The 288,358-nt window shown below is 41.5% G+C and overlaps 1 protein-coding gene across 3 annotated transcripts; it reads left to right on the top strand.

Annotated features, from left to right (window-relative positions):
* The first annotated feature begins 56,684 nt into the window (after window positions 1-56,684).
* SEMA6A (semaphorin 6A) lies at window positions 56,685-260,479 on the top strand. 3 transcript variants are annotated; one of them, XM_066603094.1, is made up of 20 exons: window positions 56,685-57,098; window positions 126,443-126,579; window positions 133,991-134,108; window positions 145,832-145,892; window positions 150,832-150,894; window positions 151,913-152,014; window positions 156,434-156,524; window positions 163,474-163,593; window positions 165,207-165,295; window positions 169,371-169,588; window positions 171,601-171,732; window positions 175,801-175,956; window positions 176,671-176,847; window positions 179,422-179,562; window positions 179,710-179,790; window positions 183,309-183,367; window positions 183,687-183,707; window positions 183,877-183,924; window positions 192,355-192,495; window positions 221,973-227,357. In XM_066603094.1, exons 2-20 carry the CDS (start codon window positions 126,480-126,482, stop codon window positions 223,151-223,153), a joined length of 3,099 nt encoding a protein of 1,032 aa, XP_066459191.1. In that variant the 5' UTR covers window positions 56,685-57,098; window positions 126,443-126,479; the 3' UTR covers window positions 223,154-227,357. The 3 variants fall into 3 exon arrangements, with proteins under 3 accessions (XP_066459191.1, XP_066459193.1, XP_066459192.1); XM_066603096.1 differs by lacking the exon at window positions 221,973-227,357 and adding an exon at window positions 257,416-260,479 and having other exon boundaries at window positions 56,687-57,098; XM_066603095.1 differs by lacking the exon at window positions 183,877-183,924 and having other exon boundaries at window positions 56,687-57,098.
* Window positions 260,480-288,358: the final 27,879 nt, after the last annotated feature.

The following is a 288,358-nucleotide window of genomic DNA, read 5'->3' as shown; positions in this document are numbered from 1 at the left end:
GGTACAGCAAGGTACTAGAGCCTCCATGTCCACCTATATCATATCTTGTATCCAAGCTAGAGGCAGTACAACAAGGTACTAGAGCCTCCATGTTCACTTGTATCACATCTTGTATCCAAGCTAGAGGCGGTACAACAGGGTACTAGAGCCTCCATGCTCACTTGTATCACATTTTGTATCCAAGGTAGAGGTAGTACAACAGGGTACTAGAGCCTCCATGCCCACCCGTATCACATCTTGTATACAATCTAGAGGTGGCCCAATGGGGTACTAGAGTCTCCCTAGCTGCCCGCATAACATCTTATATCCAAGCTAGAGGAAGTACAACAGGGTACTAGAGCCTCCATGCCCACCTGTATCACATCTTGTATCCAAGCTAGAGGCAGCACAACAGGGTACTAGAGCCTCATACCCCACACATCACATCTTACATCCTAGTTAGAGGTGGCACAACAAGGTACTAGAGCCTCCATGTCCACTGTATCATATCTTGTTGTACTCCTCTAGCTTGGATACAAGATATGATACAGTGGACATGGAGGCTCTAGTACCTTGTTGTGCCACCTCTAACTAGGATGTAAGATGTGATGTGTGGGGTATGAGGCTCTAGTACCCTGTTGTGCTGCCTCTAGCTTGGATACAAGATGTGATACAGGTGGGCATGGAGGCTTTAGTACCTTGTTGTACTCCTCTAGCTTGGATACAAGGTACTAAAGCCTCCATGCTCACTTGTATCACATCTTGTATCCAAGCTAGAGGCGGTACAACAGGGTACTAGAGCCTCCATACTCACTTGTATCACATCTTGTATCCAAGCTAGAGGCGGTACAACAGGGTACTAGAGCCTTCATGCCCACCCGTATTACATCTTGTATTCAAGCTAGAGGTGGTCCAACGGGGTACTAGAGCCTCCATGCCCGCCCGTATAACATCTTATATCCAAGCTAGAGGAAGTACAACAGGGTACTAGAGCCTACATGCCTAACTGTATCACATCTTGTATCCAAGCTAGAGGCGGTACAACAGGGTACTAAAGTCTCTGTTTAAGTGTTCAGGTTTCCACAATAAATCATCTTTTGCTCTGATATTGTAATCACTTACTTGTATTACTAGGTGCTTGATTTTTTGAAAATGAGTGTTCTTAGGCTTCAGGTATACTACAGGTTTGTATGGAACTGTAATATGACACCCATATAAATATTGAATTTGATATGCCCGAGACTGCAAAACACTGAACTAGTGCACAAGAACTGCGCGATTCCGACACGGCCTGTTTCGCGTCATTGATGCATTCCATATAGCAGCCGCGATGACGCGGAATAGGCCGAGCCGGAAGTGATGTCCAGATTCAGCAACATCAGCTACGGCGATGTGTGCCCCACAGAAACACAGCGGGGCAAGCACATGAGAAAGGTAAAGGGCATTTTAGAGTATATAAACAAGTGTTTTATGTGATCTAACTATGCTTGATAAGGGCACTTTAGGCGCAGAAACGCGTTACATGTTAGCTACAGATTATTGTCAGTCTGTCTGTTTTAATCCCCAAGTTTGGGGTTACTAAAATTAAGGATATCATTAACTTTCCTGGAGTGCAAGAGAGTTTTTTACCCAATCTTGGTTACTTCAATGTAACAACTGATGATCATTGTCGCCGACTAACAACAGACTATTTTGTCCACAAATGATCTTTTCTTTAAAGAATGTTCCCAGAAAAATTGTTTAACTTTACCCAATGCCACTGAAATTTATGGCCAGTTTAAAAGACTGTTATGGACTACTCTACTCACCTTTATTTATTTATTTAGCAAATACATATTATGCAACACTTTACATCACTTGATATTATGGGTTTTGTTCCCATTGGGGATCACAATTTTTAAATTCACCTATTAGCATGTTTTTCGAGTTTGAGTGCAAAGTGGAGTACGCAGAGGAAACTCTCGTAAACACAGGGAGAACACGCAAACTCCATGCAAATGTTGCCCATGGTTAGATTTGAACCTAGGATACACAGAGCTGCAAGGCAACAGTGTTAACCACTGTTTATGGCTACACAAGATAAACAATCGTTCACCAGATCATTGTTCATTTGATGGTTTGTTAAACCATCAATCTACTTCTATCTACTGTGTACGCTTATCTTAAAGGGGCTGTCCAGTTGCAAACTATTGATGGGCCAATCAAGAGTAGATTGGTGGGGCTCTGCCACTTAGGACCCCTGCAGATCAGCTGTCTGCCAGGCTGTTGTGGTCATACACTGAGCTTAATTCTGCAGGAAGCAGACAGCTCTCTTCTCACTGCAGTGGCCGGGCTTGCAATTGCAGACAAAGTTCTTAATCACTTCAATGGCAAATTGGTCTGCCATACCAAATCTGGCCACTGTAGTGGAAACAGAGTTGTCTGCTTGCTGCAAACATCAGTTCAATGCATCAGCTCACTGGCCAAGAAAACAGGTGTCCACTAGCGATTTCAGGTGGCGGAGCCCCTGCTAATCTACTACTGATGGCCTATCCTGCTGATAGGCCCATCAATAATTTACAACTGGCTAACTCCTTTAAAGGTGGATACATCTGTATATAGTACCTCAAGAATTATTATAGATATAGAAAATAGTAACTGCAATAAAGGGCAGCTATAACACAAAACTATCTAGTAATATTTCTAGCAGCTATGGCAGGTGTATAAACATTTCCATGAAACATCTGTATCACATAAAAATACACCTACTTTTTATTTAGTTTATAGCAGATAAAATATTGCAAAAAAAATCTTGTTTCCATAAAGTTCAAATAGATGTGACCTAGCATTAGTTGGCTCTCAAGAAGAATACTTTCACATAGTGGTGCTGATAGCTGCATCATTATTCCACAGTATGTACTCTATTATAAAAGTGTGAGCTCTATTGACATATAATAATAGTGGTGTGTCACAGAGTCATTTTACCAAGGTTTTACTATGATTATGGGTCTTGTTTTACAAGTAATTCTAAGAAATGCTCTTAAACTGCTTCTTTAGGAAACCATGTATAGGTAAAGTACCACATCAGGGGTCCTCTGTTACACCGCTTACATTCAGTTTTTCCTGCACTAGTTTTTACTCTATTTACATCGATGGAGAATCAGTGTTACCGGAGCGCCGGTGATCGTATGTAAAGTGCAGGTGGATAGGGAGAATTCATAGAATAAGGTGCAGAACATGGGTAAAATGTCTTATACCTTTTTTTCTGTTGACTTTCAACTTGAATTAAAAACAGCCATATGACTATGATTGACTATGATTGGACTGAGTGTATCAATAGGCACAATAGGCTTGTGCCTATAGACTGCTCTACGGAAAGAATCCCTGCCATGGGGAAAATATATATATGACTTCACTGAGCAAAGTCCAATGATTGACTATGATTGGACTGGGTGTATCAATAGACTTGTGCCTATAGACTGTTCTTTGGAAAGAATATCTGCCATAGGGGAAATACACATATGACTTCTCTGAGCAAATATAGATAATTCTAGAGAGATAAATGATCTAGGAAGCGGATCATCTATGCCAACAGGCTCCAGTTATGTTAATCCAATACTGACTACATTATAACTCCTTAAGGGTGGTTTCACACCTGCATTAGGGGTTCTGTTTTCCTGCTCCCCTTGGGAGCAGAAAAGGGGAAACTCTGTGGCTGACCAGCTCTATCTCTGGACGGAACCGAACAGTGCTGGATGGACTCCAATGACTATAATGGGATCCATCAGCTCTAGTTGCCCGGCTTTCAGATGGAGGAAAAAGCGCTTTTACTTCCAGTATTTTAAGCCAGATCTGTGATGGAACCTCCACCCGGAGGTTCCAACACAGATGTGAAACCGGCCTAATGGACTCAGCAACACTCGATAAATTAGAAAGCAGCCCTAAAGGTACAAAAGGTTGAGAACATCGGAACTGAATGCTTATGAATATGTGTCTCTTTTGTAATTTTTTTCATAAATCATACTATCACTGGATCAGTAATCCTTTAAACTGTGTTTGGGACCAACAGACGTTTTCTCTGCTACTGATGTTATTCCTGTTTTTGGACAATGTATATGAATGAGTTATATTAATTCCACTTTAAATCTTCACTTGGCATTGTTAGTCCTCTCCGAGAGTCTCTGAGCTCAACTGCATTTGGCTTTAAATCGCATTGGAAGGAGAACAGCTTTTTGTAGCAGCTTTGAATTGTAAGTATAGTTTATTGGAGTAAGGCCAGATCTGTCAAGTTTCTTACTAGTCGTCCACAGATAATTTCCATTCCTCCTCCTTTTCCTAACATTCATTTTCTGCAGATTACTGGCCAACCTGGAACAAATCTTTGGACATGAAACTAAGTTGTCAACTCCAGAGCTAAAACACTGAACAAATGCTTCAAAACTGTAATACTGTCATTAATAACATTTGTACTATGTTCTACAGTGCCTGCCACAGTTCAAAGTGATCATTTAGAAAGGAGCGGGGTTCAGTTAAGGAGATGAAAGGCAGCGGTCTTGTTAATAAATGAAGATTTTATCATGTTAAGCTTAAAATGAGTACTTTTAATATCTTTATCCACATACTTTGCATACAATGATTCACACTTATAACAGCCAAGACTCAGGATGAAAGAACAGTGGAGAATCAAGGCTATAAAGTTTATTCTTTTTTATGCCAAAGCAGACTAAATTGATTCAACTAATAATTTATGCTCTTAATTCTTATTCATTCTTATTCAAGCTAATGTAAAGTATTCTGCGCTTCATGTACTATTATCAGGTATGGGCAAAAGGTTGCAGGCTGGAAAAACAAACATGGCTCCAAGTCTCTCGCTGTTATTTATCCTCTGTAGATTTCTAATGCAAATGTATAGGAGAGGTTGGCGAAGGTTTTTATCAGTGCAGTATCATAAGGCATTATTTGGACTGTTGCGATGATACAGCAAAACAACCTGCTGGAAATCTTTAAAAAAGTATTTTTGAAAATTTTTAGTACATATATGCGAGGATCCAGGAGAAGATCAATGACAAGAACCCATCTTCAAAGAGTCCAGGTCTCAAAAAGGAAAAGAAAGAATAAACTTACACATGTGGTGCTCGCTGCGGATGCCATCCAAACTCCGGTATGTGCGTCCTCCCTTGGGAGGAGATTCCAATCATGTGACCTAGTCATGTGTCATGAATCATGCGACTACGGATCTCAGTGTGTGGAATGCATAATGCATAATGTGTTCCACTTTCATTTTCTACTTCTATACATCCATCGGATTGCAATTACGCTCCATTTAAAATCTAACGCTGTCATGCCGTCCGCGCGGCTCCAAAACATTAATATACATATTCTCTCATTAATAAAGACAATGAAAATCACGTACGAGAAGCTGGCGAGCCAGTGGCAAGTCTCTTTTTGAAACGCTCTGCATAAGCGCAGATGACCTTAGCGGTGCCATCAGCGCTCATGCATGCAATAGTTGCCCTGTGTACCAGCGGTTGCCAACAGAGTACTGAGCGAGAAAAACCTCATTTTTCAGAGTCGCTTGGCTTTTAGGTGAGCTAAAAACTAATCAAGTGTTGCCCATGTAAAGAGGAGTCACTCAATCTTTGAGCGACTGCCTATCTAAGGCACCCAGAAGAGATCTCTGGCTGCTCCACCTCCATTCACAGAATAACTGCCGCTCCTGTGTAAAAGCAGAGGAGCGATAGTTGCTGAGCTGGCTGTCGGGCACTTATGCATCCAACAGTCATCCTGTGTAAATAGACCTTTAGAGTTAGTATTTGATTGACAACACTATAGGCATTAGAGGGGTATTCCCCTCTCAGGTAATCATGACTAAGATGGAAATAGCAGCTCTAACACTGTGGCATATGGTCAATGGAAGTACACAAATAACTGAACTAGTTGTTCTACACTGTTTCCATAACTCCCATAGAAGTGAATTGGTATAACACAAACAGCAGTGTTTAGTGAGCTATGCTGTTTCTGAAACACCCATTCACTTCCATGGGAGTTATGGAAACAGCCTAGAACAGTAAATTTGGCTGTCTCCATAATCCTTGGCCCCAGTGGCTGGAAGGCCCCATTCTGGCAATAGAAGTGGATTTTACATCTAAAGGTTACTTTACATGGGATGGCTGTCGAGCACATGGGTGTCTCACAATAATCCTAATGGGTATCAATTCTGTGCTTTCAAACAGGAGCAATAGCCGTTCAGTAAATGGAGGTGGACCCTGCCGGAGATCCCTTCCAGCTACACAGCTCCATTTACTGTGACTGGGCAGTCATTCAAAGACGAACAGGCAGTCAATGAGCTGAAACAAAGCAACTCTTGCTCATTACTCTGTCAAATCCCACGTTTACATGGAACAACTATCCCCAGACTTCAGTCATAGTTGTCCCATGTAAAGCCACCATAACAGACATTTATGGCATATCCCGTAATGTCCAAGAGGAATACCCCTTTAAGTTTGGTAAAACGTCTTTAATACTGTGGGCACCTGATTCAATGCTGAAAATATCCTTCCCGATTTGCTATTTTGGAGAGCATTTACATGCCAAACAATGTTTATATTTCCAATTAACAAATTAACAGTATGCAGTTATGTTTGATATTGCTGACTCATTTCCTCTTCTGTAGGTGCAGCACAGTGGTTTTGCTGTGAAATGAAATTAGAATAATATATCTTGAACCATATATTGCATTGGAGTTGATGTAGAGAACAGTCAAAGTGAAAAATATAGAAACGTCTAAACAGACTTGCCAATACAAGCCTCTAATGAAGACTAACTGCTTTATATTTGAACTATGCAAGAAAAGAGAGCCCATAGGCAATTACCCACCGTTCAAGGGAAATCTTGTTATACAGACTGGGGAGAAAAAAGTGATCACTCCTTAATAAAGCTATTATTGTGTGCACATTCTAATTACTGGTCATGTGGCTCCATGAGCATCCTGGGAAACATGTAAAGCAAAATCACTGTCTTCCTAAACCCAACTGCCTACAAATGATTGTGCTCAAATTACATTTTATTAAGGTTAAATAATTATAATCACGTAATTAACCAATACTCTTGTTAACCCAATGATATAAACAGAACAGGAGGGCTTATAAGAAATATTACATTACTGACAATTACAATGCACCATATGTTACACTTGATAGAACTTGCCATATTAAAAAAGACACATTAAACTGATAAGGATGTCTGCATTTCAGTTACATTTTGCTGGTTTATTAGTGATGATAAAATGTTGGTCTTTCATCGTCTATATGGTGGATGACATGCGATCTATAGCCAACATTTCGATGCCAAGTACATCCAAAGCAATCCACTAATGGCATTAGAACTAATACTGCCCTGTATATGAGTGCAGTAAAGTCCTTCAATTAAATATTGATGCCTCTAACACTAATAGACATGACTATGATTGTGGACACACTCTATTGGATTATGGCTATAGACATCTTAGACCCTGTTCACCTTTATGATTCTGACAGTGTTTTTAGACAGCAGGAAAAGCATTGTTGGTAGAGCTATTATTTCTGTAAAAAAAAACACAAATAAAACCCTGATTTAGGCTGGATTCACACAAGCGTTTTATTGCAGCTATTTTGCTGCAATAAAACGCTGGCCGAAATGCGCGGCCATCTGATGCATTCAATTCCAATGCGTTTGTTCAGATAGGCGGTTTTCCAGTTCGTAAAACCGGCCGGCCGGAAGAGATAGCGCATTTGGTGCGCATTCTGGCCGGCCATTTTTACGCCCCGGGCAGAAAAGATAGGTCTTGACCTATGGAATATGCTGGCTGTTCCCATAGACTCCTATGGGAGCCTATGAGGACCATTAGAAAAGGGAAGGGTGAGGGATTTTAGTTCACAAGCTCTGCTAAGCTCCCAACCCCTTTGCCAGCAGCCAGCAAGGGAAAGAGAGGGGAAGGGAGGGGAAGGGAGTTTAGCAGAGCTGAACTCTCTACCCCCGATCAACGATATTTCAGGCTGCAGCGTATAGATGCGGCTGCCTCTCATTCAGGCCGCTGCGGGACCAACCCGAGCTCCTGCAGAGAGCAGCACGTATTCACCCGCGCCCTGGCTCTTTCATGTGCCGGCTGCCAGGCAGCCGGCGCATGTGCAGACCGGAGCCGGTGGCGGGTGAGTGACGTTTCTGTGCGGGGCTCTGCGAGCCCCACACAGAAATAGAGCATGCCGGGGTTTGTTTGCCACGCGAGATTTCGCACGTCCAAACCGCGGCCGTCTGCATAGGATTGCGTTTGTTAATGCAATCCTATGCAGGCTTCCAGCGGCGGAAATCCCGCCGCGGAATTTCCACCCCCGTCTGCAGGCGGCCTTAGGCGGCTAAAAATCGCAGCGCCCATGTGAAGGAGTCCTAAGACTAGGGCTACATGGCAACTTTAGCCTTAATACAGGCCATGCAGCCCAAGATTGTAGTGAAGCCCTGTGATATTGCAACATAATTGAAATTAACAAGATTGCATTGTGCTTTGCAAGTTGCTGTAATATCCAGATCACAAGAAATCCAGCATTCTATTTCGTGGCCAAAGTCACCACTTAGCCCTAGCTAAAAGTCAATGGAGGCCATCAATAGTTGCCAGTACCATTTGAAAACAGGCCTGATGTAGCTGTCATGGATTTATTATAAATAGAAGTCACAAGCCTAATGTGAACAAACCTTTATTGGCCAACTGATGGGAAAGAGCCATCGATGTTCAAATTATTCAACCCACTAGAAATATTTTACTTAGGAAATAGTAGTATACTATTAGAGATGAGCGAACGTACTCGTCCGAGCTTGATATTCGTGCGAATATTAGGGTGTTCGGGATGCTCGTTACTCGTAACGAGTACCACGCGGTGTTCTGGTTACTTTCAGTTTCCTCTCTGAGACGTTAGCGCGCTTTTCTGGCCAATTGAAAGACAGGGAAGGCATTACAACTTCCCCCTGTGACGTTCAAGCCCTATACCACCCCCCTGCTGTGAGTGGCTGGGGCGATCAGATGTCACCCGAGTATAAAAGTCGGCCCCTCCCGCGGCTCGGCTCAGATGCCCTGTGAGTTAGTGAGGGAAAGTGCTGGTCTATTGGAGTTGCTGTAGGGAGAGTGTTTGTAGTGAGTGTAGGCTTCAAGAACCCCAACGGTCCTTCTTAGGGCCACATCTACGTGTGTGCAGGCTGCTGTTAGCAGTGGAGAAATTTTTTATTTTTTTTCTCAAAATCGACAGTGCAGAGCATTGCACCCGGTATTAGGGACAGAAGTGGTGCTTAGGCAGGGAGAGTCTTAGGAGTGAGTGTAGCCTTCAAGAACCTCAACGGTCCTTTCTAGGGCCAAATTTAACCGTGTGCAGTACTGTGCAGGCTGCTGTTAGCAGTGTTGCATATTTTTTTTTTTTCAAAAAATCGTCTGTACAGAGCATTGCACCCTCCATTGATACTACAGGGACAGAATTGTGTAGGCAGGGCCACAACACAGTTATTGTTCATTGAATATCCGCAGTGGGGCCCTCCCTTTGCAAATTTGCGAAAAAATTATATTTGGCCTGCCTGTGTCAGTCCTAAGGTCTCCGTGTACGTGTGTGCTGCGTGGACAACGTACAAAAATCAAACGCAACCAGCTACGGTTTACTGCAGGCTTGCGCCATTGTCTTTCCTGACTGGCAAATACCTGCTCTGCCAGAGTTAATAACTCTGCTACACTAAAGTTGTGTGACACTTTTTCAGGGCCACACCACAGTTATTAAACGTATTGTTCATTGAATATCCGCAGTGGGGCCCTCCCTTTGCAAATTTGCGAAAAAATTATATTTGGCCTGCCTGTGTCAGTCCTAAGGTCTCCGTGTACGTGTGTGCTGCGTGGAGAACGTACAAAAATCAAACGCAACCAGCTACGGTTTACTGCAGGCTTGCGCCATTGTCTTTCCTGACTGGCAAATACCTGCTCTGCCAGAGTTAATAACTCTGCTACACTAAAGTTGTGTGACACTTTTTCAGGGCCACACCACAGTTATTAAACGTATTGTTCATTGAATATCCGCAGTGGGGCCCTCCCTTTGCAAATTTGCGAAAAAATTATATTTGGCCTGCAGGCTTGCGCCAATTTATTTCCTGCCTGGGAAATCAAATCACTGGTAATACAGCATGCTGAGGGGTAGGGGTAGGCCTAGAGGACGTGGACGCGGCCGAGGACGCGGAGGGCCAAGTGAGGGTGTGGGCACAGGCCGAGCTCCTGATCCAGGTGTGTCGCAACCGACTGCTGCGCGATTAGGAGAGAGGCACGTTTCTGGCGTCCCCACATTCATCGCCCAATTAATGGGTCCACGCGGGAGACCTTTATTAGAAAATGAGCAGTGTGAGCAGGTCCTGTCCTGGATGGCAGAAAGTGCTTCGAGCAAGCTATCATCCACCCAGAGTTCTGCGCCGTCCAGTGCTGCAAATCCGAACCCTCTGTCTGCTGCTCCTCCTTCCTCCCAGCCTCCTCACTCCACTACAATGACACATGCTCAGGAGCGGGAAGACTCCCAGGAACTTTTATCGGGCCCCTGCTCAGATTGGGCAGCAGTGGTTCCTCTACCACCAGAGGAGTTTATCGTCACTGATGCCCAACCATTGGAAAGTTCCCAGGGTCCGGGGGATGAGGCTGGGGACTTCCGGCAACTGTCTCAAGACCTTTCAGTGGGTGAGGAGGACGATGACGATGAGACACAGTTGTCTTGCAGTGAGGTAGTAGTAAGGGCAGTAAGTCCGAGGGAGCAGCGCACAGAGGATTCGGAGGAAGAGCAGCAGGACGATGAGGTGACTGACCCCACCTGGTGTGGAACGCCTACACAGGACAGGTCTTCAGAGGGGGAGGCACGGGCAGCAGCAGGGCAGGTTGCAAGAGGCAGTGCGGTGGCCAGGGGTAGAGGCAGGGCCAGACCGAATAATCCACCAACTGTTTCCCAAAGCGCCCCCTCGCGCCATGCCACCCTGCAGAGGCCGAGGTGCTCTAAGGTCTGGCAGTTTTTCACAGAGACGCCTGACGACCGACGAACAGTGGTGTGCCACCTTTGTCGCGCCAAGATCAGCCGGGGAGCCACCACCAACAGCCTCACCACCACCAGCATGCGCAGACATATGATGGCCAAGCACCCCACAAGGTGGGACGAAGGCCGTTCACCGCCTCCGGTTTGCACCGCTGCCTCTCCCCCTGTGCCCCAACCTGCCACTGAGATACAACCCCCCTCTCAGGACACAGGCACGACCGTCTCATGGCCTGCACCCACACCCTCACCTCCGCTGTCCTCGGCCCAATCCAGCAATGTCTCGCACCGCACCGTCCAGCCGTCGCTAGCGCAAGTCTTTGAGCGGAAGCGCAAGTACGCCGCCACGCACCCGCACGCTCAATCGTTAACCGTCCACATAGCCAAATTTATCAGCCTTGAGATGCTGCCGTATAGGGTTGTGGAAACGGAGTCCTTCAAAGCTATGATGGCGGCGGCGGCCCCGCGCTACTCAGTTCCCAGTCGCCACTACTTTTCCCGATGTGCCGTCCCAGCCCTGCACGACCACGTCTCCCGCAACATTGTACGCGCCCTCACCAATGCGGTTAGTGGCAAGGTCCACTTAACTACGGACACGTGGACAAGCACAGGCGGGCAGGGCCACTACATCTCCCTGACGGCACATTGGGTGAATTTACTGGAGGCTGGGACAGAGTCAGAGCCTGGGACCGCTCACGTCCTACCCACCCCCAGAATTGCGGGCCCCAGCTCGGTGGTGGTATGTTCGGCGGTGTATGCTTCTTCCACTAAAGCACCCTCCTCCTCCTCCTCCTCCTCAACCTCTGTCTCGCAATCTAGATGTGTCAGCAGCAGCAGGACATCGCCAGCAGTCGGTGTCGCGCGGCGTGGCAGCACAGCGGTGGGCAAGCGTCAGCAGGCCGTGCTGAAACTACTCAGCTTAGGAGATAGGAGGCACACGGCCCACGAACTGCTGCAGGGTCTGACAGAGCAGACCGACCGTTGGCTTGCGCCGCTGAGCCTCCAACCGGGCATGGTCGTGTGTGACAACGGCCGTAACCTGGTGGCGGCTCTGCAGCTCGGCAGCCTCACGCACGTGCCATGCCTGGCCCACGTCTTTAATTTGGTGGTTCAGCGCTTTCTGAAAAGCTACCCACGCTTGTCAGACCTGCTCGTAAAGGTGCGCCGGCTCTGCGCACATTTCCGCAAGTCCCACACGGACGCTGCCACCCTGCGCACCCTGCAACATCGGTTTAATCTGCCAGTGCACCGACTGCTGTGCGACGTGCCCACACGGTGGAACTCTACGCTCCACATGTTGGCTAGGCTCTATGAGCAGCGTAGAGCTATAGTGGAATACCAACTCCAACATGGGCGGCGCAGTGGGAGTCAGCCTCCTCAATTCTTTTCAGAAGAGTGGGCCTGGTTGGCAGACATCTGCCAGGTCCTTCGAAACTTTGAGCAGTCTACCCAGGTGGTGAGCGGCGATGCTGCAATCATTAGCGTCACCATTCCTCTGCTATGCATCTTGAGAACTTCCCTGCAAACCATAAAGGCAGCCGCTTTGCGCTCGGAAACCGAGCCGGGGGAAGACAGTATGTCGCTGGATAGTCAGAGCACCCTCCTGTCTATATCTCAGCGCGTTCAGGAGGAGGAGGAGGAGCATGAGGAGGATGAGGAGGAGGGGGAAGAGACAGCTTGGCCCACTGCTGACCGTACCCATGCTGCTTGCCTGTCATCATTTCAGCATGTATGGCCGGAGGAGGAGGAGGAGGAGGAGGAGGATCCTGAAAGTGATCTTCCTAGTGCGGACAGCCATGTGTTGCGTACAGGTACCCTAGCACACATGGCTGACTTCATGCTAGGATGCCTTTCTCGTGACCCTCGCATTCAACGCATTCTGGCCACTACGGATTACTGGGTGTACACACTGCTCGACCCACGCTATAAGGAGAACCTTCCCAGTCTCATTCCCGAAGAGGAAAGGGGTTCGAGAGTGTTGCTATACCACAGGACCCTGGCGGACAAGCTGATGGTAAAATTCCCATCCGACAGCGGTAGTGGCAGAAGGCGCAGTTCCGAGGGCCAGGTAGCAGGGGAGGTGCGTAGATCGAGCAGCATGTACAGCCCAGGCAGTGCAACAGTCTTTAAGGGCCTGGCCAGCTTTATGGCTCCCCAACAAGACTGTGTCACCGCTCCCCAGTCAAGGCTGAGTCGGCGGGAGCACTGTAAAAGGATGGTGAGGGAGTACGTAGCCGATCGCATGACCATCCTCGGTGACGCCTCTGCCCCCTACAACTACTGGGTGTCGAAGCTGGACACGTGGCCTGAACTAGCGCTGTATGCCCTGGAGGTGCTTGCTTGTCCTGCGGCTAGCGTCTTGTCGGAGAGGGTGTTTAGTGCGGCTGGGGGAATCATCACAGATAAGCGTACCCGCCTGTCAACCGACAGTGCCGACAGGCTAACACTCATCAAGATGAACAAAGCCTGGATTTCCCCAGACTTCTCTTCTCCACCAGCGGACAGCAGCGATACGTAAGCAATACGTAGGCTGCACCCGCGGATGGAAGCTACGTTCTCTCTCACCATCCAAAACGGGGACATTTCTGCTTCATCAATCTGTGTCTAATATTCCTCCTCCTCCTCCTGCTCCTCCTCCTGAAACCTCACGTAATCACGCTGAACGGGCAATTTTTCTTAGGGCCACAAGGCTCACTCATCTAATTTTTCTAAACAATTTTTATATGTTTCAATGCTCTTAAAAGCGTTGAAACTTTAACTTGAACCAATTTTTCGTTAAACTGGGCTGCCTCCAGGCCTAGTTACCACTTAAGCCACATTAACCAAAGCGATTAATGGGTTTCACCTGCCATCTTGGTTGGGCATGGCCAATTTTTACTGAGGTACATTAGTACTGTTGGTACACCAATTTTTTGGGGCCCTCACCTACAGTGTAATCATAGCAATTTGTATGTTCTTCGCCTGCACTCATGGTACAGAAGTGTGTGTGGGGTTGGCCTACACTTTAGCTACATAAATGTAACTTGGGCCTTGGCTATACTGCAGCTACTGAAATGGAACTAAGACTGCGCTCCCGCTATACTGCTGCTTCGGAATTGTTACTGGGGCCTGTCTTGAGTGCTACTATTGCTGACATGGAACGAAGACTGCGCTCCCGCTATACTGCTGCTTCGGAATTGTTACTGGGGCCTGTCTTGAGTGCTACTATTGCTGACATGGAACGAAGACTGCGCTCCCGCTATACTGCTGCTTCGGAATTGTTACTGGGGCTTGTCTTGAGTGCTACTATTGCTGACATGGAACGAAGACTGCGCTCCCGCTATACTGCTGCTTCGGAATTGTTACTGGGGCCTGTCTTGAGTGCTACTATTGCTGACATGGAACGAAGACTGCGCTCCCGCTATAATGCTGCTAGTGATATGTTAGTGGGGCCTGTCCTAATGCTACGGCTGAAATGTTACGAATTATGGGCTCTGCCTATACCGCTGCTAATGGTATGTCTCTGGGGTGTGGAAACAGAGGCTTCCCAAAGACATGATGGCGGCGAGGCCATTTCCCACCAACGCGGTTACTGTTAAGGTGCATATACCCACGGACACGTGGAGAGGACACGTAGTGCCTCAAAAACATCCCCCTCCTCCTCCAACAGGGAAAACATTCTTGGCAAATGCCTTTGCATTGGTTCGTCTGGTGGCAGTCCAAGAATTTCACCTTTACCGACACTACAAGAGAGCCCCCCCCACCATCCCCCCGCCACGGCCCACTTAATCCTGGCCACATTCCGAAAACCAACAAAATAAAACCGCGCTACTAGGTCCGCAGTCACCACCACATTACCACCAACGCGGTTACTGTTAAGGTGCATATAACCACGGACACGTGGAGAGGACACGTAGTGCCTCAAAAACATCCCCCTCCTCCTCCAACAGGGAAAACATTCTTGGCAAATGCCTTTGCATTGGTTCGTCTGGTGGCAGTCCAAGAATTTCACCTTTACTGACACTACAAGAGAGCCCCCCCACCATCCCCCCGCCACGGCCCACTTAATCCTGGCCACATTCCGAAAACCAACAAAATAAAACCGCGCTACTAGGTCCGCAGTCACCACCACATTACCACCAACGCGGTTACTGTAAAGGTGCATATAACCACGGACACGTGGAGAGGACACGTAGTGCCTCAAAAACATCCCCCTCCTCCTCCAACAGGGAAAACATTCTTGGCAAATGCCTTTGCATTGGTTCGTCTGCTGGCAGTCCAAGAATTTCACCTTTACCAACACTACAAGAGAGCCCCCCCACCATCCCCCCGCCACGGCCCACTTAATCCTGGCCACATTCCGAAAACCAACAAAATAAAACCGTGCTACTAGGTCCGCAGTCACCACCACATTACCACCAACGCGGTTACTGTTAAGGTACATATTACCAGTCTGACTGGGGCATGCAGACACCTTGACAGAATGAATAGTGTGTGGCACATAGGTTCCCCATTGCTATGCCCACGTGTGCAGCTCCTGATGGGGTGGCACAGGATTGGATTTCTCATTGCTTCTGTACAGCATTGTGGGCTATCGCCCCGCCCCTTTTAAAGAGGGTCGCTGCCTAGCCGTGCCAACCCCACTGCAGTCTGTGCCTGCGGTTCCTCCTCATGGCAGACGCACTTCCAAATAGACATGAGGGTGGTGTGGCATGAGGGCAGCTGAAGGCTGCGCAGGGACACTTTGGTGTGCGCTGTGGGGGGAGGGGGGGCGGTTGGTCAGCATGTAACCCAGGAGAAGTGGCAGTGGAGTGTCATGCAGGCAGTGATTGTGCTTTGTTGTAGCTAGTGTGGTGCTTAGCAAAGGTATGCCATGCTAATGAGGGCTTTTCAGAAGTAAAAGTTTTTGGGAGGGGGGGGCCCACTCTTGCCGCTATTGTGGCTTAATAGTGGGACCTGTGAACTTGAGATGCAGCCCAACACGTAGCCCCTCGCCTGCCCTATCCGTTGCTGTGTCGTTCCCATCACTTTCTTGAATTGCCCAGATTTTCACACATGAAAACCTTAGCGAGCATCGGCGAAATACAAAAATGCTCGGGTCGCCCATTGACTTCAATGGGGTTCGTTATTCGAAACGAACCCTCGAGCATCGCGAAAAGTTCGTTCCGAGTAACGAGCACCCGAGCATTTTGGTGCTCGCTCATCTCTATATACTATATATACTATACTGAAAATTTTACTCTCCATTGCTAGGTGCAATACTTCTATGTTTTCTATTCATACAATCCACAATGCTTTTTTGTACTGCTTTTACTACTAGAAATTGTGACATTGCTGTATTCACAATTTATGTATTGTTGAAAGGTGGGTCTGAAATGTCATGCATCGGGGATTGTCCGAATGCCTTGGGGTAGAGAGTACCAGAGGATCGGTGCTGCTCTGGTGAAGTCCTGGAGGTGAGAATGTGAGGTTCGTATTAGAGGGGTGTTTAGTATGAGTGTGTTAGCGGATAGGAGTGTGTGGGCTGGGTGGTGTATGGACAGGAGGGAAGCGATGTATGGTGGTCCAGTGCCATGGGGAGCTTTGTGGGTGAGGAGTTTAAATTTAATTCTGCAGTGGATGGATAGCCAATGCAATGACTGGCATAGTGCTGAGGTATCTGAGAAACGGCTGGATAGAAAAATGAGCCTAGCTTCCGCGTTTAATATGGATTGGAGAGGGAAGGGTCTGGTGCAGGGAAGGCCAATGAATAGCGAGCTGCAGTAGTTGAGTCGGGAGTGGATGAGGGCGGCATCGAGAGTCTTTAGCGTATCCATAGTGAGAAACAGAAAGATTTTAGCAATATTCCTGAGGTGCAGGTGGCATGTTTGGGCCAGAGATTGAATGTGGGAAAAGGAGAGGTCAGAGTCCAGTGTGACCCCCCCAAGGCAGCGGGAGTGCTATCTGGGGGTTGTGGTGGTGCCAGATACTGATATGGAGATGTTGGAGGAGGTCGGCTGGTTGAGGGCGGAAAGACGAGGAGGTCAGTTTTTGAGATGTTAAGTTTGATAAAGAGGGAGGACATAGTGTTTGAGACAGCAGACAGACAATCGTTGAGATTTTGAGGGAATTGTGCTGAAATGCCATGGGAAGAGGTGTATAGCTGGGTGTCGTCAGCGTAGAGATGGTATTGGAGACCGAATTTGCGGATGGTTTGTCCAATTGGTGCTGTGTAGATAGAGAACAGAAGGGGACCAAGGACCGAGCCCTGGGGGACCCAGAGAACTGTGTGTGGATTTCAGTCTCTGATTTTCAGCTGATAACTTGATGGTACATATGGTATGTCTGCCCTTGAGCATACTGAACTGAAACTAATTATGATGTCATAGTAGCTATCCTGACTTAAAGTAGTTCTTTAAAATCTGATCAATGGGGGTATGACATTTGAAAACCCTGCTAAGTAGGTATTTAAAAGGGCTGTGGTACTCCAGTGAGCACCATGTCCTCTTAATTGTTTTTCAGACACAACTCCATATTGGACAAAGCTGTAGTAAATGGTAATGTCAGATAAAGCTGCTACTAAAGGCTCTTTTACATGCTACGATTATCGCTTAAACAACCGCACAACTGAACTGCTGACATTTTTGAATAAAATTACAGGTACAGATAATTGCTTTTAATCATCTGCATTTCCTCCACTAGTTGTTTGCTCAGATGGGTGTGTGTTTATGGGATGGTTATCTGCCCTACCAAGAAAGAGCCTATTGTCTTCTCCTGGCAGAGTACATAATGAGTAAACAGTGTACTCATTATGCATGCAAGGCAAACAAAACACATTGTGCAGCCTCTCAAAAGACACTCAACATTCCATTTAAATGAAACGAATTTTGAGCGATCAAATTATGGTTTTTATGCCAGTTAAAAACCAGCACTAAACGACGGTTAAACGAATAGTGCATGGCTGCCCGCTTTTACATGTAATGATTATTGCTCACTTTTGCTCCTGTTTGAACCAATTTTGAGATATAATCGTTGTGTGTAAAAGGACCTTAAAAGTACATATGAACAATGAAAGGAATACAACAATCAAACAGCTGATCGGCAAATAACCCTTTCACATGTGACTTGTATGGAACAGAATCGGAAGCCAAGCCCGCTCCTTACAGGACTACTGTAAGCTGCCTTTGACAGCTGACACCCAGATGTGGCTGTTAGCCCTTTGAATTTAGCTGTCTATTTTGACAGCAGCATTTAAATCCCCCCCTGGCATTTGATGAGATTGTAAGGTGCCATTCGAATGTTATGGTAGGCGGGGGCCTTCAGAAAGCCCCCAGGGCTGCTATATACTTCTGCCTATAATGGTGGGCCTATGGCCTGTCTTAATGCAATAAGAGCAGAAATACCATGTACTCCAATACTGAAGTATTACAGCATATGGAATAAGGAAAAATATAACAAAAAGCACTCAAAAGTCCTATGCACCCCAAAAATGGTAGCAATAGAAACTACAAGGACGTCGCACAAAACACCTGAGTGCTCATATAGCTATACCAACGGAAAAATAAAAAAGATATTGTGGTCGAAAAATGGCGGCATATTATGTTTTTTTAGTAAGGCAATATAAAATTGGTACCATAATTAAAGTGACCTACAGAATAAAGTTATCATGTCATTTTTGCGTGCTGTGTATGCTGTTAAAATAAGACACACCACCCAAAAATGGCAGAATTTATTTTCCATTTCACAACACTTACAAATTTTTTAAAGTTTTTCAGTACATTAAGTAGCATCACTGAAAAATACAACTAATCCTGCAAAAAACAAGCACTGGATGGAAAGGGACTGGGACTTGTTATTTGTACAGTGTCAACTTATTCCACAGCACTTTCAGGTAATTTGTTTATTATCACCCAGCAAGCTGGGTACCCATTTGACTGACCTTGGAAGGATGGAAGGCTGAGTCAACCTTAAGCTGGCTACCTGAATCATGCATTTGTATACTGTCAGAATAGCTTGCCTGACTGTTACCTGTCTAAATCACGCTTGTCACTGTGGTTTACCTAAAGTAACAAAAACATAACAAAAAACGCTTGCGGCTGAGACTCTGCCCATCCGCAGCTGTGAATAGTTCCACAACGTTGCCAGCCTTATCGGCAAGATCACGCCTCCATTGGCAGCCGCGGTGGGCGTAGTCTCAGTTATGTACGAACGCACCCTAAGGCCGGTTTCACACGGACAACAAAATCCCACGATTTTCTCGCAATGCAACAGTGCTAAAAAATCGCATGTATGTGCAGCCATACTTTCCAACGGGTTATTTCACATTAGTGATGTTTTATAGTCTGCTACATTGTGAGAATACAATATCATGGCATACTCTATAGCTGCGCTATGCAGTGTTTTAAAACCCATGTTTCCCTATGGACACTTCCTTCGTGTTGCATCGCATTGCACGAAAACGCAGTTTTCATGTGATGCAATGCAACTTTTACAGTAGGAAGTCCTACTGTAAAAGTCCTAAAATAAACCCTAGCTACATAAAAAAACAACACAATATATCACCAGGTGCTGTCATAACAGCCACATGTCTCCTTTGCAGCTCCGGCAGACTTGCTTGTAGTTTTCAGCCGGCACTTCCTGGTTTGGAGGTTCAAAATTCCCAGCTTGAGGAAGCGCTGGCTGTGATTGGTTCATTGAGTGCTGCAGTGATTGGCTGAGCCACAGCGTTGGAGAACCAATCACAGCCAGCGCTTCCTGGAGGCTGGGATTTTGAACCTCTGACCAGGAAGCACTGTCTGAAAACTACAAGCAAGTCTGCCGGAGCTTATTTCAAGCTTATTTATTATATTTCAAGCCCCCCACAACCGCCGAAAATCCTGGCAAAAAGCGCTACAAAATCGTGCAACTTTGTAGCACCATGTGCGACTTTGTAGCAGCACAAAACTGCGCTATTGCTGAGAGAAAACATAGCAATACTTTCACCCATGTGAAAGAGGCCTAACTCACACTTGTCATGTCACAGAAGCTGATAGATATTTACCCAGCTGAAAACCAATTGGGACATCACAGCAGAGGTGGCCGCACCTCCTATGCACTAGTGAATTGCTTTCATGTACAGTAGGTGTTAAATTTCAACAGGCCGATAAAATACTATGCAACCCTAACTTTAACCATTCTTCAAAACTACATTTCCAAGTTGTACCACATTTTTGGATTAATGTACTGCTAAAGGATTAGCAATCAATTAAAAATGAACAATGATGAATAATTAATATCCAGCTAACACCAATAACTGGAACAGGCTTGTAAGCTCTACTTTCTTGAAAGTCGTCTTCTTTGCGGCTTTACTAGCCATGCTGCCTAACTATTTGCTTTAAATGTGATTTCATTTATATAGTTGCCACCTTTTTATCTGTAATCATCCAGTTATGTTCAAAATATTTCCAGATCAAACATGCCATGAATAATTGTGGTGACACAGTGGTGTTATTGTCTAGCTGTGGAGAACAGAGCCCAATGCAAGCATTCACGAGGAGGCCAAGTATCTGCTATGTACAGTCCTGCTATATTCACAATACTCTGGCCTCAATCTGTGGGATGTGTTTTTAAATTAAATTTAATGAATCGAGATCACATTCTTCAGACTGCCCTGAAAGACCTTACATTTTGGGAAAACAGACTCCTGGTTTGTGGGTAAAAGCCGCTGTAGGAAGGAGTGTAATACTTTTTTTGATGAGTCTGAACTTTCTTTGAGGAGAGATGCTTTGAAACTGTGTTTGAATCCTGACCCCCACTTGCCAGAAACTGCCAAGGTCCTAACATTCTGTACTGCCAGAAAAGGGCTGGTTTATCAGCTGCTGAGATATTGAAAATTTCCATGTATGCATTCCTGAGAAACATGGTCAAGTAAACATTTTACTGCATGTTAAACAGAACGAGATAGAATGACAACCAGATTTGAAGAAATTCAAGAAAGCACGAAGAAATACAGAACATATAAAAGTGTAATATCCAATTATAGCGGGTGTGTATATGTATATGCCGTCATCTGGGTGTGTACCGTGTTGTTGTGAGTTACATTTACATCCCATATTCTCCTTTCTGAACTTGTTGAAAATAGGTCAAATTAAAATGCATAATCTTGTTTCACATTAAACCATTTAAGTAAAAAAAAATGCTTTGAAAGGGGACATTCATCTTGACATCCGCCTATTCTTTGTTGCCTCGCTAACTACAAAGTTACAAACTGCCTCTGGAAGTAACACCAGCACTCTGCATCCGGAGCTTCATGAAATGGGTTTCCATGGACCAACCGCTGTACACAAGCCTAAGATCACCATGCACAATGCCAGTGTCAGCTGTGGTAGTGTAAAGCATGCCGCTATTGGACTATGGAAAAGTGGAAATACATTTTCCTCGAGTAATGAATCACTTTTCATTATTCGGCAGTCCGATGGAAGAATCTGGGCTTGAAGAAGTCCCTTTCCTTTTCCTGCATAAATGTCTCACTGTTTCTAAAGGGAGTTCCAAAAAGACATGATTTGACAAGTTTGGTTGGGAGGAACCTTTGAGATAAATTGGAAAGCTGATTGTTAGCCAGACCTTCTAATTCAATATCTGTATCGGATCCTACAAATGCTGTTTTGGATAAATGGGTAGAAATTCCTACATACACACTTCAAAATCTTGTGGAAAGCCTTCCCAGAGGAATAGAAGCTGTTTTACAACTTCCATATAATATATCAGGAGGTCCTATTAAAACACAACTTTTAATAATATAAGTAATAAAAACAAGGGCAGATATTAGATGGCCGAATGTCCTATAGATACACTGACAAGGTAATGCGCAAACAGCACTACTCCGTAGCACCAGTAAGGTGGGACCCAGCAGTAATATGCACGCCACAGGGAAAATCCGGATCATAGGACTCCAAACAGTAATTCAAGAAAATAAATCCGCGGCAGCACTTGAAGATGCAGATAAAACAAATGTGTTTATTCCTCCAGAACACCCATGCAACTTTTCGATCTCATCTTGATAAAGATCTCAATGAGATCGAAACGTTGCATGGGTGCTTTGGAGGAATAAACACATTTGTTTTATCTGCATCTTCATGTGCTGCCGCGGATTTATTTTCTTGAATTCCTATAGATACAGATATCAGATAATTAGGAAATAGAGTTGCCCCACCAAGGGGAATTGTTTTGTAATGGAATTTCCCTTGTGGAGTACTAATGCAGAGGGACAAACAGAGTTGGAAAGATTGATAACACCCCCAGTCCAACCCAAATAGAAGCAGATGGAAAACAACAAAGAACAAGCAACAGAACAAGATAATGTTTTGTTATCTTAATCTATAAAAATAGATTAATTTCTCTTATATATAATATGTGAAGAATCGAGTATTTACAAGGAATTCTGTGGAACATCAGGTGCTCACCAAGTTGAAAAAGCTCACATCCACCAAAATAGCAATCCCGAACATCTACAACATTGAAGATACCCAATACTGATCAATTGTCTATTACTGATATTCTATCAACTATCCATGCTAACTGATAATGCAGCAAATAGCTGTCAAAGCTATTTGATAGTAAATAGAGATGAGCGAGCACCAAAATGCTCAGGTGCTCGTTACTCGGGACGAAATTATCGCGATGCTCGAGGGTTCGTTTCGAGTAACGAACCCCATTGAAGTCAATGGGCGACCCGAGCATTTTTGTATATCGCCGATGCTTGCTAAGGTTTTCATTTGTGAAAATCTGGGCAATTCAAGAAAGTGATGGGAACGACACAGCAATGGATAGGGCAGGCGAGGGGCTACATGTTGGGCTGCATCTCAAGTTCCCAGGTCCCACTATTAAGCCACAATAGCGGCAAGAGTGGCCCCCCCTCCCAACAATTTTTACTTCTGAAAAGCCCTCATTAGCAATGCATACCTTAGCTAAGCACCACACTACCTCCAACAAAGCACAATCACTGCCTGCATGACACTCCACTGCCCCTTCTCCTGGGTTACATGCTGCCCAACCCCCCCGCATGACCCAGTGTCCACAGCGCACACCAAAGTGTCCCTGCCCAGCCTTCAGCTGCCCTCATGCCACGCCACCCTCATGTCTATTTATAAGTGCGTCTGCCATGAGGAACCGCAGGCACACATTGCAGAGGGTTGGCACGGCTAGGCAGCGACCCTCTTTAAAAGGGGCGGGGCGATAGTCCACAATGCTGTACAGAAGCAATGAGAAATCCAATCCTGTGCCACCTCCATCTGGAGCTGCACACGTGGGCATAGCAATGGGGAACCTATGTGCCACACACTATTCATTCTGTCAAGGTGTCTGCATGCCCCAGTCAGACCGCGTTTTTTTATAAATAGTCACAGGCAGGTACAACTCCGCAATGGGAATTCCGTGTGCACCCACAGCATGGGTGGCTCCCTGGAACCCACCGGCGGTACATAAATATATCCCATTGCAGTGCCCAACACAGCTGATGTAACGTCAGCTGTAAAGCAGGTGGGCTAAAAATTAATTTGATTACACTGTAGGCGAGGGCCCCCAAAAATTGGTGTACCAACAGTACTAATGTACCTGAGAAAAATTGCCCATGCCCAACCAAGAGGGCAGGTGAAATCCATTAATCGTTTTGGTTAATGTGGCTTAATTGGTAACTAGGCCTGGAGGCAGCCCAGTTAAAATAAAAATTGGTTGAGGTGAAAGTTTCAACGCTTTAATGAGCATTGAAACGTATAAAAATTGTTTACAAAAATTATATGACTGAGCCTTGTGGGCCTAAGAAAAATTGCCCGTTTGGCGTGATTACATCAGGTTTCAGGAGGAGGAGCAGGAGGAGGAGGATAAATATTATACACAGATTGATGAAGCTAAAAGGTCCACGTTTTTGATGGTGATAGAGAACAATGCTTCCATCCGCGGGTGCAGCGTACGTATTGTTTAGGTATCGCTGCTGTCCGCTGGTGGAGAAGAGAAGTCTGGGGAAATCCAGGCTTTGTTCATCTTGATGAGTGTAGGCCTGTCGGCACTGTCGGTTGACAGGCGGGTACGCTTATCTGTAATGATTCCCCCAGCCGCACTAAACACCCTCTCTGACAAGACGCTAGCCGCAGGACAAGCAAGCACCTCCAGGGCATACAGCGCGAGTTCAGGCTACGTGTCCAGCTTCGACACCCAGTAGTTGTAGGGGGCAGAGGCGTCACGGAGGACGGTCGTGCGATCGGCTACATACTCCCTCACCATCCTTTTACAGTGCTCCCGCCGACTCAGCCTTGACTGGGGAGCGGTGACACAGTCTTGCTGGCGAGCCATAAAGCTGTCAAGGGCCTTAGAGAGTGTTCCCCTGCCTGTGCTGTACATGCTGCCTGATCTCCGCGCCTCCCCTGCTACCTGGCCCTCGGAACTGCGCCTTCGGCCACTAGCGCTGTCGGATGGGAATTTTACCATCAGTTTGTCCGCCAGGGTCCTGTGGTATAGCATCACTCTCGAACCTTTTTCCTCTTCGGGTATGAGAGTGGAAAGGTTCTCCTCATACCGTGGGTCGAGCAGTGTGTACACCCAGTAATCCGTAGTGGCCAGAATGTGTGTAACGCGAGGGTCACGAGAAAGGCATCCTAACATGAAGTCAGCCATGTGTGCCAGGGTACCTGTACGCAACACATGGCTGTCCTCACTAGGAAGATCACTTTCAGGATCCTCCTCCTCCTCCTCAGGCCATACACGCTGAAAGGATGACAGGCAAGCAGCATGTGTACCCTCAGCAGTGGGCCAAGCTGTCTCTTCCCCCTCCTCCTCATCCTCCTCATGCTCCTCCTCCTCAACGCGCTGAGATATAGACAGGAGGGTGCTCTGACTATCCAGCGACATACTGTCTTCCCCCGGCTCTGTTTCCGAGCGCAAAGCGTCTGCCTTTATGCTTTGCAGGGAACTTCTCAAGAGGCATAGCAGAGGAATGGTGACGCTAATGATTGCAGCATCGCCGCTCACCATCTGGGTAGACTCCTCAAAGTTTCCAAGGACCTGGCAGATGTCTGCCAACCAGGCCCACTCTTCTGTAAAGAATTGAGAAGGCTGACTCCCACTGCGCCGCCCATGTTGGAGTTGGTATTCCACTATAGCTCTACGCTGCTCATAGAGCCTGGCCAACATGTGGAGCGTAGAGTTCCACCGTGTGGGCACGTCGCACAGCAGTCATTGCACTGGCAGATGAAACCGATGTTGCAGGGTGCGCAGGGTGGCAGCGCCCGTGTGGGACTTGCGGAAATGTGCGCAGAGCCGGCGCACCTTTACGAGCAGGTCTGATAAGCGTGGGTAGCTTTTCAGAAAACGCTGAACCACCAAATTAAAGACGTGGGCCAGGCATGGCACGTGCATGAGACTGCCGAGCTGCAGAGCCGCCACCAGGTTACGGCCGTTGTCACACACGACCATGCCCGGTTGGAGGCTCAGCGGCGCAAGCCAGCGGTCGTTCTGCTCTGTCAGACCCTGCAGCAGTTCGTGGGCCGTGTGCCTCTTCTCTCCTAAGCTGAGTAGTTTCAGCACGGCCTGCTGACGCTTGCCCACCGCTGTGCTGCCACGCCGCGCGACACCGACTGCTGGCGACGTGCTGCTGCTGCTGACACATCTTGATTGCGAGACAGAGGTTGCGGAGGAGGAGGAGGAGGAGGAGAAGAGTGCTTTAGTGGAGGAAGCATACACCGCCGCAGATACCACCACCGAGCTGGGGCCCGCAATTCTGGGGGTGGGTAGGACGTGAGCGGTCCCAGGCTCTGACTCTGTCCCAGCCTCCACTAAATTCACCCAATGTGCCGTCAGGGAGATATAGTGGCCCTGCCCGCCTGTGCTTGTCCACGTGTCCGTTGTTAAGTGGACCTTGGCAGTAACCGCGTTGGTGAGGGTGCGTACAATGTTGCGGGAGACGTGGTCGTGCAGGGCTGGGACAGCACATCGGGAAAAGTAGTGGCGACTGGGAACTGAGTAGTGCGGGGCCGCCGCCGCCATCATACTTTTGAAAGACTCCGTTTCCACAACCCTATACGGCAGCATCTCCAAGCTGATAAATTTGGCTATGTGCACGTTTAACGCTTGAGCGTGCGGGTGCGTGGCGGCGTACTTGCGCTTGCGCTCCAACACTTGCACTAGCGACGGCTGGACGGTGCGCTGACAGATATTGGTGGATGGGGCCGAGGACAGCGGAGGTGAGGGTGTGGGTGCAGGCCAGGAGACGGTAGTGCCTGTGCCCTGAGAGGGGGGTTGGATCTCAGTGGCAGGTTGGGGCACAGGGGGAGAGGCAGCGGTGCAAACTGGAGGCGGTGAACGGCCTTCGTCCCACCTTGTGGGGTGCTTGGCCATCATATGTCTGCGCATGCTGGTGGTGGTGAGGCTGGTGGTGGTGGCTCCCCGGCTGATCTTGGCGCGACAAAGGTTGCACACCACTGTTCGTCGGTCGTCTGCACTCTCAGTGAAAAACTGCCAGACCTTTGAGCACCTCGGCCTCTGCAGGGTGGCATGGCGCGAGGGGGCGCTTTGGGAAACAGTTGGTGGATTATTCGGTCTGGCCCTGCCTCTACCCCTGGCCACCGCACTGCCTCTTGCAACCTGCCCTGCTGCTGCCCTTGCCTCCCCCTCTGAAGACCTGTCCTCAGTAGGCGTAGCAAACCAGGTGGGGTCAGTCACCTCATTGTCCTGCTGCTCTTCCTCCGAAACCTCTGTGCGCTCCTCCCTCGGACTTACTGCCCTTACTACTACCTCACTGATAGACAACTGTGTCTCATCGTCATCGGCCTCCTCACCCACTGAAAGGTCTTGAGACAGTTGCCGGAAGTCCCCAGCCTCATCCTCCGGACCCCGGGAACTTTCCAAAGGTTGGGCATCAGTCACGATAAACTCCTCTGGTGGGAGAGGAACCACTGCTGCCCAATCTGAGCAGGGGCCCGAGAACAGTTCCTGGGAGTCTGCCCGCTCCTCAGAATGTCTCATTTTCATGGAGTGAGGAGGCTGGGAGGAAGGAGGAGCAGCAGCCAGAGGAGTTGCACCAGTGGACAGCGCAGAACTCTGGGTGGACGATAGATTGCTGGATGCACTTTCTGCTCCACGACAGGACCTGCTCACACTGCTCATTTTCTAATAAAGGTCTACTGCGTGGACCCATTAATTGTGCGATGAATGTGGGGACGCCAGAAACGTGCCTCTCTCCTAATCCCGCAGCAGTCGGCTGCGATATACCTGGATCAGGAGCTCGGCCTGTGCCCACACCCTGACTTGGGCCTCCGCGTCCTCGCCCGCGTCCACGTCCTCTAGGCCTACCCCTACCCCTCAGCATGCTGTATTACCAGTAATGCAGAAACAGAACGCTGTAATTAAATGTGCCGCTTATTGGCCTGTGGTTGGAGGCTGACTTCGCTTACGGAACGCCAGGAAATAATTTTGCGCAAGCCTGTTGTAACACTTAGCTGGCTGCGTATGAATTAGGAGGACTACTACACGCAGCAGAGACCCAGAACACTGAGGACAGTCACAGGCAGCTCAAATAGATTTTTTTCCCCAAATGTTTTTGCAAAGGCCCACTGCCTATATTTAATCAATATGTCTTCTGTCCCTGCCTAACCACCACTTCTGGCCCTGGAGTATGTCAAATAACTGCAGAGTGTTGCACTGTGAACTGCAATACAGCGGTGATTTAACAGCCCAGACAGAGCCAGGAAATAATTTTGCGCAAGCCTGCTGTAACACTTAGCTGGCTGCGTATGAATTAGGAGGACTACTACACGCAGCAGAGACCCAGAACACTGAGGACAGTCACAGGCAGCCCAAATAGATTTTTTTCCCCAAATGTTTTTGCAAAGGCCCACTGCCTATATTCAATCAATATGTCTTCTGTCCCTGCCTAACCACCACTTCTGGCCCTGGAGTATGTCAAATAACTGCAGAGTGTTGCACTGTGAACTGCAATACAGCGGTGATTTAACAGCCCAGACAGAGCCAGGAAATAATTTTGCGCAAGCCTGCTGTAACACTTAGCTGGCTGCGTATGAATTAGGAGGACTACTACACACAGCAGAGACCCAGAACACTGAGGACAGTCACAGGCAGCCCAAATAGATTTTTTTCCCCAAATGTTTTTGCAAAGGCCCACTGCCTATATTCAATCAATATGTCTTCTGTCCCTGCCTAACCACCACTTCTGGCTCTGGAGTATTACTGCAGGGCGCAATACTCTGCACGGCCGATATACCAAAAAAAAAAAAGTGCAACACTGCAAAAAGCAGCCTCCACAGTACTGCACACGGTTGGATGTGGCCCTAAGAAGGACCGTTGGGGTTCTTGAAGCCTAAAGTACTCCTAACGCTCTCCCTATAGCAGCTCCACCAAGACAGCACTTTCCCTCCTCTATGTCAGAATGCATCTGTGGCGAGCCGCGGGAGGGGCCGATTTTTATACTCGGGTGACACCTGATCTCGCCAGCCACTCACTGCAGGGGGATGGTATAGGGCTTGTACGTCGCAGGGGGAAGTTGTAATGCCTTCCCTGTCTTTCTATTGGCCAGAAAAGCGCGCTAACGTCTCAGAGATGAAAGTGAAAGTAACTCGAACATCGCGTGGTACTCGTCACGAGTAACGAGCATCTCGAACACGCTAATACTCAAACGAGTATCAAGCTCGGACGAGTACGTTCGCTCATCTCTAATAGTAAAGCTTTCTGAATAAAAAGACCTGCTCTCATTTACTGCTCAGCTCTGTAAGACAGAACTACTTCCTGTGCCTGGTTGTAGCAAAAGTAACAATGCTATCTAATGATGAAATTCGAAAAAAAACAAACTTTTATAGCACATATAGCAAAGCTAAGGGAGCTATCTGTTAGTAAGGTTTTGTTAGATGAAAAAAAAACTACTCAATGTGTTTCCCTCATTAGTGAGTTAATCAGGAGCCAAAACTAAATGCTAGCTACGATATCCAAGTACGCAGAGTAATATAACAGATTCTCAGTAAAAAAAAATCCTTAAAGCAGACCAGTATGTCTGTCAATATGCTAGAGAGAACTGGTGAAGTGATAAACACCATCAGCCCTGATGGTAGACTGATGGTGACTGAGGAGATCACAAACTTGGGCCTAACTGCATATCAACATCCATGTTTTTTTTGAACTTTTGTGATTATTCCTGCAACACACTCAGAATTTGCTATGGTGAAGGCTTGCTAAATAGGCCCTATCATTGTTAACTGGTTAGCAATTCACAATGTGTTTCATAAATAAGACCAGATCAGCAACAAGACTATCATTTTCATGAAAGCATTCAAAATGCATAAATATCACCCAATATAGCTGTTTTTCCAAAAAAGGGAACCTTTTCTTAACACGTACTTGTCTTACATGACAATTGCACATAGTTCAAAGTAAACAAACAGTTTCCTTATGACAGAGAACTGCAAGACAATAATTACAGTTACTTGCAAACAATCAGACCTTGCAAGCTAACCTGACCACCCAATTCTCATCAATGTCAAAGCAACCACCAGACCGCTGACAGGTCTCACTAGCCCAAAGAATCCATTAAAAATTATTTCTACTATTGGAAATCCTAGAAATATAATTTATTACCAGTTTGAAACCTTTGTGTATTTTGCACTTAGCTCCATAATAAAACCTTCTGTGGGTCTATAAAATAAACATTAATAGCAGAGATGATTTAATTAAACAGGGTAAAAATAGCGTCTGCATTCTTCTGAGCACATCCGTGATGCAAACAAGACAACTTAATTGTTTGTTTCTCTAAGGGAAGGAGCTAAACCAGGGAATTAATTTGGTTCAGTATGTGAAACAATTCGTTTGCTTGGCCTTACTCTGAGAATTAAAGAAGTTTTCTCATACACAATAAACATGTAAATCAGTCCAGGAGAGTGAAGATGATGTCGCCTGAGTCTTTTATACCAATAAATAAAGGGTAGGATATAAAAGAGCTTGTTGAATCCAAAGGGGCATTAAAAGATGTTTAAATGACGTCACCGGTAACTCTCACATTGCACGGGGAGGCCTGAAAGGGACTAGGGGGCCCACACATCAAAGGATTAGTCAAACTCAGAGCTTCAAGTTACGTAATTCTAACTAAATCAATATTTTCAGCAAAGTCTCCAATACTTTATAAATACCTGAGTATCAAAAAACAAGCAGGAATAAACTAATTCTAGGTCTTCTCTTTTATTCCTACAACATTATAAGATAAATAAAAAATAGTACTAAAGAACTTCTGCACATAGGACTCCATACAACAGCTAGTGGTGCAAGTGTCTGATGCATCAAATGCTCCTAGAAAGTAGCAGAAATTACAGGTGCAGATTTAGAATGCATCTATATTATAAATCTTATCATCCAGTCATTTTAACTAACCACAGCATTAATTAATGCACCGTGCGGCACATTATGACTGACTAATAATTAAACAATGCAAACTTAGACAAGACAGTTAAAATGCACCAGATTAATCACAGTGATTTTGCTGGAAGATAGTGCTGGCGCATTTTTAGACTGTCTGGTCTAACTTTATACCATGTATTAGTTGGCTTAGTGTACACCAGAAATTGTGCCAACAGTTTGGCGCAAATTTGGTGCAATTTCCAGCACAGTATTGTATTTGGCCATGCCACCTTTTACAAAACCATGCTCCTTTTGATGGACACAGCCACAAAAAATAAAAAAAATATATGAAAATCCGTGAGCAGCACCACTATAAGGACCTAATCATAGGTGGGCTATCCAATGCAACAGCTAAAGCAGGAGACCAGATCCAAGCTCCCAATATATCCAATAGTCAGAAGAAAAAGAGTTCCAGCAGCATCAGTGGTGCTAATCCAATATTGATTGTATTCTCCCATCACACAAGCAAGCAACGTTTCAGCATGTTAAGCTTGAGAAAGGCAGCATGCCGAAACGTCGCTTGCTTGTGTGATGGGAGAATAAAATCAATATTGGATTAGCACTACTGATGCTGCTGGAACTCTTTTTCTTCTGACAGCCACAGAAAGTGTCAGAAAGTGCCTAAAACACATAATGAGGCTTCATTCACATGAGCGTATATAGGTCCCCATTTTTACAGCTGGCCAATATACACTACCCATCGAGGCATTGGTTTCCAATGCCTCAGTTCAGATGGCTATTTTTGCGGTGCTTAAAAACAGACGGCCAGCAAAGATAGCGCATACAGTGCACTTTCCAGATGGTCATTTTTACACCGGTCAGAAAAGATAGTTCTGGAACTATCTTCCAGGCAGAATACGGCGGCCGTCCCACAGAATACTGTGGGAGCTGCCAAAAAACGGAGGTGGGAAGGAGTTTAGCAGTGGCTCTGCTAAACTCCCTCCCCCTCTCTGCCCCTTGCCGGCTGTTGGCAAAGGGTGGGGGCGGGCAGGGCGGGAGATTAGCACATTAGCTCCTGCCCTGTCCCACCCCCTCCCATTGCAGACAGCTGGCAAGGGGCAGAGAGGGGGAGAGAAAGGGGTGGGAGCTTAGAGCTAAGCTCTCTCCCCTTGCCCAATGGTGTTCTGGGCTCGGCGTATACTCGCTGGATCCAGGCCATCTAAACGGGCGCATTAATAGGAGATGACTTGGTTACGGCTGCCTCTCTTTCATGTGATTTTTACAGTCACTCTGTGGCCGTGACACGGCCGTACGAAAATCACAGTGCCCATGTGAAAGAGCCTTAAATGTGTAACACAGCATATGACTAGCAAATTTTCAATAGTAAATTTGCCCCTATGTATATAGGAGCCCATAATTTCCAGTAAAATATGGCAACATGAGTTGTAACTTGATTGTAATCATTTTCCTGTGTTGTGCCACATCTACTCCAAATGATGTCCTTCTTCTTGCATCTGTTAATCAGGTGACATCATTTCCTGTCTTCCTGACAATGGAGTCTAGTCTCCTAAAACTAATTTGAAGGACATCACCTGCAATGGAGTGCTGATCCTTTGGTGGCAATACACATTAGATAGCTGACAGCTAAGTGATCGTTTGGCCGACAGTTATCTTGTCCAACATCCCCATACACATGCACACACAGTAAATAGCTTTTGCATCAACTTATCCTCCCCAAAACAAAAAGATTGGGCAGTTGAAATCCAACTGCCCGATCCTTATTTCATTACTTAGCTCCCCAGTATCTGTTGTCAGAGTTGGAGGTGCCCATACATATTTGATGGTTGGACCTGCCACAATTGGTGGGTTCGGCTGACATATATCTAATGTGTATGACCAGCCTTACTTTGACTGTGCATATACTACTGGGGGCAAGGAAGTATATCCCATCAGCCACCCATATACATAGGAAGCATCCATTAAATATAGTGCTACCTAAACCCACTCTCTGAGGTTGCTTTATAACACAGCCTTGTCCTTCTGCCTTTATCTTGTTATCATGCATTAAACTTTCTACCAAAACAAGTTTGAGTCTCTACCTTCCATGATATATTTGTCAGACTGCTAAACCTGATGAGTTTCTAAATTGTGTTTTATTCAAGCTGCTCCTCTATTCATTATGTCTCACCTTGACAAGCTAATTATAATCAGCTCCCACTAACAAACACAATTCTGCACTAACGTATCTATGTACTTTATGACTTGCAGCCCGCAGATCGATGCTGTTCTGACCGTGGCACACTCATCTGGCAGCATATTAATACAAATGTTCTATTGTGTCTTTATACGTTTATGCGTAATATAGGAACCCACTGAGTACTTATTGCTTTCGGAGCATCAGTATATCATATGTTATGGTGACTACTATTTTCCTTCCTACAGAGAATATTTTGATGTATTTAAATGTATGTATTTAGATTTAAACATTTTGTTCAATTTTGTAACACTTCCAGCTTATGCACAAGACTGTATTATTTTGTACAGTTTCCTCATATGTCTTTCATAGAGCTAGATCGGGCCTCTGTTATACGCAGCAGACAGTGAGGCAGATTTACTAATACTGTCTAATAGTTCGTGCAACAGACAAGACAGTCTTTAAATGTGTCAGATTGTTTACAGTGAGTGATGGATGATAAATCTGATACATCTTTAGGCTGGATTCACACGAACGTATATCGGCTCGGTTTTCACGCAGAGCCGATATACGTCATCCTCATCTGCAGAAGGGGGAGGATGGAAGAGCCAGGAGCAGGAACTAAGCTCCCGCCCCCTCTCTGCCTCCTCTCCGCCCCTCTGCATTATTTGCAGCGAAAGGAGGCGTGACGGGGCGGGGCTAAGTTACGTGAATTAGCCCCGCCCCGCCCCACCTCTCCCCATTGCAAATAGTGCAGAGGGGTGGAGAGGAGGCAGAGAGGGGGCGGGAGCTCACAGCACTCTTCCTGGCTCTTCGAGCCTCGCCCCTGCAGATGAGGACGACGTATATTGGCTCTGCGTGAAAACCGAGCCGATATACGTTCGTGTGAATCCAGCCTTAGACTGCCCAGTCTAACCTTATATCACCTTTTACTAGGCCTAATTTTTTACCAATTTTTGCACAATGTTGCATTAAGACCATGCATCCTTTTGTGTCACCATGCAGCTTCCCAAAAAAAACACATCTTTTCCCATGAAACCATGCCCTCTTACTGCGCGCACTGAAAAAAAGTGTGTAAAGCACATTATAAATGTGATGCACAGTATATAAGGCAATTTAAACCAGAAAACTGACGTATTCCAATATTAGGGCTTCAATAGATGAGCGGATGTTGCAATACGCTCACTACTGTGCATTCTTTTTGCGCAGTGAATGAGTGTATTTGCGCAGGCATCGCTTATTGACAAGGGCGGGGGAAACACCCCACCCTGATTTAGATGGCTGATTAGCCTAACGTGGTGTCGGTGATCGTAGATATGCTCAGTGTTTAGCGCATACCTGGGCGTGCAGATGGAAGTGTTTGGGCACCTCCCATAGACTTCTATTGGGCTCTTTGCACAAATACGCACAAAATAGAGCAGGACTTATCTTTTTGCGCCAGTGAAAACAGCGAGTACAAAAAAAGAAGTGAGATTAAACCCATTGGAATCAAAAACGGCACAAAAAGAGCAAAATATATGCTGGTACGCACACAAAAAAGGCACAAATATATTACGCTTACACTGGTTTGAAGGAACCCTAAGGCGGATTTACGGGATGTGACAGTGCAGACTGTTAGGGACCTTTCACATGGGATGGGATATTCCCTAAATCTTGGGATTCTTTCCTGATGGAAAAAGAAAGGGTTGTACACTTTTCTACAGCTTAGAGCCAATTTAGACGTCTGTATTTACATGCATTTTTGCGCACATAAAATATATGCCAGCAATCCACAGAGAATAAAAACAATTACTGTTAATGGGTATGTTAACATATTTTGCGCACGCAAACAAATCGGACCTGCTCTATTTTCTTATTTATTTGCGCACCAAAAGCCCAATAGAAGGCTGCGAAATTATGTGAATAATAGAACGCATCTGAATTTCATTAGGCTAAATAGCTATTTAAGTCACGGTGGAGCTGAGGAGGGGAGGGGCATGTGTGAGCTGGCCCCGTGTGCAAAAAGTATAGCACAATGCGCTGATACACATACAAATCTGTCTCATCGAACCACATTCACTACGCTAAAGCATGAGCAATTGCACATATGGTGATTTGAAGCCGCCCTTAGGCCTCATGTCCACGGGCAAATTAACAATTTAAATTCGCAGCATTTTTCCTGCACGCGGATCCGCGCCCCATAGGGATGCATTAGACACCCGCAGGTAGTTAATTACCTGCGGATGTCATTTTTCCCTGCAGGCGCGGGTCCCGGGTGCAGGAAAAAATCCGGACATGCTCCATTTAGGTGCGGTCTCCCGCGGGGACGGTTCCCGCAGGCTTCTATTGAAGCCTATGGAAGCTGTCCGGATCCGCAAGAGACCCGCGCCTGAATTAAACTCACCTGCTCTGGGCGATGCAGGTTTTCCTTCCTTCGCGGCCGGAAACTTCTTTCTTCGGCCCGGCAGATGTGCATGGCGCATGCGCGCGGCACGTAGCCGATGTGCCGAGCACATCCGCCGGGCCGAAGAAAGAACATCCGGCCGCGACGGAGAGAAGATCAGGCCGCGAAGAAGGGAAGATCCGGAGCGTGCTGAGAGGTGAGTAATTCTTATTTTCAGCGCTCATGAGGGAGAATCCGTAGTGGGCCTTCTTTGCTGTGCATGTTACTTGCGTTTGTGATCCGCATCTATTTCAACCAATGCTTTTCAATGGCAGTGGTCACGTGCCCAATTTTTACCTGCGCACAAAAATGTACAGTGGTAAATATAGGGCAGTGAATTTGAAAACGCAAATAACTGCGGCATTCCGCATTTTTTGGATGTGCAACTCCTGGATGCTGTCACATCCAGAGGTTTCAGCTTGTGGTCAAGAGGGCCGGTGGCAGCAGTAGCGGCCCCATTGATATACAGAGAAGATTGCAATCCTCTGCCACAGCTGTGACAGCTGTGGCCGAGGATATCTTCATCCCCGCAGGGAGCCCCTTGTCACTGGACACTGTGACATCACAGTGTCCAGTGATGAGGGGACTCCCCGCAGGAATGACCACAAGCCCCATTGACCACAAGCTGAAACCCCTGAATGTGACAGCATCCCGGGGTTGCACATCCAAGGAATCCCCTGCTGCAGCTGTCACAGCTGCAGCAGGGGATAGTGGGCAGCACACTTTATGTGCTCATAAACGCAGCCAAGTGCGTTTTTTTCAGCCTGACGCCGGCTTTGGTCATGCGATCTTTTGTGCATTTGCGTTCTGAGCCCTTATAGCGCAAAACACTAATAACAGGCTGGTAGAGATGAAAATTAAGCACACAACACTCTCCTTTCCTTGTTGGCAGATATTTTGTCTCATATTTCCCTGGCGACGACTATGGCAGAATAAAACTTTTTGGGCCTAATTTAGCAAAACTGTCATTTTACCTCAGCAGCTTCGGAAATCTAAGCTTGGCAGTAAATAGTCGCTATGGACAACAGGATATCTTACTGCTAAAACTTTTGTGAGTATCTGTTTCCCTTAATATCAAAATGATGTATCTGAGTGTCATGAAGTGTGAGTTATGGGGGGGGTCACATCGGGAAGATCATCTGCAATAACCCTGCATATATATTTATACAGGGTTATTGCAGTTTGTGTATGTATGTGTATATATGGCTCTGGACGGAGCCAGTAATAATGGGGTAATCTATTCAGGAATGTTTCATGTAAACCTTTTGGCTTCTACATTTCTTAAAGAATGTTATGCTATAAAAATGTTCTTTAACCCCTTACTATGCCTTATTTTTCAAATCTGACATCTGTCATTTTATGTGTTGGTAACTTTTGAATGCTTTTACTTATCAATGCGACTCTGAGGGCTCAGTCACACGGGCGCATCGGCATCCGTACACCGGCGCCGATGCGCCTGTGTGACTAACAGTTAGAAGACGGCCGTACCTGAAGACGGCCATCTCTCTCCAGCGCTGATGAAAGAACACAATGAAGCCGGTCACATGTTCTTTCCTGTGGCGCTGCAGAGAGACGGCCGTCTTCAGGTACGTCCGTCTCCTTCCTGCAGTAATACGGGCGCCGATGCGCCTGTGTGACTGAGGCCTGAGATTGTTTTTCTGTGACATATTGTAGTTTTTGTTAGTGGTGATCTTTCATTAATAAATTTTGTCTTTACTAAGAAAAAAAATCTAAATTTACTGACAATTTGGAGAAATTCTCAATTTTCAAACTTTGATTTTCTCTCCTTGTGAGCCTAAATTCACACGAGTGAGCACAATATTGCTCCGAGAAACTATGCCCGATATCACGCTTGCCAATGTGTGTTTTTTTTAACAAATGCGAAGCAGAGACTTCCACTGCTTCTGCTTCGACCTCTAATTGTGGTGCTGTCAGCGGGCGCACACTCAGCTGATTGGTCAGGGTCTCAAACAATGGACCTCAGCCAATCAACTATTGATGACCTATCCTGAGGATAGGTCATCATTAGAGATGAGCGAGCACCAAAATGCTCGGGTGCTCGGGTGCTCGTTACTCGGGACGAAATTATCGCGATGCTCGAGGGTTCGTTTTCGAATAACGAACCCCATTGAAGTCAATGGGCGACCCGAGCATTTTTGTATTTCGCCGATGCTCGCTAAGGTTTTCATGTGTGAAAATCTGGGCAATTCAAGAAAGTGATGGGAACGACACAGCAACGGATAGGGCAGGCGAGGGGCTACATGTTGGGCTGCATCTCAAGTTCACAGGTCCCACTATTAAGTCACAATACCGGCAAGAGAGGGCCCCCCCCCCCCTCCCAACAACTTTTACTTCTGAAAAGCCCTAATTAGCAATGGATACCTTAGCTAAGCACCACACTACCTCCAACAAAGCACAATCACTGCCTGCATGACACTCCGCTGCCACTTCTCCTGGGTTACATGCTGCCCAACCCCCCCGCATGACCCAGTGTCCACAGCGCACACCAAACTGTCCCTGCCCAGCCTTCAGCTGCCCTCATGCCACGCCACCCTCATGTCTATTTATAAGTGCGTCTGCCATGACGAGGAACCGCAGGCACACACTGCAGAGGGTTGGCACGGCTAGGCAGCGACCCTCTTTAAAAGGGGCGGGGCGATAGCCCACAATGCTGTACAGAAGCAATGAGAAATATAATCCTGTGCCACCGCCATCAGGAGCTGCACACGTGGGCATAGCAATGGGGAACCTATGTGCCACACACTATTCATTCTGTCAAGGTGTCTGCATGCCCCAGTCAGACCGCGGTTTTTAATTCATAGACACAGGCAGGTACAACTCCCTATTGTGAAGTCCCTGTGGACCGACAGCATGGGTGGCTCCCTGGAACCCACCGGCGGTACATAAAAATATCCCATTGCATTGCCCAACACAGCTGAGGTAGTAATGTCGTGCTTAATGCAGGTGGGCTTCGGCCCACACTGCATGCCCCAGTCTGACTGGGGTTCTTTAGAAGTGGAAACAGATGCATTTATAATTCTCTGTGGACCCACAGCATGGGTGGGTGCCAGGAAGCCACCGGAGGTACATAAAAATATCCCATTGCATTGCCCAACACAGCTGAGGTAGTAATGTTGTGCTTAATGCAGGTGGGCTTCGGCCCACACTGCATGCCCCAGTCAGACTGGGGTTCTTTAGAAGTGGAAACAGATGCATTTATAATTCCCTGTGGACCCACAGCATGGGTGGCTCCCTGGAACCCACCGTCGGTACATAAAAATATCCCATTGCATTGCCCAACACAGCGGATGTAACGTCAGCTGTAATGCAGGTGGGCTAAAAATTAATTTGATTACACTGTAGGCGAGGGCCCACAAAAATTGCTGTATCAACAGTACTAATGTACATCAGAAAAATTGGCCCTGGCCAACCAAGAGGGCAGGTGAAACCCATTAATCGCTTTGGTTAATGTGGCTTAAGTGGTAACTAGGCCTGGAGGCAGCCCAGTTTAACGAAAAATTGGTTCAAGTTAAAGTTTCAACGCTTTTAAGAGCATTGAAACGTATAAAAAATTTTAAGAAAAATTATATGAGTGAGCCTTGTGGCCCTAAGAAAAATTGCCCGTTCGGCGTCATTACGTGAGGTTTCAGGAGGAGGAGCAGGAGGAGAAGGAGGAGGAATATTATACACAGATTGATGAAGCAGAAATGTCCCCGTTTTGGATGGTGAGAGAGAACGATGCTTCCATCCGCGGGTGCAGCCTACGTATTGCTTAGGTATCGCTGCTGTCCGCTGGTGGAGAAGAGAAGTCTGGGGAAATCCAGGCTTTGTTCATCTTGATGAGTGTAAGCCTGTCGGCACTGTCGGTTGACAGGCGGGTACGCTTATCTGTGATGATTCCCCCAGCCGCACTAAACACCCTCTCTGACAGGACGCTAACCGCAGGACAAGCAAGCACCTCCAGGGCATACAGCGCGAGTTCAGGCCACGTGTCCAGCTTCGACACCCAGTAGTTGTAGGTGGCAGAGGCATCAGGGAGGACGGTCGTGCGATCGGCTACGTACTCCCTCACCATCCTTTTACAGTGCTCCCGCCGACTCAGCCTTGACTGGGGAGCGGTGACACAGTCTTGCTGGGGAGCCAGAAAGCTGTCCAGGGCCTTAAAGACTGTTGTACTGCCTGTGCTGTACATGCTGCTCGATCTCCGCACCTCCCCTGCTACCTGGCCCTCGGAACTGCGCCTTCTGCCACTAGCGCTGTCCGATGGGAATTTTACCATCAGCTTGTCCGCCAGGGTCCTGTGGTATAGCAACACTCTCGAACCCCTTTCCTCTTCGGGAATGAGAGTGGAAAGGTTCTCCTTATACCGTGGGTCGAGCAGTGTGTACACCCAGTAATCCGTAGTGGCCAGAATGCGTGTAACGCGAGGGTCACGAGAAAGGCATCCTAACATGAAGTCAGCCATGTGTGCCAGGGTACCTGTACGCAACACATGGCTGTCTTCACTAGGAAGATCACTTTCAGGATCCTCCTCCTCCTCCTCCTCAGGCCATACATGCTGAAAGGATGACAGGCAAGCAGCATGGGTACCGTCAGCAGTGGGCCAAGCTGTCTCTTCCCCCTCCTCCTCATCCTCCTCATGCTCCTCCTCCTCCTCCTGAACGCGCTGAGATATAGACAGGAGGGTGCTCTGACTATCCAGCGACATACTGTCTTCCCCCGCCTCCGTTTCCGAGCGCAAAGCGTCTGCCTTTATGCTTTGCAGGGAACTTCTCAAGATGCATAGCAGAGGAATGGTGACGCTAATGATTGCAGCATCGCCGCTCACCACCTGGGTAGACTGCTCAAAGTTTCGAAGGACCTGGCAGATGTCTGCCAACCAGGCCCACTCTTCTGAAAATAATTGAGGAGGCTGACTCCCACTGCGCCGCCCATGTTGGAGTTGGTATTCCACTATAGCTCTACGCTGCTCATAGAGCCTGGCCAACATGTGGAGCGTAGAGTTCCACCGTGTGGGCACGTCGCACAGCAGTCGGTGCACTGGCAGAGTAAACCGATGTTGCAGGGTCCGTAGGGTGGCAGCGTCCGTGTGGGACTTGCGGAAATGTGCGCAGAGCCGGCGCACCTTTACGAGCAGGTCTGACAAGCGTGGGTAGCTTTTCAGAAAGCGCTGAACCACCAAATTAAAGACGTGGGCCAGGCATGGCACGTGCGTGAGGCTGCCGAGCTGCAGAGCTGCCACCAGGTTACGGCCGTTGTCACACACGACCATGCCCGGTTGGAGGCTCAGCGGCGCAAGCCAGCGGTCGGTCTGCTCTGTCAGACCCTGCAGCAGTTCGTGGGCCGTGTGCCTCTTATCTCCTAAGCTGAGTAGTTTCAGCACGGCCTGCTGACGCTTGCCCACCGCTGTGCTGCCACGACGCGTAACACCGACTGCTGGCGACGCGCTGCTGCTGCTGACACATCTTGATTGCGAGACAGAGGTTGCGTTGGAGGAGGAGGAGGGTGGTTTAGTGGAGGAAGCATACACCGCCGCAGATACCACCACCGAGCTGGGGCCCGCAATTCTGGGGGTGGGTAGGACGTGAGCGGTCCCAGGCTCTGACTCTGTCCCAGCCTCCACTAAATTCACCCAATGTGCCGTCAGGGAGATATAGTGGCCCTGCCCACCTGTGCTTGTCCACGTGTCCGTTGTTAAGTGGACCTTGGCAGTAACCGCGTTGGTGAGGGCGCGTACAATGTTGCGGGAGACGTGGTCGTGCAGGGCTGGGACGGCACATCGGGAAAAGTAGTGGCGACTCCGTTTCCACAACCCTATACGGCAGCATCTCAAGGCTGATAAATTTGGCTATGTGGACGGTTAACGCTTGAGCGTGCGGGTGCGTGGCGGCGTACTTGCGCTTGCGCTCAAACACTTGCGCTAGCGACGGCTGGACGGTGCGGTGCGAGACATTTCTGGCTTGGGCCGAGGACAGCGGAGGTGAGGGTGTGGGTGCAGGCCAGGAGAATATAGTGCCTGTGTCCTCAGAGCGGGGTTGGATCTCAGTGGCAGGTTGGGGCACAGGGGGAGAGGCAGCGGTGCAAACCGGAGGCGGTGAACGGCCTTCGTCCCACCTTGTGGGGTGCTTGGCCATCATATGTCTGCGCATGCTGGTGGTGGTGAGGCTGTTGGTGGTGGCTCCCCGGCTGATCTTGGCGCGACAAAGGTTGCACACCACTGTTCGTCGGTCGTCAGGCGTCTCTGTGAAAAACTGCCAGACCTTAGAGCACCTTGGCCTCTGCAGGGTGGCATGGCGCGAGAGTGCGCTTTGGGAAACAGTTGGTGGATTATTCGGTCTGGCCCTGCCTCTACCCCTGGCCACCACACTGCCTCTTGCAACCTGCCCTGCTGCTGCCCTTGCCTCCCCCTCTGAAGACCTGTCCTGAGTAGGCGTTGCAAACCAGGTGGGGTCAGTCACCTCATCGTCCTGCTGCTCTTCCTCCGAATCCTCTGTGTGCTCCTCCCTCGGACTTACTGCCCTTACTACTACCTCACCGATAGACAACTGTGTCTCATCGTCATCGTCCTCCTCACCCACTGAAAGGTCTTGAGACAGTTGCCGGAAGTCCCCAGCCTCATCCCCCGGACCCCGGGAACTTTCCAATGGTTGGGCATCAGTGACGATAAACTCCTCTGGTGGGAGAGGAACCACTGCTGCCCAATCTGAGCAGGGGCCCGAGAACAGTTCCTGGGAGTCTTCCCGCTCCTGAGCATGTGTCATTGTAGTGGAGTGAGGAGGCTGGGAGGAAGGAGGAGCAGCAGCCAGAGGATTCGGATTTGCAGCACTGGACGGCGCAGAACTGTGGGTGGATGATAGCTTGCTCGAAGCACTTTCTGCCATCCACAACAGGACCTGCTCACACTGCTCATTTTCTAATAAAGGTCTCCCGCGTGGACCCATTAATTGGGCGATGAATGTGGGGACGCCAGAAACGTGCCTCTCTCCTAATCACGCAGCAGTCGGCTGCGATACACCTGGATCAGGAGCTCGGCCTGTGCCCACACCCTCACTTGGGCCTATGCGTCCTCGGCCACGTCCACGTCCTCTAGGCCTACCCCTACCCCTCAGCATGCTGTATTACCAGTGATTTCCCAGGCAGGAAATAAATTGGCGCAAGCCTGCAGGACAAATAGAATTTTTCCCTTTTTTTTTAAAGGGAAGGCCGGCCCACTGACTATATTCAATCAGATAAGAAATCTGTTTCACAGAAATGCAGTTATATGAAGTGCAGCAGAGCGGTGATTTTTCCCAGGAAGGCAGGAAATAAATTGGCGCAAGACTGCTGTTAAACGTAGCTGGCTGCGTATGAATTTTTTACTATCTCCACCCACCACACACGTACACAGAACGCTGAGGACTGACAGAGGCAGGCCACATAGAATTTTTCCCTTTTTTTTAAAAGAAAAGGCCCACTGACTATATTCAATCAGATAAGAAATCTGTTCCACAGAAATGCAGTTATATGAAGTGCAGCAGAGCGGTGATTTTTCCCAGGAAGGCAGGAAATAAATTGGCGCAAGACTGCTGTTAAACGTAGCTGGCTGCGTATGATTTTTTTACTATCTCCACCCACCACACACGTACACAGAACGCTGAGGACTGACAGAGGCAGGCCACATAGAATTTTTCCCTTTTTTTTTAAAGAAAAGGCCCACTGACTATATTCAATCAGATAAGAAATCTGTTCCACAGAAATGCAGTTATATGAAGTGCAGCAGAGCGGTGATTTTTCCCAGGAAGGCAGGAAATAAATTGGCGCAAGACTGCTGTTAAACGTAGCTGGCTGCGTATGAATTTTTTACTATCTCCACCCACCACACACGTACACAGAACGCTGAGGACTGACAGAGGCAGGCCACATAGAATTTTTCCCTTTTTTTTAAAAGAAAAGGCCCACTGACTATATTCAATCAGATAAGAAATCTGTTCCACAGAAATGCAGTTATATGAAGTGCAGCAGAGCGGTGATTTTTCCCAGGAAGGCAGGAAATAAATTGGCGCAAGACTGCTGTTAAACGTAGCTGGCTGCGTATGATTTTTTTACTATCTCCACCCACCACACACGTACACAGAACGCTGAGGACTGACAGAGGCAGGCCACATAGAATTTTTCCCTTTTTTTTTAAAGAAAAGGCCCACTGACTATATTCAATCAGATAAGAAATCTGTTCCACAGAAATGCAGTTATATGAAGTGCAGCAGAGCGGTGATTTTTCCCAGGAAGGCAGGAAATAAATTGGCGCAAGACTGCTGTTAAACGTAGCTGGCTGCGTATGAATTTTTTACTATCTCCACCCACCACACACGTACATAGAACACTGAGGACTGACAGAGGCAGGCCACATAGAATTTTTCCCTTTTTTTAAAAAGAAAAGGCCCACTGCGTATATTCAATCAGATAAGAAATCTGTTCCACAGAAATGCAGTTATATGAAGTGCAGCAGAGCGGGGATTTTCCCCAGGCAGGCAGGAAATAAATTGGCGCAAGACTGCTGTTAAACGTAGCTGGCTGCGTATGATTTTTTTACTATCTCCACCCACCACACACGTACACAGAACGCTGAGGACTGACAGAGGCAGGCCACATAGAATTTTTCCCTTTTTTTTAAAGAAAAGGCCCACTGACTATATTCAATCAATAATATATGTCTTCTGGCCCTGCCTACACAATTCTCTCCCTGTAGTATTACTGCAGGGCGCAATGCTCTGCACAGCCGATTTTGAAAAAAAAAAAATATGCAACACTGCTAACAGCAGCCTGCACAGTACTGCACACGGTTAAATGTGGCCCTAAGAAGGACCGTTGGGGTTCTTGAAGCCTACACTCACTCCTAACACTCTCCCTGCCTAACCACCACTTCTGTCCCTGGACTATTACTGCAGGGCGCAATGCTCTGCAGACAGCCGATTTTGAAAAAAAAAAAAAATTGTGCAACACTGCTAACAGCACCCTCCACAGTACTGCACACAGATAGATGTGGCCCTGAGAAGGACCGTTGGGGTTCTTGAAGCCTACACTCACTCCTAACACTCTCCCTACAGCAGCACCAGCAGCAGCACTTTCCCTCAGCTAACTCACAAGGCATCTGAGGCGAGCCGCAGGAGGGGCCGACTTTTATACTCGGGTGACATCTGATCTCCCCAGCCACTCACAGCAGGGGGGTGGTATAGGGCTTGAACGTCACAGGGGGAAGTTGTAATGCCTTCCCTGTCTTTCAATTGGCCAGAAAAGCGCGCTAACGTCTCACAGAGGAAAGTGAAAGTAACCCAAACACCGCGTGGTGCTCGTTAAGAGTAACAAGCATCCCGAACACCCTAATATTCACCCGAGCATCAAGCTCGGACGAGTACGTTCGCTCATCACTAGTCATCATCAATAGCATTTTCCTATTTCCCCCGGAAAATCCCTTTGAAATTTCATCTCCCCTCACCAATATGATCAGTGAGGGGAGATGAAACTTCTTACCAGAGGCATCTGAATTTGTTCCCTGACGCGATCATCCTCCATGGACCTTCCCCAACTTCTGCACATGCGCCCACCAGCAAAATTGCGGATACATGAGCAGAAGCTGGAGAGGTCCTAGGCAGTTTAAAATCTCCTTGCTCCCAGCTGCCAAAGGTAGCCGAGAATCGAGAGCAGTGATCGAAGGCCCCGGTAAGCGGTCCTCGGTCACATGATTGCCGTTATCTCCTGGTATAAAAAGATAGCGACCTACCTTATTCAGATCGCTACCTATAATGCCTATGTACTCTACAAGACGTCCCCAGGAATGCTCACTTTCCTGCAGATTCAGGAGCAGCTAGTTGAGCGCCTTCTCATACAATCATGGAATGGTAGAGTTGGAAGCGACCTCCAGGGTCATCAGGTCCAACTCCCTGCTCAGTACAGGATTCACTAAATCATCCGAGACAGATATTTGTCCAGCCTTTGGTTGAACACTTGCATTGAAGAAGAACTCATCACCTCCCGTGGTAACCTGTTCCACTCATTGATCACCCTCACTGTCAGAAAGTTTTTTCTAATATCTAATTTGTGTCTCCTCTCTTTCAGTTTCTGCCATTGTTTCTAGTCTATCCTTGTACAAATGAGAATAGGGCTGATCCCTCTGCACTGTGACAGCCCTTCAGATATTTGTAGATAGCTATTAAGTCTCCTCTCAGCCTTCTTTTTTGCAAGCTAAACATTCCCAGATCCTCTAACCGTTCCTCATAGGACATAATTTGCAGACTGCTGACCATCTTGGTAACTCTTCTCTGAACTTGCTCCAGTTTGTCTATGTCTTTTTTAAAGTGGGGTGCTCAGAAGTGGACACAGTATTCCAGATGAGGTCTGACTAAGAAAGACTAGAGGGGATAATGACCTCACGTGATCTAGACTCTATGCTTCTCTTAATACATCTCAGAATTGTGTTTGCCTTTTTGGCTGCTCCATCACATTGTTGACTCATGTTCAGTCCATGATCTATTAGTATACCCAAGTCTTTTTCACATGTGCTGCTGCTTAGCTCAATTGCTCCCATTCTGTATGTGCTTTTTTCATTTTTCTTGCCCAGATGTAGGTCTCTGCATTTCTCTTTGTTAAATACCATTTTGTTAGTCGCCGCCCACTGTTCAAGCTTTTCTAGATCTTTTTGAATACTAGTTTGGAATAGTACATACAGCCATACTTTACATTAAAGGGGTTGTCTCATAAAGAAAGTCTTGTTGTAAAATGAAACCCACAATGAGATCAGCTGTTATGGACAGGGCAAGCCATATCTAGTAACCTCTGCAGAGGAAATGTAGCAGTAGATGCAATTCAAGGACGTGCTGTTTCTACCAGAGCAGAAAATGCTCTTACAGAGTGGGTAATAGGCATATGGACAGGGTTTGTCATCCTGACACAAAAGCAACCCCTATCCATAGGGGTTAGGGTATGTTAACATTGTAGAGGGGAGTCCCCCACTTGTGATCCCCTTCTATGATCCAGAGTAGAAAGTGACTAACAAGCAGATGATTTCATTCTGGAAGACTCAAGCCATCTATGTAATGCATCTGGTTGGTATATAATAATAAAATACCACTGTAGTGGCCACAAGATGACCTATTAACAGGAGTGTCAGAAGCGGGGGCTGGATCAGCTGATTGCCACAGCAATACCCACAGGAAAGGAGTTGTTTGTGGTGAGACATCCCCTTTCATGAATATTTGGGATTGATATAGTCTTTCAATTTTTTATAAGAAAACAGATCATCTGTGTGTAGTTCTTACGTCGGATGTTTGAGCCAAATGTAATTCAATCGATGTGTTGATTTGTTCTTTACTGAGCAGCAGCACTGAAAAGCAGAGACCAAGTATGAACTATATATTCTGCATGTCTAATGGAATTTTTATTGTGAACCACAGGGTCAGTTTAAGGCTTATTGGGCCCCAAATACAAAATTTGAAACAGGGTCCCACCTACAATGTTTCTTCTTCTATTTGTAGCGGAAACTGATACCTCTGCCAGAGGCGTAACTTGAAGCTTCTGGACCCCTATGCAAAATCTGTAACATGGCCTCCAACTAATGCTTTATGCATAGTACTAGGTTCCCTATATGGAGAAGAGAGATCTTATGGGCCCCCTAAGGCTCCTCGGCCCGAGTGCAACCGCATCCCCTGCATCTCCTATAGTTATGCCAGTGCTCTGTACACTGAATAGCTATGCCCTTGATCATAGTCAAGGCGCAGTCTCACTGCAACACACACTAATATCATGGCCAGGACAACCAAACCAAACAGGCAGATAGAGTTGAGCGAACTAAACCAGTAGAACTGTGTTTCAGATCGAACTCTGCTAAAATTTCGGTTTGACACGAAACCGAACCAAGCTTTTAGCAAAAGTTCTATCCAAAATAGAGCTTTACTGGTTCACTTCGCTTAATACTACTCCTAACCGCTGGTGTATAACACTGCCTAAGAGCCATAAAAGCCGTGTATAATGCTCTCATAGTGTTGTAAAGGACTTTTATGGCTTTTAGTGTTATGCACCATTTTTACGGGTTTTGGTGAACTTCCTGTCTAGTTTAAACTAATTCAGACCTAACTAAACCTTTTGCAAATGTTCAGCAAACTTGCAGAACCGAACTTTTCAAAAGTTTACTAATTACTACAGGCAGATTGCTCTGGCTGCATTACAACATTGTATGAGATAGCCATTTAGTCTGAATTCAAGTTACTGTAAATTGTGCACGGAAACAAAATTAGTTGGTCACCTAAGTTATCTGTATTAATTCTAGGTTCCCCGATATATGCAATCTTTTTAAATGAATCAGCTAGTTAAAAGTTTGCAACGAAGCAAAAATGGCCAACCTCTGCAACCTTATTTTACCTTGTTATATAAATTTTTGTAACGTTTATCAATAATTTATATCTATGTATGCAGTTGCTGCTTAAGACTCTGCCAGTCTCGATTTGGTGCCAACTCTGCAGAGCTGCGTGCATGTCTCTGACTCGTACAACTTTTCTCCACTGCTTTCCACTATCAGACACACCAAGAGATAATGCTAACAAATGGAATCTGTTCAGTTAAAGAAACAAATTCCAGAAATTTGCTATTATTTTCAGCAGTCCTATTTTTATTCACTTTCTATGTAAATAATAAATCATATTTATGCCGTATGGGGAGAACGTACACATATATAAATTATTACCATTGAATTAGTTTAGTTTGAACGGCACCTAAAAATAAAAGACAGCTTAATGTTCCACATTTTCATTTATAATTTCATTACAAATTATAGGACAAGAGTTCAGGAGACGACTGAAATGAAACATCATTAGTTGAAAGTAACTTAAAACCTCTCGTTATGTAAGCAGATATCATTAGTATACCATCCAGACATGACTCACCACAGACAGGAGTCAACGTTTTCTTTAGAATGACACCTGTTGAGTAACTGTACCTGAGGTTCAAATGTGCGTCTTCTATCAGCTATGTGTGAAACCACAAGTAAGACTTTCCATCCTTCTTTATCCTCTCTTTTAATAACTAAAAATTAACTGGAAAGTGTGAAAAGTGCTTGAAAGCACTTTCTATTACGTGACAATTTCACTCTCTTAATGGCTTCCTGTACTAAATTCTCATTTTTGTGAGTAATTCAAAATGCATTTGCATTATAAGGGCCATTTACTAGGGAGAAAGACTAATTTTTAGTGTGAAATCATCCATATTTCCATGACACATTCGTTCAAACCTGTTGGCAATACCAACTATCTTGCTTGCACAAGGACAGACAGAATAACGTGTAAGACTGAGGGGAATACAAAAATGTGAGGGGTGTAGAACAATAAATGACAGTGGAAATAAATGGGCACAAGACCACATTCTTCCCCTATATCTGCCCTAACTGAACCTGCCAGAAGAGTGGAGAATCTGCCCTGAAAAGGGCAACCCCACAGCTGGAACCTGGTTAAATTTCCTAACTAGCACTAGATATATTGAGGGAGGAAAAGGCAGATACAAGAAATGAGCAGAACAAACAGTACTAAAAGGAAACCAAGGACGGATTACCAAAAGTACAAAGAAGGTACAAGGCAGACCATCAGTAGGAAATACCAGAATTCACAATACACAGCGAAGGGTGCAAGGATGTACAACAGATCTCCACATTATATCACCCAGGACCTGTATACAAGAAAATACAACAGTATAACCAGCACCCTCTAATAAAAGGAGCCACTTTAAATACCAACAGGATTACACTAATAGGCTGACTGGGACAACTGACAACTCAGCCAGCCAATTAGCATCATGGCAGGGATAAGATGTTACACCCTGGACATCCAGAGCCAAATGGCACATCACATGAATACTGAAACCACATAGTTAGATGTGGTTATCGCTATTTATTACATAGGGGAGGCTTTGACTTCATGTTTTAAATAGCGATTAGTCTATTTATTTATGTGAATACACCATTGATGCAACCTGAAGGCACATCTAGTTATACACCATTTATAGTAGCAGTGCCATTCGCTTCATACCTATTTAGTACATGCACAGAACACTATTGTGCTTTTCATTCATAATTAGGCTTCTTAAAGGGGCACTAACTTTTCAGATAACTTATGCTCATCTAGGTAACTCATCCTTAGCAGCAGGGGTAGGAGCTGTCTTCACAGGCAGCTTCCCTGCACTCAGAGGCTGCATGCTGATAGATCTGCAGACACTGTGATAATGATCTCCACAATCTCTGTCTCTCCTTAGTGTGTGTGCACACATTATATTGGGTTTACTCATTATTTGGCCAGAATTTCTGAATCATCCTGGGAGACCATTCAGACTCTTCCCTGCTACAGATTGGACCACAGACTATGCAATGCAGCATGGGAAGTCAGAGCAAGGAAGAGCAGTATAGTGAACTGCTGGCAGAATTCTAGGCTTGCTACATGACCCCTGTATGAAAGTGGATTGCAAACAGCAGGACAGCAGAAGATGTGGAAAGCCACCTGAAAATTAGAACTTAGGGCCTCTTCACATGAATGCATGTATAAAACCTTTACAAAAGCATAGCATTTTTGTGTCCTGAACTATGCGCTTTTGCATGTGTTTTTGCGCATATTATTGTACTTTTTGCGCAAAGCAATCTGTACTTATATAATAGCCAGTGTGATAACTAGCAAAATTGTTTATGCTACCTAAGTGATGCTTTTGGGCTGAAAAATCACTCTAAAGTGCTGGTCTGATGTCTAATGATTGACAAGAGATGCTGGGACACTAGAAAAGAGGCAGAGGAAGATGAGTAATCACACTTATTGAATTGTATAGAGAGGAAAGGGGAAGGGAGAGACACTCACACAGACACTGCTTACAGCTAATGTAAGTGACTATTTACTATGCTTTAGATACAGAAATCACATCCTCACTGCTCGTTCTTGCTGTACACAGATGATATTATGTCTGTGTGTGTATGTTACATTTACAGAGCATAAAAACTGCTGTTTTCAGTGCAGTCGATATAGAACACAGCACAACAGCCAGACTCCGCCCACCAAACCAGAGAGGACTGTGAATCAGATAAACACCCTGCAGAGGGGAAAATGGGGAAAAATATTGGATACAAGTCATATAATGGCTAGACATAGGTTTATTCCTCATGTACGCACACCACAGCTTATTCTGAAAAGCCATCTTAAAATTAGGTACATTTTAAGGTAACCCTGAAGCCTGAGCACCAGATGGAGAAACCTTTCTGGTAGTTCTATGCTATAATTATGCTTGTATTGAGCAATGACAAGTACTATGATTATTCTATTATAACTAGAGGCACACATGAAATGTGTAGCATTATCCACACAGCTGTTTGGAGGCTGTACTTACCTTTCCAGCCTTTCATTACAATGGCCTGTGACTGATAAGTGCTTTTACAATCAGTACTTGAACAGTGACTGCCATGTATCAGCGCATGTCTCAACACTGCCTGCACTGCCTGTCGCTACAGTCTCTGAGAAGCTGATTAATACAGGTAACGTATATACAAAAATGTACCTTCTCCCTTGGGGAACTTCACAGCACTTGCCTGAATAAGGTCAGCTACAGCACAGGGTAGAAGGTGTAATTTTCCATCTGCATTGGACACTTAAAAATCTTGTAATGCCATGGTCAAGACAAGATGATACTAAAAGGTTCTTTCTGCCCTCTTTTTCACTGATGACCTGTTCTCTGGATAGGCCATCAGTAGTTGATGGAAAGGGGTCATTGCTCGGAAATTCCATCCACCAGCTGATTGTCCAGCCCACTGTCAATGCTGTGGGCCAGATGTTGCCATTAGGCATTAGAACAGGAAGTGTGTGCACTAGTTTCCATTTCATAATGGTTAAAGGGGTTTTCAAGGGAGAATACTACTGATGACCTATCCTCAGGATAGGACATCAGTAGTTGATTGGCTGGGGTCCGTTGTTCGGGACCCCGACTAATCAGCTGAGCTGATGCATGCTGAAAGGAATGAGAAGGGGAACAGCACTTCCAATAGATATCTTGTTGCACTTACAGGCTTGCAGGGTGCACGATCCATGAGCTGGTGCATGCTGTCAGCGCCGCAAATAAACAGAGGTCGGAGCTGAAGCAGCGGAAGTCTCCATGTCGACTTCTGTGCAGTGACTGGTACTTGTAACTGCAAGTACGGCTCCCATTGAAATTAACGCGATCTGTGCCTGCAGTTACAAGCGCCGGCCACTACACAGAGTTCGGCGCAGAGACTTCCACTGTTTCAGCTACAACCTCTGTGTACTTGCGGCACTAACAGCATGCATCCGCTCAGCTGATTGGTTGGGGACCCGAGCGATGGACCCCAACCGAACAACTATTGATGACCTATTGTTCGTCATTAAGTTTAGACAGGCATAAAAAATCAAATGGCAATCGGCCCATGTAAACAGGCAGTTGTTCATCTATGAACGACTGCCTGTTTACTTTGAATGGAGGTGGGTGGCCGGAAGAGATCTCGGATGCATTCTGCCTTGGTCCTGAGTGAAAGCCCAGAAGCGATAAGCATTAGGACAACAGTCGGCGACTCAAGCACCCAACAGTTGTCCTGTGTAAAAGGACCCTAAGCAATCCTCTGTGAGCTAAATAGAAGTGCAGCAGGTCTAACACCTCTCCTGAAAGGAGAATGATTTCTTAAAAATGATTTCTTAAAACGCATCAGTGTAAGGCCTCCTACACACGGGCGGAAATTCTGCAGCGGGCTTTCCACCCGTGCACGCTGCCATAGGATTGCATTAGATAATGCAATCCTATGCAGACAGCTGGGATTTGACCGCATGAAAACTCGCTTGATAAACAAATTGCGGCATGTCCTATTTCTGTGCGGGCCTTGCAGAGGCCACACAGAAACATCACTGGTGACGTGCCAGCTCCGCTCTGTGCATGTGGCCGGCACATAGCAGAGTGGGAAAATGCCAGGAGGAGGTGAGCCACAGTGGTCACTGCAGGTGAGCGGCTCGCATCGCAGCGGGAGCCGACCCGGCCATCAGCAGGGGGCCTTAAGACAACATAATACACATTGTTTAGCTCACAATCTGTCCTATATTCACTATAACTGCAACAGACTCTTCGACGTGAGACATATTTCTGTATATGCTTATGGTGTTTGAGCCTTTGGATGCAAAAAAAGAATATTTCCATTCATTCACAGCAAACAAAGATATTGAAAACTTTAAGAACTGAAACATAAAATGTATTAGAAAGTTGCACAACTATGCTTTATATGATGATTAAGCTTTGGATCCACGACGCCTTTAAGTTTTATAATGTGTGTGGTGGTTGCCCAGCACAGGAATCTAAAGAGCATTCAGCAGCAGGGGGTGAAGGGAGTATAAAGAAATCTACAACCAGTTCTCTCTCAGTCTAAAGACATCCCTGGATATTACCCCTAGATACCAGGCAATAACATGTCCCCCTGAAACAGCCCAGATTGAAGAAGCTGTGGATTTAGAACACACTGCATTAGTAAGTTTTTTCTTCAACTTTTGGCTAGTAATCTTAATTTACTAAAACCAAGGGAACACATTTAAAGAAGCTGGCATACTACAGTCCCTCATTAGTGCATGAAAATAGTTGTCAGATGTGAATAGTGGAATGAAGACCTGCTTGCCCCAAGGCAGACAAAAAAACTGAAATATTTCAACTGACATACAAGACACAGGTATAGAATAGAAGAACCCCTTTGTCACCTTATTCAGTGATGGTGAAAGAACAATAGGGTCTTTTATATCAGACAGTTATAAAACAATAGAGAATAACTTTGCTTGTCTTTATATTGTGCCTATTGTATATTCTGTAATAGTTAATCTTCTGTAACGTGATGGAGAAAAGAATAAAGTTTGGTTCTGTGAAAAAAGAATCAATATCCACCAGTACCTCCTTGGTAAATAGTTGGTCTTCATCATCTGGATGTTGAATCATAACACTTTTGCAACAAGTAAACATGAATTGTAACTTTGTTGCACTCCTGAATCTTTGAACTTTCTTTTATTGGTGATTGCACTGCCATAACATCACACCCAGGAGCAGAGACCAGCCCAGTGCACTTCACCATCACCCTATATTTCACTGTGTGAGCTGCCAGTTAGGAGTGGCATACACAGTATTGGCATCTGAGGCAGGGAACCAGCCACCCGCAACATTACCCCATTCCTGCTTACCACACAAGGAGCTTATATCAATATGTAGAGATATTTGCACATTTGTGTTACAAATACTTTAATTCTGTAAATGCCACCCAGTAACAAAACTCCCTTATAAAAGGCAATTCCTTACACAAAAGCTAGAAGTTAGAGACAACCTCCACTGACAGGTTAAACAAAATGACTATTTCATGCTGCCACAAATGAATCAGCGTTGTCTAAATACTAGCAATTAGATACATTCAAAGCCTGCTGACAGAATGAATTCCATGTAATACCTCCAGTATTTTCATAGGTACATAGTAATTCCTCTCTAAATCAATAACAACACTGTAACTTGTAGACTATTTGCTTATCTAAATATACTTCCCATTAGTTGACAAAGAGAACATTATGACCTAAGTACTCACACATACCTACTGTAAAGGAAACATAATGCTTACATCTGTCATCAGAAGATGACTATGAGCAGACAAACAATGGGAATACACTGCATTCAATGCTCCTGGGATTGCAGTTCTTCTGACCCTGCACTTTCCTGGTTTTTCTCTCTCCGTCTGCAGGGAATATGGATAATCTGATTGCAACTCTCTTTATAACTAATTACATTACAATAAGGGGTGGAGGAAACATGAAACATAAACCCCCCTGATCGAAATCCAAAATAGTACTGTATAATGTAGTTATTCTTATGCATGAAGAACAATATAGTGGTGTGGAAAGGTTTTAGGCAGATGTGGAAAAAGTGCTGCAAAGTAAGAATGCTTTCAAAAATAGAAGGCATCTGATTGGCTCCAAATTTATTTTGCAGCAGGGCAACAGCCCCAAACATACAGTCAGTGTTATTAAGAACTATCTTCAGCATACGAAAGGATTTGCATTGCAGAATCAAGAACGGGCATACACCTCCGGATTCCGCAGCAAATACTGCCCATAACACGAGCGGAAATCAATTGTGATTTTCCGCTCGCAGAGGAAAAATCGCAGCATGTTCTATTTTTGCACAGATTCCACGTAGATGGCTTCTATTTTTGGATCTGTCCGATCCGTGGCCCTTCCGCAATGACATTGGGGAAAGGTAGCGGATTCCGATTCCAATGACACGGGAAAATCAGAGGTTTAGAAAAAATAAATCTGTACTACGCATGTCTGTCGGCTCGCCATGCAGGCCATGCACAGTACAGAGAAGATTTCAAAAGGCAGGTATACGCGGATGCTGGCTGGGCACCGGGTCGGATTCCGCTGCAACCATGCAACCCTTAAGAAGACAAGGAGCCCTGGAAGTGATGATATGGCGAACACAAAGCCCTGATCTCAACATTACCGAGTCTATCTGGGATTACATGAAGAGACAGAAGGATTTGAGCAAGCCTACATCCACAGCAAATCTGTGGTTAGTTCTCCCTGCCAAGTTCCTTCAAAAACTGGATACAAGTGTACCTAGAAAAAGTTATGTAGTTTTATAGGCAAATATGGAGTTGGTTTACATTTCTCTTTTGCTCATTCACTTTGCATTTTGTTAATTAAACACTTTTATTCTTGAAAGCATTCTTACTTTGCAGCATTTTTTCCACACCGGCCTAAAACTTCTGCACAGTACTGTACATAGACATACATGCATAACTCACTAATAGTTAATCAGCCTCAGCTAAAGAGAAAGGAGTTTCAGACTTTCCTTTTAGCATTGGGATTTACATCTTCCCCTGTGCTTTTTTATTGTAGTACTATTCTGTACAGTAGGTTTTTTTAGAAACGAGGCTTGATCAACCAGTACACACAGTCAGCCCCAAAAGACTGTTGTATGCCAATGGGAGAAGAGCTGCTTTCATACAGCTGGTCTTGTCTGGCACCTGCTGCAGGCTGCACAGGGCTCTGTGTGCAATGAGCCATAAGTAGGAAAAGCCTAAGCAGATCTGTTCTGTTCAGCTAAACTGGTGACACCTTCAGGCCAACAATGGAAACTACAAGTACACAGACAAACAATACTTGTGCATGCCTACAAGCAAAAATAAATTCTGTATAGTGTAATCCTGCATGGTCTAACTGAAGCGCAAATATTTGTCACCATTAGTGTGGAAAAAATGAAGAGTCAATCAGCTAGTGGGTAAAACAAATCTCATGCACTGCATGTGTTTAGAGCAGATAAGGGCTAATGGAAAATATTAGCTTGACAACAGTAAATGCATGCTCAAATATAATAAATGTATTACTTACTGCTGTTGCCATTCTATATAAGAACTGGCTTATCTCTGGCAAATGGATAATAGGCACAATGCAGGGTACAGTCAAAAAGACTGATCCAGCGCTATATCTCAATACTGGTGTCCTATACTGAAATAAGAATAGTACACTTATATAGGAAGGCATGGATGCGCTACATGATGGTATGGTGAACGAACCCCCGGAGGCCCTATTACATGGATTTTAATTTTGTGTTGTGGCCCCTGTAAGAGATAAAGAGTAAAATCAAATTTCAAAGTTGAAGAGTAGGACGTGGGAAGCAGAAATAAGTTTTCCATGTCGCTCTTAGTCCCGTGGGACCGCTGTAATGACTGAAGTAGGAAAATTTTACTTTAAGTGGCCTCTTCTGCTACGATACATACATGGTGTCATTTGAACAGTGCAGCCTAACGCTATAATTGCGGGACCCTGTTAGTGAACAGTGAAGCGCCGATTTGGTATAGATGTAATGCAAATTACAAGGAAGAGCACAACTCAATCAGAAGACAATGCAAATTTAGTCGTGAACATGTGGGTTGGAACTTGACGCGATTGTCTTGTTGGACCTGTGTTCAATCCAGGGACTCGCAACGTGGATCGCTACCTGAATCTCCTGCAGACAATAGTGGATGACTTCCTGGATGATCTGCCCCTTTCATACAGAAGGACGCCACTTTCATAGTCATAGCAGTGGTCCCACAGGACTTCGAGTAACACAGAAAGCGTATTTCTGCTTTTCACATGTTACTCTTCAACTTTGCAATTGGGTTGTACTCTATAACTTACAGGGGCCACCACACAAAATTGAAATCCACGGGCCCCAGGGGCCCATGTGCCATACCATCGTGTAGCGCATCCATACCTTACTATTCAGGCACGCTATTGTTAGGACACCAGTATTGAGATATAGCACTAGATCAGGCTTCTTTACTACACCTTGTATTACTCAGTCATATCCATTTTTATTCTAGGAATCAGGCTGCAGAATAAATGTAACCTCTTGCTGGCACTTGCTGAATAAATTCATTTAATGCAACATTTGAGAGAGAAATCAAGTTACCAATTGAATAGTTAATGTGATCTGAGAAATGACCTATTGTTCTCAAGCAATAGCTGTGCATAATATGGAAATGTTTCCCTCTTCATATTGTGTTTGCAATGTGTTTTATCGTTAATGTGTTTAGCACTTTAACACATGGATATAATATGTCCTGAGTGATCCATTCCAGGTTTTGCCTGATGCACAAGATGCCAGTGCCAGTAGCAGAGGAGTTAGGAGACATCAGTAGGGAGTAGGCTGGGCTTCTGAGCAGAGAGGCTGAGCTCAACTCTTCTCCAAATCCAGTTCAATGAGCAGCAGCAGCAGCAGCAGCAGGCAGTGTGTGGAGAGCTGTGTGTTCCTGCTGGGAATAAGGAGACATTACTGGAGTTTGGCTGAACACTGTACCCCACTCATCACAGCCCTGATATGACTTTTCATCCTGCATGCCATTGAAGAAGATCTCACAGTGGAGTCATTGTGGAATTTGGATTGTACTAGAAGGAATAGCAGTTTCTGCATAAAGAAGAAAGTGCAGCATTTGCAGTAACGTTGTGTCACATGTGTAGTAATGACTAAGGATTGCACAGGAGAACACAGTGGATTGGAGAGATCCCTCTCAGTGGATTACTAATGGGACTCTACATGAGCTAGCCCTGATTCTGCACTGCTTCTGCATGTTCCCAAGGTACTGTCTCCTGCTGTTTCTCTATGGCTTATGTGTGCTTATTGCATGTAGCCTGTGTGCTTCTAGGAATGAATGAAGACAGTGGTCATGCCCATGATTTCACGTGTAGGGCACAGTGAGGCACAGGCAGCCCCCTCTGGTTGGCAGGAGCCTGGCCCCTCACAGATACAAAGACAGGGATGGTCTGGCTAGATCTTCTTCCTCTTCTATTGTGAGTGAATGGCTTGGAACCAAGCGTGGAAATGCGAGTGTTAAAGAAACTTGTGAGTGGCTCAGGGGTAGCTAATTGCTGCTGACTGTGCCCCTGTCTGAGGGTGAGGAGGTGGTGGGCTCTCTACAGCAGCGCAGACCCCTCCAGCACTTATAGGCTTAGTAGAAATGAAGGGGTCGCAATGGGGTCGGCTGTAACCAGCGTATCACACTGGCACATTTCCTCCCCCATTGCTGTGCCGGCCACTATGGACAGCATTGCTTTTAATGCCGGGCTTTATTCGAACCCTATAGATAATGATATTTTTTTCGGCAAATCTTTTTATTAACAGTTTTACTAAACATGACATTATAACGTACATCAGTATACTGGCAAGGATAAGGAGGTGGGTGCTGTGTGTGGCACAAAGGGCAAATGCTACAAAATAAAGAATCATACAACTGATACAATATGTAGTAAATTTAAAGGGAAGGAAATAGGAAACTGAATGGGTGTTTAGCCCTGGCACACCCACCTACAGTATGCATCTGTCTCATTCTAGTGCATTTCAGATTATGATACATCGCAATTAAAGAGCAACTCTCTGCCAAACTGAGATAATCCAGTCAGCTGGAAAATCAGATTATTACATAATATAATGCATATTGTGTACTTGTCACTGTAGTAAAATGAGGTCATCTGGCAAGTTTGTGCAGTGCACTTAGTACAAGTGATGACCAGAGCGATGTTGGTATGAAGTGTTCTCCTGGTGTTCTTGTGCATTTCTATGGGGGAACCTAGATCAATCTTCGTATGAAATTGTTCCTACAGTGTGTGTGTGAGTGCGTGAGATCTCCAGCTTAGACTATGAGGGCTGAGAGTGCTGGGAGTATGTTTCCTATTTACCACTACATAATATGTTGGTGCTTTATGAATTATAGTAGTAAGTAAATTGTCCACCATGATGCCATTCAGGGTAGGTGCGCTGTCAGATGCATCCAGCACCCAGATGCTTGGTGTGCATGTGCTCCATAGCTGATGCTCTGCTTTCCCAAGTGTATGAGAGGCAGTCAGCTGAGAGTAATGCTCTCTAAGTGCTCTGGCTGTGAATTTGAAGGCGAGATAGTGGGAGCTCTGGGAACCTGGCTTCTAATCCCCCCATGTGTTGTTTTTCCCGGCTGCCTTCTGGAGCATGGTTCTGCCTGGTACATTTGGGGAAATGGAGCAGAAAGTCAGGGAACTGGTGGCCTGCTTCCCTCCCATTGGGGCCCTAAAGCAAAATGAGATCATTACAATCAAATGACAAGGATGGCTATGAGGAAAGAATGGGTAGCTCTATGTCATAAATTGCTTCAAGCACTCAAATATCATGCCTTGGTGCTAAGCACCCAGTGTCAATGCCATGCAAAATCCAGAAAGCAGGATTCTATGTTGTGTCCTTCAGTTAATAGTGCATTTTCAATGTAACCCAGAAAAGCTACTATGCAATAATTCTGCTGGGCAGTGAAATGGTGACAAGCCCAATATTGATACTTAATGAAGAATTCTAGACAGTGCAAAACAAATGACTCTGCTCTAGTGCCTACAGAGGAATAGGGACATTTAAGTTTTATTGATTGTATTAACATGGATTTTTCTCTTAGTTGGTAAAGTAGAAAACACACGTGGTGCCTGGAAGATACAACAAAGGTTAATTGTGCAAAAACCTCTGTGTCTGCTCTGTGTCTGCAGTACCTTGTAATCTGGACACCCAGCGGTTTCACTGCTCCTAGGAAGTCAATTGTGCCCACAGCAGTGAATCTCTTAATGGCAATACAATATAAAAGTGCTTATTTCCCTTAAGTGTGCTTCTGTTTTTAACCGCTCTGTCAGGAGTCATTTCTTTATTGCTCTGGGAATGTTTGATTTGTCTTACCCATTTCCAAACTATCAAGCATGTAAAATAGAGAAGGCTCTGTTTAAATCTCATCTGGATCAATGCTCTGCACTTAATACCCATGTGGCCATTTCAGTCCTCTTTTTTATTGAACTTGGATTGAAAGCACATTTTGCTGCGTAGAGTTGTATAAGGGAACCAACAGGCACCAATACTAAAATATTGAGGACATGTATAGTTCAGGAAAAAGTGCTTACTGTATGTTTATTATAGGACAGTCAACTAAAATAGAAAGGGCATGCTATTATAACCACCTGGCTATCCCTTGCTGGTTGCCCTATGCTGGCTTCTGTTTTGTCCCAGCTCAAGTGCTGTAAAAGTTAATTATTAACTTTAACCAGACAGAACTGTGTCTCCAATCTTCAGAGGTAGATGCCATTGATTAACGTTTATCTGGAAGTTGTGGTCTTGTCAGGGTTCCAAGAAGTTTTCATGTTAATGTGAAGCATAGATTATGTTTATTTGATGTAGAGGGAAACCGTGTTGTGTAAATACTGAACTGTTACATTTAATTCTTCTTTTATATTGTGTATATTTTATTGCAACATTGTTTATTATGTCTCCAATGAAAACCATTGACACTTATCTTATAAGTGGTGCCAACAGAGCTTGACTCTAGCATTGATTAGCATCATTTTATGTCACCCTCAAACCTAGTGTTATCAAGTCAACATAGTAGAGACCCATAGATGTGATAAGAATAACTTTGTTTGACCTAATAGTTCACTAGTTTGTTTTGAAACCTTATATCACATTTAGTATTTCCTGTCTCCTAATCAGAACATTCAGTGTTTTCATTACTAAATCCTAGTGGATGTGTTAGTTATGCTGATAGAAATGTTTGGTGTCTGTAACAATGATCACACAGGAGTATAGAGTACTTTATAGGGAAGGGGTTAATATGCCGGAATAACCCTATATATTACAAGGTTTAAACATTACAGCCCCTAAGGAAGTCTTCCAGTTGTGACCACAAGTCTGCCAGTCACATGCCTCCTACTCTTCAGGTAGTTTAGCTTTGATGGGTTAAGTAATAAGCTTACAAAGACTCCAAATGGATGAGAGAGGGATGAAATGTATATCTGTGTACAGTATGTGCATTGTTTTAGGACACATGGATTTGTGATACCTTACTACTTAAAGATAAAAGCAGATTGTGGCTCTTTCCTGAGTTGGTAATTGATGCGTGGGAGACTTGTCTGCTAAATGCATCTAGTGGATGGGGGTCTTTTTAGATTTTTAGTAGGAGCTTTTATTACTAGAGCAGTCAGTCTGGATATCCTGTGATAAATCCAATGGTGCATTTGTATAAATGACAGCAGATTTGTTTGTTTGGTTGCTTTAAATTATAAAAGGAACTTCAATTTCAGTGCTGGCTCCTCCGAATGGCATTTAAATGGGGGGAGTGTAGACAGATACCGTGACTGCAGGCCTGTTTCCCTACCCTTTGTTTATCCGTCACTCATCATTATATCAAAGAGAGAATTAATTTATTTTGTGATAACACTTCACTGGAAAGAGGCCATGTTGGAAGTAGATGAGAAAATGCAACACCCAACCTTCTTTTATTGTGCCTGTCGTGGTTTTAATAAGACACAGCATGAGATTGTAGCCTCTATTATTTCATATCATTTCACGTTTATTGATAGATAATGGATACAATTTTAGCATTTTTTTAAAGAACAACAAAATGCTCAGATGATTTGACTTCTGTTTCAGCATTGTACACTGTCTAACAAAGCATATAGAATGAAATGTAGGTTATATTCACTGAGTTGTCTATGGCTCCCCTGGTGGCGACACAGCGATTTGCAATGATGGATTACTTTTCACTCCAATTCATCAAGCTACTACTCAACACTATTCCTTTTGTACAAAGTTTTTGCACCTTTAGTTAAACAATGGATGACAAGTTAAGTGTTAAATGTGAATCCCTTGTTCGGTCTAGTTAATGAATGATCAAGTGGCTGATAAGGTTTTCATCACTGGTGGATTCTACTGAATGGTTTGCTATATTGCTTGCTTTACTTCTTTTGGCAGCTAAGTGAGTTAGTTAATTGTTAAACCTGGTGGATCTTCATTTAGTACAGGACCGTATATATTCTTCATAAACTGCAAATATGCAATCATACCTTTGTTGGTTTCCTGACGTATTATTGGACATGGCATTATGACTCTATCCTGTGATCCAACTGCTCTCATGTATCACATCATTTGGAATGACTGTTGTACAAAGGAGCCAGATTAAAAGAAGTTTAATGACACCTCTGGAGTATTAAGTGTTTGCAGACGCATCTTGATGTAGACCTGTATAGTACATACCTATCTTTTTCTTTAGCTTTTTTTTGTCTTTTTCAGTTTCTAGTATATGAAAAAGAAAAACAAATAAATGTCATAAAATGAAACGTTTTAGCAGTCATTGTATTAGCTCAATACCAGTTCACTATCGTACCTCAGTGATGTCATCGGTTCCTCAAGATTGATAGGTTGCTTTCAGATAAATATAGTTTAGATTTCTGTGTTGCTGCTGTAATGAGATGTAACAGAACCTCTTGGAGACATTTTGGTATATTGTAGACTGGCTGTTCTAATTTGGACATCATTTTTCATGCTGGCTTAACCAAGATAAAGAAGAAAATGGGATTCTTGTCCTCTTTACTCAATGATGGTTCACATGATTATAAATCCATATTATAGGAAACTAGCCTTATGATCTACTTAGAGTAATATGGATAAATTGATTCTCTTTTAAGCTGGTCATACACAAAGGTCATGTGAGAGGATTAATTTAGAAAACATGTAAGACGCCAAGACGTATGAAACCAGATTGATGGTCTTGGCTCCACAAATCCATATGTAGTTGGACGTTTAGGTCATACATACTGCTGCTGTGGCATTTAGTAGGCTTTTTTTTCCAGCAGACTTGTGAAGGATCATAATTGACTATTTGAGTATTTTTGGTGCTATATACCCTTATACTAAGTAGCAAATATACAGATGCAGCAAAGTTTAACCTGATGGTGATAACTTAATGCAACAAGTTAACTTATCTAAACCCATTTAAAACCCATTATTCTTTTATCTTAATGCAGCAAAACTCCTTGCAAAGCAATTGAAAATGCAAATGGCACCGAAACTTATCAAAACGTGTTAAAAGTCACGTTAAACACCCATAGCCCCATCTTTTGTGTTTGTACAAGTTTGTATTCCATGTCTTCATGGACCAGTGCTGGCCACTAGAGGCACCCTGAAATTACACTACTGCTTTTATCTGCTACAAAAGCTTCTTCTATATATATATATATATATATATATATATATATATATATACATTCTAAATGTCATCCCTTCAAAAATTCCAACAAATTCATAATAATCCACAGCAAGCAACATCAGATTTAGCTTTAATCAGTCTAGAGCAATAGACAGTAAGGTCAAATATCATTTTTGTCAAATTGTTCCCACCAGATATAATTTTAATCTTTCTCAAATTTACATTTTATTATGTACTCTAAAATGTGTTCCAGTAGATTTGCATTGATGCATAAAAAGCTTCAATCTTCATTAATTTTAAATGAGACTGGAAAGCCCCTCCAGCGACGAAGCCCTGGCACGATGCACAGCTTGCCTTTCCTGTTTCTATAGCGTTCCATGGATTTGTATTGAGTGGCATTAGTGAGATCATGGGGCAGCAGGAGAACTCCATTCATAATGTCTCCTGGCTTCTCCTCATACCTGGGAAATTACCAGGCAGCTTTTAACAAGGACAAAGGGAGTTATTGACTTTGATGTTCCCGTTCTTAGGCAATAAACTTCTACGATTGTGTTATTTCTGATTTATCGATTCCCGAAATCCACATTGAGTGGCTGTGTTTCTGGTTGTAGCTGACATTGCTTTACACACCTCGCTCTTTTAGTTAATTCCTCTAGCATCTTCAAATGATGGCCTAGACCGTATGCCTGATCTTCATCTATTAATCATGGAAACTGCTTTCTTATGCGGTTGCCATAGCGGCGGTGCCTCAGATAGTGTTGGGGTGCCTTGGGGAAGGCTCTCTGTATAACAGGACTTGCAAGCCTTGCAGTTATTTTGGCAGTAGCAGAGCTTGAAAAGAACAGAGAGCAATATCTAACATTATTCAGTATTGGATTAAAAGAGGCAACTCCTAGATGTGTCTCTGTGGACCTTGTTATGTGAACATCCAGCTGATATGTATTTTTCTGGGATATTTTTTTTTCTTTGTTCTTGTGAAATGAAAAGGGAAACACAGTTCAGAGAGTAGAGGTGACTTTAATCTATCAGCAAGAACAGGGAGTACATTTTATCACTCCCAGTGATAAATGTCCGGGCTAATGACAGAATTTAGGCCCCGGCAAGGAAATTCAACCAGTTTTGTTGAGTAAACAAATCGCAGTCCAAGCTCCAACGTAAGCTCCGCTCTTTATCTCCTCTGTGTTTTACTTGGAGAATCCAAAAATGAGTCTCACGTAGTCCTTTCCACAGACAAACGGGATAGAAATAGTTAATTTGGCCTATTTCTGGTATTAACCATTATTTTATACGAATGACTCCCCTACAAGCTATTGTTATCGTCTTAACCAGGGAGGCACATTCTGTATTATTGGCCAAGAAATAAGTAATTTGTCTGTGCCTTTTTTATTGTGGTGTTGTATTGGGGACACATGGTTTACATGAATTTTGGTCTGTCTTGTTGCCTCATGTGTGTAGAGATATATATTAATGAATTCAACCCATGGTGCGTGCAGCTTGCCATCTGCTCCCATTTACAGAGACCTTTAAATGGGTAGTGTCAGTCACTCCAGGTGTAATTAGTATGGATCCCATTGTGCTTTTTCTTTAGGATGTTCCTTTAAGCAGTTGGCCTTATCTGCTAGAAGGATAAAATTACATAGGGTAAGAAGTCTATTGCTCATTCATTCAATAACTGCTTAGACAATCTCCATTACTGAAGAGATAGGGTTTAGTGCCATTATAGAAGTATAAAATGGGAGCTGTAATCTGACCTCTGCTGCAGAAAATGTCTGCGTCTGATCCATACCCATCGTTAAAAAATCCACAAACAACATGTAACTAGGCTATTATTTGAGTATGTTTTTGGAGTTATATATTTTCCTTTTACCTTGTCACTTTAAGTTGTTGTCAGCCCAATAAACCATATGTGACTGGTAACATGTATCTTCTGTTTCACTCTTATGGCATATGGAACACTTTGTATATAGACAGAATAGATGTTTATTGGTCCTTAGTGAAATGCTTCTTGAGACTAATGGAAGTCCCGGGCCAAGTGTTGGATCGCTCAAGTTCATAGTTGTCACAATGTTGTAAATGCCAAGAATCTGTGATTTTTCAAAGAAGGGGTCAGCTCCTTTCAAGCATTTCTTGAACAGTTTTTGCTATAACGGAATGCAACAGAATGCAATCTATTGTTAGCAAGAATATAAGACTAAGAAAAAATGTGAATATTCTTTATTGGGATCAACCGAATTAACAGGACTCAACTGATAGGAGGTTATTGGAAGGACATTAAAGGGGTTGTCCGAGTATAAAAATGTTTTTAAATGGACGGGCATACAAAAAAGTAACAAAAGAATCACTGCTTAAGTTTTTCTTCTTCCTCTGGGAAACGGTGAAGAACCCACTGTTAGTACAGGCCAGAAGTCAGGTGACCATTGCCACCAATCAAGGGCCACAGCATTCTGTTCTGAACTTTTGGCACAATGGTGTCCAAGATGTGAGCACTGATGCCAGGAGAATAGGAGGTGATGCTGTAGCCCCTGATTGACAGCAGTGATCACATAACTTACGGCCTGCGCTGACAGTGGGATCTTCACCGGAGCTGCTCCACTGTTTCCCAGAGGGAGAAGAGAGGTAAGTACTGATTCTTTTATTATTGTATCACATGCCCATCCATTTTTATACTCTGACAATCCCTTTAAGAGTACATACCACTTTTATAAGGATAGAGGCAATCCAAAAATGGCTTCCTCAGAGTCTTAATGTGAAGCTGTAGGGCCCCAGTTCAAAATCTATAACAGGGCTACGCACATAACAAGTGCCAGACTGGCATCTCATTTGTGGTAACTTTTATGTGACTGTGATCTTTACATCCCCTCTTGCCCTCGAGTTCCACCATGAAAATACATATAATGTAAAATTTGCTTTCATAATATAATTGACATAATATTTTTACATCAGGTTTTTTATTGGTTTTATATGTTCGCTCTTCTGATACCCCATATGGGATACAGATTATCAAGTAGTGTGGATTATCAACATTAACAAAACAATAGATTCAATGGATTTTTCTGTATGTGTAAAGGGGTTGTTCGGGTGTGAGCCAATTTTTTAAAATATTGCTGCAAATGTGCTAAAATACTAGAAGCAGTAGTACTCGCCCATTTATTCTCAGGCAGTCCAGCGTTGCAGCTTCCATGGCGATCCTCTTGGTCTTTGTTTATAAACGGCTACCACCTACCCTGACTAGTACAGCCAATCAGAGGCCACAGAGGTCATGTGCCATTCCCCATGGCTTGCAGCCTCTTAGTGGTGATGCCAAGAGGATAGTATGTGATTTCCGCGGCCTCTGATTGGCTAGGGCAGTAAGGTGATAGCCGTTAGTATACAAAGGAGGATTGCAAGAGCTGCAATGTTGGATTGCTATGAGAATGAAGGGTTGATTGAGTACAGTAGTTTTTTTTTTTGTTTTTTTTAACACATTTGCAGCAATATTTAAAAAATGACCCCCATCCAGACAACCCCTTTAATCTGCATGTGTATATGCACATAGTGCTTAGTTCTTGACAAAGCGTTCAGGGGTATTTTTTTACCATTTAATTAAGCAAAATGGTGATTGGAGTGATAGGTGGAGGTGAGTTGTTATGCAGTATACTGTTCTAAGAACAAAACAGGAAACATTATCCATACAGCATGCTGAATTACTTATGCTGTATTTTTTACCTAAGTGATCATTTACAAGTGGTTCAAATCGTATTTTACTTTGTAGATTGTCTCTTTAATTAAACTATACTCTATTTTACTTTTCCAGCGGCATTCAGGAAAATAGCGTGGCCTTTCAGTTGTAAAGGTGGATTTTAATTGCAATCTTTCCCTTGCAAAATCATATGCTTTTGTTTGTTGAGCCCGAATGTTATTACAGCACTCACCAGTAAGCTTGTCGATAAATATTGAATTAGCAGTTTGAACTCTATATGCAGAAAACAAGTGATTGACTGTGAAATGACATATTCTTGCTTCAGCAGCAGCATGCATGGGAGGAACTCGTTATTTTATGGTATTGTGCCTTCGTATTAAAGGACAGGCCAAATATGGAAATTCTTGGAAACATGAATGTAAAATAAACTATTCATTTTTTATCATTTTGTAAGTACACAGTTTAGAAAATGAGGTTGTGATGGATTCGCAAATCTGTAATGTATGTAAAATGTTTCTGGAGATGTGTCAAAGTGGAGAGCATGGAAGCACGGATTTTTCTGAGCTTCCTTCAGTAATCTCATCGAAGAATGCTACAGTCAGTCATGGCAGACTGAAATGGTTGCTTCAATGGAATAATAGATATATTAATATTAATATATTTTAGGCTTTCATAAAGTATAATGTATAATACTTTCCTAATCTTCGCCAAAAAAGCTGCTCTTGGAAATGAAAGGGTTCTATGAGATTAGAAAAGAGGGTGAATTGGCTGATTATAGTATGCACTTGTGGCGGAAGTAGTGCAAACTGTGTGTACAGCCTATATGATGATTATAGGCTACTCTACATACACAGATGCCATACACCCTAGATTAAAGGGGTTTTGCAAGATGTAGAATTACTGTATATCCAGCTCCCCCATATTTTAACATAATGAGCATATACTGACCTCTGCCCGCTTGCGCTGTGTTGCTGCACCGGTGTCCGGTCCTCTGGCCTTTGTTTGTTGACAGGCTGCAGTACCGCCCAGTTTACAGAACGTCACAGAGTTTACAGCCAATAACAGATCCCAGCGATCCTTCTCTGACGTCTGTTATTGGCTGCAGCACCTGTGACATCCCATAAATGGGCTGGGGCAGCCTGTAAACATGATGTCACAGGGAAGACCCAGGGAAGCCTTGTGGGACACAACGGGAGCGGGAAGAGATGAGTATATGCCTATTTGTTGTGTTAGCGCATGGGAAGCCGGATTTGCAGTAATTTGACAACTCAGACAGCCTCTTTAAAGTTGATGAAAATAGAGAATCTCAACCCAAACTGTCTTTCGTCTGGTGAAATTTAAGGCACATTGTCGTTTTTGCTAATCAATTACTCTCCAGCATTGTCTGAAAAAAAAGTCAGCCATGTTTTAGTTTTTGCCAGATAGATGAATGATCTGTCGTTTGTACGAAACATCTTCCTTCCATGAATGATCTTTGTTTGCTAGAAAGATTATTTATTCTTTGATTGAACATGTACGGCTAGCACGGAAGTATGTAGCTAGTACATGCATGAAGCTAGTATGGAAGGCAGCAGTCCTTCAACTCAATGTCAGACTTTTTGTAACGTATCTTACTCAATATGTGTGGTCGGCAGCATGGGAGCCTATGGCAGATTGGTACAGTGTAATCGCGTTCAAAAGCTGTAAATACACGGTCTCAGTTACTTCAATATAGCATGAACCCTCACGTGAGACCACCTCTCCATTTAATTAATGTGAACAGGACACTATCAATGTCTAGATCAGTGGATCAGTGTGGTTTTCCACTGCTAGATTCCCACAGGGTTGACTTGTATGATGTCAAAAAGCCATTTAGGCTCAACTAGCAGTTGGAGGTTATCTTATTGATTCCATATGTTTCTGTCATACGTCTTCTTCCTTAAAGTAGCTTGTAACCTTGAATTGTGTAATTTCAGAGTATTTATACTTGCATACATATAATATTAGACAATATGATAAAATAAGGTTTCTTTAAGGTGTGCAAAGATTGTGTTATGTTACAATGTATCAATGGACAATGTAAATACATATTTACTGTTCTTGACACACAGCTAGATAGATATAGGTGTATGTGTATATATATATATATATATATATATATATATATATATATATATATATCGCTCCCCCTTTCTGGAGGCTTCAAAAGAAAGTGCCACATTTTAAAGGCAATAAAACAGGATAATGTGGCTTTTATTGTGACTAGCTACTCTAGAATCCCAGACGCCAAAATTCTTTGGGGAGTAGTCTCACGCTTTTAAGCACCACAGCAGTGTTTGATCTCGCGTCTGACTTTACCATAGCCTGCAATTAGCACCCAAACCTCAGCTACTATGAAAGAAAAACATGTGCTGACTTATCCTGCTCACTGTGCGATGTATGAATGAACTACACTTGGAAAATGGATCTGTCTTGGTCATATTACAAGAATAGTAAAGCTGACCAAGACATAATCTTGGCAGCTCAGCTTCACATGTGACCCCTTTTCCCCAGTAGTCACCTTAACAGTAGAGGCATTAGAGGTAAATTTATTATTTGTGGGGTGCAATGCCGCCCTTTATTGTTCAGCCTTTAATCATTGGGTGGTCGAAGTATCATAGTACAAAGCTAACTATGCACATAAGATAACTGCAGTAGCCTGGCTGAATATAAACAATAATATGTTTTTTGGGGAAGAAAAACAAAAATAGTGGATCGAAAAATCCATCATTATCATGAGAGAAGCCCTAGGATATATGGCAAAGCCCATAATTATTAATTTGCAAGTGTATCTTCCCAAAATTATCAGAGTCTGCCAATAGCAAGCTAATTTGTATAGGGTTTTTTACTTCTATCGCCCTTGCCTGTGCCATCAAGGTAAATGCAGAGTGGATAGTGGGCAGAGTGCTTTGGGTTTGTGGGACTCAAAGCAGGGAGGCGGGCAAAGAAAGCTCACGCCTGAGAATAATCAGCAGACGATTAGGTGCTGATGTTCAATATTCTGTGATATTCAGCATTCTCTGATGTTCGTAACTATATGGGATGAAGAGGTGTGAGAAAGATCTAAAGTTCTGGCGAAACCTGTTGATAGATGTCAACTGTTAATGGAAGAAAGTCAATGAAATTGATATTTTAGAAGTACGTTTTATTCAGAACCGGCAGGTAACACATTTCAGGGTAAGCTGACTCAGACAGCTGGATAATTTATAATTGGGTAGACTATACAGACTCCTTAGGGTCTAGTTAGTGTGATGAAATGACTATTGGTTGGCAGCAGTTGTCCCAACCACTCTTATGTGGCCACCAATGATCATTTTATCACACTAATTCACAATTATAAATTATTCAGCTGTCTGATGGAGTGGTCAGCTTACCCCAAAATATGTTTCCTGCTGGTTCTAAATAGAGCTTACTTTGATCAACTTTATTCCATTAAGTGTTGATATCTACCAACAGGTTACGTCAGAACCTTAGATCTTTCTCATCCTTCTTCATTCCATCAAGGTAAATGGTCTAGTTTTCATCAATAGCTCCATAGTTAATAGAGAAGGGATGCAGAAGTATGCTTCGTTCTCTATACATGTATGATATACAGTGAAACTGAGTCAGCCATCCAAAATGTCATTAAAATGGTCTTTTAAAGGGATAAAAGAAGATAGTATTGATGCATACTATAAGATGGAACTTAAAGTCCATAACAGAAAATGTGGGCTGAGGTAGGTAAGTGGGTGGTCTTCTCAAGAAAGTGTTTTTTTAGAGAGAGTCACTGTATCAACAAAGAACACATCCTAGGAAGTTCCAATAATTGTTTTCAGCTGTGTTGTTGAAGAAACACCATTCATTCACTACTTCATCTGCATTTTTGATTGATACACTTCTGCCCAATAATATACATTTTATGGTCGGTTTGTTTAATAGGATGCCTCAGAAAATCAAATGCTAGTGTATTACACTACTAAATTAAGCAATATCTATAGAAAGGGGTAATAGATACATAATGAATGTACAATCCTTGTGGCAACCATTATCTAATGACATGTTCCTACTTTCAAATGAGCCTGACACTAACAGTTATTTAGTAAAAAATCTATATAATCTATACTGTCAGTCATCGAACATATGTCTTGAGCAGACAGACCAATGGACTTGATTGGTATTGGGCTTATTTGTGTCTTTCATTTGTCAAAGGCCACATACTTCGGTAAAGTTCCTCATGGTGATTACATGGCACTATCCACATGTATTGCATGTAGATTTTGTTACAGATAGTGCTGTCGTTCCATTATGGATTCCCCTCTGTACATTAAAAGGGTTGTACTAGAATTACAAGTTATCTCCTATCTGAAGGTCCCAGTTCCCCTGTCCTCCTCACTACCGGCTTACAGCCCCCTCTTCACCCCGCAGTGAGGAAGAGAATGAATGGAGCGGTGGTCATGCAAGCTCACTACCGCTCCATTCATTTTCAGCAGGACTGCGTCAAGTGCTTAGGCACTTCCATCAGCCCTATTGAAAGAAATGGAGCACCGACCATGCATGCTGAGCACCGACCGTGACATTGCGTCGAGAGAAGCATCCCCACAGTAACAAAAAGAGGGGGACACAGGACCCCAGTTCTCAGGATTAGTTATGTTACTATTGGTGAGACCTCCACTTTTCAACAAGTTATCCCCTATCCTTTGAATAGAGCATAACCTGTAATTCGGGTACAACCCCTTTAAATGGATGAAATCTGTGGTCTAAATCCACTGCACTTCGATGCTTAATGAACAAGCTGTAGACTTGAAAAGTCACAGCATGCTTATTTTTCTAAGCCTAATTTTCCTGCTACGTGTTGATAGGGTTTTCAGAACCCCATCCACATGCATTGTACTGTAAATTGCTGATGATTTTTCATGCGGAGTAAGCGTTGCAAGTGCACAGTATGTGATTTCACCCAAACAGTCCCTAATATGTTGGGTTACATGCATAGCTTATTTAGTCTAATAGAATTTGTTCGCTTAGTTCCATTGGAACAAAACTGTTTAATAATTTCTAATCTCCTTAGTCAGTGCGGTAATTATGCAATTGGCTTTCCTTTCTGGAATTGTATGGCGGCATCATCTTTTTCAGTGACACACAGACAGAATATGTTGCTCAGAGAAAGAAATACATTTTCAAATCTGCTGACAATGGTTACTGCGGCGCAGAAAGCTTACTGAACGTTAAGACAATAGAGCTGTGATGATCTGGTTGTTGCAGAGCAGGTCTAACAAAGCACTCCCTTGTTTTAAGGGAGTTGGAGTATGAAATTGTTGGCGCACTGTCTTAGCCACATCATATCTTGTGAGCAACACCTTACTCTGCATACTGTGTGCTCCACAACAGCTCCTGGCATGAAATTTGCAAGCAGAATTCAATACTAAGCTTCACAGATGCCTTTTCGAACAGCGAAAAAGCACATATCATGTGCTAGCATCTGACTTTAATTCCAATGTGTGAACAACACGCTTTAATGCTTACAAACGTTGTAGGATCCAACCACAAACTTGAGAATTATCTGTACTTTCTAATTAAACGATGCTGCAGTGACAGATGACTTTAGTCAGTTCTCTTGCATCACCATATTTCCGTTTTCAGAATAAGTCATGGCAGAGTATATTAAGAGCATGGCTTTGTAGGCTATACTTGCAGAACAAAATGCTCATTCGTAAAAGTCTATTTTTACAATGATCGTAAAGTTTGTGCCATGGTCAGTCTGTTATTAGTGAGGTTTTAAGGTGCCCATATACATTTAATGCCTGTTCGCTGAGTTATGCCCACTGCCCCAATACACATGAATGGTTGATTCAGGCAAGCATTCATGTATTTCCCAAGGGAAGAGGAAGTAAGGTGCTATCACACAGCTCTGGAAGGAGTTTATCTTCAGGGAGAATAATAAAGGATCGGATGTTGAAATTCAGCGTGCCTGATCCTTTTTGCCCCCAACATCATCTGTCAGGGGTGAGTTGGGAGGCGCCCATATGCATACAGTAGATGGTCCGTCCCATCGAAATCAGTGGGTTCAGATTACTTTTCCTTAAAGGGGTTGTCCCGAGGCAGCAAGTGGGTCTATACACTTCTGTATGGCCATAATAATGCACTTTGTAATGTACATTGTGCATTAATTATGAGCCATACAGAAGTTATAAAAAGTTTTATACTTACCTGCTCCGTTGCTGGCGTCCTCGTCTCCATGGTGCCGACTAATTTTCGCCCTCCGATGGCCAAATTAGCCGCGCTTGCGCAGTCCGGGTCTTCTCCTCTTCTCTATGGGGCTCCGTGTAGCTCCGTGTAGCTCCGCCCCGTCACGTGCCGATTCCAGCCAATCAGGAGGCTGGAATCGGCAATGGACCGCACAGAAGCCCTGCGGTCCATGAAGACAGAGGATCCCGGTGGCCATCTTCAGCAGGTGAGTATGAAGACGCCGGACCGCCGGGATTCAGGTAAGCGCTGTGCGGGTGGTTTTTTTTAACCCCTGCATCGGGGTTGTCTCGCGCCGAACGGGGGGGGGGGGGGGTTTAAAAAAAAAAAAACCCGTTTCGGCGCGGGACATCTCCTTTAATGATTTTCCTATTTTTCAGCTGCCTGGCTGTTTGCAATCCACTTATAGGTGGAGGATGTCCTAAGCCATTCTGTCAGTATTATGTTGGCCAGGACTTCCTTTCCCACCCTTCCAATGCTTCCTCGCATATCCCTGCTCCTTTTAGGAGCAAAGCAGCATCTGAATCCTCGCCCCTCTCTTGCATTTAGCAACTAGCAGTGTCTGCATGTCCCTGTTACTAGAGAAGTCACATGCCTAAAGACAGGCAGTGGATTGTAAAGGTGCAGGAAGGGAGACTCCTAGTGGCAGGCACTTGATTTTCAGTGGTAAAACAAAAAAAAAATCAATGCAAGTATATTACAGTGGTAGATTGGTGATACACACATAGGCTCGATGAGCTTAAGTTGCGTGGAAACGTAGTGTCCATTTAATTCATATGATTATTACCAAAGCATTGGGGTGTTTTTCTTTTATGCATATGAACTACTTAGACATATTTGGCGATATAGCAAGTATTAAATAATCTGTCATTGTAGAAAGAACTCTTACAGTATGATGGTCTGTCTGTTATGACCCAGAAAGCATAGACTTCGTGTAATGCTACCAATGCCAATCTAGAGATTCCACTGAATTTGTGAGATATCAACCTAGAACATGCATGACAGAGTTTAATGGGCAGTTGACTTTTAAACTGAGATATATTGACCTCTATGGATCCCAGTTTTATTAAATATGGTCACATGCATATGGTAACTGCTTAGTATGGATTAGTAGACACTCTTTGTGCAACTGTATGCCCCCTATGTGATACAGCAACATGATTGTTTTCTGTTGCTTTTATATCTGACATAAAAAATCTTTACATGGAATTAAGGTACATTATAGTCACCTGCAGGGGCGTAACTAAAGGCTCAGGGGCCCTGATGCAAAAGGTGAGCTGGGGCCCCCTTCTATCTGTATCTGTACCCGTTCCCATACCTAAACCATGCTGCACAGAGACATACCTTGAAGCTCTTGGGCCCCAATGCAAAACCTGTAACAGGGCCCCCAACTATAATGCTTTATTCATAGTACTGGGCTCCCTATATGGAGAAGAGAGGCCTTATGGGCCCCCTAAGGCTCCTGGGCCCGGGTGCAACCGCATCCCCTGCACCCTCTATAGTTACGCCCCTGGTCACCTGAACTTATATTGGTGCCACATTATGGCTTCATGTGATCCAAAAGTTGTGCGTAGCCTCCATATGCCCATGTACATGAGGTCTTAGGCTCATTTCACTTGATGTTATGTATATTTGCATTGGAAATTCAGCCCCTAAGTGGAAATCTCTGGGACCTTCACTGTATGGATTGTTATAATTGACTAAATATGCAGTGATTTTCCAAATCTCCACTCAGGTCTGAATATTAGATGACGGCACTGGGAGGACGCAGAACTCTAGTGCTACGTTAAATGTAGCTAACTTACTGAAACAAGATAACCACTTGAGGAGCAACAATTAGAACTACAGGACAAACAGATGTCTATGGTTAAAATTTGTTAATTCTCAAATGTACACATAACAAATTTTAGCAGCCGGTGTTTATGATGAAATGTTTGGAAATCCTGACTCCCATCACATTCGGAGCAGTAACGAGTCTGAGTTATGATTGCTGGAGATTTTAGCAAATTCTCAAACTTTGTGCTCATTGACCCTGCAAGAGGAGTTATTTCTGGTCAGTCCACATGTTCTCATGTAACAAATTATTGGCCGTAACCTATATTTTGCCTTTGCAGAGAATTACCAAGCATGTGATTAGTCAATTGTGAAATAGAGAGAACTGGAATGAGGATGTTGCCTGTAGAACAACATATATATGAAGGATACTTGTATTCATCGAGATTCTTTTCTGTAGCTAATAGCCATGACCTACATGTACAGTTAGCAGATGCATACAGATTCTCAAAGCTATTTCTTATTGTGCATTATGAAGCTATTGACACTGAATGGCTTCTCTGGGGTAAGGATCCTGCATGGAAAATGAGTTGACATAGTAATATAGTGGAATGAGATGTATTTACTCCAGCCTTGGGTGCTTTTTGTCTGGAACGGACTCAAGGATTGGCAAATGAATGATGCCTGTCCTCGTTTGTGCAGCAGATGGAAAGTAATATTGTTCAGTAAGAACGTTGATGACCTTTTCCCTTATGTTTCAGTGTATGTTCCTGTAATGGCTTAACTTGTTGCCTGATCGTAGAGGTTATTACGCTAAAGGGTAATGACAGAAAGTCAAAACCAGGTTGTCAGTGATATCCTTGACTGTTTTAATGAAGTTAAATGGATTATATGAGATTAGAAAAAGTGCCACTCTTGCCCATATGCTGTGTCTGGTATTGCACTTCGGCACTACCCACTTCAATTCGGCTGAGCTGCAATACTAGACACAGCATATGAGCAAGTTTGGCACGCTTTCTCAAAACAAGCAGATCTTTTTATACTCTTATGAAATCCCTTTAAATTAAATACAGCTTCAAAGTTTTTTCTAGTTCATATATCAGTCCATGAACAAGCAGTCAATTCTCCATGCAGATTATAGTCTGGTGGAAAGTTAACACAGATGACAACATTCATCTCCTGATATTCCAGAGCATGAATCAATGTTTTATTTAGTCCGGGATTTGTACTTTCGAGTTTTGCCTGAGGCCGTTCTTGCCTCTGTTGCCTACCTTGTAAGTCAACCCAAATAGTGTAATTGAAATATTTCCCGAATATCATTAAGGAGCCCCAAGTAGCTATCCTTCAGCAAAGTCTTGTTTCTTGTGTTGTATTTGTGTAGTCACTGCTTTTGCTGATGCGTGTTGCTTTTAATCAGTGATTTTACCTTTTGTAGATTTAGCTTAATCTAGGATGCTTAGGTATGCACATTAATTGTGTCAGCACAACTGTGTGTGATTTTTGCACCAGAATGCATTAGATCAGTGCTTAACTCATTTCATGGCATGCTGCTTTTGTAGATAATAAGAAGGAGATGTAATTATATTTTACTGTTTGGAGAATACATTAAAGAATTGTATATATGATTATTGGTGCAGCATTATATACAATTTTAATGTCAGCATTGATGACATTAAGATATTCATAGTATGTGCTATATATACATATATCTATTCTCAGTATTGTGTATGTGTCACAATCAGATGTCAAAAATGAAGATAGATTTCTTCTCATTAAAGGGCTCTCTGAGACTTTTACTGTTGATGACCCATCCTCAAGATGGGCCATTAATAGATGACAGCGGTCTACCACTTGGGATCCCCACTAATCAGGCCCGCTGTTAATTTAGACAACACTGGAAACAGATAGTGCTGTCCATAGTACAGTGGCTTTGTTTGGTACTACAGGCAAATTAATTCAATGGTACCAAACTTGGCAATGTTGACAGCACTATCTGCTTCTAGCACTGACAGCAACCCAGTGATCAGCTGATCGGTGAGGATCCCAAGCAGTAGACCCCTATGGATTATCTCTTGATGACCTATGCTAAGGGTAGGTCATCAAGAGTAAAAGTCTCAGACAAGTCCTTTAATTTTCTCTATAGTAAAGACATTTAAGGCTAAATTCATACTACATTTGGTTTTTATGCTTGACCTGCAGTATAACATGTCTGCCATTGACTGCCATACAAAAAAATATGCCATGTGGTATGTTTTTTTGTGTGTTAAAAAGAACATTCACCAGTATCTTTGCAATACAGTTTGGACCATGGGATTCTGATGGTTGCCAAGTAGACACCATTTTGGTTTTCAATAGGCCATCGCATGCCAGCGAGCCCTTCAGGAGATTTTCCCAGTGTATACGTCAACATTTAACTATAGATGTAACATGAATTGACCCTAAATTGTTAGACTTTTTGTTGTATTTCCCCCCATCTATTGGTCTGCACTACATTTTTCTTTGCAGAACATATAAATATTAATTTATGTAAAAATCTTGTCATGCCTTCCATTTTCACCAAGTTAGGGTCTATATGTCAGTTTTATAGAATACTCGAATTCAGACTTTGCTATGCAATTCAGTAATAATAACACTTTTTAGCAACACAATAAAACCTAAACAGAAGAATTTCAAAAATGTTCTCCATTGTAAACTTTATGGAAATATTAGAACTGCAGCCTTAGTATCATACAATCACATGCTGCAGATTCCAGCTCTGGGTGTAGCTTCTCGAGCAACCATTAAAATATGTATTCTTGTTTTGAATATGTAATTATTGCTTACCTGGGTGTTTTGGGTGGCGGGGTCAAGAGGTATTGTATTAGCACCATGATTACTTCTGAGAATTCACATGTCCATATTTTTTCTCATTTAACCAAAAACCATTATCATTGTCTGCAGTATACAATTTTCTGTAGCCCATTGTTAAAGCAAATTGTAGAAGATTGTTTTGTTTGGATGCCTTTGTGTTCCAGTTGTCGGGTTGGAAAAAATGATGTTTCGAAATGTAATAAGCAATTCCACATGTTTTTTTTTCTTTTTTTATTATTGTTTCTTTGATTTAGGAATAGATTTGAAAAATCTAGACTATTTCTTAAGCAGTCTTCATTCTCTTCCTGCCTATTTTTGTGCTAAATCCAAATACTAGCATATTTTGGGAAATCTTTTTAGAGCCTTGAGATGCACAGTTGAGGAACAGCAACCTTGCTCTTGTACTTAATACATACTGAAATAATATTGAATTGTTTCCAATATTTGCTTATGTCTATGAGCTCTATAGGGCATTAAAGAGTTTTTCCAGGCAATTTTGATTAATTTAGCTGGGGTCCGATGCTCAGGACCCTGACCAATCAGCTGTTTCCTATCACCTGCAAAACACACAGGATATGGAGCAGAAGCAGATCAATCTGATGCCGGTGTAGTGGATGGCACTGGTAATTGCAGGTACAGCTCTCATTGATCAATTTTACTGGGAGCTGCACCTGCAATTACCAGCATTGCCCACTGCACAGGGGTGGAGCAATCTGTTTCCACTCTGTACCCTTCGTGTTTGGCCAGTGACTGTGTGCACCAGAACAGCTGATCGGTCAGGGGTGGACCCTAGTTAATCAACTATTAATACCTATCCCGAGGATAGGTCATCAATAAAATTGCCTGGAAAACCCCCTTAACAAATAGTTAGACTGCTGCAGGAGTTAGGCCGCATGCACATGGCCAGGTCGGTTTCCGGATGCGGGATCCCGTTCCAGAATCCGACCCTGTGCCCCGGCGGCAACCCCTGCATGTCTGTCATTTACCTCTTCTTCTGTGCTGTGGATGTCCCGAACGCTCCGCCATTGCACATGCGCAGTACAGACTTACCTGCGCCATCACTGCCGCAATGATACGGGTCACATGACCCTTCTGCAGTGCTCACTGCGGAAAGGGCCGCAGGACAGATGGCTTCTATTGATTTCAATGGAAGCCATCCATGCAAGTCCCGCACTAGAATAGAGCATGCTGCGATTTTCCCCCAGGGAGCAGGAAAATCACAGTCCTTTTCCGCTCATGGGCAGGGAAAAGTGATCCTGCATAGCATGTTATGGCAGATATTTGCTGCGGAATCCGGGGGCAGACGCCAGCCCCGGATTCCACACTGCTAATACGGCCGTGTGCATTGGGCCTTAGTTAGTTTATTCTAGTAGTAGAGCATATACAATTCCAAAAAAGTTGAGACACTGTGTAAAATGTAAATTAAATGTAAAGTAAAAAAAAATGATGCAATGATTTTGAAATCTTCTCTAACCGTATTTTATTCCCAATAGGACATAAAACAGTTGTAAGTGAGACATGTTTCCATTTAATTTTTAAAAAAATTACCCATTTAGAAATGAATAGCAGCAACACCATCCCAAAAGTTTGGGACAGGGCCATGTCTACACCACTGCGAATCAATCCCTATTCTTTTTACAACAGTCTCTAAACCTCTGGAAAGTGAGATCAAATGCTGGAATTTTGGGAGAGAAATGTTGTCCAATTCTTGTCTGGTATAGAATTCTAGTTGCTCAACAGTCCTGGGTCATCTTTGTCAGATTTTTCATTTCATAATGCGTCAAATGTTTTCTTTTGGTGAAAGGTATGTACTGCATTTTGCCTCTGTCCATTTTAAATGAAGTTTGGCCCAGAGAAGATGCTAGCATTTTTGGATTGTGTTGATATATGTCTTCTTCTTCTTTGAAGGATGCAACTTTAATTTGCCTTTGTTAATTGCACTGTTTACAGACAGTGATTTCTGGAAGTATTCCTGAGCCCATACAGTGATTTGCAATACAGAATCATGCATGTTTTTAATGCAGTGATGCCTGAAGGCCCTTAGATCTTAAGCATCCAATATTGACAATCAGATTCTCTGAACCTTTTGATGACATAATGTACTTTATTTCATTATGGTCTGGTAATTCAAAGTCTTTGCAATTTTATGTTGAGGAATATTCTTCTAAAAATAGTTCCACAATTTGTAGACAGTTTTTCACAGATTGGTGAACCTCTGATCATTTCTGCTTCTGAAAGACTCTGCTTCTCTAACATGTTTTTTTATACACACATTCATGTGGCTTAGTAGAAAATTGACCCTTCAGCTGTTTCATTAGTACCACTTACTTTTCCAGCCTTTTTTTAAACCTTGTCCCAACTTTTTTAAGATGTGGTGTTACCAGCAATTTCTAAATTAGTTAATTTTTTTCCAATGAAATAGAAAAATGTCTTACTTTCAAATTGTGATGTGTTCTATTGAGAATAAAATATAGTTATATGAGATTTCCAAATCGTTTGCATTCTTTTTTTCTTAACATGTATTTACATTTTACGCAGCATCCCAACGTTTTGGGAATTGGGGTTCTAGAACTTCTGTTGACCCTTCTAGACACAAAGAGCAAATTTCTATGCATATTCTCCCTCTAGTTCCAAGCATTTAACCAACCCTGCTGTAAATAGTGACCATGCTGTACTTTTTAAACTTCTGGGTAATCCATAGATAATTGCTCCTACTGGATACGCTTATTCATTTTGTCTCTAATTGTTAAATTGTGCTAGTTTAAGGGACCTTAAAAAACCTTGAGTGTTACAAATGATTGAGAGGACATCTGTAAAATGCAACTTCTCTGTGTTGTAAGCCCGAAGCATCGGATTTTACAGTTAGTTGGATTTGGTTTATTATTTAAATTAATTGATAGAATCCATTTAACTGGCTTCCTAGTGCAGTGTATTTATGCTGATGTGCCCGGCAGCCTGCTATTAATGCGTAAGCATATTGCCAAATTGACTGAAAATGCATGTTCACCCAGGCACACATTACATATTTTAAGATATTGTGTTTAATTAAAGTCTTTGATTTCAATGTAAAGTAGAAATTGAAATAAATTGAAATTCAGACTTGTCAAGTAGTTGTCATTCAGTGGGAAATAATGGCTGTCATGCTGCTTGATGATTGACGGGGTGTAGTATTTGGGCATTTCTGGATGTCAAAAGTGCAAAGTTAAAATATTCAATGTCGGGGGATTATATTTTAGAAGAAAAAGTTAATGGTTGACCTGTATGCGTGGAAAGGCTTAGGGTATTTGTAAAATAGAGTGTATTGATTTGCATCTCGGCTTAACACCAGTGAAACTATATACTCTTTGCAAACAGCCCATAAGAACTGCCTAAGCCTTTGAATAGTGCTCAATGATCATAATGAAACTTTAGTCTAGGAACAAGCCTTGACTTGCAGCATTGTACAGGCTAATTACTTATTAAAATAATATCCTAATATTTCATAGATGTAACATTGAGTTTTAGAGCTCATACCATGGGTACATTTTTATGAATAAGTCATAAAAACATCTGCATACCATTTATAGAATTCTGCATTTCATGTAATTGATATTTTAAAATCTATTTTAGAACAAGTTTCAATTATTTATGTTCAAAATACTCCATACAAACCAAGGGTCTATGTAATGCATTCATCTCGTACTCTTTCCAGGGTAGGTAATAGATATTGATTGTTAAGTCAAAGTATGTGAATTACTACACTATTTAAATAAAGAAGCAAGCCAAATATATGATTTGTCTTATTCTTGTGATTCATCTCAAGAACAAAATGCTGTATGGTTTTGCAGAAGAAAAATTATCCATAGCAACACCTTCTTAATTAATATCTAAGACAGCGGGAAGCTGAACACAAGACAGATGACCTTTTTTGGGAAGGAGCTGTTTTTAATTAATCATCCATTTTTGTTGTTATCTTTGACTTCTTTTTAATGAAAAGTGTAAATCCTTGAATTCTTACAGATTACAATTGTTGTGCCAGACTTTCTTACCGTACAAGAGTGTGGAAGAAGTCCAAATGTATGGATACATTCATGTACAGTTTGAGACTTTTCCTGTTTATATCTAGTTCCAAGGTTTAATATGCATATGTAGTGATTTGAGATCCAAATGAGTCGCTTTCAGTAATGTTGGAGATCTCTTGCGCTGAAATAAATGTACATTGCACTGTACAATGGGGAGGATAAGAATAGGCACAACTTATTTCACTAACTTTTGGCTGACAGTTTTGGCAGTATTATGTCACCTGTTACCATTAAACTGTCTCGGCTGAAAGTAGACCAAAGCCAAATGCTGTTTTAATATCATAAAATGAAAATTTCTTACACGAAAGTATGAGAGCCAATTTGAAAATGAGTTAGACGGTTTGCGTATGAAACAGTAAAATCATGTCATACACACCTGGGAGCTTGCAGATCATTATGGTGTGTACTTGGCATGAATATAGCTGATCTCACGAGCCGATAACTGGTATGAACATACCGTGTTATGATTTTAGTAGTGTCGCTTTTGGGGGGAAAAAATCCAAGGAATACATTATAACCTTCTTGAAAGGTCAAGCAACTTTGCAAATGCATTGCCTTATTTATCTTGTACTGATGCTAATTTGCAGCCTGTGTCATAGTCCAGAACTGCATTCGCATTTCTGGAAAAAAATAGTTGTCCTTCAAAACAGTTGACAAGATTGTATGCAGCCCTGACTTTTACAACTTGGCTGAATTCAGTGGTACAGTTGGTTTCATTAATGTACATTGCCTGCTATAAAGGGTACTGTCACATCCACGGGGCGCACCATGCCTCAGCATCGACGCAAGAATGGTATCGCATACCATCGGGAAATGCTGAAGCAGGTTGGAGACTTAAGATACCAATGAACACCAAAGGAAAGAACTGCATACTGGACCCATGGGCAGACATAACATAAGGTCTGTACTAACAACCAAAACACCTATAAAGCAAACCTGCACACATAACCAGATGGAATAGCTATAAAAGTACGAGGCATTGGTTCATGAATTGGCCAAGACATTTAAGCCCACAAGCCTGCCGACAAGGATCCTCGTTGTCTTGTGGTTCCCTACTTTCACAAGACAACTACCATGTGAAACTTGCATGCATTCATAGCAATCATCCCAGGATGGCCCCATGATGGAACCTAGGGACCTACCTCACCCTAGATGACAAATGATCCACAGCAGGATAAGACACAGCTTACATCAACACGCCAGGAATTTGCATACAAGACAGAACAGGACTGTTCATACACCTTGTCTTGTCCACCTGTACAGACCCAATGAATACATCACTGTTCATACACAAAACAGAACAAACATGCAAGCAAGCAAAACCCTAAGGGGAAATCCAGCATCGTCCAGCAAAGGGGATGGTATATATAAGCAGCAGACCAGGGGGATTGGCTGGCTTGAGAAATCCACACCCAGCCAGCGCAATTAACCCCACCTGTGGAGCTGTGCTGCTGGAAATCCATATAGAACAGCAGATTCCAGCAGCACAACCTGAAAGGTAGACTTACTGAAGAGTGCTGTGCAAACATTGACCCAGTAAGGAATGCTGGGAAAGTTGTTAATGCAGCTCTAGACTACAATACAACCTGTAAATCATCATACAGGGTAAGTTTATTTTTACACAAAACGATTATTGTTCATCAAAATAGCTTGACCATTCAAATTTGAATGATAATCATTCAGTGTAAACACAGCCGACGATCGAACAATGAATGATAATTTGTTTGCTTACTGTTGTTCATCATTTATTTCATGCACACATAAAAATTATTGTTGGCTTGTTCACTAGTCATTCGGTTTAAATGCTAATCATTTACTCATTCTCATTAATTGGCAAAGTGAATGTGAACAACTGAACAATTTGGAAGTGAACGAGCCAACGATTAATCTGCCTGTATAAACAGCTTGTACAAGTGAACTTTGTCATCGTTGGCTTTTGCGAATAATAAATCATTCCGCGTGAAAGCATCCTAACCAATGTAATTATTTTTTTTAGCAAAGTTACTCAACTTTTTATATAGATTTAATCTATATCTATAACGTTGTCCAAAAGTGGACATATACAGTACTTTGAACGAGAATTCCAGTACCTGTTTAACAGTCCAAAAAACAGCAAAGCAAGGAGGACTAGAACTTTTTTCAGTATACTTCCTGTACCTGTTCTGTGCTGATCTGTTTACCTGACTGTCAGGTGACCCAACGATCATGGATTTTCCACACTTCCAATGACATCTTGTACATTGCAGAAATCTTCTAGTCCTGTCTGTGACTTCTCACTTCCTGCTGGAATTATCATTAGATAGGCTGGTGAACAGGACCGGAAACCGATGTCAGAACGGAGCATGTGCACTCCCACCATTAGAACTTACAACTGCACATGCTCCCTCTGGAAGTGTCAGATCAGGGATCAGGTTTATAAATATACTCCGCACACGACGGGACCAGCAGGAGATGCAGGAGCAATATTTTCACCAACAGGAGGTAACCAACACCTATCATAGAACATACAGAGCTGAACTGGTCTTTTTTAAATTGGTTGAAGCCTCAAAAAAAAACCTTTAAAGGGTTTTTTGTGAAGCATTGCTTTTTGGGAAGAATAGCCTTGTATATAGGGCATCTGAGGAAGCCTCTAGGGTTCTGTACTAAGGATCTATACAACTTTTGAGCAGTGGGACCTGAGCCCTTATACCGTCAGGGTGGTGCTTTATAATTTAAAGCTCCTTTCAGGCAAGCGTATATTAACTCTGTATTTGATATGTATTTTGTGGACCATAATACGGAGCTAATGTAAAATCTATGTATCTATTCACATGGCTGTATTTGTCACGTCTGTTTTAGATTTTTTTTTTTTTTCAATTTCTGCCTCTGTATTGGTATTATTTTCTAATGAGCAAATACAGATCAGTATTTGCAGTAGAAAATAAAACCAATATGCAGGCAATTGCTGGTCAAAAAATGTTGACCAATGGTTGTAATTAGAGATGAGCGAACGAACTCGGCTATGCCCCTTTTTGACTTGAGCACCACGATTTTCGAGTACTTCTCTACTCGGGTGAAAAGATTCGGGGGGCGCCGTGGGTGAGCGGGGGGTTGCAGAGGGGAGTGGGGGGGAGTGTTAGAGAGAGAGCCCCCCTGTTCCCCACTACTACCCCCAGCTCCACCACGCCATCCCCCAATCCCCGGCGCCCCCCGAATCTTTGCACCCGAGTAGCCAGGTACTCGAAAATAGCGATGCTCGATCGAGTAATTACTCGAAATAAGTACGTTCGCTCATCTCTAGTTGTAATGAAATCTATAACATGTCTGTGTTACGGATCTGTGTTCCAGATGTGATGCAATACTGACAGCAGCCTAGCTATAATGCCCTTTAGACTTGTCCCTTAAAATTCCATGAAGAAAATGCAGGATTGCATAGGCTGAATACAGGCTATTATATCCGGTAGGATGATGGCATGACAGATCAACAGTGCCACTACAGGAGATTTCCTCAAATTGTAAAAAAAAAACCCTCTTATTTTCTGTTGTCAGTAAACACAACGTTATTCACAATGATTATATTCAAAACATAAAAAGAACATTAATAAGGGCAAAAGCATGAACACATTATTTTATCATTGAATATATTTACTAAATCCCTTGTTAGTGTTTGTTTATGACCCATGCCTGAATTGGCTTATTCATGGTGCAGTGCTCCTTGGAACGTGATAGCATTCAGAATGTAAGAGCTTTGATTGTTTCCCTTCTACTACGACTTGCATGGAAAACAGTCCTGATTAAAAGAGCTGGGACAAGTTGAATTGGTGATGCTTGGTGCTATTGAATCCATTGTCTTCCCGATTCAATTGAGAACCCATATCTCATTTATAGCACAATATCTGGTAGAATTGTTTACTTCAATAAGACAACACGCTTTCTTGTCTCTTCTTTCTTGTCTTTTATCACTGTCGTTGCATGTACAATCATAACTCTCATCTCAGATATTCTGCTCTTTCATGAAATGGGACACAGAATTATGTATGACTGCCATACTAATGAGCTAAGCAGACAAAGCTCGCAATGTCTCCAATATCTTGTCCTCTGACTACACTTTGCTAATGGGTTGCAAGCTTTTGGGATTTGAAGCAAATGAGATGTTTCTGTTTCTTTTTGACTTAACTGTGAAAGATTTAAGAGATTAATGTCCGTCTCGTTCATTATTGATTCTCATAAATAGTATAATAATAGAAGATTATATGGTCATATTTAGGAATGATCACTGCATATTTATTTCAATGAGATCTATGCAACTTCCTGTAAGTCACAGATGCAATGCAAGGCAAGCAAGAATGTAAAAAATCTTATTAGGGGACTTGTTTGTTTAAGAAAGGATGTGTGTATTCAGGAGACAATCTCTTCCTCTGTGTACAAAAAATGTATTCACATCCTGTTGAAGTTTGTTCAGTTGAGGTTCCTATCAGACACTGAAAGTTAGTACTGTCATAATGATTATCTAGAATGAGAGGTAGTGCAGTGATTCTGCATCTAGAAGAATTAATGGCCCTTTTACATGAGACAACAGTCGGGTAACCGACTGCACGAGTGCTGACATCATCGCTGAGGTCATCAGCACTTGTGTAGAGTGTTTACATTGACAGACTTCACCGCTGGATCGCAAGCTTCTCGCTTAGTACTCCACCTTCTGCGTGAAGCACTGAGCAGGGAGTATTTACACTGAACGACAAGCGATGATATTTAAGCTGACTAAAAGCTATACAAACCTGTGAACGAATAGTAAGCGATTTTTGTGCATCTACATTGTACGATTATTGCTCAAATTCCTTAGTTTGGACAAATTTTGAGCGATAATAATTTCCATGTAAATGGCCCATAACTAAGGGCTTTTGTACACTGAATAATTATCTTGAGTTTATTGCAGGGTTGTGTGACACTAAATGGTAATTGTTCTTTGTAAACACTGCCAGCGACTCAACAATAAATGATAATTTGTTTTCTTCTTATTATTATATTATTATTGTTCATCAGTCAGTTAAGACATGCATAAAAATCAATTGATGATCGGCTTGTGTAAACAGGCAGTCGTTCAGTTATAAACAACATCCCATTTACTGTGAATGGAGGCCGGTGGCCGAAAGTGATCTCCAACGTGTTCCACCTCCATTCATTGAACGATTATCGCTCCTGTATGAAAGCATAGGATCCATAATCATTGGAACGACCGTTGGGCGCATAAACACCTGACAATCATCCTGTGACAATGGAACCTAAAGCACCATTATAGAATGTTTACGGCTGTAACATTTTCCACCAGGCTTGAAAAACCACAGGAGTCTAGTTTTGTAAGCCCCTAAACCACTTCTACTAGTGCCTAACTTTTTAGAATTTTTATTTCTGTTGATGTCTATGAAACTTCTGGGTCTCTAAAATTGGTACATTGGTACATGCATACATGAAAGGAAAAATCCACTTTGGCAGCAGCTTATCTCCCCAAAACAAAAGCATTAGAAAGTTTGAATACAACACTCCAATCCCTATGTCCCCAAAAACCTGCGATCGAAGGAGTGGCAGGAGGCCAGAATACACATTAGGTGATCAGCCGGGCAGTTCACTGAAATCAAGGTGTTCGACTGATCCAAGTGAACTCAATAATTCTTATTTAGTAATTGGTAAGCAACCCCACTACATATGGGATCTCATCACCATGTGAAGATGAAAATTCATTGGTACCATTGTTATCCATTCTGTAGATGTGTTGCATAAAACTATGAATTAAAATAGACATATCTACAAGAGAGGTTAGAGAATCATTGTGTTATTAAATACTTTTGCTTTCACACATGGTGGTTAGACTCCTTCTGGTGCATATAGTGTTCAAAGATGGGCAGATGCCTTTTCAACCATTGGTGTTCGCAATCTCCCTGTGGCCTCCATTTGTGTAATTGGAAATATAAAGCCATATGAAGTATACACCATTCCTGTGTAAACTAATTAAATAACATATTCTTTAGAAATTTGTACTGTAGCCATTATAAACCACAGCAGACACGCTATAATAAGGCCATTGTAGATAATATTTCTCTGTGTAACCTTTTACGGAGTCATGTAAACATTGCTGACATTGAGAAATATGTGATCAACCTGCATTGTTAAATCAGTTTCTTGAAAGCAAGCGCTTCTATGCACTTTGACAGATAACCTTTTACAATATCAAGACTTTTAGTTTGTGCAAATTGACCAATATTTCAAGCTTGTCTCCGAAAACTACAGAAGTGTTTAAGTGGTCAAAAACAATGATGCAGAATTGAGCAGGTTTAATATAATTACTCATCGGAATGTGACATTGAAATATTGTAAATGTATTATTATTAGTATATCTTTCATAAAATGGTAATGCATTTCCAGGAACATAATCTTTCTATTAGCCTTCTGACGTCAGTATACAAGAGGAAATTACCCTAAATCTGTCTTCATTTTTCCCTCACTTCACAAAAACCTTTTTTATTAAATATGGATTCTATACCAAGTCAATATTCAACCTTGAAAAAATTTTTTGTGTATAAACTATATATCCTCAGGCAATATCTGGAAGAGTAGCCTCATATTGTTTATGTATAGCATATTGCATTGAAGACAGGAATGGAGTATGTAATCCAGAATAAATAGCATAGGAACCATATATTAGTTTATAAAGATCTCTTGTGCCTTTTGTTTTCTGTTACCATTAACTTCATCTTGTGTAATACTTGGATCTTTCTGAATTTTAGAAAGTTAACAAACTTTAATTTACAATTAAAAGTGGCTTATGTCCAGCTAGCAATCCTTTTAATAAGTTCAGCATCTGATCATAATCATACATACTCTTTACCATCTCTGGCTTATATTATATTCTCTTAGCGTTAGTATTGTTAACCACCAAGTACTTTTTGTTTTGCCTGTTCACAGCATGTAGTAATCCAAATGACTAAAAGTTCTCACTGAAGAATACAATGATAATTTACTGTATCGTACGCCGTATCATATGCCTACCATCTGCTATCCATTGAAGAGCCTGCTTTGAACACTAAGAGGGTAGCATTAGTCACGGCGTAGTCTTTTGCCCACACGTTTTCGGAAGAGATAAAACTCTTCAGTGTATGTTTATCAATTGACTATAACATATCATGATTTCATGTTAATTCTCAAAAATAGTGGATCCCCCATTTGGCCATCTTTTAGTTTGGAAATTGACTTTACTGGAATATTTTTAGGAAAATGAAGCCTTCATAACCTCAAATGCTAAGTCACTTCTGAAGGCACAAAATAATTGAATCTGTTTTATTAGAATGATTGCCCAGTTGAAATGACAATATAATAGCAGAACTGTGTCTACGATACATCAAGCGGAATATCATGCTAATGACATTTCAAAAGCAATTGGAAAACAGACCTCTTTTGGAAAACTAATTGAGCCGTTTAGACATCTGTCTGATAAAACGACTATTAGTATTTTTGCTCTGCGCTTGATTCTTCATTTTCTTACGGGCTAATAGATTGTTGACTTTGTTGGCATCGAAATGTTCATAACTACTAAACAAATGTCGCAGTTCTGTGTGACAATGTAATCTACGTGGCATTGATGTCTGCCATACCTGACGTTTGAAGTAGAATAATAAGTGGCATGACTGGTGCCATATTCTATCCAGGCAAACAGAGACTGACTGAAGTGCTGAATAACTGTATCAAATAAGGAAATCCTATTACTGTGGACATAATTGCAATCTGTTTTCTGTTTGTTTTACAGAGTACAACATCAAATACATTTCCCTTGAAGTTCAAATGCTAAGAACTGTAGCTTCATGTGTTCCTTCAGTTAAGGTTATCGGAGGTAGCAGAGATATGGGTGACCGTAGAGTTGCCATTGTATAAATCACCACTGGCAGGTTCAAGGTGAGCGGTGCCAGGATGGGAGATGAGCGCTCTGTAACTTATTACCGGCTGCACCTGAACTTGGAAAATAGGGTTTTTTTTGGTTTTTTTATAAGATACATTATTCTATATGAACAGCTTTAGGACAAAGTGATCTCACCAGTGCAAACGGCACACTATAACCTAAATGTGTCCTGTATTGTGGCTGTGAAAGGATAGAAATGCAGTGCAAAAGTGTGTGAAGATTCTTATTTGACAATGTTGTTCTCTTTCAAGTGGACCGTAAATGGTGAAATAGATAAAAACAATCCAGTACAAATTGCACATCTTGTATGATCTACTATGGCAATAAAATAGACTAAATTACCACTTGCTTGAATGGACTAAGGCTACCCCCACATGGGCGTATCTGCGTATGCAATATGCAGAGAATAGAACATATAAAGTATGCTGGAGTGCATCAAATTCATAAAGAAGAGGACTTGACAGTCTGTGCACCTAAAAAGCAAGTCTACACCAGCTATAATCTGATGCCACATGAAAGGGGTTTTCCGTGGAAATACTATTGATGACCTATCTTCAAGATAGGTCATCAATAGTTGATCGGCGTAGGTCTGCAGCTCGGGACCCCGACCAAGCAGCTGTGTGGGCGCATGCTTTCAGCACCACGATAACAGAGGTCGGAGCGGAAGCCTCCACGCCGACCTCCCATGTAGTGGCCAGCGCTTGTAACCGCAGGCACGGCTCCCATTGATTTCAATTATTTCAACCCCTTTAAGAGCATAATTTATGCCACTTTCTGGTGTAAATGTATAGTAATTCTACCCCTTTGGCCAAGCTCTGCCCTTTTTTTTAAGTGGCAGCCTAATATAAAAAAAGGTTGCAGATTTTTGTGTAATAAAGGTATGCAGCAAAGTTTGCAATGTTTTATACCATAAAACTATCACAAATGCCTTGATAAATGTGTAAATTAATAAGCGAATCAACATGTAAAGGATTCAGAACAATAATTCTATAGTTACACAAGTCTTAGCATACAATTCATTTTTGTATGATATGAGAGGTTGATACCTCCAAAGGATTGTTCAAGTAATACATGGATGGTTTGAGGCTACAGACCAGTAAACACCATACTATGATTTCCATATGTTCTACTAAGGCCGCCTGCAGATGGGCGGGTCGGATCCGGCTACGAGAATTCTCGCCGCAGGACCTGACCCGAGCGCCTGCAGGGACTAGCGCGTACTCACCCGCGGCCCCGGCTGTTTGATGTGCCGGCTTGCCGGGCAGCCGGCGCATGCGCAGACCGGAGCCGGCGGCAGGTGAGTGACATTTCAAATAGAACATTCCGCGGTTTGTTTGCCGTGCGAGATTTCGCACGGCCAAACCGCGGCCGTCTGCATAGGATTGTGTTTGTTAACGCAATCCTATGCAGGCTTCCAGCAGGGAAATCCCGTGGGAAATTCCGCCGCGGAATTTCTGCTCGTGTGCAGGCGCCCCAAGGCATCTGGACATGGGTTATCTTCTTGAACCATATGATGAGACATATTGCTACCTACTGTACATACATTGTATAAAGGAAAAAGTTACTTGTTTAGCTTTACTTTCTTTTTATTGAATGTGACCCCTGACATTAGTGTAATGAAGATGTCTTTTCTTCATTTGTTAGAATTAGTGAATCTAAACCTCAACAGAGATGTAATAGATTGGTCTGTACCAATAATCTATATGTGTTTCAGAATTACTCTAGTGAAGAAAGGCCTCTTATTTTAATTAGCCTACATTAGTGAATAGGGAAAAACAATGGTATTAAAATGTTCAGGCTGCTGCGCTAATCAATTTTGTCATTGAGGTATTGATATTCAGACACTGCAATACCATTACATTGTTTCCGAGAAGATAAATAGCTTTTTCCTTGCAAAGAGTTGTTGTCTCTTTCCTTTTGAAAGTTTCTATTCACACTTAAATTCATGAACTTGTCTTTTTACTATTTGCTATTATGCAGTTTTCACTATTATATATCCCATTAAAAATTATATTTTCCAGATATAAAATGGTTAATAACGTAGCAGATATAAGCACAGGAATGATAAGTCAGTAGTGGTGCATCTTGTCTTCACCAGAACTATGGGTGGAGACCTGGGATTGTGGGGGTGGAGTTATAGTCAACGCACACAGCTACTGATTGGCTACCTGGACAGAGGGTGAAGAAAGCGGCTGACAGCCGCATGGGGAACTAGGAGATCTGACAGCTGGTGGGGGACGATGCCAAAGACAGCGCGGGGGGCAGCAAGGTAACAGTGAGACAGAGGGTGAAGAAAGCAGCTTATGGGGGCCGGGAAGATCTGACAGCCGGCAGGGGACAGAGACATCAGGGCCGGCAAGGTAGCAGCACAGCTGCCTTCAGTGATGGCAGCATGCATTACAGCTGACATGAGAGGCCGGGGAGGGTGACTGTCAGCGCACGAGTGCCGCGGGTTACGGTCAGTACAGTCCTGGTCCCAGGCACCAAGCACAGGGCAAAGCACAGTGCCTGAGAGGGTTACAAGTGTCTGGTCCTCGGCACACTAGCAGCTCCCATCTCTGCTGTCACAGTCCCCGGTGCCCTGGCATGTGTCCGGTCACAGCCCCACGGTCACTCTCCCTGCTGGCCTCCCCTCTGTGCTCCCAGCTCCTCCCAGCCTCTGAGCGATGGATGGCCGGCCGGCAAGTAACAGTGAGGATGGGACAGCAGAGACCAGGAGCCAATCAGCAGCTAGGGGCATGACCAGGGCGTTTCCACCAGCTAAGGCCGGTCTGCCCCTAGCTGCTGGTGGAGACAAGATAGACCAGTACCCGATAAGTCTTGGGATGACTGTCTGGCACATATGCACCACTCTAAAGACTCATTATGACATTAGATTATATAATAATACTGTATGCAATGAATCAGATCCAATGCAAGGACATTCTGAAATTCTAAAATGGCAAGTCATTAAGAGTATATGATTCATGTGCCATGTTACGGAACTTACTTTAGATATTGCACTAATTATTATACAATTATAATTAACTCACCATCAATGCAATTTTAAGAGACATATTTGACCAGTACTGGACACCCAAGAACTGAAATGTAAACCTCCAAACACTTGCCTTACTGAATCTGGGCAGCTGCCAGACCCAGTTAAAGAAATTTGATTGGCTATGATGAATTTTATTACCCCTTCCCCAATTATATGGACATTTATGACATAGAATAGGAATATTAAATGTGTTGCTGTGGGATAAATATTACCAGCTAATACATGTTTTTTTATGTCATGCATATGGCTTGCTTTACTCTTAATCACTCCATCCTGCTTCCCGTCCATTAAACATATGTGGTAATTTACAGTAAATCTCAGCCATTCTAAGATCACTGAGAACATATTTGTACTTGCCTGTACCAGCATCCCATCTCAATCCTCTAGACATGTAGCCGGAGCTGACTACTCATTACATCATCAACCTCAACCAAAAAAAGGGTTAAGGTTAAGCTTTGTAGCTTTAGCATCCAAATGCTTGACTATATAGTCTTCCGCTCTGTTTTATTTTCTTAGGATTATTATTTTACATTAATTTATTTATTATTATCATTATAAGCTATATACAGCAATAATCCCATAAATTCCCAGGAAAATTGTTCCCCATGTACCACCTGCTCCTCTGTTCTACTAAGCATTGATAGTAATATATGGAGAAAGGTCCAAGGCACCAGATGTATCCAAATGTAAAATACAGTCTTTATTGATCTTCTCCTTTAAAAATGGAAAGCAATGCATGTTTCGGCCACGTATGGCCTTTGTCAAGCAGGCATAAGGTAAATGCAAGCATAACAAACACATGCATTCAATGTTTCCTTTGTATGCCAGATGACCCTAATCAACCATATAAACAATCAGTGTTTTTAATGAGTTTTAACTTGTTTTTTTGATATGTTATTATTGATCGAAGGGTAGGGATTAGAGATAAGTGAACATGCTTGTCCGAGCTTGATGCTCCTTCAAGTATTAGCATACTCAATGGTGCTCGTTACTCTAGCAAGTACCACGCCGTGTTCGACCCCTCCCCGCATTACCACTTCCTGCGTGCGCATGTCCACAGCAGTATGTGGCTGGCTGGGGGTGAACAGAGAGAGAGAAAACATAAAAGGTCGGCACCTGGCGGGTCCATAGCAAAAATGCTCAGGTCTCCCATTGAAGTCAATGGGGTTCGTTACTCGAATAGAGCTCTCGAATATTACGAAAAGCTTAACTCGAATAACGAGCACCCGAGCATTTAGGTGCTCGCTCATCTCTAGTAGGGATGTGATAAAGGACAAGGAGCCCTCAAGATGGAATATAAGGGAAGCATTGGATACATGTGTTCGCTATGCTTGCATTTACATTATGCCTTCTTGACAAAACCCCTACATAACTGAAATGTGCATTGCTGTGCATTTTTAATGATGAGATAAATAAAGACTGCCTTTTATTTCTGGTGCCTGGCACTTTTCTGCATATATTCCCATAAATACCCTGCAGGCCTTCAGTAAATCACTGCTGGCAGTACAGACCTGCATTTATTGTGTGCACCGGGCGACACCTGCTATAGATATTAACTGGTTCTAATAATTATTATATTCAGATGTACAACACAAGTCCGGTAGATTCATCTCTTCACATTTAGACTCTAGGAAAAGCCATCAAGCAGTCATTGCATTCACCGTAATACATTATGATGTAGCTATAAAATGCATCTCGGCCATGTTGTTGAAGCAGCATTTATTGACCTTTCGGAGGCTGATGTCACAGCTGATGGCCATATTCACTTGAAAGCAATTAGCTGTTTATAAATAGCTTGTGATATTCTGCTTTGCACTGAACTCTGTCTTTGCTGAGTAATTACTTGACATAAAAATATTAGAATGAACCACGGAAAAGTACCCCGGCACCACATTCTTATGGAAGCTGTTCTTGTAGACAGTTTTCATAAGAGTGCGGTGCTGGGGTGACATTTCCGTCCCCATCCTGAGAATTCAGTTATATTAATATTCCAGTAGTTGTTGTAGTATTGGAAAAAGTTTTGCCACATTCCAGATATCCAAGACATATTTTGTAATATGGCCAAAATTTTCTGTGTTGTGCCATTTTGCTGCAAATTGGCAAGCTTTTCCAATTGATCGCTAATGGCTGCACGATTTTGCAGCTGAGCAGCAATTTTACCTGCCAAGCCGCATGCCCATTAGCAAACAAACTGCTGTTTAGTTGTTAGATCCTTTGGCCATCAATTTGAAAATTACATCGATTTACGCTAAAACCCGTTAGTAGTGCCATTTGGTCATGTGTTGGCTGCCGGATGGGCAATGCATATGACCTGTACCTAACAGTGTTGTTTCTACACTATAGTACTTACAATCTAAATTACCCAACATATAAGCACACTCAATTATTATAGGCTGCTTCAAGCATATCCTCATAATATGTTATTTATATGCCCTTCCCGTGTAAATTATAGACTCACTCCAATCTGCATCCACCATCATCAGGGCACATGGACAATACCAAATCTGGCTCTGTGCAACCTTGAAGTTAGGCAGAGACATATTTTAGCCCCCATCAGTTGAGCCCTTTTGAACTTCTGTATGCCTCCGATATCACATGGAGGTATTCTGATTTTTTTTCTCTATCAGATTTCTTATTAGTGCCACATTCAATTAGGCTTATTATTATAGATCTAATCTCCTTTAGGAACAATGTTTTGAGGCACCACACAGCAGAGGTTTCAGTTATTAAAGGGTTTATTTTAATCCACCGCCTTTAGACCACTTTCGCACGGCAGTATTTTGGTCAGTATCTTGCTTCCTTATTTGTGAGCCGAAACCAGAAATTGGATCAAAACGCAGGAGAGATGGAAATCCTTCCATTTTACGTTTTCTAAGGAGGTTCTATTCTTTTGGCTTGAAAATACTGATGCAAAACCTAAATACTGACATTTGAAAATGGCCTTAAAGAAAGTCAAAATTGAAGAACAAAGACCAGTTTGTTAATTACACAATTACCATTGCAGGTCGAGACCTTGAAGGAGTTCTTCTCCTAATTCTAGTTTTAAAAAAACTTGATTAATAATGGAGTCTGAGATGGGAACTAGTATGCCATGCTTACTGTTAGAGATGAGCGAGTATACTCGCTAAGGCACATTACTCGAGCGAGTAGTGCCTTAGCCGAGTATCTCCCCACTCGTCTCTAAAGATTCGGGGGCCGGCGGGGGGCAGGGAGAGCGGGGAGGAACGGAGGGAAGATCTCTCTCTCCCCCCTGCTGCCCCCCGCTCCCCGCCGCAACTCACCTGTCACCCGCGCCAGCCCCCGAATCTTTAGAGACGAGCGGGGAGATACTTGGCTAAGGTACTACTCGCTCGAGTAATGTGCCTTAGCGAATATACTCGCTCATCTCTACTTACTGCCAAACGTTTTTTTCCCCCTGTTTTACGCTATTATTGTGGTGCCAATCCAGCTTTGTCTGACATTCTGGTTTCTACGGACATATTCCTTAACAACCAGTTTTAAAGCTTAAGGAAGATTTGTCTTCACTTTGCAAGACTTAAATCATACTTTTAGATATAGGCGGAGGTTTATTCAGATAGAACGTCTAGTAGTGGGTTGGTCTATGACAATCTTACTTTATCACTTATGAAGAAGTTGGTACCCTGAGTAGATGAAGCAATATACTTTGATGAATGATTGTGAATGATGAATCTCATAATCTAAATATAAGACTACTGTACAGGTGAAGCAGGAAAAACTAACACAGTTTTATGTTAATTCTTAAGTCTTTTGGGTGGAGATACCTCTTCATCCGGAACATAATCGTTTGTTTTGCACTATATATGTCTCTCACCTGATTTATGAGCATGACCACTACCCGTTTTGTACATTTGCTTCAATGACATTACCTCTGCTGTAAATAATAGAAAACTCAAGCAGTTTTCAGAGGAAAGGAATTTTGTCTAACTCGAATGCCTTTTGGCACTTTTTCGCTGTGATGTCATGATGTGACATAATCTGAGGATGTGTTGTATGTTATATGAGGTGTCAGTAATAAACATTTGCATTTCTTAACTCCCACCTGTATTTTTAAGGGAAATACTATCACCCTCCTTCACCTAAGTGGTTCTGAGCTCTACTATGAAGTTCTCTAATGACTAAGAACAAGTGCAAATGTTTCTGCTTTGAACAAAAGAGCACCAGCTTACTCACACCATGTTGTATGAAAAAAAGCTGGTCAAGCATTCATTTGTTTCTTGTATTCGGCATCCAGCATTTTAGTGCTGACTAAGAACATCTTGTTGTTGACAGTATAGAACCCACAGGGAACACTAACAGTGTGAGCTTTACAGAGAAGTCGAAAACTGGGATTTTGCCAGGTTGCTCCATGGCGTGTTTGACCTTTTCCTAACAAATCCTTGTAATATTTAAAAGTTTTTCCATTGTCTGTTCTTACAGAAAGTGATGCATGTTGCACAAACTGTGGCTCTATGTGCTTAATTATTTTTAATTTTTATATGTGATGCATATGCGGTATGCGCCATTCATATTCAGTATAGTCTAGGTTCACCTTTAAATCCAAGTTTTAGGATGGGGTATATGTACCTACACCTTGTCCATGCATATGCAGAATGTAGACAGCCTCTGTTACCCCACTGGCACTAGCCTCAAGATTAGCAATCGTCAGACCATATAAATGCACTTACTGTATGACATTGTTGGAGCACACTCTGTTCATACTTAATAGATCTCGTTTACATACTGATGAAGAAGGTTAGAGTTGTATCAGTACAAGTCACATCTCCTTCTCAAGTCCAATCATTCAAAAATCACAATAAATTGCAAGATTAGCAGTCAAAATGACAGTTAATCTGGCTGTTCATCAGATGTGTTTGGCACAGTACCAATATTCGAAGCTCGTGTTTCATGAAGCTGGCAAAGTAGACTTCTTCCACCCACTAAGACGTTCACCAGCTGGCAGTGTACGGGATTTGAGAGACCCTGATGAGTGGTTTTCTTTCTTACAGGAAGGTAGTAACTGGTCTTTATATTGTGTTTTTATATCAATGATTCAATACCTTGTCCGGCCATGTCACTTCCAACGAGGTTCTGGTAATTATTCTGATGTTAATCTTAACTTCCCATCAGCCAGCATAAAAAATATATTGCCAACATTTCCTAATGAGAATTCCCACTTACTCTTATGGTGCTCATTGCATATATGTATATAACATATGTGGTGTGTTTTCAATCTGAATTATTTTTCTGGAATAAATTAACTATGTAACGCACTTACCCATAGAAACAAAATATATTATTGAGTAATTGTCAGTCTACAGAATGAACACCCCTCTTGATGTACTTTTATATGGGACGACTGTAGGGCGCATATGCCCCCCACAGCTGTCCCTGAGACTATCACTCCTGTGCTTTTGCTTTTACGCAAGAGCCATAGTCATTCTGTGAATGCAAGCAAAGTGAACGAGATCGCTTCTGGCCACCCACCTGTATTCACTGTAAGGTCTCGTTCAGATGAGCGTGGTTTATATGCTGCTGCAGCAGTTGTTCATCGATTGAGCAATTCCTGTGTACATGGGCTGGTAGTGACTTGTTTTTTAGTACTGCTAAAAACCAAGCGTCTCCGACAAGTGAGCGATTTCTCACATGTCCAAAGATTATTCCTATTCTTTGGTCTACATTTGAAGATCATATTTTTTATCAATTTCATTATATTGAGATTTTTTAGTTGACCTAAATTTTTTATCCTGAACAGGTCCAACCACAATACTAGACATACTGAATACCATTCCAAAAATATCATGTATCCATATTGTTGGTTTATACACTGTTCCTATAATTATTAAATGGTTGGTCTGTATCATTAGGAAATGCCACTAACTGCTGATATACACACCACTGTGATACTTTGCCACTTGTTGGTTGCATTCAGCTTTTTTGGGTGGCCACATGGTCTGCAATTAATTGACTTTCATGGGTTAGCCATGTGGTCTCTTGAGAAAACCAGAGCATGCCAACAGGAGATGAAGTGGCATGGCACTTTCTTAGCACAGCTGCCATTTTGTTCTAGCAATCAGCAGGGATTACAATGGTCGAAATCCCACTCAAAGGACACAAATGGCATATCTACTAATGTCTATACTTAAAGGGGTTTTGTCATTTAAAAAAAAAAAACAATACTTACCTATGCTTCCCCAGGCAGTCTTCTTACCGCATCTTCTCCTTGTTGATCCTCTCCAGTCCCCCGGGACACCTCAACGCAAGCCAGCTGGACCCTTTTCTTCGTGTTATGGAGTGTCAATTCTCGACATCCTTCTTCTGGCAGGTCAGTGTAGGTTATGTCACTAGTGATGTAGCATTCACTACCTGGCAAGAAATGCTCATCTACTGCCGAGACTGTGCATGCGTGCTGTCTCGCTGCAAAAGTCCATATACTATTGCAGAAACTGTACACATGCGCAGTCTTGGCAATAGCCTGACACTCCCTGCTATGCTATGAACGCTACATCACTAGTGACATAGCGTACATTGCTTTGCAGGAATGAGACTGCAGAGAATGGGAGCTTCGTCAATGGAAGAAGAAGAATCGGCCAGCTTGCGGTGAGGTGACCCGGGGGACTGCAGGAGACAGAAGAAGATCTGCGGGGAGAAGATGCGGTAAGAAGACTGACGGGGGAGGAATAGGTAAGTATAGAATTTTTCCTATTGAATGACAGATCCCCTCTAAAGAACATATGTTAAAAATGTATTTTTCATCTCTGTAGTTATGACCTGCGGCATGCTTCAGATTACCGGTTTTATTATTTTTTTAAGACTTTTATGTTGTTTTTGCTCGGCTGTGACCTATTTTGCAACCAATCACCAAGGAATTGGATGCAATTTTTATACTTCTATAAATGAGAACATATTTATGCCTAGACTGTCACACTAGTGGTTTGTTACAAAAATCCCTAGTTAATTGTACTCAAAGCCTCAGAGATTGACTCATTACTCTGCTTTCTAACCCTTCATATAAAGACTTGTTGCAATAAAAGTCCTCCATTCTTATCCAACTAGCGCTGAAGAAAAACCTGTCACAAAGAGTAAGGCCACATTTATTTCTATGACTTTGTCCAGATAGGAGATACGGTAACAGCCGCTATGCTCCCTGCGTTGACTTGTCTGTGTGAATAATTCAAGTTTTACTGAGGCTAGAGAAACCTGCAAAAACAGACGGCTACTGACACGGATGTATCTTTGGTTCTATATATAAATGCTATACGTTGCTGTCAAACACGCTTGAGTCAGTGAACCGGAGCGGTGATGCTCACATAAAAGCAGACAACCTGTTGATATACGCTTCGCTAAAGTAGGTTGTGCTAATAATAGTGATGCAGGGGTCCCTAAATTTGGATCCTATTACCTATGCACAGTGCTGCTATCATCTCTGGAGGACCACAGGGTGTCCATGATATACAATGGATGTATTGCTTCATTCTCCCTGCATGAAAATAGATAAAAGCTGGTCACATGGACTCAACAGTGAATAATGTGAAATAAGGGTTTCCGAATTGTAAAGTTTTTTTTCTGCTTGTACTCGGCCGGGTAAAAGTTGCATATGCATAACAATACTGTCTTTCTTATTAGGGTTTCATGTAATGTCATTATATATAGCTTAACACAAGATGACATGTTGATAGCAAGGAGAAGAGCATCTTCACTGGCACACCCACTCCCAAGTGACATCTAAAGTGGGTATTTGCCTTTACTAGGCCAATGTGTGATTAAGTCGTCTGAGAACTGGTGGCGTCGAGCCATACAGCTGATTTTAATGAGGGGAGCTGTACAGCTAAAGGAGTCTATTTAAAGGAGTATTGCCAGCTGGGACTTGAGTGAACCAATGTAGGTGCAACCTGCAATGGGTACATTAAAGTGATTAGCCTCTGTTTATTCTGTTTTGATCTCATGCTACCTACAAATTATGTTTTCTTCTGATGAAACTTGCTTTTAACTATATATTGTCTGAACGGTTCTTGTAAGACATCGAATAGCAGCTATGGAAATGACTGCAAAAAGTTTGCAAAGAGTAAGGACTCATGCACATGGCTGTAATTAGGATCTGTACTACGAGGACCCCGATTAGGATTATTTTCTTTTTCCGTACAGATTGTGTATGTCAGAATGGAGGCAAGCAGCGGTGCACTCTTTCCAGGAGAGAGTATGGAGGCACCATGCTGTCGACATGTCCGTTATATGGAACAGTAGTCACTCTGTCTAGCATTGTGCTGTGTTCATTCACGGGATATTGCCATAAGGCTGAGTTCCCACACAGTATTTTGATACATTTTTCGTAGTGTTCAGTATAATAGACGTCTCCATTTATATACTGTTGCAAAACTTTGCCACTTGCATAAAGCAGGCTGAAGTATCGAAAGCAGCGACAGTGCAAGAAGACAAGCGCTTTTATGTCACGGCCTGCTTTAATTAGCTGAGTGGATATTTGAAACTAACTGGTATGAAGCGAAAGGAAACCCGGTGTTCTCTTTCATTAAGCTAATTTTCAGGGCTTTACTTCTAAGGTCTAAGTGTCAATCCAGTTCTCCACATAGCACTGATGACCTTGAATGATGGGTGGTGAATTAAGGCCATACATATAAAGGAATGCAGACTATTCAGAGTGTTAATGAAGAAGCTGTTTCAATACATTTATCCAAGTCTGATTGTATCTCTTAGCTGAAGATATTTTTAATGTAATTCAAGAGGAATATACGGATTCGGCTGCGCGTGGAATCCCGCAGTGAAATCCAGCCCTGCCAGCAGCAGCGTTCGTACATACCTGCTGGCTTTCAGTTTCATTTGTACTGCAGATGGTCCGCACGGCTCGCCATGCGGGACATGTGCAATACAGATTTTTTCTTTTCTAAACTCCTGCTTTTCCCATGGAATCTGCAACCTTTCCACAATTACATTGCGAAAGGGCCGCGGTCCTATTGACTTCAATGACAACCGTTTGTGCTGAATCCACGAAACAATGGAGCATGCTGCGATTTTTCCTGCGCTTGTGGAAACCGCAATTGATTTCCGCAAGTGTGCAGGAGAAATAAATTTCCCATAGCATGCTATGGACAGTATGTGCTGCGGATCCACAGTGCAGACACCCGCCACGGATTTCGCAGCAAATATTTGTTCGTGGGCAGGAGCCCAAAGGCCCATTCACATTGATGCTAAAGATTTCTAATGACAGAACTGAACGGCACCGAATGCACCTGATGAACTATAATGAGGTCCATTTGGTTTTCATCCGTCTGTCTTGCATTTTACAGGAAGAAATAGCACGGCAAGCAGCACTATTTTATCCTGTATTTTACTGGATTTCAGCAACTGAGGTTTCAAATGGAACCTCTGATGCTGAAGTGAACAGGTAGTAACTTGTCCTTGGCTATTTCCTTTACCCAAAATGTAACTGATGTGTTGTGTCTGATCACTCCATAGCAGAAAAAAATGTTGTTAGGTCAAGATAAAGTACTATATATATATATATATATATATATATATATATATATATATATTCATTACTTAAAACTGAAGAAAGCTGTTATAGCAAATAAAGCATCTGCCTTGGTCCTTCAACACTTTCAAGAGCAGGGAGCACTAAAATTTAGGTTCTTCTGCTGGCCCATTCTCAAGCTATACAGAGGACTTATGCATATGATCCTTTATCCTCATTATATCATCTAATAGCGTAGGGGCATATCATGAATAAGGACAAATGGGAAAAGAGATAAACTCTAGTAGCAAATGACCCACTCAACAGCCGCAAAAGAGATTGTCCTCTGCTGGATCACATGAGCTTCAGACCCCCAGAGGATTTACTGATGGACCATTCCCATCCTGTAGAAACCATTTGAAATATGCTACAGATACACAGAGCTAAGACTGTGCTGGGATCATGGGACTCTTCTATTTTCAATACTTGTCAGCCCTCATCAAAAGCATGACAAACATCCGTCACTGTCCTGAATCTTAAGGGAACAACTCAAACTAGAGATGAGCGAGCATACTCGCTAAGGGCAATTGCTCGAGCGAGCATTGCCCTTAGCGAGTACCTGCCCGCTCGAGAGAAAAGGTTCGGCTGCTGGAGCGGTTGACAGGTGAGTTGCGGCAGTGAGGAGGGGGAGCGAAGGGGGAGATAGGGAGAGAGAGATCTCCCCTCCGTTCCTCCCCACTCTCCCCCCACTGCTCCCTGCCCAACGCCGGCAGCCGAACCTTTTCTCTCGAGCGGACAGGTACTCACTAAGGGCAATGGTCGCTCAATCAATTGCCCTTAGCGAGTATGGTCGCTCATCACTAACTCAAACCTTGTTTTCAAATTTTTGAAGATACTTTCACAAATAGACTTTGTGTTGGTCTCCAGTATTTAACTTTTTTTTTAAATTTTCTGCTATAAATTGCTAAATTGAAGTCTTCATAAAGTGATTTTAGTATATAATTACTTTCACTCCTGTCTTAGGGCTCAGTTCATGGTTTCTGCCTATCTGCTTTGTTTTTGAAGGAGAGAAACTGAAATAAAATGGGGGAAAATTATTTTTTCATTTTTTTCAACGGGGTTTAAAAAAAACAGAAAACAGATGGAAAGACTTCAGGCTTCTATTCCACCAGGTTTTCATTTTTTTGGGCAGAAAAATTCACCAGTCTCTGCATTATTTTTCTGCCATTAAAAAATGCAAACCTAACGGAATGGAAGTAAACGAAAGTCTTTCTGTTTGCTTTCGTTTTCTTTTAAACCCCATTGAAATCAATGGGGGGGAAAACATCATTTTTTTCCATTTTATATCAGTTTCTCACCTCCAAAAACAGAGAAAGATGGAAACCCTGAACTGAGCCCTAACACAAGTGTGAAAGTAGCCTTATTATAATTCAAGACTTTAATATTGCTGCTTCGGGGGTAACACTAAATTCAGGCCTTGTGAACATTTTGACACCTAAGCTACAGTAGGGCCCTCTGTAGTGTTTATCTTAAGCGTCTTGGGAATATTCTGAGTGATTTTCCAAATGGGATCTTTATAAACATTGTATATGGAAAACCTCTTCTTATATTATTTTACTAAAGCAGCAGAGCCATGTCTATAGAAAAACACAGCTGTAATTTGCTAGTCCCAGGGATCGGCGCCTTTACCCAGTGTACAACTATGTTCAAACAAAATCACTGTCTGCTATGTTTTCTGTTGCTTCAATTTTCTGGGAACAAAGGAGAAATGGTTTCTCTGAACTTGGCTGTATCCTGTTAAAACCGCGGCATATATATTTCCCGAGACGTCTGATAAGTTGTGAAGAATCTTCTTTTGGTTTACCAATTGCTTGCTGCTTACGAACTGATTTGAGAAAGCGCTGTATAGGCATGGCATCTGAGTCTCTGAAACTTCCATGCTTCAAGAATGACAACCACTAAAGAAAAACATTACAGTACCTATAGAGATTGTCCCATATGGCTGTACATTTATGCTGTTTTACAGAGTTACATTCCATAATAATACAGTTGTATATGCAATTAGGTACTTGCTGAATATGTGGGGAAGACTGGACCTATTGCCTCTCTTGGTACCATGGGTTCTACCAGCATCCCATAGGTTTAGAAAGTTGGAGGCATCTAAGATTGTTACATCAAATTACTCTATTACATCTATCAAAACACAGAAACCTACAGAATGATCATATTTCCATCCAACATGTGGTATTCAAATATTTGGATACAAAGGTGGTGGGGTGATAACAGAAGGTACAGGGGCAGGCGGTAGAGTAATTGGGTAATACAGGAGGTGTGGGGCAGAAAGTGTAAAAGATAGGAAAAAGTGGAAAGCCATAGGGAGGGGCAGGGGCATATTGTGGAGGGCTGGATCAGGAGGTTTGCCATGAAGAGGTGCGTCTTTAAGGTGTGTCTGAAGTTCAGTGCTTCGGGGATTGTACGGATATTTTTGTGTAGAGCGTTCCAGATGATCGGTGCTGCTCTGAGAAGTCCTGTAGGCGAGCATGTGAGGTTCGTATCAGAGGGGCGTTTAGTCTGAGTGTGTCAGCAAATGGAGCATGCAGGCTGGGTGATGTATGGACAGGAGGAAAGCGATATATGTTGGCACAGTGGAGAGTATTGTGGGTGAGGGCAAGGAGTTTGAATTGAGTTCTGTAGTGTATGGGCAGCCAATGCAGAGTAATTTAGATACAGCAAATCCCATGCCTTGGACATTTTGTAAAACATTATGATCACTATAACGGCTTCCATATTGGCTGTCACCTTTGGAAAATCGATATCCCTTTGACTAAGTCAGGTTTATGTTCTGTACATCCAGTAAAACCTCTCTTAAATATCACCTTTTTATAGACCCCACTCCTTTATCCAGACCAGATTTCCTGTGGCAGATTTTCAGTTTCATCTTATACTACGTATTATACTGTCCTTTTTTTTTTATAGAGGACTACTAGAAGACAATTTGTAATGCAATTTTGAGTAGTTATATCAATGCGGTTTTTACTGGACTTTGAATTATTAACTAGTCAACAGGTGTGATAAGTATTTTTGTAAGAATTTAAAGGGGTGTCCTGGGAGTAAACTGTTGGCTACTTATGCTCAATAGTTGATCGATAGGGCTGCATTGCTTGAGATCCCTGCTGATCAGCTGATTGAAGAAGCCCTGGCAGTTGGGTGACCAACGTGGCCTATTCTCAGGCCAGTGATGTCACTTTAATTCGTCACATGGCCAGAGAGCAGGTCAGTCCCATTCAAGTGGGACTGAGCTGCAATATCTGGCACAGTCGCTACACAGTGTACAGCATTGTATCTGCTATGGACTAAAGTGACAGCGGCACTCACCCAAAAGCTACCATCACTTCAATCAGCTGATCAGCAGGTATCCCAAGCGGCGGGTCACCCCTGATCAACTATTGATGATGTATCCTGAGGAAAGGTCATCAATAGTTTACTCCCGGAAATTCACTTTAATCTATTTTGTATCATTTTAAATGGCGATGATATTATGTTTAATGGGAGCGAGAATAACAGCTGCTAAATTTTGGATCACATGAGCCATGCAATTGTATTAATAGACAAAAACCCAAGTTCACAATAAATGCAATCATTCCCAAACGCAATTAAGTCTCATTTATTTTTAGCATGTGAATTTTCGCCTTAATCATCCACTTTGTTGTCTGTGGATTTGATTGTTATTGGCATGAGTCTGGAGCATGAAAGCACTTGTAGAGGATCGGTTTGCATATCCTGCTATAAGTTGTTAAATTGAAGTCTTTCATTTGAAGGGGAAAATGCAGATTGTGTTTTGTTAGCGTTTTATTTGCTTACATTACCATCTACAATGTATTTTACTGCATTAAACATACAGACACTCCTATTACTTAAAGCGTATTTCCATATGCAATTAAAACATCACTGGTAAATATGAGTGTTTGAGGTATCCACTTTTGTGAGTTTAGAAAAGGTCTTTAAGTTTCTTTCATTTTGAAATATGATAACTGGAAAATGGCTTCCATAACAAGCCGCCACACAGCTTAGAATGGCAAATTGACTAGTTATACAGTCGTATAGGGTAAAGGTGGAATGTAAGGTTTTTGGGCCCCAATACAAAATTGTAATGGGACCTCGCAACTATCATGTGTAATTTATGTTTTTGGTCTACATGGCGCTGCAGGTAGTAATACTGTGCAGGGAGTTCCGCTCCTCAGTAATCTACTATTCACCTCTTACATACCTCATCAAACACCAGGGGTCACATGACTGACGGTTGTTAGTATGGACAGAGTTGTCCATGGATTATACCATTCTGCTGTGCAGATACGGGCCATTGCACTAGGATAATAAAGGGATGAAACCAGAATTTTAAATACATGCATATCAGAAAATTGTATGACTTCCTATTCTGTAACTAAATTACTAAAAACTGTAAGAAGAAGTAGAGTTCGGACAGTCCTTTAAGGCCTCTTTCACACGGGCTACAAAATCTCGCTACAAAATCATTGCTACAAAACCCATGGCTGTAAAGCTCATGGTTTCCAATGGGTTCTTTCAGTCTACAAAACATCACTCATGTGAAAGAACCCATTGGGAACTATGAGCTTCACATACATGCATGTTGTAGCGATGATTTTCTGGCTTGTGTGAAAGAGGCCTAAGGGTAGGTTTAACTTAGGTGAGCATACATTGCTATTATAGAAACCCTGGAGTTCCTTTTTGCAGCAATGTAATGGTAGTTTGGTATCTATCTGTTTGGGGTAGAGCTATATGCAGAGGCGTAACTTGAAGCTTCTTGGCCCCAATGCAAAACCTGCAACAGGGCCCCCAACTATAATGCTTTATTCATAATACTGGGCTCCCTATATGGAGAAGAGAGGCCTTATGGGCCCCCTAAGGCTCCTGGGCCCAGGTGCAACCGCATCCCCTATAGCTGTGCCCCTGGCTATATGGATACTTAATCAGATTTTTTTGCAATGGTGGGAAGGTCGCCCACCACCCTACTTCCCAACATTGAGGTTGCATTGCAGTCATGGTAATGCCCCAGTTCCCAAACTCACTGTCCTAGAAATTGTCCAACCAATGGAAAAAACAATCATCTTGTATCATTCGGAATGAAAAGTTGGCACTTTGTTACCTGTATATTTCTTAGCAGTTCTACTTTGATGTCTGAGTTTGGTCATGATTACAGAGAACACAGACATTTTCTGCTGCTTTGTGTGGCACTGTTGTGATAAATGCCCTCCATAATGCGTTCACAGATGCCTTCCCCCCCAGCAAAAAACAGAAACGTACAAACGAGAATGTAGTTTATGCCTCAAGTAAATCCTCTGGGATATGATTTGAGACATTGTTATAAGAAAGATTTGTTATTTCATTCTTATTTCCTGATAACAACAGGTGTGCTATTGTTGGAGCCAGCTGTCAGGAGACTAATAATTAGGCCTAATTAGAATTAACTGGTTTGACTGGATACATGAAAATGATAATCAAAGCAGTGAAAACGTCTAGGTTGGCACTCCTGTATTTATGCCATGGTTTATGCAATAATCACCTTGATTGATAGATAGTTTAATAAGGACCATTTTTAGGAAGCTCTCAGCTAGATGTCAAATCGCACTCCTTTACTTCATTGACTCACCCTATGTCTGGTTGCGTTGACATGTACCACCTTTTGCGATGTCTCCCACTGTGCATAAGATTTTATAAATTATTTCCTGCTGTGGTGTTTGCTATGATCATCCAATTACTCTAGGAAGTAACAGAAAGGAATCAGAGGAGAGAGATATGCCGGTGTCATTATGGTAAGTGTCCATGTAGAGTCCAATGTACCATTCACAACTAAAGAAATGACTTTGAAATAACATTTAGTTTTTGCCTTGAAAATCACAGTTCTAGTTTAGGCCAAAAGTTTTTTGTGATTTGAACAAAATTGTCTGCCACCCCACTGGCGTAACTATAGGGGATGCAGAGGATGCGGTTGCACCTGGGCCCTGGAGCCTCTCTTTTCCATATAGGGAGCCCAGTACTATGAATAAAGCATTATAATTGGGGGCCCTGTTACAGGTTTTGCATTGGGGCCCAGGAGCTTTAAGTTATGCCTCTGCGTTAAGGGGTTAAGAGAAGTTGGGAGGCCCCAAGATAAACTTTTACACCCGGGCCCATGAGCCTTTAGCTACACCCCTATGCCAACCTACTCCCGCTGTAAACTTGGAATAAACCCTAATCTGGAAATTGCACGGTAGTTTTGGGATGTATATTAATTCCTCTGTGAAATTAGGTTGTTAAATATTAGGTCAATAGAAATTAGTAGTCCATGCGTGCCCTCACAAAACAAGTATTTAGTACCAAACTTTGAACTACTTGAGTAGCATGGCAGACATCCATTAGGAGCCCACCCCTCCTGTTTTCATTAGGGCTTATTGTATTCTTCTCATTCGTTCCTATGCTGTGACATGTATAATACAAATAAGTAAATAATGCTATAGCATACACTACAGGAAACTAATCAGTGAAAAATGGATTTGTAGACTGTAATCCAATGGTGTGCTGACTTTCCTCACGCAGCATGGACTCCGTTGGAAACCATGATGTGTGCAGACCTGTAATTAGACATAGGGCTCATACAGTGTAGGAGGCAAGTGCACCATTATTAAATAAGTCTATCAACCATGGCATTCTGTTTCCTCATTTCCTTTGTAATGAAGCAGTGTTCAAATGTCTGCTTGTACAGATAAATTACATATTGCTAGATATTGCAGAGGACCTGTGGAAGCCTCGCCGTGATAATGATAAAACTAGGAAAGTTTTAGAAAATAAATCAGAGAAGAACATGGGAACAATTTAATTATAGTGATAAAGCGAGATTCAATGCAGATCAAGGGGTAGATGACTTCTTAGTTAAAAAATAAGAAAACTGAACATTCAATAAGTAAATTTGGACAAGAAGGGAAGTACTGTACATAATGAAATAAGATAACTTTAGAAGGACTCCAAAGGCATGAATTTATGTAAGGCAATACAACTAGAGATGAGCGAGCATACTCGCTAAGAACAATTACTCGATCGAGCATTGTCCTTAGCGAGTACCTGCCCGCTTGGAAGAAAAGGTTCGGCTGCCGGCGCGGGTGAGATGAGTTGCGGCAGTGGGGAGCGGGGGGGGGGGGGAGAGGGAGAGAGAGATCCCCCCTCCGTTCCTCCCCACTCTCTCCCGCCACCCACCGGCGGCCGCCGAATCTTTGCTCCCAAGCGGGCAGGTACTCGCTAAGGACAATGCTCGATCGAGCAATTGTCCTTAGCGAGTATGCTCGCTCATCTCTAAATACAACGGTTCTTGCTCTATCTTGATTTTCATACTTAAGCCATGGTAGTGGCTTTTTGCTAGAGGAGTACTTGTGAATGGATGCCATGTACGGCTAAAATCTACTGTTTAATCCATCACAAGTACTTGTTTCTTAAGGCCCATTTACACTGAAAGATAATCGCTTAAAAATCGCTCATACGACAGTTTGAGTGACAGTTTTGAGCGATCATCTTTGCATAACTCTAAGAGGCTAATTAACTACTTAAGAGTTATGCAGGCAGAGTGGGATATTGCCGCAATAGCTCTGAGAACAAAGCTGCTGTTTTGTATATGCAAACTGCCGCATTGTTCTCAGAGCTTTCAGCTGGTGTCCCGCTTAGAACTGCCAGCGGGATACCAGCTGAAAGAATACTATCAGCACCACTTGCTATGAAAATAAGCGTGCGGCACTACTAAAAGTCATAGGTGATTTCTAGCTTGTTAGAAATCACTGATGAACGAATAGTGCACGATGGCTGCGCGTTTAGATGCAACTGTTATCGCACGAAAGATGGCTTTTGAGCGATAATCGTTATGTCTTAATGGGCCTTTACATAGATTTACCAATATATTGTAAAATCTTATCCTATATCCTCATTGATTATCTACTGCTTGTCTTACAGCAGATTGTTAATTAATTAATCATCTGAACCACAAGTATATCCAACATTACTCTCCAGTAGAGTCTTTGTTTCTATACAGTGTGGCAGGTTTACTAATACTGTCTAATAATTAGTGCAAAAGTAATCTACACAGTCTTAAAATGCATCAGTTTATCAGTGTCACATGCTTAATGATAAATATGGTACAACTTTAGACACTTCTAACTTTATGCCATCTACCAATTAGCTTAGTTTATGTCAGATTTTGCATTAAAGGAGATGTCTCACGCCGAAACGGGTTTTTGTTTTTTTTAATAGCCCCCCCGTTCGGCGCGAGACAAACCCGATGCAGACGTTTAAAAAAAAAACATATAGTACTTACCCGAATCCCCGCGGTCCGGCGTCTTCATACTCACCTTGTGAAGATGGCCGCCGGGATCTTCACCCTCGGTGGACCGCAGGGCTTCTGTGCGGTCCATTGCCGATTCCAGCCTCCTGATTGGCTGGAATCGGCACACGACGGGGCGGAGCTACACGGAAGCGCTCTCCTGCACGAGCGGCCCCATTGAGAAAAGAAGAAGACCGGACTGCGCAAGCGCGTCTAAAATCGCCAGAAGAGGCGATTTTAGACGGATCCATGGAGACCAGGACGCCAGCAACGGAACAGGTAAGTGAAATAACTTCTGTATGGCTCATAATTAATGCACGATGTATATTACAAAGTGCATTAATATGGCCATACATAAGTATATAACCCCACTTGCTTTCATGAGACATCTCCTTTAAAATTTTGGTGCAATTTTTGGTGCATGATGGTGCATTTAGGCAATGCTCCCCTTTCCAACAAAGCCAGTTTTAGACTATTGATAGCCTATCTTCAGGTTATCTACAATAGTAGATCGGCAGGGATCTGTTACCCAGAACCCCCACTGATCAACTGTTCATCAGACTCATGTGCTTTGTGTACTTAGCTGATTTTTGCAGGAAGCAGACAGCTCCATTCCCACTGCAGTGGCCAGGCTTAATATTACACACGAAGTTCCCATTCCCATTGCCTGCAGAAATCAGCTCAGTGCACAAGCGCATTGGCCTGGTTGGTGGGGATCCCAAGTGGCAGACCTCTACTGATTTACTAATCCAATGATAGGCCATCAGTAGTTTACAACTGGTTCACCCCTGTTAAGTGTGGTGTTCTAAAAGTGTCTAAAACAGATCATAAATGTGGTGCAAAGCAAGTAAAACCATTTCCTAGTACATTTTCCATAGTAAACCTGCCACATTATCTCTTCTGTAAATATGAGTTTCTCGGCCATAGTACTAATGTACTTGGTGTATAAATAGGAAGGTACACATAAGGAATATTTGTTTGTATCATATACCAAGTCATAAATGATATGAACTGCACAAATATTTATTTCAATGCAGAAACTAATGGCAGCATGGAGGCACAAGGTATTGTTGTACCTCCTGTCTCCGTTGCGTCATTATATTTTCTTAAATTGATATCCTAGATATCAGTTCCCCTCACATCTGCCTCTGTTGTGCCAAGGTATAAGTTCACATGAATGGTTTTCCTTTCACTGATCAATTCTCACTTTTCCCTAGAAAATTGCCTTCTGAAAAGTTTTTACATTTGCCTTGAGGCCCAGTAATATATATCTTGAAAACCGTCATCTTCCGTAATTCCGTAAAAGAATGATGTTCTTTGTGTTTCCTTACAAACAAGGTGTAGAGATGTGAAGTCATCCAGGTTTTGCAGAAGAGGTTAAGTTACAGTTTATTGCTGAATGAAATGTGTATATGTTGTTTTTTTTTTACTAGCTCGATTCTGCAGCTTCTATTACTCGCTCCATTCATGCAGTCTACCTGCATTTGCTGGATTAGGCATATAGAATAGTTTTTTTTCATGAAAAGGGATTAGTGATGATTCACAGGAGCTGTTCTGCGGGGTTAGTGCTGTCGAGAGTATCAGTGCTACACGCAAGCTGGATAATTGGTGGCAACTGAAGGCTTGTAGGTCTTCTGCAGTAAAGCACATCCAGGTAGATTGAAAAATAAACTCCTTTTATTGGATCTCCGTGTATTGATATGTGTGTACTCTAGAAGACTTATTACATTCATTACCAACCACTGGGTATCTAGCACATCTTGACACATGGGGGATATATCTATGATAACTTAATCAGTTTCTACAACAACTATCCAATTATTTCCCTGTAATGTGCATTCAGAACCTAGCTCCGGGCAACAGCTTACTCAGCGTCAGTAGCCAACTCCCAAGCTAAGAGTAAAATATGGCCCTGGTTTTGGCTTGTGGTTAATTGACATTCTATTTCAAAGTTGTGTTATTTTTTTGTTGGCACAAAGATGTGGATTTGGATCCCAGAATGAACCTTTTTGTTTTTACATGTTACAATTACAGTGTAACAGACACTGCCTTCTCAGCTAGCAGTCCATTGTTGCTATGGAAATAATTCAGTTTGTGGAGCTTGATAGCTGGGATTCAATTATTGAGCCATTTTCATAGGAGACTTGCATAATGTCACATAGTAGATACATAGAAATTTGAAAGTCACGAGAAGATGCCCTTTGGTTACAGAACAATGAAAGTAAAGGTGAAGATTTACATAGCTGCTCTACTTAGCTCTTGTCCATGCTCACTGTCTAGAAATTTCCTTGGTTGTGATTTCATATTGGAATTGCTTCAGAATGTCATTTGCTAAGGCAGAAGTTCAACTTTAGGACACTCGGTTATAGAATTATTTTCGGAGGAGGCATTAGTTGGAGGCATAGATTATTATGTTTTATTTAAAACATATCGAAAGTATTATTCACATTCCAAGTTTATCTACTTTCCTACAATTCTGCATATTATAGCACTTTTCTATCAAGGTACAACTGTACATCCTTATCTCTATGCTTAATGGTCAAGACTGGCTGCATAGCTCTGTAGCCACTATCACTTCTTCTCTACATACTTACCTCCATTAGCCTATACAGGCTCTTCGTGAATTCATCTCTTGGCTCGGTGAATCTGTCAAGTGGGCAGCTAAGCAGTCATGTTTTTCCAATAGGAAGAAGGGAGTAAGCTGCCACCAGACACCTCTGGTGGTGGCCTCTCTGCAGAAAGAAAAAAAAACAATCAGGCATTGAAATGCAACATGTCCAGCTCTTCTAATTCCAAGCTGGGAGGCCCCCCATACACATACAAAAGAGAGTTCAGACAACTTTTCCCTAACATGTATGTGGAAGCTAAAGGTTTTATATAGTTAAAATAAAACCTTTCCTTTTATTCTATAGTACATGATGAGATTGTTGTATTGTATATACAGTAACTTTCCATTTTATAGGGTAGGTTGAAGTCTTACATGTACAGATATAGACCACCCACACCTGTAAGCTGCACGACACTAATCGCGTAGCACAGCTGCTGCCATTCATTTTGAATGGCAGAGGACTTTTTCTAGTATCCGTGGAAAATATTAGATGTGTTTGTCCTTTTTATTGCGGCTGATTAGCAGGTTATTATGACTATAATTATCCTTTTACTGTTGACAGTAAATGCTAGTGATGCGTTCATATCAGTATCACACCTATAGACATCTATCACTTATAATTGTGACCTTCAGCATGCTTCTGAAATATGTCTACTAAAAATGTTGGCCGAGTGTGAATTTTTTTGATAAATTGTCCAGAAAAAAGTAAAATTTAGGTTGGCAACCCTGGTAATGTGCCATGCTGAGAGTTCTGGAATAAGGCTTATATGGGTTTTCCCAATAAAAATCATTGGTGGCGATGGGGGAATGAAACCAAGTTACAAAAAACCAAACATACCTTCCACTTTGCATTGCTCCACTGCTTTGGTTATTTTTCTATCCATGTGACTACTGCAGCCAATGGGAGGCCAGACAGGGATGTCATCAGTGGCATCCCGTAAACCTACCACAGGGCTTCTACATTAGAAGCCCACTTGACAGGTATATGCGATGTAATCCGGATGGGTAACATTATCTGTCAGATGCTATTGCACCAGAGCAGCGGTTCAACACCACAGTAAGTACTTTTGGGCATGGGGGCCCCAAACCATATAAGAGCAATAACTTGGAAAACTTCCTACATTTGTAGGAGCCAGGTAAAATAGGTATAGTAAAACCTGAACTGTACTTCTAAATGCAGTGCTGTATCAAGTTTTCTGTTAAGGAATAGAATAATATTTGTAATGAGTGTTCGTTCTGAGCCGTGAATGATTGCCACATTGTGAATGAGGTATTTGGTTTATACAGCTGGTTGATTTTACGGTTATCTGTATTTTGGTCTGCACTGGCTTGTTCATATAAATAAGTCTCCATTGTGTGTTTTATTATTTTAAGCTTTTCAGTGTATGGTCTGCATTACAATCTGCTGTTTGTACTTGATGATATGCATAAAGGTGATGAATCTGGCAGTGAGTTACAAGTTGATCGTGATCATCCAGATTATCTAAAAACATCATTTGTCAGAGCCAAGAAGAGTTTTAAGAGTTGAAACATGTATGAAATGTCATCTTTCCTGGTCTGTCAATGGAGCAGAAAACCTTAAAAAAACATCACATCCACATTGACAGATGATATAGCTAGAACAACGAACAACTTGTCTAAAGGTAGAGTCAAAGTCCCTTACATGAAGATATACAGTAGCTGTCCTCCTACCCATAGTATGAAAATATTGTAACAGGCAGTAATGTAGGTCACTTTCATCTGCTTGGCCCTCTTCCCCCAGGCGATGTTTCCAGCTCTACGCTGATTAACGCTTAGCACATTTATTATGGATGTAGTAATGGGAAAACTGGCCGATCACTCAGTTATCACCAGCTATATGATTACTCTAAATGAAAGAGGACATTATATTAGAATATGGCATTACTGAGATTATAGAGAAATAAATGATTAATGGTTCATGAAATAAATAGCATTATTTGCTTTATATTGTAAATGTGTGGATTGGTTTCCTGTTATGTATTTTAAGGACTTTTTGTTGTTGTGCTTTTCAGTGAAGCTCCGGTTATTAAATTGTATTAATTAGCAGTACCATAATATAAGGTCATTCAAAAAGAATGGTACAAAAGGTAATCGACTTCTTATACATGAAATGACAGACAACAGCCAGACTGACATCAAAAGATCGAAGAACTCTTCTAAGTTTTTAATGCGCCCTACCAGACCAGCATGAAAAGGTAGAAGAACTCTTCAAGTTTTTAATACACCCTACGGATATTCGATGTGAGCGCCATTGGTGACAAGGCAGATGTCAAGTTGGCAGTTCAATTCTGCACAGATGCATTCCGACATATCCTCTGTTGTCGATTCCACTGCGGCACAGATGCGTTGTTTGTCTAATGTCATCAACGGCGCCCACATCGAACATCTGTAAGATGCATTAAAAACTTTTAAGAGGTCTTCTATCTTTTCATGTCAGTCTGGCTGTTGTCTGTCATTTCATGTAGGAATAAATCAGCTTTACTTTTGCCTCATTCTTTTTGAATCGCCCTGTATACTCTTAGAAACTGATCATAACACTGAATTATCCCCACATGCCCAACTGGAGCCCCCAGCTCGGTATATGAAGCCATTTATGGCAGTCTGTATTCTCTCACAGGCTGATATGAAACTCCAGCAGATTGACATTTTGTTTGCAGTACATAGAGCGAATACAGACGGCCCTACTATAATCTCTACAGTTTTTGTAAAGCAGACCAGTACTGTCATCATAGTGTATTCTAGATGCAGATTTGCCCAAACTTGTACTCGTTTTATTACATGCTACGCTATATATTACAGATAAGAGATGAAATATGAGCTGTAGTATAAGAACTTTATAGATTTTTGTTCACGCTCATGTTGGTTTCATTATAACATGCTGTTTTCGTTAAACTATTTTCAGACAGATTTGCAAAACAACAGAGTCGTACAGGATGGATATGTCTTTAATCAAACAAAAGATATACAGATACACAAATATACAGATATATATGCATATCAATATACACACACATACATTTGTCCCAACTGATCTCCTTGATCTTTAGTCATGAATCAATGTTGAGCTCTTGAGATGACTTTTCAACAATTGTTAACAAGCAACAGAACAAAAAAAAGCTTCTAAGAATGATTCACATGTGAAGACAAGTTTTATATATAGTAGCCAACTCCATTCAGAGGAAGAATATATGGAAATTATACACCCTGCTAGGTTTAATCGTTTCATAAATCTTTGTTGTATAATAATACTTTGACAGATGCTAAATTGTTAGTTATCCAACGAAATGTCTTGACTATTAATCTCCAACTAGCCTTCTTGCCCCTGGCAAGCAATTATGGTGAAACTGCCATTTCCTAAAATGCTCTGGAATACAAAATTCACAGATTGGTTATTGTGGGCAACAAGGGAAGTTATTCTTTTACATAGTTTTGATAAATGATGGCCTATGATAAGTCTTTTAATGCAGTGGATTTTCACTAGGAAACCAGGAACTTGACACCATAATGTTGATGTCCATAAAGTGTGCATAATGACATGTTTGGATGACATGGATACATATTGATAATATATACACTTTGCTAGAATATTCCCAATACCTGACCTTTGATGACATTGAACAATGTCCAACAAAGGTATTTTTATGCTTAGATACCGGTTCTCCACACTCGCTGTACTCAGGAGCTCATTTTGGTGTTGCAGAAATTATGGGACAATATTGAACCTGCACAAAAAGATGCAATCAGTGCCATTAAGTATCTGATAAGCTTTGGGGTATTGATCTCATATTAAGTTCTTATATAGTAAACCAACTCAACATTTAGAAGCATTGAACCAGATCTCATTTAGTTTGTATATATGCAGCATGAGTGTATATATAGTAAATAGAATATATTATTATCAGGTAAAACATTACACCATGGGCATGTTCATACTAAGCTTGACTCTCTATTACAGGTAATATCACTTCATATATATGTTAAAAGTTGGTTATTGACTCATAGTTAGCTACCTTCCAATAGGTGGTGACGTGGAGCATTAGTCCATCACTCATTTGCATAACTTTTTTCCTAGGGAGCATTGCATGGCCTAATTTACTTCCTACACCCATGTGACACTCTCCACAAGGAGAAACATTATCCCCCAGAGCTACCTTGATGACCTCCTACTGCCAGCCAAAATCCCACTATAGACAGATGAGGGGGCAATACCCAAAAATAGCTCTGTCTACATGGATATTCTAGTTTGGTTTACACACCCATAGTCATGTTGCTAGCCCTGTTAAAATGTTGAATACTTACTCATAGAGTAGCTATCTTCCAATAGGTGGTGCTGCGGGGGATTATTCTATCACTCATTTAGAATACAGAAGAGAAGGTGGTTGAAATAGCGTGGTTAGAAGGTGTTAAAGGTGAACAGGGTCACACTTAGAAATTCAGTGTTTGTTTGCAACACATACAAAGGGTTCTGCAACCTCACACAAGGGTTTTATTTCTTGTTATATAAGCGTCATTATTCTTTGACTGAGTGAAATAAGCAGGTTTTGTTATTTCTGTGCATGAGATTTAACGCCTTGGGATTTTCACCCGACTCTACTTCCCCCGTTTTTTTTTTTTTGAAAAGCGTCTCTGAAAGAAAACATGAGAAGTGGAGAGGAACAGATGCTTTATCAAAAATTGGAAGCTGCTTTCTCATTTCTATTTCGGCTATATATCAATGCAAATATCACTGAACAGGTGGCTCATGGGATCCCCAGAGACTGTTTACAGTAAAGGTTACAACCGGAATCGATCGTCTTGAGCCGCTTTCAATTTCAGTGTGGGCTGTTTGTCTTCGCTGCCCAAAGTGGCAGTATCTCATTAGAGCTGCATTTATTAAGGTTCCCTGTCTCTGGTAAGAAGCCAAGATGCAACCTGCTTAGAGATATATTTTCTGTTTTTAATTCTATGATTTCCAGCATCAGCAACTCAGCAAGCAAGTGATTGGTGGAATCTTGTACTTAGTAAAGATCTACAGATGTAGCGCTTAGAAGGAACTGCTGAGTAAAAGACTATTGCTGGCTATTACTCAAATCAAGTATGTTAGTAAAACATACAGCTCAGCCGATTCTTTTCTATACATAGTATAGGAAAGCCAGCAGAATTAATGCAGTTTGTCATTTATTTTCAATTTAAAGCGTACCTGAGTTGTCAACAAGTTTTCTAAAAATATAACAGGTACTTCTTACCCTCCCCTTTGCTGCTGTTTGCACCCTGTTTTTAAGTTCTGGTTTTCAGGTGGTCTTCCCCATTTTTCTGCTGCCTTGCTTTTTGTAATCCACTTTCAGGGATGTTGCAAGCCTACCATTCTGACAGTAGTTCACTGTCCTGTACTTCCTTTTTCTCCCTTCCCATGCTGCATTGCTCTGTCTCTGGTCCAATGGGCAGAGAGGTAGTATCTGAATGCCCATCCCTCTGCTGCCCAAGGACAATTGTAGAAATTGGACATTTAGAGACATCCTGGCCAAACAATTAGCAAACCCAAAATAATATGCACACACACCTACTGTAACAGCCGAAGAGGCAGAAAATGTGGAGAAGGTTTACACAGTGACTGCAGATCTGTCAACCTACAGCCTGTGAGTGCAGGAGAATGAGCCTGTCACGGCAAGCCCCCCACCCCACACACACAGCTAAGAAAACATCCCAGTTACTACAAAAGCTCAATACCTAACAGACAGTGGATTACAGAGGAGCTGAAAGGAAGGCTCATAGTGGCAGCTGCCTCAGCTTTGATTTACAATGGTAAAACAAAAATTTTTTAATGAAATTATATTACAAGATTGATGACACACTCAGGCTCAGATGAGCATAAATTGTCTGAAAAGTTAGTGCTCCTGTAACCAGGATGAATGAAACACGGCTAATAGGCAAATTTATTGTATCTGGAGTATTGACCAGTCTCATCACCTATACAAGTCATGGGTCCTGTTGGTGTAATCAGTGCAATGGTGTAGTTGTAGTGTCTTTCTTTACTGTTTTGAATGCTTCACCCTACAGTGCAGTGCTGTGTAAAATACTTTCTGTTTTTCCAAAAAGGTAACAAGAATGGCACATCTGCTTTGTTGTGATGATGTGGAAAGGATGTATTGTAGCATAACCAGGAAAGTTGGGTGACAACAATTATGGGAAGTTATATGATAGACCAGAAAAAGAAGAACAGATTTTAAGTGATGCATTATGGGTGTCATTTTTACTATGTCTTCAAAACTCATTTTTTTGCAGTAGTTGTTAAAATGCGAAATAAAGCATGGCTAGACATTTGTAAGCCTTGAACATTTTGAAAAATGTAAATGGAAACCAGATGTAAAAAAGGAAACTATATAATTGCATAGTACCAATTCTTTACAGTAATGATTGATTATAAATAGAGATGAGCGAGTGTACTCGGTTTGGGTGTTTTTGCACTCGAGCACCGCTTTTTCCGAGTAACTGACTACTCGGACGAAAAGATTCGGGGGGTGCCGGGGGTAAGCGGGGGGTTGCAGAGGGTAGTGGGGGAGAGAGAGAGCTCCCCCCCTGTTCCCCACTGCTACCCCCCATCCACCACGCCTCCCCCCACCCCCCGGCGCCCCCCGAATCTTTTCGTCCGAGTAGTCAGTAACTCGGAAAAAGCCGTGCTCGAGTGCAAAAACACCCGAACCGAGTACGCTCGCTCATCTCTAATTATAAATGAAGTGTGTACAACAGAATTGTGTAACCATTATATAACTCCAAAATGATACAACTTGTTCCATTAAGAAGTACAATAGCTGCCAAATGCTTCTTACACTGCTTATCTTCGTAAAAGCAATAGAATTAGACAAGAACAATTTACTCTATACAATTAATTTTCCCATTGAGAACAGACACCTAAATGTGTGTTATGGCCACGCATAGTGGGTTCTACTGAAATAATATATTATATATGGGGTGGAGGGAACCTTCAGAATTAATAGCTGATATTTCAACTGTGTAAAGAAATATGAATATACAAATTAAAACCTGTATTGCAATGAATGTTTTATCTATATATGGGCCTTACCAAAGCCAAAACTTCAGATCAACTTTTCATGACATTGCCTGCCATTGGTCTTCTACCCAGGAATTACACAATTTTAGATTTGACTGGCAATCCCATTGTCAACTTCCAGGCTCGCTACATTCATGCACATAAGGGTGAATTTGATAAGAATGGATGATTTTAAGTATTTCATCAGGTGAAATTTAAGAACAAATGATCATTTTAGCCAACGAATGACAAACTGTCATCATCAACCAGAAAGAAGTCTGTCAAATTTGAAATTTTTATCTGATACAGTAGTTGAACTAAAGATCTTTCCTTAGTAAAGATCTAATAATAATAAGCATTATTTATATAGTGCATGTATATTATGCAACACTTTACATTACTTGATATTGGCTTCTGTCCCCAGTGGGGCTCACAATCTATATTCATCTGTCCATATGTTTTTGAAGTGTGGAAGGAAACTAGAGTACCAAGAGAAAACCCATGCAAACATAGGGAGAACATTCAAACTTCATGCAAATGTTGCCCTTAAGGCCCATTTAGACACAACGATTATTGCTCAAACTTCTCTCAAAAGCTATCTTTTGAGCGATAATCGTTGTGTGTAAATGTGCCCATCTTTCAGTTTTCTGCCGAGCGATGGATTTTAGTTCGGCATGAAATCCGTCTTTCAGCAGAACAACTGATAAGATGGACCGCACACTGTGTTCTGCCTGGGGAGCGCTGATAACAGCATTGTCTAAGCTGTAATCAGTGCAGCAGAACAAAGAAAATGTATTCCGCAAACAGCGGGTGGTCTGTTCCCTGTATACATCTCCCGGCGGTTCACACGCTACCAATTGGTACTAATAGGCATTAGTAACAAGTAGTAGTTTATAAAAAATGATCACTCGCAAGCCTTCTTTTAAGCGATCATCTTTGTGTCTAAATGCACTTTTAGTCAGATTTGAACCTAGGACCTCACCACTGCAAGACAAGAGTGCTAGCCACTGAATCACTATGCTACCCATGTTTTGCTAAGAAAGATCTTTATTTTAACCCTTTCCAATTCACTGTCTGACCTCTAAAGACATTATGATTTAAGGCTGTACAGCTCCGATGTTGGAAGACGTCTGTCGGGGTTCTCTTACCTTATATTGCCAGCCTCTCTGCTGTCGGAGCCTATCCAACGTGTCACCTCATGCAGTACTGGCTTTAGCCAGCATATAGCGCTGTTGTATAACGGTAGAAAAAGAGTAACCCCCCCTAGGTAAAGCAGGATACAAATTGGATTGGAAAGGGTTAAAGAAAATTCCCAGAAAGATCTTTCACCATTTGCTTGCACAAATTATCTTTCTTTATTAGTAATATTGCTCATCCTTTAACTTTAAACATGTATGTCCTGTTTCAACAGTTGTGTAATGACAAACATAGACTTAAATGTGTAGTTTGGCCAGCTCAACAATGTAACTACTAGTTACTCAACAATGCAACTACTAGTAACATAGTAGTAACTTAGTATGTTAGCCTGAAGGGAGACAATATCCATCTAGTTCAGTCTGTTTCCACTCCCCTTGTTGATCCAGAGGAAGGCAAAAAACCCCAACGAGACAGAAGCAATTAGCCCACTTGCGGGCAAAAAAAAAAAGATTCCTTCCTGACTCCATAATGGCAGTCAGAATAAGGCCTCCTTCCCACGAACGGATTTCCGCCGCGTAATTCGCGGCGAAAATCCGCTGCGTTGCCCGCAGCTATTAGGTTCTATTGAACCTAATAGCTCCATGCTCACGATGCGTAATTCCACCGCGGAATTACGCACCGCGATTTCTCCCGTCCTCACCCGCAGCATGCTCTATTTTCTGCGGGTGAGGACGGGCTGTACGCACTGACGGCTTCCATTGCAGTCAATGGAAGCCGTCCGTTCACGCTATCTCCCGCTGTCACCAGCGGGAGATAGCGTGAAAAAACGCTTTCCCGCCCACCGCCGCGCGTCATATGACGCCATATGACGCGCACGGCCGCGTCACGTGACACGGCCGGCCGCGTCACGTGACACGGCCGGTGACGCGCGGCGGTGGGCGGTGACGGGCGGTGACGCGGCGGCGGTGGGCGGGGAAGCGATTTCACGCTATCTCCCGCAGGTAAGTATAGGGGCTCTGGGGGGCGCCGTGACGGGCTTCGCAGCGGAATATTACGCTGCGGAGCCCGTCACGCTCGTGGGAAGGAGGCCTAATCCCTGGATCAACGTTTAAAAGTTCCTACCTGACTCCCAAGACTCGGATCAACAACCCCGCTGGTTATTTAATGTCTATATCCTGTAGTATCGTTCACCAGACAGTTGTTCATTCAACAGCTATTCAACCATCAGTCTTCTTTGACCTAATGTGTAAGGTGACCTTTGCTGGAAACAAGTGACATGTTTAAGGAGAGAGTCAGTTTTAAGATTTGTGTTTGCTTTACATCCAACCATAACAACTATGTGATTGTAAGAAGCTTTCAGAAGAAAGCGATGCAAGATTAATATGTCCTAACCACAACATGAGACAATCAAACAAGCAGATGTATGCTGCCTAGGTGTTAGAATGTGAAAGATCTCAGTGTGCTGCTTTTAGCAAGACTGTCTGTTCCACAATATGTGTGTTCTTCACTTGTTGACAGCATTAACTTGTTGACATAGAAGAGGAAGCAGAACCCTCAGGGGAAGACTATATTGGCTGTTTAGATTAATGCAGTACACAAATAGAGACATTGCATTAAGCATTCATTTCACTGGTATTAAAAAAAAACACTTGGAAACATACCTTTCGGCTGTGCATACCTTTCTTGTGTTCCTTTTGTGATTTTGCCCCCTGCCTAAAAAAGGATTGAATTGTAGGTCATTGGTATGAGTCCAGTCAACGAGGTTTGATGGAAGCCTACAGTTAATTATTTCGGTCTTCTTTGAAGTCCCCCAAGCCATGTTTTGCAGAGCTTAAAAGATTACCCTTATTTGACAAAAGAAGAATTAACAGAACAGAGAAAGGCTGCATTTTTCCCAAATATGTCCTTAGCTATATATCCAGTGGCTTAAAACTGTAGCATGCAACTCCAATTTACATCAAAGGTCAACTATTTCAGCTTCTGTAGCGTATGACAATAATTGTGAGCCTGGAGATTGGCGATATGGGCAAAATGAATACCGACAATATCTGTACAGCATTGCGGAATGTTTTGGTGCTTTGTATGCAATAGGAAATTATTAAATTAGCAGTATATATCAAAGGAAAGAGATTACAAAAGCAGGGTATCATTTTAGGCCGAATGCACAGGGCTTGGTCAGATTCTACACGCTGGATCCCCACAGCGGAATAAGACCCTTTGCCGGACGGCGGAAATCGCAAGTGATTTCTGCTAGTGTGCGTGGAAGAATAATTTTATACTGCTTGCTATGGACGGACATTGCTGCGGAACCCATGGCCAGACACCTGCCGTGGATTCCGCAGCAAAAATCCGCCCCTGTGCATTGGGTCTTAATTGTAGAACATATAATACAGGGTGAATCAAAGCTCTTGATTATTAATAAATAGAGGTTCCAAATATATGGAGACTTGAATCATCCAGTGTTTTAACTGGTTGTCTAGTCATGTTCCATCCCATATAGTTGTAGCTGAAGCAAAACACAAAGTCATTATTCGGCTTGCCAGGCCAAACTGGATACATATATAGGACTGCCTACAAGCAGAAACATACAGTCTAGTTATTTGTAGACATGCAACAGTCCATGGTCATGTATGCTGAGACATTAGTCAAGTCTAATGACTCAACTGCTAAATGCAGAACAAGTGAAAGAATCAATCTTTGTGTAATTACCTGATCCTCATGTAAGCTTTCATGGTGTTTGAAAGTAGGAAGATGCCTTACTGATCATAAATGTTGATGAAATATCTTCAGCTGCTGGTATAAGTTAGACAATTTCATGAGTAACTATCCACTTAATATGTGGGGGGACTCCAAAATTTCTCACAATAACAGATATTAGTGGAAGAAGGATTGGGTATTTGGGGTTTCATTAGGCTTGATATTTTGTGTTAAACCTAATAGCACTTTTTTTTTCCATTCTTCCTATTTACATAAACCAGTACCCTTGGACAAGCCAAGCATGAATGTTTCTGGTTCTGGAGTGGGAAAGAACAGCTGTTGTGTTGATTGAATAAGCATTTGGCTAGCAGCTATATAAAATGTATAGGCAGTTGAAAAGTGTATGGGCAGCTGAAAAGCGTAAGACCATCTTTGGGTAAACAAGGTACTTTTAGGGCTCATTGGCAAAGTGGCATTAATGTCCGTATTATGCAAGTATTTTTTATGTGCATAATACAGAGAGCTGAAATCTCATTGATTTGCATTGCGGTATGCAGACGTGTGTATTTACACGTGTGAAAAAAATCGTTGCATGCCCTAATTTGGTCAGTATATGCCTGTGCCCTTTTACCCTCCATCTCTGGTATTTATCCTGTGCACATTAAGTTCACCATGTTCGTGCCCTCCCATGTGATCATGTGTTTTAGTCAATACATCTTTAGATTTGTTCCATTCTGCCTGAGGAAGGACCCTCAGAGGTCTGAAAGCTCGCTGTAACATCATGTATTTTTGTTAGCCAATAAGAGGTATCATATCTACAAGATTACTTGGCTTCTCTTACTGAGAACAATCACATTTTGAAAAATGCAATGAACACGTACACAAAAAAATTATGCACTATGCAGGGAATACGCAGTTTCATCCATCAATCAAATTAAAATTAAATAGTTTATCTACTATAAACTGTCTGCACGAGTGAATGAGCAAACTGTGACATTGTTTGCTCGTGCAATTTCACGCTTCGTGTAAAAGAAGCCTATAAAGACTTATGCATGCTTCTCTGAGGAATTTATGGAAATTGGCAAAACAGTTCCTCTGCAAGGCCACCTATTAGGCCTCATGTCCACTAGAAAAATACAATCTGCGCAGAATCTGCCGCGGATTTCTGCGGTGGATTCCGCACGGATTTGCTTTAAATGGTATTTTTTTGCATGCAGATATCCGCACACATTGCTATCAATGTGGTAGCAATGTTGCTGATCCGCACGGAATCCGCGGCAGAATTGAGCATGCAGCGTTTCTTCTCCCGCGCGTGAAAAACGCAATTCTTTTAAAATGCCATCCGTGGGTGCAAAAATGAATTTAATGGACCGCGGATGGCCAATGATTCCCTATGGGCAAAATCCGCTGCAGATTCCGCGGCGGAAATCTGCAATTCCATTCAGTTAGTGGACATGAGGCCTTAGAAGGTATCATTCCTGAAAGTCAATGCCTGACCTTGCACACACTGATGAGGGTGAATCGCTATCATCTTCCGACCTCATTTATAAACACACCTGATAACAATGGCTGAGGTACAAGCATGCAGTAAGTGTCCTCTTGCCCAATATTTGAATGTGATAGAAGTACGTGATCAGCGGGAAAGCTGCAAACTGTAATAATTGGGGTTCAGACATAATGTCTTGTTATCTCTTGTGTAGATTAGTATAGTGAAAAGGTCAGAACAGCACTTTTAGTTTGTGTATAATTGCAGTCTAGTAAATGATTCATGACAGCCCTATTGTATAACCAAATAATCCCCTGTGTGGAAGCGTTGAACATTTTAGATTAAGACTAAAATGATAATCTCTAAAATCTCCTTCTACTTTTCTGATGCTAATTATGACTCAAAAGAGGTCTAGAGGTACATGACGAGAGTATTGTTCTTCCACTTTACAAGTCACTGGTCAGATCACACATGGGATATTGTGTACAGTTTTGGGCTCCAGTACTCAAGAAAGACATATCAGAGCTTGAGCGGGTGCAAAGGCGGGCAACTAAAGTAATAAATGGAATGGGTGGACTACAATACCCAGAGAGGTTATCAAAATTGAAGTTATTTAATTTAGAGAAATGATGGCGGAGGGGCGACCTAATAACTATGTATGGATATATCAGGGGACAATACAGAGATCTTTCACAACATCTATTTATACCCAGGACTGTGACTGTAACAAGGGGGCATCCTCTATGTCTAGAGGAAAGAGGGTTTCTACACCAACATAGAAGAGACTTCTTTACTGTAAGAGCAGTGAGACTATGGAGCTCTCTGTCTGAAGATGAAGTGATGGCAAACTCACTAAAAAGGTACAAGAGGGGTCTGGAAGCCTTTCTTGAGTGTAGTAAAATTACATGTTATAGTCCCTGATTACTTCAGAAGGGTTGTTCAATTGCTAAATTGAAGTCGGGAGGGATTTTTTTCCCCCATAAGATCAGAAAAATTGGCTTCTACCTCCTTGGGTTTTTTGCCTTTCTCTGGATCAATATTGGGGGGTGGGAGGGGGTAATAGGCCGAAGTAGCTGGACATATGTCTATTTTTCAGCCTAACATACCATGTTATTATGATTTTTAACTTTTGTTAGTTTTCCTTGGTTTCTCTTGATTATAGAATAGAAGCCATTGCATATTGATTGCTAGCTCATGTTGTATTTACACGTCTTCCATTTTGTTAGCTTCTTAGTATCCTGAGACTTTAGTTCTTCTGTGATTCCGTACTTTGGATGTCCTCAAACTGGTTTATTTTGCAGTGCTTTAATATTAATATGTTCATCTGTTTGGTGGAAATCTAAGATAGAGCTATTTCCTGCAGCATTAAATAGTTGAAAGAGAATATTAAAGTAGCTTTTTGTATTATCTTTACATAAAGTAAAAATGCATTTATAATTCATTTGCCCTTATTTTATATTACTCATTAATTCTGCAAAACTTCATCCAATGTTATTTAGTATGAACATGCAAATACGATATTGAAGTCGCAGGCTTTTAGAACAGAAAATTTATTTTTTAATTTTTTGTCTTCTTACAGGGTGAAGTGAAAAGTAAAGTCTTCGAGCTAAACTACTATGAGGTCAGAAGCTTTGCTGCTATATTTCACAGTACTGCAAGTTGCTGGGGCTGGATTCCCAGAAGATTCTGAGCCAATCAGTATTTCGCATGGCAACTGTAAGTAAAACATATTTAAAGTCTTGGTTTTATCACAACAGCAAATATAATACATTAAATGGAACTAGGTTCATGCTGCCCAAAACATGGGACACAAGAACACGGGACAGTTATGCCTATTGCCCCGTGCATGTTTTATTCTGAAATGTTGCGGCATTTCAGAAAAAACATTCTTTGAAGTTTGACTCGGGAACAGAGCTCTGAGTCATGGAGGTAAACCGCATCGTTTTTTGCCCACCGGCAGCATGTAGAATGACCTCTTACTCCTCATAAACAACCGGGAGGAGAGCTATCAGTCTTCATGCTGCGAGAGGGTAGAGGCCAACACAGTTTGCCTCCATAACTCTAACTTCAAAGTATGTTTTTGCTAAAACGTTGCAGCATTTCAGAACAAAACATCCACTGCATCGGTAGGCATACCTGTCTTGGGTTCATGTTGCCTGTGTTTCGACCAGCATGAACCTGGTAACAGATTTCCTTTAAGGCCCTTTTACATGGCCCAATCATTGGGCGCAAACATTCACCCAAACACTTGTTCAGCCAATTGTTAAGCCATGTAAAAAGGACCATGATCAACTAATGAATGAGTCAACGCTCATTCGTTGGCTCATCATTGCTCTTTTAGCAAGCAGAGAAATGCTCACTGTTTTGCTTGCTGTATATCTACCTCTGTGAATAGGGAGATGTACATCCTGCTTTATGGACACAAATGTAGAAACAATTCTCCACCCATGTGAAATAAATGCAAATAAGCGCCAATCAATATGCGTTGTTGATCAGCACTCGTTGTATTAGGATGAAATTCAACCCATATAAAATGATCCAATGTGATTGTACCCACTCAAAAATCAGCAGTGATGATGTGAATGTAGAGGTTGGGTCTTCTTATTGTTAGAAAATGGATAACTTTCCTTTATGGCACTTTTATATGGGTGGAGAGATCTTTCCTTGAGTTTCAAAGGAAATAAACAGTGAAATATTATAATATAAAAGTGGTACTACCGGTTGCTTGTCCTAGCACTATATCTACAGTTACTGCTCACAGGCAATATGGGTAAATATGCTTAACAGTTTACTTGATTATCAGTCTTTTCTGGACTTTTCTTCACTCAGGGAAATGATTGAGTTAGGCCCTAATAGAATAAACATATTCTGGCCAAGGGTAGTGGTATATTGGCTACCCATACCCAGAGCACATATTCCTTTAGCCCAACTTCCACCTCCACCTCACAGCTATACACCTGTGCTTATATGTGTAAGTAGATCTTTTATCCATTAAATAAACTTTTATTCTGTATTCTTAGTATTTTGGTAGTGAAAGAAAAATATTAATATTTTAGATAATGGATAAATCTAATCTTGCGCAGATACTTTAAACAACACTTAGAATATAACTATGGTTCTATACAGAAGATAATGTATTGATTCATAAACTAATATTATCAGCACTCCTGGTACTTCCAACGGTTACAATATAGTCATTTTAATACAAAATGAGAAAAGCATGTTAGAATGAGTTTATTTTTATCCATGTTCAAGTAGCACTTGAATAAATTGACACTTTTCACTGCACTTGTACTTGGTAAAAAATGTTCTACAAGACTTTTTAAACAATTACTTTATTAAATGGAAATATTAAAACACGTTCCTAACCTATGCTTTATAAAATGATGGCTTTGCACCTACATGAAGCTTTAGACCAAATGCACACAACCGATATGGATTTTCTTATGCGGATTTACGCCATAGAAGGACCGCAATCGTAAAGAAAAAGTGTTTGCGGTTGATCGCGGATTTTCATGCGTGACAAAACGTGCACATGCCTACTTCTTGGTTCTCTATAGCAACCTGAAAGGTATCCAGCTACAACATCGCAGTACATCCGCAGTGTCATTGCAGATGTACTGCAAGAAAAATTGCATCCATAGAGATCTATTCAGCCTTCTCGTATGTGATCCACGCTTAAATAGGACATGCCGCGATTTTTTTCCACGTGCGTGAATTTCCGCAATAAAATTCCACCTGTCTGTATTGACCTGCGGAAACTAATTGACTTCTATGGCTGCGTGCAGTAGCAGAAATTCCGCTGTGTAAAATCCGCCCGTGTGCATTAGCCCTTAAGTATAGATATTATAGCTTAATGTAAAGAAAAGGTCATCATGGATGCATCTAAACAAATATATGGTATTAGGCCTTATGCTCATACCTGTATGAAGGATCTGTACAACCTCTGAGTTGAATGGAGCCTTAAGGTCACATCCATAGATATTCATGGGATCCCATTGTTTCTCCTTATAGAGTTATACATTGGCTTGTTTCATGTTGGATTTCATATTAACCGAAAAAATTGTTCCATGCTCAAAGAATGCTTATAGTGGCACTATGTAGTGGTAGTCCGATTCCCATAACTTCATGTGTGTCCATGCAACAGTTTACCTGTTGACTTATGGAATTTCCAAGAGTGCAATTTTAATATATTTCCATTTTATACAATTTCCTTACCAATTTATGATCAAAATACAGGCACATTTTACTGCAACATGTGCAGTTGCATGGAAAAGTAAGTCAGCCCTTTGGAATTACCTGGATTTCGGTATTGATTACTACTAGAATGTAGTCTGATAGTTATATAAAATTATAGACAAACACAATTTAGAAAGGTTGTCCGAAACCTTTACTGTTTATGAGCTGTCCTAAGGGTAGGTCATGAATAGTAGATCAGAGGGGAATTCCTGCAAATCAGCTGATCACACAGCCCACCGTCAGCGCAGACAGCATTGTCTATATTGCAGTGGCCCATATTGGTGCTACAAGCGCTGCTCCCATTAAATTTAAAGGGAGATTTACCTATAGTTCCAAACCGGGTTGATGCAGTGTCGACACCACTATCTGCTTCAAGTGCTGTCTGCACTGATAGCAGGCCCAGTAATCAGCTGATCCACAGGGATCCTGTATGGCAGACCCTGTGGATCATCTATTGATGACCTATTCTGGACAGGTCATCAATAGTAAAAGGCCCAGATAACTTCTTTAACTAAACTAATAACAAACAAACAGTTGTACCATTCAGGTCTCTTATTTAGCACATTAAGTATATATCCACAGTGCAGGGAGAAAAAGTAAGTGAACCTCTGTGTTAAGGCTGGTTTACACGGGCCGATGATCCCTCAAAGCGCGCTCAAACGACAGTTTGAGTGACAGCTTTGAGCAATCATTTTGCATAAATCATTGGTACGTGATCATTGGTATTTAAGTAGCTACTCAGCTACTTAAATACCAATTAGGTGTGTAAATGAAGACTTCCCTGAACGCAGTTAATAGCCCAAGGCTATTATCTGCGCTCAGATCCTTTGTTCTCCACGGGGAAACAATACCATCAGCACTCCCCCGTGGAGAACTACTGATAAAAGTGAAAGTCAATTTTTAGGTTAGCTTGAATTTAACGATCAGCTAACAGTGCCTGAAAAGCAGATGATGGGCGCACATGTACACGCACCGATTATCGCTAAAACGATCGCCGATTAGCAAATTTTTTTAGCGATCATCGGCTGTTGTAAATGGTTTTCACATGCACTTTGCCCATTAAGTAAAAGTACACAAATACTGAATACTGACAAATCTGTACCTCTCAAAAAAGACTGGAAAGATTGCTTAGTGATAGCCATGCTTTGATATCAACAATTTGCAGTAGACACATTGTAGAAAAGGTTACAAAAGCATTGCTAATGACCCAGGTGTTCATCAATTCAGTTATTCAAATTGTCTACAAATGGAGAAAATTCAGGTCTATTGTGCTACTCTTCCTAGAAGGGCATATTGTTACTATTATTCTAAGAATACAATGGAAAATCCTGAAAGAAGTGGCAGAGAACCCAAGTGTAACATCAAAAGACCTACAGAAGAATCAACAAATTTCAAAATTCTCTGTTCATGTGTTCATACTGTTAAAAAAACACTAAACAAAAATAGTGTCCTTGGAAGTACACCTGGAAGGAATCCGATGCTGTTCAAAAAAATTGTGACCCATCTGAAGACCAGCTGGAGGTTCTACAATGCTTCTGGGGAAATGTTCTACTAAGCAATGAAACAAAATTAGAGCATTTTAGCACAAATGCAGAACACTGCATGTTAAAATCGAAGCTTTGTCCTCCAGACAGCCAACTGCTCAACCTTTAGCTGGCTGAATGTACGCCCCGCCAAATCATTAAACACTCCCATCAAATCACTGAATGGCTGAACGAATGTAATTTAAACCAAACGAAAAGCGAGCTGCCAGACGATGGATTTTAAACAGACTGAAAGACAACGATGAATGAATAGGTAATGAAAAATGCACGATGGGCATGCGTTTACACTAAATGATTATAGCTCATAAGACAACTTTAAGTGAATCTTGAGCGATAATTATTGTGTCTAAATGGGCCTTTAGAGTTGATTGATGAAAAAGGGGAATCTACAGGTTAATAATTTCAAGGGTTTACTTACTTTTTCTCTCTCTTGTACTGTAGGTATTTACTCAATGTGCTCAATAATAGCCATGAACAGTACAACTGTTAGGTTTAGTTAGATTGTGTTTGTCTATAACTGTAATTTGGATAACAAAATGACCCCATTTAATTAGTAATCAATGCAGAAATCTAGGTGATTCCAAAGAGTTCACTTACTTTTTCCTGCAACTGGATTATGCCTTTGGATCATTTGATACAGGTTGTCATAAAACACACTTAGAGGGAAGTTGCATGGAATTTACATTAACCATAGCCACCATTTTACTTCCTCTTGTAAATGGGATAATAATAAGTAATTATTGTTAATATAGGTACATATATCAGTGTACATTCTCTTAAGGTAGAGTTCTCACTTCCCAAAATATGTCAGCTATCTACTTGAGAGAACAGTGTGTATTTCATTAAAGGTAATGACCATCGTATGCTTGAAACTTTCTTGGAAGAGCATTTTAAGTTGCAGACTCTAGCCAAAGTCTTATGTCTGTACAGCGGATAAACTCTTGGCATATCCACTGTTAATCTCCTCAACTAACCTTCTTAAAAGCTGTAGGTTCTTAAGAACATGACCAGTCCTCTACTTTTGAGCATTATCTGCCTGCAGAATAGATTTAGTGTTACTGAAAAGTGCACTTCCGACTGGCTTAACTTGGATTTGTATGCAGATGAGTTTGCTGCATCATTAAAGTCTGTGCAAAAGCCAAAGACATCTTATGATATTTACCAAACTCATTCTCATGCAACTACTAAAACTATAATTGGGATATTAAGAAACAGAAATTTAATTACATGTATTAAAATTACTGGGACCGGAAAAATTAGCTTAACATACTAAATGTTTATGAAATTTCGGAAGCTAAATTAAAAATGTACTAGCTTTGGCTCATTTTCAATAATCTATGGAAGTTCAATTATAAATGTTGGCATCGAATGAGACTTTACTTTACATGTTAAAACAAGAGCTGTTGGTAGCAGCAATGTTGAGATTTGTAACTTTTCTGGTTACAAGAGAAAAAGAAATTATAGATAGGAATAGATCTGATTTTAGTTAAAATGAGCTTTACATGTTTGGTTCCAGTCCTTTCAGAAAACTTAATTCAATTAGTTGCTTTTTTTATTAAAAAGTTATCAGATTTACCAAAATGATATCATTTTATGATGGCACTTAACAGAGAATGTTTTGGCAAGTAGCCTCATAAATTAGATGCTAATTGATGAGCTTGTTAGCTAATTTATATTGATTGTGACAAATAAGAGTCATTACAATAAAAAGGTAGCGTATTATTGTAACGATTGAGGAAATAAAATGTATTAGTTGTATATAATGAAGTGAAATATCAATCCACGGGCAAATAAAGTTATAAAGTTAAAAAAAGCCACCTAACAAACCACTGGTACCATTTAAGTGCATACGAGCCAAATTACAGGAAGAGATACTTTATTATGACATCAAACTTGGTCTTTAATGCTGTGGGGACTGGCCAAACAACCCCAACTAATAAACTGCAGTCTTTTTATGACAGGGCAAGACAGCTAACAACATAGGCAGAGTTGATGCCTGCTAGGCCAGGTCTGAAATCTCTGGTACTCCACTCACTACCTGGGCACTGTTCAGCAACCTACCGTGCACCTCTTTGGATTGAGAACTGCACCACTAACCAGCCCGTTGACAAAGTAGCTTTACTGCAATGTCCTCTGTGCTGTATGATAAAGAACCCTAAACATGGTAACTCTAACACCACACAACACCATAGGGAATTGGACCACCTAAATATATTCTTTGCCATTGACTCGTGGTTGGCATGATGATCCTACATCACTTTCATCTTTAAGTTGACCTGCCCTCTTAGTGTCCCCCCCTTACTATCATAACAGGGCTGTGCCTCTTCATGCCCTAGGATGTCACCTGTCTGATACCACCACACCTCACAAACAATTTCTATTAAAACAATTTATTATGTGTACATCTTGACATACAATTATCCGTGCAATAAACATGTTTATCCCGCACATAACAGCAGTATGTAACTCTGTGCGGCGGGTGAGTCTAATTCCCTTACAAGATTTTTACTACTACATGTTTGTGGGGCAACAGGGAACTGTGTTCTGTACTAAAAAAAATTAAACACAGCAGTCATATCAAGGATATTAGGAAAACGCTCATCATGTTACTTGTGCAAATCATTTATAGTCTTTGTTATAAAAAAACTAATTGTAACTTTAGGAACACTTATTTACTGGGAGTGTGTAATGTGAACTCTGAACATTTTTTTCTAAAACGTTGAAACTAAATGCATATATATATATTTGTAAAGAAATATTCATTTTTAAACTGCGACTTGATCACTGTAATGCACTATTGCTCTTTTGTTAAAAATATCCTAATAAAACCATTTACCTAAGAAAATATGTACTTATATAAAAATATACTTATATGAAAAATAGCATATTCATTCCTATATCTAATTTCTAATGAGAAAACATAGTTATTAAACGACTTTAAGAGCCATGCATAATTCTTAAAATGGAATATTTCGGCGTATGCAATTTATCAAATTATTAGTTTTAAGTTTCTAGTCATAAATCTTAAATGATTATTGTGGGTTAAAGGGGTTTTCAAGAAAGCTGATCCATGAAACCTCTAAGCTCCTTAAATTTTAGTGAAATCCAGTGTGAATTACTGCCTGAAAGCTGTAACCTTTTGATGTATTGTTGAGTTCAGTTCCTTAAATTTCGAATGTGTCACCTTTCAATTGTTAGCATTGTAAAGGACATCATGAAGAATGACTTGTCCCGTAATATAGATAGGTACATTATGTGACAATTCTAGTCTGTACAATGAAAGAGAAATTAGTTTTTGTGTTATCTTTACAAGTCTATTTTGCTACTTCTATTTTTTCTTACAGATACAAAACAGTATCCGGTATTTGTGGGGCACAAACCAGGAAGAAACAACACACAGAGGCACAAAATGGACATCCAACAGATCATGATAATGAATCGGACATTGTACATAGCTGCTAGGTGGGTAAACCCTTTGTCTTGGATCACTGCTCGGCTAAGCAAATTTTAGTCGTCTACTAATGGCCATTTTTGCATGGGCAGACAGCTGTTGCTGTTGGACAAGACCTCTAGCCTTCCCGACATCGGTGGTTGGACAAGTGCACTTCCCTTCAGCCTTCACACTTTTCTGGGCATGTGTAGTAGAATCAAGTTCCAACTGGGAGACAGCGTACATACAGACACAGTGGGCAATATTGCAGTAGACATGTGCAATATTGATAAGCAGGCTCTCTGCTTTTCCTGATAGTATAGATGCAGCGTAGAGACCAAGTCACATAAGGTGTGTATTCCTGTTTCTACAAAAACCATGCACTGTGATCTCAGAGCACACTGTGATCGCTAGAGTTCCTAGCAGTAGTATAGCTGCATCATGTATATCAGGTCATGTGGGAATGAGTTTCAGAATTGCTCACCAACCTGGAAATATCAGCCCAATCCAAGGGGCACAGTAGGGTGGCATCAAAGCTGAAGACGGATGTGTTAAAAAAAATAGATATAAATATGGCTTTAAATATTTGCCTACATCCACTCTCGGCTCGATTATTGCAACTTGCTGCTGATCAGCCTCCTTCTGCACCAGACTTGCCCCCCTCCAATCCATCCTGAATGCGGCAGGCAGGCTCATCTACCTGTCAAGCTACTACTGCCCTGTGCCAGTCACTGCACTGGCTGCCCGTCAAATATAGAATTCAATTCAAACTCACTACCTTCATCCATAAAACTCTCCATAGCACTGCACCGCCCTACATTGCCCCCCCCCATCTCAATCCATGACCCAGCCCGCGCCCTCTGCTCCACTAATGAAATCAGATTAAGTGCCCTCTTTAATTTGAACTTGTCTTTCCCACCTCCAAGACTTCTCCAGAACAGCACCAGTGCTCTGGAACTCGCTATCCATAACTATCTGAGCAATCACTGACACACTAAACTTCAGGTGTGCTCTAAAAATGCACCTATTCAGGGAGGCATACCATATCCCCTAAACCAAACCCTTCTTTACTCCATCTGATAACATGCTCCCTGTCCTGCTGACTGCAATTCCTGATAGTAGCATTCAACCGCGCCTGCAGTCATTCCGATGCAGCCACCCACATGGCTTAAAGGGGTGGTCTCGCGAAACCAAGTGGGGTTATACACTTCCGTATGGCCATATTAATGCACTTTGTAATATACATTGTGCATTAAATATGAGCCATACAGAAGTTATTCCACTTACCTGCTCCGTTGCTAGCGTCCTCGTCTCCATGGTTCCGTCTAAATTCGCTGGCAGCTTGCTTTTTTAGACGCGCTTGCGCAGTCCGGTCTTCTCCATTCAGCACGAGCCGCTTCAGTGTGCTCCCCGCTACAGCTCTTCTGCGCATGCGCAGACGAGCTGTCACTGCTCGGGAGCGCGCTGAAGCGGCCATTCTGCACCATCCTCTGTTAGAGGAAGGTGCAGAAACTGGAGCTGCCCAGCGGAGAAGACCAGCCCAGCCCAGAGAAGCCTCCCAGGTAAGTGATGGGCCGGGGGGGGGCTGCCGCTGCGCCGGGCTGGGCCGGGGGGGGGCTGCCGCTGCGCCGGGCTGGGCCGGGGGGGGCCGCCGCTGCGCCGGGCTGCGCCGGGGGGGGGCTGCCGCTGCGCCGGGCTGGGCCGGGGGGGGCTGCCGCTGCGCCGGGCTGCGCCGGGGGGGCTGTCGCTAGGCCGGGGGGGCTGTCGCTGCGCCGGGGGAGCTAGCGCTAGGCCGGGGGGGCTGTCGCTGCGATGGGGGGGGCTGTCGCTAGGCCGGGGGGGCTGTCGCTAGGCCGGGGGAGCTAGCGCTAGGCCGGGGGGGCTGTCGCTAGGCCGGGGGAGCTAGCGCTAGGCCGGGGGGGCTGTCGCTGCGATGGGGGGGGCTGTCGCTGCGATGGGGGGGGCTGTCGCTAGGCCGGGGGAGCTAGCGCTAGGCCGGGGGGGCTGTCGCTGCGCCGGGGGAACTAGCGCTGGGGAGCCGGGGGCTAGCGCCGGTTACCTGCTGTCTGGTCGGCGGCTGCGGGGCGTCTGGTCGGCGGCTGCGATGCGTCCGGTTGCCATGGAGACACAGCTGGCGGCGTCTCGGGAGCGCGCACGTCGGGCTGCAGCGAGCGACTGGGAAAGAGCCGGCGGCCATCTTGAGGAATCTTTTATAACTTGCTGAAACGCTGGAACGGTAAGTACGAACCAGCTAGGAATGTCATTTACAGGGGGGCTTAGTAATGTGTGTTTAATGGGGGGGACTGGGCAAAAAAAAAAAATTAACTGCTTCCTCGAGACATCTCCTTTAAGTCTGACCATTGTCTATGTGTATAGCATCCCACACTCTCCACTTCGTCATACTGTGCACATCTCCAGGCCCTTTACTTTCTGTATCACCCCATTATTTGTAGTATGTCAGCTCGTTGGAGCAGGACCCTCACTCCTAGTGTTTCCAACAATCAATTACTACATGAAAAGACCTATTTACACGGAAAGATGATCGCTCAAAATTTGTTCAAGGGATAACTTAAACAACAGCTTTGAGCGATCATTTTGCATGAATTACTAAGTAGCTGCTCAGCTACTTAGTAGCTTATTAGCATGCAAATTAAATATTTCACTGAATGCAGATAACAGCTGGAGGTCTGTTATCTGCATTCAGCTCTAGAGCGGGATAGCAGCTGAAAGAATACTATCAGCACTATCCCGCTGAGAACTCAGCATGCGGTCTGATAAGACCGCATAATTATTTTCAAGCTGGCTTGAAGTCAGCGATAAACGGATAGTGCACGAAAAGTGCACGATGGGCGCACGTTTAGACACAGCAATTATCGCTCAAAAGATGCCTTTTGAGTGAATTTTGAGTGATAATCGTTGTCTAGATGAGCCTTAACTGCTTTTTGTAGCTTTGTTTCTTGTATCTGTTCTCCCCATCTTGTAAGCGCTGTGGAATATGTTGCCGCTATATAAATAAAGAATATTATTATTATAAATAGCAATAACTGACTTATGTACAGAGTTTGAGATACAACTTCAGTCTTGATGCAACCCTTTTAATATTTAATTAAAAGTGTGAGTTGTCAGATATAAATGTTGACATAAGACCATATTGTGTTGCTGCTGGAGCGTAAAAGTAACAAAATACACACAATTTCCTGCTACTTATATTCATTCATTTTCTGAGGCTGGTTCCTAATGACTTGTTATTGCATGAAAAACAATCTGACTATCCCTTACAGAATGGCCATTGTTTGTCTGCCACTGTTCAGGAATGTGTGTGCGGATGGGATCTGATAGACATGATACAACGTAGGGCACCTCAATATGCCACTGCAAACAATCTGTATGTAACACAAAAATCTCATCTGATTGCCTATTGCAGGCTCCCGCCTTTGATACAACTGTTTTTTACTCCCCATTTCAAGGTGTAAAGGCCCTCTTAGGGCTCCTTTCTGTGAGCGCACATTGGCCCGCCCTTTTCATGGTCAGTTAATATATGCTGTGATCTGATGCATTGAATTCCAATTCATCAGATCACATGGCCGTATTCCCCCGACGTAAAAGTGCCTGGCCGGCCAATATAGCGCTGGACATTTTTATGTTGGGCCCAAAAGATAGTCCTGGAACTATCTTTTGGGCTGGAATACGTCAGCCACTGCATGGGCTCCTATGGGGGCCAATGACAGTGGCTGGGGAAGGAAGGTGGGAGGGAGGGGAATCAGCCAGAGGGGAGGAGAATAGATGTGAGCCGGCAAGGGGGAGGGAAGGGGAAGGCTCAACGGCATGGCAGCCTCGGCATATATGCGTCGGGGCCTATGCCGTGTAAACGGGTGCACAAACATTAGATTTGTGCGCCCGTTCACGAGCTTTTACGCCCCATATTGTAGTAGATATTGGCTGGCCGTGAAAACGGTGGCCGATATACGCTCGTGGAAATGAAGCCTTACTTGGGAAATTCATCTCTAAGTGATGGAGGCAGAGCAGGGGATCATTCCGGTCCATCCACCTTCATTTATAATTGAACAACTGCCTGTTTACATGGGCAGATTTTTTTTACATTTTTTTAATGCCTGCATGGTCCAAACGACAAACAAATTATTGTCTGCAATGCAGATTGTCAAGGCATTTACCCATCATCCCACAATCCAGCGAGAATCTAAACAATAATTGTTCCGTGTAAAAGAGCCCTAAGAGAGATCATCTCCATTACTGGCATCTATGCTGAAGTATAGATCTCATTTTAATTACTTAGACCTCTGACTGGCATGCTATTCTTCTCATTATCATAGTGTATGTTTTCATTTTGCTGCTTTTACCACTTGTATTGCAGAATATTGTACCAGTTAAAAAGACCTAGTTAATTACCATAGCAGACAATGGAGGTGATAAGATTTGCTCACCTTGTGTTAGCAGACTGGAATAAATGCAGAGATATGAGTTTGTTCTAATTACCGGTCTTTGAATATAATTTATAGATGACTATTTACCAGCCGAAATGTTCATGTCAATCATGCACATGCATCCATTCGGGGGTTTTTTTTTAACAAAATGTGCAATCTGCACTCAAGTGAGAGATAAAATAATAATCTCTGATAGATTAAAGTCCTCAGTGTTGCTTGGAGCATGAAAAAAATATCAATACAATTCCACTGTTTCTCTAGGTGCCAGTAATGTAGCCTAAGAATATTCAATATTGGTTTCCTCATTGGCAGGCTATATGTTAGAATACCTGTGTTATGTGTATCTTTACAGGTCTGTCAAACATAAGATAATTCTTGTCATTCCTAGAGTTCAGAATTTATTGAACGTTTCTTTGTACAATAGAATTGGAATTCATATACACGGCAGTACAACTTGTAAATTATGATTACTATTTAGTAGTATAATTGGGAAAATAACTAGAGATGACCGAGCACGCTCGGAAAAGGCAGTTACTCGAGCGAGCATCGCTCTTCTCGAGTAACTGCATTCTCGTCTGAGCAGGCTCGGGGGGCGGTGGGGAGGAGAGTGAGAAAGATCTCTCTCCCTCCCCCGCTACCCCACGCTGCCCCTCCGCTCACTCCATGCTGCGCCTTCGAGCCTGCTCGGACGAGAATGCAGTTACTCGAGAAGAGCCTATGCTCGCTCGAATAACTGCCTTATCTGAGCGTGCTCGCTCATCTCTAAAAATAAGCAGTTGGCATTAGAACTGGATGCAGATTATATAGTATCTAAAGGTTTGTGCACACATCCCGAGATTCTGTGACAAAATACGCACCAAAATCCATTACAGTGGATGAATTCCTCAGTGAAAATCCACAGCATTTTCGAAACAAATGGAACATGCTATGCATTGAAAATCCGCATCATCACTCTATTCCGCTTTAAGTGAAACCCCATTCACTTACATTGTAATGTACATTGCTACAGAATTTCTGGGTGAAATCTGCATTCCAAATTCCACAGTAATTTTGTGATATGTGAACTCGCCCTAAATCACCATGCAGTATGGATCTTTCATAGGTATAAGAAACAAGAACTAAAAAGTGATGATCCCCACTGATACCCATTTTGCAGACAAGTTAATGCTGCTCGATAAAGAGATAAATCTTAGCCAGAAACAAATCATGCCCATTTAGGAGATTTCACTTTTAGAAGATGACAAAATGCTGTCACTGGGTCAAAAGAGTGGAAGCATAATTCAATTGCCTCTTTATTATTCAAAGAAGCCAGCATTTCAGGGTATAGGGCCTCTTCTTCTGTTGTGATGGGGTTAGTACAGCCATGTTTATGCTAGAGTATTGGGCACTTAGCACGGGGATACGGACATGAAGGGTTGCAGGGCACTGAGTGGCTGCATGCACAGGTGGAAAAATGCATACTTAAGGGGCAGAGGCGTAACTTGAAGATTCAGGGCCCCAATGCAAAATCTGTAACAGGGCCCCCCAACTATAATGCTTTATTTATACTACTAGGCTCCCTGTATGGAGAAGAGAGGCCTTATGTGCCCCCTAAGGGTCCTGGGCCCGGGTGCAACCGCATCCTCTGCACCCCCTATACTTACGCCCCTGTTCAGGGGTGCTCCACCCTTTTTATGGTTTTACACCTATTCATTTAGGAGATTTTTCAGTTCTAGACAAACACTGTACTGGAATTGGATGCTTACCGCATTTCATTGACTCAAAAAGTGTTCTTTTTGTATATTAGTTTAGAACTTTGAACTCACATTGCATTTTCACTAGTGGCCTGATGTCATTGCACTTACTTTCTTAGTGCATATTTTCATTCACCCTCCGGAAGAAAGTTATGAATTATCACAGGAAAAAATTGTAAAATGTAAGCACCCAGCGCCTCGTTTCTGGTTTTATATATCTATTATTCTTGTTAGGGCTCATTCACACAACATATTTGTGCTGCATATTATGCACACAATTTTTGTATGTTTGGAACACAGTGAATAGAGCCCATTGATTTCAATGAGTTCATTCACATTAACAAGTTTTTTTCATGTGATGCGTGATTGCTTGAAAAAACCACTATCTTTTCTCCTTAGGGAGAGCACCTTGAAGGAATGCTGCCTTCCAATAGGTGGCACTGTGGAGGTATTATTCCATCTCCATTATTTGCATATTACCCAGGGGAGCATGAATGGCCTTTTGACTCTCCTCTCTCACCATCTAGGTGCTCTCCCTAAGGAGAAAACATAGCGTTTTTGACTCCCATCCCAGGCCTCTCACTAGCAAAGTCAGACTCCTACTGTACACTGATGAAGGGCAAACACCCTAAAACAGCTGTATGCACATGGAGTCTGGCTTTGTGATTGTTACAAGGCTTGTATAAAGAGTCTAACTTTGGCTTAAAGGAATGCTGCCTTCCAATAGGTGGCACTCTGGAGGTATTATTCCATCTCCCTTACTTGCTAGAAAAAATACACGGCATGTCCTATCTTGGTGCATGTTGTGCACCATAGAAGCCCACTGAAATCAATGGGTGTGCATAAATACACAAAAAAACTGCATCATCACTGCTTATTTGTGCACAAAACAATGTGATTTTGAATATTCATTCTAGCATGCACAAATACACAGCGTTTTGTGCACACAAAAACACATCGGTGCTGGGGAAATAAGCGAGCGTAAGCGATTTTCGGTAGGGTAAATAAGCAGCGCATTTATGCGGTCCGAAATGCTCTTATATGCCTGTGTGAATGAGCCCTTAATGACATGAATGCCATAATGAGCAGTTTGTTACACTATGAATGGGTTAAAAAATATTTGCACCAATGCACTGAACACCCACCTAGCCTCAAGCCCGTCCCTGCTGTGCACAGGAGCACATGTCAAAAGATTCACACCCTTCAGGAATCCACGGGGTTGTTCCTTCAGCAGCTGTTGCAGCACAACTCCTGTAGACAAACATTCTATGGGTGGTCATGGGTCACGAACAGCCAGTAGCACTGCAGAATAGTCTTCCCGAACAAGTCCATGTCATGGTAACATAATCTGTCCATGTTGCATAGAGGTGTAAGAAAGAGAAATGTTGTTTCTGTGCTAAAGCTGCAGAAATAAAAGCTGGTTTTATTACATACAATTTATGAAACTTTTAGTGTTTGGGCAAAACAAAGTCTTTTTGTCTAGAACGGAAGAGACTCTAGTTAGTAAACCAGGAATGGAGGACTTCTCACTGTGTTAGCAAACAGAGATGGGAAGTACAATTATACTCTTATTAGGTTTCATTGAGACGGAGCTGCTTATGTCATGGACTGGACTTAGCAATATGTGAGAGAGCAAACCAAGCAGAAATGTTTTCAGGTCTTCTCAATGCAGCCATATTAATGAGGATTCCTTGGCAATTTTGAAGTATCCAAGTGAGTAGGCCTATATTGCTGCTTTGTGACTGATTTCTAATGTGGTTCAGTCAAGCACAATGTTAGAACAAAAATGAAAACCGTAAATTAACACTAGAAAGACCCAGTCCAGACAACATGGGGGGTGTCCGTTATTGCTCACTTTGTATCATTTAGCTAAAAACCATCAGCCTGATTATTTCTCGGTTGTGTTGTGTTGCAGCATTGCTCTGCAGAAGAACAAAATGGGCACAGCAAATTAAGTTGAAAGCTAATGTTATTCTTCTAATGACCCAGACTGTGGTTTAGCCATTAAAGTGAACTGCAAGATAAAGTGCAGCGTCCAGCTCCTAGGAAGCAAACAGAAGTTCTTTTCTTTAGCAAATCCAGAACACTCCATATTGCAACATTTGGCAGACAACAGAACCTAATTACAAAAGAATTTAGCCACAAGCGTTAAGTAGTTGTTGGAAATCCTCAACTCATTTCTAGTTATTTTGGCACGTGGTTTAAAATGTAAATGGTTTACTAGCGCTGATCCCAGATGCTCCCTATTAACCTCTTTAATGCCGGTTCTGCAATTCATTCCACATCCTTAGAGAAAAAGTTACTGTAAGAACTTGTTCAAACTGAGAAGTTAAGGCTTTCTTCACACATACCTTTAAGTACTGTTTTTTGCCCCCAAAAATGCACGTTAAACTCAGCATATTTTTAACTGGTGTTTAATTTTTAGTTTTGGAATTTTCGCTTCCATTATGAAATCTATGCAAAAACACCAAAAAAAAAAGAGTCAAACCTACAACCTGCTACAATTACAAAAAAATGCCATTGAACCAAAACGAGAACAATAAATGAAAAAAGCCTCAGAAAACCCCAACTGCTTGGACTGCATTTCACATTTCTCTATTGATCTACAGCGTGGGTTTGGATTTAGCATTTTTTTGGCGCGAAAAATTCAGGAAATAAAACAGCACTAGAAGTGTAGCGTATTTAATAAAAACACTTCGTATGAAATCACCCTAAGGGCTTACTTAGACGACCGTATAACGGCTGGGTTTTCACGCCGAGCCGATATACGGTGTCCTTGTCTGCAGGGGAGGGAGGATGGAAGAGCCAGGAGAAGGAACTGAGCTCCCGCCCCCTCTCTGCCCCTTGCCACTATTTGCAATAGGAGGGGGTGAAATGGGGGGGGGCTAAGTCCCGGCGCTTAGCTCCATCCCCGTTCCACCCCTCCCATTGCAAATAGTGGCGAGGGGTGGGGAAGGGGCGGGAGCTCATTCCTGCTCCTGGCTCTTCCATCCCCCCCCCCCCTGCAGACAAGGGCACCGTATATTGGCTCGGCGTGAAAACCGAGCTAATATACGGTCGTCTAAATAATCCCTAAGAGTTAAAGTCAGAAGTGGATCCAGCAGATTTCGCATTCCTCTTGAGTCCACTTATTTTGGGATTCACTAATGGGGCGAATATGCTTCTTTGCGGCTGCCTGCATGTATAAAAATCATCAACTGTACTAATTAATCTCAATGGGGTCATATCACTGCTTTATTAAATCAGCATTAATAAGTCAAATTTGAAAAAATGTTCTCAGTAATTATTTGTTCAGACTCAGAACAAGCACTGTATCTGCTAATACCCATCCCAGATACAAGAGGGCATGAGTGGGCAAATGTTTCATCAGACCTGGAACTAAACCGGACTGCAGGATACTAGTCTGAGAATTTTATAAAATATTATTCGTATTCTGATCATTTTATCCACAGATATGAAGCAGAAAAAAAATTAATATGCCCCATTAAACTGAATGTACTCCATTTACTATAGTTATACTTTGGGACATTGCAATTTGATGCCTGTAGCTGTGCTATTTCTAGCTCCATCAAATGTACTTTAGCTAATATACCTTTCATAACATATATATGGGCAGAGCATGGTGTGACTTTTATAGCAACCTTACTAATCCTTTCTATGCTGATGCTTGGGTGCAGATTACAATAGCAAAATGCTGAAAGGGTGACTTTTGGTTATGCCCTGCTATAGTCGAAGACATGTTAAAACCAAAAGCTGCCCATACACATTAGACTAAAGACGATTTCAACTAAAATGATCATTCATTGGGTAAAAAAATAAAGATCTGTAGTCTATGAACACTCTCTCTCTTTGAAAGAATATTTCTAGAAAGTTCTTTTGTCCATCACCCAGTGTCATTAAACATGTATCGCCAGTTTGAAAGACTGATGGCCAAAACAATTGTTCTCTGGAAGATCATTCATTCAACAGTTGTTCAGCCATCAACCTATTTCTATTGAATGTGTGCGGCCAACTTAACTCGATCGAAATCCAAATATTGAGATGTGAGTGCAGTTTACACTTATGAATAGTAGTGAGTAGAGATGAGCGAGCACGCTCGGATAAAGCAGTTACTCGAGCGAGCATCACTCTTCTTGAGTAACTGCTTATTGGTCGGAGCAGGCTCGGGGGGGGGGCGGCAGGGGAGAGTGGGGCGCGGTGGGTGTTAGCGGGGGGTAGAGAGAGAGAGAGAGAGAGAGAGAGAGATCTCTCTCACTCTCCCCCCCCCCCCTTTCCTTTAGGACCAGTAAGCGGTTACTCGAGAAGAGCGATGCTTGCTCAAGTAACTGCTTTATCCGAGTGTGCTCGCTCATCTCTAGTGTTGAGTGAACATTTCAGAAGTTGGGTATGGTTTGTTCACTGAATTTGGGCAAAATTTTGGTTCTGTCTGAATTAGTTCAAACAAAATTGAAACTTCACCAATACCCTTAAGTAATGCATAATACTGTCTAAGAGTCATAAAAACCTTGTATAACATCCTTAGGTCCCCTAGGAGTGTATCTACGTACTTTTGAGCTGCTTTTAAGGCAAAATTAATGAAGAAAAAAAAGGACGAAGAAGGAAAAATAATTTTCTTTTCCTTCTTTTTTTCCCATTCTTCTTCTTTCTCCTCCTTGTTCTACTTCTTCCTTCTTCTTTCCCGTCTTCATTTTCCTATATTTTCCTTCTACCTTTTCTTTTTCCTTCTTTTCATTTAAAGGAAAAAGAAAAAGAATGAAAAAGAGGAATTTTAGCGGGTTTGGTTGAGAGAAACTGCTCAAGATTCGTGTTCCTGCTGAACCAAACTTTTAGCACAGTTTTTGGTTTGCTTGAGCTCAGCAGCTCTTGAATATAAGGATCTTAGTAGTCATGGAAAATAATATGTGGTGACCACCAGTTCCCCAGTGTGAGGGTGGGTCAAACCAAATGTTCATATTTCAGTTTCCTGAACCCCTGCAGCTGGATTGGACTGTGGAGTTAATCGCAGTCACACCTCATATTTTAGCTTATGAGCCTAAGGCGGCTTTGTGATTTTTCTTGGATCTGCCTTTGGGTTTTATTTCCATTTATTTTCATAGCCGTATCATGTTTAAGTATCTATTAGAGATTCATCTTACAAGCTAGTTATTTGTTAGCAAATAGCAATTATGCTTGTACCATTGGTTACAACCCCAGTATTCTTAAAGGGCTTTTCCAGCCGCACTCACTGTCAGTGCTGGGATACATCGGGGTCAGAGCGGAAGCTGCTGCTCTGTCCTCTGTGTGGTGGCAGGTGCAGCTTTCATTGAAATCAATGGGAACTGTGACTGCAATTACAAGCACAGCTCCTATTGATTTCAATCAGAGCTGCAACTGCAGTTACGAGAGCCGGCCACTATACAGGAGTTGGAGCAGTAGCTTCCTCTCCAACAACGCTGCATCAAATGGTGGAAGGGATAACTGCCAGGTGAGCGAGCTAACCGCTGAGCACTATCTAATGTGTATGGCCAACTTAAAAATGAATTTCAATATATGTTTTGCTAAAAATATTATCGTATGAAAAAATGTTCTTTTGATTTTCAGGGACCACATCTACACAATAGACCTGGACACATCACACACAGAAGAAATTTATTTCAGTAAGGTGAGTAATGTTTGTGTGCTTCATTAATCTCTAACTCTTTCACAAAGTTGATACTAAAGGTACAGAAGGCTATTGGATGTTGAATTCGAAAAATTAAGTTGCACTGCTTAAGGTAAAACCTGTTGTATTTAAAGGGAACCTGTCATCAGGTGTTAATAATGCAATCTAAGATAATGTTGTACAAAGTACTTGTAGGTGCACTGGTACCTTTATAATCTTCTGTTGAAGTTTTACAGCCCTGTATGCAAATGAGGGGAAAAGAGTCCGATTTTTGGAGAAGAGTCAGATTTTCTCTGCTCCTCAGCGGCAGGCATACCTCCCGTATTTGATGGACAGGCATGCAAATGTTGTTCAGGCTCAGTAAATCTTATGTAGGTACAGTGACAAGGGATGGCTGTACCTACGTATTATAGTTCTCCTGGACCTGCGTTCAATTCTTGAGCTTAATGCACCTGCACTCTCTTGGCCATTAGTTTATCATGTGCCCCGTAGTCCAGCAGCTTCATTCTTCATCCTATTATCTGCATCTGTATTCTACTTAATGTAAGTAAACTACTCTCTGAACGGGTAGCTCAGATTGCATTCTAAAAACCTGTTATAGCTTGCCTTTAAAGAAGGTTTTGTGGCTGTATTACAGCTCTGTACAACACCCATAGAAGTCTATAGAGCAAATGCTGTGTCTCTGTATGTCTCTTATATCCTATGGAGGGTTTTTCTTTGTAGAATCCACATGAAATTGGACAGAAAAAGACATTCTGGCATATTACAATGAATTCTGCATTAGTGAGACGCCATATGACAGCACATAGGGACTCTGTCTGATCCCATATAGGCTCTGTGCATGAATAATCCTCCTACAGCTATGGTTCTGAGATCAGGATGATCAGCGCCAGCATTAGAAGTGCTTTAATTCAGAGTAGCATCTCAGAGAGGGTTTTTTTTAGTTCAGTATTAATAAAATGACATTAAATCCATGGTTAAAAATCAATCATTTAAACATACTAAATTGGAGGAATTTTAAACATTTCTGAACACTAAATCCGTGAATACATTCCATTCCATTCCTCTATATGCGTTAGTACTCATACAGTAAGAGGGGTTTGGAAATATTAAATTCACTTCCAGTATGCAACCCTGCGTTTCTCGATGTGCCACAAATTACAGTAAAGGTTTGAGTTAGATATAGATATAAAAGAAAACTAGCATTTAATGTTTAGTATTTCAGTCCCCATAGGATGCCTCTCCATCCTGTCTGTACCCATCAAACTCCGCCATGACAAAGCACCTTTGAAAATGAGAGAAATACAATTATTTAATACATGCATTTGTGAAGCAGGATTTTACCCCGTGCAGTATGTTCTCTTTATGGAAATGTCTCCGAATCCCTGCAGGATTATCCATCAAATGGCTTTCATCCTGCTGAGTTATGCAGTTATGCTTTAACATTTGCTTAAAACACAAACAGCCATTTTAACAATATTTTGTCTCGCTGTTAATAAGTGATTGCTTTAGTGCAATGCCTTTATTCAGGTTTTTGTACTGAATTAGGGCTCACTCACACGGGCGGACGTGGCCCGCCGATTTTTCATGCATGTAATATGCAGTACATAGCAAATATGCATGTAAGATGCATGGCCTACATTGGGGCATAATACGCACTAAAATAGGATGTGATGTGGTGTTTTTCATGCAAGTAATAAACGTGTGAAAAGAACGCACATGTGAATGGCCCAATAGAAATCAACGGCCTTTTAGCACGTCTTATTATGCACATAAAACATATGTAGGCCACATATTCCCCTTGTGTGTGCGATCCCTTAGGGCATCACATGACCGCATTTGCGGCTACAATCCGCAGCATATAGAACCCAGTCACTTCAATGGGTTCCTTCACATGTGGTGGTTTTCTACGCATATTTTGAGCTAGTGGAAAAACACATTATATACTCTATTTTTCAGCGTGATTGCACACGGAAGGCGTCCGTCTGCCTGAAATCACGCAGTAAACTGCGCAATTTGTGAGCCTAATCAAAAACACCTGGGCTTAGCAGTCCACTGACCTGCCTCCCTAGTCAGCTGACCTGCTTACAAGTAGCCTGCCCCGCCTACTAAGTAGGTGATTCGGCTTACTCCAACATAGTGCTGCTGGGACTGCGCTAATATAAGCGGTCTCTACAGTGCAAAAAAGTACAGTAAAATGCGATGATCCGGCCATAATAGCCCGCAATCGTATGCTATGCATAGCGCATATACATCCTGTGATAGTGAGCATATATGCCCTTATGCTTGTGTGAGGCCACCCTTATACTGTATATGCTTATATACATATTAGTATGAGCAAGAGAAATTCTTGGATATAAGGTACGCCTCTGCCGGCAAGTATCCTCTGTAGTCTTCCTACAGGGAGAATGAAGCATTAAATGTTGCCCATTGGGCTGTCTGCGTAATGCATAAATTCTCTGAAATTGACAGTTTCTAAGTGTGTAGTGCTGGGCTACTTTTCTATGTAGATGCTATGGTGATGATGAGTGAATGTGAGTCATAGCATGTAGTTACATATAGCATCCACATGAGGACAGAGTTGTTCTGATAACAAACTGCACCACATCAGGCTAAGATGTATATATTATATAGCTAGATAGATATATAAATAGATAGATTTAAATATTAGCAGAGATTTCCACTGTGTAGTCAATGTAGGAAAACTGCTAAACTGCAGCATTTAAAAAGAAAACCACAGCAAACACTAATAAATGAATAAAGTATGAGGTCCCATTCACATTTATGTAATATAGGGACTGCGGAAATGCTGCAGCAAAATGCCATGTATGAACTTGGCACTAAGTGCTGCATGTATTTGTAAAAATCAAAGTCAAACCCTAAGGATAGTGTGTGATCCAGGAGGCAAACAAACCACACATGTCCTAATCCTAGTTTCAGAGAGTACACAAGCATTTAGTAGAGAACATTTGCATAGAACAGGCCGGATGATATTTCCATTCTTTGCATAAGGCTTTTATTCCATGATCTGCTACATCGTGATTCCACCTGTTATTACAGTATCGTTTATGCTGCAAAGTTTTTAAAGGGAACATGTCGCTTGTATGATCTAAACTAGACAAGGACAGACTAAATGGGTACTACCGGTACCAAGGTCAGCAACCATCGGTAAGAAATCAAACATTCAAAGCAAAAGATTTCATTGAGTACAGCTTTGCATTGGGATGTCAGGCTGTGCCACTTAGGGCTCATTCACATCTGCGTTGTAGGTTCTGTTGGGATCTTCCATTGCAGAAATCGTCCAAAATACCAGAAAAAAATATTGTAGCTTGCGGTGCTATGTTTTTTTGATGGAAACCTGACAGACCCATTTTTGTCAATGAGGTCCATTAGGCACTCTTGGCATTTGGCATATGCTTATAATGGAGCAGAACAATGGAAAATTGGAACATATAAACACAGATGTCAACAAGAAGCCTGGACTTCTCTGTTTTTGCTCTACCACATTGTGGGCTAAACTGCCAATTTCTGCTTAGCCAGTTATGTAGCACACTGAGGCCTTGTGTAAATAGAATTATAGACTGGTAGAGATGGAAGGAACGTCCAAGGTCATCGGCTCCAACCCCCTGCTCAATGCAGGATTCACTAAATCATCCCAGACACATGTCTGTCCAGCCTTTGTTTGAACACTTCCATTGAAGGAGAACTCACCACCTCCCATGGCAACCTGTTCCACTTGATCACCCTCACTGTTAGAAAGTTTTTTCTAATATCTAATCTGTGTCTCCTTTCTTTCAGTTTCATCCCATAGCTTCTAGTCTCTCCAGCCATGTGCACAAAACTTGTATGGTGGCACTCTGAGTCCTTCTAGTTCCACAGGGAGCAAATGATATCACGTGCTTCCACAGAAATTGATCCATATAGCTAAGCATACACAATAGTACAAGTTTTTTAGTTTTTCCTTTTACATCAGTATATTGATTATCCAATATGTAGGCGGCACAACAATATTTCAAGCATAGTATTACATATGTTCGTGCCATTTTTTTTAGACAATATGGGAAAACAAGAACAAGAATGCTCGGTGTAAACCTTGCCCTGGTTGGACCTAAACCATTGTCCAATCACTGAAAGGCTGCAATACCAGTCAATAGGATATGGTGCCACCTAATGTTTGCAAAGTGCTGATGTGCACATATAAAGTGACCTACTTCTTCTGTGTTGTCACTGTATGTGTTATTGCCAACTAAGAAACCTTTAAAATCTCCTGAATATGCATAGGTGCCGTTTCCTAGCTTTAGTGCCAGAGCTTACATCAAAGCACTTGGAATCTGCTTCTGGAATGCTGAGCATCTCCTTTTTCAACTTTATGCTTCTATCAATTTTATTATGCTGATGGCGTGAAAATCTACCCAGGGACTTCTATACGGCCTACAAGAACTGCATGCATCATTAGCATATTGTTATGCCTATGGTGAATTGAAGAACTTTAATAATCCTTCCTCTTGATATACATCAGTCCTTGGCCTCTTTACATGTAACCTTTGGGGCTGAAATGCAGAGATCTTGAATCCGCAATGGTGTGTGTAAAATTGACATGCTCATCCAAAGCAGTCAATATGTTAAGTATGACATACCCAGTAAAGTATGTAAGAAGAGAATGAGATGAGGTTTGTGTATATGTGAATATAGAAATCCCATAGGACTGCTCTGTAGGATTTCTCGGGTGTCTATGCACCTGCCAGACAAGAAACATTGAAGACTTTAAGCATCACATTCCATACTACGTTACATAAATGACAATTAATCATAAGGGAGACAGATGCAACACATAAACTAATATCTTGCCTCTTGTTTCCTTACTTCAACTCTGACATTAAAAATCAAAGACATCATCGCCTTAGGGGCTCTAATTGATTTTTCTTCCTGATCTTTGTAGAAACTGACATGGAAATCTAAGCAGCCGGATGTAGACACCTGCAGAATGAAGGGGAAGCATAAGGTAGGCAGTATTCATTTCTTTCCCTGACACCAAAGGTTTCCTTTAGACAGTTATCCATGGTCGCTGTCTGTAATGTGCTATGGATCGCGGCACGAACTACTCCAGTGGTAATTGCTTTTTCAATTAACACAGCAACTTTCATTTGCGGAATACTTGGCTGTTTACTGTAAATATCATGTTAAAATGAATTCTTCACAAGTGTCTAGGAAACACATTAGCATCTCTATGTAACTGAATGTGATGATGATGTCATATTATGACATAAAAGAGAAGCTTAACCAGAGTATGCTAAAATAATAACCACCATTTCCTTCTTCCTTCTATCCTTTTTATAGGAAAATAGACCCAGCAAAGGGAAGAGGGAAAACACTTATGACATGATAGGACCCCATTAGGGTTGACCTTTAAAATTAAAAGTACCGTATTTTATATGTTCAGTAAAGTTTTGTGAGCAGACTAATGCCAAGTCTATCTATGTAGACCTAAGACCCTTTTACACGCAAAGATTATCGCTCAAATGACCAAAAGTGAGCGATTATTGTTACATGTAAATGCGGGCAGTCAGTGCTAGTTTTTAGGCCACATAAAAACCATTGTTTGACATTCCATTTAAATGGAATTCGTTCAACCTTTTGAGCGGCTTGCGACTTGAATGTACTCATTGTGTTTTCTTTGCATACATAATGAGTACGTTGTTTACTGATGCCTGGAGAAGACAATAGAATACTGTGGGCCAGATAATCCCTCACATAAACACACACACACACCTGAACAAACAACGCTGCTGAAGTAAGTGCTACATACCTGTAGAGTAGGCCATGAAATATTTATAATTTTATTTAGGCTCAGAGTGGCCCACAGGGTACCTGATGAATCCTTTGGTGGGCCCTAAGCCAGGATGGGCCCCTACCCCACCATCCCCCTCACATGAGATGTGTTTTTGTATCTTCACATAGATATAAATCAATAGGTTGTATACTGTTGTATCATATCTAAATACATTTTCCCTTATCTGCAGGACGAATGTCATAATTTTATAAAGGTTCTACTAAAAAGGGATGAAGAAACGTTATTTGTCTGTGGAACAAATGCTTTTAATCCTGCCTGTAGAAATTACAGGGTAAGTCCTTATAATTTTGTTTTTACTGATTTGAAGGTTTTTGGAGACTGCACTATTAAGAACTCATCATTAGGATGGGTCATCAATATCTGATTAGGTCCTGATCAGCTGCTTGGAGAGGCTGCTGGGCTCAGATGAGCACTCTAGCTCTTCACTGCATAAATGGAACAGCGCTGTACATTTTGTAGCAATGGTGTCTAGTTAAAGGAGTATTCCTGGCTTTTACTATTGATAACCTATTCTCATGATAGATCATTAGTTGATCGGCGAGGATTCACTGCTCAGGATCCCGGCCAAAGAGCCAATCCTCCAACCCGCTGTCAGTGGAGCGGGAGCGGACATAGTCATCAGTGGTCAGGGCCAAAAGTGTAGTAGACAGCTTCACTATCCCTGAAATCATCAATGGGAGTAATGCTTCCTATTACACTTCTGGCTCTGAGCTCGGTGTATGTGCATGCTTAGCTTGGCCTAATGTGCATGTGTACTGAATAAAGAGATGAGACAAAGCTACTGCCAGAGCAGGTTAATTCCTCAAGAACCAAAGAATCAGGCCACTCTCACACATATCGCTTTTTACCACGATTAACGTGCCATCCTGGCGTTCCCGCTCTAACCGTAGTACAACATTGCCATTGATTTCAATGGGGCCTTGTAGACATGTGCTTGAATGTGATTTTCAAGCGCTATGTGTTCTATTTTTGTGTGTTTTAGCACACCCCATCAAAATGATGTAGTATGTTAAAAAGCACTGTTAAACACTGTACCATGTGCTAAAAAATGCAGCTCAAAATCGCTGTAAAAATGATGTGATTTTGAGCACCATTTTCTGAACGCATGTTGAGAGTGGCCTCAGGCATTTGAAATCCAATGCCATCAGGAGAGCGGTGGCAAGTCCTGCAAAGTCCAGCTTTGGTCAGTTGAAACCTAATGTGTATAGCCAGGCTTAGATATAATATAACGCTCAGATAAACTCCTCAAGTAAAAAACCCATTTATTGTGGCGGCTAAACCCTAATGTAAAGGAAAATTAGTCGCGGCCAGAGACAACTGGGGTAGCATAAGAACAGAGGTAAAAATACAAGCCCATTTATATCAGATTGTTGGTGGAAAGTATCTCCTATCTTTAACAAGTATTACATCTGTGGTTACATTTCAAGTTGATTTAATTTCCCTTTGTATCTTGTGCCACAAAAATAATGAATCTATGCAGAGATGATCTGCTTCTGTATGATATCGCTCAACAAAAGTCAAAGAATTATCAGCTGGAGCGTCCACCAGTCCCTGCAGGCAGCTGAAACACCTGCATGTGCTGGAATTCCCTATCTCTCCTCTTATCGTCTTCTGCGACTACAGGCCTTGAGAGATAAGCTGGTGCTTGGGGGCTGTCGGCTTCACTGATGATCATCCATCGCTGTAGGGACTGGCGGCTCATTGTTTGCAACCTCTCTGAGAATTTCTGTATCTTCTTCAGTGCTATGAAGACATATCCAAATTATTTGCTGTCATGGTTCGAATTAACATCTTAATATGGTAATCGAGAGCTTTTAGCTATGAGGGTTAGCTGATCTGAATTAATTTATTAGAAGTATAAGAAATACACAAGTTAGGAAAGCAAACCCCATTTCTTCACACATATCTGTAATGTGAATTGTAAGAGAAGCAGCCGATGGGATAGATGTTCTGTGTAACTGCTTGGGAAAATGTCTATGTAAAAGGACACACTATACATTTTCGGGACACGGGTTCATAAGAATTGTGATATTCTTCCCATGTGAGTTATCACCTTGGGGCACTGTTTATAATGATGTAGTTTGGGAGAAACTTACATTCTTTTTGTAGCAGCCAGATGCAGAACTGCTTCTAATAAAATGCAAGTTTCTCCCAAACTACTGCACAGATCCACAGAGCAGACATATCACTGAAATCAGCATTGTGGGCACTACTTTGTGCTGCTCTCAGGCATGGGTATGAAAAGATGGTGACAGATTCTCTTTAACATTAGCAGCAATAACATTAAATATGATTTACCTCAATCACAAAGTGTGATTTTCATGCACTGTAAAATTGTCATGGACGACTGGCATTGTGACAAAATCACCATACCGTCGCATAAAGGAAAAAATAGGCACACAAATTGTATTAAATTTGCCAAATAAAATACTGGCTGCCCATAACTAAGCAAATCCAACAGTTTGTATAGAAAACTGTTACTTCCATGTTGAAGGAGGTCTTCTATGTATGCCTCCAGAAGTAATCCGAAGAGACATCACTAACACAGAGTAACGTAGTTATAGAATTATTTCAAGAGTGGTGTCCAACACATAATTTTTAACTCTAATGATATATTATGCATAAAGCAACGGACTTAACTCAAATAACATGAAGCTTTTGCATTCCTTGAAAATGTCTTAAGATCCGGCAAATAGTTGATTAGACTTTTTGCTGGTACAGTATTTGGATTGTACGATTGACATTGTCATTTGTCACGGAGGGCAGAAATCAGCGCGGCCACCTGTTTCTGCAATGAATAGACGAGTTATCTTACAAACAGATAGAGTGTGCTTCTGTCTTTTACAGTGCTTTGTTTATCTGCGCTCCTATGTTAGAAAATCATATTTTCTTCTACTCCTCCACCATTCTCTGCTTGTAGCAGAATACAGCTGGCTTTCCAATAACTGTGCCAAGCAGTGACTACTAACTCCCCTTGTCACCGCTTCTTCTCGTTCGTTACAATTAATGCATGCAACAAATCCCAAGAAGTCGCTCCTGTTCTACTGCTTTCGACTTTCTTTTCAGCAGCACAATTTCCAGAATTCAAGCCATCCATCTGACCGTCTCGCAGATGTTTCCTTACAATAATCTCTTGCCTCTGCTGATTTCATCACCTGCTGCCCATGTCATTTGAAACACAAGTGATATGTGCAAGGGGGAACTAACATGGACACCTGCGTTCTTCTTGTCTGGCCTGGTAGCCTTGCAGATGGCTCTCCATCAACCTTTGACTGCGGAACAGCAGACAGGGCCCCTTCTTGGGTTGCAAAGTGATAATGCAGATGGGCATCAGATATTGCAGTACTCTCTTGTAGTATAAGCTCTGCTTATTTTCTTGATACTGACACTTCCAAACCCCAGTCTAATTGTGCTGCCTAGAAAAGTAATTACTTTCTGAAAGACTGGACAGCGAAGATTCATGACAGGAAACAAATGATGACAGGCCCTCAACTGAATGATGAAAGCTTTGTACCATATGAGTAAAAAGTTAATTGCTGCCTGGTATAGCAAGCAAGGTTGTTTCTCAAGAACTGTAAGTGTTTTTCTGATTTATGCCAGGTACACCAATCCGTTGAATGTATTTGTATGATAGATTGCATTCAAATTTACAAAATAGCTGGGGATGATCAAAACCTTCTTGTGGTTCCCAACACTGGATTCTGCTCTAACTCTAGGAATTTAGATGTCGTAATGTCATCAACAGCTCCTACGTGCTAGAGTAAGTCATGTTCCAGTGGTGTACAAGAGTTAATGGATATTAATTTACAAAATTTTAGCTTATTTAAGAAGGTTTTATTTACAATGTAAATAAAATTAGTCAGTAAAATTGATGGACCACCATATTTAATGCTCTTGGGCTTATGTCATTAGCCCGATGACATCATTGACATAGTTCATTGACAAGCCTCCTCCACCGTTCAAATTCTTGTAGGTTTCTGTCTAAGTTTGTTCTTCTGAACAGAGGGGACTTTATTATGTCTTCGCATGTTGACAACGTGCCAGCCACCACAGACCACACAATCAGAAGAAATCCCATAAAAGGATAGAATATCAGCTGAAGATTAAAAGAGAGAATTATAATTGGCAAATATACAGTTCTCAGTGTGTTAGGTGACTTTAGAATTGCCATTCGTGTGGGTGGCTTGTGAGTAGAGATAAGTGAGTATACTCGCTAAGGCTAACTACTCGAGCGAGTAGTGCCTTAGTCAAGTATCCTCCCGCTCGTCTGTAAAGATTCGGTTGCCAGCGCGGGTGACAGGTGAGTTGCAGGGGGGAGCGGGGGGGAGAGAGGAAGAGAGAGATCTCCCCTCCATTTCTCCCCCGCCGGCCCCCGAATCTTTAGAGATGAGTGGGAGGATACTCGGCTAAGGCACTACTCGCTTGAATAGTTTGCCTTAGTGAGTATGCTCGCTCATCTCTACTTTTTTTTAGAAACAAGTCCCTCCTAATGTATCACGATTGAAAGAATCAAATTGTGTCATAACATGTAAAGGTGGATTAAGATGTCTGGCTGCTCCTTCTTGGGTTCAGCTGGTTCCATGTTCTTTGAGAACCTTGAGATCTACTGGTGTCAATGAATTTAGCCATTTTAACGAATATTTTCTAGTGGAACATCTTGTTAATACCTTGTCATCACTTTATTTGGCAGATGGACACACTTGACGTTTTAGATGAAGAAATAAGTGGTATGGCCAGATGTCCGTATGATGCCAAGCATGCCAATGTCGCCCTCTTTGCAGGTATGACTACGACTGCCATTTTATCACTTATCTTGAAAAAGAAATGATTAAAATAGTTTATTCTTCTGTTCATAGTTAGGGCCCGGTTACACTAAATGATTATCTTTCAGATAATTGTTGAATCGTGTGCACTTTAATTATTCAGTGTAAACACGGCCAACAACTGAAGAACGATGAGGTGAATTAAAAGCGCAAAAACATGGCAAAATAGAGCAGACGGCGCTCAAAAATTGTGGTTCTTAGAAAACGCTGCATTTTAGCGCATGTCTGTGAGGCCCCATTGAAATAAAAGGGAGCGTTGTACTGCGAATACCGCTGCATTTTGAATGCTGTGGTATTCGCGGTATAACGCTCCCTTTGAAAAAGCGCATGTGTGAGAGTGGCCTACGTTAGTCTACTCAGTGCAGTGTACATTACCATAAAGTTTGTAGAAACTATAGTTTCTGAAAATGCATGAAGCCTTTGGAGGTCATGTGTCACAACAGAGTATATCTCAGCAGGCAGCAAGTAAGGAAAGATTGTGTAGAAGTTTGATATAGTCATTAGCGACTGTTTACTTACATATTACCTCCCGTATCTCATTATAGCTTGCCAGCATATGGTACATCTGCCAAGTTGTATATTAAAAAAGGCGAATGAAAGTGGGAACGTAATCAACTACCTAATGTTTAATGAGCACTAAACTCAATTCAAGCTTTTTGTAGCACTTAGATATTGAAATTTTGTCCTGTCTTACTATCATTTGTGCCATTTGGTTAGAATTTCTATTAGACTTTGAAGAGCAATTTTGCGAATGTATAAAACTCTCATTGTTTAAATGAAATGTCAGACGTAATTGGAAATATTACTTTAAAGGAGCAGAAAGGTCAATGCATAATTTCTATGCTGAATCTCAAGGTCAAGGCCTCAAGGTTATTTTATTGAATTTTTGATTAATACAGTAAGAGGAGGTATTCTGTATAGGAATACAATACTCTAGAGTCTAGACAGAAACGCCATTCAACCAATGACAAGCAAGAGCGACATATATGGAACAACTTATCTATATTATTGAATACCTCTATTCTATGTCCAATTTAAAAGATTTTATTTAAAAAAATAAGGTTATTTTCCTCTTTATTCATGATTTTTATGCCATTTTCTTGTAACTTTACTTTCGGCGTATGACCTCACACTTACAATGCTGTTCATTTCAGTACAGCGACTGAGACATAAAACAAATCTATTTTCTAAAGCCAAGATGGATGTGTCTGAATGAAATTTTATTGCTGGCAAAATAGAAAGAACTCATCACTGCATTGGACCCCAGGGCGGTCTATCACATTATATATTATATGCAGTGGATGTTTCAGTACTCACCCCAAGTGGCCTTGTAGAAACTTTATATTTTTTTATGGTGATTTAGATGCCATTTTATGCCTCTTTCTATTAGCATGTGTATTATATAATACTCGACCACCACTGAAATATGTCTCAAAGGTATCAATCAATTGCATGTTGGACACTTATCCCTGGCTAGTGTAGAGGAGAGCCAAGTCATGAGCTGTTTCTCATTACGCTACTTCTTGTACAATGAAATGAAGAATAGGAAAGAAAAATAATCCAGAGGGAATAATGAGAGCGGGAAGAAGGATAATTTCCCATGACTCTGTTAGTGTTTGGCATGGTCCAAAATGACCATATAAACACACATACATAAGAACTTAATTGAATGCATCTGTAATAGTATCTTGATAATGATTTAGAAATAATAGTGAGTAGTGTAAAAAGTCCCATTTTGGAATGTATTACGGAGTTTGTGTCAATATTCGATTTATTTCTTGAGGGCCGAGGGGTTGTGTGATGCAACAACAAACCTCTTGAAAATGCTCCAGGGCATGGTATTGGCTCTGTATATCATTTAACTTCTCAAGTACTGAAAATGTGCAGGCATATACGATAAATTATGAAAGAAGTATTTAAGGTGACCCTGTGGTCCTGGGACAAAATTTGTCCATAGACCGAAGGGGAGGGGTTATAATTCCTGGTACCCTTCTTTCTTCCGGTTCTGTTAGCACGATAAACTATGAAGTATAATGACTCACTGAAATGGAGATCCTCTATCTTAAGGTACCTTTATACTGAGCAACTACTGTTCAGATAGTCTCTCGAACTACAGTCTTGATTTTGTTGTTGCACAGAGTGCTTATTCTTCAATGACTATCCTTTACACTTGCTCTTTCAAGAGATTATTCAGCCTGTAATTGTCCCGTGTAAAGGTACCTTTATTTCTTCTGTTACTTCGTCAAAAAGCTTGAGCAGGAATCGGAAGTTTTGATCCCAGTAATAAATTAACAAAAGGGAACGTTGGGTCAAAACCCAAGGAGTAGATGGACAGTGTTTACCTTTATCCTTATCCTCTTGTTTGAGATCAATGAAGAAGTAGCTGTAGCATTCTAAAGCCCCATTTACACGCAAAGATGATCACTCAAAAGTCATTTAAAAGATAGGGAGAATGACAGTTTGAGCGATCATTTTGCGTAAGCTGCTAATGGGCACTAATGCCCATTAGTAGCTTATTAGCTTCATTTGCATTTAAACGAGCCTCCCTTCCCTGTATGCAGAGACCAGCAGGTGGCCTGTTATCTGCATACAGCCCCTTTGCTCTGCCTTAGGACTGCAGCTGAATACAATGTTATCAGCGCTCCCATGGAGAATCACAGAATGCAGTCTCTGCTATCAGCTGGCCGGCCGAACAATGGATTTTACTCAACATAAAATCATTGTTCGGCCGAAAAGCAAATGATGGTAGCGTTTACACGCAATGATTATCGCTCAAAAGACATCATTTCAGCGAATTATGAGTGATAATCGTCCGTGTAAATGGGGCTTAATGCTACTTTGTCACTGCTATTACTAGTAACAGTAATTATATTGCAAATGACAAAAATGCAATATAATATTATGATCATTATAAATTCTCCCCCAAATTCTGTAAATTACCAAACATTGCGTTCTCACTTAATTTCTGTCCAAACATGTAAAAATATTAGACTATTATAAAAATCGACCTTTCTAACTTAAGACACATTAGAGACAGCTTTACCTAGAGCTACAACACCAGGATCTTGAGGTGGTGATTTATATCAAACCTCACATGCAATTAATTAGCAGTTAGCTAGCACATAGCATAAACCTTTCTGAAACTTGTTTCCTTGGATATTTGTTCTTTATGGAAAATAGCGACTGTTCTCTCAGATTTATTGAGGTTAAGAATTCTGATCAGCGGTAACCAAACAAAAATATGTAGACTTTTTTTCTTTGTTTATTTCATCCGCCTCCCACCACTAAGTTCTATAAAACGGCTGTATGTAATAAAAGGGTATGAGTGTATGAGTAAAATGAAACATAATACTTGGATTTAAATTCTAAATTAGCGCTGGAAATCTGAAATATTACGCCTGTCGTGGTGTATTTTGATTATTGCCAGCTTGAACAGGGATATGCTTCATCCTAGACTCCTCTGGAAACAATCATCCAATAGACACGAATCCATAGGAAGCCTGAGCTCATGAGTTCTACAGGGAGCTATACATTTTTCCCTAATACTTCAAACTTATAATCTTCCATAAACAGGCAAATGTAATGTAGAACTTTACGTGCAGACATGTGCATATATAATTTAAATAGGAGCCTAGCTAATAGGAGGATTTAGTGTGTTAGCTCAGTGCAAATGACATTTGAGTAGACTTTGTAATATATTGGAACACACAGGAGACACTAACATCAAGCCAGCACCAAGAGTCATAGTCCTCTGCATAACTTCACCCCACAGTTCATAGCTGGAATTCTTTTTCAGCATTTCCATGACAGAACTTTCTTGGGGGTTTCAAGCAGGGGCGTAACTATAGGGGATGCAGGGGATGTGGTTGCACCCAGGCCCAGGAGCCTTAGGAGGCCCATAAGGCCTCTCTTCTCCATATAGGGAGCCCACTACTATGAATAAAGCATTATAGTTGGGAGCCCTGTTACAGGTTTTGTATTGGGGCCCAGAAGTTAAGTCTGTTTCCAAAAGACTGTATAAATACATGTATATTAGTGAATGTTTAAAAAAAGCATTTTAGGTTTTTTAATTTTGCAGAAATCCATCAAAATATCACTGACCTTGTGATGGATTGATGTGAACTGTGATGAATGCAGTTCTGTAGCTTACTCCTTCTATGCCGGGTGCTGGGTATTCTGCACTTTTCTTCCAGTCTCCAGGTCTTATGACCAACATTTTGACAATGCTCTTTGTCATGCAGTTAATGGGTCAAATATATGTCAACTGCCATAAAGAAAAACTGTCTTTCTTGCCTTTAGCAACCAACCACAAAGCATTTCTTCAAAATTACAGCTGTTCTGTGATTGGTTGCTATAGGTTGCTCAAAATGATATCTGCTCTGATCGCCCCCTTCCATTGTCATCTGCTTTCATGCTGCAGTTGCTATTGATTGTGCAATGTAAGGGGTTAAATGCCAGGATCTGGGGTTTCTCCTCTCCTGGTGATTAGAACAGAATCCTGGCTGTTGGTAGTCAGTCAAGTCACCATCTTAAAAAGACATCTTGCATACTTATTTTCAGCTAGTTATACTAGTTTTTAGACATTAGTGAAGGCACCAGGATGCCTGGCATCTGCTGTCCACAGGAGTCTTATGTCATCTGGGTGCTAGGCTTCCCTTACTGCAGGTTGTCCATTTCTACCCTGAGAATACCCAAGAGTAGAGGTGAACAAACTTTTAACCCAATTCAGCAATTTGCCAAAGTTTTCATGGTATGTTGACCACTATGATTAATCAGGCAAAATAAATTCTCACATTTCAGATTTAGTTCTTGGCAAAGTTTAGAGAATTGTATTATATCGAATTCCATTGTATTCAATGGTTGACCATTTTCATAAATCAGTGGAACCGGAATAGATATAAGTAAACACAGAAATATTTTTATCTATGATCCTCAAGATTTGATTAGTGGGATTGAATTTAGACAAACTAGTCTTCTATGAAAACTGTATAAGAAATAAAGTAGTTAATTATAATTACCCATAGTAATCAATCAGAATGCAGCTGTCATTATTACAAAGCACTGGAAACGTGAACGATGGATTCTGATTGCTGTGCTAAAAATGCCACTTTTCCTTTTAAATGAATACATTAGACACATGATGTTGCAAGATTTCAGTATATTGTGTGTTATCTTGAAAAAATCTTTATTTGTACAGACTTCGTAACACCCTCTAATAATGAGGACCTCACATTCATAGAAGCATCTTGTGGTCATGTTCTTGGCAGCTTTCATATGTTTTTACACATGCATTTCATTGCATAATTTCAATTGTTTCTTGTTCACTATTTGGTAAAAATAACATTTAATTATCTTGATTAGCACGATTACTGTGATATCAAGTTTATATAGATTTGTTTATTTCTTACTACTTTGACTCAATAAAAACATGTTTTTAAAGAAAAACAGTTGAATCGGCATCACCGCATTCTAAGACTCATAACATTTTTATTTATCTAACAATGGTGCTGTGTGAGGTCTTGCTTTTTTGTGGGAAGAGTACTAGTTTTATTTGGTTCCATTTGGGGTAAATATGACTTTTGGATTGTCATCAGCAAGTATTTTTTATTTTACTGTGCAGTTCTCTATCAGGTCATTGATAAATATATTGAGCAGAATGGGGCCCAATACTGAACCCTGTGGCACCCTCACTAGCAATAGTGGCCCAATCAGATTAAAAACCATTTATTACCACCCTCTGCTTTCTATCTCTGAGCCAATTCTTTACCCAGCTGCACACGTTTGCGCACAGTCCCAGCTGTCTCATTTTATATATCAGCCTGTTATGCGGCACGGTGTCAAATGCTTTAGAGAAATCCAGATATACAAGATCAACAGACTCTCCCAGGTCCAGCCTAGAACTTACTTCATTGTAGAAGCTGATCACATAGGTCTGACATGATCAGCCCCTCATGAACCTGTGCTGATGAGATGTTATTCCGTTGTTCTCCTTGAGGTATTCCAGGATGGCGTCTCTCAGAAACCCCGCAAATATTTTTTCAATTATTGAAGTGAGACTTACCGGCCTGTAGTTACCAGGCTATCTTCCTGACCCCTTTTTGTATATTGGAACCACACTGGTTACACAATGATAGTATCTTGCATTCTACTAAACCTATAACAGCAGCCTACAAGGCTGTCGGACATGGGGTCTAAAAGACTTGAGTTACATAGCAGACACAGAGGCCTTCGTCAGGCCTTTGTTTGTCATGGGAACCCATGGGTACCTTATGATTGCATTGTTGGGTGCCGCCGATGTGTGATGGAAAGAGCCCCCTTCCCCTGCTGCAGTTGTTATTGATTGTGCAATGTAATGGGTTAAATTCGCAGGATCTGAGGTTTTTCCTCTCCTAGCAAATAGAGCAGGATCCTGGCTGTCAGTAGTCAGCCAAGTACCACCTGTGATGGTTTAAAGCTCATTAGTAAGGTCAGCAAAAGGTGTATTGACCGTCACTAAGGGGTTAAAAGGGTTATATGGGGGGGGGGGGGGATCAGTGCAGTTCAGATTTGTCACAAAACATAAAAAGTTGTATCCGCCTCACCCGGTGCCCCTCTGCTTCCTGATTTCTGCTGCAACAGCATGTACATTCCTACATGAAGAGATGGCTGCTGCAGTTTGGGGAGTTTACAACTGAAATAAGCTGTTATTGGATGCAATATTAGATGTAATTGTCAGCATCTCCCTGCTGTCTGGGATATCATCACTGCAGCTAGACTGGGCACTAGGAACGGGATATTTCCTTTTAACCCATTGTTTTTCATTGTTCAATACACTTGGATTTTCCTTGGCAATCGTTAGCCACAACAGACTATGAAACTTGAAAAATGTAAACTAATGAATTCCTTCAATTCATTTTTTCTCTTCAAGATGGAAAGCTTTATTCTGCGACTGTGACTGACTTCCTTGCAATAGATGCCGTCATTTATCGGAGTCTTGGAAACAGTCCAACTTTGCGGACCGTTAAATATGATTCCAAATGGTTGAAAGGTAAGTAAGGTTATTATACTGTTTAGCCATGCAATATGGAAGCTTTCGTGGAAAAAAAAGGACTTTGCTCAGATTCATTACATGAAATTCAAAATTCTCTTAGATGTTCCATAGCAACAAACTGTTGTTTTATGACATGTCCTAACAGAGGAACAGTATTCTAAGGGAAACTCACATGGAACACGGAAGATCTCTGCTAGAGAAAAAGCTTTTCTCCCTAACATAATGAAATGTAACTCTGGATATTAATGCACATTTATATGCCAATTGGAATCTGTGGAGGGATAGTTCCAAATGGCCATAATATGGATGCATTGTGGCTTCTGTATTATAGCTGCAGCATGAAGACCCCTGCAGGTTTACTGAACATAGATTATCATTAAACTTTATGACACTCTACGTGCAGTCCAGGTGCTACATGCTTCATACAAACACTAAAATGCCTCAGTATGGCCCGAACCAGTCCTGGCAATCCTTATGGACATTATACTTTGTACCATTAGTGGGTGTCACCCAGCATCTGTTATCTTTGTTTGAAACCTTTCACAAAGAAAAGAATATTTGGCATTAAAATCAGCAATTAGCAGTGCAGATTTTGGTGCCGAGTTCTGGGACGGCATATTCTGCAACGATGTTGGAGAATATTCCATCCCATGTGAACGGTCCCATTATGACATGTGTGGGCCAAAGAAAAGCGGCACAAAAAGTTGCTATATGAATAAGATCCCACAGTCAATGCCACAAATCCTTTTTTTGCTCCCAAAATGTCACCCAACATGTTCAAGCTTTGAACTCTTGATTTTATCTTTTTGACAGTTGAATTTGTAATTACCATATATACTTGAGTATAAGCCTATTTTTTAGCACGTTTTTTTATGCTGAAAACGCCCCCCTCGGCTTATACTCAAGTGAGGTAAAAAAAAAAAAAAAAAAACAACAACAAAACCACCATACTCACCTCCCAGCCTGCGTCTGTGTCCCCGATGCGATGGACTCCCCGGCGGTGCGGAAAGCTGCTTGAGAATTCTCCCTGCTGTCATCTCCTTGCCTCGCTTTGAATTCCCACGCCATCAGCGCTGTGTAGGTAAGCTCTGTGATTGGATCAAGCGACAGCCATTCAGAGCTGGCGCTCGATCATTCACAGCCATTCAGTGGATGACATCACTGAATGGCTGTGATTGGTTTATCGAGCACCGGCTGTGATTGGTTGGCGCTCGATCCAATCACAGCATTTACTTACACAGCGCTGACGGTGGGGGAATTCGAAGCCGAGCAGGGAGATGACAGCGGGGAGCATTCTCAAGCAGCTTGTCGCACTGCTGGGAAGACCATTGTGCCAGGGACACAGACGCCGGCTGGGAGGTGAGGATTGCATTTTTTCTTTACCTTGTATATACTCAAGTATAGCTAAATTTACACTCGAGTCAATAAGTTTTACCAGTTTTTTGTGGTAAAACTTATTGACTCGGCTTATACTCGGGTCGGCTAATACTAGAGTATATATGGTAAATTTGTCAATAAGAAAAAGACTCAATGAAATTCTTTGAACTACATCCCAGTGTATGTACTTAATAAATGTTTCCCAGTCTTATGTCCTCTTTCTCTGTTTTCAGAGCCATACTTTGTACACGCTGTAGATTATGGAGACCTTATCTACTTTTTCTATCGTGAAATTGCAGTCGAATACAACAGCATGGGAAAGGTAGGGCAAGAAATGGACGTAAATTACCTGTGCAACTGCTCTTAAGTTATCCCAGCAATAAGAGACCTTGCAATGAGAACCATTAATCACCATGACAAGGCCACCTTTTGGGAAGATTGCATTGCAGATCTTGAAACTTTATAATGTCTTTCAAGTGCAGTACTCTTATGTAGGATATTACTGCTTGAGGGAGATACTGTGTGCTGGAACTCCACAGTACTAGGAACAGATATGTGGGCAGACTACTGTCCTTGGCAAATAATAGGTTCTACCTTTAGTTTAGACATTCCATTATAGTAATACAGTATATAGGATTTTGTATCAGTCTGTATTTTTGTAACTGTGAAATGTATAGATACAAGTCCAATAATCCTTTCTATTCAAGACAGTCACTTAATAGTTTCTTCTACAGGACAAAACCTGTAATATTGTAGCTTTCGATAGTAGAATTAGGCTTAGGAATCCAGAATTATGTCTACCTCATGATCGATACTTTATCCAAAATATCTTCATACCTGAAAGCCCCCTGAAAGATTTGTATAGTTGAGTTCTATTAGTCAACCTTCTTATATACTTTTGCTTTTATGAACTTTTATACTTTAAATTTAATTGCCATTAAAAAGCTTCACAGGGAGCCAAGAAATGGTAAATAGATCACAAAAAGACTTTATTACTAATGGACTTAGATTGTAGTAAAGTGAATTTCCACTAGTGGGTTGGTTACGACTTTGCAGGGTATGCTGAGACTTTTGGTTGCACCCCACCTGCACTAAACTATGGTGCTTGTGAGATGCACAATTCAGACTAAGGGCACACTCATGCAGCTGTATATATTCAGGCTGTGTTCTATCCATATATTCCATAGACAGCACATGGCCCCAAAATTGACTATAAGGATATTCACATGGCTGATTTTTTTTTTTCACACGGACCGATGTTTCATGTTAAAAAAAAATCGCCACTTTCACAGCCCAGAATATTTCAGCGTGCATGGTCCGTGAATATCAGATAACACATGGATGGGTAGTCATAAGCCTCCCGGGTACAACTTGCATAAAGCCATCAGAATACAACCTAAGTGCTTATTCAGATGAATGTATACGTTAATATGTTCACCTGTATGAAACGTATATTCACATGAATGAAGTTAGGAGATGGCAATAAGCAGGCTGATATATCCGTGCAAACCGATCATTTGGCTTTTTTTGTGATCAAAATGCCCGTTAACACACTTGCATGTAACATCCTTCTCGTGGTTTAGAATGGCAATTAAATACCTAATTAGGGCCAGCTGTCTTCTTTTCCCTGTGTTGTACACAGGGTAATCCTCCCACCCTTTTTTTCTGCTGCCATACAAGTCTATGGCAACTTTCTGCGGCGGTACAGAGCATAGTTGCGCCTGAACGAGGGACATTTCTTCCCCTTTGCTGGCCATTCAAACTCCGCACCATAGCCCAGAAGTTAGAAAAAAAATTGCGGAAAGATAGGTCCTGCCCTATCTTTTTCTGCATCTAGTGTTCACTATGTGCCGAACAGATAGGGCAAGTCCTATATTTTCTTGGCTGTAGTATTAACGGCCGAGAAAAGAGCTAGTGAAAACAAAACCACTGAAATCCAATGAAATCAGTGACTTTGATTATTACAGTTGCATAAGGGGGGGAAAAAAACGTTTGTCTGAATCTGCCCTTAATGTAATTTTATTTTTTGGAAGTACTAAATGTTTATATAATTTCCCACATATACCCTAGTAAAGCAGAGTCAAAGTTTTAAAAGAACAGTGAGGGATGAATGTTGTAGAAGATTCGAGGAGTTAGTTCTATTTAAGAACTGTCTGGGGTGAGAATATATAACCAAGGAACACTGATCAGCAGAAGTGGAATTTGATCTCGTGTCAGTAAAGTTTACAGTTCACTTACTTATTTTTGTAACATATGCTGACATCAAACAGATATAGATGGAAATGAACTTGAACACAGGCGTAAAAAAAGAAAATCAAAAAATAACCTTGCTTTTTTAAGGTATGATGTCAGATGCAAATGTTATATCTGGAATGACTTTCTGATTTCGAGTTCTGGCGATGGTCTTTCTGTTTATAGCCATATGGAGTATAAGGATGTGTAAAAATCCGAAGTGTGCCGCCTCAGTGAATGCATTCATTTTCCAGTTAGTTAAATTTAGAATGGTACTAGTACACATCAAACTTCCTGCAGGGTAAATGACCTAGAGCCTTGCTCTCATATCAAGCCTTGTTATTCATCACAGGACTGTGGATTAGAATTCTTGTCAACTCTGTGGTTGTGTCTGGAAGCACCAGTGTCAGCATGGAATATTAGTAAATACTGGGCAATAACATGCTACACTTTTATAATTCACAAGCAGGCCACATCCGGTTGTTGCTGCTATCTTTTAAGAGTGATGATATTTTTTGCACCCTATGTTCCGTTAATATTTAGGCCTCCTGCACATGGCAGGTCCGGATTCTGACAGCAGAATCCAGCACGGAATACGGCCCTGACCGCGGCCGTTGACCCCTGTGTACCTGCACTTTTCTTCTTCTTCTGTACTGCGGATGGGCCAGCCGTCGCACCGGCGCACATGTGCAGTACAGATTTCCCCGCACCGTCGCTAGGTGATGATGCAGAATCAGCGGAGATTCTGAAGTTGACATTCTGGAATGGCCGTGGGTGGGAGTGCTTCCATCGACTTCAATAGAAGCTGTCCGTGGGGGTCTTGCACAAAAATGGAACATGCTGTGATTTTTCCTGCGCTTGCGGAAACTGCAATTGATTTCCGCAAGTGTGCAGAAAGAATCGATTTCCATAGCATGCTATTGGCAGCACTTGCTGCAGATCAGCGGTGCGGATGCCCGCCACGGATTCCGCCGCAAAGATTGATCCATGAGCAGGAGGCCTTAATCATTCATATCAAAACTATTTCAAAGTGAGGATGCAACTGAGTTCAGGTTCATATTGTCCTTACCCCTGCAGCCCTTCCATATTCAGTATATGATAATAGCAGAATTACTTGACTTTGCACGGGTCTTTTTCACGTAACTGTTTGGTTTTTGTGTTTGTTTAAAACTTTGTTTGCTACTGATATGGGTAAATTAGGTCAAACGGTTTTAGACCGGGTTTCAGCCTGTATTTGCTTCTGTATTCCAATTTCTGGTTTGTCAAGAATAATAGGTTCTAGAGAGCTAAAACTCAGTCTAAAACCTTCTGAAGCGCTTGAGTTACCTATGCGGCAAATTTGCTCCAGTTGGTTTGGCCATGCATAAGATGTTACAGAGATGCCATGCGATGGATGTGTTTTTCTCACCAAACACATCAGACTCGCAGCAGAAAGTGCAGGTTTGCAAGTGCCATATCAGTCTGAGTCTCTCTGACCATATATGCCCATATGAATGCACCCTCATTTATATTCAACAGAGTCATCTTTTTTGGGTTAGTATGCAAAGAGTGCAGACGTCTCTACCAGCACTATTGTATAGATCGTCTGACACATTGTGGGTAATATGTAGCGCTTGAAACGATTAGTAAAACAAGCTTCTAAATTCATAAGTGCAAATGCTAATTCTGCATAATCTTTAATTAAACCAAAACAAAATACTATTCGGATGACTTCAGTGATTGAAATGTCATTGAGACTCTCCGCTTATTAAAACAGATTGAGACGGCAGAGGCTGAATTCTAAAGAAGAAAGATTTGTAGGGGGTTATAGAAAAAAAAGTCGCCGAAGATCTTCTAAACATTCTAGAGAGTAGAGATTTGGAGAAACATCCGGCTTTCTGAGTAATCTGTTCTGTACAAGCAGAATGTCCTTTTGTCTGTGGAAATGGAAAGCTAAGCAGTCTTTCTAGAAATTAATTTATATATTGCAGACATCTGATCTTTTAGGGGATTTATTGCATTGCTTTAAATGGCACACTCTTATCTTTAGCAACACATGGTTCCAGCACTGAATTTTCCCTTTGGTGGATATATTTTTTTCTCCAGGGGATTATATAGCTATTGTATCCTATTACACATCCTGGCATTTTCTGTCACTGTTGCTGAGATATTGTTTTCCTCTATAGGTGGTGTTTCCAAGAGTTGCCCAGGTCTGCAAGAATGACATGGGAGGCTCTCAGAGGGTGCTTGAGAAACAGTGGACTTCATTTCTTAAAGCTCGATTGAATTGCTCTGTTCCTGGCGATTCCCATTTCTACTTCAACATACTGCAAGCTGTTACTGATGTGATCCATATTAATGGTCGCGATGTTGTGCTTGCTACATTCTCCACACCGTACAACAGGTAATTTCTGCTGTATTACACTCTTCTATAAGATTCACATCTGAATTTTTCTTCCATAATGGGTTTGTTTTCTAATCCACAATGCGGTGCTATGGATAGACAACCGTGTTCCTATTATTACAGCCAGAAATACTACCTCTTCTACTAAAAGGGAAAGTATGGTGACCTAGTATTTCACTCATGACCTCTTTATCAGGAAAGACACTGAAGAAAGAGATATTTATGGGTCTGAAGGACCCCCTAAGGAATTATTACATATACATATCTTTAAAGATCATTTTATATAATAACAAAAGCATTTTTACATAGGTACAAATCTATAAAAATAGCCAAGTATGTACTTATAAACAACAAAAGGAACATAAAGCAAACCTCCAGTTTTAAGACAAAATTCAGTCTCTGAACTGTCCCTCTGTTCCGCTGGTTCCGGGCTCTATTTTTGGTCATCCAAGATGGTTGACATTATCTTCAGACTACACCACAGTGTATTGTTAGTGCACAGTGTTCATTGTTTAGATAGAAAATTGCTACAGCCATCTTGGATAGCCAAAAATAGGATCCTAAACTAGCAGCAGAGATGAACAGTTGCAAGTAATATGCCTCCCTACCTCTCCAGTCCTGCGACAAAATGTTGTCCCGAAACTGGAGGGTTGATTTAATGTTCTACTGTAATGGTTCCCATACACCTTCGTTCAGCCAACAGCTATTTCTTGGGACTCCTGCTTTTGACTGAATTTTCATATGATTTCCATGGTGACAATGGAGAAAGCCTTAGCCTGACAACTCTCTAGGTAGCTTATCTCCAGAAAAAAAAATGACCAGTTGTTAAAATGTAACTTGTCCAATTCTACTTTCTCCAATATCATCTACTGAAGAAAAGTCAGGAAGCCTCCATACACATGTGATAGTTGTCCGATCCTGCTAAAATCAACTGGTTTAGTCGACTTTTGTCTGTGTATTGGGGGCGTTACAGAGGCATGAGGCACAAAATCCCTCCTAGTCCACTAGTTTTAATCACCTTTTTAACATGGGACAACTATCAGGTGTTTCAGCGCTCAACAGTCATCCCAGTGATAATCGCTCTTGTGCTTTCATACAGGAGCAAGGATCGTTTAGTGAATGAAGGCAGACCAGGCCACAGATCACTCTGATCACTCACCACCGTTCACAGTAAACAGGCCATCTTTTGTAGGTGAACAATGGCCTGTTTAGACAGGCTGATCATCGTTTAATCTTTATGCCTGCAGAAAGCGATGAACGAATTATTGTTAGTTAGACAAGCAACCAATACCGGCAGTTACAGTGAACAATTATTGTTAAGATTGCCATGATCCAGCGACAATCTGAACGACTATCATCCCGTGTAAAAGGACCTTACGTTGTTGACAGAATATGTATTCTTATCACTGCTGATTCAGCCTATGGTGTGACATAAACACAACAGCTATTCAGAGTCCTTTTAAATGCACCATCCTCCCTGAAAAAGATAGTAAACTAACCTATTTTTTCCAATCTTGGAAAACACAAGCGCCAAATCATGTAATTTCGATCAAGTCTTAATTGGCTGCTTTACTATTAGGCAGCATTCATTGCAAGTCTAGATTGGTCTCTGTGGCACAGTAGGATTTTTTGTGAATTAACACTAGAAATGTGTTGATGATGTCTACGGGCCAATACTTCAAAATAATAGGCCATAATTCTAGCAGCCCATTACCTGCTGTGCGAGCCCCATGGTAGAGATGTTTTCTCAGGAGATTGCTTTCTTTTTAAGTTCCCTGTAATTAGGTCTTTTTTTAGACGCCATTGAGAAAAAGGCTGTTAACAGGAACCCGGCTGGCGCTACATTTGTCTGATTTACATGGGATCGCCTTCAGTTGTCAATAGATAAGGGTCATGAGTTCAGAGCTAAGCTTCCTATGACAGTAAGGCTTCTATACAGCATGTATTTCAGGCACAAATTGTATGCATAACTGTGAAATGAGTAACAAATTCTGGGAAATGTCACATTGCAGCATCCCAGGATCTGCTGTCTGCGCTTACGACATGGCAGACATTGCCAGCGTGTTTACTGGGAGATTCAAGGAGCAGAAGTCCCCGGATTCCACATGGACCCCAGTCCCAGATGAACGTGTTCCTAAGCCCAGGTACAACTTCCTTTTTAATATATTTATATTGTCTTTGAATAAAAGTGTCTTTCAATGTTGTGTGCGTCTCATATAGGAAATTATGTTGTCAGCCCTACAGAGAACAAGTCCTGTTGTCAATTCATACTCTTAAAGGGGTTTTCAAACAATTAAAAAATAGCAGGAGGCAGAGAAGTGGCTAAAATCAAGAAAAAAACAAAACATTTGCCTCTTAAATGTCCCCCAGTTCCAGCATTGCCAGCCTGGTCCAATGCCGGAAGCTGCTGCATCGGTTACATGCTGTTCCTCATTTACATGGCCACTGCAGCCAATCACTGTGTTCATCGGTCACTTGCTATCCAAGCAGGCATGGCTGCCGAGGAAAATGATTGGCTGCAGTGGTCACATGAATTATGAATGGTACATGACTACTACAGCCAATTCCAGTAGCATACCGGGCCGATAGCATTGACATCTTTGACAGCCAACACATGCCTACAACAGCCACAATTGGTGGTTACTCAGATCACGGCTGTTAACCTTTTAAATGTTGCTGTCATGTCCCGAATGGCCCTCCTGCAATAAGATCACAGGGTTGCCATCCAGGTGTCATGGCAGCCTGGAGCCTTTTGAAGGCTTCTAGGGCTGCCATGATTGTTTACCTTTTAAATATGCCTGTGGCGTGTCTTTTTTAGGCCGCCTGTAATACAGTATTGTACTGTATAAACGGTCAAATGATTGCAAGTTCAAGTCCTCTATGGAGACTAAGAAAGATTTGAAAAAGTAACGAAAATAAAGACTATTATTATTACAAAAATAAAAAAAGATTTTAAAAAAATCCCTTTTCCCAGCTGCTGCATAAAAAAAAAAGAAAAATGTTTTTAAAAAGTTCAAAATTGGTATCACTTCATCGGTAAAGGTCAAGTTTATTAAAATATCACATTACTAATCCTGCATGGTCAACAGCACCAGAAAAAAATGTAAAAATTACAGTTTTGGGTCACATTATCTCCCAAGAAAAAATGGAACAAAAAGCAATAAAAAAGGCATATGAACCCCAAAATGGTACCAATAAAAACTACAGGCTGCCCCACAAAAAGAGTCCTAACACAGCCCTATCAAAGGAAATATAAAAATAGATTTTGAAAGTGGAAATATTAGAACTACAGAATGTAACCTGGACACAGGAGCATCACTGACCCTTTGTCATGAAAGTGCTAATGTCGGGAGACTGCTTTAATTTGTGTAGTGTTGCATAAAATGCTGTGCAAATAAACTAATTAGAATGTAGGATCATGTTTAATGGACCTGGCTGTATATCAGTAGCACACATTAGTGATGCAATTCGTGGAATTTTCCAATAATGGAGCAGAAACCACATGGAATTCAAGTATCATTTATCAGGGCATTTCACTATAATGCCCTCTCTAATCAGTAAAAAGGAAGAGTGGAAGACTCAACACATCCATGCATTAAATGCCTGTGCTACTATTTATTGGACAGTCAGATCAGCATGTGCATCAGGCAGTCAGAGAAGCGGTTCTGCCATCTGTATTTCTACAGGATCAGAGGGTCACTTTAAGATAACTTTCTGTGCTCTTCAATAACTTTACTATGGGTTTTGTTGTGATAGCAACTGCTTTTGAATGGCATAAAGCAATTTGCGTAATTGCAATTTTTTAAAACTTTTCACCTGTCAGAGCGACATGTCAATAGTTTCATCAATGGTGGTCCAGGTGCTGAGACCTTTGCTGATCGCACAAATGAAGAGGCTGCAGCACTCACCAAGTATCCGCTGCCTGTCAGCACTTCTCAGCACCTGAGGATGGATGTATAGATTTCTATAGAAGACTATGCATCTGTCTTCAGCTGCAGAGAAGGGCTGACAAGCAATAGAGATAGCTAAAGCGGTACAACACTTGGGGCAGCATTGCAGCCCCTTCACTTGTGCAAACAGCAGGGGTCTGAATGCACCACTGATCACACCAGTGTGGTAATCCATTCACTTTTAATGGGACTGCAGAGATAGCCGAGTGGCAAGCACTTGGGTATTTCCATCAGCCCATTGAAATGACTGGAGTGCCAACCACACATGCTTGGCCAGCGCGCCATTCATTCTGACATCACTATAGGGGAAAAGCGACCCCCACAGTGACTGGCAGAAGGGAACATGGGATCCTGGCTCTCGTGATCAGCAGAGGTCTCAAAGGTGAGACCCCAATCAATCAGCATGTTATTCCCTATCCTGTTCTTAAAGGGGTTGTACTGAAATTACATGTTATCCCCTATTCAAAGGGTTTTTAGTAAAACATAAACTATATAAAATTGCTATCATCGTGATCATCAGTGTTCAGATTTGGGTGCATAGGGCTCTACAGCAAAATTAATTCTTGGGGCCCACTCTACAGCTAAGGAACACGGGCCCAAGAAGGGAGAATAATGGCCAGCCTCCCAATGTACATTGATATTTCAACCAGCCTGTGCATCTTCATAAAAGATAAACTAACCACTTTATTACATGGATGTATAAGCTGGCTGATATGTCACCTATCTGTATGTACTGCACCAAGCAGGGGCGTAACTATAGAGGGTGCAGGGGATGCGGTTGCACCCGGGCCCAGGAGCCTTAGGGGTCCCATAAGGCCTCTCTTCTTCATATAGGGAGCCCAGTACTATGAAAAAACCATTATAGTTGGAGGCCCTGTTATGGGTTTTGCATTGGGGCCCAGAAGCTTCAAGTTATGTCTCTGTGCAACATGGTTTAGGTATGGGTACGGGTACAGATACAGATAGAGGGGGGGCCCCAGCTCATGTTTTGCATCAGGGCCCCTGAGCCTTTAGTTACACCCCTGGCACCAAGTGTAGTGTACCTGGTGCCATGAGGGTTCAGGCATTGGAGGGGGATTCACCTCTTTATCTGTAGGCCAGCCAAAATCTGGAGATAATACTGACCCACAGAATAAAGTGAACATGACCTTTTTAGCTTAAAGGGGTTGTCCCGCGAAACAAAGTGGGGGTATACACTTCTGTATGGCCATATTAATGCACTTTGTAATGTACATTGTGCATTAATTATGAGCCATACAGAAGTTATTCACTTACCTGTTCCGTTGCTGGCGTCCTCGTCTCCATGGTGCCGTCTAATTTTCAGCGTCTAATCGCCCGATTAGACGCGCTTGCGCAGTCCGGTCTTCTTCCTTTCTGAATGGGGCCGCTCGTGCCGGAGAGCGGCTCCTCGTAGTTCCGCCCCGTCACGTGTGCCGATTCCAGCCAATCAGGAGGCTGGAATCGGCAATGGACCGCACGGTGCACCGCATGGTGCACCGTGGGTGAAGATCCGGGCGGCCATCTTACTTAGGTAAGTAAGAAGTTGCCGGAGCGCGGGGATTCGGGTAAGTACTGGCTGTTTTGTTTTTTTTATTCCTGCATCGGGTTTGTCTCGCGCCGAACGGGGGGGCTATTGAAAAAAAAAAACCCGTTTCGGCGCGGGACAACCCCTTTAACATTTTTAAAAGTAATACAATACATTTTATTGTACATTAAATGGAAACATTGAAACATACAACTCCTCCCACAAAAACCCTTGTGCAGTTATGGTGACTGAAAAATGAAAAGGTGTGGATCTTGTAATGTGGGGATGAAAAAAGTAATAAAAATAAGTTGTCTTTAAGGAGTTAAACACGTATATGAGATATTGACATTATGTGTCATTTATGTTATAAAATATAGAGAAAATGTTTCTTACTTTACACATAAAACAAAACTATCAAAATGTCTCTTTTGACATTTTATTCTAATAAAACTCTAATTGCCTGTTTGTGGAAAATATGATAATGAGCGCTCTGCCAGTATTTGACCACATTAGTGCATGTCACCCCTGAAGAATAATTGCATCTTAGTTATATATGGTCCTTGGAAGCCAGAAGATTTAATTACAGCCTTGTTTATGGAATCTTTCTGCTCCATTTGGACGTAGCACAACTTGCTTTGTTTACTAAACAACTCATTGAGGTTGAACTCAGGAAACCAGAGTTTGTTTGATACTTTTTATGTGCTCTGTGTCATATTTTTTTCCGTTTTCTCTTCCAGACCAGGCTGCTGTGCTGGATCGGCAACAGTAGAAAGATATGCCACGTCCAACGACCTGCCAGATGACACTCTTAATTTCATTAAAACGCATCCCCTTATGGATGAGGCAGTGCCCTCTATAGTGAACAAGCCATTGTTTCTGCGGACCATGGTAAGGTAAGCAGTTTCTAGTGTCTTGCTGTAAGGAACAGTGTATGTTCTGATGTAAGGAAACGCATTTCAGGTACTTTGAAGGTCTGTAAACATAGCTGCTGTTCTTGGCGTTTCTCCAACGTGAAGTGATGAGAGCTCAGGGCAGATGCCACAAATGTCCCAGGGCTGCTTTCAAGATATGAAATGTCATTTCAGCTGTGCTAAAACCAGATGTCAGTGAAGATAGAGATCAGGAGGTCCTTCGTTATTAGTCTGCCTCTTGAGATTTGATGGTGCTGGTGGGGGAACTTTCAATATCACACCAGCATATTGGCCAATTTACTTTTTGTGCCATTACCCTCTGTCTCTTGATGAGATTTACAGATTATTTTAATTAATTTACTGTTTCATATAAATCCTCTAAGACTCATGAAACAGCTGCCCAAAAACAATAACCCCACAGCTGGGATGTATAAACATGGGCTTAAATGTACAGTGGGCTAAAATAGTTTCATATTAACGTTCAAAGTGAATTTAATTTCTTTAACACCGGCATTTACAGTATGATTTTGCTGATAAAAGAGGTTAACCTTCAATTCCTCTACATACGTAGGAATCATTACTATTAATTTGAGCTTTAAAGTTACTAATTTAACAATATTGCATTGGAATGGTTCTAGGACAAAAAATGTAACCTGGTTAATAAGCAATGAACTTTAACAATTACTGTATTTCCAGGTATCGCTTAACGAAAATTGCAGTTGACACAGCCGCAGGCCCATACCAAAATCACACAGTGGTGTTTCTGGGATCAGAGAGGGGCGTTGTGCTCAAGTTTTTGGCAAGGACCGGATACAGTGGCTTCCTTAGTGACAGTCTCTTCTTGGAGGAGATGAATGTGTACAATGCTGAAAAGTATGTATTCCTTTGAGTGTGTTTATATGTGTTATTTGTATTATGGTGGTGTAACTCTTTTAACCCTTTGCAATCCAATTTTGGATTCAGGGTTTCCTAAGGGGCTTTCTCTCTCTGCCATTATACAACGGCGCCACCTGCTGGCTAGAGCTAGTACTGCAGTATGTGACATGCCGGAGAGGCGACTGACAACAGAGCAGCCAGTAATATACAGTAAGAATACCCTGTCGGACGTCTTCCAACATCGGAGCTGTACAGCCTTCAATCAGAATGTCTTTAGACATCAGACAGTGGATTGGAAAGGGTTAAGACCCTGATACACATAAGGGAAAAGTTGTGCAAATCCTCTTGTTCTGGCAGGATCAGATGATTGTCATGTGTATGGGCACCTATTGACTCTAGGGAAAAGGAAGCTTGGCTATATTGAATTTCAGTGCCCAATTTTTTTGTTCTACCTGAAGATTAGGCTGATTTACTTCACTCTGCCCATGGAAAATACATGAATCATTGGATGATCTAAGCATTCACCTGTATGGAATAAGTTGGCGCTATACAAATAACAAGATTATTGTTATATCATTATGGAAAAGTTGGGAGATGTTGGGAGAAGTAGCTGTCCGCTGAGCAAGCATTCAACCAACAGCTATTTAATATGTATGGGCACCTTTAGCAAAGAGATCATTTCTGCAGATTGGTGTTTAGATTGTCTATAACATGCATAACCTTTTTGACAGTGCAGTAAAACTTCATAGCTCTTTCTTCTGCGGATCAATACAGTTACGGCAATACCAAATTTATACAGCTTTTTTTAATGTTTTGCTTCTTTTTAATAAATCAAAAACCTTTTACTTTTTTACGTTGCTTTCTGTCTCCATTTGCTGAGACATCATTTTTATTTTTATATCAATAGGGCTGTGTAAAGACTTGTTTTTTGCAAGAAAGTTGTCATTTTTAGTGTCGCTATTTATAGGTGCAAAGAACGATTTGATCATTTTTTCTTCAATTTTGTTTACAAGATGGGGAGCCCTAAAAAAACGCAGTTCTGGCATTGCGGTTTTACTTTTTACAGTACGGGAAAGATAGATCGGCCTTATACAGACATGGCTGTTCAAATTTATGTTTATTTTTTTACATGAAAAGTGGAAAAGGGGAGGTTTTTTGAACTTTTAATATTTTTCACTTTTTATATATTTTTGAAAATTTTATCAAGCACTTTTTCATTTTTATTTCATCCTCATAGGGAACTTGAACTTGCAATCATTTGATCACTTGTACTATATTATATAGTATATTTCAGTGCATGGTAGCCCAGGAAGCCCCACAAGGTCCTAGGCTGCCATTCCAACCAATCAACATCCCATCTTGGGGGAACGATGGGGTACAGGAGGGATCTGCTACTTTCAGCTAGCTGCTTAGGTCCCATGGACTGGATTGACTGTCGCATTTTAATAGTTAAACTCCCAAGATCCAATCTAGACTGATAGCAGCCATTGCCAGCAGCTGTCAACTCTTGAAAACAGCTGACCCCCATTGAAAACAGCTGACACCTACTAAGTAAGTAGAGGGCTTGGCTCGCGAGCCCAAACAGCCCCCACAACTGCCGTGAATACAGCCCCCACAACTGCCGTGAATACATCCCCCACAACTGCATGACAAGTGTCATTAATATACTTAGGCCTAAGTCACCATTTTAGCATTTAGGTGCAAAGGTTACAATAAACTACAGACACCAATTGGGCTATGTTCACATGGTGTATGTTTTTACCATGGAAACTGCACTTATTCCATGCAGCGTCTGCATCAAATCTCTGGTAAAAATCCATGTCCAAAAGTTTCCTATTGCCTTTAATGGGAATAGGCATGTATTTTTCCACATACAGATTTTAAATCCATTTCATGGAAGAAAATAAATAATGTTACTTCTTGACGCCAGAAAGACTGGGAGTCAGGGGATCCCCATTCTCCCAATTTTTGGAGGTCCCAAAGGCGGGACCCTGTCTATTAGACACTTATGCCATAAATGTCTATTGTATCTACAATACCTGCACAGATATAGAAGAATTATTGCTATGCTCCATTAAAAGGACTGCCCATTTGTAAACTATTGATGGCCTATCTGCAGGATAGATCATCAATAAAAAATCAGCGGAGGTCTGCTGACTAAGATCCCCACGGATCAGCTGTTCTCGGGCTTAGTGTGCTTGTGCATTGAGCTGATTTCGGCAGGAAGCAGACAGCTCTATTCCCAATGCTGTGGCCAGGCTTGGTATTGCAGGCAAAGTTCCCATTGAAGTGAATGAGAACTTTGTTTGTAATACCAAGCCTGTCCACAGCAGCAGGAACGGAGCTGTTTGCTTCCTGCAGAAATTTAGTTCAGTGCAGGAATGCATCAGCCCAGTGAACTGCTAATTGATGGGGATTCTGAGCGTCAGGCCTCCGCTGATCTTCTATTAACGGCCTATCCAAAGGTTAGACCATCAAAAGTTTACAACTGGACAACCCCTGTAACTATGCAACTGTATATCATAAAAAATATTTCCAACACAACTTACCTTCACTAAACTCTTTGTACAGGTGTAACTATGAGGGAACAGAGGACAAGAGGATTATTGGAATGCAGCTTGACAAGCAGAACAACGTCCTATATGTTGCATTTTCTACCTGTGTCGTCTGGGTACCTCTTGCAAGATGTGAACGTCATATGAAGTGTAAAAAGTATGTAATTTGTTCTTGCATATGGAATATTCTGCATTGCTAGTGTTCTGCTACTAGTCCCTGAGTGGACAGAATGCTCTTTTAGTCATCGTCTGGGTTAAACTGAAATCAAATCCTCATTCTCTCCTCTCTATCGCTTATATCTAGGACTTGTATTGCTTCCAGAGACCCATACTGTGTTTGGTTGCGAGATGCAGGAACATGTTCACAGCTGTCACCTGGTACTAAGTAAGTTGACACAAATCACAAGTTATAACTATTCCGGAGATTATGTCAGTGAATGTTTTAATTGGATAAGCAATTGACTTTGTCTTGGAGGTCTGACTGCTGTGAAACAGTGGTAATTATAATAATAAAAAGAAAGAAAACCAGAATGCATAATGCACAGTCAGCCTGACACAATGGCACAATGTTTCCATTCTACAATATAAGGATTTGCCTAAGGATTTTAACAGTGCAAGTTCTGTATGAAGACTAAGTTGTCCTAGGCGAGCAGGTGCCTCCATGCCAGCTAGCTATAATTATGAAAAATATAATAGGACTTTTCAATTCATGGAACTGCTCAGAACCTCTATATATTGGCCTCACAGTAAAAAGTGGAATACGCCATTGAAATTTAAAGCAAAGAAAGCTATTTTAATTTGTTTTTGCAAACAAGGATTTTGTTGTGCTCAATGGGGTACTTACAGTAAATGATCTGATTAAGCGTATTACACAGTAGAGGGTCTGATTGTTATTGGAGATGCTTCAATAACCCCCCCTATATTGCTGGCAAGAGAATGGTGTGGTTGATTCATTAGGCCACACACGTTCTCAAATTCTCCAAATATCTGGATTCTCTGGGGTCCATTTAGCATAGCTGACCATTGACCGCGATCATCACAGTTCACAGTCATTGGCAGGAAGATTTTCAACATCTGTGTGATTGCGGTAATCTATATTCCATTGGAAGGGCATGTTGTTGTTGGTACGACCAGTTTGGCCCTTGGATGACTGGTTAACATTACATCTATATGATACATTTGATACGCCAGTCTTTTTATGTGCAAGGGCCTGCAAAGATTGCAGTGTTACTAAGAAAAAGAATATTGTAAATTGAAAGCAGATGTGAATATTCATAATGACTGCAACCTATTACATCATAGACCACTGAAAGCTTAATGACTTCCATGGGTAAATCATTATTTTGGGTTTGGTTTATTTGGATGAGCGTTGTTGTAGTAAGCCATAACTTCCCTTCGATGTGAATAGTTGTTGTGTACAAGTTGAGATTGTTTACTGGAAACAAAAATAAGAAGCCACTTTACCCACAGTAAGTCATTTCCGTATTGTTTCCAAAGCCGAATTAGAAGCAAACCCTTGGGGTAGAGAGCTCTCATCTGATGAACGTATGGAGTAACTTTCTAAAAATATATGGACATCTGATCGGCATTCCAAGCCACAGTTGACAGATTGAAGCCTACTGCAAAGACACAATATCATTATTGTGCAAAGGGTTGTTTGGGTGACACATGCTGTTCTGTGCTCATTGCTATAGCATTTTTTTACATTGCTCAAGCCTCAAATCTTTTCATTACGTTAAGATTGACATCTCACAAAACTAGGATTTGAGACGCCTTGTTAAAAACAGAAGGGATGTTTTGGTCCCACTTGACTTTCTTAAGTTACATTGTATAAATAACACATTGTATAAAATTAGATAAAGATTTTAATTATTATTAAAACTACATTATTTTGGTTTACTTCATATTACTTCTGCAGTGCCAACATTCTGCAGTCCTGAATAAAGTTCATGTTACCCAATGTGGCTCACAATTTAATATGTCTATCTTCAACACACTAGGGCAAATTAGGTCACTCTCACACATCAGCTTTTTACCAGGATTACTGTGGTATCTTGAACGTTGTATCTTAATCGTGGTACAAGGCTCCCATTGATTCCAATGGGGTCTCCCAGACTGGTGCTTGATCGTGTCAATTTCTACCACCACGATTTTCAAGCTCGGTCTCCTCTATTTTGCCGTGATTAACGCACCTCATCAGCCATGAGAATTATAGGGTGCATTAAAATCCACTGTTGGAGGTAGTAACCTGAGTCCAAAGATGGCAGTAAAGGTGCGGCAAAACGCCACCATCAAAATCACGGCTTTTTGCCGACCCTTTGTGTAGGAGTTGCCTTAAGGTCCCTTTACACTGGATGACTGTCGGGCACACAGGAGTGTTAGTCGTTCAGAGAATGGAGGCGCAGGGGCCGGAAATCTCGTCCAGCAGCCCTGCAAAAGAGCATTTGTTCATAGTTGAACTACTTACTGCCTGTTTACTCAGGCTAAAAGTTGCTTGGTTTTTGGTGCAGCTAAAAATCAAGTGACTCCGACAAGTAAGCGAATTTTCACTCATTGCCCTGTCGGCAGCCGCATCTACATGGGACAACTATTGTCCGAATTTGCTATTTCCAGGTAACTATACTCAGTATTTATTTTGGGGGTGGGAGAAAGAGAAAGCATCCAAAGGAAACCATGCAAGAATAAAGAATAAAAACTCCATGGAGACATTGTACTTAGTTATATTTGAATCTGGAATCCTGGTTGGATTACTACATCTGTATAACCTACAGAGAAATCTCCAGGTAGTAACCGAACTGTTATTTCTGTAAATAATCTAGCAATGATATTTATGGTAGTCTGTGATCTTTAATTAACAGACCTGTGAGGAATTGGGTCCAGGCCAAAAGTAAGACCTAGTAAAATGTAAAGTTGACAAGTATATAAAACTAAACCAAAATGATATAAAACCAAATAGTGAACTATAGTTAACATAGCTCAAAAGTGTGGAGGTAAGTTAGCTTTGAATGGCAACTAAGATTCTTCATTCTTCTACTAATATTCATGCACCACATTTATATTAAAGCAACCCTCCGGCTTGGACAAGCAAAGATGGCCCCACCACTTCTTTGATTACCCGGTGCACAATGTGCACTAGTATGCATCATTAGTTTAAGACTTCACAAGCTGGTTTGATTGGCCAGTGCTGCCCACATGAACAGCATTGACCAGTCAAAGCACTATATAGTACCTTAGACTATGGAGGCATAGTAATCTACAGGTGGTCAAGAAAGCGGCCTGCCATCTTTGTTGGTCCAGGATCGGAGGGTCACTTTAACTCCAATAGAGCAGTTGTCACATATCCCAGGTGACACTTGTCTTGAAATGGAAGGTAAGGTAGGTAGTTGGAAAGGTCAATATGGCCAGCCCCATTTCACCCTTAGAATAGACATTTGAGGCGTGTTTGCAAATTCCATCAGGAATTTAAAATGCATGGGGTGTATAGATTCTGCATTGTAACAACTCACTACTGGACTTCATACTTGTAGAAATTTCATGCTCCATTACTTTAAATGGCTTTGCACCGTGTTTACTTTTGAGACTAAAATCTTCCACAATCACGGGTTAAAAAAATGTTATAATAATGCTTTTATTGCAGGACTTCACACTAAGAGTATTTTGTACTTGACAGATAGAACAGATGTCACATAAGCAATAGCCTGGAGTTTGTCTTACATTTATTTTTAATAGGATGTAGTCAAGGTCACCATGTCTCTGTGCATCTTGTTTTTTTTCTTTCATTTTAGTACTTTTTGACTTTTTTTTGTCCATACTGTGCACATGAAGCTTTGATGTTTCAACACCAGCTGTATGTAGCCTGTGAGCTGGGGTTCCTAATCCTGTGTTTTTCTTCCCTCTTCACAGAGTGCCATTTGAGCAAGATGTAGAGCATGGCAATACAGACGGCCTAGGCGACTGCCAAAGTAAGCAAAGAATCAACCCTGTGTTTACTTTGGGTGAAATAAGCCTTCTAAATTCCCAGAGTCAACATTACCTGCAACAATAATAGCAAAGACACTTTGCATTAACGAGCTGAAAGAATTCTATCATTGTGACTTTGACATGAAAAGGAACCTCTATGTTTGGAGTGGGGGAAATGGAGAGGGCATTTATAGTGTTGAGCTGATGTGGTAAAATTCACATAAGTTATAGGTGGACTGTAAGGAAGGTGTTAGATTTCATAGACCATACATTGTATGAAGGAAGTAGAAGTAACATGTTCTTTCTTTGTTTCTTTTTCAGATTCTTTTGTGGCATTAAATGGTAAGAAAAAGTACTAGACTTACATTTACTTTTCTAGTTTTTAGCTTATAAAGGGGGATTTTACATATACATATATATATATATATTTTATTTTATTTTATTATTATTTTTTTTAACCTTCTTGTAGCTTTACGAATTGCAAATTTCATCCTCCGCCATTTTTCCATAGACTTTTCAACAGCAGCACCAGATCAGGAAATATATTACACAGTGTATGGTCAGTTTATACCTGTTTTGTAAACCATTCTTAAAGAAGCTTTAGTCTTAGCATTATTATTCATTTTAGATCTTCCGTGCACCTATATCTGTGGTTTGTAGTTGACCAAAATTGCCATTGAAGAAGAGGCAGATTCCTTAGAAGTATAAGTCTTGTCAAGTTTACTAGGGTTATTTAAAAAAAAAGGCTAAATAGTGCCACGTATTAAAAAATATCATAATCCAAAAACTAAATTAAAATAGTGGAAAGCCTTATATTTTGGGGTAAGAAAAGAAATGTGTAAGTAATTGGAAATTCATATTCTAAATGTTCAATATACTATAGACCAGATTAGGAGTATTCCTCCTTCAAAGATCTTTAAGGTTGAAATTTCATTAGCACCTCCTAAGCTATTAATGCAATGTAGCAGGCGTATTAATATTTACTTATCTCCCAGTAGAAGTCTCATATTTCACTGATAAGGGGATATAAGATATGAAACTTGAAACATTGCAGGCAGAGGAAAAATGTTTCTTTTAAGTGAAAGTAGGAAGGGTTGTGGAAGTCTGATATCCATTGCTACAGACACAGCTAATAAATTGATATTACATTAATAATGTATTCTGTTCCCTTAATCTGATAATGCCTGGTTAATGACCTTCCAAATTGCTTCCCTGACAGTATTTTCATACAAATTAACAATAAAAATGATATTTCTTCCTATTGCACATGTAGGTGGATAAATGGCATATCTAAATTTATACAGAACTTTCAGTACTTCTTAGACAGCTCCCTATTGTTACTGATGGATTTATTTTGGCAAGTGAAGTCATAGTTGCTAAAAGTCTCTAATTAAATACAATGTGGTATGAGTTGCTAACTTGTATTTCTTAAAGGCAGAACAAACATGACTGGGTTTCACTTTTTCCGCCAGTGTACATTTGCGAGGCCAATATTAATAAGGGACTGTACTCTATTCTGCTCTTCTAAAACTTTATATTGGATATGAGGCAATTTTGGTGACTTGGACCATTATTATAACTAAACATTCCCTTTCCTCTTTAGTACTACTTATCCTCCCCTCTCACCATCTAACTGGATTTCTGTAGTTGCTAATAGTATATATTGTGTAGAACATTTATTCTTATTGTATTCATACTCTTAGTACAACAGTAGTTGACCTAGAATAGTTGATTTTCCTCCAATTTATGTGTCCCCGTATGTTTTATTCTAGTCATGTGCTTAAAGTGTAAAAATAAAATGATGATTTAAAAATATGCAAATTTACATGGCTATAAAATACATACCATTAAAAAAAACAATATTAGTTCAAAAGCAAGTGCTCTGACTGACAAATATATAAACTCGTTCATGTAACAAGGGCAGGACTCACCCGGTGTGACAGGAAAGCCAGAAAGCACTCTGTCACACTATCAATCCATGGAAGCCTTGAAATAATCAGTATTGACTTTCTCAGTTGGTCCCTCCATCCCAGATGGGCATACAAATAGAAGGCATTGGTCTTGTATCAGAGATCCAGTCAGTCCCAGTTTAGGAATCACAGAATATAAAGGAAAAAAATGCATTCCAGCCCTCAGGGGTATAACCAATCACATTAATGGCCAAAAGGTCGAATAGTGTAAATTCTCACTTAGTGGAGGGTGATAATTCACTCAACCCCCCCCCCCCCCTCCAAATCCAAGATCTCTTAACATTTATCCATTTGAATTCAGGAATGGAATGTATTATCAACATTTCCTAATGGTAAAGAAGCCTGGACTTTATTAGGATATAGTCAAGGATGCAATGCGTTTCAGAAAACTGTAGAAACTATTTAGGCTTAAAAAAGGAGGCAGGTTATTTTTAAAGTCCTCTGGAACATGTCATATCCTGGACTACATCCTAATCAAAATACTAATGACCACCTGTCCATGAGTGAGTGAGTTACATGCTCCGCCCCTGATCACAAGACGGTGACTTCATCAAAGGTCCTATAACATAAAACATGCAGAGCTTGGCAGCAGCCGTGTGCTTATAGGACTTGTGATGATGTCACCGTCATGTGATAAGTCACCTGAGCTCTGTGGCCATAAGTGAGTTACATGCTCCGACCCTGATCACATGACGGTAATATCATCACAAATACTTCATCCTTGTGTACATTATGGGTAGAATACATCCTCTACAAACCCCTACTGCTTTAGTTGCTATGGAATGCAAATGACCACCTGTCTGTAAGTGAGTGACTGTGTGAGTTACATGTGAAGATTCCACGGTCATGGGATCAGTCACCAGGGCTCTGAGCTCTGCTCCTGATCACATGACGATTGCATCATTAGAGGTCCTTCACTCTATTAAAAACCTGCAGAGCTGGACAGCAGCCATGTGCTTAAAACACCTGTGATGATGTTACCATCATGTGATCTGTCATCTGAGAGGGAGCAGTCTGGAGTCACATGACCAGGGGGTGATCAGTGTGTGCAGGACTCTGCTGTGCTGGTTGTGATCCCTATTATATGGGATGAAAAATGTATGTAACAGAGCTGTATGCGATGTACATGAAGCAGAGCTCTGTGTGTGTGATGTGCATGCACCAGAGAGATTCTGGTGCTAGAATTTCCTAATAATTAGTAGTGGATATACAATGAGTGATTTTGGGGGGTTGAGTGAAATATCAAACCAACTCTTTTGACCGTTATTGTGATTAGTAGCTTTGCTAAGACATACTCTTTAATGACCATTTTTTCCATGTTTCTCCATAATTTTTGGGGTTGTTGAGTGATGAGGATGAATAGTTTAAGTGATAGTATTGCTACACTAGAAATTTTGACTTAAAATAAACAAAACCAAATGTAGTGTAAACATATTCAACAATCCTGAGATGTTTTATATTCCATACTACATTTCAATTTTATGTTAAAGATTTCCTGTAACTGTTACGCTGTATTAAAGAGCAAAATAGTAATTATTATGTAGGATCTAAATCTATTATAGAACAACTGTTGATCCAAGATATGTCTTTCAAGCTCTTGTTGATAAACACTTCTCAACAAGCCCTGAAAGCTACAATTATAATGATTTGACAGTGCTTACTGGATTGTGTAGTTTAACAGCTGGAGAGATGTCAAGTAAATATACAGTGCATATATTATATGCTTTTCAAATGAGGGAATTCTAGATCAGCCAAACTCGCTACTATACATTCAAATGTAAGAAATACATTGTTATCGTACTTATGGTTAGATTTATTGCAAATGCCTGAAACCATAGCTAAACCCAATGCCATCCATCTTCACAGCTCTTCTTTATGGTGTGCAGTTTGTTTAAGGACCTTGTTGGAGGACAAACAGTCACATGAACAGTCATTCATGACTTACAATTGTACATGTGGCTGTTCGCTTCCATTATTGTTGGCAGCACATCCCCTATTTACATGGAGAGATGGGCTGTTGATCATTTTCATGCACACATAGAAAATATGTGATCAACAGACAAATATGCATTTTGCTCATTTGTCCAGCTGATTGCTGTTTTTTTTACATGGGACATGATTGGGAATGTACATTCTTATGAATGTTCAATCAGCTAGTATTAGACTCAGCTAAGTAAATCTGCTATCACAGACTTAGTTCTGCTGGGTCAAGAGACAATAGTGAGATTTTTCAAAACAGTGCAAAAGAAAAAATGAAAAGCTGCCTACAGCAACCAGATTCAGGCTCTCATTTTTCTATAATAGCAATCTAATATATTCACTTCCGCCCTTTTTCCTTTGCACCAGTATTGATAAATCTCCTCCAATCTTTCTTAACCTTGGTAATCAAAAATTGTAGAGAAGTGCTGTGATGCTTCAAAATAGTCAAGAAGAGGTAAGTGCATCTTTTAGTTAGAGGTACCCTTTAAGTAACTTCATCTAAAATTATTACATTATATGTATTCTGCAACTAATCGCTCTAGACAGATTAAGTTGAATCAAATTTGGATGATCAATCTAATCATGATAAAGATTATGATTTCATGTAATTATCATAATAGCCCAATCTTTCATTTATGGCATTGATTTATTATGAGGCTGATATCAACCATTAACTCAAGGAAATTATAGCTGGGGAAGTATTACTTCCATTAAATATATCTCTTAGTAAAAAGAAGATTGAAGATAACTAAGGTATGATGTAAAGCCATGTAAGATCAAAAAGTACATTTAAAGCAAAACACTCCCCGTGGAATATAAAGAGGGCAAATGGTTCCCTCGAAATCAGAGGTTCTTGAAACTCTTCATTGGAACAGTTGCTCTTTATTTCATCACATATAGCAAGGGTGCAAAACGTTTGTTGGTCTGAGGGCCATATTGAACCACTTTCAAGGGCTGCAAGGGTATTCCAATCTGAGGCATTTATGGTATATCCTAAGTATATGCCATAATAAATCGAAGTAAGTCCAACTTCCAGGACTCCCAGCTATTGAGAGAATGGGGATCACCTTCCCCTCAATCAGCATTCCAGAGAGGAGCAGACAATGCATGTGGCTCTCTCCGCTGTAGATGATGTTTGTCGAGGTAACGGCCTGACATTTCATAAATCCTATAAACTACAATGGAAAAAGTTGCATGCGTATACGATGCCTCTAACTCATATACTCATTTCTGGAGTGCCAAATGGGTCAAGAGACTTTAATCTCCTAATACATAGGGGACCCAGACATGGCTACACAGTGTACCCTTAGCACTCCAATGTGCCACTCCTCTTCACCCTAACATGTAAACTACATGTGAGCAGCCAAGCATTGATATTTCAGTGTCCAGATGATTGGGCCACACAGAATGGCATTGTGGGTCGCATGTGGCCCCCGAGCCGTATGTTGTGCATCCCTAACGTATAGTTTCATCATGCAATCAAATTATAGAATAAAGGGCGTGTAAATAATAAATATCGTATGACAAGAGCCCATTGAAGTTTCTACATAATATGCAACAAAGTTAGAGAGCCACACAAGATGGTGTTACTTTTCTTGTGTTCTCCTTTAATGACGAAACACATAGTCAGCATCATGCTGGGCACCGTTGTTTTTCTTCTCTCTACATAACACAATAGTCTTTCAGATTCAAGCTGTACTGTTTACTCTTGTTCAGTTCTCCCACAAAGCTTCTTTGTTGTTAAAGGGAAGGGTTTCTCTTTGTTACCTACACCACAAGTGGCTCAGACAGTGTAGCATTTGTCTTAAATACGTAATGTTTCATTGTAGCAAGATTTCTATTTTATCGACTCTATATGGAACAATACTGACAAATGTGTGGAAGCACAATAGTCCAAGCAAACACAAACAGCATCGTTTGCTCAATATATAGATTTATTCATTTATTTTAAACCATTTTGCTAAGAAAGTTCCATATGGTATACTGCATTTTTCAGTTCACAGCAATAAAGAGAATGCAAGTAGTAATTATACTGTACATGTGGCTTAAGAGAACCCATGTAGAAAGTTTGGCAGTCTCAACTAATGGAAGGACTTGAAGAGAATTGATTAACCTAGTAAAATATATACTAGTATTTATATGGAATCCTATCATATAACATGTGTTAAAAATTACGGGAAATTCCCACAGAACTAAAGCAATACTGCATCATGATAGAGCTGGGACAATACTACATAAAGACACAACCAGGGCACATCTGCATGAAGATACAATATGGGCAAAGTACATCAAAATAATGTACAGAGTTTAACAGGAAATACCCAGCAAAAGTTTTCTCTCATGTCATAACATCCAAATATCATATTGGTGGATTCTGTGAGTGCCCTATAGTTGTGTTTCCTAGTGTGTCTAAGTCAAGTATTCCCAACTCAATACGTTACATCAAAGTACTTCAATGAATATGATTACAAACTGTGCTGCACATTAAAAGCACAACATGAGCACAGTGCAGATATCCTCCAGGGCTATTTTTTCTCAAATCCATTCTTCAAGTACCCCCAACTGATTTAGGGATATCCTGTATAGAGCATCTGATCTGAGGCACTGTCAATAATTAAATTACCTGCCCAATACTAAAGAAATCCTGAAAACATGACCAATTTCAGAAGCTTGAGGATTGGAGTTGAGAAAGGGCTCTAGAGAATGTATGCGTACCTACTGAGGTAAATACAACTATTTGAGAATGTAGGCTCCATAGAGTCTTGCAGCCTCCTTGATCTGGAAATCGGTAGTGGTCCAAGGTCAAAGATTTAATTTCATATTTTGACAGATAACTATAGCAGAACATTTTTGTAATGGGATATCCTCCTTAACCAACTGAACATATCAATAAAGATTTTCAGCAGAAAAAAACAATGGATACATAAAAAGTCACACATACAGGATTGTTCATCTGTTAAGTTGGCCATACACATTAGATTAATGTTGGCCAAACCCACTTTTGTTTTTGTTTTTTGGATTTGGTAGACCATCTTATTTGTATGGCAAATGCCAATTGTTCCTAATGGCAGAAGTCAGGTGAGACAAGGATCAGGCAGTTGGAATTCAACATGTCTGATCCTTTTGTTCTTGAGGAGATATTTGCCACCGGAGGTATCTGGCAGTAGATTATTCCCCTGTCTCCATTTAGAACACATGTACCATCAGCAGAATGTTCATATATATGGTGGGATGGAAGCAGGAGAAATAGTTGTCGGATGAACAAGTTGTCAGCCAAACAATATCTAGAATGTAGCTTAAGGTCTAATGCACACAGAGCTCCAGATCCCGCAGCAAATACAGCCCATAGGACATGCATTGAAAAATGCATTTCCATGTCCACAAATGGAAATCAACTGTGATATTCAACTCGCGGGATGGAAATCACAGCATGTCCTATTTCAATGCAAGCCTCGCACAAGCTTGCATGGCCGTGTCATCGCTGGCGCGCCACAGCGCAGAGTGAAGACGCTGGACAGGTAAGCCGGAGGTGACTGCAGGGGCACAGGGTCGCATTCCACTGTGAGGATCTCGTAGTTGGAATCTGACCTGGCCATCTACATTCGGCCTTAACCACAATTATCCTGTACTGCTGCCATTCTTATATTTCCTGGCACCTGATGTGACATAGTTTCCAAACAAAAAGTTCTATGTTCCATACAGAACCTCTAGCTCAAGGCTATGTGAATTTTACAATCTTCACAAATGGCAATTTGGTGAAATGAAACTGCACTAAGTCACAGTTTCATTACATCACTCATAACAGCTTCATTGTGAATTTTACTAGGTGATATTACAATGCCAAACACAAAACTCTGTTTTCAAGTTACATTAGTTTCACTAAAATGCAGCAAAATTTACAAATATTGACTTTGAACATTAATATTTTATAGGTAGCTTTAAAAACCATAAAATATACGAAGCATATACAGCCCAATACCCATTTCTTCTATTTCCTGAGATCCAATTGTTATGATACATTAATGATTTAAGTAATAAAATATGGCTAGGCTGCTGTTGCCACTTGTTTAATAGATGCAAAAGGCGTTATTCACCCTGTATTAATATTCCTTAAAATGGAAAAAATCCTTATTAAAAATGTTAATAATGATACTCAGGACAACACAACAGCCAACAGGGTATATGATGACAGCACTGTGAAAAATTATTTAGAATCTTTCTGGAGTCCTGAATGACATCAGCAGACCATGTACCACTCACATAATACTATAAATAGGTCAATTTTATATAGGATTCCAGAAAATATGGTAATAACTAGAGGTGCGCGAGCGTACTCGCTAAGGCAAACTACTCGAGAAAGTAGTGCCTTATGCGAGTACCTGCCCGCTCGTCTCAAAAGATTCAGGTGCCGGCGGGGGAGAGCGGTGAGTTGCGGGAGTGAGCAGTGGGGAACGGGGGGGAGATAGTGAGAGAGAGATCTCCCCGCCCCCTGCCGGCACCCGAATCTTTAGAGACGAGCGGGCAGGTACTCGCATAAGGCAATACTCGCTCGAGTAGTTTGCCTTGGCGAGTACGCTTGCTCATTTCTGGTAATAACACCCATGACTTCCATATTGGTTGTCAACAAGCTTTCCCAGAAATCGATACATTTACAAAATAGATGAACACAATGTTTAAAGCCTTGACAGATAAGGACATTTCAATGACTCATGGGTATTTTTGTTTTGTAATAATTATGAAAATTCTCTTATTTATTGCATTTTGTAAAGTTGTTAAGTGTACAACACCTTGTTGCCAGGCACACTATATGGGTAATAAAAGCTATTTCAGGAAATAACATAATAAAATTTTGTGTAGCGACTGTTGCCCTTTACTTATAATAAAAGGTTTTATAGCTCTCTTCATAAAACTGCAAGAGAATAATGAAGGTATGTCTATTTCATGTAGGCATTGTTCTAAAGCATAAATCAATCATACAATTATGAGAGAATCTATTCATAACAATGTGTCTGATGAAATTGAACGCTCAAATTCTTTAGATCCCAGTACAACCTCGCACTCAAGAGGGCACGCGAGTTACGATAGGGGTACTGTCATGGACTGGAAGGACACCTATGACTCTTCTGAGAACACAGACCCCCATGTGGCTGACTCTTTCCATAACCACCCGGACAAAAAGGGTAAGGCCTTGGAAAAGAAAACATTTTTGTATAATGAGAAGTCAGACGGGGAGGGAGGTGATTTACATGGTGTGGATGCTTTCAGCTGGGTTAGTTCAATATGATGGACAAATCAGGTGTTCTTTAAATAAGCGGACTATGTTCAATACATGTACACAAAAATATGTTTGCATACTTGTTTTCTACTGAAATGTTTCTTTAGGCTTTATGTTTGTTCTTTTTTTATAAGTATACAATATGTATAGTTGAACCAGTGCATGCTCCATAAAATGAAATACCGGAAGAATGGAACCAATGGTAGGTGTCTGGAAATATCCAAAGAATTGTTTCTTTTCCCGTTTCTTTCAATTTACTTCTACCTCTACGCAACCATGTCAAACTGGAAATCTGGAAGCTATTTGGTTGAGACTATACCAATATTAGATCTAAATTGTTTTGTGACTGTACACTAATTTAATACACCCAGTTTTCTATAAGCTATCAAAGGACATAATAACCATCAGTTTAAGGAGATAATGACTACCATTTCTTTAGCGTTGTGAACATTTGGTTAAAGGCATTCTGCATGTGTGACCTATTTTCTACACACATTACCTCATAAAGGGCACTTGGTAGGATAAAAGGGCGGTGTTCTTCTTTATTACAATAAAGGGACAACTGCAATGTGAAAGCTATTGACCTTTAACCTAGAACAAATGACCCCTAACTGGTGATATACTCAGCCACTGACTACACAGCACAACACAATGTTAATAGAGTTGTTTTTTTTTACTGATTAGACTAGTGCCCCCAGATTATTAACCCATGAGGAAAAGTGGAATGCCTCATGCATTGAGTAATGCAGTATTCTTTGAAAGGATAGAGTATTTGGAACAGATCTTCTTTATGGTTTCTGACCTATTCATGAAGAAATGGCACACTGAACCAGCCCATTATCTCATCCGAATCATCCAAAGAACTAATTTTAACATTATCTTGATGCTTCTCTCCTGTCATTACAGCAAATAATAGATATCATATTGTGCTCGACTGCTTTTCATGGGTGTTAAAGAAAGACATGATTAATGAACGAGGTGCTGAACCAGAAAACTTGCACTGCAAATAGAAAAGCAACCTAAAAATCTGTTGGTTTTCCTTTTTGTCCTCGTTTTCTCTGTGGATAAAAGCGTGTATAGAGAAGAGTCAATGAGACAATTCCTTTGTAGAATGTATCTGGCATTCTGGTAGTAATATTACAAAATGGTTTTGATGCATTTTCGATATTGTATTGTCATTGGGGTAAGGGGTTCCATCAACGGTATTGTGTATATCATATTGACTAAGCTGAAAGCATCCCACACGCCAACATGTAAAGAGTAAGAGAACTCAGACAATGGTGGCAGAGGTTACGCATGGGTGTTTTATCATTATCACATTTGTGTGCTTAATACTCCTTGTCTGTCTGTGCACTTATTCCCGAATGATATTAAACAGCAACATCATTAAACAGGAAGACAAAGAGTAACTGTGCTCTACACAAAATCCAGTTAAATGCTTGATGTTTTGTTTTGTTTTTAATTTTTTCGTTGTTTTGTTCACTTTTGCTGATGATTTTGATTTTGTCGAATAGAGTTTTTTGTTCCCACTTTTTGTTTTGCAAAGTGCTATGTGGTGTTATTAAGTGTAATTCCTTTGGAAGGTGTTTTCTTTCATTTTCACGCTGACAGTAAATTCCTTCTGTGTACTGATTCTAAATTCACTTGCTGCTTGGTTTGCAATGACACTAGTGGTTTGATGATGTCACATCCATATGTTCAACATATGCACAAGCTCAGGTACCTGGAGGATAAGGATGTGCTAGGTGGCCCTTGAAATTGCTTGGCTCATTGGGATGTGACATTTGTACACCACTGCTTAATTAGCTAAATATACTCTGGAGTTGTTGAGCATACAGAATAAATTTTCAGACAAGTTAAAAATATATACATGCAGCCTACTTGCTGCTTGCCGCAGACAGCTTGCTTGTCTTCCTGCGTTTAGCAGGTTAAGCGAACTCGCTGTTCTTTTCTTCTAAAACAAACCAGAGAAATTGCAATTATCACAACTCCGGTGTATGTTTTATTTCTGTGCAGTGTTTTTTAATTTTCCATAGACTTTTGTGTGTTTCTCACATATGCAAGTTTAACTAAAATCACTTCCTACACTAACCCTTCTTCCTCCTCCTGCTACCATTGTACTTAGCCTCCCTCCTTGGTTCCTTCCCTTAAAGTGACATTAACATCTACAATTCTCACCATGCATCCCTAGCAAGTATTTGTTAGAGTGACTTCTTGATGCTAAGTCTATGGCATAAACCTTGCGCTTCCTTTGGATGTTTCGAGGAAAATACCTCTCATACTCTATTGGAAAACTCTCTTTACCAGCTGGGACAGTATAGCTAATAGGGCTGTATCCAACAAAGACTTTCATGTAGCTCTAGCTTACCAGATTAATTTAGTTGTCATATACAGCCAATTGCTTTGGCTAAATTAAAAGGGTTAAGGAGTTGTCACTGTATGCCATTTGTCACGGACATCCATTTAATGAAAATGTCTTTACTATACCTTTTCCTTCTGGATCCATACAGATACTATTATAGCCTATGGGTGACAGATCCATTAAGTGGATTTCTAAAATTGGCACCTGTCATCCATAGGTTATAATGACATCCATTTAATGCATTTATCATAGAACAGTTCAAGATTAATTCATTAAACATATCCCATATCAGTCTGTTAGTGATGGATGCCACTGTTAGACATCTGTCACAGCCTCTGAATATATGTTAAATGGAAGCCAAAGGCAAAGCGCTTGCTGGGAAACCTGACCAAAGGTAATCAATTCTTTTCTTTTCACACAGAAAAAGGAAGAACTGGATGTCAGGTATATTAGATTAAAGGAGCTCTCCAGCTCCAGCTTTTGATGACCTAATCGCTGGACAAGCCATCAGTAGTAGATCAGTAGGGGTCCGCTGCCTGAGACCCCCACTGTTCAGCTGTTTGCCAGGCCATTGTGCTTGTGCACTGAGCTGCAGGAAGCAAACGGCTCCATTCTTAACTACAGGCTTGATATTACAGGAAAAGTTCCAACAGAAGTGGCTACCAAGTTGGTCTGCACTACCATGCCTGACTACTGCAGTGTGAATGGAGCTGTTAGCTTCATCCAGAAATCAGCTTAGTACATGAGTGCACTGGCTCAGTGAGCAGCTGATCAAAGGGGGTCCCATGTGATGGACCCTTACTGATCTGCTATTGGTGGCCATCAATAGTTTGCAACCAGACAACCCATTTAACCTCTAGTGCAGCAGGTTCTGTGGATAGCAAAACATCTTATAACAGATATTAGAAAAGGGACTAACGTACTTGGCCTAGTGAATGACTGGAAACTCTTGAGCTGATTTGAAAAGATGAACACTATATTTATCCTTAATGCTCCAAATTCTTGGATCATTAAAAAATAATTGTTGTTTCCGCAAAAATGATCAATTCTGACTGTACCAGCAGTCATTACATTGATCGCATCATCTTCAAAATTTCCCTGTTAATTGTAGCATTTAGCTTCCTATCACCTAAGAAGACACATAGGAGACATTGACATGAATAGTATCTCCCAAAATACAAATTACTATATTGTAGAAAATACAGTATCTACTCACATGTGACCCCTTCCTGCTGAGCACTGTGAGCTAAGTTAAAACTATTGAAACTTTTGTTGGATTGTAGCCACATCTTAATGCCTATGGCTGGCTCAAGCTATACGATACTTACATACACATCCATGAGAAGTCAAACTTTATGCCTAGAAAAAAACGCATCAGAAGAACATTTTACAGATATGGGCTAAGAATTAATGGTGTAAGATTTATGTTAATGTCCTTTTAAGTCAAGTAAATCAAACCAACCAGTCTTTCTGTGACATTTTCCAAGGCTTTATCCTATAGGTAATGACATACTGCTTGTATACGTGTAATAGATATACTAACCGAATCTTTGGATGTTAGAAGCAGCTCTTAAATGCAGTGAGGAGAAAATGAACTCATTTTCTTCATTCATTAAGCTGCATTTCCCATGACCTTCCCTGTTGGTCCTCGTCTGGTTTCTTTTCTCCTTGCACCTTTCTCTAGATGTTTATAACTTATAAGTTAATGCTGCCAACTCCCCTGTTTTATCTTGATGTCTCCAAGTGTCTGGAGCCTTCCCAGCTTTCTTAATGAGCTTGATAAATTAGCCGCAGTTGTGAGCCGTTGGAGGTTCAGTCTCCTCTTTCCTCCTCTCAAGTAATAGGGCTATTGTCTTATGAAACACACATGTGAACTCCAGGTTTAATCTAACAATTCACTTTTTGTCTTCCCGCTTCTCTAATATTTCGTCAGGGATAATTATTCCACGTAAAACGCTTTACATTCTTTTTCACAGTTGACAAATCATTATTAATGATGTTTTTGAGTGAAAATGGAACTTAACCCTTTGGTCTGCTAAAAGGTAGCTAAGAACCTTCCAGAATGTATGCAATCACCCTTTGTTGGAATTTATACACTAGTTTAATGGTATATGCTATTCATTATTTTAAATATGAAAACTAACACATTTTCCCTAAAGAAGAAGTGGGTTGTACAGATCTAGACGTTATGAGATATTTTGTGCAAGATCAAAGTCTTAACTGAGGAACAGATACTTGCTACAGTGAAAGCTATCTAAAAGACCGCCTCTTTGAGAAGACCACCCACTTATCTATCTAGAACCAGATTTCCTGTGACAGATTTCTGTGAGAAGACCACCTACCCAAGAAGATCACTTTTCATTGCATTTTTGGGTGGTCCCCTTAAAGAGGTTTCATTGTATATCGTTTGCTATGTGTTTACATGTTATTGCATTTGTGTTATAGGAGTGATATAACGGACTGGGTACTTCTAGTTTGAATCTGTGTAATGTAGGACACTTGAAAGAAATATACTAAATACTGCTGAAAGTCTCTTTTCTTCCAAAATAGATAGCAAAATCAATAACTTGGCTTACAGCAAACCCTTCTTCCAATTACTGTAGGTCACTACTCTCTTAAATAGTGATGAGTACATTTTTCAAAAGTTCGTTTCGGCTGATTCTACCTTTTACCATAAGCTTGGTTCATTCCGAATTAGTTCAGAGTGAACCAGAAGTTCACCAAACCCTAGAAACTTTGTATAACACTGTCTAAGAGCCATACAAGGCCTATACAATACTCTCAGAGTGTCCTACATGGCTTTTATGGCTCTCAGACAGTGTTATACACCAGTGCTCAGAACTAGGAGTGAACTGAACCAGTAGAACCCTGTTTTGTATAGAACTTTTCTAAAACCTTGGTTCGGGTTGGTACCAAAGTTTAAGTGGAGTTTTACCTGATACAGTTTTTTACTGATTTGTTTTATTCAGCACTACCAATTATTGCACAATTGGTCAATATAACAATTTGGAAAGGAACATAAGAAAGGAACAACTGTACTCCCGTATGTGCAGTTAATCTTTGTTTGAACATCATTGGCCTAGTAAGATACTGGGCTGACATTTATTTGGCAGCCAAGTGACTATATTCAAAACAAGCTAAATTCAACTTATTGGTTCCCTAATTGAAATATATATATATATATATATATATATATATATATATATATATATATATTGTCAATAATTGTTTCTGAAGATATCACAAGTGTTCTGAGAACACTGGCTCTGAAAGTGGAAATGTTCTCAGGAAGAGGGGATCTGTTCCCATCCAGCGACATAATCAGAATTCATGTTGTGCAGCTGTATTGGAAAACTCCTACTGGAGGTTTGCCTAAGTGAACGGGAGTCAGATTTGCCATTGTTACATAATATAAACCAAAAACTAAGAATCTTAACAAAAATTACTTTTAAAAATGGATTTTAAGGTAGGAACTAGGAATGCATGCAATGTTTTATTAGACAAAATAGCCTTTTTTGTAAGTGCAGCATTGTATTGAATGACATAGGCTGCAGCAGATATATTGGTTCCAACGTTAAAATTAGGTCCAATTGTAATTAATAAATTTGTACAAAAGTTTTAATTAGAGCATTTATCTTTGTAAATTCAACTCCCAATAGGTCACTATTGTGAAATTCAGCTCTAATAGAATTACAGGACACTAATGGCTCAGGACTTTGCTTACACGGTCCTATCCATTCCCACTCTAAATGCAGGGTGTTAGATTTCAAGACATGCTCCATTTCCACTGTGCCTTCTTTTTCCATTGAAGTTAATGGATGTAATGGACTATTTTAATGGTGCATACAGGTTTTTAGCCCTAGTTCAAAATCCAAGCTTAAACTTTTGATAAACCACCCCCAGATTTGTTCATTAGAGTGGTAAATATGCTGGATGCTGACTTTTCCTTGGGGCATTCTGTCTGTAGCTCTATTTCATTAGGCTAAGTGAGTTATATTGATGTTTACTGGAGCTGACTTTTCCTTACTGAACACAGAGGTCAGAGCTTAGAATAAGCAAGTGGGATGGGATGACAAAGTAATGTTGTTCTAATGGTTCCTCTATTCTGTACATACAACCTGTAGCAGAAGAGATGACAGAAAGAGTCTGAGTTTTACTGCAAGCAGAGGACATCTTTACGATATTTTGCACTATCCAACTCATTTTGATTTCATCCACTGATGATTGTTGTGAGCAAGTGATAATTAGTGTGCGTACTCAAAAGTACGCACACCCAGGACAGAACTTGTCTTAAAAACAAAGAGGCAGTAAGCATTCTGCTCCAGATTTGCCAGTTCCTGGGCCCTATTTTCGATCTTCCAAAATTGTTGCATCTATTTCTCGACTACCCGATGCACACTGTGCACTAGTATTGCACCAGTAGTCTTCTGTACTGATCGGCCAGCTCATATGAGCAGCGATAGCTAATTAGAAAGCAGCGTGTAGTGCCACAATTTACTGATGCACAGTGTGCACTGGGTAGTGACAGTAACAATGCCACCCCCCAGTACCCACAAAGGGATAGCAATAGGTAATATTACTCCCCCTTTCAGGTCCCAGAACAAGTTTTGTCTACAGGACCAAAATGTGGCTTTACTTGTAAAGCCCCCCTGTCCATGGCTAGTGATATTCTGCCACGGGTGAGCAAGGGGGAAAGCTGTCAGGTCTCTGCACTGAGCCTATCTGACAGATAGGCTCACCGCGGAGAATCGCAGCAAATCGCGGCATGCTGCGATTTGAATCCCGCGAGCAGAGAATCATAGCGATTCTCCACTAATGGAAAGCATTCACTGCGTTACCCGCGGCCGGATTATTGCCTCAGGTAACGCAATTAACTATCGCCCGTGGACAGGCAGCCTAATCCAAAGTAAAATGAATCATATTGTAAGGATTTTAACACTTTGTCATCTGACAGGCATTGAGTCTTCAGGTTGAAAGCAAACAGGGATGGTTGTCATTCAGTGACTTTCAACTGAATGAGATCTTTACCTATAGGATCGTGATGTACAAAGTATATTAGAAATTTATTTCTTATACTATGAATGAGCTGTATTTGTTGCAACATCTGGCAAGTACCTGTCTATATACCCCAACTATAAGGGCTTCTTTACACGACCATATTTGCACATGTTTTTGCACACATAAAATATACACTTGCAAAACACAGAAAATGGATCCCATTGATTTGAATAGGTTTGTTGTCATGAGCAGAAAAAATAGGACCTGTTCTATCTTTCTGCATTTTGCGCAGCAAGGGCCCCCATAGAGTCTATGCGTGAAACCTCATTTATGTGCTAAAACGTCACGCAGAGGCTAGTGTTTTCACACATACGCTCCTGTAAAGCCGCTCTAAGAGTCACTAGAAAGAGTTTCCCCCACTCTAGTGGATGCAACCTGTCCATATATTACATAATGATGAATGGGAGCACTGTGATACTACAAGGCTACACAAGTCCCTGCCGCGGCAGTAGCTGGCTGCACGATTACAGCTGGATGTTCAGGACTGGATAAGCTGGACCTATGGCAAATTAGCTGATCATCAGGTTCAGAGAAGGGTTTGTCCTGCAGGTCCAACTCCTTTAGGCTTTAGACTACACAACATGTCCAGTTGTGTCTCTTATGTTCAGCAAATGCAGTCTTGATTCCTCTAAAGAACAATGAGTAAAACAATGCTATACTCAATTGTTCCCCTTCCTTATTATATAGTCTATGCCACCAATCAGCATAGAGGTATAGTGCGCTCTAGACTGCTAAATGATGTGGAATATTTAAGAATAAAATCTTCATCCATCTGAAACATATAATCTCTTCCATTTAAACAATACAACTATTCTTTGTTCATTAACAGGTGAATAAACAGTGTAGGGATAATGTTTGTGTGTAGTTGGATTAATCAGAATACATACAGGTTATCCTGCAGCATATATCTCCAGTGAAAAGTGAATTATCCATAGACATTACCAGAGCAGTGCCATCCTGTGGTCACATTACTGTGCAGGCTATTATAAAGGCAGTAAATGATTTTGATACATGTATATTCCGAAGCCTTTAAAATGATACTTTGCCAGGTTACAAAATGGGAGTGTCAGATTAGTCTTTGCACTAAAGCTCTTGACATCTTTCCTTCTTATTAAGCATTTCTTATCCACAGCAATGCGTTAACCCAAGCCTATGATTTTATTTTGTGGGTAAACCGTTCTTTAGGATGAGCTAGACTTTGGGTTGACGATGCAGTTCATGTATCAAATGTTGTGACACAGAGAATCACTTCTTGGGTTTTGATGTGCTCGCCTCCTTTAATAAAATTGGACATCTAATTTCAATTCATGCATTAGCTTTACACAATATAAGATGACACATGCTTAAGTCAATGTTTGCCCGAGAATATTTATCAGGGGTAAACATGAGGATGCAGCACTGATAAATAGGCTTATCTGAGTTGTGATGTATTTACATAAATTAGCTCTTGCACTGTGATATAACATGTGAAAATGCTAATTTTTCACATTTGCATATTCTCCAGCGCAGTTGACGCTTCCATCCTGGCTGAATAAAGGAGAATGTAATTTGCTTCTTCGCAGTGTAATGCACTAACAAATAATGTATATGTGTAGAGACTGATAAATAGAATATATAAAATGTACTCAGAGTGTCCAGAGGTGGACAATAAATGGCTAATAGAACACGCATGTTGGAAAGGAGGAAAAGTAACAGCCTTGCCATCCATTTCCATCTACTATTTTGTTAATTAAATGCATATCTATGTTAGGCTTTAATAACTGTTATACCTATATGAATTTCTACCTAGCCTATGTCCTGTACTAACCATGTTTAGGTGTAAGGGACTTTCATATATTTTATTGCTTCAAGGCATGGTTTTATTTTGCTCGTTTATATAGTGCATATATATCTTGCATATTAAGGCTCAAAACTCCAAATTCACCTATGAGTATGGTTATGGAATATGGGAGGAAATCAGAGTACCCAGGGGAAACCCGTGTAAACACTGGGTGAACATATAAACTCTATGCAGAAGGTTTCCTTGGTTAGATTTGCACCCAGGACCCTAGTGCCTCAGTGCCACTGTGCTGCCAATTTTGAGGTCAGTATACAAAATAGTTCCCCCCAGAAAGATGAAGCCATCTCTAGGTAGCTGTCCTGTCAATCAATATTTGTCTCATTAAAAACTTTGAAACATAAGTAGGGATATTAGCAAAGCAAAAGCTTCCTCCAAAAGGAAGAGACTCTGATCTGTGGACAGATGTATAGGAGTTCTTGCCTCATCTCAATGAAGAGCGGAATACTGGTCGGCTTGGGGAAAAGCCATTGACGTATCTCTCTGTGGATGTTGTTGCTCACTGCTCTTTACTGAAGAGGGGCAAGAACCCAAAACAGCTGTCTAAAGACAAGTGTCTGTTCCTTTTAAAAGAAACTCTGGCTTGATTAAAGTCCCTATAGCCATGTTGCACAATTGTTTGAAAGGTTGGACATTGAGTTACAAGGTAGCTACCTACAGTATAAATTGTTTGAGCATCGAAGAATGAGGAATGAGAATTGAGGAATGAACATCGCTAATGAATGGAGGCAGAGCGGGCCAGTGATTGTTCCCGCCCGTCCTCCCCCCACCTCTATTGTTCATAAGTGAGCGACTGCCTGTTTACACCGAATGATATGTCGTTCAATTGTCTGCATGCAGAAACTGAATGACGAACGAGAAGCAAAAGACTTCTCATTCGTCATTCAGTCGGTACATGCATTTACACTGAACAATAATCGATCAGATACTCTCTGGATCATGGGAATCCAATTGATAATCATTCTGTGTAAAAGCACCTAAGGCCCCCTGTCCACGGGCGTTGCGGTATCCAGCGCCTGGGAGCGGGAGCTGCAGACGAATCTCCACCGGTCAGCCTAATCTGATAGATAGGCTGACCGCTGAGAATTGGAGCAATTCGTAACATGCTGTGAATTGCCGGCCGCGAGCAGAGAATCGCAATGATTCTCCACTCGTGGACAGGGGGGCCGGCCCTTTTCATAGCAATGCTATGGAAAACTTCAGACGGCGTGATTCATCGGCAGTAAACTGAACTCAAGATTTGCAAAGTATTTGAAAGTTTTTGTCTAAATCTGACAACCAGATTCAAAAGATACATTCAATTTAAATGGGAATCTGCCCCTAGTACAGATCCTGTCTCATACTCAACCTAGCATCAAAATTAACCACCAATTGAAAGAAAAAAATACATAAAATAGTCAAATATTGCTTGTTGATATGTGATAATATACATTTTGATGGACCCCTTCTATGTTAGTGTTTTGCTGTTATGCCATTTTTTGCATTTCACTTAAGGACAATATTCTGATTAATGAGCTGGCACATTGATTAACACCCATTTTTGATATTTCGTAGAGTGTTTATGAAAACAGTCCTCACAACATGTCTTAAATATCAGAAATAATTAGACTTTGCATAGTTATAAGGAAATAAGGGCAATGCATGTCAATTCTAGACTAATTAAAAAGAGGACACACAGAAAACAGGTTTGACAAGTATTATTAATGTTTACCAAACCAATTGTCTAAATATTTTGTCTAGAAGTGTCAATGCTTTCATCCAACTGATCAGCCAGATAATATACTTCACATAAGATTTCCATAAACATTATGACAATTGTTAAAGGGGTTTTCTGAGTTTGATAAAAAGGTAGGTTCTTCTTTTTTTCAGAAACAATGAAACATTTGTCTATGGGTTGTGTCTGGTATTGCAGCTGAACCTCATTGAATGGTGTTAAGCTTGTTTGGTTTAAATACCGATCATTGAGTTGTTCTCATTCACTCATATGGTGAATGCAAACAACTGAACGATTTAGCAAGTAAATAGTCTATCTGCCTATATAAACAGCCTGCAGAAGTGAACGAGTGAAGTATGACATCGCTCATCGTGTGAACGATACATCATACCATCTAAAAGCACCCTAAGACACTATATGTTGCTCTGGATCAGAAAAAAACTACCAGCAGCACATATCATCAACCACAACTGTGGTCGGACCTTAGGGTGATCAGCAGTCACCTGGAACCGAGCCTTTGAGCTTGACAAAGACCCAATTGGGGGCCGAAACGTTGCCTTTTTTGTTGTTACTATAGGAGAATAAAGTATTTCTTGTATATTCTTCACATCCATGGATGCTGCCATGTTTTTTTATTTCTACTACATGTTGCTCTGACTGGCAGTGTTGCTCTCGTGGGCTGCTCTGGCCAACAAAAACAACATGTAGTACTTTAGACTAATAATGAAAACTAATGCAGAGTGTGCATGGGGATTCTAAAAAAGCAGTTTGGTCATCTTTGTTTGTCCGGAGGGTTGCTTTAAGGAAGGCTATACAGCCAATGGTCATGCTACTACTTTATCCTTCATAGAGACACAATCTATGGACCAATTTAGTTAATTCATATGGGCCTTCTCAACTTCTAGTTATGTGCATTTGTGAGCCTTAGAGACGTAAAGTATATGTATTTTACTAGAATTCTGCTTTGACTGTCTGTATGGTAAATTTTAATTTATTGCTATTATTAGTTACGTAAAAATGTCTGCCAAGTGGCACAGTCCACACATGCTCGTAGTCAGCTGCAGTGTCCTGTTCATCTGTCGATAATATGCCTGGCTCTGGCACCTGTGATAATGCTGATAAATATTTCAGGAAGCAGATGTCTCTCCAATCTGAAATGAATGCCAGTGAAATCAGGAAAGCTTTCCGTTCAGTAAAAATCAGACCTGCTGTTTTTCCATTACCTTTCTGTTTAAAGACCTATATATTTTTTTCCAGGAAGCTTTACACCTCGATACACAACAAAGTCACTATTGTCATATCGCGCCCTTATGGTGGCAGGCTTTATGATGTGCTGAGATACAGTGTTTCCTTGTCAACTCAAGTTCTGCAAACAGAGTTTAAATTGATGACGGCTCCATAGTGTTGTATTCCACTTTCCTACAAGGACACTGTATCCAGTATACCCAAAAGGGCTATGTGCTTATCATATGCACATATTATTATATTTCCCAGATGAAAAACAGAACAGTTTGCAGTATCAACAGAGAGAAATCAGTCCAAGAGCTCCAGTGAGATCTGATAAGTTTGATACGAAGCATCTGTTTGCAGAACACTTAGTTATGATACTAACTAAGCAAGGATCAGATCTCCTCATTCTTAATACTGCTCACTATTTCCTCAAGGATCAGATCTTCTCATTCTTAATACTGCTCACTATTTCCATCTAAAAGGAAGATTGTGTCTTGTCTATTTCACTAGTTCTATTGGTCTGTAACGGACAAAGCAATATTTTAAGTACCTTCTCCTGAAGCCAACTTTGTTGTCAGCACATTCTGGGCTAGCCCTGTTTTATATTTTCAGTGTCCTTTTGTCTGTTAAGACATGGATTTGTCATTATTATTCCTCTTATCTGATATAGATGTCAACTGGTCAATATATTTTTGGCAAGCTGGTAAAAGCTTGAGTCGAAGTCATGACTAAGATGGAACAGTCAATGTAATATGGCACCATATAATAATGGGATATTATAGAATCGATAGAGATGGATAGCATTATTTATTGGTTAATTTATGCTTAACCCTTTCCAATTCACTGTCTGATGTCTTCTTACATTCTGATTGAAGCTTGTACAGCTCTAATGTCAGAAGACATACGACAGGGTATTCCTACCATCTATTGCCAGCCACTCCATTGTCTGAGCCTCTCTGGCGCACACACACTGGCTTTTGCCAGCAGAATGCACAGTTTTATAAGAGCAGAAAGATAAAGCCTTTTAGGAAACCCTAAATCCAAAATGGGATTGGAAAGGGTTAATACTCTTTTACTTACAATCCACCATTAACTCAGACCTTGGCTTTTAGACATTTGGGTCCTGTATAGAGTGTGTTGTGGGTGCTTTTTAGAGATTCAGTTGTACTGAAAATGTAATTGAGAAGTAAAATACAATTAAAGCAAGAAAAAAAATTAAACAGTAAACGACTTAACAAATGCTAAAAGTACATTCATTCGGCATACAACTGGATAATGTTACAGGGTGGGTCATGGAAAAGGAGCCCACCTTTGATCCTGGCACCACACTCCTATGAAAGCTGTCAAAAAAACCTCTCTTTGTTGCTCATAACAACCAATCACAGCATAGATTTCATTTCTTATACTGTTGAGGTAAAATGAAAGCTATGCTGTGATTCGTTGCTATGGGCAACAAGAACAAATTTTCATTCAGACAGCCTTCATAAAAGTGTGGTGCCGGGATCAAAGAGCGCGCTACTTTTCTATGGTCCTCACTGAAGTTTTTTGGTCACATTCAGTTTGGAGGACCTTCCAATATACAGATTAAACATAGAGTCCCAGTATACACTCAGAACACAGTGACAGCACATTGTGAACAAGACATTATAGTCCCTCAAGAGGTTTTCCATAAATTAATTTTGGGAAAAGCTATTTAGATATGTCATGTAAGTCAAATTAATGGGTGTCCTTTTTTGATCTCATGAATGGTTTCCAGTCCCTGGTATCTGATGAATAGGTCTCAGTCCTTGCTTTCAGTGGAGAGGCAGCCATATTGTCAAATGAGTACTCCAAAAACCCATGAATGCTCTCAAGAGCCCTGCATATGCACCGTTGCACTGGATCTGTAGGACATTTGTGTCTCCAAGATTGAGTTGTTTTTTAGTTTATCATTAGCTTTATGCTTTAACCCTTCCCAATCCACTGTCTGACGTCTGAAAACATTATGATTTAAAGCTATACAGCTCCTATGTTGGAAGACATCCGTCGGGGTTCTCTTACTGTATATTGCCAGCCTCTCTGCTGTTGGAGCCTATCCAAAATGTCACCCCATGCAATATTGGCTTTAGCCAGCATATAGCGCCGTTGTATAATGGCAGAAAAAGAGTAGGCCCCCTAGGAAAACCAGGATACAAATTGGATTGGAAAGGGTTAAAAAAGTGAGAACTATATTCAAGTGTTACTTTAAAAAAATATACCTACCACACACTGGGGAAGATGTATGAAAGTGTCTAAGAGAAAAACTGTCTTTGTTACTTGTAGCAACCAATTACAGCACAGCTTTCATTTTATCTCAGCTGTTGAAGAAATAAAAGCTGCACTGTGATTGGTTGCTGCAAGTAACAAATACAGTTTTTCTTTTAGACAGTTTCATAAATCTCCCACACTACCCCTGAAATTTTCCAATCTTATATTCTTGCTATGGGGATGTTTTATTAAAATATCTTGGAACTCTTCTAATTCATTTTTGTTCAACATTACTTCACTTATCTTTTCTTTGTCTGTATTCTGCATCTTCAGTCCACTAAACATACATCTTGTTTGTCAACCAGACACTTTAGAGACTTTGAAGATGCATTAGCTTTATTTAGATGTATCCACAGAGGACACTGCTCGGATTCATTTATCCTGGTGCTTGGTAGACCTAGCTTAAAAAAATCTCCTCTAGACCTTCAATGTGCTTGTTATCTCCAGGTGAAGGTTAGAAGTGCCTGAATAATACATTGCACGTTTTGTTCTTAAGTTAGGAAAAGTACTCAAATGACTCAATAAAAAAACAAACACATCTATAAAACAATGGACTTAAAGGGGTTACCTGGGACTAATATATTGATAAGCTATAATCAGGATAAGTCATCAGTATCAGATCGTGGGGGTCCGACTTCTAGCACTGCAGCCCTTTAGCTGTTTGAAAGTGCACTGCAGCCCCTTCATTAGCTTGTGATGTCGTATTCATCAGTCACATGGCCTTTCTGCAGCTCAGTCCCATTTAGCGTTGAGAGAGTATTGAAATAATCAGGTCAATTCTGACTTCCATTAAAATCAATAGGAGTAAAAATTGGGTTTTATAGTTTGGCCTCATTGAACAACAGTGGAGATGGTGGCAATAGTGGCAGCCCAGCAGTTAGCAATGCTGCCCGTTTGGGTGGGGTCCCAGGTTCAAATACCTATCAAGGTCAAATTCAAACCTAGAACTCCAGCACCACAAGGCAGCAGCACTAAGCCAATACACCTGTCCCCTTCTGCTCGAAGCAGATACCTAATATTTTTGGTGATCCTTGTTAAAAATTGGATTGGGATGCTTTGATCCGATTTGGCAAAAATCTGCTCGATTTTATCGCCCAGCTGATCATGATGAGCAAAACTAGATTCAGCTGTAATACTAGGTAGGCACTGCTACTGCAAAATGTACTGTGCTCTGCCTAGGATATAATGAAGACGTTGTGGAGCTTGTCTGAATGTCGCAGTCTTTCAAACAGGTTATCAATATAGGTGTCAGAAGTCGTCCCCCACCTATCTGATATTGATGACCTATCCTGAGGATATATCATTAATATTATAGTTCCAGAAAACTCCTTTAAATGGAAACTCCAGATGGGGAACATAGAGTTCAATAATCCCATCTTGCAAAGTTGTTTAGCAGCAGCCTACAGGTTAATATATAGATCAGTGCTTACATGCAGTGCAAACGTTAGATTGTATAAAACAGCCAAATGCCCTCTAATGGATCTGCAAAGAACCTAGGAAATTTGTTTTCTGATAATAACAGCTTAAACTTAATACTTGCAAAAAAAAACTAACAATATGACCTATTTTTCCAGAAAGTACAGCTCAGCCCATTTACTTAGATAAGACTAAGGCACAATGCCAGACACAGCTCTTAGACAAGAGTGATACTATTTCTAGAAAGTTTTTTAAAAGGGTATTTCTATGGGTACATTTATAGCATACCATATCTGCAGGATATGCCATAAAGTTCTGATAGATGCAGGTGCCATCTCTGAGAATAGCACCTATCTGAAGAAGAGGGTGTAGCCACTCCCGGACCGGCTGTATGCAGCCACTCCCAGACTCTGGATGGATGGGAGCAGGATGTCTCATGATGGTTCCATAACTGCCATAAAAGCGAATGATAGTTACAAAAACAGCATAGTACAGCAAGATAACCTGTTTTTACAGTTCCCAAATTATAGAAAAAGTATATCTCCTTGTGCTGCACTGTTACCATAGCTCCCATTCACTTCTATGGGTGTTAGGGTAACAGTGTGATACATGAAGCTATGCTGTTTACATTCCTCGTACAACCTCATTCAGAGAAGTATTCCCATCGTGGGAATAACCCTTTAAGCTTAATCTTTATTTATTTTACACATTTATGTAGCGCATGCTTATTTCACAACGCTGTACGTCATTTGCTGTCCCCATTGGAGGTCATAGTCTTAGGTTTATCTATTAGCAAGGGAGGTTTTTGGAAGGGGGGGGGAGGGGTTCGGAGTACCCAGAAGAAACTCATAAAAACACGGGGAGAACATAAAAACTCCATGCAGATGTTGTCCTTGGTGGGATTTTAGCCCAGGATTCCAGCACTGCAAGGCAACAGTGCTAACCACTGAGCCACCAGGCTGACCTATTTTAATTCATTTTGTCATACTTTGGATGTGCAGGAGCCATACACTCTTTGAATTAAACATTTTAAAGCTTCTTTCTGCATTGTAGTGATAGACTTATGCATATTTCATCAGAGGTCACGGCACAGACTCATGCTATATACATCTGGGACTATATTAGCTAATTCTTCGCATGTTTCCTGTAATTTTGTTATGAGTCTGGCAAGAAGTCTACTTCACTATCCAAATACAACAGGCGTCGCAGTGCTAAAGCTTACAGATAATACTATGAAAGGATATATAAATGGGAAGTAATTGAAGACAATTTCACTGACATATCTCTGATGTTCAGATTCTAATTGGCAGAACAGGCGAATGATATCGAGAGGTGGTAGGAAGGCAAGTGGGCTGCATCACATTCATCCGCGTTAAGCTTTGCCTGAAGATGAAAAGCTGAAAATAGCTTTAACACCCACTGCATGCAGAACTTACTGGCTGCAACACGATCCATTATTGGAAGTTTGCAACTAATTAGTAGTTTCATGAAAAAAATCTTGTCTTTAATTTATGGCATTCCACATCCTTTTGCCAATGTTTAAGTTTCATACAATGCCATCTGTTCCACATTACTATCTAAGTACTGAAGTGAAGACGGCTTCTTCAAATACATTTCCAAATAGTTTCAATTGGTCTTAAATTTAAGTAACTGTGCTCAATGATTAGTGGAACAGGTTGAAGCCGCAAGTGTGGGGGAAGTCGTGTATAGTATTTAAAGGGTCATTCTCACAAATGAAGCAGTTTGGCTTTGTGGAATTATAGTTGTATATAATATGCCAATGTCAGAATTTCCTCAAGGCTTACTAAATCTGCTATACTTCCTATGGCATTTATATCCAGTAAGGAAGGCAATATTCACACAGGGGAGTTTTGTTGTAGAAATGTATGCACCATCCCATTATGATAAATGGGATTTGTAGAAATTAGAGATGAGCGAACATACTCGGTAAGGGCGATTTCGCAATCGAGCACCGCGATTTTCGAGTACTTCACTACTCGGGTGAAAAGTACTCGGGTGCGCTGTGGGGCGGGGGGTTGCAGAGGGGAGTGGGGGGTAGCAGCGGGGAACAGGGGGGAGCCCTCTCTCTCTCCCTCTCTCGCCCACTCCCTGCTGCAACACCCCCGCTCACCCACAGCGCCCCCGAGTACTTTTCACCCGAGTAGTGAAGTACTCGAAAATCGCGGTGCTCGATTGCGAAATCGCCCTTACCGAGTACGTTCGCTCATCTCTAGTAGAAATCTATACGTGCTGTAATAATAAACCCATTTACATGTATGGAACAGATTTTCAGTCCCAAAGATTTCTACAAGAAATCTACTATGTACATATACTTTAGAAGTTCCTTGAGGGCTCCTGTATACAAGTGTAGCGCAGATATGCTCGTGATAGCGTGACGTTTGGCACCGTGAAGACGCTTATAACTGTACTTTGTATTCTGTCGGCCCCGCTCACACCCTTGTAGTGATTGAAAAGGTTGTGCAACCTAACTATTCCCTGGTGTCATGGATTTCCCAGTAAAATTGTGCAATTTTGTGGGGATTGGGTGTGCATTTGCGCCCCCCAATAGACTCCTATGGTGTCATAGGTGTGCAAATGCAAATAAAAATAGAGCATGCCACTTTTTTTGCGCTCACAAAATGTGTGCGCAAAACCGAAAAATGTGAATGAACCCATTGAAAACAAAGGGTTCTATTCTCTGTGCGATTAACCCCTAAATGACAAAGACTGCTAAGACAAGTAACCTTTTCATTACTATACCTGAAATGACTTTTGTGGCTTTATCAATTTTCTCATTTTATCACAAAGTGGGAATACCACTGTGTACTGTACAGACCCAAGGAAAGTATGCTATTCTTTATTCCTTGACAAATTGTACTGTCTTGGCTGTGATAAATATACACTTATGCAAGTTGTATGTTCTAAAGAGAATTATCCTATTTTCCCACAATTTTGAGAAACGTGTTTGACAATTTAGGGTATTCAAACTGTTGGCAGCATTTCTAGGTGAGATGCCAGAATCTGCGTTTAGGGTCTCCTGATGGATCTATTGAGGTCTTTGAGTCTCAAAAATTGAATAGTTAGGACTTAAGACCCATTTACACGCAACGATTATCGCTCAAATGTCGTTCAAACAACCTAATTTCAGCAATAATTGTTACAGGTAAACACGGGCATCGGGCACTTTTTATTTAAATGAGGATTTAATGTGAAGTTAAAATCCATTGTTTAGCTACTGGAGGTAAAGCAGTTTGCTTTATCTGTCAGTAAACCACAGGCTGTTATCTCCACGGCAAGTCGGCAGTTAACATTGTACTCTGCGGACACCCACGACGAGAACAATGCAGCTGTAGCTTTGGGCTCTGCAAACAGCTCCTGGAGGCCCATTTAAATGCAAATGAAGATGATAAAGTGTTAATGGCCATCAGTGGCTAAAGATCACTAAAACTTTCAATCAATCAATTGTTTAAAAAATTATCTTTGTGTATAAATGGGCCTTAACAATCCATATACTCAGGCTGCTTTTACATGGCCGATAGCAAGTTACGTTCGAGATTCTTAGGCACAACTAACATTGCCCAACACATGTACACGCAGTCCATGTGCTGTGCAATAAACAAGACACTGCACATTACAAGTCCTAGTCTCGCATGTGAATTGGACGAAAATAGGGCCTGCTTCAATTTTTTCATCTCGCACAATCCGTGCAAGGCTAAAAACGCCCATGAAAATTAACTTATTGAAAACAATGGGTTAATATATCTCATGAGTTCTGTGTATTGCGCAAATGCACAGAACTTGCACAATTTTCTCAGCTGTGTAAATGTGTGACATGCTTTACGGCAGCCATTCGGACAATGGACAAGAGCTGATCAATTGACTTCTATGGGAGAGTGTTGTGGGCATTGTGACCTGTGTAGAGGTCATTGTGCAGAGAGAGGAGGAGGCGAGCTGTTACCATCACCTAAATATAAGGTGATGGTAATATAATTATGTTATATTACAATCCTGCCATTGAAAAGTTTTCTCTACAAAACAGGAACTGTCAGCCTATTATTGAGCTTCAAGGTTAGTTTGAAAAAAAGAAAATAGATAATGATGACTTTGAAAATTACAAAAAAATCACCACAAATTCTACAAAATGTTCAACATAACAAACTTCATTTATACAATAGGTCATTTTATAATGACACATTTCCTTAAATACCTCATTACACTGTTCAATAATTACTATTCTCTTGATTCGGAATAATTGTTGATACCATCTGAAATATAAAGGCTGTTTGGGGCAATATCTACAATAACCATTACTGCATAGCACTCAGCATTTGTAAGCAGCAGTGATGCCACCCGCAGGGCCTGGGAATAAATTCCTCCTGCCAGCAAACAGGATCATATTTATGGAAATGTTTAACAGGTCTTCAGCAGCAATTTTTTAAACCATTGATCCATTGATGATGGTTTTAAAAAAATTCAGTATGCTTTTATTCCCTGGTTGCTTGAACCATTTTGGTAATGATCTAGAGGGGTTTGTCACTAAAATGCCTTAAAGTACCAACTCTTAAAAATTCATTTTCAGCACACTGAAAAATTAACTAATTGGCTAAGGTAGGGGTATACATACAAAAATTAAAAAAGGAAAGCATCTCCTGGGGCTGGTTCCTGGAATCAAATCCAGCTCCCCAACACATGGACAAAAGGGCTTGAGTTCTCCTCCCCCACCCCCACCCCCACCCCCCTTCCATTCCTTGAAAGAAGATCAATGTATCCCTGAGTTCAGTCTGCTCTTTACTGATATTGCGTCCAATATCATTTTACACTGTCCCTTGCAATGGGTACCTGAGTTGACATTCCCCACTTTATTTCAAGGTACTTATACACCTTCACAAGCTATCTGCTAAATGCTCATTTACCACTAGCTATTTCTCCTGTCTCTTGGTCTGGCTGAATTTTTTTGGTGTCTTCCATTTGAAGAGTGGAGAAAGCTATACCTCCAGGAAGAACAAAAAGATTGGGCACTGAAATTCAATCTTCTCCTCACCATCATCTGTTGGGGGAAAATCAGGAGCCCCCATACACATCCAACAGTTGGATGGCCATACCAAAATTCACACGTTCCAAAGACTTTTCCCTAATGTGTATGGGGGTCTCATAACCCAAACCAGCTCTTATAATCAATGTTGAAAAGGCCCTGGATCAGACTGACTCAGTTTTTACAGTACAGCTTTCCAAATTAATTAGAAACCAATCTAAAAATGGCTGCTTTTCTATGTGTAGCTTCAACTTGACATACACTGTGGGTACACTTCGCCCGGTATACATTGCTATTGGTGACATAAAATATATTGGTATCATCGGATTTGGACTATTACGCACAGTACTTTTATGGAGGATCAATCTGTAGTTTAAGTATCAATCTCCTTTTCGTACTGAATTATCAATCTATACAGCTAGAAAGGTTTGGCTTTGTGCAAGGAGAACATTGTGTTAGCGCCAAGTAAATGTCCCCTGTTGTTAATGATTAATGCTTCTAAGAGGGAGTTGACCTGTTTTCTGCATTCTTTCTCTGAACTGCTGGGTTTTTCAGCATTCACATCAGGGAGATGATAAATTCTTGCTAAGAATCCTAATAATACTGGAGCTTTTTTACCGTTTCCCAAAACAATCACACAGCTATGATGTGTATCAATGTACATGTACACAAAATGTTCAGAATTTGAAAAGTTCACAGTGGAGCCGATCTGCAGTGCATTCATCTGTCAAGCTTCAGCCAACTCAGCGCATTTTTGACTGGATGCTTTTGCTTATAGAGTATTAACCAAGGTATAAAGTCAGCTAGTTCCTTAACAAGTGTTTAAGAATTTAACACTACGTCTGCGTAAGTCTGAATAGCCTCTTTAGTACCGATATCTACTTAACCTCAGATCATTAACACACCACAGTGAAATGTTTTACAATACGATGCTGCGGTTTAGCTGTAAATTCAGAAGAGAAGTGTCTGGGTTCTCCTCCCTCCTCTATGTGTTATGTATATTCATCTGATACCATGTTATTTTAACCTGACTATTTGCAGACTCAAAATATGAGCTACAGATTTAAGGATTGTGTTATATTGGGTGTTCGAACCTCCGCCCATAGAGTGCATTAAGGCCTCCAATTTCTAAGTAATCACTTTTGTGAGAGCAGCTACAATGTTCCTTTTATTCATGTATTCATCTTTTTAACAACCATACTTTTTTAACAACTAAGTGTGTACACAACTTAAGTGTTAAATATCTACCAGGTCATGCCAGATGCCTATGAGAATTTAATGGAATCAGGTGCCAATAAAGCACAATATCAAGTAACTTTACATTGATATCAACAAAATACCTTTAATATTTTTTGCAGGACATGTATGTTAGTTTTTTTTTGTTTTTACCATTTTTATAGTAATATTGTTTTTTTGTTTCATTACATATAAGCAGTTACAAAATGTTTTTTCCAGTATATTTCTTTAAAATGTAATTTTGCAAATTCATACAGAAAATGTTAAAATGGGTTTTTCGTTTCATATTAGTCAATTTGCTATAAATAATGAGTCCAGCTACTTTCTAAATTTCAGTTAGATCATCCGTATTGTTGAATTCCACTCAGTTTTTGTGCTTGTTAGCCCATTCCAACTTTTGGATAACTGACGAACATGATGAAACATTTATGACAGTTTTACAAAAAGGCATTTATTCCAGACAACAGTAGTATATCACATACAGTATGTGCTGAGTTCAGTGTGTGTATGGGGTGATGGTTTACTTTATTTAAACTGTTTTAGTTTTATTTATACTACATAATATGTCCCCAAAAGACCATTGGTAGATTTTTGAAGGAAATAAAGACTTAACAAATTGAGGGGTATTTATCATCAGGGGAATTTATGATGCCAGTTTTATGGCAACTTTTCTGCCCTTCTACAGTTTAAAGATACAGCAAAGTTATCAAATGTTGCACATTGTAACGAAATTTGTCCCACCATTAAATATATCTGGAGGTGTGGGCCACTTTGTGCACCACCCAGCTACTGGAATCAAATTGTGACAAATTTTGCAACTTTTTAGAAGGTCGCATATCATAAATGTCTCTAAAAACTTCACCAGATTTTCTAGATACTTATGCAAAGTAAGGTAAAGGGCGTAATAGCTGTTATTTTGCGCGAATCAATAGCAAATTTGTCTGAATTAATTTGCACCAAAAAAGCTTAATAATAACTTTAGTAATAACTGTGCTGCTTAGGTGCAGTTTTCCACTGCAATTTGAGCGCCCATAGGAAGACAGGTATACTCAGCCAATTTAAAGTACATTGTACTGGGGAACTTTGGTTAAAATTACACTTCACAATTACTACATGTTAAAATAAAAAACAATAATATATTCTACAGAACTTAATAACTAGCTTTACCTGTCGGCCAATCAGCATTCAACCTTTTTTTACCCAAGGAGATTACCATTGTGCAGCGTGTTTACTCAAGTCGCACAGTTCTTAAGTGCCTTTCCCAATGATGATGTAGCTGACACAGACAAACAAGCTTTGTAGTTCAAGCTAACAGCATTATTAGGAATTAAAAGAAATCTCTAACTAATTTGAATCTTTAAAAAGAAGCTCTATATTGAAGTAGTACTTGTGACCAGCGATTTAACCTATTTCAATCAAAGGAATGTGTATTTTTATATAAATGTATACTAGACACAGAAAAGCTTTTGTTAACCTCTGGGGGTCCACTGGTCACTTACGTAGCCTCACACAAATCTCTGTTTATCATATCTATGCTGTGTAAGGACGGCCACATCAATTATGTACAGTAGAACTAGCCCAATCAATAGCATTTCTGACAGCCCCTTGAATATCAAGATTAGGACATTTTTAACAAATTGGTAAGCAAGCTCAGACTTTTCTTTGCTCTGTGAATTCGGTCACATTACAGAATGTTATTAGTTTTTTTAGCTCATATGATTGGTGTGAGCAATTGTTTATATTTTAGCTTGGTATGACCAAAAGCCTATTTATACATAACAATTATCACTCAACATAATGAGCGATAATCGTTACATGTAAACGCGGGCATCGGGCACTTTTCGTTTGAACGATTATTTTAAGGGGAACTTAAAATGCATTATTCAGCTACTAGAGATAAAGCAAAACACATTTATCTCTCAGTAGACCGCAGGCTGTTATCTTCACGGGGAGGCAGCAGATAACATTCTAACCTGCAGGCAGCCGTGATGAGTACAATGCAGCTGTGTCTGGGCTTTGCAAACAGCTCCTGGAGATCCTTTTACATGCAAATAAAGATGATACAGTGTTACTGGCCGTTAACACTTTATGCTAAAAGATCGCTAAATCTTTCAGTTGTTTGAAAGATTATCCGTGCATGTAAATGGACCTATAGGTATCATATTCTGCTCATTGGGATTACCAGTAAGTTGTAAAGCTCAAAATAAATTGTGGGAAACAATAAGCGAAATACTCAACTACTAAATTACTAATTACAGATATTTCATAAATGTTTATGCTTATACACATTAGGTGAGGTGCTAACTTGAAGAAGTAGAGCTTACCAACTATGACTTTCATTTATAACAAGCGCTGCGGAATATGTTGGCGCTATACAAATAAAGTTTATTATTATAATACTGGTTTCTCAATATGGGGCAGGAGAACCTTTTTAGGTCCTCTTTGGGCTTCATTGTCTAGGTGACTGCAACCTCTGCACCCCCTAAATTTATTTCCTTGCGTTGGATATACCTAAATTCTCTAAGGTTTCCATGTGCATTTATTTCAATAACTAATGGTAGTGCGAATTTACTAAATAACAGCAGTGACTAAGATAACATGCTGTGCTTATATTAATGTTTGTTTTTTTTTATTAAAGGGGTTCCAAGATTATTTTCTATTTCAACCACGGAGCAGATAACTGTGTAAATAAAAAAAAAAGAAACAAAAATATGGAAAGCACTACTCACCTTTCAAAAGTCCCATAGACCTGATCTGGTTCCAGAAGGTCCTGCAGCAGTCATGTTTCATTCTTAGTTAATGAGACTGTTGCATCCAATCACTGGACTCAGCAGTCATATGCCACACATGACAGCTAAAGCTAGTGATTGGCTGCATCAGTCACATGGACACTGTATGGCACAAGACTGCTGTAGGCACTTTTAGGGGCAGATCAGGCCATCAGCACTGCAGCTGCTGGACTTTTGAAAGGTAAGTGTGTGTGTATGTATATACTCAGCTGTCTGAGTTATTTTAAAAAGCCAAGGGAAACCCCCTTTAAAGCTGGGCTTACATTGTTATACAGTCCATTTTCTTTTCCACAAATCAGTGTGTTGTCCAAGACCTTGTTTTGGGATTCTTCAGCAACTGAATTCCCTAAAGCATCTGAAGTAACAATTAGTGAGAATTCAATTCTCTTCTATTTTGGCAGAAATATGTAAAGAATTGGCTGGTTTCTATGGCCTTATCCATATATTAAACATATGATCATCCCTCCCAGGATTACTTTAAAATTCAATCGTTTTAGGCCACACCCAACTTTACCCAGATGTTTTCCCAAATCACAAGGAAATATGTTTTTACTTTCTTTGTAAATGTAATAATAAAAATAAGTCGATAAATCCATAAATAAGTAAACAAATCCATATTCAAAGTAAAAAAAAATTGCAGGGGTATTTGGGTGTCTTCCATTTCAAAATGATGGACTCCTGCACACGAATAAAAGTGCAAGTCATTTCTCCAGTTTCACTAACTTTTTCCATATCTTCCATTCTTTTTTCTATCTTTTTAACTATCTATTATTAGTTAAATCTTTCTCAACCAATGTGTACCTGATTACGTCTGGTCAGTTAAAGGCATCCACTCCTCATAATTCATCAGTACGTTGGACAGTTATAAGCACTCTTCTAACTGGCACATTGTCTACAGTGTGAAACTTTTTGTTTGTAACAACCTTGCAAACAACTTCTTTAAAACTGCAACTTATTTGCATTGCTTTAAATGCAAATGTGAAAGGAGTCTACAGGATATGACTGTAGACTCTTGTGTCTCCATTGTTCCATTACTACTTTCCATAGAGAAAAGGGGGACTGGTGATACGACTGTACACACAAATAACGCTAACACAGAAACATTAGGTGGGTACTGCAAAACATTTTATTATTTTATTGTAAATGTTTTAATTTTGTTTTTATTATTTTCTATCTTTTAAACCTGGACAAATTGCAGTTTTTGTAAACCTAAGATACAAGTTGCTCATATAAAAGCACTACTAATATCATTCACAAATATAGAAAGTGCAATAGTCATTACTTATGTATTTATGTACATTGGGAACTGAGTCATTATGAAAGCACCTTGTTAGATAACAGAAATCTATAACTTATTGCGAGGTAGATTGGGTTACATACAGATGTGTCCATTCTTAACTTTCCTAAAGTATATTAGGTTATAGGAGTTTCATTATTACACAAATTCAATAGAATCTTGTGACATGCTGTAAAGAAGGAAACATTTTCTTAAACATGGTAGTCTATAGATTTCAGAGGGCATCCATTAGAGACATCTTTCGAAGACATCCTACATATATACACATATATATATAGACACACAAACATACGTTTTCTTAACATGGGTCTCCATCTACGCTGATGGATATGGATGACCAATTGATAACTGAAGGATTGCAGCCATTGAACATATATGTTTTTTTCATATATATCTAATATCTCGCATCATATATATGGGATATATTGGGTTTAACAGCAGATTAAGGACAGGCACATCTGTATAAGGTAAATTATTTGAACTTCTTAAAAGAAAAAAGTTTGTGAATGGCATAAGTAACTTTTTTGTTACTGCATAAACTTGTACTTTAGGTTTATTTTCATTTTTTACTATTATTTACCTTAATCTAAATCTTCTCACCTAAATTACAGGATGCTATTTACTATGCAGATATTTTTACCCAATCTAGTGTTTTATGGATACATTTGCTGTAAATGTCAATTTTTGTCTATAGTAGGGTCACTATTTTTCATGATTAATATTCTGACAAGTAATACGATATTTAGTGGAGTAATCCCAGATTGAACATTTATTTCCAGAAGTAACAGTCCCATGTCCCCCTTTGCTTCTCACTGTGCACACTGCAGTGAAGAGGAATTAGAATGGAGTGGTGCAAACCATGTGCATTACTTCTCTATCGAACTCTATGGGATTGCTGGAGATGGCAAAGCATTGAACTTGGCTCCTCTTTGGCAACCTACCTCCTTTTCTATTGGAAAGTAATATAAGACTATAATCCTGAAATGAGTTGAACAAATTACTTTTTCCTTTTATGAGATACTTAGACCATTACAGAAATTAACTTACTTACTAGGCAATTAAAATATCTATTAAAATCAACAGGAAACAACCCCCCAAAATTTAGGTATCAATAAAATGGCAACATTTTTGTATTTTTGGCTGGAGATGGCCTTTTACAGATGACTACCTTCATCTTGAACAAAAACTTGGGTATAAAACAAGGATATGTAACTTCCATTCCCAACTAGCAGTGAGAAGACTCAAGTACAATGTTGGTCTGGGTTTTCTATTTCTATGTTGTATGATCATTGCTACAATCTGACAAACATCGTTGGATGGTATAGATAATGACTATATGTAGTCATAGTGATTGGATTCATCAGATCTGATCATTATCTAACCTGTTTGACAATTTCTCCATTCTGCTCACTTTGATTGCCTTGCAAGCTGCATGTAAAAAGTCAACAGAAAGAGAAACTTCTTCTTTTTATCATTCTAGCTTAATCCGTTAACATATAAATGTATTGCTCAAACCAACATACTAACAAGAAATGGTCAAGACATCCACTATGTTAAGCTATTTAAAAGAAGCATTAGAAATAGTCATTCAGTAACAAACTATTGTTATAATCAAATTAATGTAGCACAAGAATACACAAAATGCTCTTTCCGGGAACTGCATCATATTTTTTTTTTCAAGTTTGGTTTAGGACCTGTTTACATCAGGGTCAGAGGTTCAGTTTAGAACCTCTGTAATTGAATTCCATCAAAATACAGAAAGAAATAGTGCTAGATACGGTATAATTTCCAATTGTCGAATCCTGTAAAATACCGGCCGGACAAAAACTGAAGGGACTCCATTATAGTCAATGGAGTCCATTTGGCACAGTTCAGTTCTATCATGCAATGGCTCCATTCTGCCATAACAAAGCAGGAAAATATAACCCCAAAGTGCTTATGTTCATGAGCCTTTACTCCCATCGTGCAGTATTAGTTTCCAATTTTTCACAATTTTTTTTTCTTGTTATATGTATAAACTGTATATCCTACTTATATTGGCGAGTATGAAACTGCAAATATCACAGTGATATTAAAACAACTGTCAGCAGTAGATATATAGGATTTGGCATAAGAATACCAAAAAAATTTTACCCCCAAAATACAGAATGTATGTGAAAATACATTTCACTATTCATCAAATTCTTACATTATTAATTGTAAGGATAGCTCCATGTTTTATTAGTAAACTTGCTCTTGATTTGACAGTTTACAGAACAGTAACACTAGTCACTTTTAGGAAATTACGGGTGGCTTCACCAATCACTCAGTGATAGGTGATGTCATTTTTCCACAACCACCAATGAGACGTCTACCCATCAAATCATAATGATATTTTAAGCAAAAGTTACATGGCCATATGTTGATCTTCCGATATTGTTTAGTAATCATCATCATCTATAATTATTTAATGTATGTTAAATCACAGTTTCATAAGCCGTAACTTCTATTTTCTATATATGATTACATTGATATCACTCATATACAATGAAAATCCAGCTATTTATTATTATTTATTATTATTAGTGTTATGTCTAGTCATGTACAAAATAATCCAATTAGCCATCTCCCACTATAAATTCTGCACTAATTCTGACATAAATGATTACTTTGACAATGTATGACAATTTGTATACTACACACAATTCATTACATTAATTACAATGCTGTCAGGATTACATTTGGTACATGAAATTATCCCCAGGTCACTGTTATGGCACTTGGAATAGTATATGTTATTTTTTCTATAGTTAATGAAACATGACATTATGACACATTAATTTCCTCTGCTGTCTAGTTGATTGGGAACCATATGTGTAGTTACAGTGAATTTTGCATGAATACCTTATAAAAAGAGGTAGAAATGTGAATTGAGTATTGGTCCTCACCATTGTTGACCCTGATATTTAATATATGAATTAAGGAAATTTTATAGAATGAAGTTCATAGTGACATATTTTTTTGCTTTAGATTGTAAATAATTAGAAATGTATTAATTAGATATAAGCACTTTGCAGAACAAAATGACTATAGACATTATTCTGAATATATGTTACTAAGTCCCTGTTTTCTTTTATTTATTGCAGGAATTATTCGTGAAAGTTACCTGAAAGGTCACGATCAACTTGTTCCTGTTACACTTTTGGCCATTGCTGTAATTCTAGCTTTTGTCATGGGTGCTGTCTTCTCTGGAATTATTGTATATTGTATATGTGACCATCGCAGGAGAGATGTGGATGTGGTACAAAGGAAGGACAAAGACCTGAGTCACTCACGTAGAGGATCAATGGCAAGTGTTACCAAGTTAAGTGGGCTCTTCAGTGATGGTCAGGGCAAGGAGCCTAAGCCAGAGGCTATCCTTACACCATTAATGCATAATGGAAAACTTGCCACACCAAGCACAACGGCTAAGATGTTAATTAAAGCTGAACAACATCACCTTGATTTGGCTGCATTACCAACTCCTGAGTCCACCCCAACTTTGCAACAGAAGAGAAAGCCTAGCAGGGGTAGCAGAGACTGGGAAAGAAACCAAAATATTATCAATGCCTGTACAAAAGACATACCACCTATGCCATCACCTGTTATACCCACTGATTTGCCTCTTCGTGCATCACCCAGCCACATTCCAAGTGTAGTAGTACTGCCAATAACACAGCAAGGTTACCAACATGATTATGTAGACCAGCCAAAATTAACGGAAGTGGCACAGATCTCTATTGAAAATCAGAACTCCACCCTAGAGTACAAAACAATTAAAGAACATCTTGCTAGTAAAAGTCCTAATCATGGTGTCAACTTGGTGGACAGTTTAGATAGCATACCTCCAAAGGTACCACAAAGAGAGGCTTCATTGGGTCCTCCAAGTTCTTCAATGTCACAAAATGGAATGGGCAAGCGCATTGATATGCATGCTTCAGCATATAGTGTGGAGTACAAGAGAAACTATCCTACAAACTCACTCACAAGAACTCATCAGTCGTCAACCCTCAAAAGAAACAATACTAATTCATCAAATTCTTCTCATCTCTCGAGACATCAGAGTTTTGGAAGAGGGGATAACCCTCCTCCTGCTCCACAAAGAGTAGACTCTATACATTTCAATGCTGCTCAAGGGCAGACAGTGACTCTTACTAGGCAGCCTAGTATCAATGCCTATAACTCACTGCCCAGGTCAGGTGTGAAACGTACTCCCTCCTTAAAGCCAGATGTACCACCCAAACCTTCATTTTCATCATCTATTATGCCCAATGATGCATGTACATAATTGGAGCAGAGAGTTGGAATACCAGCTGAAAAGAATTTGCCATTTTGAGCCAGTGTACTGCAACTTCATCAACAAACTTCAATTTCCAAGAAGGCTATTGTTAAGCTATGGACTCTTTGGAAAGGAAAGTGAGATATTTTCATATGAAATTCTGTGGTGTATGGTTTATGTTTGCAACTGCAGGACTTGCACACAATCTAAACAGTTTTCACTGTTAATGACTTTACCCCAGAACATCACATCCCATGAGCCAAAAGCACAAAGTTGAATGTTGAACGTTACCTCCCGAAATTCCTCCTGGACTCCAAGGTGGAAGGTAGAAGAGTAACAGACAACAAGAAGGAGAACTAGACGCATGACTTCAGATGATCTAACTCATACTTAATAATGGCAGATGTTTACTACAAACAGATACTGTGAAAATGCCCATCAGTGTTACAGCCGCTTGATTAGCAGATGGACGACGAACTGGGCACGGCTATTCTCGATCTCTGCTACTCTTCTCTTTAATGAATAACATGTGACCGGTTAACAATAGTAACTTCAATTATTTATTGTTCATTTTGTCTTTCCTAAGGAAATGACTGTCCTGCAAATCACCTTCTGAGCAGCTTTGTGGACAAAAGTAAAGAAATAAATGACAATGAACTTATGATTCTTATTTAACATGATACTGCTAACTGGAGTAGTTGAGTTATTTTATTATTATTTTTTCCAATAAACTGTCAGAGGAAATCATTTTGAGCTGGCATTCTAAAATTTGTGTTTGGATTATGTTTTACTCTCCACTTTCCATTCCTTCTTTTTCATCACCATTTGAAAAAAAAAATTCTAACTCTTTTGTATCCGGGAATGGGTTTGTGACTTACAGGTTAAGTGTCTGTTGCAGAACTATCCAGATCGGATGGGATTAAAAGGGGAATATTTATTTTTCATTTGTTGGAAGAAATCACTGGCTGGGCCTTTGATTTTTTTTTTTTTTTTACAAGCCAGGATCTCATTTTAATTTTACTTTCAAGTAGGAACTATAAAATCCTCCTTGTGACTTATCTTGCACTTCTCTGCATATACCATTGCTGTCAACATTGCCTTGTCAGTAGTGACCATTTTCTGTTAAGGCACTATTTTGTGTTGTGCCATCCTATTTCATGTTGCATGAAAGTCAACAACTGAAATCCACCAATGTTGTGAACTTGAGTAATCTGCCAGCTTTTAAACCATACAAAGACTGATCTCACAGGTTGTTTATGGGAAGACTCTATCTGTGAATAACCTTCTCTTCCACATGTAAATTTGTGCCTTACACCCTGAGTTTTGTGTACTTGTGAGTTGTAGTACCTAAACCTTCTCCTGACAGATAGTTACAGATATTTATTTACCCATATTCCCCTTTTCCTGACCAGTGCTTGCAGTGCCTGCTGGGTATTTTGGAGGTTATAACATGGTAGTTTGGAGAAGAATGTAGTGGTAATACAAAACTCCATCATAACTCGAACAACACTGCACCCAGTAATTCATGTGATCATTCTGGATGTGCCAATTTTGTCCTCAGTCCACCCTTGTGTCATGCTGACAGTATGTCCACTATTGTGGGTGGCATTTTCCTTTTCCAATTTTCTCCCTTTTACACTATCATATCATTTCAGTATGGTGTTTTTATGCATCAACTTATGTACTGTCTTCATGTCTAGTGTGCACACTGGATGTAATGCGGAATGTGACTAGCTGCCTTCCGTAAGAACCGTCCTTACCACACTCACAGTATATATGTACAGTCTGAAATGAAGTTAGATAGTTTCATGCAGGCTGGCTCCTGCTGTAATTGAATACTGCTAGAATAGGGAAACCCCGAATGACATTACATGGTAAAAAAAAAAAAATCCCTTTTGGTGATTTTGGTTTCTTCCCTTTGCTTAGTTTCTGAGTATATTAAAAATACGTTAACATCATCATACTTTTGAGACCTTGTGTGTTTTTTTTTTTTTACTTGAGAAAATGTTTTTCTTTTGGCTTTTATATCTGTTTTTCTGATTTCATTGACTGAAATGAATTATTTTTAAGACCCATTAGGGTGTGATTTTTAGAAAATCAAGATGGTTTCTAGAACATTGTGTATAACAAGGGTGGTTGCATATCATTCCATTTTCCTCCTCTGCATTAACTTTGTGCATTTTCTGTTTCCTAAAGCCTTCTATGTTCATCGGGTTGATATGACTCTGTTTGCATTTATCATTGTTTTCAGCATGTTATATTCACTTAACTGGTATTTATTTATGTTTGACTACTGGAATATGTTACTGATGATTCTTAGCCTATCAGAGATGTATTTCTGTTCCTAGACAACTCATTTACGCAGCTAGACTAGGAGGGGGGGTCATCTTTATGCACGCCATAAGCATTATGGAAGACATACCAGATAATAAGCGGGGAAGAGGCAGATTAAAGTGATAATGTAGAAAAAGGTAGCAGTTACTGTAATTAATGGATAACATCATGGCTTTTTACAAAGTATATAAGAATCAGAATGTGATAATACTGTAGGTTAGGTTTACATTTTGAAGAATTCTGATATTGTTGGAAGAATGGTTGCATTGAGAAATGTATGTGCTGGGAAAGTAGACATGGCATTTCACTGTAGAGTGCTGTAGAGTCAAACCATAGACCTGAACCATTTCATGGGCATTGTAGGCAAAATTAACATACATGTATCCGTTTTAATCAAAACCAACTAATTGTATTGCAATGACAGTTTCCAAATGGAAACGGAGTTAATGCAGATGTCCACTTTTTAACAACTTGTCATTTTAAGGGTCAGCATTCTGCACTGATAACTATCTTAATATACTGTATCTATGCCACTTAGACCTCTGCTTTTCAGATAGAGTGCCAAGCCCCTGCATAAATATATAGTTAAATGATAAAATTCTCACTTTGTGCAGCCACCACTAGATAGAATTTTCCATATTTCTGCTTATATTTGACCTAAAACTACATCAGATTTTTCCACAAACATTAAAAGTAGATAAAGAGAAAAAAATCAAACAAATGAGTGAAATATTAAACTTGACCATTTATCTTTTGAGGAAAATGATCCAATATCACATATCTGAGAGTGGCAACAGAATGTGAACCTTTGCTTTCAGTGTCTGGTGTGACCCCCTTGTGCAGCAATAACTGCATCTAAACACTTCCGGTAATTGTTGATTAGTCCTGCACATCGGCTTGAAGGAATTTTATGTCATTCCTTCGTATAAAACAGCTTCAACTCTGTTATGTTGGTGGGTTTCCTTCCATGAACTGCTTACTTCAGGTCCTTTCACAACATTTCTATAGGGTTATGGTCAGGACGTTGACTTGGCCGTTCCAAAATGTTAACGTTCTTCTTCTTTAACCATTCTTTTGTAGAATGACTTGTGTGCTTTGGGTCGTTGTCAAATCATATGAAGTAGATTCTTATGCTTCCCTTAGTGGTATATTTTTATTTAACTATGACTTGCAGAGACTTTGGAGCCCTGCATCAGAAAAACAGAACTCCCAACTGTATCAGCACAGAATGCTGGAACTTAAAAACGAGTCGATATTCCGGGATATACATTCACTTTAATGCCCAGATGACTGACATGATTGATCCCAACTATTTTTGTGAATAATCTAGTCCACAGCGCATTTCAGGAAAGAAGTAATATACTAAATAATGCTAAATACTGGATTTACAGGTAGAGTGATGTAAGTAAGAAGAAATACATGAAGTAATCTGTAAATAAAAATTTACACTTAAATGCAATTATTTTGTTTACAACAAAATAATGGAATTTACCAAAAAAAAAAAATGAATGAACATACTACTTTTTCGAACTCCCGGTATTAAGTAAAGTTTACACTGATGGAAGCATTTGAACATACATTTTTTACACAAGTGGCTATTTCTTCCTTGGCTATATGTGTATTTGTATTTATTTATAGGTTTTATCCTGTTTTGCATAAACCTACGTGTGCCTTTGCTATCCACCCTTGCTATACACTGAGAGAATGAACAAATTCAGACTCCTAATTGTGTATTGTTGTAAGATATCGTGATGTCACCAAATTTTTTCTTCATCTTCATATCCCTTAACATCTGATACACAAATTAATGTATGTTGTACAAAAAATGAAAAAAAAAATCTTTATTACATAAGGTAATAAAAAGACTGTTCTAAATTTGGTTGTGGTTTATGTGTAGTCTGTTAAATTACTTACCGTAAAAATATGTAGACAAGAGATGGTAAATTGTCAAAAGAAAAAGAAATTTGATGCGTTTAATGATTTCCAGTTAGAAGAATCATGAAACATTTATCTGCAAAAAAACAATCAAGTCGCATATTTGTACCATTGTTAATGACTTCCTTAGCAAATTAAAGATCCTCCTTAGCTGGTTTGTTCTTCTTTTCTATAACTATGGGATCATGAGGGCCATGATAAATCAATCAATGAATCTTACAACATTTTTGGGGATCCAAACTGATGCCAAAATGCATAGGTTTATAGCAGTTCCATCGTGGTTTTTTTTATCTCTAGGACCAAAAAATATTTTTCTCTTGAACATTTGTGTCCAGAAAAACACTAGAAACATCATGATAAAGTACAAACGTACAATCCCATTTTTTACCATTGAGGTCAATGGGTGATGAATTGGACAATTGATGCTCACAATGCAATAATTTTACATATGGTTTTCAGTGTGTGTTTGGGGGGGGGCAGCTCTCTTTTGAAAGACATGCTAAAATCGGCTCTATATTGAGCGCCTCACTCTCAATGAATTTGCTGTTACATAGCAAGAGGCTAACATACTTTTCTGGCACAGGGGTCCTATGTTGTCTGTGTCCACCGCCACCCTTGTGACTGAGCAACACTGAACCTTTTTTCCACTGACTTCCACTTCTATAATTGTATTATTCCATTGTAGTTTCTGAATTTACGGACAGATCAAATTCATTTTTAATGGAAGTATTCATTTTTTGCCTTTGTCGGCTCCACCATGATTAATGTTTATCCAATCTGTTGTGCTTTTATGCCACTGAAACATTTAGGCATTTTTTTCTCCTGCCTTTTTTGACCGATGCACTTTTAACAGTTTATGACCCCCTTCACACTGTCAATTTTTTTCTATTTAATGGTTTCATTCACATGCATGCTTTTTTTTCTGTGTATTTTGGTAGCACAAAAAAATGCAGCCCGCTCTATTTTTGCACACCCAAAGTTCCCATAGACGTCAATGGGGATGCGCAAATGGGCACAAAATATGATAGGAGATGCATGAAACACTGCGTAATTACACAGGAAAAAAGACATCTGGAACTCATTATACTAATTAGCCATTTCAATCGGTGTGACTTAGTTTGCTGCGTGCAAATGAACATGCCTTGTGGGTTCAAAAAGTACAGTAAAATACGCCAATGCATGAACGACATTTGGACACATGCATGATTTTCATGGGCTCCTGGCAATCAAGAGGACTTTAACTTCCCATATAAGTAAATTAAGTTAATTCTCACATAATTTTGCCTTTGCATACCCAACATTAGACTCACAAGTAGGTATGTGAGGTAGTGCATACTAGGAAAGTTATCTCATTTAGACCAGTTTCAGATGGCCATATGTGCAACTACGCTTGCCACTACGGAGTGTAGTTAGCACAAATGTTTTTTCCCCCTTCTTGGGCTTTTTAAATTCCGTGCTATAGTTTGAAAAAAACAGCAGGAAGGTAGGTCCCCATTGGGAAGTCCTATCTTTATCTACTACTGATAGTGAAAACACAACCATTGAAATCAACGGTTTTATTTTGTCCCATTATGCGTCTGTGATTATTATGGCAGCATAACGGGACTAAAACACGCCCATGTGAAGAAACCATTATGTTGTGGATAGTATCCTATATTAACACATGACAATAACGATGAAAACTATCTGGTACATTGTAAATAATATTAGACAACATAGTATGAATAAGAAAATGGTAATATTTTTAATTAATTTTTCTGTTCGATTTAAAATTTTCCATTAATGAAATTGCTTTATCCAGTTGTTATATCATTGTGGGAGGTCTATTTTGAACATATCAATAGTTCATTTGAATAGCATTTGCAGCTACTCCAAAAAATGGTTACTTGACAGGGTGTAGAATAAAAGTGTTTGTTTCCTTTTTCAATGTATGATCGTTCTCAGTGAGACAAACCAAGTAATCTTATAGATATGATACCTTTTAATGGCTAACAAAAATACATGATGTTACAGCAAGCTTTTGGGGATCTCTTGCCCCCTTCGCCAGGCTAATGAATGAAACTAGTTTGGATAATTATGTGACATCCAAACTACCGTATATACTTGAGTATTAGCCGACCTGAGTATAAGCCGAGTCAATAAGTTTTACCACAGAAAAATGGTAAAACCTACTGACTCGAGTATAAGCTTAGCTATATTCGAGTATATACTAGGTAAAGAAAAAATGTAATACTCACCTCCCAGCCGGCGTCTGTGTCCCGGCGCAATGGTCTTCCCGGTGGTGCGGCAAGCTGCTTGAGAATTCTCTCACTGTCATCTCCCTGCTCGACTTTGAATTCCCCACCATCAGCGCTGTGTAAGTAAGAGCTGTGATTGCATCGAGGAGTACCAGCCAATCACAGCCGGTGCTCGATAAACCAATCACAGCCATTCAGTGATGCCATCCACTGAATAACTGTGATTGGTTTATCGAGCGCCAGCTGTGATTGGCTGGCGCTCGATCCAATCACAGCGCTTACTTATACAGCACTTAAGGCCAGGGAATTCAAAGTTGAGCAGGGAGATGACAGCGGGGAGAATTCTCAAGCAGCGTGTCGCACCGCCAGGGAGTCGTTGTTTTTTTTACCTCACTCAAGTATAAGCCGAGGGGCGCTTTTTCAGCATAAAAAAATGTGCTGAAAAACTAGGCTTATACTCGAGTATATATGGTAGTTTCATTCATTTGCCTGACGAAGGGGCGAGATATCCCCGAAAGCTTGCTGTAGCATCATGTATTTTTGTTAGCCATTGAAAGGTATCATATCTACAAGATTACTTGGTTTCTCTCACTGAGAACGATCACACATTGCTCTACTAGCGAACGCCTTTTTTCGTTTCTCCTTTTTTAAATACTGAAGTTATAAGAGCTGTTTAAAACCTCCTTAGACTGAGTTCAGATATATCAGTTGTGTCTGAGCAGGTGTTTTATGCCTCGATCACACTCAAAAAATCCCAACATTCATAGCTAGGAAGAAGAATATTGCATGCAGCACAGCAAATTGTCCAGCGTCAAAACTGATACCACCAGACACAAAAATGTTCCCACAGAAGACTAAGGAATTGTTTTTTTCATGAGTTTTCCTCTGGCATTTTTGCCCTATGATGGGAGGACAGGACATATGTAAAGGGAAACCTGACAGTTACTATGCACCACCATACAAACATTTTAGATAAATTAAGATACCTTGAAATGGTCAGTTAGTAACTGTGGGGTGATTTCTTTCCAATGAGCTCATAAAGCAAACTGAAACCTCTTGATATTCGAGCCAGCTTTGTATTACTTTCTGATATTTACATAGAATAAATGGGGAAAAATGTCTCCTATGTCTTTCAACAAAATACTTTAATATTCACGGTTGGACTCCATCTTGCCTCACCTTCTCCTGCTGGTAGCTGTAACACGTGCTCTCCCCATATCCATGGCAGATGTCTGTCTCTGGCTTCCTCTCTGTCCCTGTCTATTGCCCAAAGGGTGAATGTGTATGAACATGCCCAAGTTCCTAAAGCACCAGCACACATCCTGCTATTTTGTTCCCTGCCAATCATGGAGCACCTCTGGTTATACCAGGCTGTTTTCTACTAAGGAAGGTGCCCATGCTTTTGTAATTTTCGGTCTAGTTGAAGATCCTATTTGTTTGTGCTGACTTCCAGGTTTCTGGTTCTGGCTATACCTGCCTTCTTTGCACTCTCCATTCCTGACCTTGGCTTGTTATATTGACCATTCTCCTATCTGTTGCCTGTCCTAACTTCTGTCCTGTTTGTACTATGCTGAATCTGCTTGACTGTCCCTTCTTTTGAAATTACACTACCTGTCTTGATCTGGATTTCTCTGACTATACCTCTATAGTCACACTCAGGTACTACACCCTGTTCTATTGTAGCATCAGTTGCCACACAACTGGGACCAAGTCCAGTATAATGACCTGGGGACTTCACAGCAAAGCCCAGATCCCTAGTGGTGGGGTGAAAGGGTGAAGACTGGAATTCCTCAGGTGTCACTTCTGGATTTGGCCCAAAGTTAAACCATGTGTCGAACAGCGGGTCCACATTCCCTGATTCTGACAATATACGGCAGTAAACTCATTATAGTTTTTAGTTAAAGTGTATTAGTAAATGGTATGAATTGCCATAGAATACTGAAGTGACAGGTAGCTTTTAATATTGACAGTCAAATGAAAGTTATGTTGAGATGTTTATTGCTACTTGTTAAGGTTGTTTCATTTGAATGAATCAAATATGAAGCTCAATAGAATGGTTTGAAAACCTTTTATCGGTTTATAACAATAGCATTTAATAATATTTAAATATGAAATTATGCAGCGTGGGATCTCTATGTTGGTTTCACAGAGTATAAGCAGGCAATAGATGAATCTCCTATGACTATCAAGGCATGTAAACACTTAGAGAAGCTCCTCTCATAGTGATGTGCTTAGATATGGTATATATTATGGGTAAGGAAAATGTTTAAGGCTGTGTCACAGAGGTGAAATTTCGAACGGGTTCTGTTTGTATCTGAGATGGACAAACCTGCATGGAAAAAGAACCCATTCATTTGAATGAGTTCATTCTCACAAGCGGTTTTTCACTCGGATCGATGGTATGAGTTTGAAATATCGCTGCATGCCCTATTCTGGTCCAACTCTCGATTGAGATTATGATATGTAATGTGCGGTGTCCTGCAGACCAGACAATACTTGGATTTGGTGTCCGTGTGCTATCCAATGTGAGTTGTGCCTAAGAATTTCAAGCACAACTTGCTCTCAGTTATGTGACCACGGCCTAAATGATCTTATACTCTTAATGCAAAATAACATCTTGATATTTGCTCCTCTTATGGGATTTATTTTGATCATAACTATATTCTGATCTAACCTCGCATTGACACCTGTGTTTGTTAAAACTGCCAATGATTATAAATGTGTACACCAATGTGTTCGCAACCATAAGTATTTATTTTATATAGTAACATAGTATGTTGGGCTGAAGGGAGACAATGTCCATCTAGTTCAACCCGTCCCCCTCCCCCTTGTTGATCCAGAGGAAGGCAAAAAAAAACAATGAGGCAGAAGCCAATTAGCCCATTTATGGGAAAAAAACTTCTTCCTCCATAGGAAGAGTTATAGGCTCCATAATAGCAGTTAGAATAATCCCTGGATCAACATCTGAAAGTTCCTACCTGACTCCAAGACCCAGATCAACAACCCCGCTGGTTATTTAATGTCTATGTCTTGTAATATGATAGCGCTCTAAAAAGACGCCTAGTCCTCTCTTAAACTCCTCTATCGATTTTGCCATCACCACGTCCTCAGGCAGAGAGTTCCACAGTCTCACGGCTCTTACAGTAAAGAACCCCCTTCTATGTTGGTGATGAAACCTTTGTTCCACTAATCATAGAGGATTCCCTCTTGTTACCCTCACAGTCCTGGGAATAAACAGATCATGGGAAAGATCCTTGTATTGTACCCTAATAGGGAATAAAGAAAAAAAAGAAAGAAAAGAGAATTGACAATTCTATAATTTTCCCATGAGTTTTTTTCTGTTTTAGTATCCATAATTGGATACTAAACATTTAGGCGACATTTAGGTATCTGCTTGGCATGTGTCCCATGATATGATGTTTTCCAAATCTCCTATTTTTTTATTTCCTGTGTTTTGAGTTTGGGAAGTTCATTTACATTTTGACTGATGGAGAAAATAGATGGAGAAATGTAATAGTATTTTGTATCTGTTCTTTATCCATTCTCATTCAAGTGGGATCCATTACGATTAGCCCCAAAACTATATTAAAAATTCAACATGTACTTTTTGGAATTTCGAAAGGTGGAATAAAGCAGAGAGAGGTCAACAGGAGCTGGATATTGACAACCCTCTGGCAAAAGTTTTTTGGCTCTAGTGATCATTGCAGTCTCAGCACCCAGATCTCAGTGATACATCTTCTTATATCTCTCTGTGATGCACACAAATTTTACATAAAATAGTTACATAGTGGAAATAAGAAAACTTAAATTTTGCCTAGATCATCTGTTTGCCCTGAGTTTATCTTAGTTTATTTCATCCTTCTTGGCTGAAGATCTTCATGATCCCCTGCAAGCTACAAGTCCCGACATTCTTTATGACATACCCTCTTCAGCCCCCCCCCCCCCAACTCATTGTAAATTAGGTTCCATCCCACAACTTTTTTCTCTTTGCAACAGTTGTTTTTCCAGCACAGCAAATAGGATATTTCTTTTGACTCTGCTTATCTAGCTTACACTTGGACAGACTGACTGAGGCCACATAACTGAATGACACAACAGGGGGCAGTGGCTGTGCAAGGCTGGTAGAGGGAGGGCGAATCAACACTGGAAAGAAGACCAAACGGGCGCTATTTTAATCACTGTAAAAAAGCCAAATTTCCTGTGTTCACCTGATCTCTGCCATTTTGGTGCAGAAGGGAGGATGAGCAGTTTTGTTCTGCGTTGACATGTCATCAGAACAACAACAACTACACATCCGGGCATACAGTTCTGGGACTACATGTAATAGAGGGACTGACATTTTTCAATCAAAGTAAAGCAGGAATTTACATGCTTTCCGTTCAACAGTCAATTGGTAAACAATTTTGTCTCAAAGGAATACCCCTTTAACTCTTGATAGTTCTAGAAATGTTATAGTTTCCTGGCTGTCAGCTTACATAAGGAGGTGCCAGGCATCAACATAATAAATAATTTGCTTATCGTTCATCGTTCAAATTGTGCAGACATAAAAATCAAACTATGAAGGACTGCCTGTTTACTGTGAATAATATTCACCTGCCACTCCTTCTCCATTCACTGAGTGATAATCATGCCTGTGTGAAAGCACAGGAGCAATCACTGCTGGGACGACTGTCGGGTGCTTAAATGCCTGACAACCATCCCATTGAAAAGGACCATAAAGGCCCTTTTACGCGGGCCAATAAATCGTTCAGATTCCTGCGATGATTATCGCTCAGTGTAAATGCATATCCTGACTGAATGATGAACGAAAATTAATTTGCTTTTTGCTCATCGTTCAGTTTCTACATGCAGAAAACTGAACAACGGATCGGCCCGTGTAAACAGGCAGTCATTCATCTATGAACAACTGCCTGTTTACTGTGAATGGAGGTAGGTGGACCAGAGTGATCCCCAGTCTGCTCTGCTTTCATTCACTGAGCAATGCTTGGTCCTGTGTAAAGGCACAGGAACTACTTATTGCTGAGAAGACCTGTCGGGCATCTGCGCCCAACAGGTTGTTCCATGTAAAAGGGCCCTTAATCTAAGAGACTCTGTAGGATGTGTGAGGCCTTAGCCCTGTGAAGAACTGTAGCTAAGATACTATGGCATGAGCTGTAAGCCACAAGAACTTTGTGGAGAGCCATATATGGAGCAGTACTGAGACTATGTCCCTATGAGAAACTGAAAGGGACATGTTATCTGCTTTGTGTTCTGTAAAGTGGCCTGTGTATTCCAGTCCCGAGGAAGCAGTGGACCAGAGAGACACGGGGTAGAAGTGTTGTTACAAAGGATCCTTGCAAGTCAAGTGGGTAGAGAGTATCCACGTTTTAATATAAAAAATCAATTCAAATGTTACATGTCATGTTTCAAGTTACAGTTTGAGGCCTTAGACAGGCGTTTTTTCGCGCGATTTGCGGATCGCATGACGGATGCGCATCCGCAAATCGCGTGACCAGTGCCCGAAAATCGCCCGAAAATCTGCTCCTAGCCGCGTTTCATTAGAAACGGGCCGGAGCTGTCCAGCGCATTGCATTCAATGGAGCCGGCAATACAGCGGCTCCATTGAAAGCAATGCGCTGCGGGCGAGTGTGGGATGAATTGTCGGGAAGGGCTTAAATATATAAGCCCTTCCCTGCAATTCATCCAAAAAAGTGTTAAAATAAAAAATATATACATCCAGGGGGCAGGTCTGACTCACACCCCCTTCACACCCACTGCAGGCCGGCCGCGCGGAACTCCGGCTGCCGGGAGCAGGTGAGTATGTATATTTTTTTTATTTTAACACTTTTCTGGATGAATTGCAGGGAAGGGCTTATATATTTAAGCCATTCCCGACAATTCATCCCGCGCACGCCGGCAGCCCATTGCTTTCAATGGAGCCGGCTGTATTGCCGACTCCATTGAATTCAATGGGCAAACATCGTGTTACAGCTGTGGCAGAGAAGAATGATTTGTCTTCTATATGTTCTCAATGGGGTCGGCGCTGCTGCCGCCGGCCCCATTGAGCGCATATAGAGAAGAGAACAGGAATTGCAGATCGCAGATAGGTGCGATCTGCGATTTCTGTTCTATAATTTATCGGACGAGCGCATAAAAAGCGCTCATGTGTCCGATACCATTGCAAAGCAATGGTTTTAAAAAATCGCCGGACGCATGCGCATGCGCAAATCGCACAAAAAAACGCCCGTCTGACTAAGGCCTGACAGAGACAAGAGAAGGTGATCTTTGTGGAGTTAACATTGACCTTTTTAAAGAACAAGTGGATCTATATGAAATACCATAAGGCCATGCGCTTACGGCAGATTATGTTGTGTATTTGATGCAGAATCTGGGATGATTCTGCATCAATTCCATGGCAAAAGTTTTTAATGGATTCCAATGAAAATCCAGTGTGACTTTTTGTTGCATGTGGATTTCAAATCCGCTTGCAGGGGGAAAAAAGTGACATGTCGACTTGCAAAATCTGCAGTGAGTTTTCTGACTGAGGCTAATCCACATGTGGAGCGGCAGATGCACAAATGCAAATTCGCTGCAGAAATCAGCACTTAAATGTGTGTTTTTCTGCAGCAATTTTCATTGAAAGATTTTATTTTACACACATTTCACATGTGTGAACGTACAATAAAAAGTGCACTGCTGTATTGCTACTATTGCAAGATAGTGATAAGCAATCCTCAATGAGATTGGTACCCTTGTGCTAACAAGTACCTGGGATTTGTGTTGCGCAGAGAGTAAAAGCGCCTGCACATGGGCTATCGCATAACATATATGCACTATGCAGGGTGCATGCTCTATTGCCCCAAATCGGCGCTTTTTACTGTACTTTTTGGCACTGCCGGGACCGCACACATTGACATGGTACCAGCAGTGCCAGGTTTGAGTAGGCGGGTAAGCTGACTTAGTAGGTCCAGGTATTATCGGTTAACTCTGTAAAATTGCGCAGTTCAGTGCGTGATTTTGGGAAGACGGGGGTCTTTGGTGCGCAATTGTGCACAAAAATTGTTTCTATTTGTTGCGCATTCGGGGCGCAGATTTTGCGTCCACCAATGCGCCCGTGGGCAGCCAGCCTAATGGGGAAATGCCGACAGACACTTCAAGTGCAAGCTCAGTGGACTTATGGAGTATTACATGGTCCAAGTGTTTGTAAGCATCAAAATTCTCAGCATATGGGAAGAAAATAGTCATGCGTTAAACCAATATGTTCTGCAATCTTCCATATACGATAACAGTGCAAGATGATGTGTCACAGTTCAGTTGTTTTATATTACTGGTATTTTTATGGGAATATAGATGCAAATATAAGGGTAAGTCCTTGACTTGTTGTTTTCTTTCAAGCTACTGAACATTCTATTGTGCCATCCTTTCGTTAAACATATTTCTAGGACAGCTGCAAGACCAACAAAATGATTGCTATGGGGTGACAATCTCTTTTTGTAAGCTGCGATGACAGAAACCGTTTTTGTCAAGCATAATTCATAAAGTCTTCACGAAGAAGAAAAATGCCAGCTGTTACATTTACTTATTTTTTTTTAATTTATTAGTACTTTATCATCAGTTTTTTAAGTTCATGAAGGCGAATCCTAAGCAAAAATGTTAAGATACGCAGTGGAAAAAGTAAGTACTGTCATTTGAAAAACTGGGACAAGTAAACAAATCTATACTGCAAGGTACATGAAATGTCCATAATCATACCTTGCAGCCACAACCAATTATTGAAAAAAGAACTCTATGAGGAACACAAAGTTCCATGTCCTTTCCCTTGCAGAACCCTTGTATCTGCAAATCCATGCGCCAGCACTGGGGATTGGGAGCCATCTTCTTAGTACTAGAAATAGAGAAACATAGAAAAGTGATGGCAGAAAAACACCACAAGGTCCGTTTAGTTTGCCATCATAATACTTTCTTTTTACTTCTCTCCTAAGATAGATATACTTATCCCAGGCATGCTTCAATTCAGTTATTGTTCATTTCCCAAATGCATCTGCTGGAAGTTTGTTCCAGGCATCTACTACTCTTTTAGTAAAATAATATTACTAAAAAATAATATTTTCTGACATTGTTTCTTGTCTTCCCTCAACTAATCTCAGATCTTTCCCCTTGTTCCAGTGTTTATCTTCCTAACAAAAACATTTCCCCCCTGAACTTTATTCATGCCTTTAACGCATGTAAAGATTTCCATCATATCTCCCCTCTCCCTTATTTTCTCCGGGCTATACAAATTACGTTTATTTAAGGTTCTTTCATACATACTAGAATCTGCAGAGGAATTTGTCACCATGTCAAAAATTTTGCACCAACAACCAGAAGTCTAAGGGTGCATTCAAACGAACGTGGTTTACACGCTGCTACAGCAACGTGTAAACCACGCTGCTGACATGCAGGAATTCTGCAGTGAACGAGCTGCTCCATGCTCCATGGAACAGCCCATTCACATGTCCGTGCTACGAACAGAGTGCTGCCGTGGCTCCCATAGGAAGCTGTGGTCAGCACCATGGACAGCGCCGCAGCATGGGTGTTACAGAAATGACACAGCATGCTGTACTACACTGTTTCCATAGCTCTCACTTACTTCAATGAGAACTACTGAAACAGTGCTCCACTAAGGTGCTCGGCTTTTTCCATGGCCTCCAGCCAGGTGGCCGGTAACCATAGCAGTGGTTTTCCATCTTGGCTATGAAAAACCGAGATAGAAGCACCCCTTTAACCCTTTCATTGCCTTATACCACTGTGGTTATAACTAATAATCCTTTCATCTCTGTATGCCACAGGGATATTACCAATGCTTACAAAAAACACATGCATCATGAAAAATCATCCCAGCTATGGCCAAATGATCAATATTATTCTCAAGGCCAAGCAACTCATCCAGAAAATCCCCAAATATTCCAGATGAGCATAGAAATAACTGCTGAATATTACGGACGTGTTCATGACTTCATAACAAAGTACAAATGGCCAAATATAAGATTTACAGGAAAGCAGCAAGGTAGAAGCCAGTGCTATGAAAGAGCAATATCACTGCTTATCTCACATTTACAAAAAATAGAAAAAACACCTATTTGGGATTATGCTTGATGTTGATTTTAGTTGTGCAGCAAGACAAGATCCAAAGCATTAAAAAAAATCTACATTAACCCTTCTCAATCCACTGTCTGACATCTTCCAACATTCTGATTGAAGGCCGTACAGCTCCGATGTTGAAAGATATCCGGCAGGGTATACTTACTGTGTATTACGGGCCGCTCTGTTGTCAGGGGCTTCTCCAGCATGCCACATACTGCAGTACTGGCTCTAGCCAGCAGATGGTGCCATTGTAAAATGGCAAAAAGAGAAAGCCCCCTAAGAAACCCTGATCCAAAATTGGATTGCAAAAGGTTAAAGTGACTTGCAATGGACAAAGTGATAGGTTTGTACTGATTTTGTCAATGTTGCAGTACCTGAATTAAGCAATTAATGTGTGAAAAAACAAATTAATTGTTCTTAATTGCTACAAATTCAAACAGTTAAACAGTTCTGTAAAGAGGAATTATCTAAAATGTACTAACTGCAATATGAAAGACGATATAGGAAATTATTGCAGCCAAAAGTAGTGCAAGTCGTAATATTAACACGAAGGGATAGTTATTAATAGTGTTATGAGTGTTGGATAACGTTTCCATGTGCAAAAAGTAATTCAAAAACCTGTGTAACGTGTTTAACTAGATTTCTTTGTCTGATATTGAATTTTCTATAAGGATCGGAAACGATTCTGTGTGGCCAATATGTATTAATGGTGGACATCTGGATGGTGGGAATTCATGTTTCAAAGCATTTATAGTTGAGCTAGATATTAGCTACAGATGGGATATGCTCAAGTTGCACTTCAGAAATGGAAAAACAAAAGCCATCATGAACGATATACTATGAACTTACATGGATTACAGCCAATAACCACAGTTCTGCAGTTCTGCTGAGTGAACCTTCAGTGGCAATTAATACAGAATATAAATACTTTATTTACAGCCCACAGTAAGGGTTTATAATTTTACAGTCACCTGTAACCAGCAATTTGGCCAGTTTCCACTTTCTGTGGTCATTTACATTCCTCTTAATAAATGGTCCTTAATACGTGATGGTAATAGTGCAGGTCCTGAGACTAGCAGATGCATAAACCGATCACACTAACTAGGCTAGTTCCATTTCTGTTATCTTAGCTGGCATACAATGTACCATTATGTGCAGACATTTGAGAAATGTATCAAGAAGTTAAAAATTAACTGTTTGGTATTAAAAGGGGCTGCGCGGTGACAACCCATTTTTACCATTGTAACCCTTCAATTAGGTTATAAATGCCAGTTAGGTGAAGGTTCAACCTCTGGGCTTCCTCCAGTAGTACAATCAAGGGGCCTCAAATCCCTGTTCTCAGTCAGAGAGCAGAACAAACATGTGTTGCCTTTCCGTAGAGGCCAATTAAACAGTTGAACACATCCAAGTGAGTACATTCAGCTATTCCTACTGCTCTTATTCATTTCTATGGAAAGTGATAACACAAACTCATCCTTGTCTCCATGCAAGAACAAATCTTTGGAGTCCCTCATTCTCTGCAACAGTGGGGGGCAGAAATATCTGACCTCAACCTCACATTAGCTGTCTGACAGGTTATAATAGTAAAAGGGGAATTGTCTTTCTTAACATGACTGCTTCATTGTGATAACGCAATTTACAACACTATAGTACATTCCTGTTAAGTTGTCAAAAATGTCAAGTTAAGATTTGCTACATGGACCCCACATTTCAAAAATGTCCATAATACTCAAATGCCATATAAAAAAAAACATTCTTGCAATTGCACCCGCTTTATTGTACTGGAACATGTAACTTTGGTAGATCAATAGAGTAAAGAAAGATTTCTCAACAATGTTTGCTCTTTGTAATTAATATTTTAAACTTGAGCAACAGAACTGTGCAAAAAATCCAAAAAAGTAGAGTGCATTCTGTCAGGTTCAGTAAACGTAGATCCACTCAGCCAAGGTCTGTTTTTTTTGGAGGGGGGGGGGGGGTCTTCACCCTTTAAGCCCACCAGTCAGAATGTGAGCTTTGCTGTGGGGTCCTCACGTCATTATTCAGAAAGTGGTCCTAGCTAACACTACTCAAGGCCTAGGCACGGTACTTGAGAGTCTGAATCACCAATGTGAATCAGGCCAGAGGTCGGGACAAACAAAAGTGTATTCCGTATAACCAGCTGTAACAAGCTGAAGTCAGAAGTGGAGATAGGAACGTAGTCAGGAGTAGCCAAATGTTGAGAGCTGGAGAATCAAAACAAACTTGTAGCAACATCTTGAGCAAACCAAATAAACCACAATATGTGAGAACCATCCAGAAGGGGAGGGGAGGTTGCCTGATATAGTCTAGCGAAAATTGTAATTGGAGGGGGAACATATTGTTTGGGTACAATGGCCCTGTAAGAGTGTGGCTGGATGCACACACACCTTCCAGTTGGCAGTCACAGCCAGTGCAGATGCAAGGGAAAAGACGTCTGCAAGAAAGCTTAATGTAGTGCATGGCTGCACATTGTAACACATTTCCACAACATTTCTGCAAATGCTCTGGATTTGCATTTTTATGTTTCCATCTCAAATGCCGTGATGAGGTTGAGATGGAACCTTGAGATGAAGCCATGGGCTTTAATGTGTGAAACAGAAATCACTTTGGTTTCCGCTTCACAAGGTTTTCTTTCTTCCTAAAGTACTGGTGTGTAGAAACACTGGGAATGCATCCTAATAAATCTAGCATGCTGATCTTGGTTGGATATCCCTTGCTTTTCTCCTATAATAATTCCACCCAGCTAAGATGCCCTCACTAAGTACATCCGTGAAATCTATTCTACAAGCTTTGACACTTGTCTTTACTATATTTGTCTCCTAGATCATAGAAATAGACATCTAAGACGTGTTCCAATTTTTAACAAATTCCAACCTCAAGTGGTACCGAGGGAGACAGCAGCTGATAGTTTACTAGAACTGAGTGCACTTAGAATCTGCTCACCATCAGATCCAATCACTCTTGTGTGGGTTTTCTGTAGCATAATGGATGAATTAAATATGTATCTTAATGTACTTTGATCAGTCTCTTCTGTTCCATGGTAATTAACTGTGACAATTCCTTATAAGATGCAAATTCTCTCAATTTATCATTTACTTTGGAATCTTAGTAAAATTTGTTTTAATCTCTTAAATTTCCACCGAGAGCAGGAATCACACTTCATATTGTGAAGCACATATTAAAAATGGTCTTTTTAAGAATATTTGATGTCATCCAGCATCTGACTCAGCTTTAGCTATAGTCTTTCTTGAATAAAGCTCATTTTGTGGCTCATATAAAAGATATCAGACACTATCAGGGCTGCTTTCAGCCAATCACAGCCATCATGTTGGTTCAGTGAGTGCTACACTGATTAGCTGACAGCAGCGCTCGCTGGCCAATCAGAGCCATTGCTTCCAGGAGGCAGGATTTAGGAATGCTGCAAGCAGGAAGTGATGTTCTTTCGGCAGTCAGGGAGTTCAGGAAGCCCAACGGTGCTACAGAACTTCGCTGAATAGCGTGAGGGACCCGGACCGCGTCTGCTAGGTAAGTATTAATAAGACACGCGCTGAAAATAAGACCCTGCCTCTTTTGGGGCAAAAAAAATCATATAATACAGGGTCCTATTTTGGGGGAAACACGGTAGGGTAGAGAGAGACTCAACTGTTGAACACTATAAGAAATTGAAAAATGTGTCTGAATATTTTAAGCTTATAATATTAAAGGGGTTTTCCAGGCAGCGCTCACTATCAATGCCGGGATACTCTGGGGTTGGAGAAAAAGTGGCTGCTTTGACTCTTGTGTAGTGGTCGGTGCCAGTAACTGCAAGCATAGCTCCCATCGCTTGGAGAACCCCTCTAGCCAAAAATGCTACTACTATCTCACCAGTAGAAGAAACAGCCCTATATCCAGAAATGACCTATGTGAGGTTCGGACTATGAATTACTACAGATACCTCAGATGTACCACAGTTTTATGACATAGTAGTTGTTGTCATGATCCACAGCCACCATCCTTCCACACATCACTCCACTGGTGGCTTTGGAGCATACTCTCCCTATGTCCACAGCAAACATCCAGTCCTGGCTTGCTGTCTGTTCCTTTCTACTGCTCAAGACTACATACCTGTAGTCTTAAAGTCCTGCTATTAGGTCTCCTGCCAATCATGAGGCACCTCTGGTTATATCAGACTCCCTTTTTAGAGTAAGTCATCTAAACTTTTGGTCTTTTTGGTCAAGCTGAAGTTAAAACTCATTTGCTCTGACTTCCTGGTTACTGACTTTTTCACTTCTGACATTGGTTTTTTGTATTAACTATTGTCCTGTCTGCTGCCTGCCCTGACTCCTGACCTGTTTATATCATGCTAAATCTACACTATGCACCCTGACCTCTTGACTGTCCTTCATTTTGAAGTATCTGCTGCCTACCTAAATCCAGATTCCTCTTACTATGGCTTTGGTCAAGTGTTAGGGTAAGTTGCCTTCGTCTATTGTAGGTTCGGCTGCCAGATAACTGAGATCACTTCCAGCGTAACTGCCTGGGTGCCCTGCAGCAAAGCCTAGATCACCAACTTGTACCCCATAAGCAAACCAGTGTGTGGAACACTGGACTCACATTTACTGATCCTGACAGTAATGATATAGCTGTCACATCTGCACAAGACATGCTGGCTGCGTAACCTAGGATGCTATACAAACACACACTCGGAACACCAAGGGACAGTGAACTGCATACTAGACTCACAGGCAGACATAACATAAGAACTAACAAATGACCAAAACACTCACCTTGCATACCTGCATAACCAGATGGAATAGCTATCATATGTATGAGGTTTTGGTTCATGAATTGGCCAAGTAACTTAAGCCAGCAAGCCCACTTCAATGGTCCTCGTTGTCTTGTGCGTCCCTACTCTAACGAGACAACATCAAGCAGAGTGATCTTCCCAATAAGGACGGCCCCGTACTGTGCTCCTGAAAATCCATAGAACTACAGGTCCCAGTGGCACAACCTAACAATAGCTAGTTCTTTCATTTACTGCATAGAAGGAAATAGTACAAAAATTTTGAAAATTTAGAATACTACCTTTGCTTTTTGTCATTTATGATCATATCTCAAAATGTAGGATTTATAAACAATATAAAAATCAAGTGTTCATTTGCAGTCAGATTATTATGTAATGCATAAAAATGATTACACTGTTAATACTGTATTATAAGTCATTGTGCCAACACAGCAACAACATACATTACTGTTTCTGCACTCTTATAGCTAAGCCTTTAAAAAATTTCAAATCTAAAAATTTGCAAAGTAAATTACACTCATTATTTTTTAACGAACCATGTATATATTTTATAGCTATTGAATCGAATGAAACTCAGCCTGCAGTAGCAACCTGAGCCACTGCGCAATGTACAGAGCCATCTGCTTCCTGCAGCAAAGCAGTTAAAAGTGAGACAACTCCTTTAAAAGTCATACATGATTTAAGGTGTCACCTATTTGATGGGTGGAGATTTAGACGCCTACAAACACTGAAGATGAAAGAGGAGCTTTTGTTATTTTCAGAGTGAAGCAGTTGTGAATAAATTGCATGCTGCAAAATTATATTGTCATCTTTTCTAATTGTTGCTAATTTACTGCAACCCAATAGGAGAAATTGTTTATACATGACATTCTTTAAAACAGAAGCCAAGTGACACTGAACTGTGATCTCCCATCAAGAACTTTCCCGACAACAGTATCAGCACAATGTACTGCCTTTCTCCATCCGGCGGGTCATTATTTTATACTATGGTTTCACTGTGTCCAATAACTTCTTCCTGCCGAAGTCTGAATGACTTTCACAGGTTGAATTGTGGAATTGTTTGCAATATTTATTTCACTGATACAAAGAAATGACTAAATAAAACATGAACCTTTGAAGCTTGGATTATCATTTGGCTTTGAGTCTATTCCCACAAACCACCTAATAAATAACCCTGTCACTATCACTAATTTCAGAGAAAAATATATACACATATCATTGACTTGATGTTTAATCTATATACTAAGGTCAGACAACCAAATCAGATTTTTACTTCAAATGGAACAGCAGGAAAATAAAGTGACCTTATTAATGTAAATAATGGCCACAAGTGTGATAGGGAAAGAATATAACTTCTGCAAATATAGGATGGAAAGAATGGTGACCACATATGTTCCCATGGCATGAAGTAAAAATGAAGTATGGGCTTCTACTCACCTTGCTATATAAATATGCAATCTTATTCACAGAGATTTATATTGCTGGGATCCAACATAGGCTTACTCATTGATCTTCTTCCATTCTTTATTCCATGCCTCCTCCCACCAACTAGTTACATACATTTTCTTCAGACTTTCCCAAACTTTCAACTGTAGCGTTTCGGGGGAAACATAGTTTAAAAAGCAGCCAAGAATGGGGAGAGGATTCATTGGGGCAACTTTTTGCTGACTTTTTCCCGACCGACTTGGCTAGATTGACAGGTCCCACTCTAAACACCAATAGGAAGAGACCTGTCAATCTAGCTAAGCCGGGAGGGGAGAAATCAGTGGAGAACCAATCCAATGACTCTTCTCCCCATTCCCAATTGCTTTTTAAACTAGGTTTTCACTGAAAAACTGTAGCAATGTAAAGTAAAACATAGATGTCTGTAATGTAGGTACTTTTTAAGAATGATGCAGCATGTGGCACTCTAGCAAATGTGCAGTGAACTGTGGTGTATACACCTTGACCTCATTGCACATGTGGTGGAGGACATGGCTGGCTGACCACATGGTAAGTTTGTGAGATAAACAGGGGAGCCAATGAGCAGGAGCAAAGGATGGGTTTCTACTGACACACTGACTCAGAAGGATGATGGCACCACCTATTTGACTCAAGATTGTGCATTTTCATACTCGGCTTATGACATTCAAAATAAGAATTTGTGGTGAAGCTAAAAGGCTTTTTTTGTACAAAACCATTTGCGTCTTGCTGAGGTCATGCTGCATAACACTACGGCAGTGGTTTTAAATTGATTTTTCTGCTGACAGGTTCCCTTTAGCATATAGTGCCTCAAATCAAATCAGGACTAAGAGCTACATAGGCAGCAGTCTTGAGCAATAGCTATATAAATATTTATATATGCAGGCCTATTCCATGGACATGCTACATATGAACAAATAGTAGAGCATCTATAATGGAAATCCCAAGAATTAGAGCTTTGAAAGCCAATTCTAGAATATCCTATATCAGACAGTGGGATCAAGCATATTTGCACTACTGAATAGACTTTATTTACTTAGGCAAAGACAGCTCATTTGTACAGGAGGTGGAAAAAAATATGGAAACACTGCATGAAAGGAATGCCTTAAGGGCCATTTACACGCAACGATTATTGCTCAAAATCCACTCAAAAGCCATCGTTTGAGCAATAATTGTTGTTTGTAAATATGCCCATCTTTCAATCTTTGGTTGAACGATGATTTTAGGTGAGCATAAAATACATCGTTCAGCCAGAGAGAAGATAACACAGACAGCATGCTGTGTTTGCTGTCCATGGTGCTGTATTCTCCACGGGAGCGCTGATTACATTGTTGTAACATAGTAACACAGTGTGTTAGGCTGAATGAAGACAATGTCCATCTAGTTCAGCCTGTTTCAACCCCCTGTCCTTGTTCGACCAGAGGAAGGCAAAAAAAAAAACCCCAAGCAGACATTTAGCTCATTTGGAGGAACAAATCCCTTCCCGACTCCATAATAGCAGTCAGAGTAATCCCTGGATCAACATTTGAGATCAACAACCCCGCTGGTCACCTGATGTCTATATCCTGTAATATCATAGCATTCTAGAAAGACATCTCGTCCCCTCCTAAATTCCTCTATCAATTTTGCCATTACCATATCCTCAGGCACAGAGTTCCAAAGTCTCACTGCTCTTACAGTAAAGAGCCCCTTTCTATGTTGGTGATGAAACCTGCTTTCCTCTAGACCTATAGATTGCCCTCTTGTTACCGTTGCAGTCCTGGGTATAAACAGATCATGGGAGAGATCCTTGTATTGTTCCCTATTGTATTTATACATAGTTATTTGGTCGCCCCTTAGCCGTCTTTTTCCAGGGTAAATAATCACAATTTTGTTAGCCTCTCTGGGTATTCCAGTCCTCGCATTCCGTTTATTAATTTAGTCACCCTTCTTTGAACCCCCTCAAGCACTGCAACATCTTTCCTGAGCAAGGGTGTCCAGAACTGTACACAGTATTCCAGTTAAAAGCCAGAGGCAGGACAAGGAGCTAAATGCAGAGAACAGACCACCTGCTGTTATCTGCATACACATCTTGGAAGCTCATTTACATGCAAATGAAGGTGATAAGCTGCTAATGGACATTAGTGTCCATTAGCAGTTTATGCAAAACAATCGCTCAAAACCTATCTTTTGAACGATTATCTTTGCGTGTAAATGGACCTTTAAAATCGGTCTCTACATGTCTTATTCAAATATGATTTAGAATCTGGTGTAACTTAAGTAGAGTTAATATGACACATGCTGCTGGGCAGAAGTAAACATTGGCCTGAGCAACAAGGTACTATTGGTCAGGGGTTTGAGCCACCAGCTGGCTCCTAAAAAACACCTAGAGCAGGGCAAGAGTTGAAGTAAACACAAATTTGGTGGGAAAGCTCTCAGCCAAGGGGTCAAAAGGGCAGTTCAGTGCTAATGATGAAATCCCATGCACTTCATACGGTGATTCCATATTCCCCCCCACTTTATATCTGTATAATACCCTTTTTACACAGGACAATTCTTATTTGCCCAAGCGAATGAACTGGGGGCATCATTACCTGCTCGCTCATACTTAGGCAGCGTGTTTAGTCTGCCCGATTTGCATTGAGAATAATGCAGTTCTCACTTACTTGTCGCTCAGTCTTTCACATTCCTATATGAAACAATGAGCAATCAGTGTTTAAACTGCCTAACCAGTGAATGAACCGGGGCTGATTTTTATGCTGGCTCAAACTAAACAAGCAAGAACCTCATGATTCTCGTTCATCGTTAAGTCGTTGCCTGCATTTTAACTATATGATTCAGTTTTGCTCATTTGAATGATTTTCTGAACGATAATCATTCAGTCTAAACGCAGCATTAAGGTTCTTTCACATGAGCATTTTAATCACTCACATTGTAAGATGCACAAAACTCACACAAAAGCAGGACCCATTATTTACAAATCTATTGAAATCAGCAATTCTTCTCTAACAGTGAAGCTGCAAGATAGACAAATTACAGAATATCCTTTTTTAACAACCTACCCCCTTTATAGTCTATGTGAGAAAAAAAAATTGGACTTGCATGCAGCTGCAATTTTCATGTGTATATGATGTGATTTTTTACTTTCCCTACTGAAATAACATGCGATTTTTACATCCCATGAAAAATGTGCCTGGAAATCCCATGTACAGCGATGTGATGCATTTTTTTCATAAAACACTTTGCACTTGTGTAGAAATTTGCATGTTTAAGAGTGCTACATCGGTCCAAGACCAATATTGCACTAGGCCGTGTAAATCCAGTCTGAAGCCAATTTACTAAATGCAACAAGATGAATGGCAATGTATTGAAACTGTCCTTTAGTCTGATGCCTACAAAGCATATATCTTACAGGTTAAAACCAGTTAAAGGTTAATAGCAGTCTGTTTCGCTTTACAAGAGAGAATGGAAAAAATAAGGATGTTGACTCTACTAGTAGACCATTTTCCTTGAACCGCAAACATTAAATTATCTTAAGTGACCTTATATGTGCATCAGTGTAATCTGTTTTGGCAAGCTCAAGAATGGCCCGAGGAGCTGCTCGAAATCTTCTTATAATCCTAAACTTCACGAATGTTTGCTCAACTTTACTTGACTAAATTTAGCTGTTAGAAGGCTGTTTTTTTGTAAGAATTATTCTACTTCCACCGCACATTCTTGTTATGCTTCCGGTTAAAAGACACATGTAATAATTTCTTTAAAGCATTCTGAAAATTAAAGCAAATGCAAAATAAATGCGTGTAAAAATGTCCTAGTTGCATGACACCGAGGTTCGTTACGCACAGGTTTTCCACCAACTATGGCACTTATGCATCTAAAAAAGGGTACAATTCAACTTCAGCCCTAATGATGACTCTATTAGAACCTAATCAAGCATGCGCTGTGCTTTCTTCTATTAAGTACTAGCTCCTTTTGACTTTGCGCAGAGAAAGCAGTAATCTGTAGGCAATGTGAAGTACAACAGGGGAGCACATCTGCATTTAATTACTTTTCATCAATATCCAGGTCATGGCTTTTGTTCTGTCAAGCAGGCTCTTGTTTGTTTATACCCATTACTCCAAGTAGACTGTCAACATATCCAGAAGGGTAATAGCAGAGAAATAGGAAAATATAAAAATCAATGTAATGTCAAATCATCCACATCAGCTCCTTGGCCCGAACGCAACATAGTCGAGCTCTGGGGCTAGAGAACAAATCAGCGACCCATCTGTTTAGTATTTCATGACAAAGTTTTGCTTTATTTAACAGAATGGTTAATTTAATTAGCTGGGAGTTTTGATTCCCCATTCATGTTGCAGTTAGAAGTTCAACAGCTGTGAAAAAAAAAGTTTGCTTGGCACTTTATGCTATCTAATAAAACAATTACAACTAAAATGTCTATTACCAGCTGCATCGAGAGTCATTGCCCTTGAGCATAATAGAAAATACGTACACGGAGAACTATCAACATTTTTGACATAAAATATCGGAATGTACAGTCATTACCAGGAAAAAGGACTTCTCCAGAACAGATAAACATTGGTACTTAAATTTTTTATCACCCGGTTAGGCTCGGGCCATGGGATTGTATTGGAGTAGTTATCTGCCTATTCCTACATTTTCTGTCACTGCCAAGAATATATCTTGATTTTCACAAATCGGAATAGCCCAGGGAGATTGGATTTTGGCCAGGTTTCTATTATCAGTCTGGTCCTGTTCTTCAGTTGGTGCTTTGCAATTGATTAAAGTATGTGCTTGTATTTTTCATTCCTATGATTCACACTGTTTCCAAAACTTCCAATGTGAGAATGTTTATAGAATTGCAATGAATAGCGAGATAGTAGCAGAGAGATAACACCTGTAACCTTAATTCAGCACAGAACATGATACATTCAGGTTGCTTCATAAAAGAGATGATTCTTGCTTGCAACAAATCAACACTTGACCGCTTTCTTGTCAAGACTTCGAAACAAATGATAACAAAATAATCTGGTTTTATGTTTGGTTATATTTTACTTTAAAGCAGCAACAACAATTCTGCTCTCATAATAGAAATTCAATTGTTTATTGTAAGAGTTGAGAAAAATCGATATTATATTTTCCTCTCAAGATTATCCTATTTGACAATATATTTCTGTAAATGGGAGTTGGATTTTATGAAGCTGCGTTCTAGCCCTTGAAGAACAATGCTCCATATTTCCATCCATGTGTCATCATATTTGTAAAGGGTTTTATCCATTACACTTTTGTATTTATTTTATGACTTTATTACTGCTTGTTAAATGGGTTGTCACTAGAAGAAAACCCATATTTTAAAAGGACACTGATGTGTGATCAGGTGATCACCATGGATTCAGCTTCTCTACCCCTGGATGATTAGTTGTTAACATCAGAAGCAGTTGTGAATAGTTTAACATCACAGGCTTACAAATGAATGATCATCCATGTAATGCATGGACAGACTGGGTCAACCAAACTGGAAGATCTGTTCTAGCTCATAAGAGGAGTTCCCAATTAGGGACCTCCTGCATATAAGTCATATACCCTAATGAGACAACCCCTTTAAAACAGTTAATGGCATTGCATGCCTGTCTATTACTTCTCACAGATCCCTAAATTACAAGCATAGCAGACAGGCATGCATTTTTGTATTCATGTATCCATATACATTATCATTTTTGGCTAGAGAAAGGCTAAATGTATTTTATTTTAAAGGGAAGCTATCAGCTTGAAAATGAAGTTCATTCTGCAGGCAGCATGTTATAGAGCAAGAGGAGCCGAGCAGATTGATACATAAGTTTGTGGGAAAAGATTGTGTAGAACTTGTATTTTACTCATTTAATCCCTGCTGCTTCTGACCTTAGAGGATCGGTGGGTGGTCCGATCAATGATCGACAGCTATCTGTATGTACAGTCATAGGACCGCCCACTGGACCATTAAGCTCAGAAATCACAGAAATTAAAATGAGTGAGATACAATTTTCACAAAATCTTTTTCTGCAAGCCTATATATCAATCTGTTTGACTCCTGCTCTATAACATGTTGCCTGTAGAATAGGCTACATTTTCAAGCTGACAGATCTCTCTTAATGGAACTGTTTACAGGGAGTCCAAGCACATAGCTACACTGTGTAAAAGGAGTTCAGAGAATAGATTAAAGAATAGCATTCCAATGAATGTACATTTCTAAGAAGAAGGCCATTCCTGATTACAATAAAATACATATCTGTACATATACATACATGTCAATAAGGTGTACCTGATACAATATAAATTGTTTTGTATTGTCTGTATTGAATACTCCATTCATCTTTTCTTTCATTGTAGAATACTCTATAATTACAGTCTAGGCCTTTCAGTTGTTACAGTTTTCTATAGTTCAGTGGTTTGCAACCCCATTTCTATATAACTACTATGTACTAGAACAATCACAAGATGTAGCAGGAGAAATACAGTGATAGTAGCTGTAAATATGCAATGAAGTATATTTAGATCAAGAACTGAGAGATCCCATGCAAAGCTTAGATTTTAACTCAAATTTCTACAATCCCCGGCATGTTTCCTTATGAAGTCTGAAAAGGACACCAAATTCTATCTTTATTTGCTGGGCACAATAAGCAGGACGTTAAATGTGGAGAGAGGTTGACTGTAATGTTCATTCACAATCCATTACTACTTTAACTCATACATTATCTAAAATTAATTACAGATATCTGCTGGACTGATACAAGTTCTATTGAAAAGCTTTAGCTTTTAAATTCTTGTACATTAAATGTAGTATTTGTTACAGGACATTCTCAACATAAACTGTATGTATATTAGTATCTGATTAAGTCCTCTTTCACATAGGGGGTGCGTTTTTATGATGGCCGCATCATAGCTGAAAACCGCATGAATGGGAAAAAGCCTCAATCAAGTCACGGCTAAAATTAGCGTTTTCTCATCCACTCACACGGCCCGGTGCGGCGTATGTATGCCACAGCATGGAATTTCCTTAGACTACATAAATCCTTGGAATTACATCTAATGCCTAAATATCAGCATCTGTCATGTTTTAGTAATGCTAGCCACTGCTAAACTACCTCCCTTTCCCTTTTTGTTCAGCTCCCATAGGAGTCTATGGAAGCCACCAGCGTATATCGGCTGAAAGGGTATGACCTATCTTTCCCAGCTGTGTATAAGCTCGATCGCCAATGTTCTATATTTTGCGTCGCAATGTTTTTAACGTGGCTAAAAATCGGTACTCTGAATGAATGCATTGGACTCTAGGGCCTCATGTCCACGGGGAAAATCAGACCCGCCGCGGATTCTTCATGCAGAATCCCGCAGCGGGTCCCTCCTTTCCCGCGGACATGAGGCCTAAAAAGAAGAATTTACTTACCTGTCCCGACGCTGCGGATCTTCCCTCCGTCGTGGCTGGATCTTCTTTCTTCGGCCCGGTGGATGTGCTGGGCACGCCGGCAGTGTGCCGCACGCATGGGCTGTGCACTTTTTTTTTTTTTCGAAGTCCTGCTCTCCCGCGCTGGAGAGCAGTAATTCAGCTGCGGGTGTGCCACGGATCCGGACGGCTTCCATAGGCTTCAATAGAAGCCTGCGGGAGCCGTGCCCGCGGGAGACCCACACTAAAATGGAGCATGCTGCGGGTGATTTCCCGCACACGCAATCTGCGCCTCAGGGGAAAATGACATCCGCAGGTATTTAATTACCTGCGGGTGTCCAATGCATTCCTATGGGCCGCGGATCACGTGTGCGGGTGACCTGCTGCAGATCTGTCCCCGTGGACATGAGGCCTAATACTTCAGATGGTCATGATTTGTTATCACGGCTAAATTAGTCGCGTAAAATCACTCATGTGAATAAGGCCTTACTATTATGACCAGCTGGAGAAATCCTGTTATATCATTACCTCCTGCTTTCTAGGTTGCAATGGAACTGCTCTTACAGCTGACTCATCGGAAGGGATCTCTTGTCGTCACTGCTCAGCCTCGTTACAGACAAGCGAGATTCTGATTAGTTATCCTCACTTTAAATACTTTGGTTTCTACAGTATTGTGCAGTTAATAGCTGTGATAACTAGAGATGAGCGAACGTACTCGGTAAAGCACTACTCGTCCGAGTAATGTGCTTTATCCGAGTACCTCCCCGCTCATCCTGAAAGATTCGGGGAGCGCCTCTGCTGACAGGTGAGTTGCGGCGGGGAGCAGGGGAGAGCGGGCGGGAGAGAAGGAGAGAGAGATCTCCCCTCCGTTCCTCCCCGCTCTCCCCTGCAGCTCCCCGCTCCGCGGCGCTCCCCGAATCTTTCAGGACGAGCGGGGAGATACTCGGATAAAGCACATTACTCGGATGAGTAGTGCTTTACCGAGTACGTTCGCTCATCTCTAGTGATAACTTATGTTCTATCCAGTATTCCGTTTTCTAGTTTGTCCAGTGTGTTTTGCTTCTTGGTTTACTAGTGTAGACTGTGTACCTAGTTTGTGGTTTGTCTAATCTTACCTTGTTTGTTTCTGTCTGCCTTAGGTCATTACAGCATTTGCTTATTTAGACTCTTCTCTGGGTGCTAGTGCCCTCCTGTTCTCAGGGATAGTGATGCGCAGAGGGTCATCCATAGGGACAACCACGATTCCCTCTAAACTCTACACTCTGGAAAGAAAAAAAGTTGAAATATTAGTAGTGTAGATTTCATTTTCTGACATCCCAAATTGCACTAAATGTTTTAAGAGGTTTGCATGCTTTAATGGTATGAACACTGCAAAGTAAATCCACATCAGAATCAGAATGTGTAGATTTTGAAGTGGATTTTGGTGCCTAAATACACTGCAAAATTCGCTCATTGCATTGAATGGATTCCACAGTGACAATCTGCAGCATTTCCACAACAAATAGAGCATGCTGCAGATTTGTTTTCTGCTGTAAGTGAATGGGTTCATTAAACATGCACTATACATTGCTGCAAAATGTCATCTCACATTCCACAGCTGAAGTTTTGCAGCCGTTCTGCTGTGTGTGAACTCACACTAGTAGATTTAGTACATTTACTTCAGCGGCTGGTGTGTGAAACTGGCATGTTAAAAATTATTTATCCAAGGGATTTTGCCATCAGGTTCATTCTGCCTGAACAACGGGCAGCATGAACCTGGGACAGAAATGCCCATTAGCCCATGTATGCTTTATTCTGAAAAGCTGCGGCATTTCAAATAAATACACTTTGAAGTTTGACTCAGAGCTGAGCTCCGAGTCATGAGGGCGGGCCGTGTTAGTCTCTCCTCACCCGCTGTATGAGGACTGACAACTCTCTATACATAAAGGGGCAGAGAGTTGTCAGCCTGCATGATGCAGGAGGGGAGAGGCAGACACAGGCCACCCCCATGACTTAGCTCTGAGTCAAACTTCAAAGTGAATTTATTAGAATATAATAAAAAAAATTCATTGGGTCAACAGGCATCGCTGTCCTGGGTTCATTCTGCACACTGTGTTGGGTAGCATGATCCAGATGACACAATCCCTTTAAATATACTGAAATAAAGTTAGGCTCAGACTGTGTTAGTAGTAGCTATAACCCAACTTAAACCCTTAAGTACCAGGCTGTTTTGTACCTTAGGGACCAGACACTCTTTAGCGATTTTACCCATGTGGGGGTTTAACTGCCCTATTTCTTTTCCTTCAGCTACTAAAATTATTTTTGTTGTATTTTTTTCAGTGGCATATAGGGCTACTTTTTAAATATCTTTTTCACTGATTTTTTTTCTGTTTTTTAGTTTTATTGGGGTAAAAAGCTAAAAAAAAATGATTTTTTTTAACATTTATAGTTTTGTTTTTTTTAATTAGCATATTTACACTAAAAGTATGGGAATGGGTTCCTCATTTTGTTTCTGACGTTTTGATATATAATATGTATGGCTTTGGACTACAGGGCACGTACGGCGATGGTTTTGGTTGGCATCAGCTTTTGTTTTTTTTCCTTTTTTCTGTATATATTTTTATTTTATTCTGTCATTTTGTTTTACCTATTTATGTAATTATTTTTTTTTACTATCTATGTCCCCCATGATGTCATATAAGACCTCTGGGGGGCATGTTTTTTTTTTTTTTTACACACTTTCCCACTGTAGCTGGGGCGTCCATAGCAGCCTCAGTTACAAGAAAAAACATCCCCCTGTAGTGACATTAGTCACTGGCAGAGGTGATCAGGGTCTGCTAGAACCCTGCAGCTCTGCTGTAGCAGAGAATCACGGTGGTCACGTTAATGCTGGGTCCCATAGTGGAAGAAACAATTCCACTTTTACTTGCTAGTACATAGCACTCATTGAGTGCTGTGTAGAGATGAGCGAGTATACTCGCTAGGCACATTACTCGAGCGAGTAGTTCCTTAGCCGAGTATCTCCCTGCTCGTCTCTAAAGATTCGGGGGAGAGGCGGGGAGGAACGGAGGGGAGATCTCTCTCTTCCTCTCTCCCTCCCGCTCTCCCCTGCTCCCCGCCGCAACTCACTTGTCACCCGCGCAGGCCCCCGAATCTTTAGAGAGGAGCGGGGAGATACTTCCCTTAGGCCTCATGTCCACGGGGAAAATCGGGCCCGCTACGGATTCTACATGTAGAATCTGCAGCGGGTCCCTCCTGCCCCGCGGACATGAGCGCCGAAAAGGAGAATAAATGAGAATAAACTTACCTCCGATCCGCTCCGTTTCTTCTCTTCGCGGCGGCGTCATCTTCTCTCGTCGCGGCCGGATCTTCATTCTTCGGCTCGGCGGATGTGCACGATGACGTCGGTGACGTGCCCCGCGCATGCGCCGGGCCGAAGCAAAATGATCCGGCCGCGGCTGAGAGAAGATGGCGCGGCGCCGAAGAGAAGAAACGGAGCGGGTAAGTAAAATATGATTTTTGTGTCCCGCGGATCCGGACGGCTTCCATAGGCTTCAATAGAAGCCCGCGGGAGCCGTCCCCGCGGGAGACCCGCATGAAAATGGAGCATGGTCCAGATTTTTTCATGCTCCATTTTTTTTAAAATCACTTTTATTGACGATCCGCGGGTATTTATCTACCCGCGGGTGGTCAATGCATCCCTATGGGGTGCGGATCCGCGCGCGGGAGAAGAGTTAAAATCCGCTGCGGATTTTAATTCTTCTTTTCCCCGTGGACATGAGCCCTTAAGGCACTACTCGCTCGAGTAATGTCCTTAGCGAGTATACTTGCTCATCTCTAGTTTTGTGTATTAGTGAAAGGAGAAGGCAGAAGGGGTTAAAAACTCCTACTGTCTTCTCCTTGAGTGTTCTCAGCTGTGATTAAGAGATGACAACCCGACAGCAATTTATGGTGCTTGGTCCTAAGTGCCTGCGTCCACAGATGGATTTGCATTGCAGAATACGGAGCGGAATTCCGCCTTCGGACTCTGCAGCAAATCCAGCCACATAGCATGCTATATAAAAACACAATTTCCTGCCCACAAGCAGAAATCGATTGCAATTTTCCACTTGCAAAGAAGAAATCGTAGCATGCTGCAATTTTGTGCGGGCTACACACAGTCGGCTTCTATTAAAGTCAATGGAAGCGGTCCGTTCTGCGGCCATTCTGCAATCATTATTGCAGAATGACAGTGGGAGCTGCATCATCCTCTTAGCAACTGCGCTGCATCCTCTGTACTGTGCATGCATGCTGAAACGCAGGTCAGCACTTCCGCAGTACAGAGTAGAGACGCTGGACAGGTACGCAGGGGTCACCAGCTGGGCACCGGGTCAAACTCTGCTGTGAGATTCCGCATGCAGGTCCGACCTGCCCGTGGACAGGTGGCCTAAAATGGGTTAAACAAGCCAAGGATACATGGTAAAATAAACGAAGGAGGCTCATCCAATGTGCATGTTACACACTGACATGGTCTTTCCAAAATGTGACCCAATTGTAAAGTAAAATGTATAGTTCGTAGGTTTAAAGGGGTGTTTTACAAAATGTCTTGCTTTTTTATAGGACAGTCCCTTTAAATGCTTACAGTCTGATGCTCAATATCATCAATATTAAAACAGCATTTCAAAATGTGGAAAGCATAAATACATTCTGATGGTCCCTTCTGCATGAATGTATTAATGGATTCGAAATATAAACAATCAGAACTAAATGTATTTGACGTTTATTGACAAGGAAGAATGTGTCTGATATTAAGAACATATGATTCACTTGAAAATTACATTTAGTCTTTCCAGAAAAGAACTCTTATTTTTCATGCTAAAATGCTTTAATGTTCCTCCTGCTGCTCATACAACATATGTGACTAAAATTACAAGGAAAATTGTTTTTAAATCAAATTTGTTAAGCCAATATTCAAAGTATTTTTAAAGTTTAAGCATAAGCAATCCATTAAGCTGAAGTCTAACCGCTTTCACATGCTTTTATTTAGGTATATCGACCAGTATGGCGCTGACTGATGTTCTTCATGACAAGTCAGAATTGAGTGACATGGAAGAAGAAGAAAAAGCAGAAATTTATATGGCGCCGCTTTCAAGCCGTTTAGAAACCATCAAACAGAAAGATTATTTCATGTTGCAAGATATACAACCAGCAAAAGAAGAGCAGCATAGCACAAATGTTCAAAAGCCTGTATCTGATGAGACATTCAATGAACTGCCCATGATGTCTCCATTCAACAGTGATCAAGTACCACCAGCCATAAGGAATGATATCAGTGAGCACACAGCCCTTATTTACTCAGAACAGAGCCAATTCCGCAAAACAATGTCCAGGAAGTTAAATGTTCTTAATGGCCATGTGAAAGATATTAGTAAATCCCTCAAGCAGATTATGGCTTCAGAGAAGTCTAGTTCCGAACTCATCATGCAGCAGAATGCAATTTTGGAGAAAATTGCTTCAAATCTGCTATTAATGTCACAGCATCACCAGCAATCTGCACAGATGTTTGTGAGTGTTATGCAACAAGGGATACAACTGTTCAGTGCATCTAAAGAAGCAACCTACGTTAGCAGGACTTGTGGTGGAGGCACCAGCGAGACCTCCTCTTCTCTGAAGAACGAGCATGTTACTGTAGGCCCTAGTCCACTTAAGAGCAATGCTCGTATTCATGGAGGTAGAATACACAGGCCTAGCCGTTCTCTCACTCCTCTAGATCCGTCTGCGGCACTAGGGCACGAAAAACAATAGTGACTAGTTTTGCCACAAATCAATTGTGTGCAGTTGGTACAAGCTGTGACATTAGGTTGCTGTATACTGTACAACGTATATTTGTATTCTCAATATGAACAAAGATTTCTGTCTCCTTTGGTTACTTGTAGTTTGCACAGCTCCACTTATGTAGATGCATATTTTCCTATTTTAAGGGTATTCTATTTTATTATAGAAAATTGTATGTTTTTATGCTTTTATTAATATTGCATTTTTTCACAAAGTATTTTTCTAAATCACTATGCATTCATGGTAAGTGTCTTAGCCAGATATTAAAATGTGTCTATTTTTCTACTATATATTGAATATAAGGTTACAGCAGTATATAACAAATGACTTTTAATACATTCCTTCAAATATCGCTTTCACGGCAGCATATGTCTGAGCCCAAGATATAATAGTGCAGTTTTCATATATTTTGCATGCTTAGGATCAAAGTTAAATTCAAAAACAGTGTCCCTGACTGGCTGGAGTATTAGCCAGTTAGTAGAGCGGAGCTCTCGAACAGCCGCTGTGTTGGGTTCTGCAACTAGGCTGCTTTTAGATGAGCTGATTCTCATTTGAACGAACGGGTGACGTCATTGCTAGGCCGTTGGCTCCTGTGTAGCCTGTTTGGACAGGCAAACACATCGTTGGCTTGTTCAAACGAGAATCGTTCAATCTTTCACATTCAGTCTATAATCCAATGTGAAAGACTAAACAATCACTGTTTAAACTGAACAAAAAGCGAATGAGCCAACGATGATTTTTATGCCTACTCTTCTCGAGTAACTGCATTCTTGTCCGAGCAGGCTCGGAGGGGGCAGCGGGAGGAAGAGAGAGAGAGATTTCTCTCACTCCCCCCCCCCCCCCTGCCACCCTCTGCCGAGCCTGCTCGGACAAGAATGCAGTTACTTGAGAAGAGCGATGCTCGCTCAAGTAACTGCCTTATCCGAGCGTGCTTGCTCATCTCTATTCCCAATAAGAACAATTTGGAGAGTTCCAACAAAGGAGCTACACAAACTCTCATATAAACTTTGATACACGTTAAGCTCTTGCATTCCATCAAAAAACACACAGTTTATCGAAATGAATGGAGCAGCATAGTGAAGGTTTACTAATAGTGGATACAGAGCTTCCAAAGACCAGACTCCAAGTCCACAGTGGAGACCGACTAAGGAAAAAAGAAGGGTATCTTTAATGACATGTGCAAGGTAAAACCATGGGGCATAAACCTTGCATATGATCTGGTGAGGTGTCAAAAAGCAGTATGTAACCTGCTGACATGTGCTATGAGCTGATGAGAATTTCTCCGGGTCTTTTCTGCTACTGGGTCAGATTGCTCCTGCTTGTAAAAGTAATGATTCAATTCATGAAAGTATATGGGACCTATATATAATACAATTCCCAACATACCAATATACCTCTTTTTGATAGTCCAACAGACCATCTGTATGTTTTATTATTATTATTTTTATTATACAAGTAAGAGTATTATGCTTTACATAGCTATGCCTTTAAAGTATATGTAAAAAAGCAATACAGGTATGGACTCTACTAACAAATGCTGTTTTTTTATATGGTTATATGTATTTTGTACTTTTTCACATTATTTGCATTGATATTTTTGAAAAATATGTCTTGATATTTAGTTTTATGTAATAAGTAGCTCCATGACTGCAACCATCTACGTTCTGATGTTTTAAGGTGGCCTTCTTCTTCAAATCAGGATTGCACTACGATCAACAGCATGTGACAATTGGGGGGCTTGGTAGCCATTTTGCATTGGGACCTAGAAGCTTCATACGACTTCTTATCACAGTAATTTGTCTAGCAGTTGTTGCAGTGAATGTATAGAAATAAAGGGACTATTTCTATCTGTCTATCATATTGCATTTTGGAACATTCCGGATATCAGATGCCATTCATATATAGGCAATACATATTTTATGTATGTATCAAAGATAATATTTTTGATGTTAGAAGATGATCGGTCGGTACATGGATGGAAAGTAACAGCTGTAATTCTATATCTCTTCTTACAAGCCATTGTTGTAAAGCTTACTTATATGCTGGTTTATGTATTTGTCACTGTGTAGTTAATCAAGTAGGAGTAATTTAAATTAAAAATCTGTATTTTTGTAGCTATTTTATGTACTTGAAGTTATGCCTGTACTTTTTTCCGAAACCTCTTTATTTTTATGTGTAGTTATTAGATTTTCAAAGGTATCCACATTGTAGATAGCTTTCTAATATGTTTTTTTCACTTGTTTGTATTATTTGTTGAATAAACCTTTATACCCGTTTCTCCGTGGCGCTTGTTGGCATGAGACCATTCTGTGTATGACAATTACAAGCTGGTCGATATTTACAGCCATGAACAGTAGGGCACTGGCTTTGACAAGAGCAAGGTTGCTTGTACGGTTCTGCCTGGAATCTTTAGTCCTTTTTTAATCTTCATACAGCTACAATATGGGAAAAGATCATAACAAAAATGTTCCATATTGTGCTTTCCTGATTGGCAAGAACACAGATGTTACTTTGCTCTAAGTCAGAGTTTCTCAATGTTTCTAAACCAATTACCCCCTGTTCAAATAAATAACATCAAAATAACTCTAAAATACTCCTAAAGTTTCTCTGTGCTACAGTAATTAGAATCACAACGTTAGGGAAGTGCAAATACCTCTTAGGATGTACCACATTGGGATTTACATCACAGGTTGTAGTCTTCTCCAGAAGGACAATATAACCATGTACAGACAGGCTGTTTCAGGGCTCTTGCACCCCATACAGTAGGTTTCTCGCTGGTTGAGAGAATCACCTACTTGTAAGTGTCCTAATGCCTTCTTGGTGGTCACTCAAAGACGAAACTGTATCCCTCTCAATCCACATCACAGGCCTTCCACCCAGCCAGAAACCTTCTGTACACTGGCAAGTGACAGAAACCTCAAAACAGCATGTCTGTAAATGGTTATCTTTTCCATGTGGAGAAGACTTTGGTTTTGGTGTATGTTACAAGTCCAGTTAGAAGGTCAGATATTGACTTCTAGAGCAGCTGCCTTCCAATAGGCGACACTGCAGAGGCACTTTACCATGTCCCATTTGCATTCCTCCTTTAGGCCTCCCTCACACAGGGCATTTTGTACAGCGTTTAGCACTGCCTTTTCAGACCAGCACTAAACGTTGTACAAGGCTCCCATTCATTTTAATGGGGCTACTCACACAGGGCTGAAAACGCAGCGCCTTCCAACACTGCGCTTTGACAGCGATGCATGTTCTATTTTGGGGCGTTTTCAGCCCTACGTCGTCCATTGAAATGAATGGGCAGCGGTTTCAGCACTGCTGAAAACGCAGCAACACTTGGTGCAGCTTTTTTGGCAGCGTTAACCGCTCACCGATTTTCGGTGGGAGGGCTTGCAATAGAAGCCCTACCCCCAAAAACAGTCCCAGCTGGCTAGATAGAGGGGGGAAAAAAAGCAATACTCACCTAGCCGCTGCAGTCTGGGTCGCGGCCTGCACTCACAAGTCTATTGCCGTAGGCCAGGTTTGAGAACCCTGCCTCCAGCAATAGAGTGCTGTGATTGGTTGTCAGCGCTGGCTCGATGCCCAATCACAGCCCTTCATTGACTGTCTCAGCCAATCAGAGCTTGCCGGCACTGACTGGCTGAGACAGTCAATGAAGGGCTGTGATTGGCCATCGAGCGTGCCGACAACCAATCACAGCACTCTATTGCTGGAGGCGGGGTTCTCAAACCTGGCCTATGGCAATAGACTTGGGAGTGCAGGGGAAGCCTGGATCAGCGGCAGAGACCAGCGGCCGCGACCCGGACTGCAGCAGCTAGGTGAGTATTGCTATTTTTTTTCTTTTAGGATCCTTGACTGCGTTTTCAGCCGAGCTGAAAACGCAGCCAAAATGCTGGCATAAAGTATGCCAGTGCTGCTGAAACTGGGCGGAATCTGCAGTAACGCAGCATTGAAAAACGCTGCGTTTCTGCAAACGCCCTGTGTGAGGGAGGCCTTACACACACAACTGCTTGTTCTAAAAAGTTAGGTATGCTTTAAGAGACTCTTCTTGGAACTGGGTATCATTTCATCTAGGGTAATTGCAAAGAGAGAAATTTAACCTAATAAGGCCTCCCTCACACTGCCTTTTCAGATGCCTTTTCAGCTGTGTTTTCAGCCCAGCTGAAAACGCTGCCCATTCATTTCAATGGGAGACTCAGCTGAAAATGCCCAAAGATAGAACATGCAGTGCTTTCAAAACGCAGCGTTTTTCAAAGGAGCGTTTTCAGCCCTGTGTAAGCAGCCCCATTGAAATGAATGGGAGCCTTGTACAGCGTTTAGAACAGGGCTGAAAACGATGCTGAAAGCACCCTGTGTGAGGGAGGCCTAAAATACTCCAATACAGGAACTTATTGATAGCTGGGAAGAAGACCATCACCAGAGCAAGTAGAAATTAGAATTTTGATTTTCACAGCTTGCTTCAAAGTATGTATTTAGTTTGTGCAGAAAATGTAACAAAAGTACACAATTGGAGTTCAATATTAAAGGATGACCTTGATTTAAAAGGACGTTCTTATAAAGATGTCACCTGTTCACCCCTTTTCTCAGATGCTTGCCTATGTCTTTTTTCATGCTTTGACTTTTGAGCTTTTCTGAGTCATATGAAAAAAATGAAATATTTTGTTTCCTTTCAAACACAAGGGTAACATTTTGGAGCACGGCTGTCAAAAGACCTATTAAGATCTATGAGAGTTGTCATGCTTGAACAAGGCCAAGTACAAAGCAATGCCCCTTTAATATGGAGCTTTGTTACTGATTTTATTAAATGTGTTGACTCACACAGAAAACCTCTTTTTAGATTAAAGCAGTGTTTCCTCAAGCCCGGGCAAATGGCTGGTTTTGCCAAGTGAAAGGGCTATACAAGTAGCATTACTCTATTGAAGTGCTCCAAGCCCTAGCGTCTCACACTTTCTGGTACCACCAGTGCTTTTGGGTCCATATTCCGCAGCCCAAAAAGTTATGTTCTACCTAACTTGCCTGATGAAGTGCCTAACCCCAAAATGCATATCTGTTGGTCTTAATTGATTTAATAAGACTGCCTGCACACGGATGGATTTGCATTGCAGAATCCGGAGCGGGTGTTCGCCTCTGGATTCCCTAGCAAATACCACCCATAGCATGCTATTGAAAAATGCTTTTTTCTATACACGAGCGAAAATCAATTGCAATTGATTCTATATTCTATTTTTGCATTTATTCCACGTGGATGGCTTTCATTGAAGTCAATGGAAGCCATTCGAACCATGGCCATTCCGCATCACCGTACGGACTATCCACAGTACAGAGAAGATGTCATAAAGGCAGGTACGCGTAGATGCCAGCTGGGCACAGGGTTGGATACTGCCTGCCAGCCTAAAAGAGAAGTTAGATAATTTATCTGTCTTATTGGAGAGTAGCACCTAAATACCATTTTTTCCTTCGCTCACTAACCTTGACCACTGTTGGTGGATCTATCTGGTTGGCAGCACCTTCACAGTGTAATTTGGTCAACACATATGTGATTTTTCTTCAGTTCCTTTTGTGGTTTCTGAGCCCTGGACATTTGTCTGAATCCCAGACCCTTGATTTCAATGTGTTTGCTCTACCCATTGTCTCCCTCTCTTTGACAATTCAAATGAATGGGCATGCAAGTAATACATAAATGGCTTGAGTATGCCAAAGTGAAAAACATTGTTTGTTAGTGCCTGTTCAATCTGACTTCTGGAGACAGATACTCCCTCTTTGATGTTAAAATGTCTTAATAGGACATTTGGACAGGTGTTGTCTTTGTGAGACAACACAGTTAATGATCTTTTTCATGAAAGAGTCCAGTCAGGGGCATAACTATAGGGGATGCAGGACATGTGGTTGCACCCGGGCTCAGGACCCTTAGGGTGCCCATAAGGCCTATCTTCTCTATATAGGGAGCTCAGTAGTATGAATAAAGCATTATAGTTGGGGGTCCCAGTTACAGATTTTGCATTGGGGCCCTGAATCTTCAAGTTACGCCTCTGGGTATGGGTACAGATGCAGTGGGGTGAGGGGGCAGCTGAACTTTTGCACCCAGGCCCCTGAGCCCTTAGTTATGTCTCTGAGTCCAGTGATTCAGTATTAACCTCGGTAACACTTCAAGTAATCAATAATAGATAACATATTAGATAATATAATAATATGCATAAAATAATAAACATTCATGAAAAATTCATGACTTGTAATATAACCTTTAAAGGGAACCTGTCGTCAACTATAATCAGCCTAAGCTAAGTTGTGGTGCTTATAGTTTAGGTGAGGTGGAGTCCAGAGAGCTGTGTCTTATACTCACACAGTAGTTGATGACTGATTCCTTTTACAGATAGTCCCCGACTTGCGAACAGCTTCCGTTCCAGGTTCGCAAGTCGATTTGTTCGCAAGTCGAACAAATGTTTGTATGGAGCGGGATCGCGGGTGGATCCCGCTCCATACGTCGGGTGCCGGCTGTTTCTTACAGCGGGCACCCGGCGGCAGCAGTTCCCGACGAGCCGCGCCGCTTGTCGGAACTCTTAACACTTTAAATACTTTAAATATTTAAAGTGTTAACAGTTCTGACGAGCGGCGCGGCTCGTTGGAACTGCTGCCGCCGGGTGCCCGCTGTAAGAAACAGCCTGCACCCGACGTTCAGGGGGCCCATACAGCGTCCCACGATGAGATTGCGGGACGCTGTGTGGTTGCTAGGCAGCCGGGGACCTCCTGAAAGGCCCCAGGGCTGCCTATGCAGAGTGCCCATCAATCGCACGGCTTGATAGGCGCTCTGCATAGACAGCCCTAGGGCCTTTCAGGAGGTCCCCGGCTGCCTAGCAGCCGCGATCTGACCGGATAGGCTTCTATCAGGCTTGATAGAAGCTTGTCCGGTCCCTGCACAGCATGATGTAATGCCATAGCATTACATCATACTGTGCAGGACAGATAGTTCGTATCTTGCGAAATTTGTAACTCGAATGTTCGCAAGTCGGGGACTATCTGTAATCAATTTTCTATTCAATACATTCCGACTTCTAGAAACATTACAGTATATAGAAATGATGAAGTTACCAACATTGAACGTGCTGCACTGTGCAGTGTCAAGGTTTAACCATGCCTTGTACGGGAGTGAATATATCTGCACTGTACCCCAGTGCTTTGACATGACAAGAATTTCAATTAGCTGCTGTTTCACAAGTATGGTTATATTTTGTACTCTGTTACAGGTGCTCTTCATGTTGAAAAATGATTTTCTCCAAGTTACTATAAAAGCTTATCTAATTTTAACATGAGACGCCAGAGGCAAAGTATGCAGGTGAATAAGGAAAATTGGAAAAAAGAGGATAATGCTTTAATGGAAAATATTCTAGCAAAGGTTTTAAAATGCTGAATAGAATATATCAGAGACTTGTAATATGCCTAATGTAGCCTTTCAGTATACTCGTAAGTCATGCTCAGGAGTTCACTACACATGATCTTAGACGTTAGCAAGGCAAGAAAGAGAACCAAAGGCCAGATGATCTGCTTGCTTTGAAAAGATCTGCTGCAAGTTCTGCATGTGTAACATGTAGATTTTGCTGTGGATTTGCTACACATTTTTCAGCGTATTTCCCCCCTCCTATAAAAATCCACACTTTAGGTCAGATTTCATATGGAAAAAATCTGCAACGTATGGATGAGACTTGTTCAAATGTTGTTCACGTGCTAGAACTGTGATCTGCTGTGGATTTCCTTTGTGAAAATACACACAGAAAACCTACATCATTTTGGTATGTGTGAACGTACTTATTTTCAATAAAAGATTTCCTGTGTATATACTGAACATACCAATAACCCCGTGCAGCACAAGTTTTGTAACAGATAAGCAGAGAGGTGGCTGTTAGAGATGAGCGAACGTACTCGTCCGAGCTTGATGCTCGGGCGAATATTAGGGTGTTCGGGATGTTCGTTATTCGTAACGAACACCACACGATGTTCGGATGTTCGGGTTACTTTAACTTTCTTCCCTGAGAAATCATTTCTATATGCGCTCAATGGGGCCGGCGGCAGCAGCGCCAACCCCATTTATAACATATAGAAGACAAATCCTTCTTCTCTGCCACAGCTGTAACAGCTGTGACAGAGAAGAACGATGTTTGCCCATTGAATTCAATGGAACCGGCAATACAGCCGACTCCACTGAATGCAATGGGCTGCCGGCGATCGCGGGATGAATTGTCGGAAAGGGGTTAAATATATAAGCCCTTTCCTGCAATTCATCCAGAAATGTGTAAAAATAAAAAATATATATATACTCACCTGGTGCCGACAGACGGAGTTCAGCGCGGCAGGCTGCAGTTCTCCTGAACTGCTCTGAACAGCTGTGAGTAGTATTCAGCAGCCGGGGATTTAAAATCCCCGCCTGCTGAATAAGATGCCTCTGAATGGTCACAGCCTGACCAATCAGAGGCCAGCCCTCACTCACACCCATTCATGAATTCATGAATGGGTGAGTGAGGGCTGCCTCTGATTGGCTCTCCTGCCCCTGAGCCAATCAGAGGCAGCCCTCACTCACCCATTCATGAATTCATGAATGGGTGTGAGTGAGGGCTGGCCTCTGATTGGTCAGGCTGTGACCATTCAGAGGCATCTTATTCAGCAGGCGGGGATTTTAAATCCCCGGCTGCTGAATACTACTCACAGCTGTTCAGAGCAGTTCAGGAGAACTGCAGCCTGCCGCGCTGAACTCCGTCTGTCGGCACCAGGTGAGTATATATATATTTTTTATTTTTACACATTTCTGGATGAATTGCAGGAAAGGGCTTATATATTTAACCCCTTTCCGACAATTCATCCCGCGATCGCCGGCAGCCCATTGCATTCAGTGGAGTCGGCTGTATTGACGGCTCCATTGAATTCAATGGGCTAACATCGTTCTTCTCTGCCACAGCTGTTACAGCTGTGGCAGAGGAGAACTTGCTGTGTCATTCCCATCATTTTCTTGAATTGCCAAGATTTTCACACATGAAAACCTTAGCGAGCATCGGCGAAATACAAAAATGTTCCGGTCGCCCATTGACTTCAATGGGGTTCGTTATTCGAAACGAACACCCGAACATCGCGGGAAGTTCGTTTCGAATAACGCGAACCCGAACATTTTGGTGTTCGCTCATCTTTAGTGGCTGTGCTGAATTCAAATATGATAGCCATTTTGTTCGGCCACGTAAGGTTTTCCAATTATGGGGAATAATGTAATCCAATTGGTGTTGTATTGTAGTTTTTGGCAATCTGCCTATACAATTTATCCAGTCGTCTCACCATTAACCTTGCTTAATAAAAAGAATAACAAAAGTGATTATGCAACTATTTCGCAATCACTGTTACACACCACGTGCTAACCGAACACTATAAGGGTAGGTTTATGTAACATATAGGGTAGGTTTCCACGTGGCGGAAATGCTGCGGATCATCCATCAGTAAGTTATAAGTAATGAACTGTGTTTTTACAGGTCATTGGTTAGACTGGGACTATTTTTAAAAATTTAATAGCAATATGGCTGAACGGCGTGGATGTCTGAACAACCCAGACAATTTCCACTATGTCTGCGGACAGTTCACAACAAAGACACAGCAGAGGAAAATAACATCCTTGGTAAAGAGGGCCTATCACAAGTATTTGGAACTCAAGCTTGGTGACCTAGCTAAGAAGTGGCACCGCACATCATCTGTGTGTCATGTAACACTCATCTGACACAGAGGCTGAAAGCCAAGAGTAGAATGCCAGTCACCAGTTCAATGAAATACATTGGATTACACAATGCCGCTCACATTTTCAGATTGGAATTCCGTAAACTGCTAGCATAAAATAAAATGCAGCATGTTCTTTTTTTTACCGTGGAATCAATGACCATAGAGCCCATTATGGATATAGCCACAGCCCATATGCAATTAAATTGCATATGGGCTGCAGGTACCCGCATCATCGGGTGCGGGAAATACATTAAAAAAAAAAAGGTAGTGCACATGACTGCCTGCAAGAGTACACAGTCACATGCAATACAATTACAAGCCATACACATGATCACTGGCTGGACTGACAGCCGAAATCCTCCTGCATGCGGAATCCAACCCGCTTGTGTCAGCCCAGCCTAAGTTGGATTGTGCCATATGTTGATCCAAGGTATCTAAATAAGCCCTTCAATATAGCCATATTAACATTGTACATGCTGACACCAGGTGGTAATACACAGATACATATCAGAATGTATACAATATATTTTACCTTAAAAAAAAGAAAACAACATAACTAACATTTATAATGTGGGAGAGTTCAAGGACCGAAATGTACTTCCCAGCTTAGCATACACAATATATCATCTGGCTTATCTGTATTCAAAGGCTGGAGGCCAGATGAAGCTGACTTGATGCTTCTAGCTGATAAAGATTGAATTCACAGCTAACAAAAAGTGTTGCTTGCTTTGCCTGCAGTTGCTTTCTAGATTTCTACTTATGATTACAAAATGTTATATTTAGTTTAAGGTCTCTCCCTAAGGAGTTTGTGAGTAATGCTCAGTACTACATATAGTACTTATTTCCCTAGTAGTCAGGGCTATATATTGTGCTCTTAGATTGTGGCAGTGATCACATCATTCAAGACTGCGGGATATCCTCACCTAATATACCCTAAATGGGTGGGAGGCTATTCTTATTTGTTATCGATTGGCTCCTTTCTTTTGCTTTATTGTATCTATTTGTAGGCTGTACATTTAGTTTTTGGCTCTTTTCTCTCACTTTATTGAATTTATATATGCATATTAGGGAGTTTTCAGCTGTGTAGCGTTCCTGATGCCACTTGTTATTATTCTTTTCATTTATTTTTGCCGTATTGCTAGTTATCTAGAGCACTCATATTCCTTGTAATTCCACGTGACACTTTTTGTCATTCTATTGACGTAACCTTTTTACTATCCTGATAATATTCTGTGGACTTAGTTGATATCTTGTTTGCTCATGGTACTTTTTCTTGTTGTTCCCTGATGAGTCATATGTATTTATGAGCAGAACGTGTAGGACTTTCAAATGATTGCATGTTTTCGAATGGTTATTCGGACTCATACATTGGTGTTTTTCATCTTTTTTCACCTAGATCTATATTTTGATAAAGGTTTGATCTATGGTCATTGTTATTATGATTGATATCTCAGCTTAGTTAAGTGCCATGTACTTTTCAATGTTGCGTGTTTTTGTTATTAGGAGCCCTGACATTATATTGATAATACAATGTATTGATAATCCTAACTGGTTTTCAGAATACAAATAGTTTATTTGTATACAGTTTTTGACCTTTTTGGATAGATATAATAGGGTTATTCAGAGATAGGTTCCAATCAGAGGTCGCTCTTCTCAGGGCAGGTGTCAGGACTCGAAGCTGAGAACTCTGGGTGGTGTCTCTCCCCATTGAGCTTTTCAGCTTGCTGGACAAACTCCCATGCCAAACCTGGCCTTGTTCTATGTTCCTGTTAGCCTCGTTCTTGCCTCCCTGCCCTGGCCCCGCCCTATTTCTAATTAGGACTTCCTATAAAAGCCTGGCTCCTTAGGAGATTATTGTGCTTCAGCCTGTGATAAAGCTCCCCTCCTCCTCCTCCATTGTACTTCAAACTTGAGACCACATGATACCAACCTCTGGCTTTCCTCCTGAAAACTATACCTGCCTCCTCCATTGTACTGCAAACCTGAGACCACCTGATACTGACCTATAGTTTCCCCCTGACTACTCTCTGGACCTGCACAGTAACGACACCCGTAGCTCCATACCTATCCAGTGCCGGAAAAAGTTACAGCATGTGCTCCTTTATCACTAGAGTTTACAAAACAGTCTAGTAGGGATATTTTTAGTGTCTTATTTTTTAATTATTATATAATAAGTTGTGCTTTATGGTAGTAATACAGTATATAGATAGGTGGCCTCTTTCTCAATGATTTCCTCAGTTCATGGTTATTCGCATACTCAATGGTTTGGGAATATCACATGGCTAACATGGTAAAAACCACAAACCCTAGTATACATTGGAGAGGAGAGGGAGGATAATGTTTCAGTTCAATACATTTACCTTGGCTAATTATTGAACACTAACTTTCACCTGAACATTCATTTTCCTGATAATCAGCCTGTATAAATGTGCAATAGATCAGTCAACAAACGAGCAAATGTTCAGCTGACCTGCTGGTTTATGGGATCATAAAATACTCGCTGGTCTGACGCACATCACCTCGTGTGAACTAGGAAATGTGCAGATGACCAATGTCAGATCTATGGAGATGAACAATCATATTAACAGTTATTTGTCTCCAAACATATGCTGTGAAGCCAATCATCTTTTGTGTTTGAACGGTAGTGAACAAGCATTGATCAACATTCTTTGTTAATCAGCACTTGCTACAGCAGGCCAATTCTTGACCCATGTCATTAGGCTGCTTTTACCAGCTCAATATGAGCCAGATGGCAAGCACTAATCAATGAGACAGGTGCGTGTTTGCATGGCCTTCACACAGGCCATTTCAGACTAGAGAACAAACGATTGTTCATGCCCTCATACAGTTGCATCACATGAGCAGATGTGCTGCTGACAACAATTATTGTATTTTACCAATAGCACAAATGACCCAATGGTTGCCCCTGTTAATACAAAGCAATAGTCCTTTTAGATGGGACGAGCTTCCAGGCAAATGATGCCTAACCACTCGTCCAAGTGATGCTCGCTCCTGTGCTGTTACACAGGAGCGGGTATCATTGGCATAACAGCACTGCCAGAATGGTGGCGGAGTGGACCAGGGAACGTTCTTCCCCCGCCCTCCTCTATCCACAGTAAGCAAACAGTCATTCAAAAGTGACCGACTGCTGTTTATACTGACCAACACGTCATATAGTTTTCTGCATGCAGAAACTAAGTGACTGAACAATTCTCATTCATTTTCTGCATATGTTTATACAGGACGATTATCATTCAGATTCCTGCGGGAGCATGGGAATCTGAACGATTCTGAATGATAATCGTGCCGTGTACAAGGGCCATAGTGGAGTGTGAACGAATATTCTGACAATCATTGGCCTGTGTAAAAGGCCCTTTATACAACTAGTGTTTGGCATTTGCTTGAAATGCTAGTCTTACCTGACTTAGGACCACAGATAAAGTACTAGAGGGTCACAAGTAGTTGTTATCTGGACATTTAAAAGTTAAACATATTTTTTACAGAATTCCTTTACTTCCACCTTACTCTACTATGGTCTATTATCTTTTTTTTTGTTCTTTGTAAATCTGGAACGACAGAAAAACACTTGTTCATATGACAGCTAAGTTCCCCAAACTCCCCATAGACATGCATACTTGGCCAAACATCCAGGTTTGTTCAGCTATGATGAAGAACACAAGTCAAACTAAACTGGATAACACATTCACCTGATACATGCTGGAAATAAAGGACCAAGGGAGGTATTTTGATGCACATTTGGTGAAAAATTTGGTTTTCAACGGCTAGGAGAAAGTCAATAGTTACTGGGTTAAGAAAGCCCTTAGATTAAGAAAACTTATCTTGTCTATGCTTTCCTCAAAATGGTGAAAAAGTGATGTCTAGAGACGTTTACGACTGCTAGAACCATTATTCTTCTCCGCTGCTGATCATTTTGCACAGTCACAGTCAGAGGCATAACTTAAAGGAGTTGTCCGGCCACACAGGGTAAAAAATTTTATAATGCTGCTGCTTTCCTTTCAGTAAGGATAGTAACAGACAGCATACAGGGGCTCAAACCGGCCGGCAGATCAGCTGCAATGTCAGTTTCTTACCTTAGATTCTGATCTTCACTGCAGCTTTCAAAGATGGCGCCTCTGTGTGCGCGCTCCCGATGGTAGTAAGAGACATGAAAAGGCAAAATTTCATGGCCTCCCTCAGCTCACGTCCTAGCCCCGCCCACGACACGCCCACCTCTATTGAACTGCTCTACAGTCTCTCCCCGCCCAGGCCCCGCCCCCTGCTGCATACTATAATCAGAGGGGGTGTGGCCAGGGGAGACTGAGTTATACACTCATGTCAGGAGGGGGGAGGGGAGGGGAGCGAGCGGCAGTGATGTGTGTCTGTGCAATGTCAGGATGGATGGATGGATGTGTGCAAGTGGCTGTCAGAAGTCCCGGGGGGGGGGGGGAGGATGGATGGATGTGTGCAAGTGACAGCCACTTGCACACATCCATCCATCCATCCTGACATTGCACAGACACACATCACTGCCGCTGCCCCCCCTCCCCCCACCCCCCCGGACCTCTGACAGCCACTTGCACACATCCATCCATCCATCCATCCTGACTTTGCACAGACACACATCACTGCCGCTGCCCCCCCCCCCCCCCCGGACCTCTGACAGCCACTTGCACACATCCATCCATCCATCCTGACATTGCACAGACACACATCACTGCCCCCCCCCCCTCCTCCCCCCCCCCCGGACTTCTGACAGCCACTTGCACACATCCATCCATTCATCCATCCATCCTCCCCCCTCCCTCCCTCCTCCCCCCCCCCCACGAGAGCCCGCCCCTCCTCTCATTCTTACCTTGGAGTTGAAGAGCCAGCAGCCACGCCTCCTCAGGCAGAACTGAGCTTCCCAGGCTGAACTTCTTCTGCACATGCGCAGAGCTGTGCTGGAGAGGCGCGTTCCCGGTCGTCCCGACAAGAAGAGGAGAAGAGACTTGTCGGAACCAGGAACCATGGCAACCGAGGAGCAACACAGGGGGGGGCAGCCAAGAGGTAAGTGAATAACTTCTGTTTGCCTAATTTACAATGCACAATGTATATTACAAAGTGCATTGTATTGGGCAAACAGAAGTAATGAGACCTGATGTTTATGGCCGGACAACCCCTTTAAGGATTTGGGACCTCAATGCAAAACCTGTAACAGGGCTCCAACCTAAAATGATTTATTCATAGTGCTGGGCTCTCTATATGGAGAAAAGAGGCCTTATGGGCCCCCTAAGGCTCCTGGGCCCGGGTGCAATTGCATCCCCTGCATCCCCCATAGTTACGCCCCTGGACTTTGGTGAAATGGATGTAGCTGTTGAAACTCATTATGAGAATGTACAATCTGGAGAATCTTTTCTTTGCGTCGACTTAGCTCTTTTTTTACCTCCTCGTTCTTCTTTGAAACTGTGTGTAATTGGACAGGAGGATCTGTTTTTTTTCAAACATCACTGGTTTACGTGGTAGAGGATGCCTACAAAATGATTACTTTCATGGGATTCTTGTCCTCTTCTTTGCTCCTGCCACTTGCCATCTTAGCTATCTTATTGCTAATGTATGCATCTATATGTATTTTTTGTGTTCTTTTTATTTGTACATTTAAATATTTTTGTCTCCAAAATGTCACTACTACTGAGCTGTTTTTAATCACTTTATTTTGCTTTTGTTGATCATAAGCGTGACAATGAGCATGATATACTGATTATGATAGAAAAATATTAATGAGATCTAAAAACAACATGTTAGGATAAGGCGGTAAGAGTAATTGAGTACATAAGTGTAGACATAGAAAACTCAATTTCTGACAGATGCCTAGTTGATGGGGGACAATTGGCATATTAGTAGCACAATTTCTGTACCATATTTTTATCATATTTTGTATGACGAGAAAGTAGCCATCTCCAAGGCAACAGTGCGATAATTCCAACGTACAGGACGTTCTACTTGAGTGAAAATAATGTGTTTCAACAACAAAAATAAGCTGTAAAGACAACTAAGTGACGGAGCCAATGTTTTCTAAATTAAAACTGTAACAGAGATGTACATTAAATGACAATATCGCAAAATGATTCTTGAATGCAGCTAGTAGTTTATTTATACTGGAGTTTCTGAAATTGCAACAAAAAGTAGCTGAGAGGAAATTGTACTTGTAATATGGCAATTATGCCCATTCAGAGAGAAGTGTTCAACTTCATATCAGCAAGAAAATACTTTACAGCAGGAATCATTCTAGGATGTGTAAATCATGGCAATCCTGTACCAGCCTAAATCTTAACATTTTCATTTTGAGAGGACAGTTTGCATGTTACATTTATTTTTCCTTATATGCAGTATATATGAAGTCTTTTTCTTGTAGGTTCAGCTCTCCTGCAACTTTCTTAAACAGGAAATAGATGCCACCCAAATCAGTTCTGAGACAGGTAATTTCTGTGTCACCAAATCACCAAAATAGTCATTCCATCCACCCTTGCTTTCTCTTGCAGTCAGTTTTAAGGAGAGACCCCAGGAGCGTATCTGGGGAGTCGGAGCATGTGCCCCTGGTGCCATTACAATTAGGAGCAGGAGGGGACACTGGCCCAGAGGTAGAGTGTTTCAGCCAGTATTACGGTAGCATGAGTGTGTGTATGGCTGTGCAGTGTCCCTCAAGCTGACAGGTATTACCTTCTTCCCCTTTGGTTCTACATAGTCTTCCTTCATAGTTGATGGGGTTAGTGACACCTCAGGACCCCACAAGAATGTAAGTATCACATCAAGGTGAGTTTGGCTGCCTCTCTAGAGGACCATCATGTACCTCATGATGTTCCTCGACTGTGGTATGCAAGGTGAGTGCTTGTACAGACAAAAAGGGCTTCAGCATCTGGCACAGACCTAACTGTGGATACATGCGAGGAAAGGGATATCTGAACTTAAAACTTAACTTTTCATAAATACATGGTAAACTAAATGTAAACTGTCTTTTATTCTTAAAGGTGATTTTATATAGAAAAAGAAATCACTGTTGCACTGTAATCTATTGACTAGAGTACCTCCTCTAATCAGGGAGAGCTTTTTACTGGTTTAGGTAACTGGGAATGGATAGTCAGGTCTATGCACTGCAGTGGCACCTAAACTGCCCTGTCGTTATAAGGCTAGCATGTAATTAAACTCGCGCCTAGTAAATAGAATACAGTGCCATGATTGCACTGAAGAAAGTGACTCCAGATACTGTAGGAATCTTTCCTTCTCCTCCTGAAATATCCGTACTGTCAGTAGCTCTTTCTGCCAAGGGAATGACCCAGCTGTGGTCATAAATAGAGATGAGCGAACACCAAAATGCTCGGGTGTTCGTTATTCGAAACAAACTTCTGGCGATGTTCGAGGGTTCGTTTCGAATAACGAACCCCATTGAAGTCAATGGGCGACCAGAGCATTTTTGTATTTCGCCGATGCTCGCTAAGGTTTTTATGTGTGAAAATCTGGGCAATTCAAGAAAGTGATGGGAACGACACAGCAACGGATAGAGCAGGCGAGGGGCTACATGTTGGGCTGCATCTCAAGTTCACAGGTCCCACTATTAAGCCACAATACCGGCAAGAGTGCCCCCCCCCCTCCCAACAACTTTTACTTCTGAAGAGCCCTCATTAGCATGGCATACCTTTGCTAAGCACCACACTACCTCCAACAAAGCACAATCACTGCCTGCATGACACTCCACTGACACTTCTCCTGGGTTACATGCTGCCCAACCGCCCCCCCTCCCCCCCACAGCGCACACCAAAGTGTCCCTGGGCAGCCTTCAGCTGCCCTCATGCCACACCACGCTCATGTCTATTTAGAATTCGTCTGCCATGACGAGGGACCGCAGGCACACACTGCAGAGGTTGGCACGGCTAGGCAGCGACCCTCTTTAAAAGTGGCGGGGCGATAGCCCACAATGCTGTACAGAAGCAATGAGAAATAGAATCCTGTGCCACCGCCATCAGGAGCTGCACACGTGGGCATAGCAATGGGGAACCTATGTGCCACACACTATTCATTCTGTCAAGGTGTCTGCATGCCCCAGTCAGACCGCGGTTTTTAATTCATAGACACAGGCAGTTACAACTCCCTATTGTGAAGTCCCTGTGGACCCACAGCATGGGTGGCTCCATGGAACCCACCGGCGGTACACAGAAATATCCCATTGCATTGCCCAACACAGCTGAGGTAGTAATGTCGTGCTTAATGCAGGTGGGCTTCGGCCCACACTGCATGCCCCAGTCTGACTGGGGTCCTTTTCAAGTGTACAGATGTAGTAAAAACTCTGTGTGCACCTACAGCATGGGTGGGTGCCAGGAAGCCACCGGCGGTACATAGAAATATCCCATTGCATTGCCCAACACAGCTGAGGTAACGTCAGCTGTAATGCAGGTGGGCTAAAAATTCATTTGATTACACTGTAGGCGAGGGCCCCCAAAAATTGGTGTATCAACAGTACTAATGTACATCAGAAAAATTGGCCATGGCCAGCCAAGAGGGCAGGTGAAACCCATTAATCGCTTTGGTTAATGTGGCTTAAGTGGTAACTAGGCCTGGAGGCAGCCCAGTGTAACGAAAAATTGGTTCAAGTTAAAGTTCCAAGGCTTTTAAGCGCATTGAAACTTTTAAAAATTGTTCAGAAAAATTATTTGAGTGAGCCTTGTGGCCCTAAGAAAAATTGCCCGTTCAGCGTGATTACGTGAGGTTTCAGGAGGAGGAGCAGGAGGAGGAGGAGGAATATTAGACACAGATTGATGAAGCATAAATGTCCCCGTTTTGGATGGTGAGAGAGAACGTAGCTTCCATCCGCGGGTGCAGCCTACGTATTGCTTACGTATCGCTGCTGTCCGCTGGTGGAGAAGAGAAGTCTGGGGAAATCCAGGCTTTGTTCATCTTGATGAGTGTTAGCCTGTCGGCACTGTCGGTTGACAGGCGGGTACGCTTATCTGTGATGATTCCCCCAGCCGCACTAAACACCCTCTCCGACAAGACGCTAGCCGCAGGACAAGCAAGCACCTCCAGGGCATACAGCGCTAGTTCAGGCCACGTGTCCAGCTTCGACACCCAGTAGTTGTAGGTGGCAGAGGCGTCACGGAGGACGGTCGTGCGATCGGCCACGTACTCCCTCACCATCCTTTTACAGTGCTCCCGCCGACTCAGCCTTGACTGGGGAGCGGTGACACAGTCTTGGTGGCGAGCCATAAAGCTGTCCAGGCCCTTAAAGACTGTTGCACTGCCTGGGATGTACATGCTGCTCGATCTCCGCACCTCCCCTGCTACCTTGCCCTCGGTACTGCGCCTTCTGCCACTAGCGCTGTCGGCTGGGAATTTTACCATCAGCTTGTCCGCAAGGGTCCTGTGGTATAGCAACACTCTCGAACTCCTTTCCTCTTCGGGTATGAGAGTGGGCAGGTTCTCCTTATAGCGTGGGTCGAGCAGTGTGTACACCCAGTAATCCGTTGTGGCCAGAATGCGTGCAACGCGAGGGTCACGAGAAAGGCATCCTAACATGAAGTCAGCCATGTGTGCCAGGGTACCTGTACGCAACACATGGCTGTCTTCACTAGGAAGATCACTTGCAGGATCCTCCTCCTCCTCCTCCTCCTCCTCCTCCTCCTCAGGCCATACACGCTGAAAGGATGACAGGCAATCAGCCGGTGTACCGTCAGCAGCGGGCCAAGCTGTCTCTTCCCCCTCCTCCTCATCCTCCTCATGCTCCTCCTCCTCCTCTACGCGCTGAGAAATAGACAGGAGGGTGCTCTGACTATCCAGCGACATACTGTCTTCCACCGCCCCCGTTTCCGAGCGCAAAGCAGCTGCCTTTATGCTTTGCAGGGAATTTCTCAAGATGCATAGCAGAGGAATGGTGACGCTAATGATTGCAGCATCGCCGCTCACCACCTGGGTAGACTCCTCAAAATTACCAAGGACATGGCAGATGTCTGCCAACCAGGCCCACTCTTCTGAAAGAAAGGAAGTTGTTGAGACAGTTGGCGGAAGTCCCCAGCCTCTTCCCCCGGACCCCGGGAACTTTCGAATGGTTGGGCATCAGTGACGATAAACTCCTCTGGTGGGAGAGGAACCACTCCTGCCCAATCTAAGCAGGGGCCCGAGAACAGTTCCTGGGAGTGTTCCTGCTCCTGAGCAGGTGTCATTGTAGCGGAGTGAGGAGGCTGGGAGGAAGGAGGAGCAGCAGACAGAGGATTCGGATTTGCAGCAGTGGACGGCGCAGAACTGCGTGTTGACGATAGGTTGCTCGAAGCACTTTCTGCCATCCAGGACAGGACCTGCTCACACTGCTCATTTTCTAATAACCGTCTCCCGCGTGGACCCATTAATTGGGCGATGAATGTGGGGACGCCAGAAACGTGCCTCTCTCCTAATCGCGCAGCAGTCGGCTGCGACACACCTGGATCAGGAGCTCGGCCTGTGCCCACACCCTGACTTGGCCCTCCGCGTCCTCGGCCGCGTCCACGTCCTCTAGGCCTACCCCTACCCCTCAGCATGCTGTATTACCAGTGATTTGATTTCACAGGCAGGAAATAAATTGGCGCAAGACTGCAGGCCAAATATAATTTTTTCCCTTTTTTGAAAACGAAAGGCCCCACTGCCTCTATTGAATGAATAATCTAAGTTTAATAACTGTGCTGTGTCCCTGCTAATGTGTCACAGAACTTGAGGGTAGCAGAGTTATTAACTCTGGCAGAGCAGGTATTTTTTTCCCAATTAAGGAAAGCAAATGGCGAAGCCAGCAGTAAACCGTAGCTGGGTGCGTCTGATTTTTTAACGTTGTACACGCAGCTCACACGTGTCCACAGCCCTTAGGACGGACAGAGGCAGGACAAATAGATTTCGTTTCCCTTTTTTTACACCAAAAGGACCCACTGCGTATATTCAATGAATAATCTAAGTTTAATAACTGTGCTGTGTCCCTGCTAATGTGTCACAGAACTTGAGGGTAGCAGAGTTATTAACTCTGGCAGAGCAGGTATTTTTTTCCCAATTAAGGAAAGCAAATGGCGAAGCCAGCAGTAAACCGTAGCTGGGTGCGTCTGATTTTTTAACGTTGTACACGCAGCTCACACGTGTCCACAGCCCTTAGGACGGACAGAGGCAGGACAAATAGATTTCGTTTCCCTTTTTTTACACCAAAAGGACCCAATGCCTCTATTGAATGAATAATCTAAGTTTAATAACTGTGCTGTGTCCCTGCTAATGTGTCACAGAACTTGAGGGTAGCAGAGTTATTAACTCTGGCAGAGCAGGTATTTTTTTCCCAATTAAGGAAAGCAAATGGCGAAGCCAGCAGTAAACCGTAGCTGGGTGCGTCTGATTTTTTAACGTTGTACACGCAGCTCACACGTGTCCACAGCCCTTAGGACGGACAGAGGCAGGACAAATAGATTTCGTTTCCCTTTTTTTACACCAAAAGGACCCACTGCGTATATTCAATGAATAATCTAAGTTTAATAACTGTGCTGTGTCCCTGCTAATGTGTCACAGAACTTGAGGGTAGCAGAGTTATTAACTCTGGCAGAGCAGGTATTTTTTTCCCAATTAAGGAAAGCAAATGGCGAAGCCAGCAGTAAACCGTAGCTGGGTGCGTCTGATTTTTTAACGTTGTACACGCAGCTCACACGTGTCCACAGCCCTTAGGACGGACAGAGGCAGGACAAATAGATTTCGTTTCCCTTTTTTTACACCAAAAGGACCCAATGCCTCTATTGAATGAATAATCTAAGTTTAATAACTGTGCTGTGTCCCTGCTAATGTGTCACAGAACTTGAGGGTAGCAGAGTTATTAACTCTGGCAGAGCAGGTATTTTTTTCCCAATTAAGGAAAGCAAATGGCGAAGCCAGCAGTAAACCGTAGCTGGGTGCGTCTGATTTTTTAACGTTGTACACGCAGCTCACACGTGTCCACAGCCCTTAGGACGGACAGAGGCAGGACAAATAGATTTCGTTTCCCTTTTTTTACACCAAAAGGACCCACTGCGTATATTCAATGAATAATCTAAGTTTAATAACTGTGCTGTGTCCCTGCTAATGTGTCACAGAACTTGAGGGTAGCAGAGTTATTAACTCTGGCAGAGCAGGTATTTTTTTCCCAATTAAGGAAAGCAAATGGCGAAGCCAGCAGTAAACCGTAGCTGGGTGCGTCTGATTTTTAAACGTTGCACACGCAGCCGACACGTGTCCACCGCCCTTAGGACGGACAGAGGCAGGACAAATAGATTTCGTTTCCCTTTTTTTTACACCAAAAGGACCCACTGCGTATATTCAATGAATAATCTAAGTTTAATAACTGTGCTGTGTCCCTGCTAATGTGTCACAGAACTTGAGGGTAGCAGAGTTATTAACTCTGGCAGAGCAGGTGTTTTTTTCCCAATTAAGGAAAGCAAATGGCGAAGCCAGCAGTAAACCGTAGCTGGGTGCGTCTGATTTTTTAACGTTGCACACGCAGCTCACACGTGTCCACAGCCCTTAGGACGGACAGAGGCAGGACAAATAGATTTCGTTTCCCTTTTTTTACACGAAAAGGACCCACTGCGTATATTCAATGAATAATAACTGTGTTGTGGCCCTGCCTACACAATTCTTTCCCTGTAGTATCAATGGAGGGTGCAATGCTCTGCAGAGGCGATTTTGAGAAAAAAAAAAATATGCAGCACAGCTAACAGCAGCCTGGACAGTACTGCACACGGTTAAATATGGCCCTAGAAAGGACCGTTGAGGTTCTTGAAGGCTACACTCACTCCTAACACTCTCCCTGCCTATCCAACACTTCTGTCCCTAATGCCGGGTGCAACGCTCTGCAGAGCCGATTTTGAGAAGAAAAAAAAAAGGCACTGCTAACAGCAGCCAACACACAGGTATTACTGGCCCTAATAAGGACCTTTGGGGTTCTTGAAGCCTACACTAACTGCTATTTCTCTCCCTACAGCAGCTCCGGTACCAGCAGCACTGTCCCTCATCTACCTCACAAGGCATCTGAGGCGAGCCGCGGGAGGGGCCGACTTTTATATTCGGGTGACATCTGATCTTCCCAGCCACTCACAGCAGGGGGGTGGTATAGGGCTTAAACGTTGCAGGGGGAAGTTGTAATGCCTTCCCTGTCTTTCAATTGGCCAGAAAAGCGCGCTAACGTCTCAGGGAAGGAAGTGAAAGTAACCCGAATACCGCATGGTGTTCGTTACGAATAACGAACATCCCGAACACCCTAATATTCGCATGAATATCAAGCTCGGACGAACACGTTCGCTCATCTCTAGTCATAAAGTATAAAGGTTCTTACATGAGCTGTGTCTAAAGAAGAGGTCCATGCATAAGCAATGTATAGAGGAGAGTTTCATATGTGAACTGTGTGTAGAGTTTCATACATGGACAATGTACTTGATGTTAAAGCGGTATTCCCATGTATAGCATATCCACAGGATATGCCATGAATATTTGAAAGATGTGGGTCCCATCTCTATTTCTACTACGAGGGTTCTCCAACCCGATCCAGACTCACCTTCACTGCCTCATGTATTTGGGACTATGAAAACAGCGGAACTGGTTGTGCTACCTGTTACTGCAACTTACATAGAAGTGAATGGGATTAATGGAAACAATGTATCACAACAAAAGTCACTATTTCTGTATCCAAATACTATGGAAACGGTGTAGCTTGCTGTTGTTTTGAAACTCTTTTACTTCTATATGAGTTATTGAAATAGTATAGAACAGCTGGTTCAGCTGTTACAGTAGTCTCAGGCACCAGTGGCTGTGGTATATAGACTGTGTATTCTCATCTTGGCCATGAATAGCTGATATGGTAATACCACTTTAAAGGAGTAGTCCAGTTGTACTTTTCCAACCAATCAGACATTGAGCATGAAGAAATGCAACTTCACAAGGTAGTGGCTTGATATTTAGTATCTCTCATTGACACATCCTATTAGTGAGAATAGAAGCCATGTATGAAACTTGCTCTGAGTTGTACAGTTGCCTCAGCATGTGTACCATTCAGCATGCAATTGTGTTTCTCCACGCTTGATGTCGTATAAGGAGAGAGTGTATGCCTAGCCCTAGAAAGTCCCTTAAATCTTTAGATAGGTGGGTTCATCCAGCGCGGCTCAGCCAATTCATAAATCCTGCCTTCACAATGCGCTGGCTGTTGATTGGTTCTTCGGCCGCTGCTCAGCCAATGCAGAGCTGGAAGAATCAATTACAGCCAACGCATCGGTTAATCGAGCAGTGCATTGATTGGCTGAGCAACGTTGGATGAACCAATCAGAGTCATTGCTTCCTGGAGGCTGGATTTATGAATCCAGCAACCAGGAAGTGATCTTCTGTGGTTGAATGAGGACTGCAGGATGCCCGGTGTAGCTCTAAAGAGCAGCGAGAGGACCCGCACCGCATCTGCTAGGTAAGTATTCTGTTTTTTTACATCGTTTGAAAAAATTAGTTACAGGATAGGGTTTAACCTTCTCGTGATAAAATTGCGTGCAATGTTTGCGTGCAATGTTTTCACAAGAAAACGTATTGCTGTCACTACAAAATCACGGGAGCAAAGCTGCGATATCACTGTGATTTTGTAGCGGCGATATCGGTGTCACCCGTGTAAAAAAGGCCTAAAAGTAGGAATTTGAAGCAAAAATGGTGGAGTGTATAGAAACTTACTTTTAGAAATTTTGACTCTGAGAAAACGAGGTGCATGACAGCAAAGAAAGCCAATTGACACTTACTGGTGTTACTCAGGAGAGAAGGAGAAATTTCTCAGGAGGAATTGAACAGCTGGGCATCATTAACTGGGAACCAAGCTGACTTTTATTGGTACTTGTTATACCATGCTGCTATTCTCTAAACTTTATTTTCTGTTGCAGGGTCAAACACAGAGAAAGCACAACTGAGATCATGTAGGAACTGTACAATATGGCTGCTAGTGCAATATGATAGAATCTCCTGACAGATTTGATCAATCTTAGGCTCTGTTGACAATGCATTTATGGTTTATGTTCCTCTCATATGCCAAGAAAACCTTCTGATGTATGCGCTGAAAGGAAACCCCTGACGTATGCAACTATATTCGGAACAGTTGCACATCATATGCAGAGGCTGGCTTGCTAAAAATAAGCTTACTGTATACGGAATATTACATGTTGTTCTGCGCTGGCTGATGCCTATATATGCCTATATATACACCTACACAATGCATACCAAAATAACAGTCTGTTGGCATGCATCCGGTTTTTGAACTGATTAAGTTATATAGGAGTATTGCACTTGTCAACATGCATTTTCCCCATGGATGTGAGTCGATTTTCAGGCAGCAATGCCTCACATTGCTTCTGTGATATTCTGATCCTCTTGTGCGAGTTTTATGCACGATAGTGGGTCGGATGTGTTTCCCATTGATTTCAATTGGAAACTTTGCATCGCACTCACACGCGCATCGCACAGCATGGGAGAGCCATGCAATGTATTTAAGGTCCCATTCTAAGGAATGCAAAAAAATAGAACATGCCGTGAGTGTTTTCCTCGCAGAATCATTGTGAAGCAAGACATCACTCATGTGTATGACTCCATTCAAAAGAATGAAGTTCATGTTTGATTCTTGCCCGTGTGAAAACAGCCTGAAGGCTTATTCACACGGGCGTATATCGGTCACATTTTCACTCCTGGCCAATATACGCTGCCCCTCTCTGCAAGGGGAGGAGGTGGGACAGGACAGGAGCGGTGCACTGAGCTCCCGCCCTCTCTCCACCCTTTGCCACTGTTTGCAAAAGGAGGGCAGGGCAGAACTTAGCTTCGCCCCCGCCAACCCCTCCCATTGCAAACAGTGGAGGGGGCGCCTGGATGAATAACCCTGAGAGTGGTTTTTAAACTATGAGAAGTCACACTTGTGGTGATGCATATCTGGGGATGCAGCTTTGGAAATTTGTGATCATATATTACACAAGCATTTCTCTGGCTGCACTTGCTTACAGCTTAGCAATTAACTAGTCAAAAATAACATTAAAAAAAATTTTTTTTTTGTGTGTAAAAGAAATATAAACTCCCTCTCTCAAATATATATATATATATATATATATATATATATATATATATATATATATAATGTATAATTCATTTATACCTCATTGTAATTGCCTTAAGGGCTTATTCCCACGAGCGTATGTCAGCCGGCGTTTTCACGGCCGGCCGGTATACGCTTCCATTTGAGCACCCACCTGCTTCCCTCCCCCTTCCCTCTCCCTCACTAGCTCTCAACTCCCCTCCGAATGGTTTGCAATGGGAGTGGGTGGGACATGGCGGAGCTAATCTCCTGCCCCCTCCCACCCCTTGTCGATAATCAGCAATGGGAGTGGGCGGGACAGATCAGAGCTTAGCTTCGCCCCCATCTTGCCCCCTCCCATTGCAAACGCAGGAGTGGAGGAGAGAGACAGAAAGCCGACGAGGGGGAGGAAAGGGGGGACTGCTTAGATGGAAGCGTATATCGGCCGGCCATAAAAACGCCAGCCGATATATGCTAGTGGGAATAAGCCCTAAAAGTAATTTAAAAAAATAGACTAAATTGCTTTTTTTTAACCTCCCTTCCCCAGAAATTTTTTTTAAAAGCTTATGATGTAAGGTACCTTTTACTGAGGCTGGAATTGCAGCCTCAGGATGCACCGCTGGAAAAATCTGTACCAAAATCCGCACGTTCCTGTGCAGATTATGATGCAGAATTTCCATCAGAATTTAGCCGCTATGAGTTCTGCATCACGATTCACAAGGAGCTGTGCGGAATGTGGTGCTGAATATTAACCCTTTCCAATCCACTGTCTGACGTCTTAAGTAGAGATGAGCGAGCACCAAAATGCTCGGGTGCTCGTTACTCGGGACGAACTTTTCGCGATGCTGGAGGGTTCGTTTCGAGTAACGAACCCCATTGAAGTCAATGGGCGACCCGAGCATTTTTGTATTTCGCCGATGCTCGCTAAGGTTTCCTTGTGTGAAAATCTGGGCAATTCAAGAAAGTGATGGGAACGACACAGCAACGGATAGGGCAGGCGAGGGGCTACATGTTGGGCTGCATCTCAAGTTCACAGGTCCCACTATTAAGCCACAATAGCGGCAAGAGTGGCCCCCCCCCCTCCCAAAAACTTTTACATCTGAAAAGCCCTCATTAGCATGGCATACCTTAGCTAAGCACCACACTACCTCCAACAAAGCACAATCACTGCCTGCATGACACTCCACTGCCACTTCTCCTGGCTTACATGCTGCCCAACCGCCCCCCTCCCCCCCACAGCGCACACCAAAGTGTCCCTGCGCAGCCTTCAGCTGCCCTAATGCCACACCACCCTCATGTCTATTTAGAAGTGCATCTGCCATGAGGAGGAACCGCAGGCACACACTGCAGAGGTTGACACGGCTAGGCAGCGACCCTCTTTAAAAGGGGCAGGGTGATAGCCCACAATGCTGTACAGAAGCAATGAGAAATAGAATCCTGTGCCACCGCCATCAGGAGCTGCACACGTGGGCATAGCAATGGGGAACCTATGTGCCACCCACTATTCATTCTGTCAAGGTGTCTCTGCATGCCCCGGTCAGACCGAGCTTTTTAATTCATAGACACAGGCAGGTACAACTCCCTATTGTGAAGTCCCTGTCGACCGACAGCATGGGTGGCTCCCTGGAACCCACCGGCGGTACATAAAAATATCCCATTGCAGTGCCCAACACAGCTGAGGTAGTAATGTCGTGCATAATGCAGGTGGGCTTCGGCCCACACTGCATGCCCCAGTCAGACTGGGGTTCTTTACAAGTGGAAACAGATGCATTTATAATTCCCTGTGGACCCACAGCATGGGCGGGTGCCAGGAAGCCACCGGCGGTACATAGAAATATCCCATTGCATTGCCCAACACAGCTGAGGTAGTAATGTCGTGCTTAATGCAGGTGGGCTTCGGCCCACACTGCATGCCCCAGTCAGACTGGGGTTCTTTACAAGTGGACACATGTAGGTTAAACTCCGTGTGCACCTACAGCATGGGTGGCTCCCTGGAACCCACCGGCGATACACAAAAATATCCCATTGCATTGCCCAACACAGCTGAGGTAGTAATGTTGTGCTTAATGCAGGTGGGCTTCGGCCCACACTGCATGCCCCAGTCAGACTGGGGTTCTTTACAAGTGGACACATGTAGGTTAAACTCCGTGTGCACCTACAGCATGGGTGGCTCCCTGGAACCCACCGGCGATACACAAAAATATCCCATTGCATTGCCCAACACAGCTGATGTAACGTCAGCTGTAATGCAGGTGGGCAAAAAATTAATTTGATTACACTGTAGGCGAGGGCCCACAAAAATTGGTGTACCAACAGTACTAATGTACCTCAGAAAAATTGCCCTTGCCCAACCAAGAGGGCAGGTGAAACCTATTAATCGCTTTGGTTAATGTGGCTTAAGTGGTAACTAGGCCTGGAGGCAGCCCAGTTTAACGAAAAATTGGTTCAAGTTAAAGTTTCAACTCTTTTAAGAGCATTGAAACGTATAAAAATTGTTTAGAAAAATTATATGAGTGAGCCTTGTGGCCCTAAGAAAAATTGCCCGTTCGGCGTGATTACGTGAGGTTTCAGGAGGAGGAGCAGGAGGAGGAGGAGGAGGAATATTATACACAGATTGATGAAGCAGAAATGTCCCCGTTTTGGATGGTGAGAGAGAACGTAGCTTCCATCCGCGGATGCATAATACGTATTGCTTAGGTATCGCTGCTGTCCGCTGGTGCAGAAGAGAAGTCTGGGGAAATCCAGGCTTTGTTCACCTTGATGAGTGTAAGCCTGTCGGCACTGTCGGTTGACAGGTGGGTACGCTTATCCGTGATGATTCCCCCAGCCACACTAAACACACTCTCTGACAAGACGCTAGCCGCAGGACAAGCAAGCACCTCCAGGGCATACAGCGCGAGTTCAGGCCACGTGTCCAGCTTCGACACCCAGTAGTTGTAGGGGGCAGAGGCGTCACGGAGGACGGTCGTGCGATCGGCTACGTACTCCCTCACCATCCTTTTACAGTGCTCCCGCCGACTCAGCCGTGACTGGGGAGCGGTGACACAGTCTTGCTGGGGAGCCATAAAGCTGGCAAAGGCCTTGGAGAATGTTCCCCTGCCTGCGCTGTACATGCTGCATGATCTCTGCGCCTCCCCTGCTACCTGGCCCTCGGAACTGCGCCTTCTGCCACTAGCGCTGTCGGATGGGAAGTTTACCATCAGTTTGTCCACCAGCGCCCTGTGGTATTGCATCATTCTCGAACCCCTTTCCTCTTCGGGAATGAGAGTGCAAAGGCTCTCCTTATACCGTGGGTCGAGCAGTGTGTACACCCAGTAATCCGTAGTGGCCAGAATGCGTGTAACGCGAGGGTCACGAGAAAGGCATCCTAACATGAAGTCAGCCATGTGTGCCAGGGTACCTGTACGCAACACATGGCTGTCTTCACTAGGAAGATCACTTTCAGGATCCTCCTCCTCTTCCTCCTCCTCAGCCCATACACGCTGAAAGGATGACAGGCAAGCAGCATGGGTACCGTCAGCAGCGGGCCAAGCTGTCTCTTCCCCCTCCTCCTCATCCTCCTCATGCTACTCCTCCTCCTCCTGAACGCGCTGAGATATAGACAGGAGGGTGCTCTGACTATCCAGCGACATACTGTCTTCCCCCGGCTCTGTTTCCGAGCGCAAAGCGTCTGCCTTTATGCTTTGCAGGGAACTTCTCAAGATGCATAGCAGAGGAATGGTGACGCTAATGATTGCAGCATCGCCGCTCACCACCTGGGTAGACTCCTCAAATTTTCCAAGGACCTGGCAGATGGCTGCCAACCAGGGCCACTCTTCTGTAAATAATTGAGGAGGCTGACTCACACTGCGCCGCGCAAGTTGGAGTTGGTATTCCACTATAGCTCTACGCTGCTCATAGAGTCTGGCCAACATGTGGAGCGTAGAGTTCCACTGTGTGGGCACGTCGCACAGCAGTCGGTGCACTGGCAGATTAAACCTATGTTGCAGTGTCCGCAGGGTGGCAGCGTGCGTGTGGGATTTGCGGAAATGTGCGCAGAGCTGGCGCACCTTTCCGAGCAGGTATGACAAGTGGGGGTAGCTTTTCAGAAAGCGCTGAACTACCAAATTAAAGACATGGGCCAGGCATGGCACGTGCGTGAGGCTGCCGAGCTGCAGAGCCGCCACCAGCTTACGGCCGTTGTCACACACGACCATGCCCGGTTGGAGGCTCAGCGGCGCAAGCCAGCGGTCGGTCTGCTCTGTCAGACCCTGCAGCAGTTCGTGGGCCATGTGCCTCTTCTCTCCTAAGCTGAGTAGTTTCAGCACGGCCTGCTGACGCTTGCCCACCGCTGTGCTGCCACGTC

The sequence above is a fragment of the Eleutherodactylus coqui genome, chromosome 5 (genome assembly GCF_035609145.1).
Source record: "Eleutherodactylus coqui strain aEleCoq1 chromosome 5, aEleCoq1.hap1, whole genome shotgun sequence".
Classification (NCBI taxonomy): domain Eukaryota; kingdom Metazoa; phylum Chordata; class Amphibia; order Anura; family Eleutherodactylidae; genus Eleutherodactylus; species Eleutherodactylus coqui.
Note: the sequence above shows the minus strand (reverse complement) of the source record. Positions and strands in the feature narration are given on the sequence as shown.

Coding starts and splice junctions, on each gene's coding strand:
- SEMA6A (XM_066603094.1), top strand. CDS start 126,480: ATGAGGTCAGAAGCTTTGCTGCTATATTTCACAGTACTGCAAGTTGCT. Junction 134,109..145,831: donor ACATTGTACATAGCTGCTAG/GTGGGTAAACCC, acceptor TTTGATTTTCAG/GGACCACATCTACACAATAG. Junction 145,893..150,831: donor AAGAAATTTATTTCAGTAAG/GTGAGTAATGTT, acceptor TGATCTTTGTAG/AAACTGACATGGAAATCTAA.